This window comes from Astyanax mexicanus, chromosome 9 (assembly GCF_023375975.1).
Source record: "Astyanax mexicanus isolate ESR-SI-001 chromosome 9, AstMex3_surface, whole genome shotgun sequence".
NCBI classification, from domain to species: Eukaryota; Metazoa; Chordata; class Actinopteri; order Characiformes; family Acestrorhamphidae; genus Astyanax; species Astyanax mexicanus.
In genome coordinates this window covers 18,279,221-18,567,578 of record NC_064416.1, presented here as the reverse complement: position 1 = coordinate 18,567,578, position 288,358 = coordinate 18,279,221, and the positions used below count along the sequence as shown (strand labels likewise).

Below are 288,358 nucleotides of genomic sequence, written 5' to 3'. Positions count from 1 at the left end.
TAGTTGCAATACATTCCGCATAGACCTGGCTTTTAACTCACACACTTGCTTACTCACATACTGACTCACTCCCTCCCTGACGTTTAACAGAACAAAGGTTCTCTGCACTATAGGAACATGAACATCCTTTGGTGCTTAACATCAGTGACGCTGTGTGTCCTCTGTAACTGTGTACAGCTGATAAACCCAGTATTAAGACCAAGAAAAAAATGTAAAGACACTTAAATAGGCATTCTTAGATTAGTATTCTCCAGATGCTATGCTATGCAGTGTTCTGATTTCAATGACTATACAAAAGTTATAATAGGATGTAATAAAAAAGAATTCTGTCTGAGAGTGTCTTCACATTTAGAGTGTTGTTCAAATCAGTAAGCCCTTACTATGGTGCTTTTAAAGAGCACAACTGACTTTTATAGCCTACCATTGCTATTGTTATTTTTAAATTAATTTCTAAACTATTATCTCAGTCTTACTTTAAAGTTTTTTTAATATATTTAAGAAACATTCACATTCTGTTTAGTTTACATATGTTTATAACTGCTTATTACATTTTAAGATTCATAATATCCAAACTCCTTTATAGGTTTCTCATATTATACAGTGGTACCTTTGAAATATAATATAATGAAATATAATAAATTAAGAGATTTAAGATTCTTAAATCCAACTGACTACATTTCCCATAATCCACCTTCCTGAAAACCCTCTGTCACGGGTTCATCTTCAGTCAATCTTGGACAGTCCCATGGTCTCAGTCACCTGGAGTTTAGAATTTAAGTCTGTGTATATATTCCTGTTTGTACTTTGTAAGAAGTATTGCCAACTATTCAGTTGCATATTAAGCAATATCCTAAACAGTGTCTCGCCTGCCTGTTACTGATGTTTGCTTCTTTTGACTACTTTTTTGACCCTGCTTGTCTTTACCATCTCAGCCTGGCCCGCATTTCTTTTGGTTACCATTATACTACTTAGCTCAAGCTAAGTCTGTTCCTTTTATATCCAAATGTGCTTGGCTGGTCATTCACTTTTTTTACATTCACCCTATTTATATTTTCTATATTAGCTAATTACTGTTTTATCGTGTATAATCTAATTAATATCGACTATTAAACTATTTTAAACATTGATAAACCATTTATAAGGTTATTCATAGTTAATGTTTCATAGTCACGTTTTTTGTTGTGACGAGGGGAAAACAGCAGAATATGACCACTGTTAACCAATATATTTGTTTACAAGCTGTTTACACAATATACAACACAAAAACATAATAAATAATGTGTCGAAAGGGCAAGTTTTTAATATTACATCAAACGCCTGTCTTATTTTTATTGGTTTACCATGTGAAAATTGCCAGATGACCTTTACATTGTGTGAACAGACTTCAGTGAAGCAGCTAATGGGTTTTTGAGCTTTATCTGTGCTTCAGTTGGCGGAGCTGGTAAATATGCTGAAGATCAGATCTGCTGGTAAGCAAAGTTTGAAAGTAACTCCAGTCTGCTTTCCCATGATGATAGCCTCATCCTTCTGCAACAAGTCAGGATGGCAGGATGCCAGGCAGATGTGTGGTCTGTACCTCCAGCTCTCGTGTGGGCAGCATCAGTAAGCTCATGCAGTTGGAACAGCTTTCTGCATGCTGTAAAGTGTGGATGATGTCACCTCGTCTTTAAAACAGTCAGCAGGTGGTGGGGTGGTCATGGTCCAGGTCTTCATTGAAGTCATATTTCCTTTATTGCCCTCATTTTCATTCAGCAAATCAATACATTGAGTGATAATTGCTGGAGGGATTAGAATACGTTGAACTTTTTGGAAGATTTTGAAAGGTTCTAAGGGCAGATCAGGTCATATTGAGGATCTTCCAGTTTGTTCATATGGTTTGAACACATTTTTTCTTTTTTTTTTCATATCAACTTTTGGCAAAACGAAAACAAAAAAACCCTAATCCTGTCAAAAGAGATAAGATGCTGTCAGCTTGAGTGAAGAAGAAGAAAAGAAGAAGAGAGGAACTGATCCGCGGAAGGTAGACATGTGTTCACCACATGGGCGATAAATTCTCCACTACCTGGCTGAGGAAATAGATCCTACACCCCTCCATCTCCTCCTCCCCATCCCTCTGTTCTTTTGCTCTCTTTCGCTCTCTCACAATCCAAGCCAAGGAATGCAAGGCAAAAGGGTTATCTCTCTAAAATATATTACAGTAAATACAGAGCTAGGACCAAAATATAGGAGGTTTTGTTTAATTTTCAGGCATTAATTAACTTCTGGATAACACAACGGATAAAAACTATCGTAAACCAAGCTTGCAGCTTGAAAAACTGCAGTAGTATTCTCTTTAATGCTTAATATGCTGGGTATGAAATATTCCACAGCACAACTGCTCCCATTTTACAGTCCAACCCAAATGAGGCAGTTAATTAGCACATTAGATCCAGGCCTCGTGACATGTGCTGACAACATTACAAGCACAGAACTTGTGATTTTTTAATTATTCATTGTATATTCTGATTTTGTTGGCTAGTAATCACCATGTTTTGGAGAAGGCATAAGAAAAAGTGTTTTGAACATGGTGTACAAACACAAGAAACCAAAATTATTATATCATGTAAGCATAGAGAGAATGGTGTAGCTCTCTATTTGCAGTAAAAGATGACTAAATATTGTTGCATCCAGAATAAATCAATGAAACTCTGTAATGTTTGTGTAATGAAACTCTGTCATGGAGTGACTCAGAATGTCAGTGGGTCATCTTCAGAGACAAGTTCCAACAAATCCATGTGTGAAGACACTGATCAATATACCAAGATCCCTGGTTTGCTGTTACACATCATATGTACAGGGTTAGGACAATGAAACTGAAACACCTGATATTTTAGTGTGGGAGGTTTCATGGCTAAATTGGAGCAGCCTGGTGGCTAATCTTCATTAATTGCACATTGCACCAGTAAGAGCAGAGTGTAAAGGTTCAATTAGCAGGGTTAGAGCACAGTTTTGCTCAAAATATTGCGATGCACACAACATTATGGGTGAGATTGGTGCATGTTGGTGCACGTCTTGCTGGCGCATCTGTGACCAAGACAGAAAGTGTTTGTAATGTATCAAGAGCCATGGTATCCAGGGTAATGTCAGTATACCACCAAGAAGGACGAACCACATCCAACAGGATTAACTGTGGACGCTGTAAGAGTAAGCTGTCTGAAAGGGATGTTCGGTTGCTAACCCGGATTGTATAAAAAAAAAACATAATAAAACCACGGCTGCCCAAATCACGGCAGAATTCAATGTGCACCTCAACTCTCCTGTTTCCACCAGAACTGTCCGTCGGGACAATCAATTATTGTGGTCTAAAACCAGGTGTTTCAGTTTAATTGTCTTACCACTTTACATCCCAATCCACAATGCCAAATCACCTTTATTCTTCATTACAGACACTTTGACATCTTAACATTACATAAAAGAGGTTCTGCAACCTACCTTTTCCAAACACTATTCCAACAGGAATAGTTCATCCACAAACTTTTGGCAATTTAAGAGCTCACATTGAAGACACTTAAAGATACTGTGTCATGAGAAGATACATTGTTAGACCTCTCCCTGGATGAAAATGTGTGGGATGCTATCAGAGGCACTATCAACATTTCACCTCTTCCACAAAATTTGCAGGAACTGCTTGAGAATATTGAAGCTGTATGGGATGAATTATTGCAGGACACCATTAGGAACCTCTACAACTCTGGCACAATTCTGTACACATAGAGACAACTATGATAGGATAATATGATAGATAATATATAATATGAGTTGCCTATATCAGTTTCTAGTAATCTTTATTTTTCCACTAACAGCATTGCGATCTGACAGTTTCTTTTGGGTGCAACTGTTTCTTTAATGAAGAGTTTGTAATATCATGTACCCATAAAGAGATAATTAAATATTAATGGTCCTTACTGTTGGAACTGTGTATCTACCAATCTAGATCCATGCTTTTTTATAAGAAAGCATATCCTAATTCAGAACATTGTATATGAACATGTAGTACAGAATGACAGTAACGAAAAACTATGACTAATGCCACTAGCCACTTCTTTTAACAGTTATCTAGGGTATCTCGCCTTTTTGACTCTTGGATCATAAAAAGAAACTCTGAGATCTGTAATTCAATTCAGAATTCATTAGCCGAAGCTAAAGACTGGCGTGTGCTCTATGGTGATTAAGAGAAATATCACATGGATCATTATACCACATGGATCTTGAAAGATGCATGAAAACCGTGATTAAAAAAACAGGGTTATTCCACCAAATATTGATTTCTAAACTCTTAAAACTTTATGAATATGAACTTGTTTTCTTTGCATTATTTGAAGTCTGAAAGCTCTGCATCTTTTTTGTTATTTCAGCCATTTCTCATTTTCTGCAAATAAATGCTCTGAATTACAACAATTTTTTTTGGAATTTGGGAGAAAGGTTGTCTGTAGTTTATAGAATAAAACAACAATGTTCATTTTACTCAAACATATACATATAAATACAGTAGCTACATCAGATAAACTGATTCAGAAACTGAAGTGGTCTCTTCATTTTTCCAGAGCTGTATGTATAATTGTTGGAGTGCAGGTGACCTCGCAAGTCCATGGTCTATCTCTGGTTAATTAAAAACCAACAGCATTGCAAATTCTTTTACAGCTTCACCATGTTCGGAAAGTTGTTTTGGCACAATCTTTATGTCTGAGTGTGTTTACTAGAATTTGAAACTACAAGAACTTTAATAAAGAATAGTTTTTGTTGAGAGGATCCTCTTTATATTAAATACAGAACTGATACTGTGGGAGAATAAACATGGAGCAGACAGCCTCACTCTGGCCTTATTTTAAAATCATCATCAGCAGTTGGAGAAAAGCTTTAATCACAACCCTCAGTATAACCCCAGGCCTAATCTAGCTGTTAAATGGTCTCACGCTGAACTCGGCTGCTCCACACCCAGGAGGGAACAGCATTGTTGCATTATTACACAACCTGATCCAGAGACCTGCGCGATGTGTGCGTTCTGCTGGACTATTCGTCTGCAGTAAAATGAGTAAATGCTGAACCAGTGCCAAACTGTACACATCTATCAGCAGCTATATTACAGCACAGGGGATGGAATGCACTTGCCTGACTCCTGACCTATGGAATTTCTCTGCCTTTCCTTTTTTGCTCGGTAGCATATATAGAGCCATGTGCAGTCCAGCAGTACAGGCCTAAAGATGAAGCAGAGAGGTGTGATGAACAAGCGCTGAAAGCCAACATCAAAACATAGCAGTTGTTGTGTTCTGTTACACAAATGATCCCCATGACACAGGTTCACTCTCCAGCAAAGCCAAGAAGTTTTTATTTTTATATAGACTGTCTTTAAGATATTAATGATCTGAGATTTACTCAGGAGATTTAAATACAACAGATCTGAGAGAACCGTGTTCTGTAAAAAAAACTCTTTGTGAACACAGACTTATAAAAGAAAAGAGCATCCTGTTGCAGTACAGTTAGCTTTAGCCAAGCCGAGCTAAAGTAGCTGGTTAGCTTTAGCTGAGCTCACCTAAAGTAGCCGGTTAGCATTAGACAAGCTGAGCTAAAGTGGCTGGTTAGCTTTAGCTGAGCTCTCCTAAAGTAGCCGGTTAGCATTAGCCAAGCTGAGCTAAAGTAGCTGGTTAGCTTTAGCTGAGCTGACCCAAAATAGCTGGTTAGCATTAGCCAAGCTGAACTAAAGTAGCTGGCTGCATTAACCGAGCTGACCTAAAAAAGCTAGTTAGCTTTAGCCATACTTACCTAAAGTAGCTGGTTAACTTTAGCTGAGCTCACATGAGGAAGCCGCTAGCGTCAGGAAAGCTCACCTAAAGTAGCTAGTTAACTTTAGCTAAGCTTAGTTAGCATACTCAGCGTTAGCCAAGCTGAGCTAAAGTAGCCAGTTAGGATTAGCCAAGATCACCCAATGTAGCCAGTTAGCAAAAGCCAAGCTGACCTAAAGTTTCTGGTTAGCGTTAGCCAAGCTGAGCTAAAATAGGTGGTTAGGGTAAGCCGAAATGAGCTAAAGTAGCCAGTTAGCTTTAGCTGAACTCACCTCAACTCACATCTTTTTCTTGTTTAGAGACAATATTTACTGAGTTTTCATACTCTGTTGGCTGAGTACTGTGCTAGAGTAGAGGGATTTTTTTTTCTTTCTTTGAACACATTAGCTCTGAACACAAAAAATACAATTTAAAGAAAATAACTGCACTTGCAACATACCTGCACACATAGCAAGCAGCAATACAGCAGTTTGATTTTAGCAGCTGCACATTTTCACATTCCAAAGGACAAATGGACATACTTTAAGCAGAGATTTTCACCATGTGAAGTATGGGCTAGTTACTAGCTGCTAGCTTAGCATGGTCAGAGAAAACAGTTTTAAAATGCTTCAAAAATGCTTCAAAGTCAGTTTAACAGTGCTGGCTAGTTCAATTTACTGATAAACAAAAATTAAATAGAGAATTACGAAGTTATATGTCCATAGTTAACTTTATTAATTTAAAATAGTTCCCCTGTGCTTTGTGTGTGACCTACCTCTGGCAGAGCACATGTCAGACTGTGCCAGAGTGAAGGAAAAGGGAGGGACCAAGCTACAGCTGCACACTAGCTAACAGGATTCAAAATAGTGAACAGAAATGAACAATTATATAAAAGAAAGGATAATTACGAAAATATTTGCTGAATATTATTATGATTTTGGTTGAATTCACAAAGAATTATTAAGGCTATTTTTAAGGTTATTTTTTAAACCTGTTACATTAGCATCAGCCAAGCTCACCCAAAATAGGCAGTTAGCGTTAGCCTATTGAGCTTTCACCTCCTCTGCTCTGGGATGTGGTGAGGTCTACCTGAAGCATCACAGATGTGAATAGAATAGAATAGAATAGAATAGAATAGAATGGAATGTTCACTGGGAGACTGACTGATGACATCATAGAATGTTGACTGATGACATCATAGAATGCTGTGATTTAAGCAGACAGCTCAAAGCAGATTGCTCATTTCTCTTATTCTACTGAACAGAGAAAGCCTGTTTTCTTGGTTCTGCACTACAGGAAAACAGTATCCACAGCTTTTCTGTGATAACAGCTTAGTATATCAGTTTTCTCACTTAGTTGCAGGTTTTGAGGATAAAAGGCATCGCTCAGTAATGAAATTGATTCCAAAGTTCAGGCTGAGCTCTCGTAAAGAACGCGATGACTTTAATAAAGATGATAAAGAGGATCCTGTAGTGTGGGAAGGTCCATCCTCAGACCTGACCAGAAGACTGGACGATGAAGGATTTGTCTTCAGTTTCTTCTGTCGTGATGTTGACCCATCTCTGATTAGCGGATACGATCCTCTGCCAAAGACATCACTCTTATCCTTTCTAGATGAAGATGCAGATAAAGATGAGGATGAGGGTGAGGAGATGGCATGGTGGGAGAGTCGGGATGATCTGGACCTTGAGGTCAAGGAGGCATTCATGGCATTAGAAAGCATTGAAAATGAAGTGAGCAGTCCAGTGCTTTCTGAGAGAAGCCTCTCTGTCAAAAGAAATTCAGAAGATTCAGAAGATGAAGAGGAAGATGAGACAGGAAGAGGTCTAGAAAGATGGAAAATCGATGAAGATGAGCGCCCCCAGTTTGGATCTTTTTATTTTGAGAGGCAAAAATACAAGAGAGAAAAAGATACAAGCTACACTGATACCCAGACTACTGAGGCCTTTCCTGCATTTCCTTTAATGCAATGTAGGTTCACTTCTAAATATTTGTAAGACCTCATCTACTGTCATCGTCACAGGGTGCTGATTTCCTGTGATGCCTATGAATAAATAAGAAAATTGGTACATATCTGTTGCGCATTTCGAGCTGCGCAAGGCATATTTTTTTCATTAACTTATAAGCAGTTTGACCAGAGGAGTTTGACCAAGGTTTCTTCCTCCAGATTTGAGGGAGTTTTTCCTTGCCACTGTCGCTCAATGGGGGTTTTATTATGCATTTAATGCATTATGGGAGTTTTAGTGCCCTCAAAATCACATTCGAATTCCCCCTTATGATTCGGACACTTAAAGAAAAATGACAAACTCAGCAGTGCCCTAACTAGTCAATAGGGAGCCATTTCGGTCACAGCCCATGTTTTTTTGGCTGACTCTATTATTTGTAAAAAAAAAAATAAATAAAAATAAACAAAAAATGGTTTAAAATTGATTTCTTGTACAATTCCTTTCTATTTTTTATGATAAATAATAAATAAATAATGAAGGTAAATTTACAATAAATCCTAAAAGCACAAGTAGAAGGTTTTACCGTTACTCTCACAGTCCCCTGATTAAACATCATTCTATCATTCTTTAGAGATACTATGTGGGTACTTCAGGGTAGGGATCAGGAATAGGGAGTAGAATTCATGGATTAATGAATACCTCTCAACATCAGCAGCCAATGCGACTAAACACTAAATCTGACCGATGATCTCTATTTTTACCCCTTACTCTAAAACAGTCTAGCTAACACCACATCTAAAAAATAAATAATTGTAAATCATTTCATTGTAAAACTGAAAACTGAAGGGTAGATTAACTGTACATTTACATTATATACAAACAATGATAAAAGACATTCATTTTTTTAATTGAATAAAAAACAGAATACCGTTGCTGTCCAATGAAAACCACTTATTTCCTCATAAACTTTCAATGGAAGTCAATGTAAAAAGAGTTTATTTCAGCTCATTTTTCTGTCTGTCTGTTCAAATTATGTACTAAACTAAACATCAACAAAAATGGAGATAAGTGTTTTTCATTGGACAGCGAAAATGTCTTATATTTTAGATTATTCAAAGTAGGCACCTCTTGCTTAGATGACCGTTTTGCACATTTTGGCTTGATTTTCTCAGGCAGCTTTATGAAGTAGAGTCACTTGGATTGGCTTTAAGTTAACAGCTGTGTTGAACTTCTCGACTTAACGAGTTATGTATTTACTTTAATTTATTTAGTTGTGAAGAGGTAGCGTTGGTATACAGTGAATAAGAGTAATGTTATATGTATATTACAGCAAGAACTACTAAACTACTATGAGGGTCAGTCATAAAAAAAAAAAAGTCAATAACTTTTAAGCAGAAACTGGCTCTTACCAGGACTGACCCAGTAAAGGAAGAGCAAGAGTTTCTTCTGTTGCACAGGATAAGTTCCTCAGAGTTACTAGCCTCCTAAAATGCAAGTTAATTGCCCCCCAGCTAAGAGCACCTAAATGCTTTACAGAGTTTTTGATTATGATCCCTTATGTGTTCCTTCATAGTCTGGATGACTTCAGTATGAATGTAGAAAAAAAAACATTGAATGAGAAGGTGGTGGTGTATAAATATGTAAAATCATGAAATATAATATGACCTGTTTTGGGAGTCATAAATTAAGCAACTGATAAATTTACCAGCCTAAATCTGCAACACCAGATACCAAGAATCATAAGGCACTGAAACTTTGTGTACTTCACAGAAAATATTGTGTACTAATATTTCATTGCATGAACACACTTAAAAGGCTGGTAGAGGCTCGTCTGTTACCATTTCTCACTCAAATCCGATCTTGACCTTCTATAGCTTGCATACCAGGATGGTATTAGAGTGGATGAAGCTATAATCTGCCTGCTGAACATAGCATATATCCACTTATGCACAAGTGTATATCAGCACTGCAGGAATCATTATTCAGTTCTTCAGTTTCTCCATTATGCAGGTGGATGAATTCATCTCATGCAAAATTGACCATCTGACTTGTTGAGATCAGTTCGTGCATTAAAGAGCACCATATGAGATAACTCTATATTAGGACAGCTAACTAAACTGTGCAGATTTAAAAGAAGGACCTTTCACGCCAGATAAACTGGAATAAACCACATTAAACAAAACATGCATGAAGCTACATGAAGTCTCTGTAAAAAAAAAAAAAACGTACCTTCATCATGTGCAGGACAAACTAAAGCTACTGATCACTTCTGGAGTAAATAAGTCAAGGACAAGAGAAAAAGAGCAGAGAGCAGACAGGGAGCAGAGAAAAAAAAATAGACGTTTCTTAGAGTTTCTAGTCCTATTTTGTGCCCAAAAATGGCAAAATCTTATTAGAGTCCCTGTGAACGTTCCACTAAGTTAAAAAACACGCTTTTTTTTTTGGTCCACAAAAAATGCCTTTATACTGTACATCTCAGTGTAAACTCTATCATGAGTAGATCTGATGTATTTCACAATCTGCTACTAGTGCTGTGCAATATGACGATAAAAATTGTCTATCGTGCTACTTACCTTCTATCATCCCTATCTTTTCTACAGTAATTTCTTTAATTATTCATGCAAATATATAAAGTAGGATACAATGAAATGTATTGGCGTTGTCACTTTGCATAAACTTGGTTTATATAAGTGATTATAAAGTAATTTTCCATAAATAGCTTTATAATGTGGTTTTGCGACGTGAGTCTGCTTTGCATTATTAAACTCATGAGAGCTGAACAATGGAGATACATTGTTCTTTTGAAAAAATTAGGTACTGCATTTACCTCATCTGTTGTCATTTGATACATATATATTGCTGCACTAAAAGGTAGTAATTCTCATTTGTGAAAGTTTGGTTTAATGTCACTTTGAAATAAAGTTGAAAAAAGTAAGCAATGATATTATTTGGTCATATTTTTTGAAGAATAATGGAAAAAAATGCTTAAATGTGGGATATCATGATATATATCGTTATCGTGATATAAAAAAATCCATATCGTGATATATGATTTTTCTCATATCGCCCAGCCCTATCTGCTACTATTAAAACCCTTTAACTGTTATGATACGTTTACTTTCGTTTGATTAAGCTCTAAGCTTAATCTAGTTAGCAGTAATCAATAAAACCCTGCCTAATCTTGTGTAGTCACAACTTTTGCTGCAAAAACAGCTCCGACCTGTTAAGGAACAAACTCCAAAAGGCCTCTCAAGGAGTTCTGTGGTATCTGGCATCAATGCTTTACCAGCAGATCCTTGAAATGAAGCAAAGCCTCCATGGACCACATCAGTAAGCCTTTAGAACCCAAGAGCCTGTCACCAGTTTGTTGTTTGTCCTTGCTTGAAGCAAGGAAGAGGGGATGCTTCCCAATGGTAGACGTTCAAGAAATGGTAAAAAGGTAAAAAAAAAAAAAAAAAAAAACATCTGATATGTGTTCCATGTTATATTGCAACTATTAAATTGGTCTATTAGGTTTGCAAATCATTGCTTTGTGCTTTTTTTTGGGGGGGGGGGGGGGCAATTTTTGGGGCTTGTATAAATTCAAAAACCCTCAGTCTGTCTAACAGTCTGTAGAGAGTAAATGATGATAAGACGTGAGCAACAAGGCGTAATTACAACTGCACAGTCATGCTCTGGTGTCTATGGGTTGTCATCACATCATCTTCACTGACATCAATATATTTTGACAGATGACTTTACACTCTACCATCTGCAAGCTCACCTTACCTTTTAGATATAATTAGATGTAATCACAACGCAATTTAAATTCAGTTTTAATTTACCAAACCTTTTCTTTTACCCTAAAACAATACAATGACAGAACGGAAACTTCCCCAGTGTTTGAGGGGCTTTATTCAGCAGTGCTGTATTCTGTGGTTTTGCCTGTTGTCTCCAGTGCCAGACCTGTTTAGGCTGGACTTCTTCCACACATAAGCCTCTGCCATCATGTTGTTGTCTTCTTTCTAGCCTAGCATAACATACCGGATGGATCATGTTTTCTAAATTTCATTTCTTTTCCCTGGCCTCAGAGTCTCAGACTGAGTTAAATGTAAACGATTATTAAAACTACTAACCTGTAAAATTATATCTGGCTTTACAAAGAAGGTCTAATTAAATAAGATAAAGCATCCACATTGCAGTGATAATCTTCAATAATATTCAGTTTTAATGGAAAGTTTACATTTACCCACATTTAGGCCCTTCTTAGTGTTACTAAATGATTTTTAGTATTATTGGGAGATTTTTAGGCAGCTCAGATAGTTTAAAATGTTACTTGCTAAACGGTGTTACATGAAAATTGTTGTAACAAATTAAACCACTAACTGTCCTGAGACCTGCTGAACACTGTGCAACTCATAAGCCATATTTGTATAAAATCCTGTAAAAAATTCATTTAGCTACCTCAAAACAAATGATTCTTTCACTTTCAGATACTGTTTTTTGATTTCTCAGCTTGTCCAGAAGCGCATGTCATTTAATGGTGGCTCCAAGCTCGAATTACAATTTACTTGACTGATGGCAGGAAAGCAATCTTAAATGTCATGTTAAATTCTTTCTTCTGTAACAATTCCGTGGCTTTCCATTGTTTCACAAAATAGTAATTAATGAAAATTGGCCCTAAAAATAGTCCATAGCTCATTTTTTCTAGGGTTCTTCTTCTAGCTCTTTATAAATGACGGGTTTGTGGATACATGCCACGTGTTTCTGGATGGATTTTTTGGATCTTGGGCCAATCTGATCCTAACAGAGGGGTGGTAAGGTGTGTACAGACCAGCACACCACTGGACCACCACTCACACCAGCAGTACAAACACTAGCATGTCATGGTCCCTGCTGTGCTGAGAATGTTTTACCACCCACCACCTGGTCAACAGTGTCCCTGTGGTCAGGAACAGAGCAATGATGAATGTAGAGGGTGATTGCCAAATTGGGCAGACAGACAGATGGGCTGCCATCTGCAATTGTACACCTATGGTACAAGAGTGGACCCACTAATAGGCAACAGAGCAAAAAGTGTCCAGTTGTTTTCAATGGGAGTACGCATTGGGGTTGTAGCCGATTTTCAGTGAGAGTGACTGAGCTCCAATTATTTCTTCAAACATTTCTGTAGATGTGGAAATCTGAGTGCGTAGACATGTGCAGGTACTTCATGTAAAGTTTATTAGCAAGGTTGTAAAATTACAAGAATAATGTAGGGCAGGCATAGCAAATAGACCACCAATAAATAACGCACCAGAGAAAGCAGGCTAGAGGTCATACACAGGAGGTCGAAATCAGAGCAAGAGGGCAAGTCAAAGGAATAGTCAAAAAAGAAAAAAAAAAGCAGGGTCTAAACCAAGAGAAGCTAATAAACAAAGGGCTAGGCTAGGGAGAGGTCAAAACTGAAAAACAGGTCAGCAACAAAAGAATACAACGTACAAAAAAAAGTAGGCTTAAAGAGCTAAAATATAAGGTTCAATACTCGACAATGGGGAACAGAAACCGAGGGGTAGTTATACAAAAGGAAACAGGAAATGGCAATTGGAACAGTCACATGATCCGGAGGGTTGAGCACAGGTAAATACTGGGAAATGTAATCTTTAGAGCGAGAGCTAGAGTCCATTTTTCTGCTTTCTGGACATTTATTTCCTACCAAAATTGTGTTCCTTTTTTCAGCAGGGTGGTTGTGCTCTCTCTGATTCTGGCTGCTGATGGCAAGCAGCATGACGAGACAAACTTGTTCAACTTGGGCAACGCTAATTGGTACAAACTAGAGGGTTGATGGTTGTAAATTCTCCTTTTCAGTAACCTGTTGGTCAGACATAAGGAAGAGTCTAATGAGACATCCTAAATCATGAACATCACATGATCACAGTGAGAAATGCAGTCCACCTCAGGCTTTGAAATGCAGCTTGATTCTTTTTCTAGAGTGACAGTCTGTTTTCAGTTCTGCACATGCATATAGAAAATAGATGAGGCACCATCACAAGTTCCTCTGAAGATTTCTCTTACACTGTCTTATTTGGACAGCTTCTGATGGGCGACGTCTTACTCAAGAGCTCATTGTGATTCAGACAAACACTTTTAAGAGTTTATGCTCAACTCCAAACTATGGTAGTGGAACTACATCAGATCACTTGTGGAGTGAGTGACTGTGGAGTGGAGATATTTCAGAAACATTCAGGAACAGGTCTTGGGGCCAGACACAGAGGAGGCTATCATTGGAAGAAGAGGCATTACGGTGTCTCTTTATTGGATATTTATTGACCAAACATAAACAATTACGAACTAGTTATTTTATGAGTCTGGGTTTAAGTCTGGGTCTTGCCCTGACATATCGATATAACATTTTCCCATGCTTTTTATTCTTTCCATTTTTTGTTTTGTTTTTTTATGTTTCTATCAACACGAAAAGCACATACTTTAATACAATTTTATTATCTCAGTAAAAAACAATTAATAACTAAAAAGATTTGTAGTTCTCTTACACTTCTAACGCAGTTCATCCAGTTTAAAAAGTTGGGGAACAACAGAGAGGTTGAAAATCACGCTTGATTGTCATACAGACTATAATCTAAGCTCATTTGGGCTGTTAAAATAAAAGAGTTACGACCAATAATTAAAAGATGTAATGCATTTGGGAAACAGCTTCATATTTTCTCAGTGCTATTCTTTATATCTTGTTTTATATAGAGAAGTTTAGGTCATAGGCTTTCTTTTTCTTTTCTTTTCTTTTCTTTTTTTTCTGAGGATAGACTGTGCTTTCAGTGCAGTTCACTTTAGTTTCTGTGCAGTTTCAGTGAGGTATAGCCATGTTGCTTGATGAAAAGCTGAAGGAGGGCCGAGTCTCAGACCATTTTTCCACTACTCCCTAAATTATGGTATGGAAAGTTCTCACACAAGTCCCACTAACATGACAAAAGAGCCATCGTGGCTCTGAAGATCTGAAAGGATAAGATGATTTGGACATTTTCCTGGCTAACCCGTCATCTCGAGATGAGGGTATAGTCTTACAGCGTTTGAGGCGTTTCAATTGGGACTCAAATGGTTCAGTCTCCTCTAGTGTACCCTTAAAGAACATGGGTGTTCCACTTTGTACCTGTCAGCCATTAACCGGCCTCTCCAGAGCTTTTGAGCTGATGGATTGCATCCATCTATGTCCCTGTGTTTTCTGGCCAGTGTTTATGGTTACAGGAGCACGTTGGGTAAATAGAAGGATTAGCACGGTGGACGAATCTGCCTTACATCAGCACTGTACTGCTGGAAAGCTCCACTGTTTGCTCCTCAGAGCCTCTAAGCCAGGGGAAGAGATCTATCAGCTGTTCCTTCCTCGTGCTGCCGCAGCGCTGCACTCTCTTGGAGGCTGGCTCCGTTCGCCCGGCCAGATAAAGCTCGATGGGGCCAGATAAAACTGAAGCGATAGGTAGAGCGAGCTCCAAGCGTCCTGGGACTGCCATGGAAGTGCAACAGTCAACCTCAGGCCGTGTCATCACTCAGCTCGGCACATAGTCCAGCCGCAATGCAAATGCAGTATGATCTCCTCTCTGATTTATTTACCACTGCCACGCTTTTCCACACAGCCTTTTCCAGTTTCAGAGTCAGGAACATCGGCCTGCTTTCCACAAGCTGCAGGAGGTGGTGAGAACGGGGGAAGGTTTTACATTCTTGGCTCCGCTCGTGTGTGCTTAATCATCCTTGTTATGAAGGGATTTGATCTCAGTATTCCATGCATGACTGTAATTCACTTAGCTAAATGTAAACTGCAATCAAATGCAGGGCTTTATGCAGGGTTTATGGCTTGCTGAACACTGCGTCTTCTCGTGGATTGTCATGGTTCAGATTCCATTACATCGATTCAAAGAAACCCTTCAGCTGGAGCTACATTGTCTTTGTACTGGGCAACATATAATGATTATATCATTCCCTCATCTTGACTTTGTGTAGAAAGTCATCTGGAATTTCCTCATCTGGAATTTGAGTAGAAATCCATAATTGAAGGAGAAGTCCTTCATGTGGAGTAAAAGTTCCCAAATAATTCTTGGCTTGAATGTACTCTATGTGCCTATGACCCATGCTTGACCCATTGTTGAATTAAAAGCTTATATTGTAGCCGATCCACTTAATTTGCCCACACGCACTCTCAAGAGCATATTTCTTCCACTTTTGCCATTGTGTTTGTATTCCCAGTCATTTTCTATCAAATGGATTATGGCTAATATTTAGAGCTCTATATATCTGCTGTCTTCCAGAGACATGGTTAATATTCTTCCATACGTTCAAATGTTTGCTTTTACTATTTTGTGGAGGTTAACCCAACACCAAAATATTCTTACCCAGATGCAGTATCCTTAGTCAAACATCTCCAACACTCAAGGTCACATTGTTTATTTGTAACTCACAAGTTACACAAGCTGTTGTGAAGCATTCAGTTTTCCTTGTTTCTATAGTTGTTTTTTTAATCTGTGTTCTTGGAAAATGTCATCACTCAGAGCCCAAGTACTGTTCTTTTCAAAAGTTTGCAGTCAGCCAAGCACACAACAAATACCTGGATGTGATCTTGCTCGTCCCACGTTATTGTTGAGGCAATAATTGTGTGGAATTGATACAATCCGATATCCCTGGATACATTTCACCGCGGTATTGGCATTATGGATAAGCTCACACACAAGTTATACATTTTCAAAATTGTACTCTTTTGTGTTACAATACAGTGTTATATTTAGTCGAGAATGTAGTTGCTTAGACCTCAAATATGTGGTTTATTTGTTAAGAAAGTGGCTACATTTAAGTTTGCTCCTACATCTGCAAAGACGCAGTCCCATTGGCAGGATAACCAGCTAGTGTGTCTTGCTAGCTAATCTGGCTGACTGGTTGGTCAGCTCTCACGCGTTCTAGGGGATCAATCCTGCAGTTTTTCTAAATTCACCTTCACTTCTTAAAAAACAGAGAACTAACTTGATTATAAAGTTCCTGTAAAGCAGAAGCATCAGGTGTTGTGAGACTCTCAGAGAAGAGTTTAGCCTAGGAGCTAGCCTACGGCCTAACACAAGAGCCTCACAAAAAATGGTTCCGGTGTTGAGTTCCTATTTACAGAATAGTGAGAGCAAATATAGGAAAACTTGGTTGGTTATGTAAAATCTAGTGCCTCCCACCCTAGATGCAGCTCCTCTTCTTTGGAAGGCAGTGGATACAGTATAAGTTATTTAGAGTCTCAAACACTTTTTGGGTTGTTATTGTGTTACTATTAATAAAATTGAATCCACTGTTGCCCTGGAGGTTTTAACACAAAGTAAAGATGCCCCCCTCCCATTCAGAAATGTTCTCCCTATGTCACATCATTCCAGTACTATCCAACATAGCAATGTGGAGAGGAGAAAAAAAGCCTTCAGGACTAGAGAGCATGAGAGCATGGAACACAGAGACATGGAAAATGACAAGGACAAGGTGTACTCAGTAATGAGGACTCAACAATCTTGTTGACCAATAGCTATAAAGCTGGGCACACCAAGGCTTGTTGGCCCTTTGACCTCAGAGATGGACTAAATGCAATCATCATCCACTCCAAAGCACATGTTGCACATGTGTGGTTTCAAACGCTGAAGCCACAAACAGAAAACCTGATGCCTCTAATTTCTCTGCTATAATTACCAGTGTCTGTACTCAGTTCCCAAACACAGATGACTAAAGTACCAGCAGAGCTCTTGGAAAGTCAGTAAGTTTATTTCTTTGTTGCCAGATAGCACCACATTTCTAAGCAGTGTGCTGAATGTCAGCTAAATGTGTTCAAAGACCTCCACTAAAGCTGCCTTCAAAGGCCTGCAGACGTGCATTGTGTATTCGTTACAGTTTGTTTGGTTTTTGCATAATGTCCATCTGTCTGAGAAGATAAAGTGGTGTTTGGATCATTTTCCACTCGTCGGGCCTTTTGCCCTGTTTTATTCATTATAGCTGGTATGTGATTGATTTCATTTCGTCTGGGAGGGTTGAGTGGACAGGCGGGCTAAATTTCCACTCTGATCTGTGGCCTACATGCCCCACAGGACTCTGTACGTGAAGACATCCAGCACGAGAGTGTTAATAATTCACGGAATTACATTATTAATCAGAAAATGGCCCCATATTCACAGACATTTTGTACTGTGGCATGTTGTCTAATTCAAATTAAAAAAAGAACTGTACTCAGTGAAGACATCACTTTTCTGTAAAGACATAACATGTTAAGTTTGTTCAACTTAGCTCAGTCTTGCTCATACAACAATATATATATATATATATATATATATATATATATATATATATATATATTTAATGTACTCAAATCATTACTTCAAGTGTTATTTTTATATTTAAGTGTTCCATTTTATACATAATTGGGACTGTATTCTTAACTTAATTACTATATATAGTCAAAAAAACAGTTTATATTTTTAAAACCTGCCAACACTGACAGCATAATCCAGTGGTAGCACAAGAGTGAAGATTGTAGCACAAACACCTCAGCAATACAAAAAAAAAAAAATTGCTCTTACAGCCTACAACACTGATGCCTGGCAGCTTCCCAAAATATAAAATATAAATGCACACCCAACATCAGGTGACAAACAACACACTGATGGAAAGTTACAGGTACGGACATGCCCAATTCATTAATATATGTAGCCAGGAGCTAAAAGGAAATATCTATGAACCAACACTGATGAAAGTGCCTCTGCATATGTGTACTATGGTACATTTAGTCTGAAATTGACCCAGTAAGAATTTTAGTTTCTCACTTTATTGAATTGCACTGGTACATAAGTTCACTTAACTTAATAATATTAATATTAGTTCTTAGTATTAGTCTCACTTTTTCTAAGATCTGAATCAGTTAACAAGTTTGTTTTCCCACTTGGTTTGGCATGTGGCTTTCACACAAGTAAAACTGCAAGTGCAACAAAATGCATTACAAAAAAAAACATGCATGTGAGCACGTTGTCCCTGTTTATTTCTAAGAGCTGTCTGGGGCAGAGCTAGAAAGTAACTACAGCAAGAGGGTCCTGTGTTTCAGTTTAGCACATATATTTTTGCAGTTTGACGATGCTTTCACAATAAATGTGATGTAAATGTGGAGCAGTGAGCACTGCACATACTGCATTTAGTATGAAAACAGCTTTGCATGGAGCAGCAGCATAGCATACTGTGTTTGTTCATAGCTGTAGTAATTATCTGGGTAATAAATCATGTTAAAATTCACCTGAACAGCTGTTCCCCTCAAAAATGAGGATATGAGTAAATTTCATAGTTGGGTCAGATTGAGGTCGGATCACATTCTCACCACAAACAAACCACTATATAGTTCACCTGAGAACAGACCGAGACCACCTCCTCTCATGGGTCTCTAAACAATTGCTTTGGTCCGTGCCCAAGTGTCACTGCTGTTTTCAGACCTGCCGAAATGAACTGCACTGAGATTGCAAACGGACCAAAGTCTGCTTTAACTGGATGAAATAGTGCCGGTTTTTGAAGGGTACCATTCACCACCATTCTGCTCCCTGGCAGGACATTCATTGGTCATTCAAATCACACTTGATGGAAAACAACGCGTTGTGCTCCACAGAGGTCTTTCACAGTGCACTCTTAAGGAGTTGACTTCACGGTCATGTGCCTCCAAACCATCAGACGTATGTAATGTAACTTAATTGTGTATTTTTCCACATTTCGTCTTCCCTTCAGCCTGATGTGACTTTCAGACTTGTTAAATTGTTATGATGAAAGACACACAAGCACACTTGGCCCGGAGTAATCCAGGCAGAAGGCCTGAACGCTCACAGTCGCTGTTTGTGCTGCGGACTGAAAGCCGAGCTCAAGGGCCTTTAGACTATATACTGCAAATTGTTTGAGCAATTTGGCTGATGCACTTTATAATGCGAGGCCAGTGAAGCTGTTGACCGCAGAAGCTGGCTTTAGCTGATTATGGCCAAGGCACCGAAGCATCAGCCTTCAGCATAGAAGACTTTTTCATGGATAAAAATGGATTCTGCAAGACTTGTCTTGGACAAGAAGCCTATTCACTAACAGCGTAATGAATAAGATCATCCTTACAGTAACAGGGGCATCTTTAAGCCATATGGTTTATATCACGGCCTTATTCCACAGAGTGCTTTTCTTCTCCATCATGTGCATGTAATGACTTAGTAGCCCCATTTTTCATCATTTTGACAAAACTTTCAGTGTGTGTTTTTCCCCTTAAAGTTCACCCAGTTATTCAGGCAGAGGATCAATTTATCCTATCCTTGTATATTTCAGCCATCATACTTTTTGTACAGTCCAGCTGTAACTCTTAATGTGGTGATTTATTAATAGTTGATTTATATAATTTCTTGCTGATTGCTCTGCTATATGGACTTTTTTAGTTTTAGTTTTTTAAGTGTATTCAATGTTAAATACAATCTAAAACCGCTGAAATTATTGTACATTAAACATCCACACTAGAATTCAAACACTGGTATCTTCAAAAAATTTAATCTGTTAATTGAGGATAGAGAACAATTTTAGGAAAAATTATACAGGAGGAAACATTCTTACATGGTTCTTAATGTCAGTCCTGACATTGTCTGCCTGCCATGAACTCTAGTACACACACTAAAGACTCCAAAACCCAGCATGCACCTACACTAGACCTCCCGGACAATGCTACTCGTGTGACACTTCGGTGTTCAAGCTTCTAAATTAAACACATCTGGTCCCACTAGTATATATACCCCTTGTTTTCAGATTACACCCCGGTATTGAATCTAGTAATCTAGCTCTTCTACCTTGCAATTCTTTTGTGTTTGGCTATTTTGTTACTGACTTATTTTTGTAATTTTTAACTACTTCCTCTCGCTTTGCCTTTGTACTGTTTGTTTATCGTTGTTGACCTCTTTTTTGTTATCAGACTTCTTCTTTGCCTAACCCTTCTACTTGTTTTTGAATATCTCATGTATGCCTGTTCAGACTCTCACTGCTATTCTGATTCTGACCCTGCCTGTTTCTGAATACTTCTGTAAATCTAAGGTCTTTATTAATAAACTGTGTGTTTGGTATCTGTGTGTGTCTGTCATGTGTCTGGCCAGCATGACACTTTACTTAAATAATCCTAGAAGAAACCTTTGTTTATTATAATATTTTATTTATTTATTATCATTTATTTGTATTATTATTATTATTATTTGTATTATTATTATTATTATTATTATTATTATTTGTATATTGTTGGCATGTTTTTGAGTCATTTTATTTACTCTTAAAAATTAATTAATATTGTTTTTCTGTGCTGATCCTTTTATTTGGTAGCCATTCATTGATATTTTGGTTTTGCAGTTATCTAATTTTATTTTCTAATTTTATTATTAAACTATTATTCTTATTCTTATTCTTATTATTATTTATTAAACTTTTTTAAAGATTCCTGCTATAGTTTGAATCATACATGTATCTTCTTTTTATATAATGCTCAGCTACATTGGAACCCCAAATGTATTCTGAAATGAACTACAGGTTAACTGATTGATTCATTAATTCATTAATTTGTTAGTATACAATTGTTAAGCTGACACTTTATTTAGATAGCTTAGATAGTTGTTGAAGCTTAGTAAACACTCTTTTTGTATGACTCTTATATGAAACTAAATACCAAATCGATTTTTCTTGATCTCATACATTATGGAGCAGTGGAACTGTGTTCTGTGGGATTAAGGAGGTGCATCCAATAATTTTGTAAAGAGTTGAGGAAATGGAGATGAGGTGATTTGAAACCTAGTAGAAAGGCTACAAATGCTTGTATAATGTCCTTGATTTTGGAAGAAACAGTAAATAAGCAGGTGTCCTAATACTTTTGTGAACATACTGTTGATGGTTGTAGAGGAATCCAGTAGTGTAGTAGTTTCTCTTTATTGTTCCTCATTGCACTAGACTTTTAAATATGAAATTCTAAAATTAAAAAGCGAATATGTGGAAACATCAAGATGTCTTTTATGATTCCCTTACGTAAAGAAAGATATTTGGACGGCACTCTCAGTCGGGCTGCAGAGAAGAGTGTTCTGCTTGTGAGATTTTCACAGATGTTGCTACACAGGGGGATCACTGATGCCAAATATTAAATCCAGAAGCTTTTTTTCCTGTAGGCTAAACTTAATACAGAACTGATTTAAAAAATACCAATACTCAAAACAAAAGTTTAAAAATATGTTTTTCTCCACAGCTCTTTGAAAATCTGATGTGATTTGTTAAGGCCCTAAGCTAGAAACATGTAATATGAACAATATGAACATGTGGTGTGTTTATCATTTACAAATATAGTTATTTAATCATGACGATGTGTCTTTTTTTTCATTTACAGGTTTATAAGTCAGAATCATGATTTTATGCCTAATGTTTTACAGTGACTTCATTAAAGCCCCCATATCCTGCATTTGTCTTGTGTTTTATATTTCTCCTTGAGGTACACTTACGATTTAGTGCAGCCTTATGTTCCAAATATGGCCATAACTTATTTCTACATGACCATTTCCTAACCTCTCTTCATAGGCCTTAGAAATAAACAAGCCCTTTTTGGGGTCAGTTGAGTCTGGAGTCTTAATTTGGGGACACAGTGGAGCATGTTTTCTTTTAAGCACTGGGGTCTTCGGTTTAAGTCCCTCTCTGTGTGAAGTGTTCATGTCCTATTGTTTCTGTGTGGGTTCCCTCCAGGGACTCTGGTTTCTTCCCACAGTCCAAAAACAGGTTAACTGGTTAGTCTAAGACTGACCTTGTGTGAGTGTGTTTGCCTGTGTGCTCAGATACACTGTAGATTGGGACACTCCAGTTGGGTGAGTGGGTGTTTTCGGTTAAGAGTATGCTGTGTATGATTGGCTGTTGCTTCTTGCTGTTGTGTGTTGGTTGAACGCTGAGAGTAAAGGATTAGTATGTTGATTGAAAAGTGTATTAGGGTTTCATAATTTGTACAATAGTAAGAATGTGATTTTGTCATGCAGGAAAGATTCAGATTTAGATCCAAATAATTTATTGTCATGTGCACAGTAAGAAACAAGTTTCCTCGTACAATGAAATTCTTTCTTTGCTCCTCTCCAAGTAAACCGCATAAAGATAGAAGTGGAAAATATACAATAAAGAAATAAATAAATTAAAAATAAATATAAATATTAAATTGGTGTTAAATTTACTTCCAGGGTGGAAATATATACATTAATACAGTAAGGTGTTATGGATATTATTTACAAGTAAGTAGATGATCTACAGCAGTGGAATATGAAAAAAATGCAAAAACTTCAGTATTGCAATTATAACATTTTTGCAGTAAGTAGTGCAATTATAACATTTTTACAGTAAGTAGTGCAATTATAACATTTTTGCAGTAAGTAGTGCAATTATAACATTTTTACAGTAAGTAGTGCAATTATAACATTTTTGCAGTACAGTGGGCATGTGCCTCTGAGAAATGGGTGAGAAAGGGTGAGAGGGTGATAGTAAATACAGGTAAATCTTTATTTAACAAAATAAGGAAAACTAAAGCATAAAGAGAAAACAAACATGAGAAAAAGCAAAAAAAAAACAAATAAACAAGGCTAAGATAAACTAAGAAAACAAGAAACATAACAGCTGAAAATGACACAGTGATAAAGAAAACAAACAAACCTGACAAGCAGACATAGCATCATAAACACACACACAAACAAAAACTCCATGAGGAACACTAAAACAAAGGGGCTTGTATACAGAAGGAGGGTGAGGAACACCTGGGACTGGTAACGAGGGGACGGGGTTACAAACAAGATACAAGTTGACAACACTAATAGTCCACTGAAGTTGTGTCGCAATTTTGTAGTCAGTGCCATGTTGTTTATGTCCATATTTGGTGTTCTGTGTCTAAGAGGTTCTGGTCAATAGAAAAAATGAATGGGCTTTTCAAAAACTGGCCTCTATCTCTTTTTTGCGGTAAATAAACATGTTCAGAACCCTGTATGTTTTATTCTGTGTACATTTACCTCCTAAATATCCTTTGAACTTCGAAATCGTTTTTAGGGGTAGTAATTAGAAAAAAGCTAGATTTAAGCTAACGCTTAACTGACGTCACAGCACAGCAGCAGGAAATGGCAGTGGATTCGATTCTGCAGATGCATTTAAAACACTATGTGAGTGCAGATATGAGTTTTGGCATTTATTCGTGATCAGCTCACTCAGAACACATGTTAACCAACGCCAGGTGTGAATGGGGCTATAGTGTATATTGTAAATCATTTACTTAATCACTCTCTTTTAGCAGTCTATAGATTCTCCACAAGGGGGACTTTTACTACTCATATATTTTTGTGCTTTGCATCAGTAACACTGCGTGTCCTCTTTTCGTACAAACATCTTCATTGTCTTTATTGTCAAATCTCTGCAGATTTGCTTCTCAACACGACTTTTGTTTGGTTTGTTAGTATTCATCGACAAGAGCCAATACTAGCAAATGTCCGGAGACTCTTATACATATATCTGCAGTACAGTGTAAGACCTGGCCTCAGGTCTGTATACTCCAGAGTGTGTAATGATTTAGCAGCTATCTTTTTCATCCTTAATCTTCCCTGCCAAAACTTTATATCAGCCCGGGCCTCTGGGTGACTGTCCTTTATGAGAGTGGGGGGAGTTTCCACATCCTTACATGCAGTTCATAAACACTTACTACCTGAGCCTCTGGTTTGCTCAATCCTGCTGGGAGAAAAATAGAGGCCCCTCGGCTTATTAATGCTGTTCATATATTCTTGCATTGCCCCGACGTGCTGCTGGGCCGGGGCAGGGGAAATGATCCGGGAGTCTCTCATCATGATGGAGCACCCCCCAATCACACCCAGGCCGGGGGTCCCACAGGCCCTTTCATCCGTCAGTCTGTTCTGTGTTTTTTTTTTGTCATGTGCTGCAAGTGATTTGAGAGCAGAAAACAATTATTTTGTAGGCTCAGGGCTTTTGTATTGTAGTGAGAGGTGGTTGTTTTTTGAGAAAGCACATTTTTTGGCTGCGAACCTCGAGTCGTATTTTTCACCCCATCTGTGTTTTCAACGCTTTGCGTGTTTCTCATTTTTCATCCAATCAAATTCCAAGTCCAAATGGGCTTTCAAGCACTTTAAAGGCAATCAATCTGTTTGCGTGCTCGCGTGTCATTCAGTTATAAAGGTGAACAAGGCCAACTAGTGGGTTTCTTAACTGATGTATTCATGCTTGGCCTTTAAATACATTCTTCTGTGGCAAGTGCTGAACTGCTGAAATACCACTCATTCTAATAAAAACTGTGGGATACTTTTTACAATGGGCCCAATGCAGTAAGTCAGTTTCAAGCGTGTAATTCAAATGCTTGCTGTCTGCATGTTTCCTGTGAAAATGGTGTTTGGTAATGGAAGTCTGCATGGGCTAGAATTTTAACCCCATGTCATCTTCCTGCCTGAATCCATTAACTGTAGGACTGCTGCTGTCCACTCATATCTACAAAACCCTTTGCACTTTTACAATATCACCAAATAAATGTCATTTTTTTAAATGAAACTTTTTTTGCATTCTTATTCTTCCCTTCCCACCACACCATTATTTTTTCCCAGTAAGTAATGTACTATAAAAGAGGCATCAAAACAGAGTAACTAAATGTCACCGGGGAAAGGACGCACACCAAATGACAAAATAACTTTTATTTTCGGGTATTTTATTCTGATTAAATTGAAATATAAAACAATAAAAATAAAAATAAATACACTGTAAAAACCCTAACTAAGAACACAGCACAGTATTTGGTAGTGGCACTAATTACAGAAAATAGATAAATAACATTAATACCACCTTAATACCATTAACAGAGCTCTTTTTATATTTGTTTTTAAGCTCACCTCGATTTACTCAGCTTTACTCAACAAGATTTGAGCATTTCTTTAAGAGAACTTGGACAAACAGCTTCTGTAACCCAGAAAAATACAAGGCTTGAACACGAGGAGCACACTACCCCACTGAAACAATGCTAACTGCCCGCATCTGGTTGTGATTCATCCAAAATACATGTTTAGAAAGGCAAAATAGGCATCTACTACTGTTATAGGCCAACTAAACCTTATATTGTTCAGTATTTCCTGATTTTTACCTCTTATTTCATTATGATGGCTCTGGATGGATCCTAAAATGAAGCACCACCATTCACTGCAGCTTGAGCCTCCTTCTCTACCATGCTCTTAGCTCCTCCCTTTCCTCTCTCAGGGTGACAACACTTCTGCTTGTGTTTCTTAAAGTTACAGACACACATTTTAAAGGTGTATTCTCAATTCACCACCTGGCTACATAAACAAACCAGGAATAAGAAAATTCAAGTTGTCATTTTTTTTTACATTGCGTCTTTCTTTTTCTTTTTTTGTTCATCTGGATTTTTCCAACTAGATAGTTTAAACAAATAGTTTTACACTGTTAATGCAAAAAAAAGGTGATTGATGTGTGGTAGGCCACATGCAGCTATTTCAGAATGATATTTACAATCTGTCACCTGTGACATCAGCCCCTCATGTTTTAGCCAATTTAGTTTAATTGCAGTTCAAAGAATACTAATACTAACTGCCCAGGACATCCACTACTCGCCACAGTAGAGAGCGGTCAACTAGTCAGAAGGAGATAAAACAGTGTCAAGGATGTAGGTAGATAGTAAAGAAAGCATATATTCTTTAAAAAAAAAAAAAAAAATTCAGCAATGCATAATCTGCTCAAAATGAATCATCCAATGCTAACTTCTAACACATGTGGTAGAAAGATGGAAATAGGCAGGCTAGCATCTGGAAAATTTTAAAACATTTTCTCACAGACAAAAGAAAAATAATATTATAATTTGTTTGTCATTAAAGAGTTTAACCACATTTAGCTGTTTTTTTTTTTCTTTAGCTTTATAGAAAAAGGTTTTAAACTTATGGTAAGTATGTACCTAAGTTGCATCAAATTCGATTGCTTTCTACTAAGCACTAATACAACAAAGCTCAAAAGAGATTTTATTAATCATTATATTTCTGCTACAACCTTGGCAACCTTGGAGTTTCAATATGCGAAATGATGAGCCTACAGCAGCACACAGGTGCTGATTTTAAACACTGTTCATAATAAAATACTTAAATTGCAGCCATGTTCTCAGGAAGCAAGGTCAGCAACAGTTAATTATGCATGCTTGAGTAATAACAATAGACTCGCTAGCTGAGTGTCTATCTATTTCTTTTCATGGTGCCTGCTGAAACATACTGCACATACCTGCTACAGAGTAGCCTAAACATATAATTGCTAATGGAGCGCAATGCCTGCCGTTCCGTCACAGGAAGTGAGGAGCGAGTGGTCTGTTGCGGGGCATTACCCTGTAGATTTGCTCCATTTAGAGGTGATAGCTTCCCAGAAGGCCAGTTCTCATTAGGGGTCCACAATGGTGGCACAGAAACAGCCATGTAGTTCAAATGGAGCAATATGCTCTGCAGCTAATTATCAGCCTTTAGATCTTAATGGACCTTTTGTGGAGGTGAGCAGCCAAATCAATCACAAATGCTGCCCAGACAGTGTTCCCTTTCAAGAGCCCAATTTGTACACTGCTCCACATCAATGCCTATCTCCCGGGCCGGGGTGTGAGCGTACGCAGGTTAAATGGAAAGCAGAAAGAGGTGAGAGGGGATGGATCTGGCAGCTTAGCATTAGGGTCTGCTTTGAGAACGGATCGGGCCGAGGGGCCACTTTCCACCGGACAGCAGCTTGCTGTTTTCAAGCAGCACGTAGAGCTCTTCCTTTATTCTCTTCATCGTCGCGTTCATTCATCACCGGCTGCAACACTCAGGTTGTCTGCTAGGGCACTTTTCCCAGACTTGCTGGAGCAGGGGGAGGAGGAGGGGAAGGAGGGGAAAAGGAGACAAAGAGAAAGAAAGCGAGAGAGAGAGAGAGCAAGAGAGAGAGAGAGAGCTGGAGAAAGCAAGAGAACTGACTTTGCACAAATGCAAAAATGCCTAGACTGTATCAAAAGTCACAGTGTGTTTTTCAGCAGGGGCTGGAATGTTCTTATTTTCACTCAGCAAGAACAGAAACACGTCCAGGGCGCATACAGAAACAACACCCCCTGTGCAAGTTCACCCAGTAATAGGGTGCTAAATTGCTGGGTCAGGGCCACGTGTGAACAGCAGCCAGAATTCACATTCCATAAAAGTCAACTTGGCAATTTTTTCATTACGATCAAAAGCAAACCCAAAATGGAACCCTTTTAGACCATGTAACCCACACGTCTTCACTTGTAGAACTACTTTACATCACTGTCATAATTAACATCAGTTTTATAGGTTCTAAAATATAACCAAGAAGGATTCAAAAAGATGTGCTATACCTATGTGATACTAATTCCCAGATTAGCATTTGATTCTTGCCTGTTGTCTGATACCTCCTGATACCTCCTTGCCTGTGTACGACCCTCAGACCCTCGGACTGTTACTACTGTAGTGTATAGTATGTGCTCTCTCTCTTGCTTCTGTTCTCTGGTTCTTTGACTCGGCTCATTTTGACTACTCATTGTATTGCCTCTTTTGTCAATGAACCTGTTTTATTGTATCTGCATGTGTCTGAGATCTCCGTCTCCATAACACAACCACTCGAGTGTTTCTAATAAAATGGCTTAAATAATCCACAGGAAACGGCAGCAGAATCTAAGGAAAATAAAAACCTTAAAAACAAAGTTATAAACAGAACTAAGAAGCAAATCAAATAATTTGATGAAGAAAGCTGAATATTATGAACTTTTTACATTGAGCCTCAAAAGCATTCTCTGTGGTAAGTTCAGCCATCAGCTGCTGGAACTCACAGCTTCTGTGATGCTGGAAAAACTTAATGAGAAGCATTGCCTTTTGTGCATGCACGTACACTTTCAAAGCATGAAAAGTTCAGACAAATGTCATATACAGGTGTAAAATGCCAAAAATAAACATCCGATGAGTTTTAATGAGTAGTATGCAAAATATCATTATCAACAGACAAATAGAAAGTGCACATAGCAATTACATACTGTCAGTGCGAAATTTATTGTTCTTGATTCTATCATTTTGAATATATGTATAACTTATAAAATACAGTAAAAATATAGAGAGCAATTATATATATATATAAAAATCCTACCAGACCATGAATGAATGAACATTTCAGGGATGGTTGTGCCAGGACAATGATATTATTAATAAGAATCTTTTAGTATTTAGTGGACTGCTGCTTTAAAATGTTTTTTTTATTGGTGTTTGTTTAAGAGCTACTATATGAAAGAATGTCAAACCAACCCAATAGCTTAACATTGTCTGAGCACAGTTTGCTGTCGTTTAACCCTCCTTTTGTCCTCAAATTTAGTAACTCACTTTTATTGTCTGTGTCACTATGATCCCAGCAATTTAAACCTCCAGAATTGTTTATAACTACAGATAATTAAACATGTTTGCATGTTAGCAAGTTTACTCCAGTTTTGTTATGTTTATTTGACAAATTATCAGTGGTTCTGGCATTATTACAATGTTTTATTAGTATTATATAAATATTATAAATATTGTGTTGTTAGGTCAAGGCCTAGAGTGAAGTGACGTTCTGACGAACTGAATGTCACAGTGAACTCAACATTATTACCACACAAATATGTGTATGTTTTATGCCAATAAAACAGCCTAATAAAACTGACATTGAAGATGATATATTTAAAACATCTTATTTTTTACTTATTGTCCTCATCTAATTAAGAGAAGACGATAAATATGAATCACAAAACTAATGTCAGCCATTTTTTCAGAGGCTTTAAACATTGAATGGGGTCAAATTGACCCCAAAGATAATAGGGGGATAACATTTTACCTCTTAAATGTCCTCAATGCCAAAAACAACCTGTAAATCTAAACATCCATTGATTCATCTTATAACTAAGGAATAACATGGACTTTTTTGTATTTTTCTCCCTATAAATCCTCAGGCACAGGATGTAAAAAAATCTTTTTTGGGCTCATGACAGGTAGAATTTTACATCACTTTGACACTGCAACAACATGGGCGCCACCCGGCCCTCACCACCCTTCCGAGAATTCTTCAAATAGCACTGCTCTCAGTGCTGTTTGGCATTGTTGGCATGGTTCTCATTCTGGAAGGAGCTGAAAGGAACACATCAACTGTTCTTCAGGTTTTCATGTTCACATTGTTGCTTCCAAGTTCCAGTCAACAGCTTTCATTAGGAGTATAAGTATTATTGCATCCGCTAAAGGACTTAAGGAAGGGTCCCTGGGTGAGGTTGTGTTGAGCAGGTTTGTGGGGAATTCTGGGTAGCAGCTAAGTGTGGGATTTCATGTCTGTTTGATGCATTTGTATATTCTACATGATTACAGTTTTTGTAGGTGCTGTTTTGGCACGGTAGGATCATATAATGTAGACTCACCTTCAATAGGAGTGGATAGTAGTTTTCCTAATTTTCAAATACAGCACTAGAAAAATTAAGACACCACTTCAGTTTCTGAATCAGTTTGTCCGATTTAGCTATTTATAGGTATATGTTTGAGTAAAATGAACATTGTTGTTTTATTCTATAAACTACAGACAACATTTCCCCCAAACTCCAAATAAAAATATTGTCATTTAGAGCATTTATTTGCAGAAGCCAATATAAATATAAATTTAAGACCTCAAATAATGCAAAGAAAACAAGTTCATATTCATAAAGTTTTAAGAGTTCAGAAATCAATATTTGGTGGAATAACCCTGGTTTTTTAATCACGGTTTTCATGCATCTTGGCATGTTCTACTCCACCAGTCTTACACACTGCTTTTGGATAACTTTACGCCACTCCTGGTGCAAAAAAATAAGCAGATGGCTTGTGATCTTCCTCTTGATTATATTCCAGAGGTTTTTAATTTGGTAATTTGGAATCAGACAATAAATCAGTGCCTGAAGATAAAAAAAGAAGTTTTGTTTTAAATACCTGTAGAATGCATATCAACCAAAATAAATTTTACCCAACAACTATTTCTTTTAAAATAAGTCATAGGGTCTGAGAGCACATCATTAGAAAATAAAACAAACCTGTAGGAAAATTCTACATATTGAACCTTGAAATTGAAATACACTCTTCAAAGGGTTTGTAAAACATAATAATTTTGGTACATATCTACTATGTCATGAGTTCTCTAAATCTTAGTAAATTCTGGTTGATTTTAAACCCTAAATGGCCTATTTCTTAAATTTGTCCACTAATAACAGGGTAGGAAATAGGGATTAAACTCCAGGATAGTTTTGCTGATGTTAGAACACTGCAAAAAATCCAAATTCAAAAACTAGACAAAATATATGTAAATTTAGACAAATATACGTATATTAAGCAAAAACATCTGCCAATGGGATAAGCACATTTTTCTTAGTAAGGTTTCTTAAAAAAAAGCAATGGCAAAGTCCCAAAATGAGTGAAGTAACACCTAAGTCAAGCAAAAGTCACTGTTTTTGACCCAGATTTTGGACACAAGAATCAGAATAACTTCATTGCTGCTTGATTGTGCTTATTGTGAGATCAAATTACTTAAATTAAGAATGATTAAGATAATTATTACTAAAACAAGGAAAATAATATAACACTTACAATGCTTAGTAACACAAAAAAGTCTTATCAGAGAAGAAAATAAGAATAAGATATTTATTGAGGGTAACTTTTTGGTGCTCCATTTTTTCAACAATAGGAAACAAATAGAGATGCGAGATTTTGATGTTACTGTATGCAGTGATGTTCCTGTATGTAGTAGCCATGCTGTTGCTCTTTATGCTCGTGCTGAGTCTTTATGTTAGGTCGCAGTAAATCATTTAGTCCGGGCTGTCTGTGTGTTCCAAGAATAGGTTTTAGATTCTGTCAGTATGAGGCTGCACAGGAGCCATGCCTTGTGGCCCTGGCTGAAAGTCTAAAGACCTGGTCCCCTAGCTTCCTTAAAGCTCCATAACTCAGACCTGACATGTTTGAGTTCGGTAGTTCATTAAGGTACAAAATCACTCGTGCCTGGAGGGGGGTCTCTTATCTCAGACTGAGTCCCCCTCCAACATCTCGTCCCGAGGCTAAATCTCTTCCTCTAAACACAGGGAAGATGTAAGGCACATGAAGACAGAGTACATGGCTGATGCTGGTTAGGTCAGTGCCTGAAAGGAGTTCACGTGTCAGTGCACAGAGATCGACTCCAGATGCTGAGAGAGAGAGAGAGTTAGATAGAGAGAGAAAGAGAGAGAGAAGGAGGGAGATCTATAGCTGCTCAGCAGCGACTCAGTAAAGTGCATGTGTGGGATAAGAGCTCCAGGTTAAGGCCATGCCTCTTCTCCTGACATGGGCGGTGAACTGCTGCATGCCTGAACCTGATAGTAACTGCCTTCAACATGTCTGCATGGTCTAAGAACCATTTTTTTTAGCTTTTTGGTGGAAAGATATGTTGCAGAACATCAAAAAAAAACTGTGTTGGTGGTAGTTCTACTATCACAACCTTGAAAAATATGATGACTGAGGATATTTTTAAACCAGCACTATTTGCTTTGATTCATTTGCATCCTTTACTCCAGAAAAGAGAAGGTGGTCTTGGTCTGGTCCTAAATGAACTCAAGAATGGTTTGTTGGTTGTTATAAATGCACTCCACACTTTGTTCATCTGGTATAACTGGTATAAATATTCAATGTACTCTGTTCTTATGTACAATATTAGTACCCGTATCATGCTTTTATGCTCAATCTCAGTACTTGTAATCAGTAATAGTAATACCTGAGATATGTAAAATCTGTTTTTCTCAAATCACTCATCGATGCAAACTTGTTAATTGTAGTTTCTTAATTTAATTTTCCATATTTAGTATTTATTTTTCTATTTTTAGATTATCGCCTGTAAATTTGTAGGTTTTTATTTATTATGTTTAGTAATTTACTAATAAACAAACCTGTTAACTGATTCAAAAATAGACGTGTGAAAACACCCTAAAACAAGAGATAACAAATTCCAAATTATGTGCTCTGATTGATCATGCTATTACTACTTTATTGAGCTTTGAGTCTGAATAGGGATTTTAAATGATTTTTAGGATATGAATTGTGGGTGGACAGGTGTTTTCTAGACAATTCGAGATCATGTTGCTAATTATCTAGAAGAGCGATTCATTCTAGATCTGTAAGTGTCTCAGCAGAGCAGTTAATCAGCTGGATCAATTGTGATCCGTAAAAAAAATTCTAAAATGTGCCGCTAGGACCAAGGTTTGGAATCACTGGTCACTTTATGTAAAGGCTCTTTACTAGTTTATCCCCTTTATACTCTGAATGTACACTTACATTAACTGTAATTACTGTAATAATCTATATATCAGGGACCAGTTTCTCAAAAGCATCTAAACATCAAAAATATCTTAGCAAGGAGAAAAAGTGGTGTGTATGATGATCTATCTGAGAATCGTTTTTGTTCTAAGAAGCTTTTTGGAAAATAGAACACAGTGGAATTCCAGAAAATCAGGTAAGCTTAACAGCCAAGCTAATTTTTTATTCAATATTAATACATAAATGAATACATGCTGGCAGATTTAAAGAGCATGCGGTGATGATTTACTGTTTACTTTGTATATTGTATATTGTGCAGCACCTTCTCTAAATGATGCAAACTGGAGCCTTTTTGTTTGATAGCACCAGGGTTCAATGAGTACTGCACATAATCAATTTAAGAGATACTCAATGCATACTTTGCAAGGGTGGAAGCCTAAACTGGACCTTTGTCAAGCACTTAAAAAGGTTCTGCACAAAATTTAAGTTTTTTTTTTTAACCATGTCCAAAAGCAGCATCAACTTCTAATGACTCTGGGGCATCAGGATTCATTAAGGAGTGAATGTAACTTAAAAAAAAAAAAAAAACAAGACCTTTTCATTAACCTCTTACTTAAACCCTAGGGCTTTAAAACAAGCAACTTTTTGACTGAAATTGAACAACACGACTCGACAGGAACCCTGTCCTAAAATGGGTACCTGTAAACTTAGCCGCACTTATGTTAAGCTTTAAGTTTTTCTCAGCCCAGTTTTCCCTTTTCCTTCTCTTTGCCGTCTCTACATGCTGTGCTGGGCTGTGCTCTGCGTGCAGTACTCTGTGCGTGTTGTTGTATAGGCTAACCCTGTGGCTGGGAGGATTCTGGGCAGGTGTTTAATCAGTAGTTTAAGTACAGTGTGAGGCCGGCTCAGCCGTAATGAGAGGCGTGAGCAGCAGGCTAATTGGACTCTGGCAGGGTTGTTCCTCATCAGATGAGTCTTTATGATGTATGGGTGGAGCAGGCAGGAGCCAGCCAGCCAACCACTTCAGAGCGCATGGCAACACAAATAACACTGCGCTGATGAGATTAAGCAATTCAAGATGTGTGCGTGTTCATTTAAGGCAAACAGAGACAGAGCCTGTTCCTAAACCCACCCTCCCACACTTCCCTCCACCATTCCCTCCTCCTCCTGTTTGTTTGGTACATACGTGCACTGGGCTCAGTGCCGCACTCAAGCCTTGTGTGCCATCCACCGTAAACAGAGCTCCACCATTTCCCTTGCTGTCCTGTTTGCCCCGCTGCAGTAAACACACCAAATGACTTCCTGTAAAGCTGAAGAGGATATTGTGAACACATAAGGTCTACAAATACCTTTACAGGCCAAAAAAAAAAGAGCTTTGATGAACATTTGAAGAAATGTTCGATCTGACATGATCTTAATGAACCTACTTGTTGGCAGAATGCAAAGAACTGAAAGCTCAAGCAGAATGAGCTGAAGAACGAGACCCAATCTTGACCAGCGATTTTTAACATTTCATACACTACTATCAAAAAAAGAATGGAATGAAAAAAAGAGGAGAAAGTATTCACTTCCAAAGCCAAAAAATCACAGGACATGAGAGCCTGATCCAAAAATACACTACCAAACAAGGACCTAAAACTAATTTCATTCTGAGAGTTAATTTGGGACTTGCACTCATCCATTGCTCTTTGGGTGAGGACCAAAAACTCTGATTTTCAAGCCACTACAGCTTTCTAATTCAGTCCCGTATTACTTATTTAACCTCTTAGATTCTAAGCATCTGCCAGTAGGTCCAAATAAACAGGCTTTACTCTTGCAACTATTGTTAGAATCCAACACAGAAAATAAATCAATAAATCTTCATCAAAGAAATGGTTGCAACAAATAGCTGCATTCAGTAGGAAGAGTAGGATTACAATGCTATTTGGAAGAATGATAAAAGTTACCAGCTACAATAAATGATAATGGACAACTAGTCATCATATCTATTGAGCTAAAAATTCAGAGGTAGTGTGTAACGCATGTGTAGTACAAGACGTCTCAACATAAAATTGTAGAGGTTCCTAATGTGTCCTGCCACAGTAGTGGTAGGGTGTTGATAATGCCTCCAATAGTATTCCACAGATTTTCAATCAGGGATAGATCTGACAATTCAGTTGGCCATGGCGTTGCATCTGTGTTTTTATGGCAAGCTCAGCAGATTACAGAAAGTGTAGCATTCAGAAGTTGCCTCCCACACCTAGACACTAGGCTTTCTGAACATGTTATGTGTGACAACCAACTGTTGATCTTGATACTGACCACTGAGCTTTCACACACAGATTTTTTGGCTCTCTCCAACAAGACAAAAAACGGGACTCATCACTGAAGATGACACTTCATGTCATTCTTGACAACTCTATGGCAGACTGGCACGACTACCCACCAAGATTAATTGCTGTCATTGGATTCCTTCTGGGTGCAAGTGTTTTTATTCAGGATTTGTTCAGTTTAAAAGGCAATAGAATCCATCTCTATAAGAACTGTGAATTTATCATTAATCTGAAGTACACCTTTTGGTAATAAAAAGCAGTGTGTAAGACTGGTGGAGGAGAACATGCCAAGCTGCAAGAAAACTGTGACTGAAAACCAGAGTTATACCACCAAATATTGATTTATGAACTCTTAAAACCTAATGAATATGACCTTTTTTTATTTGCATTATTTGAGGTCTGAAAGCTCTAGGAAAACATCTAGGAATATTTGGTAAATGAGGCACAATGTTCTTTCAAATCTTCTATCAAGCATGAAAACTACATGAAAAACATAATATAAACTAAAAGCAAATTAAAATTAGATTAAATGAGTTTTGTTTTAGTCTCAAGATTCTGGTTGCACCTTTTCAGGACCTTGCAGCCTAGCTGACCAGTTGACCACTGCGCTAATCTAACATCACTAAAACAGCAGAGCTGATTTGAAGGAAACTGCAGTCCAGTTAGGAACTTCTGCCAATTTCTGACTAAAGCGAAAGATGTGTATCTGTTGGCAGCAGTGGTAACAGGGAAAGGAGCAGTAGACCTAAATGGAGTGTTAAAAGGGAATGGTAAGAACCAGTGATGTGCTGGTGTAGTGGTTGGTGTGGTGTAGTGTGTAACCACAAAGTCAGTCTACCTCAGGCAAGTCCATCACACTTTACCACTACACCAGTAACCCTGATAACCATGTCTGCGTGGGGCCTGTATGGGTAGTCTAACTGGAAACCAGAAAGTTTGGTATGGGTCTCACATCTTTATATGGGCCTCACATCTTGATGTCAGTGATGGGCCCTATCAGAGTCAGTGATGGGACCAGGATGGGTTACATATAGGTTCCATCTGTGTTGTATTCTATATATCGGGCCTAGATAGGACCCATGAGAGATTAAGGTGGGCCCAACTGGGTCCCAGTAACAACACATGTACAAACCCACTCAAACCCCATGCCTACCTGAATCCATCTAACACACATTCCACCCATGTGAGCCCCATGATGGCTGGGAAGAGTCATTGGTCAAGATATAGACCAACAAAGATTAACAGACGGAAGGATGTTTTTCTAATCTAGCACTTTGATGAAGAAGGTTCTTGAAGTAGACTAATAGACATATAAAATAAATATTTTACTATATAAATCAAATTACGTGCATAAGAATTGTACAGTTGTAATAAAGTAATGGTTATTAGTAAAGGTAGTCATATTGTTTTTGCTTTTTATTAATTTATTCTGTCTTTTTTTTAAATATCTATACACTTCAACAAAGTTCTCATTATTAAATGAAGTGTTTCTAGACAAAACTATAACAAATCAGTTTTTAGAGTGTTTTTTACTGTGAGTTATCTGGATAGGTGGAAAACATTCTGTAGTATTCGCTTCTGTATAAGACCTTAAAATATAGATTTAATACAATCACAAAAATAGTTCCAGAAAATGCTGGTTCCACCACTATAGGATCTTTATGAACTTATGTAGAGTGTACTATCACACCTAATTCTGTAATATATATATTTTATAATAAACTAAATAAACTCTAAAACCTAATCTAAATTAGGTTTAATCTAAAACTAAGTAAACTTTGGTTTAACCCCTTGGATAATGATTAAATCCATAATTAATCCATGAAGGAACACAGCTGTATATCCGTTTAGCTTACCATAGTCCCACAGGGTTCTATTTTGAGCCCTACGAAACTTATTAAATTACTACAGTAATGAAGTGCGGATTTACTTGCTGGATATAGGGTTTAAGAGGTTAAATAACTGTTAATGCAGTTTGTGTGTGTGTGTTTTGAGTGTGTGTGTGTGTGTGTGTGTGTGTGTGTTTGTGTGTTTTGTGTGTGTGTGTGTGTGTGTGTGTTCCGTCTGCAGCTCCTGTCTCGGAGGTGAGTGGGCCGGGACAGTGCTACACTGATAACACGCTGGCTGCTTCCAGAACCCGGGCACAATTACCATCTCAATGTGGGCACATGAGATTACAGCACAGCATCCACCACTGAAATTATACCTTCTACACCAGCCATCTGACACTGTGCAGAAATCTCTTTAACCCGTTTTCACCTCTTTTACCATCTTTGGGTGTTCATTTCCCAGTAATAATATGCAATTTAATTTTACATAACCATGTTCAGTATGCAACGTTGGCATTAGGATGTGTGTTACACTGTTTCTTATTATAGAATTAGCAAATAATACATTTGCAGACTTTATATTTGCTATATGTTATATAGTCAGTATCAGTGGTTTTTAGCACAATCTTCACTCTTTTATTTCTCTGAAACATAACTTTAACCTAACCCTAACCTAACCCACAAAACAAACCTGACAAGACTACGGACAGCAAACAAATCAACAAAAGACTAGACAAGGAAGACTTGAAACAAAGGGGCTTATATACACAAGGAGGGAGCAGGAAACTGGAAACACCTGAGGATCAATCAAGAGGGGGCGGGGTTACAAATAACTGAAGACAGGGTGGGGCTAGGGCGGAGACAGGACCAGAACACAACAGTAGCACATGGCTGGGAAACACATGACAGGTAAACAGAGGGCAGGAGCACAAGGGACCAAATGAGGGAGAAACACAAGACAGACATGGGCTAAGCTGTGACATCAGGTAGGAGGGCACCTTATTAGAATCCTTTTTTGGCTCCAGGAAAGTCTGGATAGACTCTGGTTATATAATTACAGTAAGTAAATATGGGCTTACACCTGAAGGACTTTTTGAGTTTAAGTCTTTTTATGTGTTTTCCACAAGACATTTGTTAAAGATAAACTTATGAACCTGTGGAGCTAAGTATATGTAATGCTCTTTATGGAACCAAAAATGGTTCCTCTATGGCTATCAGTCAAAGAACCATTTGAAGCACCTTTATTTTTAACAGTGTAAGACATGTACAACATCAACAGCTCCCTATGACTGCCCAGCACAATCACTATATCAGTCCAGCACGTGCCCTGCTGCTGCCCAGAGCCATACAAACAGTCTTATCTGCCTCCACTGTTTTGATGAGGAAGTAAAGGCAAATATACTTGCTGCTATTTCATCTCCTCATTAAGCACGGCCTTGACCCACGTCCAGACAGGATGGCCTTTCCGTACAACAGCTATTAGAACTCGCGGAGTCTGTGCCATTAACCGAGCTCACGTACACCCACCCCATCACTTCCATCTGAAAACAATCTCTGGCCATCCTGTTTCTATTGCTGCCACCTTCCTGTCTCCAAAATGAGGCAGAAACAACATTTGCTGACAGTTTATTTGGTGTTTGTATGAGCGCCGTGTCAGGTTTTGTGAAGTGATAGACAGCACCACGTCCACAAGTTTACAGTGAACAAGGCCCGAGCGGCTCGGTCCAGATTGGGTTCAGGATTGTAATGGTTTCTTATCAAGATCAGAATATTTCGAAATGTTCCGCCCTGTGTAACCAAATGAATAAACCATATGAAGCCAAATTGATGCACATCATATGTGTGGTCACCAAAGCATATTTCCGTTATGTATACTACCTAGAATTCAATGTGGTCTTTATGTTTTGCTTGAGCTGAGTGGAAGCAGCCATGGCTCTGGGTTATGGAAAAAGAGATTAGGTCGTGGAAGGCTGTCAAAATATTATCAATCAATATGACCAATCCAAATATTTTCCTCTAGAGTCTCCATTCGTCTTTTTATGTCTGTTGGCCGATAAGCCTACTGTGCTCAACTGCTGTCCAGATAAAAGCCTGTTTCAAATGGACAAACAGATTTCAGCTCACGTTTAGTACTGAACCACGAAGACTGTTTAACCCTAGGCAGCAGTTTTACCAGCCAACACTGTTGAACTTTGTTTAGCAGCACAGTTCTACTGAGTCCAGGAATTGTTTGACCGGGTATCTTGGTTATCTGGAGATTTGCCAGGTCCTGCTGGAAAATAAAATCCAAATCTCTATAAAATTTGTCAGCAGAGGGAAGCATTAAGTGCTGTAAGATTTTCTGGGAAAACACTGCAGGACTTTGGACTCGATATACTGTAACACAGTGGATCAACACCAGCAGATGACATGTCTCTCCAAACCATCACTGATTGTGGAAACGCCACACTAGACCTCAAGCAGCTTAAACTGTGTCTCTCCACTCTTCCTCCAGACTCTGTTCCCTTGATTTTCAAATGAAATTAAACAAAATTTACTGATGAACCGTGATGGTTTGGAGAGCCATGTCATCTGCTGGAGTTGGTCCACAGCAAGTCACAGAAGAAGAGAAATGTCTCTTTAAGCATTCCCAAACAATAGCTTAGTTTAAAATGTATGTACTGTAGATATGAGATGTATAAACCAAGCTCTTTCATGTTCTTAGGCTTATAAAAAGGACACTGTCCATTTAACTTGTCCCAATTCACCTTTCACTGCCATATTGTTTTGGAAGTGGTCTTTCCTAGCAGCTTTTACTAGTTAGAACAAGCTTATAAAACATTGGCAAGAACAACATTCAGCCTCATGAGAAATCATGGAAATCAAGTTTAGTCAAACTGTGTGTGGTAACTATTGTGATTGGCAGCTTCTGGCTAGAATTGTCCATGTCAGTAAACAAGTGACTTGCAGAAATCACATCCACATTCAATTCAGGAGATCCCACCTAAACATCCTGCAGGTCAGTACAGCATTCTTTAGCTTCTGTAGGACATGATTCAGTGTCACATGTTATGTTACACACATGGACAAAATGGTTGGTACCCCTTGGTTAATGAAAGAAAAACCCATGCTATGAAAATGACCAAATGAATATCAGACATTACGTTTCAACCATGCTTTAACAGAATTATTTTTTTTAAATAATAAACTCATGAAACAGGCCTGGACAGAAATGATGGTACCCTTAACTTAATATTTTGTTGCACAACCTTTTGAGGCAATGTCACAAATGGGGATGACCCAGTCAGGGAGACAAGGAGGCGGATGCAAGTGCAGGTAAGGGCGATATAAATAATTTATTAAATAAATAACAAATAAACAATGAAACAAGTAAACACGAAACAAAGATAAACGAATAACCAAAAACCAAAACAAACCAGTGAAACTAGAAAACATAAACTAAACAAACAAGAAGTACTAATGATAAACAAACAGGGAGTAAATAAACAAAGAAACAAACGAGGGACTGGATAAATACAAAACTAAACTGGGCAGGGATAAATATATAAAATAAACAAGAAGCTAAACAAGACTTGGAAAACTAAACTGAGCAGGGCAAGGGAGAAAACAAATGAAAATAACAGGGAACTAGAGATAAACAGAGAAAAACACGGAATAAGGAGCACAAGAAACAAACTAGGAATAAACACGGAGCTAGGGTTATAGAAACGCGGAGAAACACAGAGAGACAAAACAACAGAGGTTAGTGCAAAGACCGACGAGGGACAAGTGGCAGAGGAGGGCTATTTAAACAAACAGGAAACACACTAGAAGTGGAAACACCTGGGGAAGGGGCGGAGCTACAAATGAGAAACAGGTGGTGGAAAACTACTGACAGGAGACACAGAGGGGCACAGGTCACGTGGGAATAACACACAGAGACATGAGACAAGACCAGGACGTGACAGGCAATCACTGCAATCAAACGTTTCCCATGACAGGTGTTTTCCAGACAGCATGTTTCAGCTCCTTCCGAAGATGATTAACAGGATTTAGGTCAGGGCTGATAGAAGGCCACTTCAGAATAGTCCAATCATTTTCTCTTAGCCATTCTTGTGGGTTTTTAGCTGTGTGTTTTGGGTCATTGTCCTGTTGTGAAACCCATGACCTGTGACTGAGACCAAGCTTTCTGACACTGGGCAGCACATTTCTGTCTAGAATCCCTTGATAGTCTTGAGATTTCATTGTACCCTGAACAGATTCGAGACACCCTGTGCCAACAATTTTGTCCATGTGTGTATGTCAGTATATTATGTCAGATGATAGTAATGATTACATAATTGGTTCTTAGATTTCTCCAAAATTATCCTTATTGTTTGTATTGTATGTCTACTATCCCAAATATTCTATACACTATACAATCTCAACAAAACTTGTTCTTTCTTATCCGAAAAAACACTGGATATTTACTATTTTATCAGATACTAGTTTTTTTGTAGAATAACATTTAACTTCATTCTCAGCCATATTGCTTCAGTAAAGTTCAGCTTTAAATACAGCAACAGCAAAAATACCCAACTACACTGGCTGAAGTTATACCTGTAGTGATTGCCTCTTTTTGTAACAGTTTTAAATAGCAGTTTAAACTGGGCCGCCTGTATAGTTGAACCCAGACGTGAATAAATGTATGTAAACCCAATCCACTGTTGGCTCTGACCCTTCTTGTGGTCACAATGCAACGATCCAAAAATAGTTAGATGTAGTGCTTTATTTTATTTGACAGTTCCTGTACATTCTGAGCGTGTCTGTCAATGGCTATGCCTCAAGTGCTAATTAAGTCAAAGTCATTTAAGTGCAGTAAAGCAGCATATAAACACAACAAACGGGAATTCTAGCTCAGAACTTGGACCACTTTCCCCAAATAGTCCATCAATCCATGTCATGTTCTAAAGCAGAGTGTGGCTTTAGGAGCAACTGAGCTAATATTCCAGACTCCACAGCGAGAGCAGAGCAACCGTACCCTTTAGAGCAACACACGCAGGCTTCGGTTAAACTTCCAACATTACGGACAGAAACCTTACTCTGAACAATCTGAACTGTGCTCACGACATACAACTGGACTGCATTCCCTGCTGACTTTTTACTGCCCAGAATCTGTTCTTTCAGTTCTCAAAATTGTGGAGCTGTCAGTCATTTTCTGCCTTATAACAATTACAGAATGACCCTGAAAAAACTTTGTAGGTTCTTTACATTCTGCAGAACCATGAACGTATATTTTGTTTCTTCAATTGGTTAAATGATCCTTCTCTGTGGTGGAGAAGCTGTTACAAATGATTCTTTAAAAAAAAGAATTTATTGAAAATGTTCTGTAGGTAGTTCCAAAGAACCTTTTGGACACTTTTTAGCAGTTATTATCTAATTGATCCTCAGGATTTCTCAGTAGAAGGTCAATATCAATATAACATGCAGAGTAGTTGATTAGATTTCATCCAAAAACTGTGTAACAAAACATTTCCAATATTAATTCTGAATGAACACATTAATAAATATATAGAAGAAAGTTAAAGTCTTCACTTTAAAAACCTTTCTGTACATTTTACACAGTTTTCTTTATTGTGTGGTGGTGGGTTTTGTCGTGTCCTCAGGGCTGGATGGAAAGCTTAAGCAAGTAAAATATAAAGGTTAATTAATTACATTAATTAATTATTTAGATTGAAATTAGATTAATTTTAGGAAATCAAAATATTTTTGAAACAGAACAAGGTCACCATGGACTATTTAAAAAATTTGGAACTCTTGGTCAACCACTTTATTATTAAATATCATTTTCAGTAAGTATAAACAGTGTTAAAAGAGTGATTAACCTGGGAAGATTTGATTTTCTAATAATGACCTATACCTAATAAAAACAAAATATTATACTCTTTGTACTCAAGAATACACAGGAATAATCTGTAAAACGATTGTCCCAGTCATTGCCATACTTTAAATTAGTGCTCTCAAGCAATTAAAAAAAAAATTACATAAATTAATTGAATTCATCAGTTTTTGCAGTGAAATTATTAAAAACTGTACAATTCAGTTTAGCTAAATAATTTTAGCTGAGGAACAAATGATTGAAGGAATAATTGACAAAGACTTAAAAGCTGTTTTCCCAAATTAATTATTTTCTGTTTTTTTAAATATCAGAATGATGCTATGAATTAAAATAAATTATAATAAAATATTGTACATATCTGATGTATTAACCACCATACAATCCCCACACAATCTTAGGTAAAAGAACCGGAATGAGACTATAACATGTTTGGTACTATGATAGAACCGTTTATTGTTCCCTTAGGAATCTTCAAAGTACCTGCTATTTGTTTTTTGTTTTTATTTAAGGATTAATTATGCTTGCAAATCAGTAATGTGTGTGTGGAGAACACTCATAAACACTTAAAAACATCTGCATAATTTAAAGGACATTTCAAAGGTTCTTTTTAAATGATGCAATTAAAGGTTTTGGTTAGAAACATTGAGGGAACCTTTACAGTTTAAGAGCTGTGTGAAAAACCTTTTAAAAATCACACAAAGGATAACTTACACTGCAGCCATGAGTAGAATTGTCCACTGCCATTATTGTCACTTCACAGCAGGGAGAGCATGTATGAGCGAGAGAGAGAGAGAGAGAGAGAGAGAGAGAGAGAGAGAGAAAGAGAGAGAGAGTGTGTGTGTGTTAATATTCAGGGCATGATTCTGTCCCATTAGAATTCAGACAGTAGAACTGGCCTCTAAGCTGCTGCCGGCACACTACAAATAAATTACAGACTCTACAACTCACCAAGCACACCACATTATCACACACCACGCCTACTGCACACACACACACACACACACTCACACTCAGTCACATGCGTACAGTATATATTACACACTCGTTACACATACTCCAGTCCTGTAAACTGAAATCAATCAGAATGGATTAATATATAAAATTGAATATTGATATAATGTAAACAGGATTGAGATAGTTTCTTGATTTCTAAGGGGTTGGTTGAGTAATAGCATGCTTCAAAAGGCTCGTATTTCTCTCACATACCATAATTCTATAAGTGGAATGGGCCTCAGGAGGGTACTTTGAGAGGCACTTGCTGTGAGGCATTTCAGCAAGCCTTCCTCTGAAGTGTGAAATGCAGCATTTCACCTGATTTGAGAGATTCATGAGGAACGAATGCAACTTTTTTCAAGTGCAGCACTTTCTGAAATAGTGCGCTGTGCAGTATGGTGATATGGTGATTATAGTAAATATCTGTTCATAACAGCAAAGGATTATAATTTTCAGAAGAAAACTTGTGGATTAACTGGTGGATATTCCTCTTGTTTTAATAAAAACGTTCTATTTACATAAGATCAATGAATCAATTTTGAGGGTCGTACCCTGCCCTAGGTGCATCATGATGCTCATTACTGTCTTACACCCCGCCAACAGTCTATTTTCAAGCTTTCCTTCTGCGTCTTTTAAATAGCAAAGGTGCTTGTAAATATATCTACACTGATGAAATTAGGTATTTCAGGTAGATTTCAGGTGTACTGCCATCTTGGCATCAAAAAACACAGGTGCTCCACTGTCTGAAAACAACACTGACATATGTTAACAGTTAGAGGTTTATTGCTGTCTTGGCAGTAAATTGTCAACAAAGGCACGAGCCCAACTCACGTACACCCCTGCTTATTGTGCACGTATGGATACGCAGTAATTCACCACAGTCAAAGTGCACCAGGGTCTTAAAGGAAATGACGAGTGAAATGCTGACTAGTTTATTTCACATTACCCAAACACACCCATGATTAATTAAGACAGTTAGTACATGCCTTTTGTGCATTACTTTTCCCGTCGATACGATAGCAAAGACCCACTGACATGACCTAAGACGTGTTTTGTGATGCACGTTGACAGCTCAGCTCCATGTTCAAAAAAGGGACAACTGAAAAAAAAAAAAAAAACGCAAAATTGTAATTAACAATTGTAAACAGGGTTAAAAAAAAAAAAACACAGGTTGTAGCTACAATTATATAAAAAATAATACATAAAACTTTATTAATATAATTTCTAAAAATGTATATTATAACTACATTATACATTTATAATATATTATCTATTTAGTATACTGTTTTGCTCTATGATTGGTGTTCACACGCATGCCTCCTCCAACACAGATCTGATACATCAGCTAACAGATGTGGAGTGATGTGGAAAAATGCCAAAATGCATCAAACAACCTGTTTTCACATACATTTCTGACATTTCTAGTCGTAAGTCAACAGGCAGGATCATTACCACCCACTACCTATCCATCCACCCGGTTCCCACTCGTTCGGGCCCCACTTGAACTTCGAGAAGTTATATCGCTTTGCCATGAGCACGCTGGCCTGTGTTCAACTACACTCACAAGAAAACACCTCACATTTTACACAGGTGCAAGCATTCCCAAGCTGTCCCCTGAGATAGCACATCATGATCAATGTACATACTACTATCCCATGATATGTTGGCATGTAAGTGTACATTAATCTTTAAATAATATTGTGGCAAAGCAGACAAGCTTTCTTTCACTCTCTCTTTCTCTCTCTCTCTCTCTCTCTCTCTCTCTCTCTTTCTCTCACTTTCTCTCTCTCTCTCTCGTTCTCTGTCTCACTTTCTCTCGTAAACTCTTGTAAAGTCACGGAGTGATGTCAGAGTGAGATTAGTGTGCTCAGACAGTGTCAGACTGATCTTAAGTTTCAGTTCACACAGCACACCACATCATTACCATCCTGCACCTGCTGTTACCGTCTCTCTATCTCTCTCTATCTCTCTCTACACTCATATATCATCACTGTCATAAAAACATGTGAATGTCTGAAACAGCAAAGGGGGCATCCTCAGAGTACCTATTAAGAAGGCACGCAACACTTCTTAAAGCTGGGTATCCAATCAAATGCCTATACAAACATTTAGTTATATGAAAAATGTATTTATCAACTCTTTCATTTCTGCACACATTCCAGAAGATGACATCACATTCCTGAGAAATATGATAGGAGACAATGCGAGTCTCACTGCTGGGGGATTTAAAGCTTTTTTGGCTTTCAGTAAAGAAGGTTTGACAGCTGTACCTCATTGCAGCTTTAACAGCCCAAAAAAAAAGCAGGCAGAGTTGCCGGTCATCTGTTTAATAAGGATTGATGTTGCCTTCCAAAATCATTGGTGAATCTTTGACAATATGTATCAAAACTTATTTTAATTGTTTACTTTAATGTTTACACCATTTTTTGTGAGCACTGTGAGTTTCCCCATACTAACCTATAATCTAATGATCCTATTATTGTTTTCTGTATGTTGGAATTTTAGCAAAATAGCTAAAGTTAGTTCTCATTCATCATAAAAACAAGTCGTGATCTTGAGAAACAACATATTATCCCCAAAAAAACTTGAAAAAATGTGGTTGCTGTTATTCCGGATGGTTGCTAAGTACTTGCTAGATATGTGCTACAATGTTACAAAGTAATGCAGTGTAATTCCAGGTGGTTGCTATGGCGTCTCAGATAATATTCAAGTAACTGCTGAGGTAACTCATGTGGCTGTTTAGGTGTTTGTATTAACAAATATAAAGGAAATGCTCAGTAATACTTAGTGGACAATGCACAGGTGGACAGGAACACACATAATGATCTGTAATCTAAAAAATAAACACTAGATAACATTACATTACCAGCTCAGTGCTGACAAAACATCACTGGGAGCAAAGCCAAGTTGTGGGGTATACATGTGTGGTAATTTTTCAAAAACAGACATGCATGATAATGAGTGGGGCCAAGGGCTTCTGCTAATGACTCCACTTACACACACAACTCAGTTCCAACCCACAGCAAATACGCATTAGCACTCATTTAAAATGAGTTACACTCAGTTCTTAATAGCAGAAAGTCTGTTTTCCAGTGTCAAAAGAGCACAATATAGCTTTTTATTTTCCAAAATTTCTTTAGAAGATTCAAAATTGGGCTGAAAATTGGGTCAAATCCAAAACCACACCCCCAAAAGTTAGATAAACCCCTGGCAAATTAGTAAAAACCTTTGTAGGCTCAAAGCAACAGCTATTTTAGGAGAACATTTAAGCAATACTGAAAAAAGGCTAATAGCTAATGCTAGCTGACTGAATGAAGTACTGCTCAAAGAAGGTCCCACCAGAGTGTGCAACACTGCAGCCATGATGGAACAGATGCTAACCAGTTGCTACAGAGAGGACCCAGTAAGCCTTTTTAATTATTACATAATTACATCTTGTTATATTGTTAAAAAATGTCAGGCTTCATGTGTTGATGCTATGCTACTTCCCTGCGAGCCATTCTGGTAATGTAAACCAACCAATAAAATCAGACTTTTTAATTTTTTTTTTTCACAAGCCCTATAGGACATTCACATGTTTCCTTCTTATCCTGTGTTATGGAGTGCTTCAGTGCCAGTTTTTAATTTTTATTTTTCCCAGGCTTTTACCTCAGTTAAAGATGGAAAACTTCAGCTGGATGCTCTGGTACTGCTCTGTGGTTGTTATGATAGCCCAGATGGTTGCTATGATACTTAAAAAAAGGCTTGCAAAATTTGTTCGACTCTGCAAAAAGATACAATGAGATCCTAAATGGTTGTGGTATCTCAGGTGGTTTTCAAGTGATTGCTTTTCTTTTTCTTTTGCACCCAATAGATTCCTATGGGGAAAAGAATACATAACAAAATCTGTTGCTATCTGGAATCTGGAGAATGAACAGTGTTGTTATCTTAAAAGATGCATAAATGTGTGTCTGTATCCATATATAATCTATTTAGAGAACAACTTAAATTAATGAATAAATGCATTCTATGGCACATTTAGGTTTCCCCCTTACCCTTTCTCAGAGAGTGGTTCCATGCCAGATTGTGGCTGGGCTCAGGTAACTGGAAAGCTGGAGGCTGGAAAAAATCTAAATAAATATATTTCAACTGAGCCAGTTTGAGGTTTTTTTTTTGTGAGTTTGGACCATGCCATCAGCGTATAATGATATGAAAGGGGATTGTACGTAATGGGAGAGAAGAGGCCAGACCCTTTTCTAAAGGAACTGAAGTAGGACTAATAGATATGACTGAGTTGAAAGGAGGTGACGGGAAGGTAGCTGGTTTTAAAAGCTTTGTTGTGAACATGTGATAAAGGAAGAGATTACATTTATAGGACATTAAAGGACATTACAGGCAAAAGGACAGTTCCTCCTCCAAACTTTTGTTAATAGCTTTTAGTCGCTGCTTACTAATCAGCCACAATGAATAGAGAATGAGATACAGTACAGTCTGATCAGCCTAGAATTCTTATTTTACTAGACTGTATTTTCTTAACAGAACCTCAAACCAAAGGTACTTTTAAACTTTATAGAAGTAAGGAAAACCCCGTAAACCTTAGTGCATGTTTATGTGATTTTATTCCCGGCCCATTTTTATTGGTCCAAATGTTCACACAATGGGCAGCTGCCATTTTCCAATACTATAAAAACCCTCACAAATAATGCAGTTACAGGTTTTTGATCTGACAGCAACAATATATCCATAGTCCACTAAATTCTTGGACAGATGCGCCCGTACCCCACCAGAGTCTTAGACAATACTTAATTTCCAGAGAGAAAGCACTTCTGCTATTTTGTTAAGCGGCTGGCCTGCATGCTGTGGGCTGTGAGCAGGCATTGAGTAGTGATGGAGCAGCGGGCCTGGTTGAATCGTCTGGGCTTTAAAGGATGATTCAGCTTTCTGGCAGACGCGTTAGCTCAGATCAGCTGGGATTCCCATCACATGCTTTCAGGCTTCAGGATGGCACTACATTCGAAGAGGCCTTGCGTCGCTGCATCTTTAACCTACTGCATCTTTAATACTGACTCATTACAGAGCTGGATCCTGAAACCTCTGTCTCTACTGCATTTCAGATTTCAGAACTTGGCAGCAACAATAACGCAAACAATGTATTTGCTGGATCGGCTCGAGTTTTATTACTAATGCTTCATAGACTGTCTGGAATGCAAAGACACAAGAGACCCTAGTGCCCAACACATGATAATGTGGAAATCTGTGGACTCTTCCAAGAGCCATTGAGCAAACACTTATTTCCAACCACACATTTGTTTTAATATTGTAACTGAACATGCAGGGTCATGGAAAGTGGGGGCGCTGAGGGGGCAATATTTAATGATTGCTAAAATATTAAAAGGCAAGACATAAAAGCCCAATCCCATTTCACCCCTTGGCCCTACCACCTACACCTACCGCTTGTTTTCGAATGTAACCCTTCCCCTAGGAACTGAGTTACAAGGGAAAGCGGTAAAATCCTCCACACTCAAAATTGTGATAACCCTTCAAGCCCTGGCTACATTATCAGGAGCACTAATGTTCAGTAACCTAGCTAGGTGCTGGTTAACTAGTTAACTTTAGGGCCTGATATATCTTTAAAAAGAGGGGAGATGGTGCAAAAATGTATTATTATTGTCCATTTCTTAATTCCTCTGAGATGGGGAGCTGAAATTAGCTTTGATTAGCTTTTATTTTGTTTTATTTTATTTTCTGTCCACCTTAAATGCTGCAGCCCCTGCCATCTGTTCCACCATTTAGGGTGGAACGGGAAAGTTATCTAGCTAGCTACTGAGACATCCTACTAGCTATGATAATATAGTGCTAATTGTCACTTTTAATAAGGAAAATATTTACATTTGTTGGTTGCTTACCAATGATTCTCATACCCATTCTTTAAAGTGTGCATCTGAAAAATCTCCATTTGAAGGGCTAGCAAGCCCTATCTCCTTCCCTAAGCTACCCTTTCAGCCTAACAAGAATCAGAACACCACTACCCTCGGCGTGCTTTTTGGATGTGTACATTTCACCTTTTTCTCTGTCTTTCCCACCACCACCATCACCATGTTGGTTCTATCCAGTTGCACAGAGGTTTGACTCTGCACCTGCCTTCTATGTACAGAAGAATCTGTGTATTTTGTATGTTTGCCTACAGAGTATTCTGGTAGTATAGGTATTTCTTGCTCTTCAACTCCTTGTGCAGTTAGCAAGAAATTTATGCTTTTTGAGACACTATAGGACAGCTGTATAGAACACATGCATTTCTGGACAAGCTGAGAGATATACAGTTGGCATTATACATTATTGGTATTATTATTTAAATAGGATTTAATAGAACACAAATTTCACACAAATAACTCTGTTTAAGCAACATTACACAGTTATGTTGAACTTGTCCTGATTGCTTCACCACAGTTAAATAGTACATTGTCAATCATGTCAAGCCTGTAGTAGGAATAATACAGATGCTTTTCTCTCTGTTACATGAAGGTAGAGCATCAATGTGATTTTGAATCTGTTGTTTTAAAGTTAAATGTTCATTATCTACCTACAAAAACAATCACAAAAATGCTCTACCTTGCCAGCCATGCCTTTGGTATATTCAATTTGACAAGACCTCAGTATGACATGTCTCTACTGTCAAAATACCTCCAGTCTGAAGACGCCAGGAAATGCTTTCTACAAGATTTTTGCTAGAGTATTGCTGTATGTTCTTACCATCAGGAGGTTTGATGATCATCACTTCACCTCATCCCCAACTCCTAAATCATTCCAAATGTCTTGGACGGAGCACCATCATTCCAGATAACAGATACCCCTCTTGCCCAACCCAACATTAGGCATCATGGTGCCAATAGATTCATCAAACTGAGGCTAAATCTAAGGGCCAAACTCAGAGAGAGTGTTTGGCGATCTCAGGGGATGTGTATTGGCTTGTTTTTTGTAAACACTTGATTGCTATCAGCCTTCCTCTAGCAAATGGTCCTTCTGCCATTTCCCCATCCTTCTACTGCGGGATGTTTCGCTTTAATGGAGTGCCCCTTCTATCGGGTCTGTCCGTCTCAGAGTGAAAGTAAAGGTCATCGTGAGACAGTCTGTTGACCCACTTTATACAATGCGCCAGGTCGAGGCTTGGCCTGAGGCATTCCCCAGCAGACAGAAATGCCAGGCAGATGGATAAGCATCAGTGTTCTGCCTTCTTGTGAAGGAGAGGGAACTCTGTGATAAACGAATAAAAGGAATCAAATTTACCGCAGGGCGAATTGCATTTCGGCGACTGCTGGAACAACTGAAAGGAAGATGGATAGGAGACGCTCGTAGAGTGATCAATGTTGTCATTTACAAGTATGAGGCAGGAACACTGACATCAGCAGAGTTCCGTTGAAGCATGCGATACAGCAAGGATGCCCTGAGTATGGAAAACTAGCGGAGCAGGGTGATTTTATTATGTAAATCAGGTAAGAGATGGAGAGTGTGGTTGAAGTAAGAAAGAAAGAAAGAAAGGACTTAATTCAGGACCCTCAGGCCGGATGTGAGGAGCAGGGTTCTATCCAAACCTCTTAATGACAGTCATCGACCCCCTCCTGTCTAGGAAAGCCACAAAAATCCCTAAATTCCTGCCTTGGAATAACATAAACAGATGGGAGGATTAAGATATTCAGGAGAACGAGTGAACGATCAGCTCTTTCCATGATACTCTCAGGAATTAATAGATTAATGAGCAATTGGATAAAAGAATCATTGAACAGAAAGAAATGGAAGGAACTAAATAAAGAAACTAGTTCAAATTATATTACCCCATAATATTAAATTAAATCAATGTTTTGTTGTCACATGTCATACTGTATGTGCTACAAATGCATTAATGACTGTCTGGTCAAATATATTGAAAAATATCAAATATTTGACATTAAAGAGCATATAATAAAAAATATGGAGAGAAAAAAATATACATTTATAAAAATACACACATACACACTACATATATGAAAAGTACTGGGATATTCATTATTTCTTCCAAAATCTAAAAAAAAAAAAATAAAGAGTGTGTTCTGCGTTTCCAGGAAAGCTGTGAGGATCTGATTGCATTCAGTTACAAGACCTTAATATATTAGTTATTTAATGAGGTCAAGATCACTGAGGATCATTTACATTTACATTTATGGTATTTAGCAGACGCCCTTATCCAGAGCGACTTACAACAGTGCTTCAAAGTTACTTAAGATATCCAAGCTAGTTTGTAGACTAGGATCAAGAGATACATAGAACTTAATCATGTTAAGAACCCTAGGAACCTTTTTTTTTTTTTTTTTTTTTTTATTATTAGTTTAGGAACTCTTTGAAAAGATGTGTCTTCAGTCGACGTTTGAAGACCGTGAGTGACTCTGCTGTTCTGACATCCAGTGGAAGTTCATTCCACCACCTTGGTGCCAGCACAGAGAAGAGTCTGGATGTCTGTTTTCTGTGTGTTTTGAGTGATGGAGGTTCGAGCCGAGCCGTACTGGAAGCTCTAAGAGCTCTTGGTGCAGATCTGGCTTTGACCATCGCCATCAGGTATGAAGGTGCTGGTCCGTTTTTTGCCTTGTAGGCCAGCGTCAGGGTTTTGAATCTGATGCGGGCGGCAACAGGAAGCCAGTGGAGGGAACGCAGCAAAGGAGTCACATGACTGAACTTCGGAAGATTGAAGACGAGTCGTGCTGCCGCGTTCTGAATTAACTGTAGTGGTTTGGTGGCTCGCAGTGGAAGACCAGCCAGTAGAGAGTTGCAGTAGTCAAGTCTTGAGATGACAAGAGACTGCACAAGCACCTGAGTGGCATCCTGAGACAGAAACGGTCGAATTCTTCGGATGTTGTACAGGAGAAATCTGCATGACCGAGTCAGATTTGCAATATGGCTCGAGAACGATAACTGGTCATCCATTACTACACCGAGGCTTCTTGCTTCTGCCGATGGAGTGACCAGTGAGTTCTCGAAAGAGATGGAGAGATTGTTGTGAGGGCTTGTAGTTCCTGGGATGAACAGAAGGTCAGTCTTGCTGGGGTTGAGTTTTAGGTGATGAGAACTCATCCACATCGAGACATCATTGAGACATGCTGAGATGCGGGATGAAACCTGAGTGTCGGAAGGAGGAAATGAAAGGATTAGTTGGGTGTCATCAGCATAGCAGTGGTATGAGAATCCATGAGAAGATATTATTTCACCCAGAGAGCGAGTATAGAGTGAGAAAAGAAGAGGACCAAGCACCGAGCCTTGTGGAACCCCAGTGGAGAGTCTGCATGGAGCAGATGTTGCCCCTTGCCAAGTTACCTGGTAGGAACGGTCCTCCAGGTACGATGCAAACCACTGCCATGCAGAGCCAGTGATTCCAAGGCTGGTGAGGATGGAAAGGAGAATGCTGTGGTTGACCGTGTCGAAAGCAGCAGAGAGATCAAGCAGAATCAGAACAGATGACAGGTTAGTAGCTTTTGCTGCATGAAGCTTCTCTGTAACTGCAATGAGGGCAGTTTCAGTAGAATGTGCAGGTTTGAAGCCAGACTGGTTTGGATCCTGAAGATTGTTCTGAGTGAGAAAGAGAGAAAGTTGGTTGTAGACAGCACGCTCAAGGACTTTGGAAAGGAAAGAGAGGAGAGAAACTGGCCTGTAGTTGCCAACGTCCAAGCTGTCTAGAGTTGGTTTCTTCAAGATAGGAACCACTCTGGCAGTCTTAAAAGTTGATGGAACATGACCAGATGATAGAGAGGTGTTAATGATGTGAGTGATGAACGGAAGGAGGTCAGGAGCAATTGTCTGAAAGAGGGAAGATGGTAAAGGGTCAAGTGGGCAAGTGGTTGGATTGTTAGAATGTAGAAGATGAAGGATTTCATCTGTGGAAAGCAGAGAGAATTGAGACAGAGAGGTAGAATGTGGAAGATAGAGCTTGGTGGGAAGGGTAGAGGCAGGGGGAAAGGATTGGCGGATATTTGCTACTTTCTCCTCAAAGGAGTTGACAAAATCATCAAAATCATCACCACCCCACCTCATTCCCTACTTATCGAATTTACCTGGATCTCGATCATTTATAACGTCTTGCCCAGAGCTCGCTGGTCAGTTTTTAGCCTCATTCACAAGATAACACCTCACAACGTATACAGAAGTAGGCATTCCCAAGCCTTCCTTTAAGGTATTCATCTTGGTTGAAGGCCTTCAGCATCTAAAATGAACAGATAATTTAATTTAATGACATTTGATACATGATATTTAACTCATTTTATTAAAGTGGAATAAATGTAAAAATCTGTAAAAACAAAAAAACAAAAAAAAAAACGATGATTCTTCACAATCAATGTTTAAATTCATTTGTGTGCATATGTAATTAGACATGATTTCATATGCAATTATATAATATAGCCAAAAAACAATAACTGAACATCACATTTAATAGTTATAACATTTAAAGTTCAACGCAGGGCTTAGTAAAAGCTTCTTCTTGCATGGCAGAAAGTCTTTCACTGACTTTTCTCTATGAAAGCTGTGGCAAATCCACAGCAGAAAGTTTGAATTTTCATTAGAATTTACTGCCACACTTTATTCATGCAGCACAGAGTGGAAGCGCAGGGATATTATGGGCTGCATGGATAATAATGGAGCCCATTTTCCGCAGCCAAAGCTAATACAGCCAGTTCCAGGCGTCTTGTTATCGTTGCTGTGTTTGCATGATTCTTCTGACTGTGAAGATATCTGAGGAATCTTTCAAGATGCAAAAGCGTTTTCCGTGTGTGAATGTTGAGTGTGAACCCCTAGAGAGAGTGCAGAGTGCTTTAACTTTCCTTTTTTTTTAGGTGTGCTTCTGATTCCCACAATGAGAAACGTATACTTTATAACAGATTTTTTTTTTTTTTTGTATTTTTTTTTTAGTATCAAGAACGGCTTATCATTTAATAGGGTTTAAACCACATTTTCGGAGCACGTCTCTCATCTCACATTTTACCGCACTGAGGTTCATGCATTCTGCAGTAGTTCACATTTATAGAGGAAAAGAAATGCTATATTTTATTTTTGTTATTCTGATGCAAAGTGTAGGAAAAAATTGATTTCAAATCTGTTGTTTTGTTGCTTCCTTCTTTCCTCCATGTGCTACTTTTTTTCATCACCTCTCCTGTGTGGATAATCAGGCCTTCCAGGGTCCTCCACCTTTTCTGGAAACAACCTTGACCTCTGCTGATGCATGGCAAATGCGTGCAGGTGCAGGTACCGAAGCGGAAAATACCGATTCTTTGAGCTTTATGGGCATGAAACACATTGGCTCGGCTCATATAATGGAGAATGACTCGAGTGGAGATTGCCCAAACGGGGAACTAGCCCTGTGTCCGCTTTACAGACCCAGATGGCTGAAAAACCAAAGGAGCTCGACAGGGGCTTATGAACCTTCTGGTCCTCAGTGAATAAGGTTACGGAGGCCAAAAAACGTGGACATGGACGCATGGCTGGAAATGTGAAAGTTATTTATCCGTGACTCATCCAATCCAGATTTGTCAAATTCCATTTTGGGTTTGATTTGAGAATATATTACACAACTGCCAGTTCTCCAGAAGATTTCCAGCTTGCTTTTCAGCAGAACTGAGCTTTTTTCCTGTAGGGTGCGATGAGCCGAGGGCTGTGTATGCCTTGTGGAGGGATAGTGTTATATATCGTGAGCTCCGTTTGAAGCGCTTGGACAAGTTTTAAAGGAGGACAGGGTGAAAGTGAGATTCAGAGATGAGCTCGGGTTTCTTTCTGACGCAGTAAGTACTTCAAGGTGTGAAGGACAGTACATTTCCTCAGGGAAATAAAAGCAGGCCTCCCGCTATCCGAACATTCTCCTTCCACTGCATTACCATACTCACATAAATGCCATGTTTTAATGGTGTTTTTTAATTAAATAGAAAGCTTCCTGCTCCCTAAATGCTTGTGTCTGTAAAAGTGCATCTTTAATTTCCTCTCTACTGGATTGTACATCACACTTTGAAAAGTCTTCTCTTCAAAGGTCACCTCATTTTTTACTGCCAGACAATTTCACTGCTTTCACTTTAACTCTGGAAGTCTATGAACCGCTCAGAGCCCTGCTGCAGGTGGCCAGACATGCAGTTAATGCTGGCATTTATCCAAAAACAGGGTTTCTATACGTCACCCTCCCCAATATTCCTCCAGACCAGTTCTTTAGGGTGAACTGCTGAGGTTCCTAAGTGTTTATTGCTTATCAGCATATAAAAAAAAACAGTGCTGCAATGCAAAACAGAAGCGATTTTAGCTGACTTACTGTTACTGGACTGAAACACCCAGCCTCCCACCCACGCTCTAAAATGAAGTATTAGGCAAACAAACAACAAAAAAAAAAATGCAAAATGTATGTTTAAATAATTGTAACTTATTAACTAATAATCTGGATCAAAATCATGTAATTGGGTCATTATCAGAACACCTTTTGTCATCATATTTATAAGACTTTAGACTAATACAGAAAAATAAAGGAATCATATTTTTCATCACTTTTTTACTTTCACTGAAAGCTGCATGTCAGTGAGGGGGTGAACATGTTTTAAAACTTGCATTTGATGAATGCATGGTTGTCCTAGAGTTGCAAACACTCTGAACCTTTGGAGGACTTGAGTATTTGTCTATCCCAACATATAGAGGGTGAACAAGGACACGTATAAATAGAATCATATGTTTTAAAAGGAAATAACTGCAAACAAATTCAAATGCTTTTAAAATGTATTTAACTAGGTAAAACCCCACCAACATCAAATAAAACTGTAATAAAAATACTTTAAAGTTTCACTTTGGAGTAAATATCGAGTAATGTATTCTTACACAGCTCTCATGTATATTAAAGGGTTGTTAAATTATTATTGACCCTAATAGATTTTTTTCATTTTTATTTTAACAAAATAATGTAATGTATATTTAAGTATTGGCTAAAAACATTTTAAAAGACATTTTTCACACTGCACCCTCCATTCTTACCTCTTTAGCAGCTCAGCTTCAGCAGAACCGACCACACTTGACACAAACTGAGAGTGAGGGAATGTTATTAATGACTGCGTCGCCACTTCCATTCCCCTGATGATGGATACACTGGGTTGACTATACACTCCATCTATCTATCAGTGACCAATCCTTCTCCATTACTACTTGGAGCCTAAAGTGAGAACATGATTTAATAACCTTCACCTGCTGCAGCCCTGCTGACCAGGCTGTTTTCAACTGCATGCATAAGACAAATGAGCTAATGGCCTCCCTTGTGGCTGTTCTCCATTAGAAATAACAATCACTAACAGAAGCGAGGATGAGATATAGCCAACAACAGCACCGCTGGGAAAGATATGAGACAAACATGTGTTTTGGTGCATGCAGAGCTTGAAAAAATAAAATGAAACATTATTGGCACCATTTAGTTTAATTTATAATCTCATGCTGAGCAATAATGTATTATGGGACAAACTTAATTGTTTTGACAGATTCAAAGTTCTTCTTTTGTCTGAAGTAATTCTTTTCCCATACAGAACAATAATAATATGCAGCCACTGAGATCTGAGATACTTTACAAATGCCAGTTAGTGGTGGCTACATGTCTGAGCACTCTTCTTGCAGGAAAAAGTGATAAAGTACTCACTAGGGTGCCTATTTTTGCAATCATTTAGGATTATGTGCCCTCTGGATCAAAGAAATTTGAGAGTGTTTTTTAATGAATGTCCATCCATATGTGTCCTTCTGTCCTTTTAATTGAAAAAAGTGCTGTACTTAAGTGGCTTTTGTATGCCACCTCTACTAGTGTAGTGTCCAAAGTGTTTTTTTTTATTTTGTTTTAAAATGTAAAGATGAGCCTAATGGTAATGTTTAGCCTAGTAAATTAATGTTAATCTTAGTCCAGGATGAATCCGCCATTGTTAAGCACCATGGCGCCAACAGGTAAATGTTTATCAGCTCCTGAGAGGCCTTCCTATTCTATTGGCAATACTTCGCTTCTATGGGGGCTATACAAACTGTGTATGTGTGTAAATTTGCAGATCTGTGTATGTAATGTTATACAGTTACAGTATAAACAGTATAAAAAACCTTTCAAACTTGTTGCTGATAACAGTCAGGATGGTCCTTTTCATCTTTGTTTTGAAGCACATGGCATCTGTTTCTTCCATTAAAAAGATCTGGAATACCTATTTGTTTTTTTTCTGTGTGATGATCCATCCCAGATGCCTGTGAGCCCAGAGAAGTCAACACCACTAGACATAATTAACATAAAGGCTGTTTACTGAATTGCACAGTACTGTTTTATGGTGCAATTATGAAGAAACCTTTGTACCAAATCACAGTCACAGTCATATTAGATTTGGCTCTGTCTGTGTTTACAACGCATTTATCTTTCTGGTGTATTGTTTATTCTGTGTTTGAACCATTTTTGAATTTTCTACAACAATTTTGCCTTTCCCTTTTGTCTCATCTCTTCATTAATAAATTAAATTAAGTCGATTTGACAAAACATAAAATCTTTGGTTTATACCGTCTTCAATGTAATTAATAGTAAAAGTAAGTGCAAAAAATACTTATTTATTTATTTATTTATTTGCTTATTTGAGCTTTCAGTGCTGTCCCAACCTTTTCTGGTTTGGTGTTGTACACTGTAAACACATAAGTTGTTTAAACTCAAATGATTTAAGTCTGTTTTACATAAAATTGGATATTTCTAAACAATACTCAATTATTTTGAGTTAGTTGAACATTTAAACAGAGATCTTTGAGTTGAACCAACTTATAATAATTGAGTTTAGTCTTTTGTCATTGGCAGCTTCTTTTCCATTGGCTTCTGTCACAATCTATTTGCATTCTGGGTGTGTCCAACAGTTTCTGACAGACACTCGCCATCTGTGTGTAGTGATTCCCCTTGGGCTACCATAGAAGTAAATCAAGTTCCCCTTTAGTTGGAATAACTTGATGTTGTAATTTATATTAACTTAACTATATTCATTCCGCATTACTTAAACAATTTGAGCAAACTGTCTGCCTTAAAAAAGTTAAGTAAACTCAACTTATCCGGTCTTACAGTATAACAAAAATAAAAAAGTAAAATAAACTTCCCCTGTAGTTGTAATAACCTGATGTTCTAAGTTATGCTAACTTAGGTTTTCTTTACCCATTACTTTATCATTATGTTTTTAAGGCAACCGGTTTCATCAAAAATTTTAAGTAAATTAACTTATCCGAGCTTACAGTGTACTACTTCTACCACCCCAGGCTTTTGTCTGGACTTCTGTTGAGTGGGTTTAATTACGAAAGTAAGACCCCCTCCACTCTATAATTGCACCCTAGTTTTGACAAGTCTGAGTCCTGCTTGGTGTTCCGTTGATGTTAAATCTATCACAGACTCGAATGGCCGCAAAAATGCAACTTCGGCGCTAGTTCATTTCTGTCATGTTTGTGGTTCTCCAGCTTCACTTGCAGACAGCAGTCAGTCAAGCCCCGAGCCGTGGACCTGAATCTGTAATTACCAAACTGCAGCACACCCACACCCCGGCCTCCACCACGGAGGAGATGAGAGCCCTGATCTGAAACAGTAGATGTCATACTGGATCTCTGCGACTGCACACATGCTTTCACTCAGCACTGGAACCGCATGGGTGTGAAGCCGGGAGAGCGCAGGCCACAGCACCCAGGGAAATGCGGGGCAGGAAACAATGTCATAACTCACAAACTGTAAGTGGAGTGGAGCTAAAGCAGAACCTGACAGACGAGGGTACAGTAACACCTCGTCTGAAGGGTTCTACTGTTTGCCTTATGTCTGTACAACATATTCCAGAGGTATTTAACACCTTGATAAACCCTGCATAAGCATTCTCAAAGGTTATTCCTATGGAAACTGTTTGAAAAGAACTATAAATACAGTGATACGTTGAAGCGGAGCACCATATGCTGCATTTACATTTTTAGTCACAGAGCTCATTCTACTGTTTATCTTGCCTGTCTAACATATTTCAAAAGTATTTAACACCTTGATTAGCTTTACACGATTATTTGTTCGTAGGTCATCCCCATGGAAACAGTTGCAAATGGTATAAAACACATGGTATGTGCTTCACGACTATAAATGCAGTAATATAGTCTTGTTAATGACCATGTCCTGCATCAGACATGCAAACCTATTGTATAAACCATTGACTGTGTATAGCTGGACAGAGCATCGTCTCTCAAAAGTGAAGCCACCACAGGTCGGGCGCCCCCTGCTGTTCGGTTTCAGAAAGCTGTGTAACCCCACCCATCCCCTTAGGTTTCAATGACTGTAACTGTAATTCTACCTCCTTTATTTAAATGCAACAGCTAGTGTAACCTCTGATTATATTGTCAAATTTTTATATCCACAGAGAATTCATTTTTTAAAACGTTATTCAGCTCTATTAAAAAAGGTGTGGTTATTGAAAAACGGCTGGTTATGGGCGGGACCAATAACAGACCGTCAGCTCTGCTCGGCTCGGCTCGGCTCTGCAGCCTGTGACCGCGAGGCAGCCCTCAGGGGCGGGGTTATTTAAATGAGTAGGCGGTCTCTCCACAGTCTTTCTCCCTCCTCTGGTCTCTACTGCGCAGACTCGGGTATCAGGATCACCAACATGGCGGAAGATTTTGACTTCATTTTCATTGAATGAATGGGAACGGCGACACGACGTCCATCTTTTTTTTACAGTCTCTGATATTAACTGTACCCACAAGACATTTCCCAAAAAAAGAATGTTTTTTTTTGCAGGTGGTGGCCACAGATACATACTCTCTCATTATCCTTACTGACTGATTCTCTATTTGTCTTGCATTTAGCTAGTGTCCTTGTCACTACTGGTAGAATGAGGCATTACAGATAGTCCAGCTCCTCCAGGAAGCTGTCATGGTGTTCTGTTTCTCCAGCTCTGACTACAACTGTCTCTAGAGGGATGCATGTGTGTCAGTGTGGGGAAACAATGATGTAATGCACTGATCAACATTTACACACTCAGAATCTGTTTCTATATCAGCCATAGCCCTTCATTATCAACTATGTGCCCATCACATTTTTATATTCATAAATGAGTACCTGTTATATTAGCTATAGCTCCACATTATCTCTCTTTACTGCTGTTTTGTTATGTTATTTGTTTGTACTGAGCGGGTCGACCCAAGGGGGATGGGTTCCTCTGACTGAGTCTTGGTTCCTCCTAAGGTTTCTTCCTCTTAAAGGGAGTTTTTTCACAGTCTTTGCCACTGTGTCCCACAATAATTGGCATCTATGTGGCGCTGCTAATAAGAGGCGTGGACCTGTTTTTCTCTGTAAAGCTGCTTTGTGACAAATTCTGTTGTAAAAAAAGCACTATAGAAATACAATTGAAATGGAATTGAATTGAATTGAATGCCTGCCTTGCATTATTTTCAGTTAAAAATGAATAATTTTTTTAAATTACAAATTTTTTACAAAACATTAATTTTTTCCTATTTTAAGTTATTTAAAGTGTCAAAATATCACAATATGTGAACCATAATAGCAAAAAAGTGAATGAAACAATCTGCTGATACAACACGTTTTAAAATGTACAATTAAGAAGGCTACTGTGATATTATAGAAGAAACATGTGTGATCATTATTTACAAAAATTCAACACAATGTGAGCACACATATTTCTAAATACATTAGACTACCGAGAATGTAATTACTTTTGAGCTATATCACGGTCACACCACATATCGCACCACATTTGGTATATATGATCAGTTAATTAAAAATTTAAATATGAAAGCATGTGCACACAACGTTAAACAGTTGCAAACATGTTCTTATTTAAACCATTGTAAAATCCTTGTATGTACTGACCTGTGTGTTAAATTTAACAAGACTGCTATGTAACAGTTTTGGTATTTTAAAATGGGCCAGACTTCTAGTTTTGTTTTGGTTCTAATGAATTTTCTTTTGACAGAGGAGCAACAGTGTTGGACTTCACATCATGTTTCTATGTTACTTCCATATACATACAAAACCCTCAACATTACTAAAGCAACTAATGCAAGGAAAAATACATTTTTCCATTTTACACAGCACAGCGTAAGCAGAAGTGTCCCGAAGTTTTATTTAAGAGTAATGGTTTTTAAAATAATCCAGATGCACATTTTACAAAAATACTGTTATAAAAAATAAACACGCCAGTGGAACATTTTTTGCAGGAACAGTTAACAAAAAAAACGCTGTAGACTATGTAATAAATCTGAATTTGAGGTTGTCCTCAGGGCTATGTACATGGAAGCATCTTAGATTAAGGCATGCAGTTCAAAACGGAGTAAACCACACATGGTACTTAGCAACTCAAAATAAACAAGCACTTTTCTTCCAGCACACTCGTGCCTTGAGGACACCGTTTAAGTGCGTTTCCCTGTCTGAGGAATCCGCGAATGGGTGGCTTACAGTGAAGCCGGGACTACAGCTCTGTTACTGTGATCACTTTAATTAATTCCTCTAATGGATTACATCATAGCGTCCCGCTGCCCTGTGAATGGCTACATTGAGGCCTGCTTCAGTGCACTGGGCCCTGCTATTGAAATAGAATTGCATTAATATTCACTGGACCATACTGCATTCTTTGTCTCTGTAGCAACTCCAAGATTGATTCTCTCTCTTTTTTTATTTTTTTCTCCTCCCAACTTTTTTTTTCTCCCTGTCTTTTTTGCTTAACACTTGCTTAATTTGTCTTCTTTCATAAAAGTAAGCTTCAACCATTTTTGCCAACTTTTATATCTGTGGTAAAGGTAGGTCTAAATTCTACGCAGATGGACCAGCAAATGTACTTTCCCTGCAGAGAACTGCAATCTGGCAAGACCATGATCTTTTTTGAGGGCCCTCTACTGGAAGTCCTAAAATCCAGCTCTGCACTAACAATGACCACATAGAAACTGTCTAACACAATTGTTATGCTTATAAATAGTGTGATTAACAAACATGCATTATTCATTTAAAATGATGATAAGCTTATCTGAGACAAAAGCTTTGCCTGCTTCAAGTGAATAAATGAGTAAATAAAAGTATTCACATACTGTTTGGAATGTAAAGCATTGCATAAAAAAAATCTAAAACATAATTTTATGAGTGTCTATGCACAACATTACATCTCTGGAAAAAAATAAGAGCCACTGTTTTTGGTATATTTAGGTATATGTTTGAGTAAAATGAACATTGTTGTTTTATTCTATAAATGAAGGACAACATTTCTTCCAAATTACAAAGAAAAATATTGTCATTTAGAGCATTTATTTGCAGAAAAATGAGAAATGTCTGAAATAACAAAAACGATTAGTTTAGAAATCACTATTTTGTGGAATAATTTTAATTTTCATGCATCTTGGCATGTTCTCCTCCACCAGTCTTACACACTGCTTTTGGATAACATTATGCCACTCCTGGTGCATAAATTCAAGCAGTTCAGCTTGCTTTGATGGCTTGTGATCATCCATCTTCCTCTTGACTATATTTCAAAATCAAAGAAACTCATGATTTTAATGTGATCTCTTATTTATTTCCAGAGCTGTATTTTATACCCCTAAGCACAATCAAAGTCTTCTGAAGTCCTGCATCTTTGGAGCCCCCAAAACTAAAGCAAATCCACCTAAATTGACCTAAAAGGTGATATTACACAACACAAAAATGTGTTATAGTCTACTGCATGCATTTCTAACCAGGTTCCTTCAGAAACACAGTTCTGTGAACCTTAGTGTTTCCTCTCTTCTTACACTTCTAGTTTACCTCTCGAAGGTCTTGCTAATTAGCTGATAAGTTGAATCAAGTGGGTTTAATGAGGTAAAATGCTAAAGGTCTCGGGTCTGACCCATGCTGCCTGTTGTATTCATAGATATCAGGTTCACATAGTGCACAGTGTATGCTCAATACCCCTGGGGATACATATACTCTAAAAAAGAGAAATAAAGCATATGATGATTTTGAGCATTTAATAGTTGAAATTACATAAAAAAGGCAAATCCCTACTAATTTCTGTATTTTCTATGTTTAATGTTTAATGTTTCTATGTATAATCTTTGTCCTGTGATCATGTTTCTGTAAAGCTGCTTTGTGACAACACAAGTTGTAAAAAGCGCTATACAGATCAATTTGATTTTATTTTATTTGATAATAACTTACTTGATAAATTACCTAGTTAAGGTTAGGGAATCTTAGCTGAAGCTTAGTGCTGAACTGTTCAGGAGAGAATTAACCAGCTTGGCATATGTCTTGTAGTTCTTCTGGGTTCTAAGCTGTCTCCATCTCTCAAACACATTGCCAATATTTACTCCCCAATTTCACTCCGTCTCTGGTCATGGAGCTGTTTGGACACATACCGAGGCTGTTCCATACCTGGCAGTTTGTGCAAATAGGACTGGGGATGTACAGTGGGTGGGAAAACAGAAACAGATTTCCACTATGTAACAAACAGTCAGTCTTTTTACAGTCACATGTTTACTATGTATTATGTCACCAATGTGCCATGTTTAAAGTTTAGTGCAGTAGAAGTGCTAGAAACAAACTTGCTTTTAAAGTCTAGATCGTTTAAAGCAACACATCTAGAGGAACAGACACACACTAAGAAAATATCAGAAATAGACAAGCTGAGCGAGAATACCAGACATTTAAACAACCATATTAACTATTTAAAGGCCTTAATTAAATGTTTTATGTTATGTATAACTAGTTTTGACCTAATTTCTAGAAGAAAAATGTTAAAATACATGTTATAAATTGGTGTTGTGTTATTTGTGTTGTATCAGGATCTGAACCTTAAAATATTTACAAATATGTGCCTGCTATAAAAAAATTAATAAATAAAATAATTTAATTTGGTATAATTTTTTTTAGAAATGAGCCTGGGCTCTTAAGGGTTTAGAAAAAAAAACCAGACCCAGTTTACTGTACATTTAGTGTGTCATTCTTTTATATGTATATTTTTATTTTGCTTTACTTTTTGTAACATAATTTAATTCCTCTGTATGTCTTCTACATATGCATTACTGACAATAAAACTATTTGATTTTACTTAACTTAGCAGAAATAGAACACATGTTGGTGCATTAAAGGATGTCAATAAAAACACAGAAGGATAATTACCTAATTTAATTTAAATATTTACTGTGATATAGGATGTTTACTCCATTGTTTAGAGCACTGATTATGGTTGTTTTCAGATAAACAATAATATTATAAACACTAACACTATTTATAACAGCAGAACCCAGCATTGATAAATATCACCGGTGTGTTTGGCTGTGTGCTGTTGTTATTTAGTAGTGAAAAACAGAATTGACTCTGTATGGAAATGAGGCAGCCCGCGTTGCTGATTGGTCGGCATCCTCGCAGCCACAACAAGTCACGTGACCGCCCTCATCCTCAGCTCGGCCTGGGCGCTGAGGCGGAGGAGAGGGAGGAGGGGCTGTGCGCGTGCGCAGTGCGCGCGGCGACCACACGCGGCTCCGTCTCGCCGTTTATTCCGCGTCCTCCACCATGCAGCAGCCAAACGGTCCCGGTGGAAGGCCGAGCAGAGGCAGGCTCTCCCACCGCACCTCCTGCCCCTATCACCGGCTCTCGCTGTGGATCAAGGCCGCTGTCCCCGCGCTCAGTATGGGTTAAGCGCTGGCGGGCGGACGGACTGCGCGCTCCGGAGGATGGAGACTCGCTCGGATTGTTTTTTTTTTCTGATTTTGGACACAGAGAGACAGACGCGTCCGGACGGAGAGAGCGCGTAGAGACTGAGAGAGACAGAGAGAGAGAGGCGCTGAAACCGCAGCCTTTCCTTCCTTTTCCTTTCCTCCCTTTGCTCTCCGTCTCTTTTTGAGAGATGATTGCAGATCTGGTGTGCAGCGCCGTGGCTCTGGTTCTCTATGTGAACACGCTGGGCGCTGATTTCTGCTACGATGACAGGTACACACACACACACACACACACACACACACACACATATTCCCCTGCTCACAGGGGGCTTCAGTAGTATAAGACCCCCTATTGTGGGCAGCCTTATGCCCGCGGACTCTGGTTCAGTTTAAGCTGGAACTGCCCCGACTGCAGAAACTGTGTCCTCTGTTTGTATTATTTAGTGTGGGAATAAAACACATTTTCAGAATAATAAATGGTAAAGCATTTATTATCATTTATTGTGGTCAGCCTGATGCCCACTGACTTGGGCTGCATTTATTATGTGTTTTGTGAGAAAAGAAACAGTTTGAGAATAATGTTTGTGTATGAATGAATAGATGGAGGAAACTTGACTTTTCTCAGTGTATGATGGGTCCAGAGTTAGATGCTGTAGACACATAAACACAGAGCAAACAAGAGGCTTTAGTAATATAAGACCCTTTTTTGAGGGCACACTAATTCACACTGACTCTGATGCAGTTTAAGCTGAAACTGCTTAAAATATATTTAGTGTAGGAATTAAGCATAGTTTGAGAACAGTGGATGGATAGATGGATGGATGGATGGTGTTCAGGGTTTTAGTGTGATGGTTTTAGAGGGAAATGATGTAGATACACACAAACACCCGTGAATCATAGAGGGGGCTTCAGTAGTATAAGACCCCCTATTGTGGGCAGTCTTATGCCCACTGACTCTGGTTGAATTTAAGCTGTGAGCTGTGTTCTCTGGCTTTTATTATTAATGTGTTATTGTGAGAATAGACACAGCATGAGAATAATGAATGAATGGATGGATGGATGAATGATAGATAGATGGAGGGAAACTTGACTTCTCTTCACTGACTTTGCCCACTTTTATTATAGTTTTTAATGAGAATAGATAGAGTTTGAGAAGAATGGAGGAAACTTGACTTTTTTCTCAATGTATTATTGCTTCAGAGTTAGATGCTGTAGACACATGTAAACACACATGGATCATACAGGGGGCTTGAGTGCTATAATACCCTCTATTGTGGGCAGCCTACTGCCCACTGAGTCTGGTCGAGTTAAAGCTGTGAGGTGTGTTCTCAGTTTTTATTATTAATGTGTTTTTCTGAGAATAGAGAACGTTTGAGACTAATGGATGGACGAATAGAATGGATAGATAGATGGATACTTGGACTTTTCTCAGTGTTTGATAGGTTCAGAGTGAGATGCTGTAGAGACATGTAAACATACATGGAGCGAACAATGGGCTTCAGTAATATAAGACCCTCTGTTGCCCCTACTGTGGGCAGCCTAATGTCCACTGCTTTGGATTCAGTTTAAACTGAAACTGCACTGATTGAGAAGCTGTGGTCTCTGTTTGTATTATTTAGTGTGGGAATTAAAACAGTTTGAAAATTGTAGATGGATAAATAGGTAGATAAATGGATGGATCCTGGTGATTTTAGGGTTTAAAGTTGATAGGTTTAAAGTGAGATGCTGTAGACACATGTATACACACATGGAGCATACAGTGAGCTTCAGTAGTATAACCCCGTATTGTGGGCAGCCTTATGCCCACTGACTTGGGTTGAAATTAAGCTGTGAGCTGTGGTCTCTGTTTTTTGGGATATACACAGTATGAGAATAGTGAATGGATGGTTAGATGGATAAAAGGATACATGGACAGATGAAGAAAACATGACTTTTCTTAGTGTGTGATAGGTTCAGACACATGTAGACACATGTAAACACACACACATAGAACATACAGTGGGGCTTTTATGTAGTATAAGCTTCCCTATTGGGAATAAACACAGCTTTAGAATGATGAATGGATAGATGGATCAATAGATAGATGGATGGAGATTGACTTTTCTCAGCATGTTTGCTAGTGTGAGGGGGTTCAGAGTGAGAAGCTGCAGACGTATATAAACAAACATAGGGCTTCTGTAGTATAAACCTCCTGCTGTGAATGGATTGATGGATGAGTGGATAGGTAAATGGATAGTGGATAGGTAACGTGCGAACACAGCACATGGGTAGGGTTTAGTAGCAAAAGTCACCCTTTTTTTGGGGCAGCCTAATGTCCACTGACTTGGCTTAAATTTAAGCTGGAAATGCACCAATGTTAGGGAATAAATAATGATTGGGAATGGTGCATAGTAAGATAGATGGACAGAGCTTGACTTTTTCCCAGTGTTTTAGTGTAGTATAGCTCCCTTTTTGCGAATGGAAAATTAATAGAAGGGTGGGTGGGTGGATGGATGGACAGAGGCAACTTAAAACACATCTTTTTTAGTATTTTAGTGGGGTGGTTTGGTGTAAAGATCTGTAAACACATTTGAACACACAAACAGAGCACATGGGGGCTTCAGTAGTAACTTGTCAACCCTAGTAGTAGTAGTACCGTATATAGATGTGTGGATAAATGAAGCTTGATTTATGTTAGTGATTTATTGGGATGGTTTGTTGATAGGGATCAGCAACTTAAAAGCCCCCCTATTGTTCGCTTTTAACTGCCTACTGATTTAAGTTTAATTTAAGCTGGAACTGCAGGGACTGTGGAGACTGTTGCCTCTGGTTTATATTATTCATTTTTGTGTGTGTGTGTGTGGGGGGGGGGGGGGGGGGGAATAAACAAAGCTTGAAAAAGATGAATGGAAGAATAAATAGATTGTTGAATGGAGGTTGGCTTGTCTCAGTCTAGTGTCAGTTTTAGTGTTTCAAGTTTCACCCATGCCTGTGGCACTGCTATTAATTATTACAAATTATTCAATTGCTGAAGCCAAATACGCATTTAGAAATTGATTATAGAAATAGGCTATACACTGGTCACCCCTGATTTATAGTACTGGTAAATAAATAGACCGAAAGGTCTCCACACCCGCACTTGTTTACAATCCAGTGTGTTGAATAGGCTGGATGTAGGTTAATGAGCTCTGATCTGATTTTCAGCTCAGCGGCACCGAAGCTGATCTTCTCTGGACTGTGGTTTCTGGTGTAAAAAAAAAAAAACAGACAGAAATAGACTCTGTTTTCATTTAAATGAGTTGAAGACTCCAGAAAAACATACCCTTAGATCTCCCCAGTACACATGATCATTATGTTATTGTCTTATTATACAATATATGTGTGTGTGTATATATATATATATATATATATATATATATATATATATATATATATATATATATATATATATATAAATAACATAATTTTTATAGACCTCAATATTGCCCATTGTATTTACTTAACTTGAAGTATGTTATGTCAAATAAAATAAAATAAAATAAAACAAGATAAGTTTTGTATCATGTTTATGCTTTATTTATTTATATAATATATGTACAGTATTTATTATTTAGTTATTATATATATATATATATATATATATTATTATTTAGTTATTATATATATATATATATATATATATATATATATATATATATATATATATATAGTATATATAGTAAGATTTGTTGTTTTAGCAAGGCTTTTTTTTTTTTAACTCGCCAGCTCTCTACAGTTCTAAGTCTGTTTCTTCGGTTTAGATAACCACAGCACAAAAAATAAGGACTTTTGTGTTTGGTAGATTATTTCTTTGTTGGATCAATACCTCTTGGCAAAACATTTCTCTTTTAAATGGAGCCAAATTTGTAAGGAATGTGCATTTGTGGGATGAGCAGTAGAAGTGAGTATAAGGGGTTGCCAAAATTCCCTGTTATATGGAACTTGGCCTTTAGTTTGGAGATGCTGGTACCAGGGCTCACTCCAAATAATGCAGCTACTTGGTTTTGTGGAGTGCTTGAAGTTGCCCTATCGCACCAGCTCTCTCCAGATCAGTCAAACGTAGCATGATGATTTTTGGAGCAGTGACCTACTGACCACTGTGGCAGGGCTCATGCTCACAGGTGCTGCCAAGCAGGTTCCAATCAGGCTTCTGATTGGCAGCACCTGGGGGTACCAGAAGCTTAAAACAAGTGTCAGTAGCAACAGCAGAATAAACTGTTTGGCAAATTTTTCATGGGCGCAACCAACATATTCAGCTCTGCTGCTCATCCCACAAATGCTTGTTCCTTACAATTGTGGCACCATTTAAGAGGAAAATTAACAGAATTTCCATTGGTATATGAGGCATTACACAAAGAAATACAAAAAAATAATAATGATTCATTTAAAAGGGAAAATATCAGGCTTTTCTGTGCTATGTTTTATCTCCATGTTTAAAGGAACTCAGCCAGCCAGTAACCCACTACACCACTCTGTTTTTTTTTTTTTTTTAATGATTAGTTTAGCTTTACAGGGCGGTCATGAACCCACATTGATGCTATTTATTATAATATAATGTCCCTTCCCTAATCAGAAAAACTACTGATGCTTTACATTTCATTGCTCTTTGAAAAAAAAATATTGTGTGCTTCTATTAATGTTCTATTATTTACATTTAATGCATTTATATGACGCTCCTATCCAGAGCGACTTACAAGGTAATTCCTATTACAGATTTGTGCCAATGTAGAGTTAGGGGTCTTGCCCAAGGACTCTTATTGATGTAGTGCAGCATCCAGTCACCCAGACCTGGAATTGAACCCCAGTCTCCAACATGGTAGCTCACTGGCAGGTAGTGGTGTTATCCACTGCACCACACCAACCGCAATATTATATTTTTATTATATCAGTGTCTAAAAATAGTTTGAGAATAGAATGACAGTAATATTGTTTGTCACTATTATTTCTGGGACAATAAAAATTGGGTTTTCGTGAGAAGCCTATACTCTAGAGATCCAGTCACAGTAACCTGGAGCTTATTAGCCCTGTTTCCAGTAACTGTGGTTTTAGTAGGTATTTTAAAGTTGGATGAGTCAGATGGAGGTAAGCGAGTTGAGGTGGAGTGTTGTCACTGGAAATGTGCTGTAATATATGGAGTAGTAGTGACTTGTGGTCAGATCAGTAAGCTGAGAAGGTGTCCTGCTCCCTCAGCCAGCCTGCTGTAGTGTGTGTGGGTAATGTGCTGTGTGTTGTAGTGGGTGTAATGCTGTGTTGTATCTCCAGCTTGCTGCCACAGACATGGTGTATACCAAAAAAAAGCTCAGAAGGAATTCTGTAAATGTGCTGCTGATGTGGTGATAACAGCTTCTATTTAACAGCTATTAAACACTCATTAAGACTGAGTACACTAATTTTACATTTAGAATTTATAGTGGCTCAAAAGTGCATTTTTAAATCTATATAAATGCTTGTAAAGGACATAAATAAACATTCAATATTCCTCACTTTTGTTACACTTTTACACTAGTGATGGGAATCAAATAAGTGGGGATGCCTGTATCCTAAATGAAAATTTGTGTTTTTTTTTTTTTTGTAATATGTAATTTTTATTAGAGTAAAACAGTTAAAATTCAATAAAGTTAATAAGTTTAACTTGTGATTCCCTGTATGTGCCCCACATGTGCCCCTCTGCCATAAAATGCCATAAACTTCACTGTACTGTATTAGAACTGCTGTAAAACAGTGACTCATCCCTTACGTAACATATCTGTCTAGGGCTTTTATGATAATTAATTTATCGACTTATCTATATGCACAGTTTGAGGACATAATGTCAATGATGTTCCTGACATTAGTATTGCCCTTTGTTTTAACTTAGCAAGGAGAGCTCATTAACATCTGTCTGTTGATATTTCAACTGTGTTTTACATTATTTTTCATTTATTTAGAATAGATGCACAGCTTTCAGACCTCAAATAATGCAAAGAAAACAAGTTCATATTCATAAAGTTTTAAGAGTTCAGAAATCAATATTTGGTGGAATAACCCTGGTTTTTAATCACAGTTTTCATGCATTCTGGCATGTTCTCCTCCACCAGTCTTACACACTGCTTTCAGATAAATTTATGCCACTCCTGGTGCAAAAATTCAAGCAGTTCAGTTTGGTTTGATGGTTTGTGATCATCAATCTTCCTCTTGATCATATTCCAGGGGTTTTAAATTTGGCAAAAAAAATCATAATTTTTTAAGTGGTATTTTATTTTTTTCCAGAGCAGTATACAGTATACAAAATATATGTCTGAAAAATATTATTTCTTTTTATTTTAAATTAATTGCTTTTTTTAAAAGGGTGGAATTGCATTATTCTGCTGTTATTTTTTAATTGTATCAGTGGCATAATAAATGGTTAACTTAATATAAAATATTATTGTTTATTACAATAATCTCTGTGACAATCTGTTATGAATAAAAAATAATTTGAGGCCTGAATCAGTCACAATTTAATGTAATAGTGTTCTATAAGATGTTCTTTTTAAAAATGTGATCGGCTAAAAATCTACATATTATAAAATAATAAGGACAAAACTCCTGATCTATCAATGGATCATTTCTATATTAGTCTTTTCATTTATTGTAAAAGTGATGAGTTTTGATAAAATCCACTGGAATTTATTGTATTGTTGTATTTATTTAAGCTACATTGTGATTGCACTCAGCTTGGTATTACAGTAAATCCTTGAGACCTGCAGTTTAATACTGTATGATAAAATCAGAGATTAGATGAGGATGGATTAGATGTTTATGCTCAGCAGTGATTTAGTTTAGTAACAGTGTATCAGGGACAGATCAGTCATGTATTGTGTTTTGTGCTGTACTGAAAGAGCGACTGTGTTCACCACACAGTCGTTATTCAGAAGTAGAACAGTAGAGCGTTCACTGTTTCAGTTGCAGCAGCAGCAGAGCTTATTGATAGCATAATGATCTATAAAGAGTTGAGTTTGGTACATTGAAATGGGTTTATTGTGGTTTATCTGGAGCGCCTGTGAAGGATTCCACACCAACTTCAGTGTATGGACGTACCATATCGTATCATGCACAATAATATTTCCAACATCTTTGAATATCGTGAACAATATTATACCCTGAAATATTGCGCCATATCACCCACTCCTTTGGCTGTTTTTAGCAAAATAATAATTCAAACTGTTCTCATTTCCCATTATATTTCTACTAGAGACAGATTATATCTTTCCAAACTCATTTAGTTTGCTTTAATCATGAATATATGGAGATTATTAGAGAGCTGGCCTAACCCATTTCTACATTTTTGCCATTTTTCATTTTTTTTACATTATTTTAACTTAGTCTGTGTCCTAATTCCATGATAAATGGATCAACAGAGATGCTCCAGATTTATTTAGACTACAATATTTATTTACACTGACTCCCATGAAAAGTTACAATTGTTTACTTATCTTTTTGGAGATACATCAGTGACCTTTTTTTAAGGGCCTTTATTGTCATTCTGCTTGTGATCTTCATAGCTCAGGGTTAGACTTGCTATGATGCCTATGTCTATGATGATAGAGTAAAGGGTAGTGTAACGGGTCTGGGTATTAATTTAAACCCACAAACTTGTGATTAAAAAAGTGTTGTAAACTCCACTGAGTCGCAACTGTTTTACAGTATACTGTATATACACTATATACACTGACATGCCAACATCATGGGATAGCAGTTTATAATCTGATCATAAGTCAGGGGGTATTAGCACACCTGTAAGTTATGAGGTGCTATCTTGTGACTGAGGCTGAGCACTGGCCAATATGCTCAATGGGAAGTTTCAATTGAATTATTAGAGTCTAAGTGACACCTGATCGGGGTAGGGGAGCTGGGAAACCACATTTCCCTCTGAGCCCACTTGCTGCCTAGTGATGCTACATTAATGGCAGTTCCAAAATCCAAAAGAGGCATTGTCTGTATTGGAGGCTTATGCTAGTCTTCACCCTCCTAGCCTATGGGGGCATTACTACAGGGAGTTAATGTGAATGAGGTAATTTTGCATTTCAAATTAGAAGTAAATGATTTATCCCTGTCAGACCTTGCGTCCGTTACAGTAAACATCATATAATTTCTTTTTTTTAAATGTTATATTGCACAGAACTCTAATTGAGACCTGTCAGAATAAATCATAAACCAGCAACCAACATTTTTATCTACATTTTTATTAGGATAGTGGTCTCTTATTTTGGGTGCATTAGAGACTGCATTCTTATATTTTTTTTACCTCACTGGAACTTAGTTTAGGTCTAAAAGGGTTTAAAAAAATTACATAATCTTGCTACTGTGAGGAATGTTTTGTTTTAGAATATATTATAGAATGAGGGCAAATCATCCTACCAGGCATTTTATAAATGAAGTTCTTTCCAGTTGACCCAACATTAGACACCCACTGTTGGACTTTTATTTAAACCCGTATTTACATTTGATGTCCCAGCGTCACCTGGAGTGAAGTGTGGGGAGAGGGGGTTGAAAGAATCCCAGCGCCAGGCTGGTTCTGGCCAGTGTAACGCAGCTCAAACTAGTTATTTTTTCATTTGCGTTGAGATGGAGCAGATGTGGTGTGGTAGGAAAGGAGGGAGGTGGTTTTGATGCCTTATATCATATATATATATATATATATATATATATATATATATATATATATATATATATATATATATATATATATATATATATATATATATATATATTGTGTGTGTGTGAGAGAGAGAGGGAGAAAGAGAGAATGAAAAGCATGTTCAGACCCACTGTGCAGCATTTTGAGCACACCAGACTAATATTTAACAGGACTGAATGCTATCAGATAACCCGAGCCACGTCACCGCTTTATTGAGGTCAGTACTGTGGTGTGGAGTGCAGTAGGTGTGCTAAGGAAGGTAATTTATGAGTTTTAACATTTAGACAGGAAACATGGCAAGGTTCATGCACTGATATTGTGATCAGAGTAATGCAGAAGACATGCATGACATAAAACGCCCACATGGAGCTAGGGCTGGGTGATGTATTAAAAATGTTCTAGAATGATATTTAGAGAGATTACCATAATGCACTGTATTTATTGTGATTAATTAGTATTAGAAGATCTTTAAAAACTGGTACTTTTGATTTTCTTACTTAGTTTATTGATACTTGATACTTAGTTTATTGATTTACATATTTAAAAGGTCTTGCGCTATGTCCAGTTAAAGTATTAGTTTGGCAGAATTGGGGATTTGGAGACCTCTCTGGTGATAATGTGTAATTGCACCCAGCTTATAAAAGAGTACTTTTAATGCAGGTTGTTTTAAAATAAAAAAAAACTCTGTGCATATTGTTTTGTTAATTTATGAAACATTTTTTTTGTATTAAAAAAGACATATTACATCAACATTTGCTAAAAAAAAAAAAAACTACCAGACCACTCTGTTTTTACAATGAATAAATAGAACATTGCAGGGTTGTGCCATTACACTGATATTTGTAATTAAAATATTTTGTGTCTCAGTGACTTGGGAATGCCATTACTTTCAATTTAAAATCAAAAATCTTTCTTGCTGATCCTTAAAATAGGACTAATTGCACATACTGTAATAAAGAGTGCAGGTGGTCCGTGTTTTAAGCTTTAAGCTCTTTAAGAACTGATGATATGTTCAGAAAAATATGTTAAACATGCTCACAATACAAAGATGACCTGAAATGACCTTAGCTTTACCCCTCTAATTAGTTCTTGTGTGAAATGTGTTTCTCACTTGCTGCTCGTATCTCTGTAAAGGTGCTGGAGGGAAATTCAGCACACGCTGCAGGAAAAGGTCTAAAGCCCATCTGTTAGGAGGAGAGTGGAGGAAGGAAAGTGGAGGAAGGTGAAGGAGCTTTATGAATCAAAACAGAGCTTTCTCTCTCCACCTACATAACGCTGCCTAAACGCTGAAAATGTGATTCAGGCCTCTGCTGCTGTCTGTGGAGACTTTCTTGGAGACATCGGTGCTGACGAATGCCAAAGAATATACATTATGTAGAGATCTCTCTCTCACACTCTCTCTTTCTCTTTCCCAGGCTCACTCTTTGATTCTGTCTCCTCTCTCTCTCTCTGTATGTCTGTCTCTTTGTTTGTCTGTGTCTCTGTCTGTTTGTTTCTGGTTGTGTGTCTCTTTGTCTTTGTTTTTGTCTCTTTCTCTGTGTGTGTCTTGGGATTTTGTGTCTTTCTACCTGTCTGTCACGTTTGCCAGACTGTCTATCTGTCTGTCCTGTTGTCTGTCTTTTTGCCTGTTGCTTTCATAGTCTCTGTCTCTGCCTGTATGTCTACCTTTCTCTCTGTCTCTGCCTGTCTCTGTCTGTCTGCCTGTTTCTCTACTTGTTTGTTTCTCCCTCTGTCTGTGTATTTTTTCTATTGGTCTCTTTTTGCAATGTCTGTCTGACTGACTGTCTGTGTCTTTCTTTCTTTCTTTCTTTCTTTCTTTCTTTTTCTCTCTCACTCTCTCTCTTGCACTCTCTCTGTTTGTTTTCCTGTCTCTCTTTATATCAGACTCTCTTTCTGCCTGTAATTTCTCTCTGTATCTCTCTCTCTTTTTTTTTTCTCTTTTTACATCAGACTCTGTCATCTGCCTGCCAGTTTTTGCCTGTCTCTCCACTTTACTGTCTCTCTCCATCACTATTTCTCTTTCCATCAGTGTCTATTTTATTCTTTCTCTCTTAAATTAGTGTTTTTTTTGGCTGTCTTTCTTTCTCTTATGTCTTTCTGATGCTGTTTTTTCTCTTTCTCTCCTTCTCTCTCTCTCTCTCTCTCTCTCTCTCTCTCTCTCTCTCTCTTCTTTGTTGTTGTGCTGCAGTTGTATAGAGCTGTTAATGCAATCCTCTTTATTTATTCTGGTGATTTAATAAAGGCCATCAGGCGTTCTCAGTGAATAAAGAACGTGGTGGTGACAGTCTCGGCTCACGGCTCCATTAAAGCTTCAGTCTAACTGCTGCTATAATAGAAGCCTGTGGCCACATGATGAATCATCTACCCTGTGCCTTGTATTATAATAGAAGTGTGTTTTAGAGTCAGAGGCTATTCTGCTCTTTTCTGCAGGCAGAGAAACTGAAATGAACATTATTCCTCTTTAAATAAGCAGCTCTTCAGCGCGCAGCGCTCGGGTCTTCTGCAGGGTGCTCTGTCTTTACTCGCTCTTCCACCGCACTGCAGTCTGACACCTGTGCTGGGGAGTGTGGGTCATAACTCACAGGGTTCATATCTCTGGTGTTGTAAGCCCACTCTCAGGCCAGAGATGGACAGATGAGCGGCTAAATGGATAAATGCCAGATATGAATTATGCCTGGTCTCTGCTACCTGCCATGAATCTGTCCACAAAGATGATAGATGAGCTCATCTGAGGGATATTGCCTGCTGGGATGGTGGTGAAGGTTAGTGCAGAGCGAGCAGCTGATCACTGCTTGCTCTTGGCCAGGTTGGCACTGGCTTGGTTTGGTGTAATAGATCATTGGTTAATGTATATTGCAGTACTGGCCTTTGCAGAACGGACCTCAGAGTGTTTGCTGAAATATGCAAATGAGTCAAGTTCTTGGACATTTCTTCTCACCATTGATGTATAGAGAATAATGAAATATTGGTGTTTTCTCCTAAATTGATCATGCTTAATGTTAAGTATGTTCAAACTTGCACATCTGGTGCAACTAAAACATGCAATGCACCGAAATCCAACACAAGGAACATTTGGTTGAACACCAAATACTGTGCCTAATATTGAACACGTTTTTTAACCATTCAAGCTCACGACTGGTACAGGTTCATGTTTCTCTGCTCCAGAGAGTCCTATTCTATTGGCAACTTTGTGTCATGTCTTGCTTTCATCTGGACAATGTGAACAGAACCGCAAAAAAGCTTAAAAACTTTATATTATATTATAAAGTTTCTCTGGTGAAAATATTTCACCCTTCAACTCGGTGATAAAACTCATGCATCCGGACTGCAATTGAAAAAACAGGAGGAATAGTGATTTTTTTCGGCTTTTTCAGTCATGTGACATCATGTTCAGTAGCTCCTCCATTTCCACCACCTTTGGTGTACTTAATCATGTGCTGATAGAGCTGGGTGATATGGTAAAAAAAAGTATCAGTGAATTTAAAGACATTTTCATGATTCACAGGATTTATCTCTCATATTCTGACTTGCAGACAAAATGCATCAGCAGTGGCAGATTCTGCTATTCAAATACTAATTTGTGTATAGCTAAGTGATTTATTTATTTTTTTTTTACATTTTTACTGCACATCATCTAATTTAACAGGATTTTTGACACTGGCACTCGGTTGGATGACTGTTCTTTAAGTACTGATGATATACTTGATATGATATCCTTGATTATAGCATATTGTCGATGCAATGAGAAAAATTATCATGATATGATAAAATATTGATGTATTTTAGAGTAAAATCCATAAAGAACATTGATATGCTTCAGTTTCCTCCCATTCTTCTGTATCCACTGTAGTGGTGGGCAATTTTTTTTTTAATCATATTTTAATATTTTTTTATGTGTCAGCAATGTAGAAGGTACTATAGCTGCCTTAAAATCTGACTGTACATTTTATAAGAGTTTACAGTTTAACAAGTCCTATTAGGTCAGTCAGATGATGTGCAATAAGAATTGAATGAAAATCACTATAATTGCCTGAAAGAGTATTTAAATAGCAGTTTTTAGAATTTTTCTCTGCCAATAATTACTGTGTGTTGTAAAAAATGAATGTCTTTAAGTATCATTACATATTTTTTTACCATATCACCCAGCTCTAATTTACTGTGTGTTAATGCCTGAGGTCTTCAGTTTCATACAGAATAAGCCAGTAAGTTTTCTACAGCTGTAGCATTTAGAATATGACCTGTTCTGAATTGTGTTGAGCTAGCTAACCCTCTCTGCATTAATTTAGTTTCAGAGAGCGGTCAGCGTGCGGTTGGGGTTGCAGGGCCTGTGCTCCGGGGCCTCAGGGATTGACCGGTGGTGGTGTGCGTGTGCTGGAAATAGGCTAGTGCTGATGCTGTGGTTGGTGTGGTGCGTCTGGAACTGCTCTTCTCAGGCGCTGCTGCTGTAGTGTCCACCCTGCTGCCCTATCGTCCACAGGCGTGGTGAGAACCAAGGGCGGCAACCCAAACTCTGAGCATCTTTCTCTCTCTCCCTCCTTCACACTCACTTACTCACTCACTCTGTCTCTCTCTCTCTCTCCACTCTGTTTCTACCTCGAGCGCCCTGTAATTATCCCCTTCTCCGAGAAAGAGAGAGAGAGAGACTCTCAGGCTCGCACTTGCTCCGAGAGGCCGCCTTTAATCCCTCTATGGCTGCATCCAGATGGTCATGTTTGCAAAGCATTGTGGGTTCCTTTTTTCTCGTCCAGTAAATTAACCCACAATGCTTTGCAGGCTTTATATCTTTCCAAAAAAACAAGCAGAGAAATGAAGAAATAAACACCTGTATTTTTGTTGTTTGCGACAGAATGAAGATGGGAATGCTGTGTTCTGATACAGACATCATTGTTCCACCAGACAGCGCTCTGGCAGCCTGTCGGAGTTCTGAGGAGTGTGTTTGCGTGTGTTTGTGCGTGTGTGTGTGTGTTTTCTGGGGTGGTCTCTTCACGCATTGTGCTCTGCTTGCGTCTGCACTGCTTTCCAACTGATATCATGGATTCTGGTTGACATCCATCTTCACCTCATGAGATTTCATAAGGTCTTTATATTGTGGAGGGTTTTTTTCTGCTTTTGTATTTGTTGTATAAATATTTGTAAACAGCGTGTGTGTGTGTGTGTGTGTCTCAGTGTTCCAGACTAGCCAAGTAGTGAGTGTGCCAGTCAGCTGTGACTCAGTGCTGGCATTGTGCTTGGGTAAAACCTTGAAATGAATGAGAATGAAACCGTGCGGTCTGTCTATGAACGTTTAGGAAGAAACTGCTTCATGTTTGACTGGCTGAGGAGGCCAAAAAAATGAATTTGGCCATGGAAGATTGCTATCAGAGTCGGGCAGATTAGATTTGGCCAGATTTTTTATGTTAAAGTTGAAGTTTTATTCCAGATGAGCAGAACAGTGCCTTGAATTCACTGATGTACTGTACGATATATCAGTACTCATCAAAATATCAGTATTTTATATGTATTACTGTGTACAAATATATCTGTGTACTCGTATTTTATATATAAAAAAAAAAAATGTTGTTACAGTGCTTCGATTCACTGGGCAGGCAAGAACTCCACTCTATACCAATCAGAGTCTTTGGGCACAGCTCCTATAATTGTACACTGTTTTACCTCTTGAGACCCAGATTTTGCTTGGTGTCTATTTTTAATTGCTCCTAGCTATTTGGGGTAAGTATTAGTGTGTACAGGAAGTTGTTTTTGCAAAGAACAATGTCCTCATATGGGAACGTTTGTTTTTAAGATTTAAAAATGATTCTTTCCATATAGGAACAGAAGCACCCAAACAGTCTATAAACTAAATTTGAGCTTTATAGAGTAAGTAAATAAACTAGTTTCACATATAAAACCTAATGATTTTTTTCTGGCCTATGCTTCTTTCTGAACTGGCTGTAGAAACGTTTGACTGGGATTCCCACCATCCTGTTTTCAATCAATTGATTGTAATGTTGTCATGTGACCACTAAATGGTGCAGGCAGTCTCCATATGAGGCAAAATGGTCAATATTTAAAAAAAGTAAGTGTCATGTATTACAATATATTTCACAATACACATTTTTATTCAAGATGGCTAATTAAACTGTAATAAAATGTGTAGTCAACTAGTTTCATTGTAAATTCTTGCTTTGTTATTTAATTATTAACCTTCGTGAGGAAAGTTTGGCCATACGTTTTTACATGCAAGGCCTAAGGTGAAGACACTGTGCATAATAATGGATATTAGTAGGTAATGAAGTGCAGCCAGAACATTGATTGCAAGTATGCTCTTTTTTCATTGGTATTAACAGCCTGTTATCACCACCTTTCTCTCTGTGTTTTGAAATGAATTCAGTGGAATAAATTATTCCACAATAAATTGTTTTATTATGCTTTTTATCAGGAGCTTGAAAAGTAGAATAATAGAATACGATAATATATAATTGAAATGGTAGAGCAGAAAAAACAGTTCTGGCCTCAGAGTAAGAAGCTCTGCTGTATGTGCAGAACAGTGGAATTCTCAGCTCTATGTATATCTCAGAGAGATGTCCATACGTCTCACCGCAAATAGATGCCTTCACTTCTCCTAAATGTTTTGCTACACAAGTGGGAGCCCAGATTCCTTCCCCTCTGACCACAGAAGTATGATAGATGAGGCACACAAGAGCTTATTTGCTGCTAAAAATAATATTAATCACATGTTGTAAGAGTTTGCGTGATGCATTGCTGTGTACATACCCTTGTTTTCAGGGACACCTCAGTGCTTTGGTTAGAACATAGATTTACAGTCTGGGAACTAGATGGAGATCTTCATTTAAATATATTAACCATAGTTGAGATGGACAGCACAAACATATATGTGTGATTAAATTGTTTTTATTCAGATTTTCAAATCTCATTTACAATTATGGTTTTCTAAGGCAGTGGTTCAAGAGAACATCAGTTTAAGGAGCAACTAAAATGACTGTGCTAGGTCCTGTCTGCATCAAATATGCGTCTCTTTTTATTTTACATTGATTGGTTTGTAAGAAATTGTCGATTGAGTGATTCCTTTCCAGGTGCTGAATTCTGCCTCTTTTCTGGAATCAAACTACAAATAAGGGTAACTGATTATCCTTGGATTCCTGTTAGCTGTGATTTATAATTAGGAGGATAATCTACAGTTGTAGTAGATAAAGGAATCACCAGTGTAACATGTTATGCCCATACTTCTGCATGGCACAGCTTATTTTTCTTCTTCTGTTGTTGGTGGTTGGTGGTGATAACCTGTATGCCTAAACTTCATGTAATTGCTCTGAACATCTGTAAAGAAGAGTATTCACATTGCAAACAAACCGTACCATGGTTTCCTTGATCTGGACCCAGACCACTTCACTTTGGGTGAGACCAAATTTGTGTCCGTTCTTCCAGATTGTGGTTTGTGGAAGGTGTGTGCCATATCTTATCGCACACAGTAATATTGCCAATATTTTTGAATATCATAAACGATATTAGTATACCCTGAAATATGGTGCCATATCACCCACCTCTATTTATCACATCAGTGTACTACTTTTTATTCTGCTGTTTTTAGCAAAAGAAAAATTCACACTGTTCTCATTTCCCATTATATATCTACTAGGGACCAGTATCATTAATTTTACTTTCATTCTGGATATATGGAGATATTTGGAGTGCGTTATTAGTATCATGACATTCTGGATCATTGACTTCTGTTGCATATCTGATAAAATTCCTGTATTTCTTAATATCTCATTTAGGGTTGTGCCATTTAAAATCATATTTAATAATAAATAAATAAATAAAAATTGTTGCAGTAGTGTATTTTTAAAATATGTTTTTTAATGTAGTGTTTTGTCAAATTGCTAAGAGTCTCATTATTGTGAAAATATCATGAAATATTTTGATCACCAACCACTAGTTTGCGGCACCTTTTTGACCGGCTATTTTGGTTCAGGCCAAACCAGAGACTGTAAAAAAAGATGGACGCCGTGTCTCCGTTCCCATTCTTTCAATGAAAATGAAGCCAAAATCTTCCGCCATGTTGGCGAGCCTGACACCCGATTCGGCGCAGTAGAGACCAGAGGAGGGAGAAAGACTGTGGAGAGACCGCCTACTCATTTGAATAACCCCGCCCCTGAGGGCTGCCTCGCGGTCACAGGCTGCAGAGCGGGGCGGAGAGGAGCTGACGGTCTATTATTGGTCCCGCCCATAACCAGCCCTTTTACAATAACCACACCTTTTTTGTATAGAGCTGAATAACGTTTTATAAAACGAATTCTGTGGGGATATAAAAAATTGACAATATAAGCAGAGGTTACACTAGCTGTTGCATTTAAATAATGGAGGTAGAATTATAGTATATTAGAAAAAAACGTGATTGAGAGTTGTCTGTTTTGCCATTGAAACCTATGGGAATGGGTGGAGTTACACAGCTTTCTGCAGCCGAACAGCAGGGGGCGCCCGACCTGTGGTGGCTTCACTTTTGAGAGACGATGCTCTGTCCAGCTATATACAGTCTATGGGCCAAACTGAAAAGTATTAAAGGAAGTATATAAAGAAATATCCATTGATTGGTTGTGTTAGGGCACCATGAAGTGCTTTATTCTGTAGAATTGGGGAAAGAAACTTATTCCGTTTTGAAAATGCATCATATTGGTCATAAACACCACTCAACATTCTGTGCAACAGATGTAATGACAACACAGTAGCATAATAACACATTTAGGCATTACATTTAAAAAGCAGTGGACTTTTAAGTATATGGTTATTCAGACATAGGAACTGGCACAAAGAAAATGCTTAAATATCCCAAATAAATAACACTGAATTAAAAAAAAAGACCTCATGCATGATAATTACCTATTCTCGCTAAATAATTGCAACAGAAAATGTTGAGATCACAAAAATGATGAGTTTATATTCATTTATTGTACAAAAATGCAATAACATTTTTGTGACTGGCCTATTCGCCACACCCCATGATTCTGAATCAGTAGTGCTGGAACAGTGTATTTTCTCTATTCTCGGTTAGTACTGTATGTATGGCAGCCTTTGTTGCCCCTGAGAGGCTCCTATCTGACCTGCTGTCTTCCACTGACAAATCTCCCCCCTTACTTCTGGGTCAGTGGTCCCTGCAGAAACCATAAACACAGTTAAACATACCACTACTGTAGTGGTGGGGGGGGGTTAAGCCAGTCACACACACACACAAACACACACACACATACACACACACACACACATGCTGCCTCGCTTATTCTTAACTAAGATTAACCTCATGAGGTGAAGCTTCTCAGCCACAGGCTCCTCTACTGTACAGGACTGTTCAGAGCAAGAGATTAATTAATTTGCTATTGATTAAGCATTAGGCCTTCATGCCTACTTTGTTTGGTCACAAACCACAGTCCATACCAGAGGACCATTTTTTGGTCTTGGGTGAGATCAACTGAACCATGTCTCTGAATGTTATAGGGTGTTGATTGCCACTTATTCAACAATAGATGAAGAAGAAGAAGAAGAAGAAGAAGAAGAAGGACCAGTATTGTGCTGATATCTGGCTCAGCTGAATGGATTCTTGTATTTGCTGTAATTGTAGATTATTCCTTGCATATGAACAGAAATAAATTGAATCAGGGGGTAATCTGTTATGCTCTTTTTGCTGCATTATTATTTGAGGAAGTAAAGTGCTTCCGTTTTTTTTACAGTAAGCTTAGAATTCCAGTATTTTAGCACGGTTAGCAGCAGCGCTAGGCATGGTTAGCAGGGCTTAGTGCTAGAAAATGTCGCCTGACAACGCTAGACTAAAAAACCCTGAGTTGTCCTGTAACCAAGGGCGCTATTAGCTAGCAGTTCGGACCATGTAGCTTGTTTTAACACTGTAAACACAAACCTACAGTCCGATTTACTCACCTCAGAATGGCGAAAGAACAAGTGGTTAGCGACTTATGCTAATGCTGCTGCACCCAGTGCTGGAAAAGCGTAACTGAAACTCCTGTATAACGCTGCACTTCAGTGGAGCGGCTTTACTGCTCCTTACAACCTGACTGGTAAAATTCAAACATAGGGCACACTGGATTATAAGGTGCCCTATCGATTGTTGGGAAAATTAAAGGATTTTAGCCGCACCTTACAGTGCATAAAATTTAGTAAGCTCAACGCCAGAAAAGGCAGCTTGCTGAGTTGACACCATGGTGACGTGCCTTTCTACAGTACATACAATCAGTGTCATGTATAGGGATCCACAGCCCACACTCCCTAAACCAAAACTAACCAGATCACATGTATACAAAATAACAAACACATAAACCTTGCTTTAGACTTGAAGATCTGAAATTTTCAGGTGTGACACAAGCTCTTGATCTCCTTGATTTTTTTTAATCTCTGTATAGAAACCTTTCTGCTTTTTAAATTAAATTTGGTGAAAAGCATGTTAAAATTAATGCTATTACCAATAGTTTGGAGAACATGAGACCACTGAGAACACTGGACAGCTCATGCTCATGTAATATAAACCACATACTGTATGGTTGGAATTGTATACACTTAATCCTGTAACTTTACTGTATTTACTGTAATTAGCCACTCACAATCGAAAAAAAGCAGCCTGAAGAAATAGTTGGATTGCAGTGCTGTTCAGAAGGAATGTAAAGGTTATAATTAACAGTAAGTTATTTGATATTTAGATTGATATGGGCAATATTTATTGAGCTACACATACAGAACTAGGCAAGCTCCTGAGATGCCAGCAGCATGTGGATGAGCATTTTCCTTTTGCAATAGTGCGCCAGAGTTTACAAAGGACTTTATTAACATTTATCGATTCGTCTAAGGCTAGTGTCCAGCCACGACCTTCTAATCTGCTGAGCGCTGTTGTAATATCTTGGTATCATGTAAGGATCAGATCAGAGCTCTTTTGAGAGGGGCCGTAACCATTGTCCAGATGGTGTCTAGACTAAAATCTGAGGATTGGGAGCAGGCCCGCTTTTTTCCGCCTTCTTCTCTCTTCTCTCAATCTACTTGGTGAGGGGGGGTGGGCTTCTCCACAAGCCGGCTGAGGCTTCATTACCAAAGTGAAGCGCTGTCAGAACATGGCAAGATTGGATGGCTGCTGTCCCATTCCATCTACTTTTTTCTTCTCTGGGAGTAAATGGGTTCTGTGATTGCCAGGGCATTTGATTGTAGTTGCTGGTGTTCAGGCCGGGGTGGCTCGACCCCTCACTGTCTGTCGGGCTCTGAAAGGGGCTGTTGTTCACAGATGATTGGTCTTTCGGAGCCTCTGAATCAGATGTGGCTGGACAGAGCGTGATCTTGCCTGTCAGAGAGTAGAGAAAGACGACCATATGCATTGGCAGGACTTGCACAGTAGTGGACAGCAGAAGGGATTATCTTTACTGGACACAGCAGGGGGACGCCGCCCCAACTTTGTCTTCTTCTTCTTCTACTTCTTCTTCTATGCCACTCTCTTATCTCTGTTTGAATGTTATTTAATTAAAAGCAGCAGCAGCTTATCGGTCCAGATTCATTATTTTTGGGCACCCTCCTGTCCTCACTTCACAATGTATAAAGCTAATCACATTAGCCGCTTCTAATTAAGCTCAATTCCCACATGTGGATTGCGCCGCTGCTGCTAACCTCGTGAGCGCCCTAGTCCCGGGCCTGGGCCTGGGCAGGGAAGCGTGGTGACGTGGTGCAGAGCAGGAGCTTAGGAATAAGAAGTTGTGGCTCATCAGGATTACAGTTTCAATGAAATTAAACAGTCTGTTTGTTGAAATATAGACAATAAAGCTTGGCAGTGCAGACAGGCAGATTGATTTTATTGGCACGCTTGACTAAGAGCATGCTCGCGAGGCGGTGTCTGGACAGGGAGGCTTTTCTGTAGGAGTGTTGGTGTAACGTTTCAGCTTCCTCATTAGACACGGCTCTCAGATCATTTTCTCTCATTTCAGCAGGTGGTTAATGGCACTAGACAGGGGGCTTTGATTTGGGGCTAATGTATGCTGATGGATCTAATACCGTGTCCTGCTTCAGCTCCGTCCTGCCTTCATTCTAATGGGATTAGCAGCAGCTGAAGATGATTGGAGGATTGAGGGGGTAGGTGGTAGAGTAAGGAGAGAGCTCAGTCCAGTTTAAACCTTTCTGGCTACCAGTATCCAAAGCAGGAATACTACAGTGACTGTATAGACCTGTTGTGCCAAAGAGGAGATGCCATTAAACAAAAAAAAACAAAAAAAAAAAAACAGATGGTATTATTTGCCAAAAAAACTGTATAGTGAACTGTCCTGCATGTTGGGCAGTCCTGTGTGTTGGGTGGTCCTGTATATTGGACGGTCCTGTGCGTTGGGCAGTCCTGTATATTGGGCAGTCCTGGGTGTTGGACGGTCCTATGTGTTGGGCAGTCCTGTATATTGGGCAGTCCTGGGTGTTGGACGGTCCTATGTGTTGGGCAGTCCTGTGTGTTGTGTGGTCCTGTATATTGGACAGTCCTGTGCGTTGGGCAGTCCTGTGTGTTGGGTGGTCCTGTATATTGGACAGTCCTGTGCGTTGGCCGGTCCTGTATATTGGACAGTCCTGTGTGTTGGGTGGTCCTGTGTGTTGGACAGTCCTGTATATTGGACAGTCCTGTGCGTTGGGCAGTCCTGTGTGTTGGCTGGTCCTGTATATTGGACGGTCCTGTGCGTTGGGCAGTCCTGTATATTGGGCAGTCCTGGGTGTTGGACGGTCCTATGTGTTGGGCAGTCCTGTGTGTTGGGCAGTCCTGTATATTGGACAGTCCTGTGCGTTGGACAGTCCTGTGCGTTGGACAGTCCTGTGTGTTGGCTGGTCCTGTATATTGGACAGTCCTGTGCGTTGGGCAGTCCTGTGTGTTGGGTGGTCCTGTATATTGGACAGTCCTGTGCGATGGCTGGTCCTGTATATTGGACAGTCCTGTGTGTTGGGTGGTCCTGTGCGTTGGGCAGTCCTGTGTGTTGGGTGGTCCTGTATATTGGGCAGTCCTGTGTGTTGGGTGGTCCTGTATATTGGGCAGTCCTGTGCGTTGGGCAGTCCTGCGTGTTGGACAGGCCTGTGTGTTGGGCAGTCCTGTGTGTTGGGCAGTCCTGTGTGTTGGGCAGTCCTGTATATTGAACTGTTGTGTTTGTTTGGTAGTCCTGTGCGTTGGGCAGTCCTGTGTGTTGTGTGGTCCTATATATTGGACAGTCCTGTTTGTTGGCCGGTCCTGTATATTGGACAGTCCTGTGTGTTGGACAGTCCTGTATATTGGACAGTCCTGTGCGTTGGCCTGTCCTGTGTGTTGGACAGTCCTGTGTGTTGAACAGTCCTGTGTGTTGGACAGTCCTGTATATTGGACAGTCCTGTGTGTTGGACAGTCCTGTATATTGGACAGTCCTGTATATTGGACAGTCCTGTGCGTTGGCCGGTCCTGTGTGTTGGACAGTCCTGTGTGTTGGACAGTCCTGTGTGTTGGGCAGTCCTGTATATTGAGCTGTCGTGTGTGTTGGGCGGTCCTGTGTGTTGGGCGGTCCTGTGTGTTGGACAGTCCTGTGTGTTGGGCAGTCCTGTATATTGAGCTGTCGTGTGTGTTGGCCGGTCCTGTGTGGTCTCTCTTTGTTTCTCCTGTTTGTGTAAACGGATAATGCTCACTGTAGGGAAGTAAAGTCTCCTTGTTGTGTGGTGATCAGTGTTCAGAACAATGGCTGAAGTGTTTCTGGTCTGGGAGGATGCAGCATCTGTCTGTACTGAACTGTCAGAGCCGTGTGATCAGCGCAGTGTGAGGGATGGGCTCTTGTGCGTTTCCTCTGCAGACGAGAGGCACAAGCTCACTTTAAGACCTGCTGTGTGAGGGAGAAAAGGCCTTTCATCACCTCATATTTCTGTATGGAGATCAGGGGTGGGAAATGCCTCTGGTGGTAATTTAACTGCATTGATTTTGTATTTCAGGAATCAATTTGGATTGATTTGGCTTCTATTTAATAAAGTGTGCACTACTTGTTGACCATAGACTATTGTAAGTCTATTTTCAGATGTAATTGTGAAACCTTTAACCAAATTAATCAAATCACACCACAGTTTGAGGTTTAGTGTTTGCAGGGTGGGCATAATAATTCCTTTTTATTAGGTGTGGGTCTGAATATTTGGCAACTGAGATCATTAGGCTAAAAATGGCATGAAAACCATTTTTTCAGTGTTTTTGTCTAGAATAATGATATAATAATAATAATAATAATAATAATAATAATAATAATAATAATAATAATAATAATAATAATAAATTATGTAATGTAAAGATAATAATGTGCAGAATATTTAGGTCATGCATATATATACTGCAAATATACACAATTATACCAAACAGCCTAAAAGCTGCACAGTAAATAGAAAACAAATACAAAAATATACAGAATACTGCTGTTATCACAATATAGATTTTTCATTGGTTTAAAAAAAATATATTATTATGCACATAACAGTATTGCACATCCCTACTAAATACTGACATTTTTGATTAGCTGGGACATTAAACGTATTCATTGTTCAATAAATAAGTGTTGTTTTTCTAACAATTTTTGGTTTTGAAAAGTAAAACAATGGTATATTTAGTTGCAATACAAAGATGAAAAAGTGGCTATAAAATTAAACCCTGAACCATGTTTGATATTTAACCAAGCATTTCATTTTATTCAGTTTTGGAAAATGATTTTTATTTTAGTGTATCTCTGTATATCTATCTTTTATATAATTTATTTTAGCATATGCACAAGACAACAAGTGTCAAAATAGTAAAAAATAGTGTGAGAAACAATCCTTTAGTCATGCAATAATTATGGGATAAGAAAGCAAGAGCTGCAAACTACAGAATAATAATAACAAAGCAATACATTAAATAAATTATTAATAATCAAATAAGAAAACATTGAATCCCAGGACAGGAGCAGCTGGCAGCAGTACAGAACAAACAAAGACCAACTGGATTACTGAATGCATGGCTTTCAGGAGATTCAGATGCCTGAGAGAATAGAATACAAAATAAAACTTCTTCTGTTGAGGAAGATGAAGGACTGCAGACTGTTCCACAGGCTTTGGGCAACAACAGAAATGCCTGGTCAACTCTGACCCTCATCTAAGAGCAGTGATTGGCTGAAAACAACTGGTTGGAAGATGGAAGGACTCGAGAAGAGGGATGGAGGCAGAGGAGGTCAGAGATGCAGCTCAGAGTCGTGCTGTGTAGAGCTTCAAAAATGAACAAAACCTTAAATTCAGATCCTTCTAACTGGCTGGTAACTACTGTAGAGAGGTAAATACAGGAGAAATGCTCTTTTTAATTTTATTATCTGTCAGGAGCCTCACTGTTTCATTTTTGAGGAGATGCAGAAACGATTGGCTTGACTGACAGATTCTGACAAGACATGCAATGAGTTGCCTGGACTCCACAAGACCTATGGAGGTGTCCTGTAGAACTGTGGAGCAGTCAACACCAAGATATTAGCAGCAGATCCACGGAAAAGTCTTAAAGTTGAAAGGTGGAACATTTCTGGTTGTTCATTAATCCATTATGATTCACTGGTTGCCCTTTTTTGGGGCATTTTTTGATAGCGATTGTCTTTAATGCCAATGTTTTGTATTTGATAACTGGGATCAGCAAGCTGCCACTGTTGGTTCCTTGAGAAAGGCCATTGTCCTCACTGCTATACTTGTCTTGTCTTGTTGTGTCTTGTCCTGTCCTGCACAAATATAAGGGAAAATGCTTGGCTTGTCTTTTTTTTTTTTTTTTACCTGTTTTACAGAAGTAGGGCTTCATAACTTTTTCTCCTCAATTTTTATCCAATTTCCTGCCCAGTTTAAATCACCCAATCCACTCATTATGACTCCCCCTTTCTCTAGTGATTCCCCAAAACCAGGAAGGTGAAGACTAGCACATGCCTCCTCCGATACATTTAAAATCAGCCATCACTTCTTTTTGAACTGATCACAGCCCACTTGGAGGAAACCGCAGCAACTCGGTTCTGATACATCAGCTCACAGATGCCTTGTGCTGTGGACATCACCTAACCCTTTGAAGTGATTGGGGGAAAGAGAGAGAGAGAGAGCAAGTCCAATTGTGCTCTCTCAGGCTCCTCTAGCTGATGGCAGGCTACATGAACAGGATTCGAACTTGCAATCTCTATCTTCAATACTTTTAATGGAAGTCTGACTGAATGGACAGTTTGTCTGTTCAATTTATGTAGTAAACTTAAAACTGAATAAATGCAGATACTTGTTTGTGGACAGCGATGATATGCATGTCTTGTCTTGTCATGTGCTGTTCTGTGGAAGTATGGTCTCTTGTCTTGTCTGTCCTGCACAAGTATAGAGCATATGCTTGTCCTTTTTTTGCCCTGCTATGTCCTGTGTTGCTGTTACCATGTATTGTATTCCGTAATACTCTGACATTCAGTCTTCCTCTGTCCAATCAAATTTAGTTCTTGTCAGAAAGGTTTAGATCCTTATCCTTGCACATTTTTCCACAGGCAGATATATGCCTGCTCTTGCATGTTCATATTTTAATACTCATGCACATGGTTCATGGCTTGTTAATGGTCTGTTTTGCAATGATCAGGACTCTTTTGGAGCTCTTTAAAACATTGAGACATGTACAAACGTGTGCTTCACCTGCTTTTGCTTCTGTTTTATTTGTTTTCTCGATGCCAGCTGTGTTGGCTCTGAAAACAGACAGCCCTGGACCCACTGTATCCCGAGCTCTGCTGTTCTCTAATGCTTGTTATCGTCTGGTACCTGAACCTCATTGCTGTAAGCGTAGCCTTTGAAGTTATTTAGTAAGAACTGCTTTTTGTTTAGTAATATCCATAAAATATGGGTAAATTTAATGTGTAACTTTGCTGCGAACCGCTACGAAATTTGGCCCGGTGAAAAGCAAACTGAGGAAAATCCTTTGATTTCTTTTTTTCTTTTATTGCTTGTTTTCACAATTCGTATTCTGTATTTATGCAGAGTCGACAAATAACATCGCTAAATGTCTGGCGCAGTAAAACCTTTGGAGTAGCTCTGTCGGGGAAAAAATGTGATTAAGCTGATATTACTGCTTGGCTCCAGATTGTTTTTTTTTTTTTTTTTTTCATTTTTAAATAATCATATCATATGTTTATTTAGGGCAGAGCAGACTGGGTCAGATTTTGCTTTGCTGGAAAGCTGCTATGCAAACCTAATGTAAGCAAAGCAGGACACGTTTCCTGAGTTGTTTCCTGAGTTGCTTACACTTTCAACCCCATCATTTCCATATCTGTTGACTGTTTGAGGTCATGCTAGCATTATGGATTTGGTGCGATCACAGAATAAGAGGATGATGTCCTGGTGTTGGCTAATAAAGGCTTTAGAAGATGATCTAGGCTATCTAGGGATGGGTATACGAGGAGATTAGCATTAGTCCTTACAGTTTTATCCATGTTATGTGCCAGATGTAGGATGAATTGGGTGTTTTTGGTCATGTTGGGTTGTGTGTGAATGGAGCTTTGCTTTGCACAGGGGCAACTGTATGGTCAGCCAGTTCAGGAAAGCTTATATTGACTTTTATTTTTAAACTATGACATGTACTTTTGGCAAATTAGGGAAAAATCCATCAAATTTGAAAACATGTCTTAATAGTTCTTTTAAAATATAAACATTTCAGTGTGGTTTGATCTAGAATGCTTTTCATCCAGAGAAACTTGGAAAGAGGTCTGTCTCATTAAGACATGAACTCCACAAGACCTGTGAAGGTGTCTTGTGGGTTCTGGCTTCAATACTTTAGCAGAAGACCCTTGGGAAAGTCTGAGAGTTGGGTCCTCCAACAATTGCACCCGTTGCCTCTTTTCCACTGCAGGGACAATGGTTGTTAAGGCTGTGCCTTACTGTTCCCTGCTGGTTAGGTGGATGTGATGAGTCTAATTTTTGCATGTTAACTTGCGAAACAGAGCATACACACTAAATGCAACATGGTATGATTTCACACTGATGCTCCGGCATTATTACATTTACAGCATTTAGTTGACACTTTTATCCAAAGTGACTTGACTTACAAGGTTCTTTCCATTACAGAGGTAGACCAATGTCGTGTTAGGAGTCTTGCCCAAGGATTACAGTAGGTGTAGCACAGCATCCAGTCACCCAGACTGGGAATTGAACCCCAGAACCCCAGTCTTATATACGTTGTGGTAACTCACTAGCAGGTACTGGTGTTATCCACTGTACCACACCAACCATACATCTAGGTTATCTGGGTGCAGTCTGGTTTGTAAGCGCTGTGTGCTTCTCGCCACTTTAAGTTGAGAATATCTCAACTTGTTATGTTGCTGTTGTCGCCATGTTGTTTGTCTCTTGTCTCCAATTTCTGTCTTAAAACGTCGTCCTATGATAGGAAATGAATGGCCACTTGCTGCTCTGTCACTTTTTAGGTTGTATGCAGGGTAAGACACTGGTTTACAGTAGTTTTAGGTCTGAGTAAAAGGTTCAGTTTAGGTGGTCTGACCTCTTGGTTCTTAATAGGGTTGTAAAAATGTCTCGTTGTACTGTGGTCAGTCTGAAAACGACAGTCAGAAGACATCTCAAAGACATTTTAGATTTTACGATTTGAATTACGGTTTGAATCATCACATAAATGGTCTTAATCGAATTGTTGTGGTCAGAGGCTTGCACCCTAGCTTCTTAGGCTTACTCATGCTGGACTTCCTTTCGGCCTCCTACATGTCTTTCCAACTCTACTTAACCTTCAGTGGCTCAGCTTATTGGTAATGAAAGAAACGAATGCAAGAGCCTTTACCCCTTTTGTACACGACCCTACTGTCATTCATCATAATGGTTTGGGGTGAAAGGGGTCCAGTGTCTCATGTTCCTTGGCAGAAGCAATGCAGTAGCAAGGAATGATCCATGTTTAAAACCTGTTCTTCACTGTTCTTCAGTGCTCTTTGCCAGTAGGTTGTAGGCTACTGCAAGTCATCACTGTTAACCCCATTAACCACCTGTATTTAATCCCACAATTACTTAGGTCTTTCTTTAAACTATGTCACTCATAGAGCATAAATAATAACAAGTTTTATATGCCCCGAAATAGAACCCTGTGGGACTCCACAACATATCCTTAAACATATGGTTGTCAAATAATTGCATAAAGATAAATAGCTTAAAAATAAACCTAGGGTGTAACAGGGTTAACTTTGAGCCTGTTCTCTTAACTTACTCTCTATCACTCTCTCACTCTTCCCTCCTTCACCCTGGCTGCTGGAGAAGTGAAGGACACATTGCAGAGAGCAGCTGTGTGCTAGCTTGATTCGACCCCCTCTGTCAATGATTGCCTCCAGCCAAGATGCCTACACCATGGCATCATCATTCACACACCTCGTAACAATAACCCACAACAGGCTTGTCCTCCGTCCAGCATGTTGTCTAGAACCAAGAAGAACGAGAACGTCCAGGCTCAGGCAGCTCCAGATGGAGAAGGGATCTTGCGGTATAAAGTTTCATGGGCTTGGCCAGGCCTCTCTGTCGGACCCTCAGAACAGTTCATACCCTTAGGGGCTCGCAAGCCTTGTCCACTGAGTGATGGACACAGCCTTGACTCAGGAACTCCAGCTATGTCTATTCAGTTTGGCCATCATTGCTCATTTCTCATCTCCTGACTTTATTTTCGCAGAGCTCTGACCCAGACTGAATGGGAGCTGGAGGGAATTTTCTGTTCACCCTTGAACTCGTGCGCTTGAGATTGAGTTTGCGCCGTGGGAAATCACATGAGACTTAGATAATCGGGCCTTGGTGGGTTTTGAGAGACTTTTAGGAGCATAGCATGTCTGGTAGACCAGAACGTGTATCAATAAAATGCTAATGTAGACTAATTGCATTTCCTCTTTGTATCGCTGTTGAGAAGGAAAATGCAAACACCTTTCAGTCAGTGAAAGTTTGGTTATATTAGGGAGAAGCACCGATCTCACAGAAGAGCTGAATTTATTGTGTTTCTCCATCTTTTGGAAAACCGAAATTGTAAGTTTAAGGCACTAGGTTGACAAAAAATTAAATGTTCACCTTCACCCAGATGCAGTCAATTAGCCAAGACTTTCATTTAGGATTTTCTCCTTTGGGTTTAACACTGGCTCTACATGAAATACTTTATTAAGAAGTTATAAGCAAGGAACTAATCTCTGCCTAAATATATGTTTATGGTATGTTTAACAAATCTAAATATAAATACATGAATAAACTATATACAGTGACATTTGGCCTATATATATTATTAACTTTATCTGAGAGAAAGATGCTCCTTAAGGTACCAAAACTATTAACATATTTGAGGCTAGACAAAACGACTGTTATTTTTATAGTTTCAAGTTTTTTTTTAAGAAGATGAGAATGTCCACATTCTCTGGAGAAAGAGCTGCTCTTTGAGCAGTCACAATGTCCGCGCCTACATTGTGCTGCACCATTTGCGTAGCTTAGAGGGAGGGATCGTCAATCCTCTTTTTGACTTCCTTGATATCCTAAACATCTTCGGAAGGGATCTAAACATGTAAGACCAGTTGAAGATGTTTCTTCAGTTGGGCAAATTACAGTACTCAGTCCCAGCAATCACATGGTGAGAACTTTTTCATCCTGCCTGATTATGAACAGTTCAGATAAAGCAGCCCTCCTGCAGTGCGGTAAACCTAACTGCTTGAAGATAACTGAGGTCCTCGTGGTTATTGTAAGTGGTTCTCTTCAGAGGAGAAATACTTTAAAACAAAGAATCGCTCAAACTCCTCAAACTGTGCTCCTACCCCCTCATCACAGCTCATTTAGGAGATCTTTCTGGAGTTTATAATAAGGGTCTCCTGACACTTTCTTTGATGGACTGGGTTGATTATAGCGGACGTGGCGGGTGAGCCTCATTTTGGGCTTTTCAGGGGGCTTTTCAGGGTCCCGATAGCTGTCTGTGGCTTTGTTTGATAGAAAGGGCTGTGCAGCTGTTGTATGAAAGCTGAACTCCTTGAACTCCTTGTTCATCATGCTGCACTGTTCTCGCGCTCACCACTGGAATCGTTATTTTGCAACAGGGGTCCCGTTTTTCTTTTTTTCTTTGGCTAATTGTCTTTTTTTGATGACTGAATTGCTTGGAACAACTGTTAACAATATAAATGAAGGATTGATTGGTGCTAGTTCAGACCACACCTTCCACATATGGTTGTAGTGTGAGAGGAGCTTGTGTGGCTGTGGGAGGGAAGAGAGCTGTAAGAACTTTTGGCTTGAGGAGATGGAAGACCAGTGAATACTTTTTTAGGAAATGGAAAGTAGATTTTGGTGATGCCTTGGATTTAAAAACTGTAGCTGAACCCAATACTGAACAAGAACCATTGGCATTGGCCAATATGGCCGATATTTCGAATCAATACTGATGTATGTATTGTATGCCAGAAAACGATCAAGCATCACTGGCCACGCTACTACAATTGGCCATCACTGGCTGTGCTGCTTTAAAAATGTGCTTAAATCAATTAATTTTAGTTATTTTCATTCATTTTAGAGTTCATCATCAGATATTTACATGTGTAATATTGAAATAACCCATAATTCCCACACTGGTGCATCTCAAGTACATTTAATTCTGCAGCACATTTCTAATCATTAATTTATTTCAGACAATTACCAATGATTTGCTAGGATTAACTTAACATTAAGAGCTCTACTTTTAAAACAGTCTTAATTTCTTACAATTAGTGTTGATTTAACACTGACAAATTTGTTGTTCAATAGTGCAACTTTGGTCATAAATGTACCTCAGTATTGTTGTTCTAACCATAAATCTTCTTAGTTAATATAGTTTAAATTGTAATTGTACTGTAGTGCTACTCAAGTCACATGGGGGAATTTACACAGAGGAAGGAAGTTAGTCTTTTGATAAACAGACAGATGTATCTTCAGCTTAAAAACACTTGTATGAGCTGTATAGTAATACTATTGTCTTATTTAGTTTAATTTGTGCAAATAGTTTACAAAAATGAACTTAAACCTGCCGTTCGCCATCTCTCTCTCTCTCTCTTGTGAAATTTTATTACATAACACCTTTTTGAATCCTGTACCTCACAAATAACCCAAAGTACGAAAAACCCTAAAACTAATACTAAATTTAATAAAAACTAACTAAGAATAAGACTTAAATATATTAAATATTGTCTTATTTTGTTTAATTTGTGCAAATAGTTTACAAAAATGAACTTAAACCTGCCGTTCGCCATCTCTCTCCCTCACTTATGCTATTGTTAAAAAAAATCTAACAATAGCATAAACACGGAAATGTGACTTAAGAGTGAATTCATCATTGAATAACTGATCTGATCTGATTTGCACTTTTTTGGCTAAACTGAAATGAAAATAAAACACACAAAATAAGAAGGAGGGGAGGTGCTTCAGGCATGGTGTTCTTGCCAAAGTTCAATAATTTCATATATGAAATTCCTAATGTTGTATTGGTGAAATAACATTAATATCCTGCTCGTCATTTGTGTGAATAGCACTAATACACTAGTATCATATTTGTGTTAACCACTTTTATTTCTACACATAGAAGCTTTATGTAAAAGGATGCATCTCACCCATGCTTTGTGAAGCTGTGTGTGTGTGTGTGTTTGTGTGCTAGTGTGTGTGTTTAAATTGCCTCTGTGATTGATAATGGATGTCAGTGGGAGCAGATGAATTGGCAGGCAGTAGGCCCCCACTTTCGAATGTGTGTCTGCTAAATGTGTCTTTAATTGCATTGTAATGGCCTGACATGAGCAAAGACTGAGATCTCGAGCAATCACCAGCTTTTGCAGGAAATGTAATCAAATCTCGCGTTTAGTTTCGGCGGGCAGCTCGCCAACAACAGGAGGCTTTGTCAGGAAAAGAAAGAGCATTGTGATCCGGCCGGACCCAGAGGACATGTTTCCATCACAAGTTGCGTAGCGATGTGCGAGCTTAAAAAGTCCCCAGGAGAAAGCGCCGCTCTTTCCAGGCAGAGTGCAGCGACCTTGAATTCTTGGGCTTGTCCCCGCTGCATCCTCGGGTTGCTCGGTTGATGTCATCTCTGTGGAAGTTGCCAGCTTCGGTTCAGAGTGGAGAAAGGCACTTGCTTCTTAAAGCACCACCATTGAGACGCTTTAAGACAAAATAAACACAAAGGCTTTAGAACTGCATTGTCTGCACTGCAAATTACCATGCCTCTCACACAGGACTCCTCCATCACTTGACGCTGCATTTGTCATCATCAGAACCACCCCGCCCACCTTATTTTTGCTCTAAGCCGGTTTGTCACTGCGGAAAAAGAATGGCATTTTTGGCCTAAATGTCAACAGGTCCTATGAATTACGATGTGCTACGAAGAGCTAACGCTGCGGTGCATTTAATCACCATTAGTGGACAAGAGGAGAAGGATACACTCAAAACAATACTATTTGGAGGCTTTAAATGCCCAAATTACATGATATCCATTTACAGTAACTGTTGCATGCCACTGTATATTGTGGTGAGCAAAAACATAGCAGGACATTATGCTATAAAATATGGAAAAGTAGGAAAAATATTAAATAGATCTTAAAAAGACAAAAAAAAAACTGTTAAAGTTTCCCCCCCCCTTTATTTTGAATCACATATCAGTATGACATCAGTTTTTTTTTACATGTGTATCAAAACAAAGAATGAAAATAAACAATAATGGGAAATATGGCTAAAAAAGGAAATATGAGGACAACCAAATCCTGAACAAAACATGCAGTGCAGTTAAAAATTCCACAAATGGTGGGCATTTCTGGGAAAATAATTTTTCCACTTCTTCCAAATTCCTTCAAATGTATCATTCTAAAGCCTAACAGAGAAGGTTATTCTTTGCATTGTATAGATTCCCAAATTATGGTGTTTCAGGCCATTTCTTTGTTATTGCTTTCCTCAACGCTACACTGAGTACCAAATAAATCCTTTTTTTATGCTTGCTGAGGTTAAATGTAAAGACCCAAAAATATATATTTTTTTAATTAAAAGTAAGTTCTGGCCCAAATGTGATTTCTGGTTCTGTATAGATCTCACTCCAGAGGGTCTTTAATGATAATGATTGGCTTCCTGGGAACAACAAGACCTCCAGTAGCTGGTTGAGCCAGAGTATAAAGTTAAAATGAAAAAAGAATAATAATTTTCTCATTTTCATTTTTTAAAGTCTTTTTCTTTTTTCTTTTTCTTTTTTTACAGATTTGTACAGATTTTTTCCTTTATGCAACAGCAGCAGTAAAACTGTATTCCACGGTGTTCTGGTTGAACAATAGCAGTTGAACTGCTGTTTATGTACGCCCTAAACCGTGGGAATAAATGGATCACACATTATCCATGATGCATTTCTAAGTGCAAAAAGAACACAATAATGTTTGGGATAATACACAGTCTTGTTACTCTAATTTCTGTATTATATCATGATTCCAGATTGGGCATACCAACAGCTTTGATTTCTCAGATAACATTTAGAGACCTTAATAATGTTAGGACAATGACCTTTTAATTCCTCAATAGAATGTAATTCAGATCATACCATATTTAAAAGCAGAATCTGGAGTTCTGTTTAACTGTACAGCAACACCTGCACAGATATGTCCTTCATGGAGGAGTCCTCTGAAGACATTTCCAGGCAGATGTTTCTGTGTGTTGGGAAAAATAAAGGTCTTTATTTTCTGTTACTCGCTGTATTAAAGTCTCTTAGCGCACATATTCATATTAAACACTTCCTGAATCATGAAGTGATGGATGCTTTAGAATCTCCAGGCCGTTTACTTTATTCCCTAATAAAGACAGTCAGAAAATGGTTCAAGAGTTCAAGTGTCTTTCATTTAAAACATGTTGCAGCTGTTTGTTAAAAAGTTACGTTTATATCTTTACACTTTTTACGATTTTTACTTTCTTTTGATGCTTTAGTCACCTTGTGTTTTTAGAAATACAGAGTTACAGAAATGTAAGGAGAAATAAGCTTTCTAATTTATTTTGAAACAAGAGATTATCCCAAATGTGTGAGGTTTGTTACCTTCAAATAGAATTAGCATGAGTTCTGATCTGGCTGTTTAGACTGTAATTGTCAGAATAATGTCAGATTAAATGTTTTTTTTTTTGTTTGTTTGTTTTTGCTGTTCACACTGACACACTAGTGACTTATCGGTGTGACATACATATTAGAAAGAAAAATAAGAGACTACTTAAAAAATATCAAATTCAAAACCAAGAGAAAGATAGATGATCACAAGCCATCAAACCAAACTGAACTGCTGGAATTTTTGCTCCAGGAGTAATGGCATAAAGTTACCCAAAAGCAGTGTGTAAGACTGGTGGAGGAGAACATGCCAAGATGCATGACAATTGTAATTAAAAAACAGGATTATTCCACCAAATATTGATTTCTGTACTCTTAAAACTTTATGATTATGAACTTGTTTTCTTTGCATTATTTGAGGTCAGAAAGCTCTGCATTGTGTTTTTAAGCCATTTCTCATTTTCTGCAAATAAACGCTCTAAATGACAACATTTGTATTTGGAATTTGGGAGAAATGTGTTTGTAGTTTATAGAATAAAACAACAACGTTCATTTTACTCAAACAAATAGCTATAAATAGCAAAATTGGAGAAACCGATTCAGAAACTGAAGTGGTCTGTATATAACAAAAAAGATCAGAGATTGGAGTTTGGCTACTTTTTATCTGCTGTGTGAACATAGTTTCCGTATCTACAGTTATAAAGCATTACTTTATATTCTCATCAACTTCATTCGACTTTCGTTCCTGTTCCCACATGCTGCGAATATCTGATTTTATATAAAAATCCAGCCCACCAGAATCTCATCTGCATCTCATCCAGCAGTAATTTTATTTCAATCTGGATGCAAGAGTTTATTCACAGCAGAGACCTGAGAAAATCGTATTACAGTCTCCCTCTTGGTAAACTAATCCAATCTGAATACGGATAGAGACTTAGAGGCTTATCTGGATGCTAATGGAAAACTACAAAATGACACACAATCAAATGATGGCTGAGATCATTGTGACTGATTATAATCCAGGCGTTAATCAGCATTATAATTTAAAGTGAAGTACATGATGAATTACTCGTGTTCAGCAAGGCTGTTAAGTGCTGCTTATTGCTGTGTAATGTAACGCCATCTGGATGAAGCCCACCACGGCACAAAAATCACACCCTTTTGTTTGAATGAGACGCTTTTATTTGGCAACAAAGTCAATCCTATCTGACCCTTTCAAATGGTGACGGCTTAAATGTGACCGTTTGGCCGTTTGCGCTTTTGTGGCGTGCTGTAGACTTTTCCATACTAAGCCTGGCCTGTCTTCGTCCATGTAAGCACGTTCAGAGTGATGTTCCAGATGCTTTGAAGTATCTTATGTCATGCGAGGCTTCTGTGTTGCATCAACAGCGCTGAGAGAGATTTGTCTTGCTTAGACTGAATCTGATTTACAGCAGAAAGGGCTGTTTGAAATAACACTTTTATCCACAATCCGGATCCTCAGAGGCCTCGGGAGCCCACGGCTTTTCACAGTATTGTGTTTCCAGCTCGGTGGGATGGTTATCAATGGTTAATATCAGATGTTCAGCTTCATTTGAAGTACTTTAATCATCTGCTTGGCTTGGAGATGGTTTTTGGTTTAAAGACTTGCTAGATGGGGCTACCCAACTGCATGAGGTAATGTGACCCACCGTGGTGGAAGTAGATTGAATACTTTTAGATCTGGGTATTAATCTGTGGGGCCAGATAGGTTTAAAATGAGGGCAAGAGTGAATGGTAGACCATGTGCTATATATAAGTTACTCTGGGGGTCAATTACTGTGCTTTGTCTCACAGACACAACCATGCAGCCATAGCTACCCAGTCTGCAGAGCATGCTGAATAAAAATCCCTGCAAAATTCATGTTCAACATGTCACAATTTGTAACACAACTATCACCAATCTGCAAAAAAAGCCTTTTCCCATCAAACCTATTAAAACTGGACATAAAAAATATTTTTGTGGAAAGAGGTTATTTCCCATCAAGACACAAGTCAGGGTTTTTTTGAGAGCTGTTTTGTAAAAATCCTGGCAACTGTGATTTGACTGTTTTGATTGTCCAGATTTGCAGTAATATGGCCCTGCAACCATTGGCCCTTCTCCTTCTAAACACACACTCTGGTGCACCATTTCAACAGGACAATGCTTGTCCACATAATGCTGCCATCTCATCTGAAGAGCTTGCCTTGAAGACAGATGCTATAGCATGACCTGTTTCATAGCTAGACCAATCCCCAATTTAACCCATTTAAAATGTGTGGGGTTATATTCGACTATTAACATTCGGCACAATGAAAACTCCACCCCAAACAAAAAAAAAATGCAGGAACGCAGGAATTTTCAGGCTGAATGGGATGAATTATTACAGGACACCATTAGGAACCTCTACAAGTCCGTTCTGAGATGATGTATGCCTAGCTCAATAATTGTTGCCCATATTAGTCTCATTTCTTTATCACAATTGTTTGATGATATTCAATATACTGTAAGGAAGATTAAGGTTACCCCACAGTCTGACACTTCCAATAATATGCCACAATACTTTTGACGAAGAGTGTGTTTCTGTATTGTGTTGCTTGTTTTTTTTTTGCCAATGCACAACCCCAAAAATAATAGGATATGTTTGTTTGTTTGTTTAAGTGATTTAATTCGTTATATTCTTAAATCTACAAAGGCTAAGCATTTTTCCGCACCGTTGTACCTGGTGTAGTCTCAGACCCTGAGTGAACTAGATTATGAATAAAGCCTCTGTAGAGGGGCCCAAGAAACCCCAAGACCCCCTGCTGTGATTTACATCCATGCTTACCGCAGGGCTTACATTTCTGAAGCAGTATAATTGCATTTAGAATGGAACCCAAACAGGACGAGGAGCATCCTTATTATCATCGCCACAGGCTTGGACGAGTCCCAGATGCAGCACAACCTGTTGTACAGTCTCGTTGCCAAACAGCAGAGAAACATGACATGCTAACACAATAGGTTTACAAGGTTTACCTGACTGAATGTAGCAAATATTTTACAGCTTTTTATATTAAAGTCCTTATTGGTGAGTCGGTTACCTCTGTGGCCATCTTTGCAATGCAACCAGGAAGTTACAGTCATTTCCATTCATGTAAGACCAGCCTTTCATCTGTTTGAATTGGGTGGGGTGAAGAGTAAAAAAACTGAAAAAAAAGGTTCATTTACCAGTTTAGAAACATATTTTACATCTCTGATAAAATATGTTTAAAACTATCATTCGACTCATTAATGCAAAAAAACCAAACTTTTTCGACCTGATATAGCTGCTGCGCCTGCGCAGATCTCCATACTTATTAACCACTAGCACACCAACCCGCCTTCATTCTTGAAACAACTAACAATGTGATTGGCTCTTTTTTGTTAAAGGGTGGGACTTGAACGGACCTTGAAAGGACACCATGATTAAAATGACCAGAAATTCCATTCATACTGCAGTCAGTGGCTGGTCTCCTCATTAAGAACATCTCTGTTCATATGCAGCCCTTCTGCTGTTTAATACACTGGTTCATTTGAGTTGGACAGTAGCATCTACTGCAGTTCAGGTCTTGTTGATAAAAACTGTCTGAGAATAAAAGGCGTTTCTGAAGTCCTCAGTGTCGAAGGGCAGTATTTTACAAGGCATAACTGACTGGCCTTAGTGAGAAAAACGAGGCTTTCTGACAAGTCTTGTAAAGGGCAACGCTGACTCCCTCTCCGGGGGTTGTTTGGGGAGGGCGAGCGAATTTATTAAGACCCTGCCCAAGCAATTCCAGCTGTGGAGGCCGAACAGGAACTGACAGGACGCTTCTATGAAAGGCCTTACAGCCTCTTATGAATTCCCCAGTTACTGTCAGAGCGCTTCACCCACTGTCCATCAGTTTGAAAAGAAAATCTTATTAGACTCGAAAATAAAAAAAACTAATCTTCTTCAAATCGCAAGTATTTGTCTTATACATGTACTGTACTTCAGGGAGCTGTTAACAAGAATTGCCTGCATTTGTCATGTTGTGTTTTCAAACATAGCATAGAAATCCAGTCAGTTAGAGGTGGGAAGAGTTGCAAAAAAAAAAAAAATCTTACATTTTCTTATCATGTCAACCACATTCGTTTTTAAGCATATTGAGAATATGATAAGCGCTTAGTGTGTTGAGGGGAGTGTGCACTGTGTATGGTGTAGTGATTTTATGATAAACATGATAATGAGCACAAACTTCTGTTGAATAGTCAATAGTTGTTAAAAATGCTCTCAACAGGCTTCCAATGCTAGAGATAGAGGCATTGCCTTGCCCATGCAAATGAATCACTATTTCTACACCCTTAACAAGCTCAAAGTAGCTCCACACTCCATTGGTTAAATTCTGAGAGCCCTGACGTTTAAGACAAGGCACTGAGAACGTGCAAAGCTGCAAGTGCACAGCTAGTGTATAGTTTATAGTATAGTATAGTGTATAGCTAGTGCTAGTTTAATTCACACAGTACCTTCAAGTAGTTCTCTGGGCACCACAATCTAGAAATGAAGTCACCATATGTATCGACTGATGAGCACGAAGGAAATAGGAAGGATAGGGGAATATCTCTATGACATGCATGTGCTTCCTCTAGAGTCATTCCATTCTAGTTTAGTCTGTGGTTCCTTTTTGTAGTAAACGAGATGTAGTGTGAAGATTACAGTGTAAAGCCTGACAGCGGGATGTTGACCTCAGGACGTCTTTGTGTGCTATTGACTGAGGGCAGCTTGCTGTGCGCTTCATTATAGTAGTAATGCATCACCTGTTTTCATATACTGTACAAGATTACAGAAATTGGTGCATCCAATCTACATTCATTTTAATTAACTAAAATCTGAATTACTGTTAAATCGAAGCATGAACTTCACTTAATAGATGGGTAATTAGGAGTGAATCCTTCTGTAAGATACCATTACTTTAACCATTAGCAATGCTAGTCAGTATTAACAGGACAAATCTTCATAAATTGTGTCTATGATATTTATTGTTCTGTTGGCTTGAATAGACCAATAAAACCAATGATTGTTATTAATTATGACATTTTTGATGTCTGTGTTTCTGTGTCCATGTGTATTACAATGTGGTGAATGCTACAAGCACAGACAATGCCTAGTGGAATCATCTTTTCCTCTGCAGATTGTGTCGACTCTCCGCTGAGCTGGGTTTATTTGACTCCAGGCGGTGTTGAGACGACTGCCAGTTCTGTGTCCCCTTCTGTTGCGGGAATATGGAGCCTGGTTTGTTTTTGTTGGTTTGGAGATGTTTGGACTTGGTGAGAAATGTGGAGCGTTGGTAGAGAAAGTGTGTGTATTGTTTCTGTGATCCGTGTGCTTTAGTTACAGTGATTAATGGGGCTGGATGGTGCGCTCTGGACACTGCTGAAGTGGTCACTGGTGGATGTTGAAAGGGCAGATCCATTAGTTGTGGGTCTGGCTCGTGGCCAGCACTTTATCTGCCTTTTTATTTTTTTTCTTCCTTTAGTTTATATTGATCAAAAGAGGTAATCAACGCGGCTGACCTCAATAAACTCTTTGGTCCGGGCTTTTAATCCATTGTCTGCTATATCTCCTAATTGTGAGTGCTGAATCAATAGCAACAGGGCTGAATCCGGGCCGATTTGTTCCTGTCCTGGTTCCTCCGCTGTTGGCTCTGATTGTGTTCGGGGTGACTGATCCAGAGGCCATCAACTGAGCTGAAGAATTGAAGCACTGTCTGGGCTCTAACCCAGTTTAATGGTGATTGGTCTGCCTGGGGCCAGTGGTCTCCTGGCCTGCCTTCACATAGCGTTCCTCAAAGGCACAAAAGCGCATTGAGATAAATGATGGAGGACAACGGGTCTGTTTGTCCAACATGCTAACAGCCATATCAGGGACAGGCTGGTAATCAGGAATGATTCCTGAATGAGATCCAATTGAGGTTCAAATAGGAAAACTAGTCAGACTCGAATAGATGTATAAGACACATCCAGTATTCCAACATATATAGCATTTTTTCAAGTTTTTTTTATTTGGTATTCGCTAATACTCAGGGTTGCAACATAGGAAGTGGAATGAAAGGAATGTAAGGATGTATAAAAAGCAAAATAAAGAACATAAGTTTTTCAACCGTTTTGGCTTTTTCTGTGTTCAGTACATTAAATAATGTCAATGTATTTGGTATTAAATCAAAGAAAAAAGCAATTATAAAAGAGTTATTGAACACAGAACATTTGTAATATCCCAGCAGATATACTGACAAAACACAAAAAACATTACTTCAACATATTGGACATTTAGTCATAAATTTATCTTAATAGTTCTATTGTAATTATAAGTTTACCCCAGCAGTGATATTCTAATCGTACATTTATCTCAGTACTGCTATTTTAGCCTATTATGTGTAATTTGAAATTTACCCAGAAAAAAGCAGCCAGTTGGTAAACAAACGCATGCTAATGGTAAGTTAGCTCAGCTAATGTTACTATCCTAATCCTGTACATCTTATATATTTCACTGGAAAAGAAATCACTTTGTGAATAGATGGTAAATTGATACTGAGTGATGTTTACTGATGCTTTATTTATTGGATTTTATGTATGTAGAGTGTAGAAGAAAAAAAAAACGTAAATCTGCTTTTAGCAGCTCTCCCTACCGGTTCCTCCCACACTCCCCACTGCTGGAAAAAAAATCTGCACAAAAAAAATCCCTAACATTGGAGGAAACACTGCAATATGGTTGCAAAAGTTACCAGTTGTCAAATATTGAGTGGATTCAGTTTTCTAATGACTTTTCTTCCTCTCTCTCTTTTTCTCTCCATGTTCTCTGATGTATCCTGTCCACCTTCACATTCCACCTCTTCCCACATCTCAGGTAATGGAGCTTTCTTTTTTCTTCTGCATACTTGTATTGCTTTATTTAGTTTTTAGTTTAATGTAAGTAGCACTTGGTGTTTTTAAACGTACCAAATGTTAAATGCTGATACATTTTGTGGTGTGGTTTGTGTCTACCTTTACTGTATATTGAAGGGAGCAGTTCCTCCACTCTACAAGTAGTGTTTCTTTATATAATACAGATGTGTAATACTGTATTCCTCAGTTTGTGGTTAACCAAGACAAATAGTGATTTTCACTTAGTGTAAACTGCAGTGTTTTATAAGTAGTAGAAAGACAGTCATGTGTGTAGAAGCATTGTCTTTGCTGTGCTCGGCCCAAATGCAAACCAATTGATTCCAGTCATCCTTTTGATCCTCTTTGGGCAAGCTGGCTTACGCGGTTTGCGGCCCTTAATGAAGTATAATTCCATCTGGACTGGCCGTGGCCTCCAGCAGAGCACAGGCTCTGGTAATTGATTTGATGGAGCTTCATTCTGCCAAAAGGGTGAGGATGACCACTGCAGTTTGGATGATTGCAGAGGATGAAAACAATCAATCAAAGTGATGAAGATGAGATAAAATAGAAGTTGACTGTTTGATATGCTGTACGGACTTAGAACGAAAGTTCATAGAAAGAATTCATATTTCTGAACAGTTCATTTAAAGGATTTAAAGGCTAGGGCTGCATATTTCCTTTTAAATGGCTATTTTAAGATGAGTATATATGCTTAATTTCATAAGTAACTAGACAGTGGTACTATTTTGTGTAGAAATCCTGTGTAGACTGTTATATAATGGAACAGTGACTGAGATGTGATTGAGGTATATGAAGGTAATTAGAAACTAGAGGTGTGCCTTATTGTATCGTAGGCAGTAATTTTTTTCCAAAATTTTCCGTGTGCGCTTATGCTTTTAAAAAAAACATCTTAACATCTTATCTCCTCATACAGTCAAACTATTTCTTTGACTTAACCAATTAAAATCACTATTTCCCAGTGATAATTTGACTTGATGATGTAAATCTACCAGTTCCGTTTCTTCACATTTGTGTCCAAATGTATTAAAGACTGGAACAGAAGACCAAAATGAATTAAAAACTTTGCACATTGACTTCCATTAAAATTGTACAGTTTTTATGCAAGTTGTGAGATGCTAAAAGTTTTAAGTTTAAAACTGACTGACTTTTCTAAAGGTCATATTTTTTGTTGTTTTTGACTTTTTGACTGATGTAAATTTGGCAGCTTTTCTTTATATAAATTGTGTACAGATTTCAAGATGAATGGATAAATAGAAATGCTCCAAAATGACTTGGAATAAAATCCTTTTCTTTTTCCCTATTGAATTTTAAGTGCATTTGTCCCTCTCCTTCAAAGTTGTCATTATTTTTAAACATTTTTAAAGTGTGTCTTTGGTGACAGTGACGAGATGCTGAAAGAGAAGTTTAAAGCTGGCTGCTTGGCTGGAAGTGAAGCAGTCCAAATCTTCTGTTTTTGTTCACTGAGTCTTGGCATACCTGGCAGCTTTTCCTCTGAGCAGTAAAGCCTCTCAGCCAACACAGTGCTCGCTCAATTTCACTGACACTTTTCAAATCATAAAACTCATATACATGTATTTTCTTTAGCTTTATGAATTCCTATCCAGAGTAAAGGAGGAAGGGTGGAGGAAGGAGGAGGCTGGGGAATAAGAATGCCCCACTTTGCACCTCGTAAAGAGCATAAGAAAATGTGTTTTTTGAAGTGGTCTGGAAAGAGCCAGGCACACAAATCTTTCTCTCGCTTTTATCCCCTCATCACTGGCCCTTGAGCATCTTATCTGACGGCCTTCCTCTGCTTACACTGTCTTTAACCACTCTGTTGATCTGTTGATCTGATCTGAGTACGGCTTGAGTTGTAAATGTCGGAGCAGAAGGTTGGAGAGGCTGTGGAAGACTTTGGTCCTTTTGACCTCTGTTGGTTTCCATGGCACGGATTTGGCACTAACTGAACAGCGAGGTGCAGTACATTGTGTGCCGAGATTATCCGCATTCGGCCACAAATCCTAGAAGTTGGTCGGAGCCCGCGGCCGCCTGGCCGGGCTGAATATGCCCACTGTGTGAGGTTTTAACCCACTTTACGTGACTTGAATTTTTAATAAGACTGAAGCTTCAGGAATGCACTTTCTCTGTGTCTCTCTCCCTCTTTTACTCTCTCTCTCTCTCTCTCTTTCTGCTCTGATTTAATTATTCAGCAGAGACTCAGGCAGACGACTCACTGATGCAGAAGTGCTGATTAGATTCAACAGGAGCACAAAAGAAATGAAACACGTGGTCTGTCAGAACAGATTTCTCCATTCAAAAATGATTCATATTCTCTAGTTGTCTTGTTTTAGCTGAATTTAGCTGGAGTTGCAGTGATCATGTTGTAATAGCAGAGTGATTATAATTTTAGTGTTGAGGTTTCTGTTGTTTTAATGTATGTGATGAGTAATGTATGTGAGTGGTTGTGTAAAATGTTCAAATACATATTTAAATAAGTAAGCAATAAATCTTCAATTTAACAATAAATAAAAAGGTACATTTTAAGTATAAAGGTGATAGCTAAAACAAAGTTTAAAAAAGTCTGTTTACAATAATTTGTAAAATGTAAATAATAAAAATAAAAATTTCCTATGAGGGAAAAGTTTATCATATTCATCATGAGATGATAAATTCTACATTAAGATTAAGTTGTGAAGTGGTGCCTATTTGGTAATTTGGAATAGGGCTGCACAGTATATCCTGACGTACGCATGCGCAATAGTCACATCACGGGACATGTGATGTCACCTAAGGCAATTAAATCAAACACGTCATGTTTTGATTCTTGACACAAGAAGTAGATACACAATGTAGTAATTTCCTGAGTTAGCAGCGCTGTATCTGACAGGCTGCTGCTGCCTGAAAGCTCTAGGGGGAGGGGATGCATGGCCTCCACATGGCTGGGCACGTGCTTTAAAAAAAATGCTCTTGTTTACCTTTTAAAAGGCCATTTAAATGCCCGATTTTAGTTTTCCTCTGGTTTTGAGTAATCAGCTGACTTAAAAGCTCTGAGTCAGCTCTCTGTTGGTCCGGATCACTGACGCAAGACAGTGGGTCGAAAAAAAAAACATTGCCATGTACATTTTTCTCAATATCATGCAGCCATAATTTGTATTGTCATGAAATCATGAAATCATTGCTACTCAATGATTTCCTCCAAATCCACTCAGTATAGGGTCTTGCATTGTCTTGTTGGATGATCCAGTCCAGTTTATATGGTTCTCCACAAATAAATTAACCTGTTAAATCCTTTAAACCCATCCAGGCCAGGTCGTTAAACATTGACAGCTTTCTTAATCAGAATTTTTATTTTGGTCCGTACCAAAATAGTAGATCCTCACAGATTCTACAAAGCTGTGGCAGACTAACGCCACCGGAAAAAGGACCTGTGTTGTGGCGATATATGCAACCAATTCATGTACACTCATGTCACATAGAAATATGGGTGTTAAAAATTGCACTCATGTAATTGAGGAGTGAGGTAGAATTAGATACAACGCCTGCACATGTCTGCTCACTGAATTGACAACATGCTGCCATCTGACTCTCACCTCTCTACTAACCAGTAAATGTCAGGTATGGGGATATATAACCCACACAGATGTTGATAACAGGACGTATAAAAGTTTGTTTTTGTGCTCCCTAAACTGCTACTACCTTTTTTTCCTAATTATTTTCTGTTTAAAATGAATCAGTTGATTTGATTCATTTTAATCATTACAGCTTCATAGAAATGCTGCAGTTTCCACTGATCACACTCCGTATCTGTGTTTGTAATCAGTGTAATGATCAGCAGCACATACTTGAAGTTACCCTCTCAGATTAGATGGAGAAACTTGGCAGCAGAAGATGCACGCATGGGGGAAGTCTCTTCATATCCTGGAGAAAGCAGCTTAGCTCCTGCATGGAAAGTAACCTTGAGTAAACTCTGTACAGCAGCCAAACTCAGGACATCTCAGCGCCTCCTCAGATTCGTCCTCTGCTCATATTCTGAATGTCAAACTGACAATTAGGCCTTGGTTAGAGAGCTTAAAGAGCTGAGAGTGAGAGAGAGAGGTATATTAATACTGTATTATAGAACTGCAGCAGGGTCTTATGCTTTTGCCTTTGAAACTTCTGATATATTAAAAAAAAAAAGAAACTTCTCTTCTAAAGGCTTTGCTTTCAAATTTGTATGATGAGAAGTAGTCTCAGTCAGGCTCATTCCTCATTCAGCCAATGTAGTTTCATCCATCCTCACCTAATGCATTTTGGCATTAATGATTTTTGTTGCCCCTCCGCTGCTTCTGTGCAGAGAACTCATTACTTCTGATGAGTTCGATGGAGGGTTTCTTCCAGCACCTGAGCCTTGCCTTGCTAAGCAGATTGTTCCAATAATAAATGCTGCTTGGCTCTGGTATTAAGCACCCTGCGCTGCTGGACGCAGATTATGTTGGTTTTGGGTTCATTTGGCACAATTGGAGTTCTGGAGAACAGCTTCAGGGTCTTTCAACAAAGAAATAGCTAAACTTTTCTTATCGTATCAACAGTATGCTTTAATGGTCATATTGAAGATATCAAAAACCCTGTTTAATTGAATGATGGGCAACAAACATTGAATAAAAATCACTGTACTATGCATTAATTATATTTAACCATAAATAACAGTTTTTATCAATCTGCCACTACTGATTAGATGTGGTTACAGTGATATTCTAGGTCGTTGTCAGTAGATTCCTAGGTGGCTGTGAAGAGGTTCTAAGGACGTTGCTGTGGTATCCAAGATGATTGTCAGTTGGTTCTTAGGTGGTTGGTATTGGGTTACTTGGTGGCTGCATTTGGGTTTCAGTAGGCTTGCTTGGTGGTTGATTTGGTATCTATGGTCATTGTGAATAGGTTCTTAAGTGGTTGCAGTGGTAATGTAGGTGGTTGTCAGTATGTTTCTTGGTGGTTGCAGTGATATTGTATGTGATTGTCAGTAGGTTTCTAGATGGTGGCACTGGTATTGTAGGTGGTCGTCAGTAGGTTTTTTGGTGGTTGCAGTGGTATTGTAGGTGATTGTCAGTAGGTTTCTTGGTGGTTGTAGTGGTATTATACGTAATTGTCAGTAGGTTTTTAGATGGTTGCAGTGGTACTGTAGGTGGTTGTGAGTAAGTTTCTAGGTGTTTGCAGTGGTACTGTAGGTGGTTGTCAGTAGGTTTCTTGGTGGTTGCAGTGGTATTGTAGGTGGTTGTCAGTAGGTTTTTAGGTGGTTGCAGTGGTATTACAGGTGGTTGTTCGTAGGTTTCTTGGTGGTTGCAGTGGTATTGTAGTTGATTGTCAGTAGATTTTTAGGTGGTTGCAGTGGTATTGTAGTTGATTGTCAGTAGGTTTTTAGGTGGTTGCAGTGGTATTGTAGTTGATTGTCAGTAGGTTTCTTGGTGGTTGAAGTGATATTATATGTGATTGTCAGTAGGTTTCTAGATGGTTGCAGTGGTATTGCAGGTGGTTGTCGGTAGGTTCCTAGATGGTTGCTGTAGGATTGTAGGTGGTCGTCAGTAGGTTTGTAGATGGTTGCTGTGGTATTGTAGGTGGTCGTCAGTAGGTTTGTAGATGGTTGCTGTGGTATTGTAGGTGGTCGTCAGTAGGTTTGTAGATGGTTGCAGTGGTATTACAGGTGGTTGTCAGTAGGTTTTTAGGTGGTTGCAGTGGTATTACAGGTGGTTGTGAGTAGGTTCCAAGGTGGTTGCTGTGGTATTGTAGGCAGTGGTCAGTAGGTTCCTAGGTGGTTCCAGTGGTACTGTAGGTGGATGTCAGTAGGTTCCTAGAAGGTTGTAAGGGTATTGTAGGTAGTTGGTATTGCAGTGCTAAATGAGTGTTACAGTGTCGCTGGATGGATTAGTGTAATTAGTGGAATGCTGGCAGGCAGGGACGGTAAGCATCTGATCCTGCGTGTGTGTGTGCGTGTGTGTGTGTAATGAGTGGAGGTTGTGAGTAATGTTGTAAACAGTGAGAGATTTGTGTGATGATCTCCTCTGGAAAGGCTTTAATGCTGTAATCTCAGGCTGTGTACCGGACTCACTGTATGCTGTGTTTTCCAGTCTCATGTTTGCGTCAGATTTAGCACAATTCATACAGCAAATGAACACAAACCAAAGACTGGTGTAGAATAGTACAGGGATCCAGTCCTGATTTCCACATTCAAACAAACTTTAGATTCAAACAAGCTGTAGATTCATTATAGGGCTGCATGATATTGGAAAATTTGTACATTGCAAATGTTCTTTTTTTGTTGGTGATATATATCACAATATTAAACAATGCAGGGCCTATGACGTCACCAGCCCCGCCCCCACCCACGTGCTGTCTCGCGTCCAAACCAATCAAAAGCCGAGTCAGCGCAGAGCACTCAAAACCCGAGGAAAACAGCAAAACAACAGCAATCGGCCCTTTAATCAGGCATTTAAATGGCTTTTTAAAAGATTAATAAGATATTTTTTCTGCGGTTAAAAGCGTAAATTCAGCTGTAACTGGAAATATCTGCACAAAACTGTGCTGGACTGAGGTGCACAGCTTTCGACACGTTCAGATTTTTGTTGCCAGGTTTAGTGCTAAAAGCCTCCTCACCGTGTAGTTTTCTCCTGTTTTTTTTTTTTTTTTTTAAGCAAGTGAACATCTGTAATCTCCTGGATGTAATTAAGCTGTGCTGTGAGATGTAGGATTCCTGTGCGATGAGTCTCGCTGCAGACCTCCCTGCCTGGCTTTAACAGATCCGCTGTAAACAGGTGGTCCTGTGGACACAGGGACACACAAATACGTGTAAAAGATCTGCTTTATTGTCCTGAACTCTGCTGTTGGGTGTTTGCTCAGCGGCCTCACTGTGAGCATCTCAGTCTTTTTTTCCCTCTCTGTTCATTTTATGAGCGTGCTCTCCCCCCTGCCAACCACCTACAATCTTAAAAAAAAAAAGGAAAAACTAAACTGCTAAACTAAAAAAAACATTAAATTAATGTCAATTATAATGTATAATGTCAAATTCATTGTTTAAAGTAAGTGTATGCAAATAACTTTTATTTTCTGGCCGCAGGGTTTCTAAAAAAAAAAAAAACATTTATTCTGGAAAATATTAAGGAACCCAAAATTACAATGATACTGCTAGTAGTTTTAGTTGTTTTTTTAGAACAAAATACAAATCCTAAACAAACAGCAAAGCATCATGTGAGCACTTATTTTCACAGTACTGTTGCCTATTTATTGTATATAAAAAAAAAAAAACTGTATGTTTGTGGCTGCAGGGCTTTAATTCCTCCTGCCATAAAATTACTATTTACAAATATTTTTATATAGTTTTTTTTTTCTTTGGCACAAGCTTTATTTTGTATATATATGTTTATTTTTTTTTTATAAGCTGCATATTTAATTATACATTATTACTGTTACTGTTGTTTTATGTGCATTTAAACATATTTTAGGAAAACAGTGAAACACTATACAAATAAGTATTTTATACAGTATTTGTTCTGTAAACAATAGTAAATGTAATTTGACATTATTAACATTACACTTACAATAAGTTGGGTTATTAAATTACAGATTGCTTTCAGAATGTTATGTTATTTACTATTAAATCATGTGTAACTGTACGCATCACCATGCTTTATTGAGCTGCATGAGACTCTCAGTATGCGTTAAGCGTTTGGTAAAAAGAGGAATAAGAAGTGCAGTGATGGATGGATGTTCAGGCCTCTCTGGGATGGAGCTGCTCGTACAGTATGTCTGCTCAGATCCTGGGCAGGCCGCTTGTTTTGCATTCCTGTATTACAGTGGGCTCACAGCTACAGCACAGCTGGAAGGAGAACTGCCATAAAAAGCTATTAATTGCTTCCAGTAGTTCCCCGTCCAGCTCCTCAGCTCGGTGTTCTCTGAGTGCATGGCATTGCTCGCTGAAGTAACGTCTGCTTTGAAAGAGGTGTAGCGCTTTTCTACTGCAGCTCATTTTACATTACATATCCTGGGATTTGCTTTAATACCGACTTTAGGGAAAGGAAAAGTCTAAACTACTAAACTGTCCAACATGAACACACACATGACTGGATTGTGACTGTTGTAACAAATCCGCTGTGGCTGTGTAAAAATAGCTTTATAGGAAAAGAAAAATATGCGAATTAAAGTAACGGCACTTTAGTGTACTTTAACTATTTATTTCACTAATAAATACAGCTCTGGAAAACATTAAAGCACTTAAAAATGAGAAATGAGTTTCTTTGATTTTACCAAATTGAAAACCTCTAGAGTATAATTAAGAGGAGGATAGATCATCAAAAGCCATCCAACCAAGCTGAACTGCTTTAATTTTGCCCTAAGAGTGGCATAAAGTTATCCAAAAGCAGTGTGTAAGACTGGTGGAGGAGAACATGCCAAGATGCATGAAAACTGTGATTAAAAAACAGGGTTATTCCACAAAATACTAATTTCTGAACTCTTTAAACTTTATGAATATGAACTTGTTTTCTTTGCATTATTTGAGGTCTGAAAGTTCTGCGTCTTTTTTGTTATTTCAGCCGTTTTTCATCATTTTCTGCAAATAAATGCTTTAAATGACTATTTTTATTTGGAATTTAGGAGAAATGTTGTCTGTAGTTTATAGAATAAAATAACAATGTTCATTTTACTCAAACATAAACCTATAAACAACAAAATCAGAGAAACTGATTCATAAACTAAAATGTATGTAAAATTAAGTTGTGCTCTAAATAAAGAAACTTTGTAGCTACAGTACATATCTATTAAAATCGCTTTAATTTCCCCAAATTCTAACCCCAAACCCAAATATTCTATTATGGTCCTAAAAATAACCCTGGTCCTAATGCTCAGCTTAACTCAACATTAAGAAAAAACAACTGACTCTGACTATTTTTAAAGATGTTCTGCAAATATATGTTTGTTTGTTTTGTATTATGTTGTATTGATGTTCTTAAATTAATGTTTAAAACCTAGAAACCTACTATGTACTAAAGACAGTTTAAGTATTTTATTATAGTAGACCAGCCTGAGCTGAGAACAGATATTAAAATAAATTAAGACATGCAAAATGCATAAACATGCTAAAATGAATGTAGGTTATTAAATGTTCTTATAAAATCCAACATATTTGGTTGCCAATTGTTAGTCATTTAAGGCGATGTATTACATGTATTATTGTGTTACACTTTGTAGCGTTTGTGAATTGTCTATTCAAACCTTAATTTGAGATAATTTGAGGTAAATAACAAAGTTTTAACCACTTGTCACCAACTCTGCAAGTGTTGAACTCATCTACTGCAGATATTGTGAGAAGTTTGGAGCAGTCTGGAGAAAGTCTAGAGAAAGTGCAGAGTCTATCCTGTAGCAGTAATAGCTAAAGTAGCGTAATTGCTTTAGAAGGCATGGTTCCATTTGCCCTGAAAGGAAGACTAAAGGTCTTGGCTAGACTCTCGCCTTGATGTGGTGCCAGTTGCTCTACACCAAAATCACTCCTGTGCCCCGTGCACTCTGAAGCTGGCCTCTCTTGTCATTTTGATTTAAAGGGTGGTAAACGAGTCCACATGAAAGAGATTTTGGTGTATGCTTAGCTGTCAGTGGTGCTTCAGAAAGCGTACAGCGTCTTTTGGAAAACTCCATACCTATTATTTAGCAAATTAGTCTACTTACATACGGTTCCGGATGTTCTGAGCAGGCTTTTGTTCTCGGTGTGGAACTTTCAGTACTGTTGAAGATTAAAGCCTTGCATTATGTAGATCAAATAAGAGAAACGTAGACTCTAAGCTCTACATGATACTAGAAGAACTTGGGTAAAGAAGAAAAACAGTCCAAATATGGTACTTTAGTGACATTGATAAAGTGCACCAGACTTAAGCCCCAGTGCGGTCCAGGTTTTTGGGTTAGATATTGTATTATCATTCTTTTCCTGCCCTCATGAATGCAAAAATCATCAGGCCAGACCTCACACTGATGAATTACAGTAGACCAAACTGCTGATCAGTGTTTTACCGATATCAGTGAAGTCTTTCAGATGATAAATGGACTGAAATAGGTTCCTTATTGCTGCACAGAGCACAGAAAGAAGGAACGAGAGAATGAGGGAGAAACAGTTGGGCAGCTGGAGCTTGAAGCATCTATGCAGTGAATTCAAATGAAACTCTGGGCGTGAATATGATGGATATACAATAACACTGCACTGCACTTGCATGCAGAAAAGAAATAAAGAAGAAGAACAGGAAAAAATAAATAAAACAAAACTATCTTCCAAAACTGGATTATATATATATATATATATATATATATATATATATATATATATATATAAAGATGTGTTGTTTTCTCCAGGCAAGGATTAAGCCTAGTTGTAGAATATACAGTAGGAGCCACACATACAGCCACACCTGCCCTTTACTGAGAAAATTAAGAACATTGTGATAGACCCTCTGTATTCATCAAATAAACAGCAATTTAATCTCCTGAAAGATTGTGGATTTGTTTAAGGAGACGCTCCTGAGAAAATTAAACAAATGAAAAAAAAATAATATTCAGAACAGAAGCAACTAATGATTATATTGGTAGTAAATTTATTAGACGCTTATTTTTTATTAGTCAACAATTATTTCTGCCATCCCCTCAATCACTGCCTCACTGCTCCAGTCTGCACACCTACATTCCCCTAGTAAATAAGAATTGGTAATGGTGAAAATAGTGTCTGGCACTGTTGATGATGTTGTCATAAACGTTTAATATAAAAAACCCTATATCAGACAGAATTTATCTTCTAGAATCCATGAGCTGAATAAAACCTCTGGAATGTAATTAAGAGGAAGATGGATGGTCACAAACCATCAAACAAAGCTGAACTCCTTGAGCTTTTGTGCAAGGAGTGGTTTAAGGTCACCCAAAAGTGAAAGACTGGTGGAGTGAGGGCATGCCAAGACCCAGAATAGCCTAAAAATCAGGGTTATTCCACCAAATATTGAGTTCTTATCTGTTAAAACCTTAGTATTGTTGATGTTTCTAAATGAATATGAACTTCTTTTCTTTTGCATTATTTGAGGTCTGAAAGCACTGCATCTTATTTTTGATAGTTTGACCATTTTCTTTTTTTTTTTTTTTTTCAAATAAATGCTCTGAATGACAAAAGTTTATTTAGAATTTGGGAGAGATGTTGCCAGTAGTTTTAGAATAAAACAACTGTAAATAGTAAAATTAGAGAAACTGAATTTTTAAGCTGTTTCTGGTATTAATGTATTCATACATGTTTACTTCAAACACCAACAAAGTTTAGCTAGATGTGTTTTTGTCTCTCTCTCTTTCTGTAAAACGATGCATAAAAACTTTAAAAAATTCTGTAGTGTCCTAAAAATACACACTAAAGACAAAAGTCTGTTTTATTTCCCTTTTCTAAAAAAAAAGAAATCTTAAAAACTGTTCTGACTGAAGATTAAGTTAATGTAATTAATAATTAAAATCTGCAAATATATTTTTTGCATTTATTTTGTAAACAGCAGACTCCTCCAGAGTCCAGCTTTCGGGTAGTTTTTTTCTCTGTTCTCTCTGTAAAATGATCTTTTTAGAGATGTTGGCAGCCGGGTGGAGATGAAGGATTGCAGTGTGGAAGTGCAATAAGAATGGAAGCAGCCTATTTGTGTATAAGAGCTCTCTACTCTACACCACAATATCTCTCTGTCAGGCTCTTCAGTGGAGGACCTGGAGATGCAATCGCTCCTGAATCCTTTCTGCTGGAGTTTATAGGTCACTGTGCCATTTCTGTCCTCACTCTGTTGGTATCTGGGGGGGTGTTAAGTGGGGGGAGGGCAGGCTGGGCAGAATGACTTGTTCTGTTGTCTTGTCGAGCCCTCCCGTTCCTATGTGCCCTCCCCCTTGGCCTGAGTTTGACCATTTTGCACTTCTGTTGCAGTCTTCAAGGGATTAGAATCAGCAGAATAATCTGCCTGAGAGAATGACGTGATTCTGAACAGTTCTGCGAGCTCTGCGATGCTGCAATGTTCCGGGTTTTTCTTTGTTTGTTTGCGTGATTATTTAAAAGAAAAGTGCCTGTGGGGGTTTTTGCAGTGAAACACATTTGGTTCTGTAAAGAATATTTCAGTGAATGGCTTTTTAAAGATGTTTTTGTAAATGAGACTTGATTTCGCTAGAATTGTTCCAGCGTGGGTTTTCCTGCCTGCTGATCTGATTTGAGTGCCTTGATGCTTTAATGAGTATCTGCTGATTCAGATCTGATCTGTGTGTTTCTATAAATAATACAGCCACACAGTTCAGGGTAGGAGGTGCTGCTAATGAATACTGAGGTAAAATAACTTTTTGAATTTTTATCTACAATTTATATAATGTAATATTCATTTTATAATATGTTATTATAATTTTACTATAATTTATACCTCCCTGATTATTTCAGCCTTCAGTTCATTTGAAAATCTGCAGTCAAACCATTCATGTGTGATTTGTGTGTGGAATTTCTACTAAATAAATCAAAAGACCAAATAAGTAACAGCAAACAATGTTGATTTTGATGACGCTATCAAATTACAAAACAACTAGAATGTTAAAATATTAAATGAAAAAGCAAGACGAAAATATATTTAAGCTATTTTCTTTATGCAGTGGTAAAAATAAAATTCATAATTAGCTTTATATAATAAAATAAATGTCTGTATTCACTTTTAAAACACTAAAAACATTAAAACACAGCATTTTATTGATTCTGACCAGCCATAATCCAAAAGAAATGATGGTGAGGGTGTATTTTCTTATATGGATTTGGTATCATGGGCGCAAACAGCAGAAATTACACAAATATCTGGAGGAAACAAATTTTCAAACAAAGTTAATTTTACAAATATCAGGTTCTACTGTAATACACTGTAATTCCTCACTTTGTTACCTTCTAAAAATATTTTTCAGAGCAGCAGGCTGGGAATAATATTAGTTAATTGCATCTGTATGGCTCCAGAAGATACCTGCTAGAACTGAATTGGGGTAAAAATCCCAAAAATTGGAGTAGTGGATTGGATCAGAAGCAATGCTAGAACCTGTAACTTCAGTCTGAACAATTCTGAAACCTGTTTTCAAAGAACATTAGCAACAAAACATCCTTTGCACTTTTAAATGTTTAAAATACGGATTTATATTGTGATAAAATATTGCAGTTTTGTAAAGTACTGTTAGCATTGTTTTATTAAAATAAAAAAGTTAAAATAGGTGTTTTTTTTTTTTTTTTCAGGGATTCGGTATCAATTCAGTTAAACTCAATTTTGATCTTTATAAGCCTAAATTAAGACTGTATTTGACCAAAGCAAATACATAATGAAATCTTCATTTAATGGTTCATTTTTCATAGTAAAACACTAATGATAGATGATCCAAACTAAACCTGTTAATGTGACTTAAATTTCACCAGTTTAATCAAATTGGAAATCAAATTGCTCTGGGTGCTTGTAAATCAGATTTAAAAAATCAGTGCTGATACCCATCTCCACTGTTTATGCAATGATTTCTCCTGCAGAACTCCTCCAAAACTTTTCTAACAAGCATAAATCTGCTGTTTCTCATGACCTTTCTCTCCTCACGTCTCCAGAAGTGCCAGTGGGAGATACTGAATCATTAGCGGTTGTCAGGCAGGACGCCTGGCAGTGAAGGAACTCCTCAGCAGAGGTTGTACACCTGCGCCAAGACGCAGTAACATTCCTCTGATCCCGGATTTGTTTATGCGGAGTATCTCCATCCTCCGCTAATGCAGGTTCCTGCTGAACTTATCAAGTGATGTGGAGATCAAATGAGCCACTCTAATAGCCCTGTCCAAGTGCCTTAAGCCCTCTAATAGGAAGAGGTAATGTTTCATGATGTTTCATTGTAGCTTGGATCAGAGTAATACCACCCCACTGCTTCCTCGTCTGAGCTGTCTGATAAGATAATCTAATGTTTAGACAGTTTTGGAAGTGAAATGCACAGCAGTTGAGTATCACTGTCAGCACTGATTCTCTAAGTGTGGAAGGTTTTATCTGCAGTGAGCTGCTCTGAGCTTTTTGTTCAGTGACTGAAGATAAAAATACAATCTGTGTTCCACGTTGAATTCATGATGATGAAGATACTTGGATTTAAAGGGGTAATAAAAGCTCAACAAATTGGAAACACTCCACAGCGACCAGTGATTCCAGTTAAAAGAATTTTGCACTACTGTGGGTGTTGATTTCCTTTCTGATATCTGACATTCTTTATGTTCATACGTTTTAAATAACATGCCACAGGATTCTTTAACTTGATACTAGGCCCGTCACGATAACAGTTTTTTGCAAACGATATGTTGTCCCAGAAATTATTGCGCTAACCGGTATTGTTGGCATTTTAAGACCATTAAATGGCACTAATATAATAATATAATATAACAAAGGAATTACACCCTTTTAAAGAAGTAGAGGGAGGGGGGGCGTGGGTCTGCCCCACACCATGACATGCAGCCTCGGTTTGTCCCAGCTGGCCCACGTTGGACTGGCATAAAGACCTTGCCTCATTTTGTAAGTGCAAACACAATGGATGATACGATATCACGATTATTAATATTACTGAGGTCATGTTCATTTATTAAACGATAAGTCGATAATGTAATTATTGTGACAGGCCTACTTGATATCAAAGATCAGTGGTCAGAGTACACAGAAAACTTGGATAATTCTTTTTTTTATATAGAAATCATAATTAACTGAGAGGAAGTTTGCAACACAGCAGCCATGCTTTACACCATCTCGGAACCACATTTTGTTCCAATGTCTGAATATTATTAATGATTTAAAGTAGGAGAGCCAATGAGTCAATGAATCACATCATTAGTCAGAGACCCTCCAATCATTAATATTAAACCATTAAATCATTAGTATTAGATGTTGATTCATTTGTATATAAGCTGTTGTTTAATGTGTAAACTAAAATAAATAATAAAATAAAATAAAATAAAAGACCTTATTTTAAACATAAATATATGCATGTTTTTCTCATTATATCAAAAATCTATATGACTGCGCAATGTTATAAGTCCATAATTAAATTAAGGTGCAATATACAGGGGTTGGACAATGAAACTGAAGCACCTGTCATTTTAATATGGGAGGTTTCATGGCTAAATTGAAGCAGCCTGGTGGCCAATCTTCATTAGTTGCACATTACTGCACCAGTAAGAGTAGAGTGTGAAGGTTCAGTTAGCAGAGTAAGAGCACAGTTTTGCTTTAAATATTGCAATGCACACAACATTATGGGTGACATACAAGAGTTCAAAAGAGGACAAATTGTTGGTGCACGTCTTGCTGGCACATCTGTGATCAAGACAGCAAGTATTTGTGATTTGTGTATCAAGAGCCACGGTATCCAGGCTAATGTCAGCATACCACCAAGAAGAACGAACCACATCCAACAGGATTAACTGTGGACGCTGTAGGAGGAACCTGTTTGAAAGGGATGTTCGAGTGCTATCCTGGATTGTATCCAAAAAGCATAAAACCACGGCTGCTCAAATCACGGCAGAATTCAATGTGCACCTCAACTCTCCTGTTTCCACCAGAACTGTCCGTCGGGGCGATGAATTAGTGTGTTCAGTTTCATTGTCCAACCACTGTAGATTATTAATCATATGCCACGTCACTTTTATGATTATATTTAACCATCTGACCGTCTTGTCCTGTCGTGTCTTGTCTTGTTTTCACCGCTCTTAGATAATATTAAATATATTGCATATATTGTCTAAAGAAAATGGGTAATGGTGACAGAGCTATAGTAGTAGTAGCTGGAGCTGCTGCCTCCATTGAGCATCGAGTATCCAGTAATCTGCTGTAGTCCGAGAGTTTAAGCTCGGTAAGCCTGTTGTGCAAGAGTTAGCATGATGTCACTGCCCTCTTCACCTTCCTGTCCTCATGATCCCTCATCTCCTGCTGGTCACACGAGTGTGTGCGCACATGCACACGCATGCACACACACACACACCGACCCTGATTCTTTAAGAGAAGGCTTCCTGCCCCGTGCTCCGTGACCCGACTCCGGGGAGGATCCGGACAGGGAGAAGATCTGGGATGACTCATGTTAGTTCAGCTGTCGGGATGGTCCTGGAACCATGGACAGCTTTGAGCTTTTGATGTGTGGAAGATGAGTTCCTTGTCTCCTCTTCTGCTTCCACATTGTTTTGTTTTATGAGAAACTCGTTGTAATGGGTAAATGAATTAAATAGTTAAATAAATCACTTTGTGTTTGTGTGTCTCGTTTTCATGAGTAGTCTGTGCATGGGTCTCTGTGTGAGTGTTTGGTGTGTGTTTGGTGTGTGTTTGTTGCAGGAGAGTTGGAGGCGTTGTTTAACCGCAGAGTCAGAGACATTAAACGTTAAGAAAACCCAACGAGAGATTTATGAGCTTAACAATCTTCATATGGGTCGTTTTGGTCTTTTGTCCGTTAGATTCCTCACTCTGTTTTGATTTTCTCTTGTTAAAAATAAAGCTGAACAGTGTGCTCAGAGCAGACTTTGTTAGGGGTGGGTGAACTGGGGATTTTATTGTGAAGTTTGGGGCGTGTTTTTCACGATGCAGTCAGTTTTTTGGTAATGGTTTAGTAGTTTTGCTTTTGTTTGTTGTTTTTCTTGGACTTGTTCTTTTTCTTTTTGATTCTGTTCTTTTTCCTTCTCTTTTTCTTCTTCTTGATGCTAACTTTTTTCTTGTTTCTCCTTGTTTTTTTTTCTTCTTTTTCCTACCTCCTCTTCTAACTCCTCGTAGTTTTCTAATTCTCCGTCTTCATATTTTTCATATTTTTCTTTTATTAAAAAATAAAAATATGATATAAAGCTCCTTTACCTTCTTTTTTTTTCTTTGAAAAGTTTTGGTCTACTTTTTTGCTTTTCACTTTTTTTTCTCCATGTTTCCATCTTACATTTTCTATCCTCCTCTTACATTTCCTCTTCTTCATCCTCATCATGGTCTTCTTCTTCTTCTTCTTCTTAAAGATTCATCTTTCTATGTTTCTTCTTCAATGTTTTTTGGTCCTCTTCTTTTACTTCTTTTTTTTCCATATAGTTTAGGTCTACTTTTGTATGTGGGATAGAAAAGCTGAAAAACAACTTCCAGTTTAAGAAGCATGACCACCATTAAATACAAACATTGTAAAAACTTGTGAATTCTAAAGATAATGAGTCTTAATCTTAATCTAATTGTATGTTGCTGTTGCTTAGTGGCCTAGAACCGTTGATGATACCCATAATATACTAGATATTAAACCACCAAAACAATGCATTTCTTTATTACAATAATGTATTTTAATGCCCACTCTCTGCTTTTGTCTGCAACCTGAAAGAAAAAAAAAACACTTCTAAACCTTTATCTAGAGATACATCTATATTCTTCATTTTTTTTTCCCCCTTTCCGCCCTTTTCTCCACAGAGCACCTGCCAGCATTATTGTTCTGTGTGCTGATGGAGTTTAAGTGGCCGTGCAGTTCAGCTCTCATGCTCTGCACTCAATAGCCCTCTCACCGGTAATGAATGGGCTTTTGCTGGTTTTAACCAGGCCTTTTTTGCGCTGCTTCTCTTTTAGAGGGGCGAGAGGGTGTGTCCGCACCGCTAGCCTCTGCGGTAATGGACCACACATGGCTCTGCCTCGCTGGCCTTCTATTGCGGGAACCCGAATAAAAACCCCACCTCTCCCTCTCCTCCCTGTCCTCCCTCTCTCCGCCTCTCACTGTCTCTCTGCGGCTGGTGGAGCGCCACAGTTGTTTCTTTGTGTCGTCCATTCAGCAGGCGATGTATGGGCCGAGCTGGGCCTGTTCCTTTGTCCCTCAGCGAGAGAGAGAGGGGGGAGTCTTCGTTAGCCCCCTCCCTTCGTCTTTGTTCTCTCCACCCACTATGTGGGACAATACACAACCAGCCAGCATCGTGGACACACCATGAATAAATACTGCTTTCCCTTTTTCTACTTAAATAGAAGTAAAGCAGTAAGAGAATGTTCTTACTAAAAAACATCTGCTCGTTTTTTTTTTTTTTACAAAGAAGGAACCATTAATCCTGTTTAATTGGATGTAGGGCAGTAACTTTGTATAAAAAGCACTGTACATTGAGTTTTATAGTATTGAAAATGTGTTAAGAAAGAAAATGTATTTACCTTGCTGTTAGCAATGTGATATTCTGTTTTTAGTTCATTTTAATTGTAGTATTACCACACTTGATCTTATACGAAACCTGAGTAAACCTGAGTTTTTTATTTTATTTTTACTTTTACTTTTTTTAACCCAATCAGAACAGTGGTATGCTGTATAACACTGCTCATTATATATTGTAATACTTTAAGCAGGTGAAATGTTGCAATTTTAGTAAAACGGTCATACTATAAAAAGAACACACCATTATGTTCCAATCTTAGCAAGGGGATATTCTGTTTTTCAATTTTGGTATAAAAATTGTAGAAAAAAAAAAATATGCAATCAGATCATTGGTATCTCAATACATAACTGTAGAAGACTGCTCTGTTTAAACCACAACATATCTTTTTTACACCCCTGCTTAAAACTGTTGTTCCCTTTTCAAAAGAAAACCCAGCAGGCCTACAGTTGTGGTCAAAAGTTTACATACACTTGTAAAAAAACATAATGTTATGGCTGTCTTGAGTTTTCAATAAGTTCTACAACTCTTATTTTTCTGTGATAGAGTGATCGGAACACATACATGTTTGTCACAAAAAACAGTCATAAAATTTGGTTCTTTCATAAATTTATTATGGGTCTGCTGAAAATGTCACCAAATCTGCTGGGTCAAAAATATACATACAGCAACATTAGTATTTGGTTACATGTCCCTTGGCCATTTTCACGGCAACTAGGCGCTTTTGGTAGCCATCCACAAGCTCCTGGCAAGCTTCAGGTCGAATGTTTGACCACTCTTCTTGACAGAATTGGTGCAGTTCAGCTAAATGTGATGGTTTTCTTGCATGAACCCGTTTCTTTAGCACTGTCCACATGTTCTCAATGGGGTTTAAGTCAGGACTTTGGGAAGGCCATTCTAAAACCTTAATTCTAGCCTGGTTTAGCCATTCCTTTACCACTTTTGATGTGTGTTTTGGGTCATTGTCTTGTTGGAACACCCAACTGCGCCCAAGACCCAACCTTCGGGCTGATGGTTTTAAGTTTTCCTGCAGAATTTGGAGGTAATCCTCCTTCTTCATTATCCCATTTACTTTCTGCAAAGAACCAGTTCCACTGGCAGCAAAACATCCCCAGAGCATAATACTACCACCACCATGCTTGACAGTAGGCATGGTGTTCCTGGGATTAAAGGCCTCACCTTTTCTCCTCCAAACATATTGCTGGGTGTTGTGGCCAAACAGCTCAATTTTTGTTTCGTCTGACCAGAGAACTTTCCTCCAGAAGGTTTTATCTTTGTCCATGTGATCAGCAGCAAACTTCAGCCGAGTCTTAAGGTGCCTTTTCTGGAGCAAGGGCTTCTTTCTTGCACGGCAGCCTCTCAGTCCATGGCGATGTAAAACACGCTTGACTGTGGAGACTGACACCTGTGTTCCATCAGCTTCCAAATCCTTGCAGACCTGCTTCTTGGTGATTCTTGGTTGACTCTTGACCATCCTGACCAATCTCCTCTCGGCAGCATGTGATAGCTTGCGTTTTCTTCCTGATCGTGGCAGTGACACAACTGTTCCATGCACTTTATACTTGCGTATAATTGTCTGCACAGTTGCTCTTGGGACTTGTAGCTGCTTTGAAATGGCTCCAAGTGACTTCCCTGACTTGTTCAAGTCAATAATTCGCTTTTTCAGATCCACACTGAGTTCCTTTGACTTTCCCATTGTAGCTTTTGTAGCTGAGTCTAATCACTGGGTCAAATGAGCCCTATTTAAATGGGCTCATGAGAAGTCAACAGCTGTAGTCAATCAGAATCACTTACAAGAAGTGAAGAGGCCATGACATGAAGCTAATTTGATTGACACAACTCGCTACATCACCAAAATTGACAAATTTTGTTGCTGTATGTATATTTTTGACCCAGCAGATTTGGTGACATTTTCAGCAGACCCATAATAAATTTATGAAAGAACCAAATTTTATGACTGTTTTTTGTGACAAACATGTATGTGTTCCGATCACTCTATCACAGAAAAATAAGAGTTGTAGAACTTATTGAAAACTCAAGACAGCCATAACATTATGTTTTTTTACAAGTGTATGTAAACTTTTGACCACAACTGTAGAAGACGAGCCAGTTCTAAAACTCTAAAAACTCTTATGTAACAGTCTTTACACACTTAAACCTGACATTCTGAGACTTTTAAGACTAATTGAAGCAGCTACTTTGGGAGAATTTGGAAGCAGAGTACCCACTACCTAAAAAGTGCGCAGTTCCTTTTGGAATATTTAGAGGCTCTTTAAGTTTGAAACTGTGAAGAAACCCCTCAAGATGCTCTTAGGAACCTTTTAGAAGAAAAAGTCTTGAATAATCTACTGTGTCTGCAGTTGGTGCTAAAAGCTAATGCTAATCAAACAGAGAAGAGTAAACATCTAATTGAATGCAATATTTTAGCTAGCTAATAATATACCACACACATGGGAACCTAGAGAGTACAGCAACATTTCATTGTAAAACTCTACAAAAAATAAAAAATAAAAAACGTTACAGGGCTAAGCTGGGTACAGGTGGTAAGTAGGATTTTAGAACTGTAGTTGTAAATTGTCCACCCCAACCAAAGTCGCATAGTTACTATTTATCACTATTTATAACCTAAAACACTCAATACATATGGCACCTTTAAATAGCATCATTGGATATGTAAGGTTACAGATTGAGTATCGCATTTTGCATTTCTACATTTTCATGAACATCCCTTGTTAAAGATGGTGTTTCAAAGCCGTGTTTATGGTGAAGATTTAATCACAGGTTGAAAGATTTCACAGCCGCACCACCGAGTTTGACATGTTTCTTCAGTCCGCTACAAAAATGCATAATTAGGGACTCAGATCTGGAAGCCGGAGCTTTAGTTACAGTGCCACATGGACAGAAAAGAGCCCGGCCTCCCGTGGCGTAAACACGGCTGCTGTTCTTCAGGATAATGCACGCACGTCTCGCTCTCGTTCTCTTACTGTGGAATACGTTGCACTCATAAATCCAGTAGGATGTGAGAGGCTTATAATTGGCTGTTTCTGGTTAAAGCGAGACCGCGTTTGATGTGTCACACACATGCTGGAGAAGTTCTCCCCCTCTTGTCGTGTCTGGTGACGGCTGGGGCCAGGCTAATTTCTTAAACTTCTGTGGGGCCCGGGCTTGCTTTGCCAACTCTTTTTTACCAAAATTAAAAAAAATAATATCTAAACTCTATATACAATCCCAATTTCCAAAAAGGTGGGATGCTGCATAAAAGGTAAATAAAAAACAGGCAGATTATTCAAAATCTTAATATTTTGTTTGAGTTCTGGCTCAGAGAAGACAGAAAGCTGTGTTTCTGATTGGTGTTGAAATATGCATTCACATTATGCAGTTTTAACTTGTATTTGTGGATTGCACAGTGAACTATGTTCACAGACAGTTAATTTCTAGAAGTGATCCTGAGCTCATGCAGTGATTTCCACTACAGAATAATGCCTGAGGGCCTGAAGATCACCAGCATCCATTAATGATCATCAGCATTATATCTTGTGCACAGAGATTCCTCCAGATTCTCTAAACCTTTTGATATTATGTTCTATAGATGGTGGGAAATCTGAAGTGTAGGCAATTGTACATTGAGAAACAATTTTAGATGTAGTTTTTGCATATAGATGAACCACTTTTCCATATTTGCTTTTGAGAGACATGGGATGCTAAAATTCAGCCATTTGCTTCCCCATCCCAACTTTTTGTGATGTGCTGCTTCCATCAAGTTCTAAACGAGTTTTTTTTTTTGTTTGTTTTAATGAAATGTTAAAACGTCTCACTTTCAACATCTGGTATGTGTTCTCTGTTATATTGTGAATAAAGTCAGTTTTTCATTGCATTCTGTTTTTAATTACATGTATTCACATTTAAAACATTTTACAAATTTTATATAGCGCAATATATACTTATTTCCAAATTCTGATATCTATATAAACAGAAAAACACACCGAAAACTACCAAGAACTTCCACAATGGATATCTGTACCTACAAACTTCAGATTCTGTGAAAAGTTTTATTACCTGTTTACTCTAATGGATGCAGTCTGACCTTCTTGACTGGAAATATAATGAACCACGTTGAAAAAACTGGAATATTTAATTTTTCTTTGTTTTTAGTTTTTTTCCCCCTTTTTCACATCTATGCTTTTAGAGCGTCTGGTGTAAGCTGAGTAGATGTATGGATAGATGTGTCCTAGAAGAAGTGTTAAAACAGCTCGCCTTAAGCATGTGGTTCTTGCTAAACAGGAAATGTGCTGTGAGAAAAGGAGGGGAAGGAAAACTTCAAAGGAGCGTATTTGACAAAGGGAAATGGGAAAGCTAATGGTTGAGCTAAACTCACATCACGTCTAGAAGAAAATAAAACCCGTCAGGCCTGCTTTTCTTCTCCTTTAGGGCATTTAGGAAATAGCGTGGAGCAGAGGTCCATAGTGGGGTATACCACATCGTATCATACATGATGGTCCCATTTTAGTTTTTAAAACATAAATAATAATAGTGGTATTCTATTTTGTTTGTATATGTTTTTGCTATTTTCTGTGAAGCATTAATTGTTGATATTGGTTGTTTGGGGCATTTAGTGCATTAACATAATATTTTACACTTTTGTATTGTATTTTGTTACATTGAGTGTTTTAAAACTTATCCTAAATTAAAGTATTTCCATGTTTTAATACGGTAGTATATTCTTTAAAAAAAAAAAAAATGATTTCATTATTTTGTCATATATCCAAAATAGTGTTATCCAAAAACTAACTTTTAATAATAATAAATAATATTTCCTGTCTTCTTAAATGTTTTTCTGACACTTTCTTTTGAACAGACTTAACTTTTCAGCAGTTTTTTTTTTTTTTGTATGGCCTCAGCTGCTGCTTTTTCTCCTGGTAGATAAGCAATGGGCCGTGTATTAATGTTGTGGCTGTTTCCACATTTAGTGCAGAAATATATAATTATGCTGATGAGGATTTGATGAGCATCCTCCTGTGAGGTGTGCCACTGAGACCATCTGTCCTGAGCTGTTCATTCATTCCTGTGTTGGTTGTGGGCTGGCTGCCTGGAGCTGATTATGCAGGCTTGGCCATATCCATGAGTGGTCAGGTCCATCTGAGGCAGTGTGGAGGATGAGGAAGATGATGATGAGGAGGAGGAGGACGAGGGCTGGGAGCAGGAGGGAGAGTTTAGCCTGTGGTCAGTGGGCTTCCCCTATGTGTGGCCAACATTAAGTATGCGCATAGGAGCGACAGGAAGCGGTGCGCTAATACACTCTCATTCTGTATGATTTGTTAAAGTCATTTCTCAGGCGGAAAAGGAAGTTCAAATTTTTTAAATGTGTGTAAATACAGGCTCTTTATGTGGGGAATAATTCTCTCGTAGTGTAAACGTTTGTGAGGATAAATCAGAGGCAGAATGAGTGGATCTGTTTTTTTTCTAACAGAGCTGGGAAAAATCAAAAAGGCTGTAAAATGCAACTTCTTACTCGGATGGTCGTGTGGTTTCTGTGAGCTGGCGACTGTAAAGTCCAAAATGCGTAAATGAGCTCCTTCGCAACAATTCAAATCGACACCATGTGGAAGACAAAGCATTTAAAACACTTAAGTGGCTGTTTGGGTTCTTTCTTGGCATGTTTATGGTTTAGCTCGACTCGCTCGTCTCACGCGACAGAAACACTAAAGATATTTTTGGATTTTGACTTAATGTCATGCTTGAAGAGCAAGTAGATGAAACAGATTTCCTTCTGTCTGTTCGCTCTATCATTCTAGCTAGAGATCTGCTGATGAAAGAATTCTCGGCCATGATTTTATTATAGTTAGAAGGTAATATAATACTTTACTTTAATATTGTACAAGAACCTTGCTGCTAGAATTTAAGTCAATGTGGATTAGCAGTTGTAGTAAAATGAATGAAAAGCAAAGGTTTTATCCCATATTAATATGACACATATCTTTGTATGTACATATTTGCTACAATTTCAATTTGAGACAATTAACATTTTAATATGTTTGTAACAAAAGTATGTTTGTTTCAGCACAGCCTTCCAGAAATGCAATTGTTTTGTTTAAACTGTAGAAAGACTCACAATAAATGTTAATTAATCTCACATCATTAAGAAATAACTCAAATCTAAATATCAGTCTTATTTTAAGGGTTTTTTTTGTTGTTGGAAAAAAAATATACATATCACTGTGGATCCCTAATTCCAAAGCGTAGTTAAAGAAAACCTATACTAGGCAATCTAAATTTTGCAGGTTGACCATTATACTTCCTAGAAATGACCGTTTTACTCAAAAGAAAAAAAAAAGATTTAAATATCTGCAATCTTCACTTTTGAATTATATTACACAGGTAGATAAATGTAGTGTTATGAGCTCACTAATACCTTAATATCCAGCAACTAGTAGCACCAGTTGAATTTAAATGGCATCATAAAGTCTATAAAATCTATTTTAAACCGCATGGTGAATATAGTTTAACATTAGTAAAATGAGGAAAGAGACAATGTTATGACTTTATTCATTATTTTTTGACATTAGCAGATTTATATTTAGATTTTCATATTATCAAACATGAAGTCTTTTTATGCAATGCTTTAATAGAGTTCCTCAAGATTTAGTGGTGTAATGTCAGGCAGACTATTTGACAAAAATCCTGGCTTGTTAATGGATTAAATCTCAGGTAGCATCATGTTTTGTGAAAGGTCACATTAATTGTTTTATGCCAAAGGAAAATTTACACTGTTCTCATTTTCCGTTACTTATCTACCACAGGCAGTTTACTGTATTAATTCAGTATCTTTATTTAACTCCAATATTGGCTAGACAGAGTGCACTTATTATATTATTAGTATTGTGACATTTGGTCTTTTGGTTAAATCCTGTGAAAGTTCCTGTAGTTATTAAAATTGCAGTTACCGCAGAACAGCACAGTATCGCAATGTCATGGTTTTCCCTCATTATTCATCATTCAGCTCTGTGGAAAAATAGTTTTCAGACTCCTTTTTTGCTGATTCAAACAAGAAACAGTGAAAGAGTCATTTTTAGGGAGCGTTTGGTGTTGGAAGTTTTGCCCAAGGACTGGTGTAGTGTGTTGTACTTAACCAGTTGAGGTATCTAAACATTTTCTGCAGTGTGGAAGGATGTGGTTATCCACTATGCTGCCCAGCCACTCGCTTGCGGCACCAAATGATCATGTTTTGCTACTTTTTAATTTTTTTTTAAGTTTGTCGAAGGCAGTATTTTTTTAAGAGTCACAGGCATTTAGAGATCAGATTAGATGGTTATACAAGGCCACTCTTCAGAGGAGATTCAAATAGGAGAACAACTTGCAATTGGCCACCTTAAATACCTTTTCTCATGATTGGATACACCTGGCTATGAAGTTCAAAGCTCAGTGAGGTTACCAAACCAGTTTTGTGCTTCAGTAAGTCAGTAAAAAGTAGTTAGGAGTATTCAAATCAATAAAATTTTGATTTGGTTTAATGCATATTGCACATTTTCTGTCAGTACAATAAACCTCATTTAAATCCTGAAATATTACAGTGTCCATCAGTTATTAGATATATCATACTGAAATGTTGCAAACACCCAAATATTTAGAACTAAAAATGATAAAGATTAATAGGGGTGCCCAAACTTTTTCATATGACTGTAATATAAATGTTTAATTTTTATATACATACTTTGTCTTGTATGATCTGTTCTCATCATTCTTCATCATTTTGCCACGTGGAGTGCATTGTTTGACAGTCAGTGAGTTCATTGTGTGTGTGTGCACACATGGAGCAGGTTAGGGTCTTCCCGTCTGCATACCACAGAGGGTCAGCTGTGGACTCGCTCTCAGGGCACCAGAGTGGGGTCGGCAACATATGTAAATTCAATTAGGGACCAGACTCCTAATGGGAAGCTAATAATTTGTGTGCTTGTGAGTGAGAGAGAGTGAGAGAGGGTGCGAGAGAGTGAGACATATGTGATAGCAGCTCTGGTGTGTCTATCTAATGAGATCGTACTGTGCCGCGCTGTGGAAGGATCCCCTGCGAACCTTCATAATTAATGCGAGCACATGTGGAATCACACATGGAAGTGTGCTTCCCTCGTTAACCAAGAGGAAGTGTTGCACAGTAGCAACATCAGCATAGGAGGAAATACAGGATCTTCGCCGGCGGCTCCACTGATATATATATATGTGTTTACACCGTGTTTTTAACTGATGTTGGGAGAGCAGAGTTAAAGGGTGAGATGCAGGAGGGGGGGTGGGGGGGATTATGGGAGTGACTGTTAAATTTCGAAAGTGTGAAGCAGATGCAGACAGCAGATAATGACTAGAGTGGGTGGAAGTTTTACTGGAACTTTTAAATCAGGATGGCACATTGGCCTTTGCCTGGTGAGGGTTAACACGGTTACCATGGTAAAATCTCCCAGCAATGAAACATCTAATTTAAAACAGACACTTTAAATTAGATAACAAGATGATGATCATCTGCTTCATGCAATGCAAGCCAGAAAAAAAAACCTCTGGTATTTTTATGCATGACCTTAATTAAACGTGTCATGGAGAGTTGAGCTGCATTGGTGGAAAATGTTCTGGTGTAGATCTATGAAAAGCCAATATCATGACTGTAAAAAAAGAGCACCTATCTGGCAGAACACTTTTAGAACCTTTTTTGAAGGTCCTAGTGTTACATCTGATTCATAGATTGTATACAAAACTGTATACATTCACTCCTACTGCAACATTTTGAAGCCAAAGCTAGCCATAATGGAAGATGCCGTTTTTGTACATCGCTTTAAATCACCAAAAATCACCAAAAGCTCAAATTTAAATGATTCGAAGTTATAATCACAGAGTAAGCAGCCTTTTTGACTTTGTATGCACTATGAACTCAGCAGTTCAGTTGGAGTACAAGAATTCACAGACATGCACAGCTGATGCTTGGAGTTTGAAAGTTTTTTTTTCTTTTTTAAACGTGATTGATTCCAAAAAGTAAAGTATATTTCATCCTAAAGGTTTATGCAGATATTTACAGACGCCTTGCATGATGATGCATTACCAAGTTTGCATGTAAATGTTAATATGTGAAGTCTTAAAAAAAAAAATAATAATAACACAAGCAGCCAAACCAAAATACTAAAAGTTTAATTTTAACTTAGTATCCTTTATGCTTTGGTTACTTGTCTCTTTACTGACTGCTTTAGAAATCTACAACAATTTCAACCTAAAAGATTGAGGTCGGCATCAAAAAGAATTAGAGGTTGAGTAAAGATTTTTGACACCACTAACTGGATACCCCTGTTGAGAGGGGTATATTCAGAAAGTATATTGAATATTAGAACAACAGAGCTAACAAACACCACTAACAACACAAAACAGCAAACAATGCAGACCACATTTAACCACGGCCGAGTTTACAGCAGCAACAGTAAAAGAGGGAAAAGGCATTCATAAAAGAATCGTGTCCAAAGTGATGATTTAAAGTTATTAGCACAGAGTAAGCAGCCTTTTTGACTTTGTATTTACTTTGAGCTCGACAGTGCAGTTGGAGTTCAAGAATTCAGACACAGCTGATGCTTGGAGTTTGAAATTTTTGTTCCCTTTTAAATGTGATTGATTCCAAAAAATAAAGTATATTTCATCTTAAAAGTTTATTCAGATATTTACAGAAGCCTTGCACGATAATGCGTTACCAGTTTGTATGGAAATGTTAATATGTGAACTCTGGTCCTGTCCTTATCAGATTATAAGATTATCAGTGATCTGAAACAGCTCACAAATACTGCTTGGTACATTTCCACAATCTATGGTCTGATATCACCATGTAAAAACAAATGTAAAAACAAAACATGCCGAAGGTCTGCAAAGGTTGTTTGATAGTATGTAGCTAACCTTGCTTCTGCGTCCTGTTCAGAGTACGGAACTGCTGCAAATCTACAGTATGCAATAGTGTGTAAATGCTTTAAATAAATAAATAATAAAACAAGAAAAAATATCTGAATATCCCCTGGGTTCCTTTCCACATTATTTTTCTTTGGCTAACCGAAGAGGATTCTGTTACCGGCGCACACAGACTTGAACATTCATTCTTACTCCTTTCTTTCCAACGTTCACATATTTCCACCCGGAATGCAATATCCTTGTCCAGGGATGAACTCATACTGCTGTGTGAATGAGAGTAAGAATCTCGGGCCATCTCACCTGGTCACTCAGGAGCAATCTCATTCCCCAGATTGATTTGCTGGCTTGGCCCTGGGGGTGATGGATTGCATGGTACCCTGAGAAAGGGCTGGCTAATCAGAATCCTATACAGAGGATCACCTCATGATGAGCAATATTCTGTGTGTCATGATACATGAGAAGGTACTCTTTTTTTATTGCCTGTAGCTTTTGAAGCGGTGGACGGTGCAAGTAAGCATATTTGGATATGCTACTGGTTCCTGTTGTGTTCCTAACCTGCATACATTGCGTTTTCCTGGCTTAACGCTCCAAGACAGGAATGACTTGTTAATTAGATCAAAATATAAATGGCATGGATACTGAAGGACCGGGGGCTGGAACTTTTGCAACATGTCTTCTCTTTTGCAGTTTGAATAATCCTGCAGGTTTTGTGGTAGACATGTAAAGTTGATAGCACATCATTCAATTGGGGATGGGTCTGGTAATGCGACTGGTAGAGTCGGGGGCTTCAAGTGGTACAGTGCACTGCCACTATGATCGGGAGATTGTTGGTTCGAATCCTGTTCATGTAGCTTGCCATCGGCTACACAATTGGCCTTGCTCTCTCTGGGTGGGTAGCTGGAGCTCTTTACCCTCATCACTTCAAAGGGTGATGTCTAACAGCACAAGGCGTCTGTGAGCTGATGTATCAGAACCAATTCGCTGTGCTTTCTTCCGAGTGTGCTGTGATGCTACTCGGCAATGCTACGTCAGCAACAGTTTAATAGAGGCAGTATCTGACTTCACATGTGTTTGAGGAGGCATGTGCTAGTCTTCACCCTCCTGGTGTTAAGGCATCACTAGTGATGGGTGGAGTCCTAATGAGTGGGTTGAGTAATTGGCCATGTAAACTGGGAGAAAATGGGGGAAAAAAAGGTAGAGTCATTGGTTCCTGGCCTGAATTAATGTTGAAGTGCCTGTACTGAAGACTGATCAACCAGGCCTTTAGGAAATGCTGTTCATCTTGGCCCTGACCACAGAATGTCCGCAAGACTGTGACCCAGAGGGCGTAAGGAAAGTTGTGCTTTCTGTTGAACCCCTGTGTGCCCACTTGATGATATGACCAGAGCTAGACTCTTACTTTTACCAATCAGAGAACCTCTTTTTAGTACTTTCTGATGAGAAACTAGGTGCATCAGGTCATACCTTTGCATTACTACATTTTATTTTAGATGGTCTGCTGTGGTCCATTGATCCTGTGGTATGTACCCTACTAAATTCTGCACTCTTAGCTGTGGTTAGTCTTGGCTGGTGGCTGGTATGCTAGACCCTGGCCCATCCTGTTTGCTAGTATGCCTCATAAATAAGCCCTGTGCCTCACGCAGGCACTCCAACCCACAATTGCAGAACATCCGCCACGTGGCTTCAGCAGGAGGCTTGGTGCTTCAGTGGCAGGAGCAAGGCCAACGACAGCAGCTGTAAAAGAAGGTACTGAGAACAGAACAAACAAAAAAACCCAACAAAATACAATAAAAGGCTGAGACTTCTTGTACCATAGTTGGACCCCAAGGTGAAACCCTGCAGATTAGTGCAGACTATTGCACATCACACAACCACTCGCTCCAAAGCAAAGAAGGCAAAGGCACCCCAGTATTAAGACAACAACCGAGATTGTCCCTGACATCTCAGCCTGGAAACAGAAAAGCAATTTATCAATTTTATCGGGAAAAACAACAGCCTCAGTTTGAGGGCGCGCAACAGCTTGCCGCTCATCTGTGTTTGTGTAAAAAGCAGAAGTTCTCCCCAGTTGTTCTGGAGCTCAGGCAGTGCATTCCCATCCCAGTGCCACATGTTCCTCGCAGCCAGATCCCCGCATTCTTCAGGCCCTGTTCTCATTCATCTACTGTCTGTCTGCTCCTTTCTCTCCGTTTGTTCGCCGGCAGGTCAACAAGACCCTCCCCACATGATAAAGCAGCCCGTTGGTGGTCAGGATGGGCCTCTCACGCAAGCAGCACGGCCTGACGGACCTCTCCGTCTCTCCACAGGAAGCGAAGAAGCTCTACACACGCAGGAACAAAGTCCGGCTAATTTATTGCACCCTGGCCAGAGCGGCCTGCAGCATGACAAAACGCCTCCTGCTGTGAGGCCTGTGTGCAGGGGCCAGCCAGCGGCCTGTGCTTTCAGACCTGGGTCAGACCTTGGATTTAAGAAAAGAGAAAGAGAAAAAGAAAGAGAGGGAGAAGGAGAGAAGGAGGCTGCTTTTTTCTCTTCCTCTAAGGAGGAGGATTCACCAAGCATGAAACATTTGGCAGATTAAACTAATTGGTAGGATGGATCCCGTCCGCGTGCCGAAGCAAAGGATAAGCATCAGTTGATGAGGCTTATTTGTAAAGTGCCTTTAAAGCTGATAATATGCTATTATGGATGAAGGGCCAACTGTCTGAACAGAGCTTTAAGAATAGACCAGACTGGTGTTGGGTGTTTTTCAAGGGTTAAGGGTTAAAGCTAAGCCAGAACCAAACCTTATATAAATACCCAATAAATAATGAATGTATTCTGGACTCTTCGGTTACTATCTCACTGGGGGTTGCTGGTGGTGCAGGCCTAGAATGTCATTTAATAGTAGATTTTAGAATTAGAGTTTCTGTAATGTTTGTGACTCATACAGTACCAGTCAAAAGTTTGGACACATCCCTCTTCATGTAATGTTTTTTTTGTCTTTATTTTTATTATTTTCTAACTGTAGATTAATATCAAAGACATCAAAACTAAAAAGGAATGCAGGTGCAATTATGAAGTAAACAAAAAAGGTGTTCAACAAGCCAAAATATGTTTTATACTTTACTCCTTCAGGGTTTGTACGGTCATGAAAAACCTGGAAGTCATGGAATTTGAAAATAGCGATTTCCAGACCTGAATAAGTTTTGGAAAAATAAAAAATACCCAGACAGTTTTGGGAAAGTCATGAAAATTTGGTGTACAGATCTACTTTCAGCTAACAAATATACATCAGCTCAGAGTTAATTCAGTAATTTAGCTCTACACAATGGAGCTCTCAGGATTTTATTATTACTTAAAAATTGTGTGTCAACATTTCTGTCATTCATTTCAGACCTACTATAATCTGTTTTAATTATAGTTTTAGTTGATTTTTGGTTTTGCCTTAAAGGCATTGAAAAATCTTGGAAATGTATTGGTTAAAACTTGCATGAACCCTGTTCTTTAAAGTAGCAGCTTCTGCTTTGATGCCAACTTTGTCCACTGTTGGCATTATTCTCTCAGTCGTATTTGTGAGGTAGAACCTGGAACGGTTCTCCAACTGCTTCAAATGTATTAAAGTTCTTAGAGTTGCTGGGAAAGTATGTGGTGATCAGAATCCACAAGTTACATGGTTAGCAGTAGCAATTAGACTCTATCTTTTGGTTTCTGTATTTGCACTTCTTTTACCATAGAAACTACTTTGCCATCTGGAAGGTTAGCTGCTCATGTATTTGTTTGCGCTCTGCCACAGTAGTGCAGTGATTATTATGGGATGCTGTAACGTGGGTGCATATCACTCAGCCTGTCCAGCTCTGGCAGGTTGTTTAATTGGCCTTCACTCCTGCTATTGGTGTAATGCTGCACATACAGACAGAGGTCTGGAGTTTCACCCCAAGAGTATTTTATTATTACATTCAGCTCTCAGCTTCCCCATGTCAGACTGATTATTAACCAGCGGCCGTGCATCTCCTCTTCTCTCAGGCACTGTCTGTGCTCCGTAATTAGGGCTGTTTTCACAGGTTTTCTCCTGTTGCTGTGTACAGTGGCCAGCAGACAGGCCACCAGACTGAGGCAGAGGAGGAGGAGAAAGAGGAGGAGGAGAAAGAGGAGGAGGAGAAAGAGGAGGAGGAGAAAGAGGAGGAGGAGAAGGAGGAGATTGGGACACAGTCATCAATCACAGCTGTGTGCTCTCTACTGAAATGTTAATGATGCAACAGAGCGGCGTCCTGCAGCAACGTCCCTCCATAGCATTTATACCTGACATTACGGTGCTGAGGAAGAGCTCTCCTGCCCTGCAGGGATGAATGTATAAAATGGAGAGTTCAGCTTCTGCGGTCTGATTGGCTGAGCCAGGTTTAAATATGCTTTAAAATACTGGATAGTAGCTGATACGGGAGGTGACTGCTTACAATATATTTGAGCTGAGTTTTGTAAGATGGTAGAAAGTTATTAAAAAAGTCATTGGGCTGCTTGTGGAATAATCTAATCTGGGACCATTGTGTTGCCTGGATGATCATCATCATCTTTAAATTGATATATTCAATAGGATATGTCTGAATATGTGCCGCTCATCACCATAAAATAGGTTCACCCAGAACGATTAAACCTACAGGATTCAGAATTCAGAATGGTTGCGGGTCTTCATTGGTGAACACCACCAAAGAATCCATGTCACGCATCCAGAAGGCTAAGGGTTTGATGAAGCTCCTCATTATTGAGCGAATCAAACGGTCAAGCTTTTTTTAAGAAGGCCAAGCTGCTCCCATTCTGCCTTTCACTCTGAGAACTTTACACTGCTCTCTATAATATCTACACTAATAACACAATACTGTACTGTTACTCTCAGTACTTGAGTAGCACATTTTACAATAAACTACTTGCAATACGAAAAGCATCACTGATCCGGATTCCAGTTCCACAGTTTACCCTGAACCCCCAGCAGCTTCAGTCTGCGGCTGACTGAGCTAACAGACCAGCAGTCTGTTAGCGTAGCTAGCATTAGACCGACAGCTGCATGCCGACGTTTGGTCTGTTTTACCCTCGTTATATAAGCTTAAACGTAGGACCAGTAATAAACTTTTATCGGTATTTGTATTGGTATCAGCAGTTTTATATCAGAATCAGATCAGAGCTGAAAAAAGTTGATTGTCCCTCCATTACAAAAAAGTTGAATACTTTAGTACTTCCACTAAAGTGTGAAGCTTAAAGAACTCAACTTCTACTGAAGCCACTTTTTTGATTGAGCACTTTACTCAAGTCTGGGTTTCTAACACTTTATACATGTCTGCTTGTCAGTGTACCCTGATTAAGAGAAATTGTTGGGCCATAAGCAAATATCATGTATTTTGTCAGGTTTATAAAAGCCAGAGGCATAAATTACTTCTAATTTCTAAATGTTAAGAGGGTTTTCAGTCACAAAACCCTAGTTGGCATTGGTCACCAATGACCTACTAGTTAATTGCTTCAGTAACCATCTATGTCTCATGTTCTTTTTGCCCACATTTTGTCTTTTCACAGACCTAAAATAAGTGAAATAAGGTCAGGTTTGTTTTGCTTAGACATGTCGGAAAAATATTCATTGATACTTTAAAGGCCTGACACTGAGCTTTTTTAAGTCACACTGAGGAGTCTGGGGGTAATCGAGGGCAAAGTGAGAGTACACTGCAATCGTTCTCTCAATAACCGTCACTTTCTTTGTTCATTGTTGTGGGAAATGAAGTGAACTCGCTGCAATTGTACTCGTATAGCATGACAACTAACCTGCCATGCTGGACCACTGAATATATTAACACCAACTGTTCTTGTCTCAAAGATAGCAGAGCTTTCCATTTCAGAACTTCAGCAGCTTCAGCAGCAGCAGCAGCAGCATTGTTCAGAGCTGATGGTTTTACTGTGGAGTAACAGGATTGGGGTAATGACCCAGAGGCTCTCAATTTTCCCTCAGGAGACGTGGCTTGGTGTAATGAAATGAGGTGATCTCCTCAGCCTCAGAGTCATTTACTATAAGCTCTCAAATCCACTCAGCGTGTTGAGAGATATAATTTTTTCCAACTTTTTTTGTCGATATTGCTGAAATAGAATCTGCTCCTCCATTGATTTTGCCGTTAGAAGAGATTGATTCATAGCTGTGTATGAACAGCGCGGGACAGGTGCTGATAAAGGGCTGTCTGTGCTGGAGAAATTGCAAAGCAGTGTGATTTACACCCTTTTTCAAATGTCTGCATGAGGGGAGAGGAATTGAAAAGAAAATGATGAAAAACGAATGCGTGAAATGGAAATGAATGATTTGAGAGTGCCAGAAAGTGTGATCCCTCTTTTATATATTATGTGTCTGTAATAACTGTGTAATTACTCATGGATAATTCATGCAACAGCAATGGATCTTATGCCCTCTTAAAAATTAAGGTGCTTCAGGAAAGCTCCTTTGAGCAATGCCGTAAAAAAGATGTGTGTAGAGCGTGAAGAACTTTTACGTCAAAGGAGGTTTTTTTTTAGACATGATTTTATGGAATGAAGAGTGCTTCTTCTATAGCTTTACACAAAGAACCATGTATTACATAAATTGTAACAGTTTTTTTAAGATTTAATGATTATATTCACTGTTACAATGGATCAAAATTAGGTCAGTCACTTTAATATTATTTTTGGGCAATATATTGTCACATATATTTATTGTGATAAATTATATGAAGATAATATTGTAGCATTATAATGCATTTCCACCCTTTTAAAGAATGAAGGCAAAATGGGCAAAAATGATTGAAATCATCTCCATATATTGTATCATAACTCACAATTGTGTTGCTTCAGTAGATTTAACAGCATATGTGGTTATAAATGTGTAATAAACTGTAGGCAATATGTATTTAAATAAATCGATGCTTTGCTGTTGCAGTTTCGAGATACTCTACTGCAATTACTCTAGTCAATACAATTACCAAAGTTAATACATGTGTTATTACATAGGCTATAACTATTGTAATAGCGTCAGAACATCAACAGTATTGACACTGTATTTACGTGATTAATAAGGTGTAGTTACACTGTGTAATTTAAATACAGACTTGGGCAATATGGCAACAATATCATAACAATATAATTTTTTTTAAACATTGAAAATGCACAATATTTATTGTAATATATTGGTGTGCAAACAGAATTCATCAACAGCAGCAAATTCTAAAAATAAATAAATAATTAAAATAATCGAATGATATGTATATTCAGGACTAGCCACACGTTCTGTAGCTTAGCAAGACTAATTGATTGCCATTTTTCTAATAAAATGTCCAGTTGTTGATCTCCACAGCATTGATAATATGCTCAAAAAACATGTGTTGCGTATTATCAAGATTTTAAAATATTGTAATCTTGCCCATCCTTAAAGTAGTCTCCTATTTTTTTTTCCCCGAGGTTTCTACTGTTGCATTAATGTTGCATTAAAATAAACAAAATCTACCCATGACCATGCTAATTTCACGGTGGCCTGCGTTGATTTGTGCTGACCATGAACCTCCTGACCCACTCTTTGTATGCTAGTGTGTGTTTGTATTGGAATGTGGGCCGGGTCACTTTCCTTTCACTCTTTCTTTTTCTCCAATTCAATTACATCCATCGGCTGACATTTTGACTAATCAGCTGCCGGAGAGAAATATTCGTTGCGGTGAGAAACAAATTGAATCGTGGAATAGAACTGAACTATTGAACCAGTGGTTAAAGTGAATTTTTTTAAACGGGGAATTTTAGTAAGAGAAAAGTTCTCTCATTACAGCTGAACTGAATGAGGCTTGTTTCGAGGAACGGTGGAACAATGTATTGTAAATGTATTCTCTAAAACTGCCTTTTTCCCCTGTGATGAAGCGATTTGTAATGTTCCGGTTCGCAAAATCACCCCTCTAACTTGCTTCATCTCCATAACATTGAGGCGGATTCATTATTTATGTATGCAGATTGCTTTTGTTTCCTCAAATTGAAAGACCACATGATGAGGGCTGACATCTATCTCACCTGATCTGCATATGGTAATGTCCTCGTCCTGAGAGAACGAGAGAGAGAGAGAGCGCAAGAGAGAGAGAGAGCGCAAGAGAGAGATTGTTTTATAGACTCAGGCTTCTCTCGCTTTGCAATCAAGGGCTCCACAGCAGTGGAACTGGAGTGCACTAATGGATCTTCAGAGAAGTTCGTTTACCTCCAGCCACTCCTTTTTAAATGGCTGTGCGATTTGAGGTGGAGTTTTCTACATTAGCGTATATTATATCCTGTGGGAGTGTAAGAAAAGATCTATAGTGTAGCATATTGCAATATTGTGTTTTGTAATACTGTATAAAATTTTAATCATTAGTTCACTTGTAAAGATGCTTGATTCACCAAGTTCTTTCTAATACATCACTCTAATATACAGTTATATCCATCTGCAGACCTTGCTAAGCCTGTGAAGATCAGGCAGAAGCCTGTAAATGAGCAGAAGCCTGTAAATGGGCAGAAGCCTGTGAATGGGCAGAAGCCTCCTGCTGGGCAGAAGCCTGTGAACAGGCAGAAAACTGTGAACAGACATACTCCTTCTGAAAAGAGCCCTGGAACAATCCACCTCTTAGGCAGAAGCCTGTGAATTGGCAGAAGCAGAAGCCTGTGACTGGGCACAAGCAGAAGCCTGTGATTTGGCAGAAGCAGAAGCCTGTGAATAGACAAAAGCCTCATGCTGAACAGAAGCCTGTGAACGGGCAAAAGCCTGTGACTGGGCAGAGGCCTGTGACTGGGCAGAGGCCTGTGACTGGGCAGAAGCCTGTGACTGGGCAGAAGCCTGTGACTGGGCAGAAGCCTGTGACTGGGCAGAAGCCTCCTGCTGGGCAGAAGCCTGTGAACGGCCAGAAAACTGTGAACAGACATACTCCTTCTGAAAAGAGGCCTGGAACAAGACAGAATCCACCTCTTAGGCAGAAGCCTGTGACTGGGCAGAAGCAAAAGCCTGCAATTTGGCAGAAGCCTGTGAGTGGGCAGAAGCCTGTGAGTGGGCAGAAGCCTGTGAGTGCGCAGAAGCCAGTGACTGGGCAGAGGCCTGTGACTGGGCAGAATACTTGTTGGAGAGAAACCTGTGGCTGGACAGAAGCCTTTACCACCCAATAAGTCTCATGCTGGGCAGAAGCAGATCATTTTAAAACTGTCACTCTTCAAATGAATTGCCTTAAGTTCACAGGCTGAACATTTTGGACAGTGTACAGTTTTACAGCTTCTATTACAGCTACTCTTTCCATCTTTGCTAGTTAGCTATCTTAATTTACTAATCAAGAGTCACGTCTGCTGAGCAGGAGGCTTCTGTCCAGCCACAGGGAGCTGAACCCTCCTCCATATACCCCCTCACTGCTGCCTCTTATTCGGTATGTTTTCTGTATGTGTTGAACAGGTTAAAGAGCATGGGGAGAGTCGAGATTCTCAAGGACATCTCTTTTATTGTGGAGCCTCTCATTGTCGTAGACGGGCTGTTTCGGCTCTTGCATTCTGATCACGAAGAAAAGAGCGCCTCAAGTGCTGCTGGGGAGATGTCGTAATGCCCAGGGACTATAGTGATGTTCTACTTCATGTTCCTTGTTGTTTTCAAAGCTTTTTTCCATGTCGTTTTTTGTGGAGTGGAGGTCCTGAATGCTGAAATGTTGCGTTTTTTTGTTCTTTTTGAGTTCTGCTTCATTTTGTTACTAAATTGGACTAATTATTCTTCTGAGAACAAAGGCAGCAGTCATTGAGAAGTCTTCATAGGTACTGTTGGGGAAGAGAGAAAGTATTCTATTATTGACCCACAGGCATTCTCATGGGAAGAAACGGAAGACAAAGGCTTGGGCAGGAACGCCGAGTGGCCGAACCATAGGGCCTCCCTGTAGGCATGCTCGAAATATGACTGTGGCCCTTTCAGGCGCTGGAGCTGGGTGATGACACATACTTGGCAGGGGGAAACAAAGACTTTCGCTAACTGCCAATGCGGCACTCCATTTTCTTCTCCGAGCTGGCACAAATGGGATATAATTGTGCATTGTTCAAAAGAGCATTTCTGGCCTGGTTTTTAGTTCTTAGACTGCTAGAAAGCGAAGCGAAGGTGCATCAGTTGCAGTTTGCATCTAATTTGTGCTTTTTCACTTGGAGAAACTTGGTGGGCAGTTAGAAGAAGCACATGAAATAATGCTCATGTTGCAGAACATCTCTCCAGCAGTTTGAAAGAAACTTGATTACAGTGTGCAGTCGGTCTCCATTTCATTCTGGTGCCTCTGTCAGTACAGCGGGAATGTGAGCTTCATGGGGCTTTGATTATAAGGACCAGACACTTGAGTGTGGTTTGTTTAGTTTTCAGCTAAAATCACACGCCTTTGTTTTGGATGGATTTGTCTGAAGACACAGTGAGGTTGATGGGTGCCACCGACATCGCTGTGGGTTTTATCTCGCAGCCGCAGAGCTTACTGAGTTCTGCCTCAAGTCGTCTGAGGGAACCGGGCTCTAGGTTACGTCGTCTCTCTTCTGACATCACTTCTCGTTAGCGCCAATCTAGTGACCCTAGTGCCTAGGGAGGGTAGGGAGAGTGCTATAAGCAAACAGGCCCCGACACGTCCAGCAACACTGTAGCCTGCATGCTGATTAGGTAGTAGATCTACCTAGAGCTCGGTCACATGATCCCCCAACTTTCCCCAAGAGGCCATAGGCGTGCGGTCGTGAAAAAAAAAGAATGTTGTGTGGCCTGGAAAAGGAATCACCAGAGCTCTCTTTTCGCTCATTTTCACAGAAACAACCAGAGGTCTCTTTTTTTTTCCTCTTCCTCCTGGTCTCTCCTTCTCTTTCGCTCCATCGCTCTCTCTCTCTCCCTGTCTCTTCCTCCCCCTCTTCCCATTTCCATATCTCACTGAAGCACCTTTCTCACACTGGAGGAAGGTAATTGACTAAATGTTGCACTTACAGTTGCAACACTTGCAACATCCTCCGCCTGACAGCAGCACATTTCTTCCTTTCACTAGTTTACATAACTTTCCCTGAATTCCAAATACTTATATTTAAACCCAAACTTTGCTGGTTTGGTGTTGCACTAATGCTATGAAGCTAACATTGCTAACAGTTCATTAAAGCGTGAGCATGCTGGTTATTTATCATCGTTTCCCAATCATTATATGCTCACCTCAAACTGTGTTACTTTAGTTATTTAAGAATATTAAAAAGACATTGTTCAGATAAGAACTGATTTGAACAGGACAGACTTTCTGCAGCCTGAATGGTAAAATAAACAAATGACTGAATTTTAGTGGGATTTTAGTCAGATTTAAAGCTGTTTTTTTTTTAATTAATGTCAGCTAGCATGCTAAATAAGTTAGAGTAACAGCTTCTCTCTCCTGATTTGCTGAAGAAAAAGATTTGTAATTGATAAACTGAACTGACTAATCAACCTTTATCAAATGATTCATTTTAAACATATGCACAATGTTCACATAGTCTGTGATCCTGTAAATAAATTCGAATTGTGCCTTATCTTTTTTGGGGTATAAAATAAAGCAGGGTCGGACAGTACAAAGACCAAAATAAACCCAGGACCATCTGCACTGCTTGCACAGTTTACTCCCTGCCCTCACTAATACAGTATACTGCTGTAATATTGTGAGATAGTATGCATATATTGAAAAACTTAACACTACTGACTAAATCACTTGTAATTTGTGTTCTTAATGCTAATTCTATTAGTCCAAAAATCTGATTTGTATTTGATTTCCTCTGCATTGAAAATCAACCCAAATAGACTTGCTGATGTAGTTTCTGACAGTGTAAGCCACCAGTCAGCAACTCTCACCCTGAAGATCTTCTTAAATCGAACAAGCCTTAATCAGCTAATCAAAGCCTTTGGAATGGAATAATTAGATGGGTCAGGTTGCTGGTGGTAGCAAAAGAATTAGAAGACGTGTTTGTTTATTTTTTTAGAAACTGTCTATACTGTTCAGAAGAAGGCTTTCTACTACATTTAGGAGCATTGCTGTGAAGAGTTGATTGCATTCAGTGTGAAGAGTATTGCTTAGGTCAGGATGTTGGGAATAGAGATCTGTTTCACGATTAATTTGGTTAATTTCGAATTACAGTTTTAGTGTGATTATCAAAATGGAGTATCACAATTGTACAGACAGACATTTTATCTTTTTAACCTAAAATATCCAAAAAAAAGCTACTCATTTCTGAAGTGTTTATCTGTCTTACCTTGGTTACCGGTGCCACCCACAGACTAACGCGCCAATATTTTATAACCATTCAGTCTGAGGACTGAGCTCCTACTGAAAAAAGTTCCAGCACTGTTCTGGCACTTTTGTCACAAACACCCAGCACGATAAAGCATAAATTTAGCTAGAAATACACATTCCAAAGAATCCTCACCGGAGAGTCTTCGCTCTCCGGTGAGGATCCGTGATTAATTGTGGGAAGCAATAATAATCTATTCTTCAAAGTTTCTTTTGTGACCCGTTTAGTGCATTATTTCTTAATTTTTAGTTCTAGTTTGAATCAGTGATTCACTCAATGAGTCAACTCAAACCGATTGAACACCAAACAACTTTTTTTTTTAATACAGGTAAACCTAGTTTTAAACCATTAATTTGTCGTCTGTAGTTTGATTTTTATTAGTGGTAAATAAACAATTATAATCGCAACCCTTTTTTTTGTGATCTGATTTTTTTTTTTTTTTTTTTTTACATAATCGTCCAGTACTAGTTTTAGCAGTGCAATTTAAAGTACCTGAATTCATTTATTTGAGGGGTTACTTTCAAACATTTTTCTGACTGTTGAAAATTGCAAGGAAGTAGATCTCCAGGGGGAGGGTGAAAGATCATTTGCATTACCCTCCACGTAAGCAGAATTAAAAATTCAACTTTAAACTCAAAGTTTTTCTAACTAATCAACTACAGTTTGGGAAAAATGTGTAAAATTTATTTGCCTCACTGACACTTTAAGCATGGATGAATCGTGGAGTTCCTGTAGCTTATTTATTTGAGAGAGCTCCTCTTGGAGACCTCTGGCTGCTAAGTATGGCAGATGCTTCAGTTCTAACCCTGGGGTAGTGAGTGCGGTTAGTTTTTCCTGGCCCAGGGTAAAGCAGAGTGAACCAGGCGTACAGCAGAACTGAGAGAGCTCATATACTGGCCTCCGCACGCCAGTATGAAGATCTAATTTGACAAATGGATTAGAGAGAACAAAATGGGCATACCTGAATAAACATAGAGCAGACAAGTCTTGCCAAAGGAAGAATGGAATGATTTTTTCATTGAGTGTGGAATTTTAATGATGTGTTTGATGATAGATCATTGGTTTTCATGAAGTTTTAGCTTACTTAGCTAGGCAGTTTGCTGTGTCATTTGATTCTGTGCAGACTGGGCAAAGAACAAGTTTCTTTCACCTTGAGGCTGCGAGGCCCTTCAGCAGCACAGTTTTCTTTTGGAGGTGTGTTGAACAGTATGCTGAAAAATGCACATTCCTCCCCCATTCTCCATCTGTTCTCTGAGGTGGCAGGTGGATGCGGTCGCTACTGGCAACCGAGCAAGGCAGAGTACCAGCTATAAGCACAGGCTTAAAGGTCCAGACACTCTCTGCAGCCTGGATGAAATGTTGAACTTTGTACTTCATACACAGTGTTGAGTTGTGCTTCTGTAAATTGTGATGGCTAGACATTTGAGGGGTCAGTTTCTACCAAAAGCAGTCCAAGAGGGGCAACCTGTGAACCTGCAACAGGGACAGTGATACGAAACAGAAGAAGAACACAGGTCAATGTGAGCTGAATTATCTTTTGGAGTTTGGGGACAAAATAGCATTTCTGAAGTTGTGTCATAGAATCACCACTCACATTGGACAGTGCAGTGGATGGTAATGATTGTAACCGGTGGCAACTGACTATAATTATCTAGCAATTTTGGCACATCTATCTGAAAAATCACATCCATCTCACAGGTCAGTGCAGCACAATACTAGTCAATGGAAAAGTCCATTGGAAAAGTAGAATATAGTGTAAACTGAAGTGTTCAGCCGCTACAGGTGAATGAAGTCAGGCATGGTGATTACAAAGACATTGGTGTCCAATTATACAAGCTTCTAGTGATTAATTATGATTAAATTAAAAAAAGCAAATAGGATTGATATAAGCTTGCACAGGGCTAGAATAGTAACATTATCTTAGCTAACTTGGGCTTTGCATTTGTTTGTTAACCAAATCAAGTGCATCAAGTGCAAAAGTACAAGACTGAGAAACAGCTTTATTCCAGAAGCTGTGAGACTCTTAAACTCCACCTAGACAACACACACTGCACTGACTAAGACACTTTATCATTATTGCTCTTCATTCACACTATTATGCTGCTATAGCAAAACTTACACTCTGGTTGCTCATGCTGCTACCTGCTTACTCTCCCTATTTTTTGTGTATTTATCTTGATTTCTATTGTATTCTATTTGATTTTTTATTCTATTCATTTTATCTTATATTTATAACAATATAATCTTTTTAGCAATTGCTCTTTGGGCGTGAACTGGACAGTTATGTGACACTGTTTCCCAGATTTTCATTCACTTTGCCGCTTTTTGCCACAAAAAAAGCCTAAATTTAGGTTTGTCTAGTTTTGCAATAGCTAAACTACAAATTAAAGAAATGTATTTGAACACTTAACCTTTTTAATAAACAAGCATACACATCAGGAGTAGCAGTCCTAATCTAATTATCAATTTATTTTATTAGTGCTTCTTTAGTCATACATTTACCCCAGGAGTGCTCTTTTAATTATGAAGGATGCCAGTATTTTAAGGATTCAAGGAGCCTTTATTGTCAATCACATCATCAAACATGCGGTACATGAGGTGGAACGAAATTGTGATCTCACTTTTGTTCAGTTTCGGTTTTGGACAGAATAATTCATTTTGGCATGTGCAGTTGTTTGTCGTGGTCTGTCCGTCTCTGTGTGCATCTGTTGTTGTTCTGCCCTGTGTTAATTGCCTGTGGTAATTATGAGTGCCGTGGGGACTGATAACGGCGGGGCGCAGCAAGCGTGCGATCACACGTGTCTTGTTCTATCCATCACAGGTTTTAATTACAGGCCTGTATGTTTCCACACGCACCTCAAAGGGGCCTAATGACGCTTGCTGATTCTCCAGCCTGTCTACATGCGCTCACACTTTATAAGGGTGGGGGGGGGGGTAGTGTGCGACTCACAGCGAGACGCCACATCAGAGGGCATCGCGAGGACTTTGGCATAGATGACGAATAAATGACACAATCTGTGGGTGTCTGTGTGCATGTGGATCTGTCGGTGCGTGTGTGTGGTGTGTGTGTTTGGGTGTGATGGCTCTTCTCTATTGTTGTCAGGACCAGAGCAGACAGTGTGAGCTCTGTGGGTGTCCGTGGCCTCCTGAGCATATCCACCCCTGTGTCTCTTTGTTCTGCTGTACAGATCTGTGCTTTTATTAGCCCCTCTGCAAACACGTTTAGATATCCCCCATGTCGCTCTGGCCACTGGGGAGGACCAGGCCAGTCTCTCTTTAATGTTCCCAGCCCACATTCTCCACCACATCCTAATCGCCCCCTATTTGTTCCCTCTCTCTCTCGTTCCTTTCACTCCTTTCCACCCAACCTCCTCCCACCGGGATAGCCAGCATTCAAGCACTGGCACAGGCCAGCTCGTTTGATTGACGGGCCTTTGGTCCTGCTCTCTCCACGCTTCGTTATGCCAACATGGAGATGCTTCTCTTCTCGCTCCTCTGTTTGTTTTTGCTCAAGGGTGTGGTGCATGTCCTCAATCACTGAATCAGCCACAGTGGAGCATGAGTCCATGTGCTCTCTCTCTCTCTCTCTCTCTCTCTCTCTCTCTTTCTCTCTCTCTCTCTCTCTCTCTCTCTCTCTCTCTCTCTCTCTCTTTCTCTCTCTCTCTCGCTCTCTCTTTCTCTCTCTTTCTCTCAGTCTGTGGCTTAGTCAACAGTCTCTTTTTGCTCTTTGTTCCAAGAATGTTTTGAGTTATTTACTAAATTGCACATTATTCCAAAGAGGAATGTCATCATGAATTTTAAACAGAAGCAAAAAATGCAGTGCTTCTTAGGGATTGTCTGAATTGAGGATTTAAGAAGTGCTCACAATGGTCACTTTGTAAAGTACATGATTACATTAAATGCTTCATAGGCCTGTCACAATAAATTTTTTTGTGGACGATATATCATTCCAGAAATATTGAGATATAAACGATATTATTGTCATTTTAAAACCGATTAAATTCCAATGACCAAAATGATAATAGTACAGCATAACAAACCAATCATACTATTTTAAATACAACATTTTAAATGATCATCATTTGGAAAATACATATTTGTTTCTTCACCTACTGCTGTGGTCAATGTTTCTATGGAGTCACAGTTATTAAAACATTGGTCATTTAGCATGACTATCTAAAATACTGTTGACTGTTATATAGGTGAACAAACATTCAAATGAACACAATAGATGATATCACAATTATCAAAATCATTGAGGTCATGTCTATTTATTGCACAATAAGTCGATAATGCAAATGTTGTGACAGGCCTAATGCTTCATCATCAATACAAAGACAGTTTTAAAGCATGTTTATTTCCTTTTTTTTGCTTTTTGCTTTATTACAGTTTGCATTTACGGTATATTATAAACACTAAATCACTGTTTTCTCTACATATATTGTTATATCATTGTCCCTACTGCTTTAAAAGTTCATGAAATGTCATCAGATCACAAATACACAGCCATACTTTTAATTTGATGGTTAGATGTCTTAGTTCCTAAACCTGTCTTTTAATCACTGCACAAACAATAAAGAGACAAATAACAAAGACAAGGACAGGAGAGACAAAAGAAATGTGGATTAAATTAGCTGTAAGTTAACGTTAGCGCTATTTAACACAACACAAGACCACGGAAAGTCACAGTAGATCACATGGCCTGATATTGTACACAGACAAATTCTATGGTTAAGATAACTCATCTAATGTTACTATCCTGGTCCTGTACAGCCTTTAGTGTGAAATTAACTTGAACCTGGGGTTTATTGGTTATCCCTCTGTGCCATATTTGAATAAGGCTATATACAGCAGTGCTCTGAAACCCTTTGAAAGCTATGCTGCTGATGTTTATCTACTGGGGAAGTTTAGGTCTGCTGCTGCTTTGGAACATCTGTAAATATGACATAGATGTTGTAATCCAAACAGGTAGACAGTGATAGTTAACATATATTTAATTGCATTCTAAGATTGCAAAGCCCTTGAGGGTGATGCTATCTGCCTCATGTTTTTGCTATACAATTACTTCAGTGATTTTCCCTAACTATGATTAATCTCTGTAGAGCCAATAAAACTTCCACGCCACATTTTTGCTTTGCATACTATGTAGGCCAAAACAGTTTATGTATCAACACAAGACCACGTAAGTCAATGTAGATCACATGGCTTGATATTCTACACAAACAAATGCTAAAGTTAAGTTAACTCATCTAATGTTACTATCCTGGTCCTGTACAGCTTGTATCTTTCATCGAAAAACTGAATCTCTGTATTATAAACAGTGTTGGGCACGTTTAAGTAATTAGTTATAGTTACTCGTTACTTCTCCAAAAAAGTAACTGAGTTACAAACGGAGTTACTCCACTATAAAAGTAATTAGTTACCAGTAAAAGTAACTATGCGTTACTTTTTATTATTCGCCCGTCAAAAAAAGGAAATCAATTATGCATTTACTATTATTATTAGAAAAATAACAAATGAAAAAGAACCCAAAATGTTGACAAAAATATAATCTAATGAATTTCAAAAAAACAAAACGAAATTCTCCACAGAAACAAAGAAAATTACTAAAACTTGTAACACTGAAAAAAACGGAAAAAACTGAAAAACGCGTCTGGGGATGAAATTAAACAAACCAAGCCACACTCAAAGGAAATATGTATATATAAACAAAACAAAATAATGGACAAAAACAACAATCTAATGACCGTTAAAATGGTATTAATATAACAGCTTCACCAAAAGAGAATAGAGCTTAGATCGTGCCCAAAAAATCCGACCCGACCCAGCCCTAGCCCGTGCACGTTCTGCCCGAGCCCGAACCATGAACTGTCATTATGAGCCCGACCCGATCCGCCCCATAAACTGTCTGTTTTCGGGCTGATTGAATGAGCGAAATATAATCAGAATTATGGTAATTAACACTGTAACATAATAGCACAGAACTATTATTTAATTTAAATGATTTTTAAGAACAGCTACACACAGTGCTGCAAGTCAAACGCGGAGGCGTTCATGTGCGCCCAGAGCTACGTGATTACATTTTTCATTTTTATTATAGTTTAATTTTATTTATTTATTTATTTATTTTCTGTTCAGTAAGTTTTTAGGGTGGGCTTGCTAGTTTTTATTAGTTTCCACACATCTCATCAGAGAGATCAATCTAATAAACGTGAGAGAGAGAGAAAGAGAGAGAGAGAAAGAGAGAGAGATTTGCCTGTTCTGGTATGAGCTACTCACAGTTCTCACACACTGAATCTCCTGTTTCTCTTTCATCTGCCTGGCGCTCATATTGTAATCCCATACATAGTTCTGCAGTTTCTCAGTGTTTTCTGTCGTATTTTGCGGCTAGCGCGAGCGCTTTACCCAAGAACTAACGGACCACAAGGTGCCGCGTGCTCGGCACAACACCTCCCGCTGTACAACAGCGCTTATAAATAAATTAAACACGAAAATGAGGGTATTCTATCAGTAATTTCAGTTCGTTTTAGTTAGTTTTATAAACACAAAATACAGTTCGAGAGAGTTATGTTTTTTTCCTTTTAATTACCGTTTTTTATTAGATTCAGTTAACACAAATGTTTTTTTCACTTTCAGTTTTCGCTATTTCGTTCGCTTTAGTGAACAATAATAATTGGATACTTAGCAACATTGTAATTATCACACCAGAGCTTTATATAAAATAAAAATAGGAGCCCGATTTCGGGTCGGTCCTCGGGTCAGGTCGGGTTCTGGCAGAGAATTTAAGCTCTAAAAGAGAAAGCAGCAGCACCACAAAAACCGGAGCAGCTAAAAAGAGCTTAACGTCCTTAATTCGGAACTTGGGCTGTCCACGGCAATCACTGAATTAATTAGAGCAGCAAATCGTCACAATTGTGCCTCACTTCACCACGCCAAACCACAGGCACAGCGGCCAGAAGCTCAAGTTCACCGGAAAAAGGAGGGGTTAACCAGGGCAAAGCGAAGCTAAAAAAAAAAAAAAGAAAAAAAGTTAATAGAGCGGCTAAAGTAAAGTGCAGTAACTGGGTGTCGGAAATGGTAACTGCGGTATAGTTACAGTCATAGTAATTAGTTAGATTACTCGTTACTGAAAAAAAGTAACAGCGTTAGTAACTGAGTAAAGTATACAATGAACTCAAACATGTGGTTTATTGGTTCTCTCTCTGCCAACTTTCATTAAGGCTATATATAGCAGTGCTCTAAAACCTTCTGAAAGCTATGCTGCTAACATATATTTAATTGCATTCTGAGATTGCATAGCTCTTGAGGTATGGCTATGCCACTCCTTTCTGTTGATGCTACCTGCCTCATGTCTTTGCTGTTATATTACTTTAGTGATTTTCCCTGACTATGATTCATCTCTGTGCAGCCAATAAAATGTCCACACCATATTTTTGCTTCATATCCTATGCAGTCCAAAATACACCAGTGAGACACACACCCACAAATGCACACAAACTGAACTGCTAGCCCTAGCCAAGCTATAGCTGTTTGAGGTTGCTGAAAGCCTCTATATTGCTGTCCTCAGTTCACTTTAGTTGATTCTGCTCTGACAGCACTCATCAGATTGTTAGTCTTTACTGCAGAAGGCTTGGTTGGTGTGCTCTGAGCGTGAGATCAATAAGACCTCGCCGTGTTCCAGCACTATCCATCACTCTGGTTCAAGGACAGACTCTGACTTTAGGTGCTGCTCATGCTTGAAGGTGAGCGCCAGGTCCAGGCTGCTGAAGATGAGTAACCTTCAGAAAGCTGAAGAAGTGTTGTGCACTTTCATTCCCTCATTACCACACACACACACATTCTCACACACACACACACACAGATTCACACATGCACTCACGCTGCACTTCACATACCCCGGGCAGGAGTGTGAGTTCAGCCCTGTCCTTTCAGTGATCTGTCAGGGCTGGCTTGTCAGCTCTAAGAGCTTTCTGTGGTGATGAATGTCTATGGCTGCCCACTGCGGGCCCCTCACACAATAACTGAGCAAGTGCCATGATATGAGAGCCGCCATGCCTTTCACTGCCCAAAGCAATGTCAGTGCTCTGAGAGATTCCATTCCATTCCAGTTTCTTAGCACCCGGAGAGCGGTCCTATCAGCACCTTTGAACTGACCGACAGGCTGAATTCATTAAGCTACAGGGAGAATTTGACCATGTCGTCAGCGCAGTGTTCCTGTGAAAGAGATTTGATGGCTGACACTCTGAAAAGAAAACAGTTTCAAATCCATTTAAATTCATTTTCTGCCTATAAATCCAGTATTTAATGATATTTAATGATTTCTTTTTCACTCATTATTACTCATTATGTGTTGGATGGATGGATGGATGGATGAATGGATTGAATACTAGGACTAGACAATACATTATGAATACTGATATATTTTAAACAGTCTTGTGTAAATTACGTTATGGAAACCTTGTGGTGACTATATTTTATGACAAAGCATTGATTAAAAAAAAAAAAGTAATTTAAAGAATATACTACTGCAATAAATAAATAAATAAATATATATATATATATATATATATATATATATATATATATATATATATATATATATATATATATATATATATATACCTGTATAATAAATAGTTATGTAGTATAGTATAGTATAAATATAATAGTTTCATACATTAATTAGAAACAAAAAATCTAAAAATATTTGTCAATTATAGTAAACAGTAACCAAGACCCTGAATTTGTATAAAATAACAGTGTAACAAAAAATATAGCAATAATAACCTGTAAGAACAAAATTCTACCCCAAAACTAATGTGAAGCATATTTAGTGCAAATAAATTTAAAACAAGCAATTTAAGTAAATACATTAAACAGCAAAATAAATATACGGGTGTATGGGTTTTTTATTGTCAGACTTTTTGGTGATATTGCGTATGAAACGAAACGCCTCTAATCACAATGTAACAAGAATTGTTACTTTTGGTGTTTAGTTTGGCTTTGGGCAGAATGGTTAATTTTGCTACATAGCAGGTCTGAAGTAGATTGTTTTGAGGGAGTTTGAAGAGAAGAAATAGTAAGAACCAATCGGATAGGGATTAAGGATTATTTGTTATGTCTGCTTGTGTCTCTAGTTTTAAGAAGTTAATATAACTGAGAGTAGAGGTGATCAATATGACTTTTATTGTGTTATTTTCTTATTGTATCGACAATGTACTTTGTTGGACAATATATAAGTTAAGGGACTGCTACTGATGCATTTTGACTGTGATCATGTGTATCGAGATTGTACGTTGATTAGCTCTAATATTTGTATTTTACGTAAAATATAGACATCCTCACTGAAGAGTACTCAACCTTCTCTCTGTTTCTTTCACAGCCGGGCAATCAAAACCAACCAGGACCTTCTCCCCGAGACGCCCTGGGTCAACGTCTTCTACGACGACTTCTGGGGAACGCTGCTCACCCACAGCGGCAGCCACAAGTCCTACCGGCCGCTCTGCACGCTCTCCTTTCGCCTGAACTACGCTGTGGGGGGTCTGGAGCCGTGGAGCTATCACCTTGTGAACGTGGTGCTGCACTGTGCGGTGACTGCGCTGTTCTCTAGCCTGGCGGGTGCGCTGCTGGGACGGGGATGCTGGAGGCTGCTGGCCGGCCTGCTCTTCGCCTCCCACCCTGTCCACACGGAGGCGGTGGCCGGCATCGTGGGCAGGGCAGATGTGGGAGCCGCGCTTTTCTTTCTGCTGGCGCTGCGCTGCTACGTATGCCACTGCACCCTGCGGGCTGAGGGGGCCTGGGGCCAGTGCTGGGCATGGTTCCTGGGCAGTCTAGCCTGCTCTGCCTGCAGCATGCTGTGGAAGGAGCAGGGCGTCACCGTGCTGGCTGTAGCGGCCGCGTACGACGTGTTCGTCTTCCACAGGATGAGCCTTAAGCAGCTTCCAGGAATCTTCTATAAGGTAATTAATTGCTGAGTATTGTACGCACAATGTTCACATGGCTTTTAATGAAAGAAACTTCTTCTTAATTTAACCTCCTAAATTTCGAATGTTATGGCCACTTGCTATTTCCCCATTCAGAATAGAGTTTTATTGGCCTGCAGCCTGCTCCTAAGTCCGATAACCGTTCAGAGGTGAACATATCAAACTGTAGTCAGCATGTTTACCGTGTTAAAACAAGGTACGTGGGACAAACCTCTAGCTAATATCGCCCTGGCTTACTGGAGCACTCAGGATGTCTAAGTTTAGCTCTGTCAGGCAGCATTAGTTGTTAACCACTAGCAGTTAGCTGCTAATGCTCCAGCCTTAGTGCTGGAGAAATTTGGGAATCTAAGCTTACTGTAAATAAACAAAAGCGCTTTACTCACCTAAATAAACATGTTTCAGAAGAGAAATCTGTGTAGATTAACCTCCAGCACTCGTTTGACTTTAAAAGAAAGTCTTTTTTATTACAGTTTTGATTACTTAGCTTGGCTAAGTAAACCCCTCACCACCACTCAGCGGCGAGACCTCCTAAATTAAAAGTTCCATATAGTGCCTCTTAAAATGCACATTGTAATCCGGTGCATCTTATGTATGAAATTAAACCAGAAAATAGACGCTCATTGATGCACCTTATAATACGATGTGCCTTATAGTGTGAAGAATACGAAAGTATGTATTTGTTATATGTTACATATAGCCAAAGTCTCAGGAGGCATTTACTCTGCTGAAATCAGAGAGTTCTAACTCTCATAAATTTCCTCATTAAAACACTAATATTAGGATAAATACACCAAACTAAACACCAGTACTAAAAGAGCTTCTTCTGCTGCTTCTAGCATGCATGCAGCGTGTTTCCAAATTGTTAATGACTTCAGAATTAATTAAAACATTAGCGCATGTGGGCAAAACCAAAAGTATTTAGATTGCATCTATTTTTTATGCCATTCAGTTTCAGTTATAGAGCTTTATAATATGAATATGAACATGACCATGGCTACAAAATGATGTCAGACCTTGAGTGGTCTGTGTGGTTTCTATTTTTCGATGTGAATCACCAAAAAAAAAAAAAAAAAAAAAGAAATCCAGAAATGTTTATAGGAATAATGGTTAGTTGCGGCTGACGCTTTTTATGTTTTATCCCATGTTGTCATTTCCTGTGCTCCCATCATTTCATGAGTGCTCTGTGACCCATAACTGGAAAGCTGATATGTGTGCGGACTCAGTGGGTGTGTATGTGTGTGTTTTGTTTGCTTTTCATTAGGATGAAATGTGGAAAACAGCTCCGCTGTGTATTCAGCTGAGTGATCCTGTATGAACCCAAGTTTTTTCCCTTCGAAGTGCTACGAAAATATACAAGAGCAGAGGGCAAGCTAAGGGAACGCTTGGAGCTGGCTTTGTTTACGTGCAACTGGCCAATGCTATTTGTGTTTTCTTATAAAAGGGGCGGAGTATTTGCAGTTGCATAAGGCCTTCGGTGCAGGCTTGTGCTTCATTAGAGGCTCTGTTTTCTTTCTCCAGTCACAGTAGTAAGACTCAGTGTCAACTGTGTAAGCTCTACTGACCCATTCTGCTCTTATAAACAAGCAAAATCTCTGTTTATTCACACCGTCTCGCTGCTAAATGCTTTATTCTGCAAACACGCTCTTTAAAGAGCCTATGATAGAAGAGTTTCAGTGCTATGAGATTCTCACAAGGTATTTAGAGGTGAGCAATATGATAAAATTATATAAATAATATCACAATATGCAGGGTACTTCTACACTAATGATATTCTTGGTGATATGACAGATCACAGAAAATATACGTCAGCAACAAAATAAATGTTAAAGTTTTATTTAGTTTTAAGTTTTAAATATTCAGTAGAGAAGCAAAACAATATAGAACAATATTAGAAACAATTGCGGGTGGGCTAAGGCGATGCCACTATGATTGGGAGATTGCTGGTTCGAATCCCGCTCATGCAGCTTGCCATCAGCTGCCGGAGCCCCGAGAGAGAACCGTTGGCCTTGTTCTCTCTGGGTGTTTAGATGGTGCTCTCTTTCCACATCACTCCAAAGGGACAAGGACAAAGCACAAGGCGTCTGTGAGCTGATGTATCGAAACCGAGTCGCAGCACTTTCCTCCGAGCGCGCTGTGATTCTACTCGGCAATGCTGCATCAGCAGCAGTTCAACTAGCAGTTCAAATACGTGTATCGGAGGAGGCATGTGCTAGTCTTCACCCTCCTGTTGTTGGGGCATCACTAGTGATAGTGGTAGTAGTGGGAGAAACTAGGGAGAAAATGGGATAAAAAAAAAAGAGAAAAGAAATTGTAGAATTTTCTGAAGGTTAATTCGAACCTGCAGTTTTGAAGCCTATAATAGTGAGTTTGCCGCAATGCTAACAGCTTGTTGAAACTGCTAAGCCCAGCAGTGTTAAAATTGGTTATTCACTGTGATATAAGCAACCAGTACTTCTGAATGATAAAAATCATTTTTTTTATATCATGGTTTACAGTGAATCTGATTACCGCAGCAGCTCTCTATAATAACTGCAGAATTTGCTCAGTAGTAGCACTAATAGACCTGAGAATGGTGTGCTAATGGTCTGAAATGGTTTAACTACATCACAAATAGCTTGAGACAAATGGACCTCTAATAATAAGTCATCATGACGTTGATGTATTTTGTTTAGATGAGAAACTAATTAGACCAGTGATCAATCATAAGCAGAAGCAGTGTCTGCAGTCAGTGTGGGGGGAGGAGCAGAAAGAGGGCCAAGCTCTTTAAATCAATGGAAATAAATAGATTTTACAAAGTGATGCAGTTCGCCTTCAGAATAAAGCTCTTTTCTGACCATCACAGCAAATGTTCTCCTCAGCCAGAGCCTGTCAGTAGCGTTTAACATCCACCGTCAAGACTTTGCGGCTTAACTGACCCCCAGTCAGTCTGCAGAATTAAACATGACGTCTGCACAACTGTGACTAGAGGTTAGAGGGGGATTTGTGACTCGGTGATGCAGAATTACGTCTCCAGATAGTGATGGAAATGTGTGCGTGATGTGCTCTCAGTCCTGTGCTTCAGCCATTTGAAGCAGTATATAGAATAAAGGTGCAGGTTAATGAAAATGAACTATATCTGGTTGCTCTGGTAGTCAAGATGGTTTCCGTTTAACATGAGACATGCAGATATATTGTTGTATATTGTTGCTAGGTGTTTGAGATGGTATTCAGATATTTGTTGTCATTTTGCTTAATGGTTTCTGGGTGGTTACTGTGATGTTGCTGCTAAATAGTTGCTAGTAACCTTGTTCTGTATCATATAATATTAAGTAGACATAAACATTATCATTTTTTTTTAGCTCTTGATATTGCACTTGTGTTATTTTAAATATCGTTTCCTCTCCTCTGCTCACAATTTTTACTGCTGCTGTAGTCTTTCACCCTGTTAAATCAAGCAGTACACTATATATAGCTTTGGAAAAAATTAAGACACCACTTTAGTTTCTGAATGAGTTTATTTGATTTTGCTATTTATAGGTTTATGTTTGAGTAAAATGAACATTGTTGTTTTATTCTATAAACTACAAAGAAAACATTTCTCCCAAATTATAAATCAAAATATATTCATTTAGAGCATTTATTTGAAGAAAATGAGAAATGCCTGAAATAACAAAAAAGATGCAGAGCTTTCAGACCTCAGATAATGCAAATAAAACAAGTTCATATTCATAAAGTTTTAAGAGTTCAGAAATCAATATTTGGTGGAATAATCCTGGTTTTTAATCACAGTTTTCATGCACTTTGCCATGTTCTCCTCCACCAGTCTTACACACTGCTTTTGGATAACTTTATGCCACTCCTGGTGCAGAAATTCAAGCAGTTCAGCTTGGTTTGATGGCTTGTGATCATCCATCTTCCTCTAGGTTATTTTCCAGAGGTTTCAATTTGGTAAAATTAAAGTATTTTGTTTTTAAAAGGTCTCTTATTTTTTTTCCAGAGCTGTATATAAGTTCTATTTCAACACCAGTTGAATAATATTGATATAAAATTTGATAAAAGTAGTTGATATTTTTTTAATACCTACATTTGATTTTGTAATAGTTAGTAGCTAGTTCCAATGGTTTCCTATGAACACATAGTCATCAGTGCTCCTCTGTCAATGCAGTCTTTCATAGTTAATGTTTGTAGTCTTGTCCCAAAGCTGTGTGCTAGCTTACGGTAAGCAGGCTTCATATACTTCATACACACTCCAGCGCAGGACCCACCCAAGTCTTCACGTTGCTGTCACCCTGCAGAGCAGTTCAGTGGGATTAGCACTTAGTCAGAGGCAAATAATTCCAGATTTTCATGCTTGAGGAGAGACTGTGTTGGCCTGACTCACGGAGGCGGCGTGTAAAGCGGATATGAGGGGAAAGCCTGAATTACCATGTTAACGTTTAAGCTTTCCCCAACGTCTCTGATCCTCAAACCAGGCGACACTAATGCATCGTCTTCCAGACTGCACTTCTGTGATAAGCCCCGTGTTGAAAGCTGGGTGGGTTGACCAGGGAGATGGAGAACACCCCGCGGCTCCGTGGGCGAGGGCTCCTCTAGAGGACTGAAGAAGATCCAGACTAAATGTTTCCTGATTGAATGCTGGAAACAAAGCATTGAGGTGTGAAGGCACAGCTGTCAGGAGCTCATAGTAAACAGGTTTATTCATATTTCACTGTGCTCTGATTTTACATGGCAGCACATATAACAGTATAAATGTGTGAATAGCTCCAGTAGCTGAAGGCCATGTTAATGTTCTCCTGTCAGAGCAGGACATTTATATAAATGGGTGCTGTTTGTAGAAGGAAGCTCTTATCTGATTATGGTTGGAGGTCCATTACATTATGCTGGAGAGATGTGTTCACTGCAAATCAGTGTTGTAATGTCTGTAGTAAGTGAAGTAGGTGTCTTCAGCTCAGGATGATAACTTTTACTTGAGACAGTGTTTGTATATCAGTCTTTGCTATGTTGTAATATGCAAATGATAAATCATGGGCTGGCCTTAAATGTGCCAAATAGTGCATTTAGATTTATTGTAAGTTGTTTTTTGATGTACAAATTGTAAAAGACCAGCAAATCACTCTGTTATTTTGCCTGCAAAAAAAGATGAGCTCTCATTTTAATGGCTGGATTAGAATGTACTCTTTCCAGTGCTGGGGTCTTGGGTTCAAGTCCTTCTCTGGGTGGAATTCCAATGTTTTCTATGTGACCAGATATACTCTGATTTCCTCAGTCCGTCTAAAAACATGGTGATCATGGTTGCTTTAAATTGCCTTGGTTGGTGTATATTTATATACAGCTCTGAAAAAATGAACTTAAAATTAAGAGACCACTTCAGTTTCTTAATCAGTTTTTCTGATTTTGCTTTTTATAGGTATATGTTTGAGTAAAATAAACATCGTTGTTTTATTCTATAAACCATGCACAACATTTCTCACAAATTCTAAAAAAAAAAAATATTGTCATTTAGAGCATTTATTTGCAGAAAATGAGAAATGGCTGAAAAAACAAAAAATATGCAAAGATAATGCAAAGAAAACAAGTTCATATGCATAAAATGTATTAAGTCTTCAAAAATCAATATTTGTTAGATTAACCCTGGTTCACAGTTTTCATGCATCTTGGCATGTTCTCCTCCACCAGTCTTACACACTGCTTTTGAATAACTTTATGCCACTCCTGGTGCAAAAATTCAAGCAGTTCAGCTTGGTTTAATGATATGAGATCATCCATCTTCCTCTTGATTATATTCCAGAGGTTTTTAATTCGGTAAAATCTAAGAAAATCATTTTTAAGCAGTATCTTATTTTTCCAGAGCTGTAAATATATAAGCATGGGTATGAGTATGTGTATGTATGGATATGTGTACATCTGTATGCTCAAAAATGGATATTAGGTCTCAGTCTTGGGTCAGTGCCCTTGGTGCTTGATGCAGTCCTTCAGGTGCATAGTCATTTCCAGTATGTTGTGTGCAGGTGGCTGTCGCTTTTCACCAGTGAGTGTTGAGTCCTTGGGTTCTAGAAAAGCATTAAGTGTGGCAGTCATTCATTCATTCATTCATTCATTCATTCATTCATTCATTCAATCAATTGTTTGTTCATGAACTACCTACCATAGCATAGTTCTACACTGTTAGTATTTCCAGATCTTAGTTTATGGTTTTGCTTTCCTCTCATTGTCCCTTTCAAGCTAAAGAGATTGTAGCTTGTAAGCATTTATCCTCACCCATAAAAAATCCCTTGGATTTAGATTTCTAAAGTCTTACTGATGATGTGTGTTTAGTTCCAGTTTGGTTCAGCTGTGGTAGTCCAGTTTGTCTTTGAGGCATGGAACAACTGAGAGAACAGATGCTAAATACTAGCATTTGCTTTTTGGTCTCTGATTGTCTTGGTGGCTTTCCATTCCTGCAAACACTGGCAAAGGTCAAGGTTTGGTTTACATTTCAACCAGTATCCCCTGCTGATCGCTATGCTGCTCTCCAGCATCGACAACACCGTATTCTCCTAAAGTTGCCTGCAATAAACCTACATAAATAAAAGAGTTAAGACTGTTATGTAACAGTGTTGAGGTTCTGGAATTGCCCCCTTTTATAGCTCAGTTGGTTGTCAGATTTTTTTTTTTTTTTTGTAGGAGGAACAACCGTATTTGTCAGTTTTTTTTTTACAAAATATAATATTTAGGGCTACAACTAATGATTATTTTGGTAGTCTACTAATCTGATGATTTTTTTTTCTCGATTGGTCGATTAGTCAACGATTAGTTCTGCCTTGTCCTCCATTTCTGAAAATTATAGAAACAGCTGAACATGAGATTTAAAATGCATTTAAATGTCTCAAATTTCCCATTGCGCTTTGTGCAGTACTGCTACAAATTAACGATTAGTCAACAATGCAATTTGTAGTTAACAAATAAAAAAAAAATCAACATTATCGTTTGTATCAACTAATCATTGCAGCCCTGATTATAGTAGTGTATACTGTGACAGTATATCACTTCCTGGGACCCAATTCTCTGTGTGCAGCGATGCCAAAAAAAATAAGTGTCATATATGTAGTGTACCCTGCAGCAGAGATATGAGTAAACGTGCTTGCTTAAGCACTCTTATTTAAGCATAGCATGTTTATTAGGCCATTAATAGGCAGTATCCAACGCAGCTAAACACTACAGGGGATTAATCACAACCAAGGCTTCTATGTCCATTTCCTCAGAGTCAGTGTGGACTGAGTAATTCATCCCAGCACTTCCAGGGATTAGCTAAATGTCAGTCAGCCAAGTGTGGCCAAGCCAGCCAGCCTGCTAATGGGTGAGAATGGGTACACTGTGGGATTGGGTCCATTTACTGGGTCCAGCTGCATTTTTACATGTTAAAGGACTGATGGTGAGGTGGAGAGTTTTATTAGTTGATGTGGTCCACAGTGTTTTTTGTGTGTATACAGAATAGTAGAGCTGGGCATTATTGCAGTTTAACATAAATGAAATGAAACTGAACATGGACATGAATGTCTAAGTATCTGGTTTTGGGAAGAAAAGCTATAGTGACAGTCCCACTGTAGGTATTGTATGTGCCAGCTTTAACATTAACCCAGGGACAATGTTAAAAAGGCAATTAATGTGTTGCAGTCACCCTCGCCCAAGAGAAACTCTGCCACATTTCATTGTGCTGTAACGTTAATGGTTTGTTAGAGGTAGTGCTATTCTTTCACCCCCCCCCCACCCTCCACCCACGCTCCCTGCTTTAAACCCAGTACTGTTTTTGGCCAATTTGTCCATGCAGGCATTCAGATGCTAATGCTTTTGTGTGTGTCTGCGTCTAATGGCCGATCCCGCTATTCTTCACACCTCTGCTCTCTCGCCATCATAATGATAGCCTGATAGCCGTGCCCAGCGTCAAAACCAGTTACTGTTGTTTTTGTTTCCCTCAGACTGGCTACGCTCCACTACGCCTCTCTCACCACTAACAAGCGTGTTGCGTATGTGATGAGCTGTGTTGCATAGAGTGAATCACAAAATAGATAGAATTTTAAATAAATGTGTTGGTTTCCTGTGCATGGACTTGACGAAAGCACAGACCACATTTTTTTAGAAAGTCAGGACTTAATGTTGGAATTAAAGTTAGTCTGGTTTATTCATTCCGCAACCACCTTTGAAAATGTATGTTTGGGGTCATTGTCTTGTTACAGTACCCAATTTTGTCCAAGTTTGATCCATTATGCTAAAAGTTTGAGTTTATCCCAAAGAATTTAGCAGAATTCTTCCTTCTTCATTAATTCAGTCGCTTTGTGCAAATTAATGCTACCACCACCATCACACCAGCAAGCTGAATAAATGCTATAGTCAACAAGAAAAGTTCATTTGCAAAAAAACAGAGAAGTGCATACCTTTTTCTGTTTGCAACTAAATTATTGGTCTCCGGGTTGAATCAATTACCCTTATTCCTTCAAAGTAGACAATTTCAAGATCTGTCCAGGGACAGCGGATGAAACATAGCCTTTAGGCTAATTCTGGTGCATTTACAGTAATGTTAATTCATGTACACTGTCCCTGTTAAATAAACTATTAAATAAATAAATAAACGTGCCTTAAGTCATTGTGAGAAAAAAAAATATCTTTGTTTCATTAAATTTTAAAACATCTCTACAAAGTATTTTCAGTCAGTTGCAAAGTAACCACAGAGAAACCACAAAAAAACTAACTGAACAAAATGTATAATGTCAAAAAAATGAGAAAATATGTTAGAGAAAAATGAGGAAATAGGTTATTGGTCGACAACAACAAGCACTGTAGCATTGGAAACATTCTGAGGTTTGGAAATAGATACAAAAAAAGTCAATTTAAAGAAGTCAAATTTAGTAAAGCAGTGCTGGAACACTGTGTTACTGCACTCTCTACTGCAGTGTTTACACACAGAAACACAGATAACTCTGTAACTATTTAAATTAGAAGTCTTTTCTTTGGAGAAACTGCAAGTGAAGCCAGAAAGCGGTGAGAACTGTTATCTGCACATTCAAAGGGCTCCTAAAAACTGGAGAAAACAGGTACAGGAAGAGTCACGTCTGGCTGACCCACATGTTTAGCTCAACACCTTTAGCTTAGCCTAACTTGGATTAAGTCTCAGTTTCATCAGTGAAGAGAAGAATTAGAGGTCTGAGAGCTGCAGTGACAGTAATCAAGCCATTGCTAAGATAAGAAAATAATAAAGCAGCTTTTCTGATCCATACAGCACTATCACTCAAAAAAGAAATTCAGTAATTATATTTATGAAGTGTATTCTATTTCACGGTTTACCTGTACATGTGCACAAACATGAAAACGAAAGAGAAAGAGAAAGTTGGGGCTATTAGCACATGTTGAGAGAACAGAGAGTCATGGTCTGGTCTCTTTTGCTAGCTGGCATCTCTAAAGCTCTGGAGGGAGTTTTATGGAGAGCTCTAGTGGAGCACTAGGATGTTTTTGGTCATTGCTCACTCATTAAAATCCTCTATACAAGCTCAGCTATTGGTAGGCCTGCTCACAAGGTTTGGATTACCACTTATTCACTGTTCATTCCCTTCATTCACTGCTCATTCCCTTATTACCATACACATACACATAGGCCTGTGTGCACATTGTGCTGTAGTGATTAGCTTTAGCTTATATTGATTGTGTTTAATTAGACAATTAGCTGTCAGCTAGAATAGCATTGTGTGTGTGTGTTAATATATCCTTTGAGAGCTTCCAATTCTATTTCTATCCTGATTAATGATTACCACACACAAGTGCTCCTGCAGTGATTTACATTTCCCTATACTAATGTCATTTAATTAGATAATTAGTTGTCAGCTTAGCTATCATCCTCACTTTAATAATAATAATAATAATATATCTTCCAAGAAAACTTCTCCTTCAGTCCTTTTTCCCCCCAATCCTTTAAGCTCATCATATATTTTGTCCTTCACACTGTAATCATGCGCTTCTGTAAAGATTATCATTTACACATTCCAGTTTTGTGTAATTAGACAATGAACTGTCAGCTTGACTAACTCTCTCATTAGTGTGTCCTCTCAGATCATTTCCCCTCATGATTCATTTCTCAAAGTGTTAACAATGTCTTTTCATTTCACTAATTGATGCCAGGAAATATTTCTGCCGTTGCCCTTTATCTTCTGATAATCAAAATAGATTTAATCCTATGATTTATCCATAGTTATATTGTTTAATTGTTTGATGCCACTTTATTCTTACCTTTTTTTTCCCAATATTTGATTTTTTTTTTTTAATTTAAATCTTGCATGTCTCCTTCGTGTTTTACAATGAATAGATTTACATGTTATGTTCCTAAATTACATGAGCATGATGCTACCACCACCAAGCTTAACAGCTGGTACAGTGTTCTTGGTTCAACCGTCGCCACCACTTATACTCTTTCAAACATGCCTCTGATCATTTTGGCCAAACAACTCAATCTTTCTTTTATCTGACCCTCTTTTAACTTTCATCCAGCATATTTTTCTTTGTTCATGAGTCCAGCTCTAAAGTTTAGTTGAGCTCAAAGGATTCAGTTTTGCAGGAGAGTTTTTATTCTTGGATTGCAGCCTCTCAATCCATGATAATATAAAACTTATAAATTATTAAACTATAAAAAGTTACATTTTACACGGTGATACTTCTGTTTGATTAGCTTCTGACTGTTGGCAATAACCCTGTACATTTGCCATTTTAAAGATGCCATATTTAAAAGATATGTCTCATCTTCCACCAGTTTAGTCCACTGCTACTCTCTACAGAATTCTACATGGCTGGCAGCTATTACGTATTTGTGGTGTAGTCAGTTTATCTTTATGTGGAAAAAATGCCTTTTATTAGCTCATTTAGTGTGTGGAACTGGTTAATAGGCTCATTTTCAATAACAGATACTGAAGTCAGATAAAATTAACACACCTATCTTGGCGAGCACACCACTGCTTTTCAATATGAGCTCACAATGAGTGTTCATTAGCAGCATGCAGTAAAATGGCTTTCCTGAGGACTTGGCAATTTCACAGTTTTTCCACACTGCAAATAACATTGTTGGTTAGCTATTAAAGTGGAGGTTTTGAGGAGCGCTGTGACAAAGAATGCTGCCTGGAGATGCGAAATACAGGGGGAGTTGTTTACTGTTCTTGTGTGAGTAAACATTTCACAGGAGAGAAATTGATAAAGTGATGCTCGGAGGCTGGAGTTAAAGTGAGCCTGTAGACTTTTAAATCCTGAATTTAATTTAAAGTCTGTTATGAGATGGAAACAAGAATAAACCATTTTTGCTGACAGAGGATTTTGTGATATTTTTAATTTAATAAATGTGTGTTGCACACTGAACAGTTTATGAATTTTCAGAAGAGTTATGGGGTATGTACCTAATGGACCTGAAGACAGTGGTAATGTCTTCGCAATAACGTGGGTTTTGGGGGTCACTGTCTTCTTGGAACATCCAGTTGTGTCCGCAAATTGAATGTACCCATTCCACTGGCAGCACCAGAGCCTGTTTATACTACCACCACCATGCTTACCTGTTAAGTCCCCTAAGATCTGTATATTTACAGTGGGTTTGACATTAAAAGATGAATATGAGACAAAAGATCTACAGATATTTATCTGATAATCTGATTTTATCTGATCTGATATGCAGTTCAAGAGATAGCACAGGACTGTGTATATATATATATATATATATATATATATATATATATATATATATATATATATATATATATATTTGGAACCATACATCAGTTCACCATGCTCATAAATGTGTTTATTTATTATATACTATTTTAATTGGAGATATTAAACATTAGCTACTTATTCTACAAGTACCTTATTTAGTGGACATAATTACAATAAATAGGTTATATAATCTTAATAACTGAATAATAAGTAGTGGCCCTAACATGTTATTATTTTAAATTAAAAAGAATTGCAGTAGTATTCCTGTGTTAGGAGGGAACACATTTCTAATTAAAGGTATCTGTTTCCTGAAGTATTTAAATATATTTAGTCTAAAATCAAAGTGGTCTGATTTTAACAGTATATATATCGATGAACAAAAAAAAAAAAAAAAAGCAAAAAATTTCATACAGCAATTTATTCATATTAACCTTATATATAAATAGTCTTTTACATGATCTGTGCAGTTACACATTCTCACCAGAGAGGTCTCTAAATCCCCAAAACTCTGTAATTACATATTGTCGCTTTAAATAATAATAATACATAATTAATGTGCAATATTTTATTATATTGCTACATTATTAAACCACATCTCTATAATAATATGGGTAATAGTTAGTAGAGTAGGCTATGTGTGTTGTATAGGTGGGATACATGTACCGTGCATGACCTTTAGATACTGTTTTTTTAATTGCTATTAGTGTTGAGTAGTGAAATTAATTATCATTATTATAATTTGTAAGATTTCTCCCCTTCAGTATGTTATTATTAGTTACCTGTGTTGTTCTCTTGCCCGTGTTTAGCAGTGTGTGTGTGTGTGTGTGTGTGTGTGTGTAACTCACCCCGGAGCTCTGTCTCTTTATATAGTGTATCAGTGCTGAGTGGCTGGCTGGAGGAGAAGTCATCAGGGGGTTAGAGTCTGGGTATGTCTGTCAGGGGTGTGTTGGACTTCACGTTGGCCGCGTGTGCTTGTGTTTATGGGGGGCAGGTGTGGACGTAATACATGTCCTTGCCCTGTGGCATAAATATGCGCACACACGTGTGCACACGCGCGCTCACAGATGGCTCCTCTATGCTCTGTAGGCTTCTGTCAGACTGTGATGAAGTGATGCTCTGTGAAGGCAATACCCCTGCACTGGAACACCTGGCCACAAGCTGGGCTAACACACACACACACACACACACACACACACACTTTCTGCATTCAGACTTGCATTAGTCTATAGCAATACCTTAGCTGGGGAAATCAGAATGACTCCAGACGTCCCCGTCTGTAGCAGCTCTCTGGAGAGTTGCCTGCTTCTGGTTTCTGTATTAATTTCAAAGTCTGCTATGAAGGAATCTCAGAGGAACCCTGTCCTTCACCTGATGTTATATATGTACTCTATTTTCAAGTCTTGGAGAAAATAAATGCAAAATAATGAATGGTAATAGAGATGCAATGTTGTGTTCCAACAGTGTCAATATGTGTAGTGTTTTTTGACTGCAGTGTTTAGTAGTAATGTTCTACAATTCTGGAAAAAATAAAGGGACCATTTAGAAATGGTGAGTTTCTTTGATTTTACCAAATTGAAAACCTCTGAAATATAATCAAGAGGAAGATGGATGATCACAAGCCATCAAACCAAGCTGAACTGCTTGAATTTTTGCACCAGGAGTAAAGGCATAAAGTTATCCAAAAGCAGTGTGTAAGACTGGTGGAGAAGAACATTCCAAGATGCATGAAAACCAGGGTTATTTCACCAAATATTGATTTCTGAGCTCTTAAAATTTTATGAATATGAACTTGTTTTCTTTGCATTATTTTAGGTCTGAAAGCTCTGCATGTTTTTAGTTATTTCACCCATTTCTTGTTTTCTGCAAATAAATGCTCTAAATAAAAATAGTCATTTTAAATTTGGGAGAAATGTTGTCCAAAGTTTATAGAATACTTTGCTGTTTCTTTAATTTTAGAGTAAAAAAGTGAATAGCTGAAATAATCAGTGACTAATTGAATTAAAAAAAAATTATAATCAGATTAGTCGACTAAAAAAATAATCATTAGTTGCAGCCCTAGAGTTTGCACAATATATTTTTATATATCAGGGATGTTTCTTGTATTTTGGTATGTTTTTAGGTTTTCATTAATTGTGCCTCTTTGTTTTCACAATTGCATACTTTAAATAGCCTAAATGATAGGCTAAGTTAACTGATTCTTGATTGGCTGTGCTAAATATTTGGAATGAAACCCTGCAATAAATTGCTTCCCGGTCCAGGAGGTGTTCTTGCCTTGCACCCCCAGTGATTCTGGGTAGGCTTTTGGTGCATGGATGGATAAATTACCTTTTTGCATGACCAATCAATAGAGATCTTAAAAAAAAATAACAGACCGTGGTGACAAAGACTTGTGGATGAATTAACAAATAGTAAACTAACAAAAGCAGTGAGTGGATGGACAGGTGGATAGATTAAGGGATGGAGGGATGGATGGATGGATGGATGGATGGATAGTTGGATGGATATCTAGATAAACAGAAGATGGTTTAGGTAAACCATCAATAGCAATGTGTAGAAAATACGGTGGTAGTGCATTCAAATACTTGTGGATGAATTAACAATAAGGAAAACTAACAGAAGCAGTGAGTAGTTAGATGGATGGATAGATGGAGTGACTATGGAATGGATTAAAATATATATATAGACTGATGGCTAAGAAGATGGATGGATAAATGAATAGGATAGTGAAATATTTAGATAAATGGATAAGTATAATGGTGGGTGGATAAGGAGATGGATGGTAAGATGGACAGACAGAGAGACAGATGCACAAATAAATTGAGTGTACAGTAACTCTATTGCTGCAGTTGGCCTTTACTGGATTTTATGTACAGGTATATATTTAAAACAGTAGATGACATTTAGTGTTGTGGCAGGTGCTGTCCCCTCTGCTACTGTTTATCATGGACTTGAAAACTTGACACACAGTTTTTGACATCCCAAGTACACACACACACACACACACACATCTCTTTCTCTCTCTCTCTCTCTCTCTCTCTCTATCTATCTGTCTCTCTCTCTCTCTCAATCCCTGCAGCATTATTCCTTTATGAAACAGGTAATCATGCAGCAGTTGTCTCAGAGTTGGAATAGTATGTGTGTGTGTGTGTGTGTGTGTTCTGTTTCTTGGACTGTGTGTTTATTTTCCTCAGAGTTGTACAGTAGAAAGTGAAGAGTGTGCAGTGCTGCCAGTGATGTGTCACAGCTGCTCTATATATAGTGCAGTGTGGTTAGTGTGTGTGAGAGCTGCTCTTTTGCACTGCTTGCCTACTGCATACAACCATGAGACTCACTCTTCCTCAGACTCTTCCTCAGAGTCCTCCTCAGATCTGCTCTGATGAGAGCCAGCTGATGATTGGCTGATGCTTGTTGGTTCTTGTTACTAGCATGCTGTGTGCGTGCGTGCGTGCGTGCGTGCGTGCGTTCGTGTGCGTGTGTGTGTGTGTGTGTGTGTGTGTGTGTGTGTGTGCGTGCGTGTGCGTGTGTCCTTTCTTCTTACATACTGTAGGTTTGAACGAAGCTACTTTTAAAGTTTAGAGTGTTTGGAGTTTGGATTGTAATTAGTCAGAAAATTCTCTAAAGCAAAGATGGATCTTATATATTGTGTTGAGTTTATAGTAGGGCTGAACAATAACTTGATTTTGACACATATTGCAATAAATGCAACAAGTGCAACATATTTCAGCTATTAGTATAAAGAGTGAATTAGAGTAAGTAGAGTGTAGTAACTCTTTAAACATGTTTGAGCAGCCTAGAATCTCCATCTTCTATACATACTTTGTCATTATAGGCGAATAAAGCTAAATCAAAATATTAAAAAAAAATAGTAGTTTGATTGTAATATACAGTATTTACAGCATCTGTTACTGACTGATGTTCATTTCAGGGAGATTTTGTCAGTTCACTGCATTTAATCCAAGATAAAAGGCCTGGTTTCTGTAGCCTGGCTTTTGTACTGTTCATATAGATATTAGAATTATATCATACTGACCAAAATTAAGAAATATATTATGATATAAATTTTGGCCATATCATCCAGCATGTATTTATATAATAAATGATATAATAATACATACATACATACATACGTTTGGTATTGTTAATATGTTTGCAGAAGAATTGAAGGCCACAATTCTAAAATTAGACCAGCCTTAATATTTAACTGCTGGTTTGTCGGTCTGCTGATTTCTATCTCCTTTATGTAAAGAGCAGGCTGTGGTGTGTGTGTGTGTCAGTGTGTGTATCCAAATGCAAGCAGAAAGGTCAGCACCCACACACTCTCCCCAGGGTCCTGAAGATGCTGAAAACATTCCAGAACATTCTCACACGGCAGCGCTCTCATCTCGCACTGCTAACTTGACCTCATTGCGTGGTATCTGACCCCTGAACCCTGCTTGGATATTTTAACACAGGCCTTTATTTTGCATTTAATTTCACAATTTTCTTGTTCATGGCCTTCATTTTTTTATGAAGTTTTGTTTGTATCGTTTTTGAGCCAAAGCAGTGCGGTCTGTATGTTCTGTGTTTGTACAAATACAAAATATACCAACTTCAGATTCTAATGAATCTTTTTTAATCAATCAGGAGTTATGTTTAAAATTTTAGAAATTCTATGAGCAGTTCAAGCTATTTCCATTGCAAACCAGGCTTTACCTCTGTCACCTACAATAATCTGTGCATACCATGCACAATACAATAATATAGCATGATACAATCAACAGGTGCTGCTAATAATAACTTTCCAAACCTTAATCCAACAAGCTTATTCTCACTGTTGGACAAAACCAGGTCTTTTTTTTTGTTTCTTTACAAAAAAATATCGTATTTTACAATTTATGGATGAATAGAAATTCTCCTGAGTGATAGGGAATAAAATCACAAAAACTACATTTACCCTGTAACACTTCTGAGGCCAGATGCAAGTCAGCTTTATTTTTTCATTAAAAAAAAAGCAACGAAGAACAAAAACTGAGAAAGTGAACAAACAATAAGACTAAACAAAGACTGAAAACAAACAAAAACTAACAACAACCAACAAACAAAGGAAAATAAATAAAGAGACAATCAAATAAGAAAATAAATAAAACATTAAAACAGGACTGAGTCAAACCAAAAGCACAACAGAGAACAAAGGAACAGGGGTGGGGTGTATATATATATACAAATTGGGAAACAGGAAACACCTAGTGAAGGAAACGAGGGGGCGGGGTAACAAACCAGACAGGTGAGAATACTGATGACTGGTTGGGGCTAGGTTTACTCCTGTAAATTATCCGTTTTGGAGAAACAATAACACAATATTTGTACAATAACACAAAATTTATAATCCACCATTAATTCATTAAAACATTTTGGTCTTAGAATAAATGTATTTATTTGTGCAGCTTGATTCATTACATTAAATATGTATACCTTGTTTCTATTCTATTCATATTCATAGTCTGTACTGTAGTCCTGCAGTGTAGAAAAGGATTTGTAAATAATAATTATAATTTTTTGTATCATTATTTGTGTAAATCACATTTCACCTGTAAGCATAGTTTAGATTCAGAGCCTCACCCTTTCTAAACACTTGTCAGTAGTACAGTAGATATTTGTAGTTTAGGTTGGATAGATCTGCTTTTTGCGCTCTTTTAACAGATCAGTGTGTTCTGCAGTTTCAGTAAAACAGTGAGGAACAGATTCAGTCTATGGTACAGATCTCAGTGCCCTGAGGAAAACATTATTTTAGACTTTGTCTCCAGCTTAGACCTTTATATACATTTCTAAAAGCACACTTATCTGTTCCACCCTAACAAGTGTGGCAGTTTAAGCCTGATTAATGATGACTGCGAGGGTTATCGGATAATTGGAGGCACTCATCTCCCACCCTGCTCTGATTATACATGTGAAAACTCTGGCGTTTATGCTAATAGATGCACGAGGGCTGGAATGATATTCTGCAGCTGCTTTCTCCCACAGAATCCCTCTCCCCTCCAGCCTTTAGTACATTTGCTGAGTTGAAAGTTGTATCTCTAACATTGTGTGAGTGTGTGTTTAGTGGTGGGGGTTTGGGAGAGCTCAGTCTGTGGCCTTTCTCTCAGCCCTCATCTCTCAGTCATGCCACACTGGAATAATTATCACAGCGGTGTAGAGCGGCCCACTGGAGCATCATCTCCAACATGAATGCTGATATTGTTCAGTGTGGGAAAAGCTCCACTCTTAACCCGGTCAGAGAGGCAGAAATGGAGATGCTGCTTCAGCGCTGTTATAATAGCCTGATGCTGATGTAGTACCAGTCTAGCTTTATGATGGAGCATAGTCCATTTTATCTATTTAATCTAAATTATCTGAAAACGCTATTCATTTCTGAAGTGTTTTATCTTGGCTACCACGCCTCCCACAGACTAGCGCGCGCAGGACTGAGCTCGTACCGACAAAAGTTCCAGCACTTTCAACACAGACACCTGGTGAAATAAAGCATATATTACATCGCTAAAAAATAAATCCTACCGCTTCTAAAAACTGCAGGGTCACCGCTCTAAGGTGAGGATCTGTCATTAGTTGTGGATAACGATAATAATCTCTGCTTCAAAGTCTTTTCTGTGTCTCATTTAGTGCATTATTTCTTCATTTTCAGTCACAAACCCACGTTCTGAAGTATAATCCAGTGGTATAATACACGAGGTCCGTGTGTGATATGAACTGAATGTTTTGAATCGTTGATTCACTTAATAAATCAACTCAACTCAAAGTGTCTGAACACCAAACAATAATAAAAAACGATTATAATCGAAAATTACGATTTTTATTTTATTTTATTTTTTTTTATGCCATAATCACCCAGCACTAATTTGTAGTCTATTGGGGCCAGATTAGATCTTGTAATTAGAATAAGTACATATCTGAAGGTAGCTCAGTTTGATAGTGGGTGATAGGAAAAATGGACCCTAGCAATACCACGCCCACAAGCATTCTGTCTACAATCCTGCTCTAGAAACTTTCAACCTGCCACTTTTAAGACATGAAGATTCATACTTGTCAATGTTCAGAATTTTTTTTTTAATACTGCAGTTTGACAAGAAAAGTCTTTTCTTTTTTTTTTGTTGGTTTGTTTTTGTATTTTTCTGAAGTGGTGATCTTTAAAACCTTTTTAGGCCATGTCTTTTTTTTACCCATGTTCAAACCACTTACTGGAGTTAAAGTTTGAGCCTTGCCCACTTTTGCAATGTGCAGTTTAGGATTGAGAATCAAGGGCATCTCACGATATGATATCACCATACATTGCCCACAATAATTACATTACATTACATTACGTAGCATTTAGCAAAAGGAACATTGGCAATAGAGTACCTAGAAGTCCAAGGCACAAATGTTGACAAATGTTAAAAGGTGTAGTAGAGGAGTAGTGGGATAGAGGAGGAAAGGAGGCGGAGAAGAAAATGAGGTTAGAAGTAAAGTTGCAAGAAAAACTGTTTAAATCCTTTGGGATTACTTGGATTTCTGCATAAATTGGTCATTAAATGTGTTCTGATCTTTATTTTAGTCACAACAGTAGACAAACACAGTCTGCTTAAACTAATAACACACAAAAAAGTATATGTTTGTATGGTTTTATTGAACACAACATGTTAACATTCGCATTGAGGGGGGGGGAGTATTAAAAAAGGATTAATGATAATGATATTATGATACTGTGATTCTGTGATAATCAATATATATATTATAATAAGATAATTATTTACTTTACGATAATACTTCATGGTATCTGTGTTGCTTAAGATGATACAATACTCCTAAATAAGCAAATACCAGCGTAATTTCAAAGCATATTATTAATATCACTACATCTAAAACACAGGCTGACTCTGTGTTCCCAACTAAAAATCATAATTACTGCTGGTTAATTGGATTTAGTGAATAAGGATCTCTAGCATATTTCCACTGAGCTGAAACAGGCTCTTCTCTTTAATGTTTATGCCCCATTAGTAATTCATAAATCACATCACACAGAAAAATGGCATGTGAATGCAGCAGACAGTAGCATGGTGAGGAAGTTGATTACAACTTCAAAAGAATAACCTTTGGAGCTGCGACTACAAAGCAGCCAGCTGTCAGAGCCTGCAGTCAGACATATGATATATGAGTGTGCATGAGTGGTCACTACATCCACACATCACAGTGGTCGGGGTTGGGTGATAATTTAGACCGAACAGCTCTACAATAACTGGGGAAAAAGAACTGATGTATTAAAAAAGCCTTGCACTTTAAGTTGGAGGTAGGGAATATAACATTATTTATTCATATCATATAATTAATTTTCTTTCTTATCGTATAGACTATATACTTCTTTAAGCATTTTGACTGCAATCTGTATTGTGAATTATAACCAAAATCTCCCAGCCCTACTTTACATTCTGCTGTTTCTATCAACCTTTTTTTTATAATAAATCTTTGTTATCTTTATTTATCTTTAATTGCTAAAGATAACACAGTAGAGTTACTTAAGCTTTGAGGATTGTAATAATATTCTGCTCAGTCTAAGTGCTTTTTCAAACCTGAAGGTTATATTGTCATCTTGTACAGGTGCATATCCAGGTGTTCTTTGTCTGTATTTAACTTTCTTTCATGTGAATGTGAATCATGCAGCAGAATGAGCATAACTGATTACCCTCTTTTCCTTTTCTTGCTGTTTATAATTTAGGACTGCAACTAATGATTATTTTGGTAATCAACCAATCTGATGATTGTTTTTTTTCGATTAGTCAACAAATATTTCTGCCATGTCCTCCTCCCCTAAAAACAATAGCAAAAGCTGAACATGAGATTTAAAAGCATTTAAAGGTCTAGATGTTACTTAAATGTGGAAATAACTGATATGTAGTGAGTAAATATATAATCTGTTGTGTTTAAGCACTTTTGGAGTTAAGTAAAACCCGTTTGAGTAAACCACTTACCCATCTCCCATTGCGTTTCTGTCCCCAGCACTTTGTGTAATGCGAATGAGTATGAGATTTGTAGTCGTAAAACGTCATCAGCATCTGTTGCATGGAAATGGGAGTCAAATTTCAGCACACCAGTTCTTTTTCTTCTTCTGTTGTTGTTGATTTGTTAATATATACAACTGTACATATACATCATATACACATACATACTGTACATATATGTAAGCACACTGTATACCTGCATAGAACAAGAAAGATTAAAAAAAGAAGCGTTTAAACTGTTGTTTAAAAAACAAATTGCGTCTTTAAAAGTAAAAAGACATTTTAAAGAAATGTTTTTTTCGCTAGTACTGTTCAGTGTCAAACATTGTTAAATAACCCTTGTTATCTATATCAAATGTATATTGTAATATCATGACCTCGCTAATACCAAGATACATTTTAAATTGAGCAAAACTGCATAGAATCTTTGACAGTGTCATCACAACTCTGAGTGACAGAGATCATCTACAACTGTCAGCAACCTGACATTGACTTTTTTTTACCACCTACAGCAAAAGTGTATTCTGAGTTACCTCAGCATTCCTCATATTGCCTCATTAGATGATTACTGGTATACACCCAATGGCACTAACAATGGCTCACTGTCCAAAGTTTACTGATGTCTCTACTTCAGGGTCCTTAGAAATGAAATGGATTAGAATGGTTTAGAAATGTAAAACTGTTAAAGTTAATCCTCGCTCTTAATAAGTCTATGTCAGCATATTTCCTCTCGGTTCTCTCCAGACTTATGTATTCTAGTTAAAAATGACGCCACAAGTCAAGATGAGGCAGAACCCCCAATAAAAGCCGGAATGGATCTAGTCTGTTTTAAATGCTGATGCAGTCCTTTGAATATTTTCCATTAAAACATATTCGGACATGTTTTTCATCGATCATGGAAATAAGAGCTGAGTTGCACGAAGCGTGGACTCCAAGATCTGCGACTCCCATCAGTTTACCAGGCTGGGCTTAAGGCTTTTATATGGCTGCATATTTTTCATAAGCAGTATAACAGTCCAGACCACGATAGCATGTGCCTTCAAAACAATAGCGATTGGAGATGCGTCAAACCGACCACACATAATGCTCGTGCCACGCTGGAAAGTTCAGCTAGCACATGTGGGGATTTCTGCTCTCTCTCTTTTAATTGGTTTGTAATGTGGAAGAATGCCGCTCGGCAGAGCCTGTAACAAGCTATCATGCTGAAGGAAAAAGGCCAAGGCTACAGGGACCAACCAGCGTCCAACACAGCATCCCAGATCCAAGCAGAGGAGAAAACAGTAATGATTAAAATATTCATTCCATCCCTCCTCGTTCCCCCTGCTTTTTTTTTTTTTTGCATATTTTTGGCAGAATGTCCTCTAAAGCAGGAGGTGCTCTTTTATCTGTTTGACTCTTCTGTTGCTGAGATTTTACAAGGCATGGTTTTCATTTTTTAGTTAGGAGTTTTGAATCATGAAGCAATCTCTCTGTTTTTGTACTCTTATCTCCCTTTTCTGTCCAAGAGGGTGTCGGGAATATTCACCAGACACAAATCTGACTGTGCTGAAGAGTTTATGATCTGCTAAAGCTGTTAGATTGTAATCTACCTATAAATATTGAATAAATCCTCTAATAAATATCCTGTTTTGTGTTGTGTGTAATGTGGCAAGGTTACTGATACTAATATGTCAAGGAATACTTTTATATTCCACTGCTGTAGATAATCATGTATTTAATTATAAATAATATCAATAACACATTACTGTTGTCATGTACATATTTCAATCCTGGATGTAAATTGAACACCATTTTAATACTTAGTTATTATTTAGTTTATTTATTATGCAGTTTATGTTGCCAATGCATTTATTAGTAATTACAAATGTGATGGCAACATTTTAGTTTCTTAAAACGTCATCATTAGTTGATGCAATATTCATTTAAATCTTGAATCTTTGATACTGATATTCTAATCATGCACTATTGTAGAAAGGGTGATGTTTATGTCTCTGTGCCATAGGTGTTTTTAAGGGCTAAAAGAAGAGCTGTAACCGCACAGAAGTCATAGCTTGGTTCATATTGTTGTTTGGACATAAGATTTATTTATTTTTATTTATGCAGTCATGCAAGTTTCAGTTTGTTTTTGCCTAGAGTCCTGTAGTGCTGCTCTAAGGCTGATGGTACAGCTTGTTTGATGTGTTTCTGCACACATATCATACAGAAAAAAATGACAAAAGGCCAAAAAGTCTATAAAATACCAACTTTCTTTTATTTTGACATAAGAAATATGGTTATTTTCAGTTTTTTGAATGCAGCAGAAAAGTGAGATAAAGAAGTAAAGCATGAGCTTTTTATGCAAGGTACAACAAAACAGGATAGATCCCACACTACCCTACAATTCTCAACTTTACATCCTAACAGGTAGAACTCATGCTTCTGAAATTTGGTTCCAAGCATCGATCTTAATCCACTAGTTTGACTGATTTGTCTACAGCTTGCACATATAGCATAAATCCTCTATTAGACTCCATTAAAATGTATAATTCGGTATAAATACACATCATGTACATCCATTGCACTAAAAAGGTGAGATACAGCTTTCACACTTGCCTGTTGATCTGATCACCAAATATCTGCAGCTCGGCTGAGGTTTTTATTAATGCAGCAATTGATTAGTTTAACAGCAGGTCATTGAAATCAGAGACTGTAAAAAAGATGGGCGCCGTGTCGCAGTTCCCATTCATTCAAGGAAAATGAAGCCAAAATCTTCATTTGAATAAACCCGCCCCTGAGGACTGCCTTGACAGAGCTCACACAGTCTATAGTCCCACCCATACAGTCATTGGTCCCACCCTGGCTAGGTGTAACCCAGCCCTTTTACACCTTTTTTTACCACACCTTTTTTAATAGAGCTGAATAACGTTTTTAAAAACGAATTCTGTGGGGGTATAAAAATTTGACTATATAAGCAGAGGTTACACTAGCTGTTGCATTTAAATAATGGAGGTAGAGTTACAGTATATTGTGAAAAAAACGTGATTGAAAGTTGTCTGTTTTGCCATTGAAACCTATAGGGGAATGGATGGGGTTACACAGCTTTCTGCAACCGAACAACAGGGGGCGCCCGTACCTGTGGTGGCTTCACTTTTGAGAGACGATGCTCTGTCCAGCTATACACATTCTATGATTGAAATAGATGAGAAATCCCCCAGTGCAGTGTTGGGAATGTTTTTTAACACTACTGTACAGTGGTGTAAGCTGTTGGCGAGCCGATCCTGGAAACAATGCCCACTGCTGATTTTTCTTCTATGCCCAAGATGACCACAGCCCCGTTCCGTGAAGCAGCGGGCCGCTATTGACCACAACTCATCACGCTGCACTCACTTACATCCAGTGTGTTTTCTTTAGTCAAGTGCAGCCAACACAAACAGCCCTTGAGTTACTGTACACTGTCATCGTAATGTGGTGGAAATGGAAGAAGTCTAAACATGTCATAAACCACACTGCAGATCCAGCCTCGCTCCCAGAGAAATGACGGCCATTTTCAAATCGTTACTTCATGACAGCCAAGCTGACATCTGAGAAGAGTTCACGACTGAACTGTTGCCTCGGCTTCTCTTCTACGCTTGCACACACACTTCCACACATCCACACACACTTACGCTCTGTCTCCATTCATATTGTTTAGTATTGCGCCACTTAATCTTGTGGAATAGTAGCATTCCCGTTAATGAGTTCTGACCCAGTCGAAGGCTAAGTCTTCTTTGCTGCCAGTGTTGAACTGAAAAGTAAAAAGGGCACCCAATGCACAACATGAGACCTGTACACTGTACTAGGGCTGCACGATATTGGGGAAAAATTGACATTAGAAATGACTTTTTTTTGACTATATATATTGCCAAATTGCCCATGATGTCACCAGCCCCGGCCCCACCCGAGCGCTGTCTCGCGTCCGGACCGCTCAAGAGCTGAGTCAGCACAGAGCACTCAAAACCAGAGGAAACAAACAGCAAAACAACAGTAATCGACCCCATAATCAGACATTTAAATGGCTTTTTAAAAGGTAAATAAGAGCATTTTTCTGGGATTAAATCGTGAATTAAGCTGAGACTGGAAATATCTGCACAAAACTGTGCTGGACTGAGATGCACAGCTTTCGACACGTGCCCATGTTTACAAGCACGTGCCCAACCATGTGAATGGAGGCCATACGGTCACCTTGTGTTTACTCCCCCCCCACCCTGGTACTTCTCAGGCAGTAGCAGCCTGTCACTCACACAGACACAGAGACAGCGCTGTGTATCTACTTCTTGTGTCAAGAATCAAAACACTGCAACATGACGTGTTTGATTTAATTGCCTTCAGTAATATTGCACGTCCTGCAATGTGACAATTGCGCATGCACACATCGTGATGACGATGCTTAAACGATATATTGTGCAGCTCTACACTGTATGCAGTTCATCCTTATGTGAAAGCACCTATAGGGCACAACATCACATTAAATCCATTGGTGGTTCCCTTCTTCATCAGAGGACCACTTAACTGGGCACTTTGTCTTGTTTTTTCACCAGTAGGAGAACCCAGTACAACACCATGTCCCATTTTCGCTACTGGAAAGGGCACCAATTAGAGCACTGTCCAGTACAGGTAGCATGGAAGGCACATAAAAATGTCACATTTTTGTACTGGAAGGGAGGAAACACATCCAAAGATATATATATATATATATATAGTTTGAGTAAAATTAACATTGTTGTTTTATTCTATAAACTACAGACATTTCTCCCAAATTCCAAATAAAAATATTGTCACAAGTTCATATTCATAAAGTTTTAAGAGTTTAGAAATTAATATTTGTTGGAATAACCCTGGTTTTTATTCACAGTTTTCATGCATCTTGGCATGTTCTCCTCCACCAGTCTTACACACTGCTTTTGGATAACTTTATGCCACTCCTGGTGCAAAAATTCAAGCAGTTCAGCTTGGTTTGATTGCTGTGATAATCCATCTTTCTCTTGATTATATTCCAGAGGTTTTCAATTTGGTAAAATCAAGAAAAAATTGGTAAAATTTGGAAAAATCAAAATATCATCATTATTCCAGAGCTGTATATACGATCTCAAGCTTGCTTACATCTCTATGTCAAGTCTTGGCAACCCTCCAGCACATCGTCTCTTTTCTTTAACTCTGTTGTCTCTCTGTTGTGACTTTATTTTTTGGAGAGGGGGAAGTCTGGCTTTCTATGATCAGCAGAAGCTACTCACTCAAACTACATCCCAAAACATTCTCTCCCCTCTATTCTGACGTCATGATCTGAATAGCAAAATACAAAAAGCGGCACCCTAGCATGTACCTAATCACTTATTACTACAAAGGAAGAACAGTGAATAGGACACTGTCTCTATTTTGTCACTCCATAGGGACTTTTTCACTTCCCTTAGGTCCTCCAGTGTTTGCTGCGATTCTGCCATTTTGCCAAACACAGTGGACTGTCAGTTTGCTTTTTTTTAAACCCCTATATTCAAACTGTTCTGCTGGATAAGATGGAATCACCTTAAGCAAACTGCAAACTCTTTTCATGAGCCGACATCAGCACAGCCCAGCCCAACGGTTTTGGCTAGATAAATAAATGGCAATAGGGAGAGCAGGTGTTTACCCAGGAAGGCCTTCCCACGGTCACCCTCGATAAAATTCTGCCACTAATGATTTTGAGTTTAGAGTTTGAGGTTTCTCCATCACGTCGATTTATTTGGGTTCGTCTTTTTCCACTCCAGTGATTTAAGCTGCAGATTTTCTCTTAATGATGATACATGGCTGCAAGTATTTCTTTTGGCCACCTTGGGAAGCAGCTCAATGCATTTGTATGTTGTTTGAGAAATTACCCTAAAATCACTTTCCGATATGGTTGGGATGGCAGCGGTCTGCTGGTTCTACCTGGCTGGGTTCAGTTTAGGGGAAATGAGCAAATTTCTTGCCAACACAGCTTCATTTTTGCCATTTTGAGATGATGTGCTTTACATTCCACCCTTTTTCAATGATGACTTTACCTCTTTATTTATTGATATATCTATATGTATAACATTTCGAACACTCTGGTTAGAGCCAAAGCGTCAGTGGTGTATGAACTGTACCCTGCCTTCAAAAAGATACATTACCTCTACGTGAAATGATTTCTCACCCTCGTTCTGCATTCTTTGCTGTTTGTTTTCCAAGTATGGCATTTCTTCCATGCTGATCAAGTCACATCAAGACAGATTGAAACTGAACTCAAATTTCTACCTTAAAACTCAAAACATTCTGCAGGATTTCTTCCATTGCTTTCCTAGGTTATTGAACTTGGCCCAGAGCAGACCCAACGAGCGCAGAGCAATCCAAGGTCAGCTATTCGGCGTGACTCTAGAAGATTATCTATTTATTCTAGACTGGCTAAGCTAGCCAGCTCCAGAGATATGCATGGGCTAACTGGATTTAGTCTAACCCTGTTTAGATACAGTGCTTCTAGGAATTGTTTACCAGTGTTACGCTTGGAAGTAGACTACAAAGATTAGTAGATGATGTACCAGCTGGACTCAAATACTTGGCTCTGAAGGAGCGTTTCGATCCCACTGGGAATGTCTTCTTTTTGGGGAAAGGTGGTTTAGGCTACAAGCAGAGCCAGTATAAAGTAATTCGATGGGGCCACCTAATAAAAGCATGGCTAATCGGTTGTGTTACTGGGTGAGGAAAATGCTGGTATGCAGTTCTGCTCAGCAGCCTTTGTTGATTTTGTTATTATGGTTCATGGAGAATTTGCCCAGCTGTATTAAAAACTGGGCAGATTCTTTTGAACACTTATTTTCCCTCTCTCTCTCTCTTTCTCTCTCTCTTTCTCTTTCTGTCTCTATCCCTCTCTCTCACTTTCTGACTCTCTCACTCTTAAATACAGAGGCTGTTTTTCCAAAAAGTTTTTTCTTCAGTCAACAGTGGATAGTACAGATTAGTAGGTGCAGATTTGCTGATGTGCTGTGCAATTTGACAATAATTAATTGCATTTACATTTTCTTATTGGATTAAAAATAGGCATTAAAAAGCATGTCTAGGATATCATGCAGAGAACTCTGACCCAACTTCAAATTTCATTACAGAACTCATTACAGTGTAAGAATCAGGTTTATTTGGATGATGGGCAGCAAATGTTGAATAGCATCGTATTATCACTGTATTATACATGAGATTTTTAAGAATATCAGGATCAACTTGAACAGAGATCTGTTCTTTTTTTTTCCGTCTTGTTCTTGCCTGACACCCCCATCTTCCTTTGTATTGTATAAATCACTTTCTGTCATTAAAATTGAGGCAGGAAAGTTTTCAGATCCTAGTTCATTTTATACAAACAATTATTTTTTGTACTGTTATGTTGGGAGGCTTGTATACCCTCATATAGTAGTCTTAGCTAAGCTCGTTAGCTTTGGATAATAATGACTAACCAGAAATACAGGTGCTCTGTTGGTTTAGCTAAGTAAAGGCAAGGCAAGGCAGGGCAAGTTTATTTATATTTAGCACCTTTTATACACAACGGTCATTTAAAGTGCTTTACAATTTAAAAAATACAAAGAAAAGTTAAATAAAAAAAACAAGTAAAAGAATAATATTTAAAATGGAGATAAAAACTAAAATAAGAATAAATCATGAATGATTCAAACATGATTAAAACAAAGAGAAATTAAATTAAAAACATGTAAAAGAATAACAATAAATTGGGAATAAAAAATAAGAATAAATCATAATTTAAACGTGATTAAAAATATATGTTTAAAAGAAAGGAAATTAACAAAATTAATTAGAATAAAAATTCCAAAGAAGAATAAAAGTGTGTTGAGCTGCAGTATTTTAAACTGAGCTGAAACCACGTTTGCTGTTGCATCAGTGCTGAATTTCTAGTGGCATCTAGGCATTTCTGTTTATTAAATGTTCTGTAGTTAAATTATTTTAAGCTCCTTGAAGGTTTTTCAGCACTTGGCTTGGCCGCATTTATTTTTCCCAGAATAAAAAGTAATTTCTTGGGCGTGTTCAGTGTGGACCTTTACCTCACTTTACCTCGCTCTGCCTCCAGCCTAGTTATGTCACATGATCACAGTATATAGTGTAAAGACCTGAGTAATGGAGATCGCGTTTGTTGTTGTTGTTGTTGTTCAAAGTGTTATCACGTCTTTATTATGCAAGCTCGTATCCTGATAACAATAAAAGTCTGATTTATCTAACAACACAACCAGAATTCATCATGGGTAGTGGAAGATGACGTCAGGTAAGTACATGAGGACAAAAGAACACGAGAACGCATATTGAGAATCAGCCATTGTATAAACGAGTAGTGTTCCAAGCAGTTTTACACCGTCTCTCAGCATGTAATAAAACATGTGTTCCTTCTGTCCAAGTTCTTCTGGAAGCTTCTGAACTGAGACAGTGAGACTCTGGGAGCTCTGGGATTTGTTTAATTTAACTTATCTCCACCTTCGCTGTAGTAAATGTCAGTGTTTATCGGAGACTAATTCCTGGCCATCCCTGCTCTCTGTCTGTCGGGTTCTTTGTGTTCAGGCTCTTGGCAGGAGCTGGGCTGAGGTGCTGCTGCTGCTGCTGTTCTCCCAGAGGGCCCTCACACTGAGGGATTTGAGGCTGAGAGATAAGAAGTGCTGTGGTTAAATGTTCCAATCCTCACTGCTGTTCTCTTATCTGAGGAATTAGATTGTGTAGGCATGGTGTTTGTATGGAATATACACTATAAGGACAAAAATGTTGGGACAACTGTTCATTGATTTTTTTTCAAAGGCAATAGTATTAAAAATAAGTTAACGCTGTTGTTGCTGGACTAATTATCTTTCCTACTGCCCAGGAAAGGTTTTTAATAGACTGGAAAATTATTATAGAGATTTGATTAATAATCCCCAAATAGTTCTTCTTCTGCAACTTTTGGCGTTTCAGTACTCTATATATTTTATTAGTAATAGATTTTCCTAACATAATCTTACAGGCCAAAAGTTTGGACGCACCTTCTTTTTTTCAATGCGTTTTCTTTATTTTCATGACTATTTACATTATAGATTCTCACTGAAGGAAATCTGCTGCCAGTTTTTTTATTAAAGTAGAGCCATTTAAAATATGGTGATTTAAAATTAATATAAATAAATGTAAGTAAAATTCTAATTCAATAACACCAATGTCAATGTTATCAACTTGTTTAATTTATTGTACTGTGACCTTCAGTCAAAAAAGCAACATTTTTTATTGCACGCCTTATGTTGAGAATAAAAGCTAAATTCTCACTCATGATTAAATTCATGCACTTGTTGTCAAAAGTAGTTCCTGAAGTTCTTTGTCTCTCTCTTTTTTTTTTTTCTTCATTTGCACTCCAATGCGGGCCATGCACCACTGTCCAAATCTGTTCTAAAAAATCCTCTTCATCACTGTGCTGAGGATGCTGCTGCAGGCCAGAGCAGTGGGTGAAAATAATTCAGCTGTCACCCAGCTCCTCGAAAGCTGCTGTTGGTTTGAAAAGTCTCATTAAAAGCTGGGTTTAATAAACGCAGACTCAGGCCTTGTGTCCATCACCCACTTCCTCTTGAATCCCTTGAGTTCAGACCCAATTTACTCACAGACAAGAGGAGCGGAAGCTTTAGTGTAAAATTTAAGTGTAAATGTGCATCTCAGGACAAAGTAGCTGAGTCTGCAGAGCCAGGAAACGCTTGTGTTTAGCTCTGTGATTTATTATAAGCGCATTCAGAAATGAGCTGTAAAATACAGGACACATGAGTGCAATTCATCATTGTCAGACTTGTATCTCCATTAGTTTTTGATTTTGTTGTTCTTTATATCATCATTTTACAGAATTACGTAATGGAGAGACCAATAGAAATGCTTTTAATTTTAATGAATTGAGCACAGTGCTAACACCACCATGCTTAACAGATGATACAGTCTAGGTGTTCTAGTTGTTGAATCCTTCACTTCAGTATTTTTACGAAGATAACCCTGGTCAATAGTGTTGCAACAATTACAGTAAGGCACTAAAAACGTATATAATAATTAACAAAATTATAAATAAAATGGATTGCATGGTATAGTATGTGTACTGTGGATACAACACTTGAATTAAATAAATAAAAATAAGTAGATTTTAGCAGGTATTTCCTAAATTAATTTCTCACTGACAGTTATTGAGAGGCTGAGCACTAGTTACATAGAGTAAGTCTTGCTGTCACATCTGTCATCTGTTTATTCTAAATCTGTGCTATAAATCCTGGAATATTCAGATAGCTGCGATGTTAACAGCCAGGCTAAAGCCACAGTGCTAACAGACACAGCGTCAGTGTTGCATCGGTTTTACCGCAGCCAGCCTCGGCAGGCTTGGAACATGTTAATTGTGATGCTAACTGTTTTTCTGAGCTGGATTACTCACTGATACTGTGGATCACATATCAGGATGGACCACCGCTGGGGTGTTAATTCTTTGTGCTTGAACCGTCTTTGCGGAAAGGGTTCTATCAGTAGCTTCCCAGCTGTGCTTAAGAGCACTGCTTATTATTGAAATTTCATCAAGCCACTTTTCACCCTCAGCTTTCACAAGAAAAGCTCTCTCTGAATTAAAAGGGGTGTTTTTTTTTTTCTTCCTCTCGTTTAATGGGTCTGTTTTGCACTTCATCTCCAAGGATATTATCCTCACATGCCTGCTTCATAAAGGCTAAATTGTTTCATTTTTAAACTGATTGAGAGCGAATTACAAAAAGAGAGAATGGGGGGATAAACAAGCCTCTCTCCCTCCTACTGGGTTGGCTAAAGCATTTATTTCGAGCTAAACTGGATTATAGACAAAAGAGACAGAGCCTGAATTCCTCAGTGGGCTCCAGAAGGCCATGGTGGCACCCCTCCTCCGCTCCCCTCGGTGGGGCTATAATTGAACTCATGTTTTCAAGAGCCTGTCATTGACAACACTGGCCTTATTATGCAGTTGCAAAAAAGAGGGTTCTTCTTTTTTTTGGCTTGGAAGAAAATAGTGGCGAAGATTTGAACTCCAAAACCCCATCCTTGGCCGGTGGACGTGCCCCGGAAAGGATTAGGGGTTATCAGGTTTCGTCTTTTCGCTTTAGCATGTTGTTTTGCATCTTGTTTTTATCTATTTTCCCCCTCTTCTCTTTTGGGAAGAGTGTGTGTTTAAGTGTGTGGTGGGAATATTGCGTGCGGAGCCTTTATTAGGGACACTGTGTTTGTGTATGATACCGTTCACAGGCACCAGTCCATTCCTTTACAGTGACACGGCTTCACACGGCTCAACACAGACGTGGAACCGGCGAGTCCTCGGCACACATATGGATGTGGTTAGCAGTGCAGAGCTGCTTCCAGTGCCAGAGACCAGGCAGACTGGAAATGACACACTTGTTTGTCTCCTGGCCAGATAGTGATGGTGCGAGGGTGTGTGGGCCTGGTGCCAACAACACACCAACACTACGTTTCCTGAGACAACTGTGTTTTCCTACTTTTAGCTTTTGGAGAGACACACAGGCTGTGTCCACACACCAGGTAAAAGTTCAGACTGTAAAAATCACCCTGAAAAATCTGATTTTTTTGGCATCCGGATTGATTTGTGATAGTCTGAAGAGCCAGAAACCACATGAAATCCAATTCTTGCAAGATGTTTGGCTCCAATACGGCTCCAAGCCATGTTTTGTCATGGTTTGAAATGTGATTGTAAGTGGATTTTTACAGATTCATCTGAATTTGGATGCTCTGCCCATTAAAATCAGATTTCACTCTGATTCACTCTGATTTGTCTCACTCACAATGTGTGAACAACAACCTCATTTGCTGTAGAATAACAAAGATTTAGGGAGTCTTAGAACACAGAAACCCATGCAGATGCATCTGCGATGTTCAGACATACAAATCCAATTTGATCAGTTGCAAATAACAGTGTGGACAGTCCTCTCAACAGATCTGATTTGAGTAACAAATACAATTTCCTTAGCAAATCTGATGTTTATTTAGGGCTGTTCACACTAGCTTTTGTTAATGTGACCTGCGAAATAGCAAAGCTTCACATTAAGTTTCAGTTTCGTCTTTGCCTGCTTGATAGAAGTTATGAAGTGTTTCAGTGACTCAAAACCGGGCCTATCACTGAAATTGCATTGTAACTTAGTAAGTTTTTTTTTTTTTTTTTTGCAATTCACACTGCTACACTTACTGTAAGACTTATGAGTTACTTATGGCAAAAAAGATCAGATTTGTGCAACATTCTCTTTATGTCTGTCCATGCAATCAGTTTTATAATAGGAATCTGTGGAAATAGGAATGCATTATTGTAATATTGGAATCATATTACTGAGCTGATGAGCTGATAACTATATATATATATATATATATATATATATATATATATATATATATATATATATATATATATATATATATATAGTTATTATCCAGCTGCATATCCATATATAAAAAATCTGAATTATGAAACATAACAGTGGATCCTGAACTGTAGAATCAAAGTAATTCCCATCCTGAATATCTTTTGCTTTCTTGTCTTGCTAATGTTCTCCCAGTGTAAAGTCTGCCAGTAAAGCATGATGGTTAAAGGAGTGTTTATAATGGCAGATAGATATTACAAAATATTAATCATATAATTACTGTACACTGTATTTATAGACACATCAACTGAGGCTTTTAGCCCACTCGCTCCAGACTCCAGTCTCGCTCATCCTGCTGCAGTTTTATTACCATTTGGCTGCAGGAGTTTAACCACTGAAAACTTTATTACCAATGTTCCTCTAACAGGCTAATCCAATCCGGATCAGTCTAATGACATCATACACGCATGTAGGTGTTTGTTCCAGATGGAATGATGGATCCAATAACGCTCAATAACAGTGGAAGTGCTGAAATCATTACAGACAACTCTGTACAGACGACTCCCTACACACACACACACACTCGTACACTCGTACACACACACAAAGGCCAGTTGAGGAGGGGTGGTCCCAACAGATGAGATAAATCGTTCTGGCAAGAGCAGCCGTGCTCCGTGTGTCTGGCCTAGCGCCCTGCTCTGCTCTGTCAGCAAAACACACCTAATTCCCATAAACACACACATGCGCTGGGACCCTTCTCAGTGACGCACCTGTCAAACCTCGGGATTGAGCTCAAACCTGTGTCCCTTCAGTTTGATAAAACGCTGAAGCGCCGCTCTCATTTCCCACACACACACGTACAAATCCCCCCGTCTGTGTGCTTTGGCTAAACATTGTGAGCACTCTGTGTTAAATCCCTGCTGGGGCTCGCGAGCAGACACCATCCCGGACCAGCAGCCTCCTCGTAAATCCGCCGAGGATCCAGTGCGGCGTGTGTGAGTATTAACACAGCCTCATGACCCCGCTGGCACATCCACACGCTCTGCCGCAGCCCCTCAGTCTCTCTCTCTCTTCCAGCCTCTTGTACTCAGCGAGACCACCAGTAATCTGGGCTGAGGTGGATTTTCTGCGTGAAAAGCCTGAGCAGATTTGTGGAGTTTTAGCACTGAGCGACTGACAGGTTCATGAGCAGTTCAGATTGCAGGCGTTTGTGGGAGCTCTGTGTGCAGTAAGGCTAACAGTACGGCGCAGACGCACCACCCTGTAGATTTTCTAGAGAGTCTTGTTTCTAATTTTACACCATTTTATACAGTCACAGTGCTTGTTCAAATGATCACCCACATTCCAGATCACTAGCAATGCCCCAACACTAGGAGGGTGAAGAATAAAAATATGCCTTCCCCAACACATGTGAAGTCAAGACACTTTTCACAGCCACTGCTGGTTCCAACTGCAGCCAACGCACTCTGAGGTAAGCACCAGATCCCCAGCTCTGATTCATCAGCCAACAAATGCCTGTGCTGAACTACATCACACTAGGAATAAGTGCTGGTCGATTTTCACGATTAATTAGGTTACAATCGAATTGCAGTTTCAATGTGATTTTAAAAATGGAGATCTCACGATTTTACATACAGACATTCCATCTTTTTCATCTAAAATATACGAAAACGCTACTCATCTCTAAAGTATTTCTCCGTCTTACCCTGGTTACCAGTACCAGTACTTTCAATATGAACACATGTTAAAGGCTTGTTGAACATTGTTTTGAATCATTGATTCACTCAATGATTGAGTCGACTCAAGCCAAAGCCTCTGAACACCAAACAGATATACACATATATCCTCTTGAGATCCTGTGTCCCCTTATGAGGACATTACATTTCTACATGTCTGCATCTTTATTCTAAATTTTTTAAAACGTTAACCCTTTGTTCTTATATGGAGACACTGCCTGTACCATTTGGTGGCCGGCTGACAACATTACTCTCAATTGATTAAAACTAAGATGGTGGGAATCCCAGTCACAGGTTTCTACAGCCAGTCCAGACAGAAACATGTGCCAGGTAAAAATTGTCATGCAATTTTACATTTAAAACTAGTTTATTTACTTACTATAGATTTTTTTTTACTATAGATATATGTTTTTGGACTTATTAGGTTCTTCTGATCATCTTTAAATGTTAAAATAAACTATTGTGTCCTTATAAGGACAATGTTGTTTGCACAAACGACTTTATACTTTTATAATGTGACTGTTCCTGGGAGACCCAGTGTAGCTCCTGTCTGCTTGTGTCCAAAAAACTAGCTTCTTTCCTGCTCACATCTGCCCACTCTATTCATGCCATTTTCCACTTTGATATAGACTTGTCCCACTTTTATCTTTTCTCATCCATGTCTTCACCTGCCTGCTTTGATGTTCTGTCTACTTCAGTTTGGTTCTTTGAACAATGCCATCGAACAGCTACTTTTAGTTCCTTAAAACTATTTTTGTAGTAAAGATGTCTAATAAAATGTGAAGAATCTTTGTTCATTTCACCTTTTAAAAGGTTCTCCATACTTACACAGAACCTGAAGGACCAGTAATTAACAGAACAGTAACTCTACATCTGTGAAATGCTAAAATCTAACCCAATTCAAACTGTTATGACTGGCATTCCTGACTGTTCAGCAGTTACAACACAGTTTTTGGAAGCTCTATGCTAAAGCACATGCTTAGACTGAGGGAATTTCAGCTCTCTTGGCACGTCCTGTCCTGTCTAATCTTTCTTTTGTTATTGGGTGTATAGACTATTAGGGATAATCATCTTCTCAGTGATTCTAACATAGTAGCCTCAGGCCAGGTCGGTCTTTGAAGTGTAATCTGTACAGTAAACTATGCTGTACTCATCGCCTGTCTCTATGTAGAGAGAGAGTGATTGTGAAAATGGTGTATTTGAACAGTAAGCAGGTTCTCCTGCATACAGAAACAGGTGCTAATTTCAGTTTAGAAAGTCACTTTAAAGCAGTTATGCTACACTCCTCAACATTAGTGGGTAGTCATTTATCCAGTAGTTTTAATCTGCGGATGATTTTATATTGTGTAACTTTATATGAATAATCCATTATAGATTATCTACAGTTGATGTTAAACTGGTAAACTGGTATACATAGATTTGGAGGTCACGAATATGCTGTGCTACTCAAAATATGCAACACAAGCAATAACAGCGTGGTACCATGATAGGATGCCACCTATAAAAAAAAAAAAAAAAAAAAAAAAAAAAAAAAAAAGAAGTCTATTAGAGAAATTTCACAGCCAGCTTTCAGTGCTATTATACATTTTTTTTTGCCAATTTTGTCTGTGTTAATTGTGCCAAGTGTAAAGTTTGGTGGAGGGGGGATTATGGTGTGGGATTGTTTTTATTCCAGAATTTGGCTCGACCTCTTAGTTTCACTGAAAGGAACCCTTGAAGTTTCAGCATGCCAAGAGATTTTGAGCAATTTCATGCTTCCAACTTTGTCAGAACAGTTTGGAGATGAACCCTTCCTGTTCCAACAAGACTAGCTTAGCACATTAGTGCACAAACCGTGATGCATAAAGACATGGGTGAGTGAGTTTGGTGTGAAAGAACTGCAATAATTTACACAATATACGTCTCTTGAAACAATTAAAAAAACACTTTGGCTTCTGAATCAGTTTTTTGCATTTTGCTATTTATAGGCATGCATTTAAGTAAAATAAACATTGTTGTTTTATTCTATAAACTACAGACAACATTTCTCCTAAATTCCAAATAAAAAAATTGTCATTCATAGCATTTATTTGCAGAAAATGAGAAATGGCTGAAATAACAAAAAAAAAGATGCAGAGCTTTCAGACCTCAAAAAGTTCATCTTCATAAAGTTTTAAGAGTTCAGAAATCAATATTTGGTGGAATAATCCTGTTTTTTAATCACAGTTTTAATGCATCTTCAAATGTTCTCCTCCACCAGTCTTACACACTGCTTTTGGATAACTTTATGCCCCTCCTGGTGCAGAAATGTAAGCAGTTCAGCCTGGTTTGATGGCTTTTGATCATCCATCTTCCTCTTGATTATAATCCAGAAGTTTTTAATTTGGTAAAATCAAATAAACTCATCATTTTTAAGTGGTCTCATTTCTTTTCAGAGCTGTACATAGAAATGCCACCCATATTAAGTGTTAACAAGTTTTTGATTTCCTACTTTGTAGGCTAAAGTAACAAAGTTATTTAAAGTACCAGCTGATGGGCAGACTGTTTCTTTTGTGAGCATCAAGCGCAATTCTCACCCCATTTCTGACCTTTACTTGGATTGTGCACTCCTCCTTACGCTTTACTACATTCTGCTGTACTCAGCAAGTGTGTGTGTGTGTTGCAGAGAGATAGACAGAGAGTCTCTGTGTTTCTCTTCAGTCAGGTTGTTCCGCTTGGCCTCTGTAGCCTGCAGCTTAAATACCCCAGTGGGACGAGCCCTTTACGTCCTCTTCCCTTCAGGCCCGTACTGTAGTCCTCCGGGGCCTGCGCAGTCCACCTGAAGCCAGACTCAGGGACAAGATCAAAACACGCTCATCCCTGATCTCTGATCTCTGTCCTCCTACAGTTTACATTCCTGGAGCAGGACAGTAAGCTGGGTTATTCAGAGCTGACTTACTCTGGCCTTAAAACCGCTGCATGTTTTTCAGAGCTGTCATTTCTGTAATTGATGTCAGCATGTTGTGAATAAGACTCTTCACTTGCTTCCTGTTTCTGCGTAATAGACTTAAACAGATGTCCCCGGAACGGACAGACTCGGGTTAGTTTAGTTGATATTGAGCTGCACTGTGGTGATGGATTGATTTGCCTCACACGTGTGGAAACTGCTTTGTACTCGTGGCTACTTGCTGCTATAAATGACTGTGCTGTACTGGGGATTAAAACTAATGAAAGATCTGTGTTTGCAAAGGGAAAGTTCTGGAAATTACATTTAGGGTTTTGACTCATTAGTGCTTCCTTTGTTTTGACTGGATCTGCTTTGTACAATAATTGCATCAACAATTACGTAATACCTTTTTTTAAATTGTTTCTTAAAGGACATGGGTTGATGAGAATGAACCTAAAAAAACAGGCATGAAAAAGTTTCAGAACTTTCACAATATCAACATATTGCACATGACTAATTTGGATCACTTTATCTATCTCGAATACTTCCTCTCAGATCATGGAACTTTTGAGAAGAAGAATCTTTAGGACACTGTGTTGGCCTGTTATTTTGTTCCATATGTGATAACCTAAGGTGTGTAATAAATAAATATAACATATGAAATATAAAAACCAGTTGAGCCCCTCTGGGTCATTCTTACTCAGAGAGGTAAGGATGTGCTAGAAAAAATATAATAATGGTGGCCACACAAAATATTGCCTTTGAGCATAATTTGGTCATTTTTAGATAGACATGTTGAGTTAATTTGATGGCACAGGTGGTACACGTTTACAGAATTTTTTTTTGAGATACTGTATATTGTTTTTCAAAAGGGTGCACTTGCATTATTGCGCTATTTTATTTTATTGCATAAAATCTTTTCATGAAAATCAAATTGTTTATCACAGTTTTTTTTTCTGGGACAACATGTCATCTAATAAATATTATTGTTGTGAGAGTACACAAAGTACAAGTATACAGGTGAGTAAAAACCTGGGTGCTGAGAACAATATTTACTATAATAAAATAATTAAACAGTAAACACAGTAACAAAACACACAATAATTACCCTAAAGACATATTGTATTGCACTGTAGATATATGTTAATATGGCTGAATATAAAAGTATACAATGCTATCTACATGTGCTGATACCTGAGTGTATATGTGGGAGTGTAGAGATAGTCCAGTAGGTAACAAGAGTGATTATGAGTAAAGTGCAGGTACAGAATGAGTTGTGTGGGAAGTGCAGGGTGCAGAATGATGTATATGGAATAAGTATGGGAAAGTCGAGTAAAGTAAAGTGCAGGGTGCAAGAGTTTTTTTTATATGCTGGCATTGGGGTGGGTTGGGTGTTTATTAAACAAACAAAAACCTATTAACTTTCTTATTAATTTGTGACAATTTACCATGAGCTGAACTGACAAGATCATGTCTGGCCTGTTTGATAATAGACAAAAAAAGCAACAATAATAGAGCAGTAAGATTATATGCCCCTTTCACTGCTGGTACATCCATTATACAAAGCTATATCTCTGTCAGGGCTTGAAGCATTAGTAGGCGGAGATGTTTGCTATATCCGAGCGAGGCCAGATAGTATGATTAAATGAAGAGAAAGTGGCCTCTTTAGGAGATTTCCCCGGAGAGAACTTCCCCTGTTCTCACAGGATAAAACGCAGATGACAACAGACAGGAGAAAATCAATACCCTGCTGTACACCGCTACCGGCCAATAAAAGGGGAGATCCTCCCTCGCTCCCGCACTGTGGCCGAGCGACTGAAACTCATCACATGGGAGGTGTGAGGCTCAGCTGGAGGTAGCTGTGTGTGTTTTGGGTTTCTAAGTGGGGCAACTGGCTGAGAACCGTGCTTCCAATTGCTGGGACTGGAGTTTGGTTCCCAGCGACGCCACAGCCAGCTGTGACCACAAGTCTAACAATAGCAGAGCTGCCGTGATCACGAACGCCTTCTTTTATGTTGTCCTTTGTATGCCTTTGTAGAACAGTTCAGAGCAATTGTTTTGAGGTTACACAAGGAAAATCTCATTTAATCTTGTTAATGTAATGAGTTTCTTCCAGTAGAATTTGTTCTTGTTGCTATTGGAAACTAGGCAGTTTAGAAACGACGACAAAGTTTCCACCATTCTTTTGTTGTCTTGAACCTCAAGACCTCGCATCAGCAAGTCTCGGACACCCATGACACCATATTAGGATATTTTGCAACTGAAAATGTTTCTCTGCAAATGCAAAAAATGCACTTTCAGTTCCCAGCATCATTCAGAATGGGACAGAACTGACGAGAAAAGAGAAGAAACGGCAGGTTTAAGTTCATTTTTTCACTTTTCTTTCTTACACAAATCAAACAAAACAAAATGGTTACCACCTTTAGTGTGGCCGTTTCCCAGCTGAAATGTTTAAGCTTCACAGGCCTAACCTAGCTGGCTAGGTTTCTCTCTATAAAGGTTTGTTCAATATTAGTTTTAAGCCACATTTTTTTTTTTCATTTAGCCTTTTTTTTTTCTTTCATTTTAGAGGCTCTCTAGTAGGTGTTTTTCTGTCTGTCTGTCTGTCTGTCAAAAAAAACTGACTGTTCACTTACTGGCTAATATGTATACTCGACTGTATACATACAGTAGGTTCCACTGTATTAAGATCTAGTCTAAAACTGCATGGTTGTACTGTGTTCCTGTTCTTCAGTCACTGAACTAATCAACTACTGATTAGGTCCTTTTTTGAGGCATGAAACATCATATTAGAGCAAAGGAAGATAAGATACAGGTAGAAAACTTGACAATTGAAAGTAATGCAAGACCAAAGCCAGAGTAATTAAGTAGCGAAATTAATGTTCTCCTCCAAGTGTGTTGCGCTTTTCTGCAATGCTGCTTGAGTGGTCAGTTCCATATGAGCTTACATTTCAGTGCAATGCCTTATTCAGTGCAGTTACTTTACACTGTTTGATTCCAACATGTGTTAAAATTATGTGTATTAGGAATGCAGATTGTTTGAAAAAAAAAATGTATATACTACAGCTTTTCTCCAATATATACTGCAGTATTCAAAAACACAGGGATTTTCAGTATTCAGAAGTCAATGATCCAACATGCCATTTAATATTAATTATTATAGTATTGCGATGAAGTAAAGTGAATGATACTGGTCTCAAGTAGAAATATCTTGGAAAAATAAGAACTGTGCACATTTTCTTCTTACAATGTGACGCCTGTGCCCTATTACCCCTGTGCCTATTGCAACAGCAATGCTAAAACAATATATATTGTGCAGCCATAATGTACATGTGTGTTTTTTTTTTTTCTTTTTTTTTCTGTCTCTGGATCATTCATTACTGGAGAAGCTGCTAAGTATTGAATTAGTTGCAGCAGATATATGGAGAAGCAGCTTAATTGTTACAGCATCTGTTTTCTCAGGGCACTGTACAAGTTAGTAAGATTGTGGAGGGGAAGTCATAAAACCACGTGAAGCAGTGGAGTTTCCAACATCAACAGTGAGCAAGGCCAGCTGATCAGTGAAGCCGTTCCGCAGGGAACAATACGGCTTAGCCCCTTTGTTCTGCTCAAAGTGTAAAATATTCAAACACCCCATAAATACCCCATAATCATTTCCATGTTGGCAGAGGAAGAGTGTTTAATATTGGCGCTGTATCGTAATATGATTGACGGGCACGGTTATAGCCGATTTTAATGTGCGCTTGCTCTGAAAGTCTGAGAGCCAGGTGTGTAAAGTAATACTTGCTTACTAGCAGTCAGTGTCTTGCATTTTATACTTATAATTTTAGCCCCAATAAAAGATACAGGACATGGGTCTTTACATGTGGCCAAGAATATTAAACTCCTGCCACTGATTGCTTTTCCTCTCTGCGTTCCCAGAAATAAAACGGAGTGCTTCTTGTTATCATCATACACTGGATGATGTCATAGTGAAATAAGGATACGAGCAGGGTTCGTAGTGTGTGTGTACCTCAGAGTTAAATTGTGAATGAATGGTCCTAGTGTTTACCTTTAAAAACAGTATGATGGAAGGAGGAGAACACTGTAAGGTATGCAGAGAAACTGAAGGACTACAGTCGATAAAATAAAACTACTACTAAGTGCTTCTGTTGTATTTGCTCAGTGGCTCTGAAAAAAAGAATAATAATGGGTGTAGAAACAAGGATTGCATTTGTGCCCATTGCGAATGCAATGATGAAACAATATACAGTATAGTGCAGCCATACAGTTTACTAATTAATGCATATGATGATTAATTTCGAATTTATTTTAGAATTACAAACCAATTAGAAAACTTCCTTTGCTTCTCTTTCCCAAAGTATGTCTTGTTTGCTGCTGTTACATGTTACCAGTCAATTTCAGCTTTTCCTCACTGTTTTCCTTTTCTCTCTCTCTGTCTCTATGTTTCAGAAGAAGAACATGCGCCTGTTGCTAAGCGTGTTCCTCCTGGGCTCCTGGGGGGTCTTCCTGCTAGGTTTCCGCCTGTACTGGATGGGCAACAAGCCACCGAACTTCTCCAACTCGGACAACCCCGCAGCGGACTGCCCTAGTCTCCTAACCAGGGCGTTAACCTTCTTCTACCTTCCTGCCGTGAACGTGTGGCTCCTCCTCTGCCCAGACATGCTGAGCTTCGATTGGTCCATGGACGCCCTGCCTCTCTTGAGGAGCGTCACTGATCTGAGGAACCTCCACACTGTTGCGTTCTACGCCGGACTCCTGGCACTGACCTGGTTTGGTCTTTGCAGCAGTCGTGCAAGCAAGGGAAGCAAGGGGAAGGAGACCAATGGGAAGGCGCATCATGTCGCCAACGGAAAGTCCACTACCAATGGACATAGCTACCACTCAGACTATGAACACTCCATTCCAGACTCAGAATCAGTGCAGGCGAATGGGAATGGTACCAAAAATCACTATGTAGCCAGAACTTCTTTGCCCACTACTGAGAATGTAGTGGTTTTCTCATTAGGCCTGCTGGCAATCCCTTTCCTCCCTGCCACTAATCTGTTCTTTTATGTGGGCTTTGTGGTGGCAGAGCGGGTCCTCTACATCCCCAGCATGGGCTTCTGTCTGTTGGTGGCAGTGGGGGTGAGGGCTTTGTGGGTCAGGCTGAGGAGAAGGTCCAGCAGGACTCTGGTGCTGGCCTGTAGTGCTGCTCTGGTGCTTGTGTTTGGGGTTAAAACAGTTCTGAGGAACCAGGATTGGCACAATGAGGAGATGCTGTACAAGTCAGGGATAACTGTGAACCCTGCTAAAGGTGAGTTGTAGACACAGTTTTCTGAAGCATGGATTTGCAATTGCTTTGTACGGTAGATGAACCTGAAATGTGATGGATGGAGGATCAAAGTTACCAGCAACAATAAACTATGACATTATTTAGACTGATATGGGCAACTCATGGTCATACAGCTCTGGAAACCACTTAAATAATTAGTTTCTGTGATTTTACTAAGTTGAAAACCTCTGGAATATAATCAGGAGGAAGATAGATGATCACAAGCCATCAAACCAAGTTAAACTGCTTGAATTTTTGCACCAGAAGTGGCGTAAAGTTATCCAAAAGCAGTGTGTAAGACTGATGGAGGAGAACATGCCAGGATGCATGACAACTGTGATTAAAAACCAGGGTTATTCCACCAAATAGTCAAATATTTCTGATTTCTTAAAACTTTCTGAATATAAACTTGTTTTTTTTTGCATTATTTGAGGTCTCGTCATATTTTTTGTTATTTCAGCCATTTCTCATTTTCTGCAAATAAATGCTCTAAATGATGCTAATATTTTCATTTGGAATTTGGTAGAAATATTGTCTGTAGTTTATAGAATAAAACAACAATGTTTAATTTAATCAAACATAAACCTATAAATGGCAAAATCAGAGAAACTGAAGTATTCTCTTAATTTTTTCCAGAGCTGTATGTATTGAACTACACATACACAAGTATGTGCATGGAGTTGTAGAGGTTCCTAATGGTGTCCTGTGATAATCCATCTCATGCAGCTTGAATATTCACACACACTTCCTGCAGATTTTGTAACAGAGGTGAGGTGTTGTTTCAGTTGTAGAGTGTTCAGTAGCAACCCATACATTTTTATTCGAGGGTCATTTTGGCAATCTGACCGACATATAGTTTCTGTGTCTTCAACGCAAGCTATTGAGACAGCAGCAGTATGAGGCCGAGCATTGTCCTGTTGCAATAGCACACAAAAAGACGTGGCCACTGGTTGCAGGACCTCATTAACATAACTTTATGATATCAAAGTTTCTGTAATAAAGACTCACTCACTTCTGAGTCACTCTTCATGGTTCACAAACTTTATTTTCTGTCAGTTGATACCTCCTGGGTGCAACATTTAAATGTGTAACTTTGGTAGTTAACCATAACAAAGTAAGCTCTTTGGAGTTTTTCAGCTCCTGTTAAAAGCTAATTGAACCATACAAATTACAGAAATTGCACAGTGATGGCCATACTATAAATTTCCCATCAGGCCACAGCATCCTTCGTCTCTCTGATAGACAGATTGTAAGGGTTCCAGGGCCATCAACTTGCACACATTTACCCACTAATTATTATTTAATCAGTCATGTGGAATAAATGGAATATTCAGTCACACTCATACATATCCACACACACACACTCTTATATATCCACACACACACACACACACACACAAACACACACACTCTCCAGTCTTTCTCTTTTACTCTAGCTTGTATCTGAAACTTGTTAGCTCATGAAATATTCAGAACATTAAAGCAGTACCTTTTAGCTATGGACCAAAGACATGCATTTTTAATAGGATGAGTAACGCCCCAGTCAGGAATTGATAAACAGGATTGCATCTACTTTTAGAACAAAACTAGCTTACACAGTTTACAAAATGGAAAAGGGATAACTGCTATCCATGTTGTGTGTGTGTGTGTATGCTGTCTTTTTTAACATATATATAAAACTGATTTGGGTCTCAAGAGAGTTGGGTCTCAACTCTAATGAAAAACATATGTTTAGTCTCATTATTAGTTTTGATTTGCAACCATTGTTCTGTAGTAGAATAAACATATACTAAACACCTGTCAGGTTTGGCACATCTTCAGATAAATGCGCCTTTTATACTTTACTCTTGTTAATAGCTGCAGGCAACGCATTGTACAAAGATAAACACCTACTCATACCTGTCAGCCTTCACAGCTTCAAATGATGAACCAACTCTTCAGTCTGAAGAACAAAACAGATGTGCAACATGTTTCAGCTTGGTTCTTACGTTATCTAAATAAAACTAACAAAAATGAATCAAATAATTAGTCTGTTAGCATGAATGAAAATAAAGGATGCAACAACATACAGTTATTTTTGCAGGTTTATATTAATTTTGACACTTTTTATTGAATGCATTAAATAAGCTTAATGTAATTTTGTCTTGGTTTTTGAAAGAAAAAAAAAAAAAAGGTATTTACCCCCCTCCCACACAGCCAGGGGAGGGGGGTTGTGGATCTGACAACGCTGCTGAAAAATCTTAACCAAAATCTTAATCCTGAAATCAGTTTTATGTTTTATGACTGTCGTAAATTATTCGGCCGATCATTGATCATATATACAGCTCTGGAAAAAAGAAATTAAAAGGCCACTTTAGTTTCTGAATCAGTTTCTCTGATTTTGCTATTTATAGGTATATGTTTGATTAAAATAAAAATTGTTGTTTTATTTTTACTAAAAACTGCAGACATTTCTCCCAAATAAAAAAAAAAAAAAAAAAAATATATATATATATATATATATATATATATATATATATATATATATATATATATTGTCATTTAGAGCATTTATTTGCATAATATGAGAAATGTCTTAAATAACAAAAAAGATGCAGAGCTTTCAGACATCAAATAATGCATAGAAAACAAGTTCATATTCATAGTTCAGAAATCAATATTTGGTGGAATAATCCTGGTTTTTTAATCACAGTTTTCATGTATCTTGGCATGTTCTCCTCCACCAGTCTTACACACTGCTTTTGGATAACTTTATGCCACTCCTGGTGCAAAAATTCAAGCAGTTCAGCTTGGTTTGATGGCTTGTGATCATCCATCTTCCTCTTGATTATATTCCAGAGGTTTTCAATTTGGTAAAATCAAAGAAACTCGTAATTTTTAAATGGTCTCTTCTATTTTTTCCAGAGCTTGGATCTCTGAGAGAACAGCATTACAGTAATAACTGCTCTTACCTTTTCAGAGTTCTGTCTACAGACTAGAGCCGGAGCAGCACATTAACTTTCTCAACACTTTCTGTCACTTTGTGCCTTTTTTCAGATGATGAATTTGACTTGAATATCAGTGAAGTACGTGGCATTTATTGAACACGGTTCACTTATAAAACTTTAAAAAGTGAGTCAGCCAGTGAGGAAAGGAAAGTAATAGTCACTGTAGTAGTGCTAAGTTCAGTATAATACACATCATGCTGGGGAAAAGAAAGGTTTTATTATTTTACTAGGTTTAATAAGTTTAGCTAGGCATAGACTTAATAATGTAATATAAGTATGTCATTAGAGGTTTCAATTTGAATGTTCAAATCTAAATTTGAATGTAATTCTAATAGGGAATTAATATTTAGCAGCGAAAATGAATCATAGCAGCCCTAGCACACATTGAATTATTTTTATTTATTTTTTTTTGTATACTTTATTAGGTATTTTCGTTTATTTAGCTCAACACTGAGCATGTTTTTTTTTTCCATGCATATTTGGTGGGAAAATTTGTTGCTAATAAATTAAAGTGCTGTAACTATCCAATATAGTTAAAGTATTAGAGGTATTAGGTGATTGTATCCTGTTGATTGAGTAAAATAATCTCTGTGCATCATTCTGGGATTGTGTTAAACACCATGTTAAACATGTTCATTCTTTCATTCTCCTTCTGAAGCCTGGGGCAATCTGGGAAATGTCCTGAAGAACCAGGGGAAGATGGACGAAGCTGAGCGAGCCTATAGGAATGCTCTGTACTACCGGAGGAACATGGCTGACATGCTGTATAATCTGTGAGTATATGCAGCATGTCTTCTGAAGCAGATGCTGATGGTCAGTCCCTCTGAGGCCGAGCCATCACTGTATTCCTCAGAGCCCCCCACCCCCTCCCCCACTCTAACTGTACCCTCGTTAATCACTCCACTGTCTCCTGCAGGACCTCCAGCTTTACCATTAACCCCACAGGTCAGAGCTCTGATATCTGGAATTCATAACGCATTCGCTGCTGACGCGCGGGATGTAGTGACACTTGTTTGAAAGCACCTTGGAATTCGTGAGATCAGGGACACAGAGACGGATGTTGAATTTATTAGGGGTGGGAATCACAGAGCATCTTACAATATGATATCACGATACATTGCCCATAATAATGATGATGATATCATGATATTTTAATTCTGTGATTCTCGATATACAGTATTGTGCAAATGTTTTAGGCACCTGTGTAAATTTCATTAAAGAAAAAGTTTCTTATCTGTGCAGTAAGTGTTTATTAGCTCAGTAAAACACTAAAGCATTACAATAAATACAAACAGCAATTTTACAAAAAGCAGAGCTTTAACATCACTGTTTTCCTTAAAACTTCTCCTAATCTCTCCTCCTCATCTGAGTTTAATAGAGTTATTTCTAGTTCTCCTCATATATTAACACCTGGTAAATGTGGTCACTCAGGTGAGCTGTTGACGGAACTGAACATATACACATGCAGGCTGAGGAGCATCCAGGAGAAATCTGGTGTTTCTACACTTTATCCTACAGCTTGGCTCACAGGATATAACATACTTAGTTAAAAATAAAAATTCCTTGTTACGTTTTATTGTATGTATGTTTATTTGCATCTGTTTAAATGATATGTGATGTTTTTTTCAGGTAAAAACACTCATATTGCTGAGATAAATGGATTAGTGTAATTTGCTTTGGTGCCTAAAACTTTTGCACAGTGCTGTATATGATGATAAAATTCTCTACGATACTTTGTGATCTGTGTTTCTGCAGAGGATAAAATATCAAACAGCAGCAGATAACATGTCTATCCAAACCATCACTGATTGGTGGAAACTTCACACTAGTCCTCAAGCAGCTTGAACTGTGTGTCTCTCCCACTTCCTCCAGACTCTGCTCCCTTGATTTACAATTAAAATGTAAAATTTACTGATGGTCAGAGATGGTTTGGAGACACATGTCATCTGCTGGTGTTGATCCACTGTGTTACAGTATATCAAGTCCAAAGTCAGTGCAGAGTTTTCCCGGAAAATCTTACAGCCCTTAATGCTTTCTTCTGCTGAGCTGCAGATTTCATTTTCCAGCAGGACTTGGCACCCTGCCACACTGCCAAAAGTACCAATAGGTCATATATAATATTCTAATATTTTCTGAGACACTGATTTTTGGGTTTTCATTGGCAGTAAGCCATAATAATCATTAACAATAAAATTAACACTTTTAATAGATCACTGTGTGTGTAATACCTCTATATAATATATGAGATTCACATTTTGAAATGAATTACTGAAATAAAGTAACTTTTTAACGATGTAATTATTTTTTATTTTGTCCCAACTCTACAGTTAATTTTGGGATCATTTTTTATTTTTTTTTCATCTGCCACTACTGTTGCGTTTTGTCTGCATGCCAAACTATCGTAATTAAAAACTGAACACTGTAGTGATGTATTGGCACCATATGGCCCGCCCTAGGCATCTGTATATTTATGGAGGACTCAACAAACGCAATAAACAGCTTTGGTTATTACTAATCAGCAATAATCTATAAACAGCAGGTTATTAATTAGCATGTGAACTGGGCACGTAGGTTCTCTGGCTCAGTGCCGACAGAGTCAGGCTCGCTACATCTGTCAACACCAGCAAAAGCCTTGTTTGCATCAATGGAGAAACATGCAGTGGATGCAGATGCTGCCAGCTTGATGATGATGATTATTAGCCCTGAGCTCTGTCGCCTTTTTCACTCTGTTATTTGTTGTTTTTGTGATTCTCAGGGGTCTGCTACTGCAGGAGAACAGCAAGTTCTCTGAAGCTCTGCAGTACTATAAGCTGGCCATTGGGAGTAGGCCAACTCTGGCTTGTAAGTGCACTGTCTCTTTTTATTGACAATTTCAAGCTCTCATAGTCGTGACCGTGTCCAGGCAACTGCAGATTCAGCCGTGTGCGTGCGTGTGTTTGGGCTTGTTGTGTATAAGCTGCATGTTTGTGTGTGTGTGTCGATGTGTGTGTGTGTGTGTGTGTGTGTGTGTGTGTGTGTGTGTGTGTGTGTGTGTGTGTTTGTGTGTGTGTGTGTGTGTGTGTGTGTGTGTGTATGTGTATGTGTATGTGTGTGTGTGTGTGTGTGTGTGTGTGTGTGTGTGTGTGTGTGTGTGTGTGTGTTTGTGTGTGTGGCATGGCTCCAGCATTACTGAATAAATGACTCTTGCCTGGATTTCTGGATACTCTCTCAAATCCCACAATGTCAACACTTAAACAAATTAGGTTTCATTCCAGTTGAATCCAGGTCAGAAAGACTTTGACTGGTCTGGCATGCTGTGCTTCTATCACTGTCATGCGACGCTGTGTTAAAACAAAGCCCTGCTGTACTGTTTTCTGCCAGTTTTAGAATTCTCACAGATGAACTCCATCACTTTTTACTGCAGTAGGAGGAAGCTGTGAATTGTGAGTGTGGGTGTTGTGGCTTATGATAAGACTACTTTAAATTAAAATAGATTTAGAAAAAAAATCCACATCTATATAAAAGTTAATAGTGGATCAACAGCAGCAGATGAAATGTCTCTCTAAACCATCACTGATTGTAGAAACTTCACTCTAGACCTCAACTTCACTCTAGACTGTGTGTCTCTCCACTCTTCCTCCAGACTCTGTTACCTTGATTTACAAATGAAATATTACAAAATTTACTGATGATCAGTGATGGTTTCTGCTGGTGTTGATATCCACTGTGCTATATCAACTATATCAAGTCTAAAATCAGTGCAGTGTTTTCCCAGAAAATCTTACAGCACTTCATGCTTCCCTCTGCTCATAACTTTTATGGAGATGCGGATTTCATTTTCCAGCAGGACTTTTTTTTTTTTTTTTTTGTGCCTTTAAAACTGGGGTCATGATCTGCATACGTGAATAATGTCTTCTGTTTTAAAAGTCCTGCCTGCTTTGTGCTTTGTTCAAAACATACCTCATTCTTATGTAACTTGTGAATGGGCAGGACTCGGTTGCATTGTGAAGTATCTGGACATCTGCTAATTCATTGTTTGTTCTGAAATCAAGGGTATTAAAAGAGCCCTATTCTATTGGCAGTGTGTCCTTACACAGAGGCATTTGCACATCTGTGTCAGCAAAGGTGCAACTTACAGTAGTTAAATCAACAAAGAGTGGGATTAAATTAATTTATTTAATTAAAATTAGTGTTCAGAAACATTTGAACATTTGCAGTCAGTTTCCCAGACAGGGATTAATCCTCCTCATAGACTAGATTTCCTTTCAATGGAAAATCTCCAATGCTAACAAAAAGCCAAATGCTGCGTAGTTCAAGAGTCCAAGACTAGGCTTGATCCTTGCCTCTGAAACTCCTGCATAGTGTATATCCATGCTATCAAGCCAAAATAATGAATAAATAAAATCTAAATTTAAAAAAGAAAGAACTTTTTAACTTCCAGATATCTAGAGGGCAGGGTTTTAACACAGCACAAAATGAACCAAATGAACAAATGAACCTGACAACAATCTTTACATGTTGAACTAATAATAAAAAATTATGATAATGTTTTAGAAAATCAATACAATATTGCAAAACAAAATATGATCACAATATTATGCAATTTTTTCTTATACCTCTACCATAAAGTAACAGTGTTTTTTTTGTGTGATATCTGCTTTATAAAAGGAAATACTGATATAAAAATGCCAAATGACAGTATTTTACTGTATAATTTGTATGTGTATGTATTTGCACATCTGTGTGATTTTAATGTGAAATCTCCATTCAAAATGCTGTGTAGTTCTGTCTGGAAAATTGCCCAATAGTGTTTAGCAGATATATATATATATATATATATAATATTATATATAAAAAACTCTCAAAATATATACCTACTTTATACTACTTTATAAAAAGAGACTCTATACAATAGCTATCTTTTTAAAAACAAATTTCACTGAAACCCATCTTGATTCAAATCCTCCGGCTACGAGGGCACTAGTCCCATTCTGCACATTCTGAAATAAATAGAGCTCAGAATTGATGAGTAGCCTTGAGGAACACTCAGTTTATACTGTATCTGATTGCACTGCTGAAGAAGGCCTTTTAGATCCAGCAGATCAGATCAGGGGTGCAGTGTGCGTCAGACACTATCCTGCCGATGGAGTCGATACTTCTCCTCAGCCTCACATTTGACTCCAGCCCCTTGAGTGGTGAATATGTATTGGCGCCCCACAGACCAGTCTGCCAATTCATCTGCAGCAATCAGCAGGGGACTTTTCTCGAGCCCCGAAGGGACTAATTACCCTATCCCTGTATGCTAATGTACTTTCACACTTTCATTCTCTCTGCTCTGCCTCTCTCTCTCGCTCTCTCTCTCTGTCCTGCTCTCCTCCCAGCTGCCTACTTGAACACAGGTATAATCCTGATGAACCAGGGCCGCCTGGACGAGGCAAAGCGCACCTTCCTCACCTGTGCAGACATCCCAGACGAGAACCTGAAGGATCCTCATGCACACAAGAGCTCCGTCACCAGCTGCCTCTACAATCTGGGCAAGCTGCTACATGAACAGGGCCATCAGGAGGTGAGATGAGGTTCAGGTCATTATTACAGCAGGTGCACTTCTACTGATGTTCCTGAACCTTCTGAGGAACAAAACTTTCTTGACCTGCACAGTCCAGTGAGAATATTATCACCACCTTCTTGTTTCTACACTCACTGCCCATCTTATTAGCTATACTGAGCGTATGTAAGATAACCTTTTATGATCCCACTCAGGGGAAATTTTCATTGTTACAGCAGCATATCACCGCTGTCCAATGAAAAACACTTTATCTCCATTTTTGTCGATTTTTAGTTTACTACATAATTTGAACAGACGAACTGTCCCTTACACTGTGCCAAAATTTATTGATGAACGGACCAATAGAAACTCTTCAAAATGACCTGAAATAAACTCTTTTTACATTGACTTCCATTGAAAGTTTACAAGGTTTTTTCTCTCTCTCCTATAAAGTTGATGTTTTGGAAATAAGTGTTTTTCATTGGACAGCGGCAATATACAATAGGAGAAAAAGTACAAAGAGTATAAATAAAAAGATGCATAGACAGCTCAAAAAGAGTAAATACACATCTGTTATCAGAACAAAGTAAACAGAAATCTCTACATTTATAGGCGATAAAATAGAAATAGAAAATAAATAATACTGAAAATGGAAAATGAAATAAAACCTACAATTTTTAAGAAAAAAACAGATTGCTCATATCCCAGGTATTACACATAGGAACAGAAAAAAAATACTGATATTGCCCATAAGAACAGAGTACAGTCCTACTGTTTCTCTGCATACTTTATTATTATCCTCCTTTCACCCTGTTCTTCTATGGTCAGGACTCCCACAGAACAGGCATTATTTGGGTGGTGGGTTGTTCTCAGCATTACAGTAACACTGGCATGGTGGTAATTTATTACAGTGTGTTGTGCTGGTACAAGTGGATCTCTCAGCAGTGCTGCTGGAGTTTTTAAACACTTGTCCACTTAATGTCCACTCTATTAAACACTCATAACTAGCTGTTCCACCTCATAGAACACACATATCAAAGTAAATGGCCCCAAGCACACTTCCACAACAGTCAGCAAGTAATCCAGCTCACAAAACAGTTAGCATCATGACTAACCCACTCCAAACCTGCCATTGTTGTCTGCTTTGTCTGTTAACATTGTGGCTACAAATCAGTGGAGCCTGGCTGTTCACATTGTGACTAACCTGCTCCAAACCAGCCTAGGCCATCTTTATTATGGCTGAGCCCAGTTGTTATCATTGTGGCTTATGTGGTAAATGGTTTCCAATGATCCAATAATTAGATTAGTATTGAGTATCGATCAATACATAAACTTTATGTATCGTATCAGAATCAGAAGACAGATCGATGCACCCTCTGACAGAAACAAACTTCTGTCAAACATCTGTGGCACAAAAGTATCTCTTTGTACTGTACCAGTGAAAAGTTTGGACACACATTATCATCCATTGGTTTTCTTCATTTCTTTATTGATTTATTGGTACACATATGAAATTATGTAGATTTGGGATGAGCTGAAGCTTCACAGCTTGAAGGAAAAGCAGCACCTCCAGGAACTCCTTCAAGACGCTGAGAAAACTATTCCAGGTGCCTCTACCTCATGAAGACACTGAGATTAAAATACAAAGAGTGTGCAGATCTGTCCTCAAAGCTAACTGTTGTACTTAGAAGAATTTAAAGGGTTTTTTTTTATACTTTTTTTTTTTTCAAAATAACTCTGCATATGTTCCTGTATAGCTTTAATATAGTCTTCAATATTACATTTACAATGAAAATGAAATGAAAAAAAAAAAAAAAAAAAAAAATATATATATATATATATATATATATATATATATATATATATATATATATATATATATATACATATAATTACCGGAAAGCCTCCTGATGACTGAATAGTCAATACTCTATATCTTCTCAGTAGAGACAGTGTGCTATATGTGATAAGATCTTGTAGATAGAGTGTGTGATGTGTTCTCTGTTCACAGTGCATTGTTTGTCGTTCTTATCGCAGGAGGCACTGTCTGTGTATAAAGAAGCTATCCAGAAGATGCCCAGGCAGTTTGCTCCTCAGAGTTTGTACAACATGATGGGTGAGTAGCTGCTTCTGCTGCTCTGACAGGGATGGATGTTGTGTCGGGTGCGGCACACTGTTGTTTTGTAGTTGGCATTTTAGCCCTCAGGCCTGCGTGTGATAAAATCGTTACTTTGTGTGAAGTTTTCCTTACAGAGCCATTTCCAAGAACTTTCCTGGATCTATATTATTGACTCGTCAGACCTGGACTGTAGAGCAGGTCCTGCATTTTAATTCCAGACAGTTTTAGCTCAAGTTTTCTTCAAGTTCAGTTTTTGTACACTTATATATTTTTGCAAAATATGAAATGCACATTCACTTCTAATGAATACATTCAGCATTTAATATATTTAATGCTGACACAGACAACTTCACCCTATAAAAATAAAAGTAGAAATATTGCCAATAGAATAGGACTCTCTAAAGCAGATAAACGTGTACCTGAATGCAGCTTTCATAATATTTTCATTTCATATTTAGCTTATTTTGAGGAAACCAATGCTCTTGTTACTAAATACAATCAAATTCTCACAGTGATGCCCCAAAATCTTGTTTAAACCCCACCTCTGGAATGTAGAGACAATTACTCTTTTATTAATACCATTGGATTCAGAAGAAACAATGAATGAGCAAGTGTCTCGTCACATTTGTCCATGTATGGCTAGTCTATAGCATTTCATATTTAGCTTGTTCTGAGCAAACACTAAAGAGTTGCTTCTAACCTGCAAGTTTGAAAGTATACTTTCTTTTTAAAGTAACACTTTCTATGAATGTCATCTCTATAAGACTCTATAAACATATTCATAACACATTGTAATGCATTCATAAGGCATTATAAACATGGCTATACATATTTATAAAACTCTATAATTCATCATAGCCATGTTTATTTTGCATCGTGAACCGTGATTATAATGCATTAATAGCTGTGTTTATAACATGTTATACGTCAATACCAAGAAACTCAGTCCCTGTTTGTAGACTTGTATCATGACTAAAACAGCTTCCAACTCATAAACACACCCTCAGTTACCACTCATGAATTATACTTGTCTTGAATATAATATTAGTTATAATCAATTATAATGTATTATAACAGGTCTTTGTGCGCTCTAAGTAAAGTGACATACTTTTTCATTGCAGGACTGGATTATTATTGATAGATATACACTATTTTAACATGTATATCATAAGCATAGCTTATAATGTAATATAATCACAAGTCATAATGCTTAATAAACATGGCTATAGTGGGTTATGCATTTTTATATATATTTATAGCCATGTTTATAATGCCTTATGAATGCATTATAATATATTATGAATGTAGTTATAGAGTCTAAGAAAGTGTTATCGAAAGTATGTATACATTATGCATGTTTTATATTTATGGATTCAGATTAAATAATAATTATTTACATGCCTTTACCTTTCATTATTCTGTCATTTAGATATGGATTCCCTATCCAGTCATTTTAGATTATATTTTTGGGAGTTGACGATGAGTTGAGGTGATGATCTCTCACAATCATGACCTTACAAATGCTCTTGTCACTAAATACAATCAAATTTTTACAGCAGTGCTCCAGAATCTTGTTTAAAATCCATTTAAAGTCTCTTTTTTCAGTCTCCCCCTCTCACTGTGCTCCATGTGCATGCTTTACTCTGTGATTACTCTCTCCTCCTCAAGCTCCTCTTAACTCTCTCTGGCAGATCTCCAGAAAAGCCCAGAAAAAAAACGCTCTCCCAGCCAAATATAACTTGATAGATTACACGCCGCTGAGATTATGCCAAAATGTTGACCAATCTGCTTATCAGGACTTTATGTTCTCCGCCGCACATCTGCGCACTCCTCTGTGCAGTGTTTAGACATCAGTCCTTTCTGTTTATTTGAAAACGTCAGATGCGCTGCAGAATATGAAGCTCCTCTTACTTTACTTGATAAGTACGTCTTACAGTAAATATTGATGTTTTTCACTCCCCTTATCGCTCTTCTCCAACCCACTCCCTGATTGCATTATCCTTAAGGGTCTAGACAAGTGGTGCTGGATGGAATTTCAGTGTTAATCTGGTTTTAAAATATCAGCAGGAGAATAAGCACTGACTGTAAGTGAACACATGCCTTTCAGCACTATAGCATTTGTGTCAAATTTAATTGAATCTTGGTTATAATTCTCCTGCTGTAAGTGGGAGAACCGAGCTCAAGTTTATAACTTTTATGCTACTAACTGCTGCACTATAGACACCTACGGCACACTTACATGACTGTGGATAGTTAATTATATTAACAGAAACACTATAGCTATATTTGCTATAGCAACCATACAAAAAAATAGTGATATCTTACTTTTATTGCTGATTTTTAAAGTTCAGTATGTTATTAAAAGTCTTGTTTTTATGTTAATGAGGCTCTTATGAAACATTAAGGAATAGCATAAATCTCATATCTCTAAAAAGAGTATTTTACAAAAGTAGATACCGCCTCCTGAGGAGGAAGGTCCAGTATTTACGTACAGTTATCCATCTATTCTATTATGGATGCCTCATAGATACTCAACTATAATAACATTTAACAAACATTAAAATCCATATCTATTAAATGCAACTGAACTCTTTACTAAATGTAAAAGAAACCTTTCAGGTGATCTCCTGATCATAGTGGCAGCACTTTAGACTGCTGGACCACTCGGAGCCCCCTATGCCAACCTTAAATTAGCCATAAAACCTGACCCTAACTTTAACCTAAAACTTATATCTAACCTTAAACCATAAACTCTTAAAGGTTAACGTTAAGATAAGGAGATACTGTTAGGGAATCGTTTACATTTAATTAAGAATTCAGTTGCAATTAATGAACATTAAGTTTAATGTTAGTTGAGCAGATGCAATACACCAACAATAGAACATTTAAGTAAAGGGTTAACCTCAATTGTAATACTCAATCTGGAACAGCAGGTGAAAGGCTGAAATAAGTGATCAACCATAAATTCCAAATTTCAGGGTCATTGTTTAAAGTTCAGTATGTTATTAAAAGTCTTGTTTTATTGTTGATGAGGCTATTTTATAGACATAAATGAATATCATAAATCGTATATCTCATGTCTAAAATGAGTATTTTACGAAAGTAAAAGTTACAGTCTCCTTAAGGAGGAAGGTTCTCCCTCATGGGTAATGCAGAGCAAATTAGTCAATTTTAATAAAATGAAATGTTCTATTGTGTTAAATCCATGAGGGTTGGGATGTAATCCTCAAACCTGTAACATCTGTAGCATTAGGCATGTCTTTTTACGCAGTTAATTTGGAGCATTTCTATTGGTTAATTTATAATGAAGTCTTGATACAAATTTGGAACAACTACAGGATTTAAATTGTGTCCCAAAGTGTAAAACTAGACAAGAGTGGCTGTGTAAAAATACGATTTTTGTGTAGAAGATACAGTGAATATTTGGTGTTGTAGACCAAACAAGCTGCATACACTTTTATTCATCCTTGCAGCAAATTTCAGTCATTACTGTAAATGTGTGTATAAATAATTTCGTAACATGTTACACTGTAAAAAATGTTTTTTTTTGTTTTTTTTTTACTTCAGATAAAAAAAATGAGCAACCATTGTTCAATCTAAAAATCATAAGCATAATCATGATCAGAAGCAGCTGTTAATGTCAAGTGGTTCATGCAGACACGTACAGTCTTAACCTATGGGTAATGCAGAGCAAATTAATTCATTTTAATTGAATGAAATGTCCTATTACGTCAGAACCATGAGGGGTTGAGACGTAATTCTCAAACCATCTGTAGCATCTCCTGTTTCTTATCTTTATTATTTCAATAATTGGCTATAATCCCTCAGTTATTTTAACTTTTGTCTGAATTACATGTTGGTGTAGTGCTCAGAGGGACACAGGGTGCGGATTGGCTTGTGATCCAGGGTACAAGGTTAGCAGAAACCTTAGCTTAGTCACATATACTATCTTTTTATTATTTCTGCAGTAATTACATTAAAAACATTGTTTTGGCCGTGCTGTCCCGGTTTAGTAGCAGTGCCATTGAGTTCCCCGCAATAATCCTGAAAGTGAGAGGAGTGTATTATTATTGCAGGTGCTAGGCCAGCTTTGAGGCTGGTGTCAGATGATATCTGAAGGATCAGAGTGTGTTTTCCGTCGTGTCATAAAGAGAAGCCTTTAAGCCTGGTTTTGTAAGAGCAGGGTTAGCCCTGGGCCAGACCTGCTTCTATTCCAGACCCGTAGGGGACCGTTACACAAGGTCAGTGTAAAGCAACCTGGAGTGGAAATCACCTCTCGACTTAATTCTTCTTCTTTTCATTCCTCTCTGTGTTTCTCTTCCTCTTCACTTTCTCTTTGTTCATGAAGTCAGGTAAAGGAGATGGCTGTAGGTGTGGTCAATGTGGTGATTTCTTTTTTTTCTTTGTGTTATATGTGTGAGTTTACCAAAATCAGCTATTGCTGGGTGCATCTAAATAGAACTTAACTATTTAAATACTTGTCAGTTTGCTTGTAAAGTACTAAAATACACTTGAAAATTATGTAATTAGGTACTTTCTTATGCCATCTTCTGATCAGCTAGTCATAGTGCAGAATTTTATTACTTACAGTCATACAGGAAGAAATGTGATCAGTGATTTTGAGTGTCAGATGAACATTTGTGTCAGATGGGCTGGTTTAGGTATTTCTAGAAATAAAGCACTGGTTTCCTGAGATTCACAGCTCAACAATATCTAGAGTTACTCAGAATTTAGTAATAAAGCAGCAGTAAGGTGTGATTCTGTGAACAAAACATTTTTGTTGACTAGAGCAGACACAAAAAACAGTCACACTAGTTAGAGCTGATAGAAAGGCTACAGTAACTCTGATAACCACTCTGTATAATTGTGTGCTGAGCAGAACTGCAGCTTATGCAAAATGTCGTGTTTCACATTTTTCAGCCAAGAACAGAAAGCTGAGGCTGCAGTAATGAAAGGTTATCAAACCTGGACAGGTAAAGTTAGGTAATCATGAAACAATCTTGTCAACAAGAACCAGATTCAAGAACCAAGAAGTATTGCATCTAACTTATTGTGGAATCCATTCCATGAATAATTGAGGCCCTTTTGAAAGCATAGTGAAGCCCTATCATTTCGGTTTGCCCTTTCTGTCATTTTGGTTTGAGAACCTCAGACAGTACAGGGCAGGATTAGCCAGCAGACTTCGTCTGAAGGAGGAATCTGTAAATACTGTTTTGTAAGTGTTGTGTTTCTATCGCCATTAAGCATGAACAAGCTTATTCATGTTTTGTTTGTTTGTTTGTTTTTTTCCCATTTAGCACAAGCTTACACTAATGTGTAGTAAGTGCTCAGCTTATTTGGATAAAAGTGACAGAGCCCTTAAACGGCTCATTCTGAAAGTGACTGAAACTGGCAAAAATAGAGATGATGAGATAATTTTATATAAGGGATTTTGTGCAAAGAACTTCATGCACATGTTTTTTTTTTTATATAGCCCATAGCCCTATTCTAACTTGCGTAAAAAGCGGTATAATATGTCCCATTTAAAAAAAAAAAGATGCTAACGTGGTCAGTATTAGGGGTGGGCGATATAACCCTAAAAGAAGATCATTATATTTCTTGGTATTTTTGAGCTAATTGTATTCTTGGCAATATGGTAAAAAATAGTAACTAATTTTAAGAATATACATGGCTGCTATTTGTATTTAGAATACATTTCAAACCAACAGTAGGAATTCTTACCAAGACAAAACTTACCAAGACAATAATGTAATAAAATAAATAATGTACAATAAACAGTTACTTAAAATAACTCAAGTGCAGAGTATTTAGTTCTAGCATATAAATTACAACAAACATAAAAACAGATGGTGCTTAACTTTTAATGTTAAGTGATGGTAAGTGAAGGAATGTGAGGACTAGCCTGTAATCAGACTACACTACACTACAATTCTGATTTTACTCAGAAGGCTTCTCACGTTAAGTGGGTGGAATGCTTCAGGATCACATTTCGCCTTCATCCTGACTTGTTGGGGGTCACTTTCGGATGACTACCTCCTCCGGTCATAGGATCTCTCAATAAAACAAAAGGGGGGGATGTGTGCTTCCATAACCTCTAACCTGCTGACCTGACCTCTGTCTCCGCCCCTCACAGGAGAGGCCTACATGAGGCTGAACAAGCTGTCGGAGGCGGCGCACTGGTACAGGGAGTCTCTCCGAGCCAAACCAGACCATATTCCAGCACACCTTACCTACGGCAAGCTGCTGGCCATGACGGTAAGAGCGTCGCAATCTCTGCTAACTCTGCAGACTGGGGTTCTTTAAGGACGGAGAGAGGAGCTTAACTTTTCCTAAACCTGCTATAAAAAGAAAGTGGCATGTATGCCAGCCGTGCCTGAAGGTCTGACAACCCTCAGAGAAGCCAGGTTGACAGTTATGATGAGAGACGTGCTCATTGGGGGTTGAGGCTGTGAATTTTTCATTCTGGAAGTTCCTGCTTTGGCATGAGGAGGATATATTCTAGCTCTGCCTCCCAGTTTCCTCTGGTTTCTAACCATAATATAAGGCATACATACCTTCATCCTGCTGTCTGTCCCCTTCTATAACTGAAAGAACATCATGGTCACCTTCGTTTATCATCTACCAGAGTGGAGCAGGCAGAACAAGAAGTGCTGTAAGGAGAACTTTCTGAATGGCCTTTTGTTCTGTACTGGGTAGCAGCAGAAGACGGGTCAACTCTGGGGTCAATATCAATATAACATGCCTTTTGTGTTCAGGGTGTTGTTGTTCTAATTTCATATAAACACTGTTTAACAATACATTTGTAGAGTAGTTTTACTTGTCTAGAATGAAAACATTATTACTAATATAGAGGAATGTTAACCCGCATTATAAAGCACTTTTTGTACTGTATTTTATTCAGTTCTTTTTACACTCTAATTATTATATCTGGACACATTTCAGTTCTTATAAATACAATAAAATAAAATGACCATGTGATAATACATATACTGTACAAATCCTGTATAAAACAGTTAAATTATTACACCTCTGAATTTTAATATTATTATTAGTATTGCACATAGACTGCATAATAAGAGCCATAGTGTTACACATTAAGGGATGACTTACAGAGCTTATAAGATATCAGGATTTGAATATTTTTTTATATCGTTTTTAGCACTTTTCATTGGATGGTCTTCTAAATGAGCATTTTTGTTTAATTATTTCAGTTTGAAAACAAATTGCTCCAGCCAGCTTAATCCTCCATCAAAATCTAAATGTAAAATGAGGAAAACCATTAATTATTTTTATTTTCATATTTACATTTGTAGATTAGTTTTACTTATCTAGAACAACATTTTTTTTTGTGAGCAGTGTTTTTTTGTTTGTTTGTTTTGCCATGTTCACAGTGCCACCCAGTTAAGCTGATGACGCAAATTAATCTATAAATCTATAAAACTATATATATTTTCTCAAAGTTTTAACAACGTGTTTTTTTTTTTTATAATATAGGATTTCACACTAGATTTTTAAACGGTCCATTCTGTCTGGATAAAGTATCATAAAATAGTATTAGAAGAAAAAAAATTGATCTTTTGAAACAGAACAAGAACAGTCATCTTAAATAATGAAAAAAACTTTGTAGCTCTAGATCAACCATTTTCTTTAAATTCCAGTTTTTAATAACATTGTCAGCCCTGTCGTGCAGCTTATCATGACTGTGTGGATGCATTCATAAAAGAAATCATATTTTCTCATCTTAATCACTTTTTATGGTCCCGTTTTATTTCCTGTGTATTCTGAAGTCTTATAAATATAAAACCTGCAGTATTCTGATAATGACCCCCTGTAGAAATCACAGCAATTTACAATCTACATTTACACTTGTCCAGGTTTAATTTCAATTTTAAAACCATGAAAAAAATGTAACAGTAAAAAAACTTTGCAGCTATAGATTAACCATTTTTTATCAAATAACAATTTTCACAGAAGTTGTCAACCCTGTCGTGCAGCGTTTCATGACAGTGTGGATGCATACGTAAAATAGATCATATTTTCCTGTGTATTCTGAAGTCTTATAGATATGAAAACACACAGTGTTCTGATAATGACCCACTGGAGAAATCACAGCGATTGACAGTCTACATTTGCACTTGTCCAAGTTTTATTTCAATTTTTAAATACACCGCATATATTTTACTTTTTTAACGCTTATACAGAATTTCTAATAGCTTAGCTGGTACACCACAATTCTAGATGTCAAGGCCATGAGTTTGATTCCCATAGAGCATTAAAGTAAGTCTTCCTCATACTGCAATTCATTTTGAATATAAAACATCTGCTAAAGGAAATAAATGCAGGGTCACGACAGTAGCACTGAATCTCAGACAGTGCATGATGTGCATGTAGAAATGTGGATTTCCTCAGTTCTATATTCTTTCACTGACTGATTCACCAATCCCCTGGATAAATTAACGTTTTCAGATTGCACCAGACTGAGACGAGCCCAGTGGAGCGAGGAGTCGTTGTCTTGACTTCAGAGCTCGGTATTGATCCGGTAGAAAGCGTGGAGTTCAGAGCTTGCAGTTTGGTCCGTTTGCTGTTGGCCGTGTGATGCAGAAACAGAGCGGAGAGGGGAAGAGGGGCTCCCTTGTCCTGTGGGTGTAAACAAAGCCACCTCAGATCCGGGGGGAGACCTGAGAAACAGGCCGACACTCCTCACTGACCTTCAAAACCCATTAATAAGATACTGGGAATGTTCCATGTGTTTCTGAGAACTTTTGTTTAAGTGTAGCAGTTGTGTTTAAGATAAAGCTAAATATAGATAAATGTCATAAAGGGATATTTGGAGCGTTCATCCTACAGAGTAACCATATCATATTTAAAGCTATAGTATGTGATTTCATTGTAGAAACCAGTAGTGTAAAATATCCTACCCTATACCTACAGTCCTGCTTCCAAACCTCCATAAAAACACAGTTAGTGAGACAGAAAGTGAAGCAGAGGGGTGCAGAAGACAGCAGGAACATCCCATAAATTCATCTTTTTAACTTGTGGAAGATGAATGTTCTCTTACCTGCAAATAATACAAAAAAAACACGCAAAACAGAAATGCAGACATTGTCAAACATAAGCACACATATATTCTACATGCAAGCTAGCTCTCTTACATCTACAATTTATACCCTGTCCATAGATAGGTATGTATTTTTAAGCAACAAACTGTTTTGTTTCTTCAGTTTTTACACTGTAATAATCACTCTAATTATTATATCTGGACGTGAACATTCTTATAAATACTATAAAATGAAATGACCATGTTATAATGCATATAAAATATCCAGTATAAAACAATTCGGTAACACTTTGATTAATGATTAACTAATGATTAATAACTGTTATTTTTCGCATTTTAAGAAATTAAAAAGTTGCCATCACATTTGTAAGTACTAATAAACGCATTGGCAGCATGAACTGCAATTGTTAAACATTTGCCCGGTTTAAAATGTGTATTTACTGGAGATTTATTTATGTTCAAATTCTGATGAGCTAATAATTTGCTAACATTTTAATATGAAAATCCATGCCAATCATCCAAAATGTCATGTGTGAGCATTTGTTAATATTCAAATTCTACTGCTTTGTTCACGTTTACTGATCATTAGTTAAAAATATATTACCAAAAGATATTATAAAGTGTTACCAACAATTCTTACACCTGTTTTATTATTATTGTTGCACATATGAACTGTATAATAAGAGCCATAGTGTTACACATTAAAGGAGGAGTTATAGAGATTTATAGCCACAGGTAGAAAAGACCTTCTGACAAATCCGGATTTTAATATTATTTTTATATAGTTTTAAGCACTTTTCATTTGATGGTCTCCTAAATGTGCATTTATTTTTATTTATTTATGGTTTAAAAACAAATTTGCCTCAGAGACACAGGCCTTTATTGCTTCCGCCAGCTTAATCCTTCATCAAAATGTAAATGTAAATGTTGTGTGGCTCAGGTGCGGTTGAGAAAAAACATTAATTATTTTTAAATGTTTATTTAAAGTTGGTTAATGGGTGAATAAGCTTATATAAGCTTTTTTTTAAGGTCATTATCTATTAATGAGTTGTTTTCCATATATAATAATTAGCCATAGAAAGTCATTATTAAGCAGTTATTGTAAGTTAAGTTTGTGAAGGTCTTTAGCAGGAGCTGGTCTCTGTGTTACAGATCAGTGTGTTTAAAGCAGCAGCAGTGTGTTTCAGGTCATCTGTGGACATGTGATATTACCTGTCAGAAGGGATCATCCACTATTGAAAGTAGACAGGCCGCCCCCCTGCGCTGAGTGATGAGGAAGCGTTCCTCCTGTCAGTGTCTTTGTGTGCAGGGCTGAGGGAGATGTGGGCGGTCAGAGGGCGACATGGGGTGACGGCATGAAAATCAGCCCTTTCCCTCGCTGAGCTGACCCCTCCGACCTCCGTGCACACACACCAGGGGTCAGTGAGCCCAACCCCAGGGGTGTGAGAGAGCTTCTCGAGCGCGTTATTGAATTCTGTCATTTCCGCAGCTAATCAGACTCAGACTCCATTCATAAACACCTTAGAGAGGCCAGAACAACAGTGTGTCTGTTAGCTGTCTGATGTCACGCTCAGATTAGGGGGTCGCTGGTGACCAGGAGAGGAGTGTGTGCTGGGGAGGGGAACGGGGGGGCAGGCAGGATATTGCTTTAGAGTGATAACATGAATATGAGCACATGGCATAAAACATGAAACCCTCTTTGTTTATATTTTGCTGTACTATAAGCTATATTATACTTTCAATACAGTGTTGGGTGATATTGCAAAAATGAGTGGTATTTTTAGGGGTAAAAAATGTTAAATAGGGTGGGTGATATAGTCCTAAAGTAATGTCACAATGTTTTAGGTTATTTTTTAGATATTGATGTTCTAACACTGATTTATTTTGTTATTAATTTCAAGAGTAAACATTTTCGTATAGTTCACAATTTTAAACATTCAGCAAAATAAAAAAAATCTGTAACCTTTTCTCTTATTTTGTAGATAACAGTAACTTACCAAGAGTAAATCAGTAAATCTACTACTACAAAAGTGCAGAATATTTAGTACAACAATTATACAAAACAATTTAAAATGTTCCAAGTAAATAGCACAACATTAGCGAGAACAAATACAAAATACACTGTTTTCAGGGCAGAATACTGTGAAAGTGACATAATTGTGGTAAGTAAAAAAAATATATATGATTATATTTGCATTTAAAACGTCCATGATCCCATGTTTGGTGACATACTGCAAACTTAGATTTAAATAAACAGCTTACAAACCCAATATAGCTTCTTTGAATGAAAATAGCACCAAAAACAATCTTAAATAAATGTGGGTTGCTACAGGTGTTTTAACAAGTACTGTACAGTGCTGTTGAATTATCTTATTAGCACTGTATGATAAGTAATGTTTTTTTTATCATTATTGGAATATTATTAGAATACTATGGACCTTTTTTGGCCCTTTTTTTAATTCCTTAGACTACTTCTCATTTTTATAAGACTACACTGAAATCATATTTTCCCAACTTATTCACGTTATATTTTCTTTTGCATGCATTTGTCCTCAGTCAAATGCATGGAAATGCATGTGTTGGCAAAAGGCAATGACAGGGTGGACAATTTTAGCAAAAATGTGCATCTGATTTAAATGTGGTTTCAGATATGTTGAATTATTCTATTATATGGTGACCTTGTTCTGTTTTAAAGATACATCAATGTTTTACTACGATAGGGTGGAAATATTCTGTGAAATTAAAGTAAAATAAACAGTGTGAAGGTTGTGTTGTCACCGATGTTAAAGAATGACAGGATGGACAGACAATTCTCAGACACCTTTAAAAAAACATCTTTAATCTTTAAAATTATTATTAACATTAAAACATAATGGTGTTATTTAATCTCAATCTTATATCGTATTTCCTTTATGCAGCAAGAGACGGAGCTCATATGATGTAATTTGGATGGAGGTGGGGTGAGGTAGAGGTCCACACTGGACAAGTGCCATGTGATCTTTATTCATTGATTAGGATATCAATATCGATATATATATATATAGCATTAGCTCACCCTTTTTATTTGGTGTCCATATCGTTCACCCCTATTAATTATTTTCCAACATTGCTAAAAAATCATTAGTTTGGCTAACATCAGCACCACTATGCTAGTATAGGCGATATATTGCGCAGAACTAATCCAAGGTTATGAAAACAGAACTATGTGATGCTTTAATGTAAAGCAGAGCTCTCAGGCTGCTGTAGATTCATTTGCACTTGTCCACCTCACTCTAGCCATGGTGTAAGAAGGCAGGCATCCATGTCTAACAATAAACAGTACGGCTCAGACATAATGGAAATGCATTAAACTGATTTAGTGTTGCACTTTGCTGGATTCGAGGATGTAAACATATGCTATAAATATGAATATATCACACTTTGGCAGCTGGTCCACAGCTGAACCCTTTGCTCTATTTATCAACCAAAGCGTGAAAGTGTGTAATGATGATGCCTGTGAGACCGGAACCAGTATCTCTTTCACGCAGAAAAGGGCATTAGGCATTTACTCGCTTCAAGTCAAATATTCCATTTCACACTTCCATTCATAACAAAGCTTTTATATGGGTACGGCCGGTTTTCATGCTAAGTGTAAGTGTAGGCTTGCCATACGAGCCAGCAAAGCTTACTGAGACACTTCCACTTGTTTTTGTAGTTCAGTAGTGAAAAGAATACTACTGGAAAATTCCACAGCAGAAAGAGGTCCTTAGCAATTACGTGCTTTAAAAAAATACAGATTATTATAGTGGACTGTCTGCTTCCATGAAGAACCATGTGTGTGAAAGAGATCTGTGAATGTTAAGAGCCTTTGAAAGGTCAACATATGATTACTTCCACGAATACCTTTTCTCTTTATTCTTCACTCTGTACGTTTTGTGGATGTGTAATTGCACAAAGCATGTTGAATAGTGGTCTGGTAGGTTTGTTGGATATAATCTCTTTACATTTTGTTAGGATTTCATAAGTGAACAAAATGCTCACATTCTGCAGAAAAAAATAATAAAAGACCACTTAAAATAATGATTTTTCCAAATTGAAAACTCTGCAATATAATCAAGAGGAAGATGGATGATTACAAGCCATCAAACCAAGCTGAACTGCTTTTTGAATTTTTTTGCACCAGGAGTGGCATAAAGTTATCCGAAAGCAGTGTGTAAGACTGGTGGAGGAGAACATGCCAAGATGCATAAACTGTGATTAAACTGTGATTATTCCACCAAATATTAAAACTTTATAAATATGAACCTGTTCCCTTTGCATTATTTGAGGTCTGAAAGCTCTTCATCCTTTTTGTTATTTCGGCCATTTCTCATTTTTTACAAATAAATGCTCTAAATGACAATTTTTGTTTGGAATTTGGAAGAAATGTCAGAACCTGAGAAACTGATTCAGAAACTGAAGTGATCTCTTATTTTTTTCAGAGCTGTATATTAGACGGTGCAGGGAGGTTCATTTCAGGACACTGATACCATTAATTACAATTTTTATCCCCATCCAACTCAGAAATACTTCTGTTTTAAATGTAAAGAAAAAATATTAGGAACTGCTGCTATGAATGTTCTGCACATTCACATAAGCTCATTTCACTCTATTACAAATATGATTCTTTACACACCCAGAGGTGGTTCTTTTATGACATTGGTCCAAAAAAAACAGAAGAACTGATATTGATTAGTTATCATAACATTACCGATATAAAATACTTAAATTATTTAAAATGTTCTTTTTCAAAGCCAGTTTTCTTCTTTTTACTGTTCTTTCAAGGTTTATACAATTTTATTAACACATTTGGCCAGTGAAATTGAAACAGCATTCTCTATCAAATCCCCAGTTTTGTTTGAAATATTTATCTGCTGTTAAATATTTATTCACTTTTTCAGGGTCAGAAAGCAGAAGCTGAGAAGTACTTTCTGAAGGCCATTCAGCTCGATCCCGCTAAAGGAAACTGCTACATGCATTACGGTAAGCGACACTTGCTCTTATATTTAAGCCTTTTCCAGCGATTTGAGGCTTAAATCAGATTAAATCTGAATGTTATATCTTAGTGTTTCTGTTTTCTTTGTTGATAACTCTACTGTTTTGCTGTAGCATTAGGAACTGACAGCTCAATGGTTGGTGGTTTGTGTGGTGCAGTGGATAACACCACCGCCTGCTAGTGAGCTACTAAGAGGGAGACTGGGGTTCAATTCATAGTCTGGGTGACTACGCTGGGCTACACCAATAAGAATCTTTGGGCAAGACTCTTAACACTACATTTGCTCTACATCACCTCTGTAATAGAAATAACATTGTAAGTCGCTTTGGGTAAGAGCATCAGTTAAATGCTGTGAATGTAAAATCTATATGTAAAAGACTGTTGGCATGGGCACCTCTTAGCAGCTGTCTAAAGATCAGAGGTAGAAAAGTGCAATTTCTACTGTTTCTTGATCCAAAAGAAATTCAGACAGCACTGCTCATATGCTGGTAAGAAAGGCAAATCACCTCACCTTCAAATTACTACAAGGAAACTACAGGTAGAAGTTCAGAGCTGAGGGTGGTGCACTTTCTAACTGTGCAGTGTTGTCTGCACAAATATTGTCTTTGTGAAAGAAACACAAAAATGAAAGTAGGCTAGATGAGTTTTGTAAATACTGTTAGTTATGTGAACCGATGCATTAAAAAATAGAATTGATCATGAGATCATCAGAAAAGGTAGATTTGGAGAAGCAAACGAGCTTCATTTCTTAAAAACAACTAGGCAACTGTGAAGCATGGGGGTTTATCTATCATGTTTTGGCACTGTGTTGCTGCACACAGGGTGTACTATGTACAGATATCTGCATTAATAATAATTGTTTGTTTATCAGTTCTCTATTGCAAGGCCTTATTTCACTGTATCTGCAGAGTACATGGGTTTAATATTCTATTCCTACCAAACCAGGCGATCTGTGCATGAAGAGACAGAGACAGAAATAATGAGGGCTTTTTAGTCTTTACAGGGAAATGACAAGTGTTTGCTCATGTGTGTAGCATGAACACGCGTAAACCAAATGATGCCCAGTGGCCGTTTGAAATCTTTGGCTCAGTCGGAGTGCTACATTATGAATGCTTGTATTTACACTGAGTCCCTAAGCTGGGGTTATATGATGGAACACCACTGATACTATCAGACAAGAAAGCTAAACATTTCATCTGCCTTACACTTACTTTATATTTAAACCACAGTTCTTAAGGGAGAGTCTGAATGCAGCTTGGCTGTTTGTTACAAAATATGCCAAAATATATATTAAATGAAAAAAACATATTTGTTATTTTTAAGTTAAATGAGACAGTAACCTGGCTGACTCATGTTTATTAAAATGTTTATTGCTAAAGGGAATACTTTTGTAGTGATAGTGATAGGAATCTGTGAATGTGAATGTGTGTTCTGAGCTTTATTGTGTTTCATATTAATAGTAGTAAAATAATGTTTAAAAACAAACAAATAAAATTGTTAGTCTATATTGCGTTGCTTGTCTTTGCTGTCCAATTATAAACATGCATCTCCAAAATGGTGACTTTTTTAAAGAAGGTAAAAATGTACAATAGTCAGTTTAAAGCCTTGGTATAATCTATTTATCCAGATTTATTAACACAGGGCACAGAGCAGCTGCCAGTTTCAGATAGTGGAGAAAAAAAAAATAATTTGAATAAAAAATAAATTGGCAAACTTTTTTAAAATTAGTGATATGATTTTTCCAATATTTTATTATACATTATTTATGGCATCCATTACTGACTGTAGTTCTTTACATGGCACATTACTGGAATTGTAAATTTAAATGAAATCCAGCAGTGTTTTTCTTTGCAGTTTTCTATGGCTTTTATATTCTTCATATCGATATCTGAAATATATTGTATTGACCAAAATTTAAAAATATAATGATGTACATTTTTGGTCATGTGGTCCATCTCATTCCAAATCTCTGGAATGAAGCATTTCACACCAAACCAATTTCAGTTATCTTATTTATATTGTAATCCTTTTATTATTATACTGTTAATATTATACTGTTAATATAACTGATATGTTACATTGTGTTAACTTGGTAATTTTAGTAAAATTAAATGCTAATAATAGGAATGCTTGGGTTATTTACGAACATACCAACCAATTTAAATTATTCGATTTACATATTAAACCTTTTATTATGCAGTTAACCAGTTTGTGCAAATCTGTCTTGTAAAGTAAAGTAAAATGAAAATGAGCATAAACTTGGATCAAATGGGTTAATTTATTTTTTTTATGTTTTTTTTCATTTTAATATACAATATAAACAACAGCTTATCAACAGGAGACTCCTTGTTTGTTTTCCTTGCCAACACCTGTGCATCATTTTCCACAGATTCCTTTCAAATCCCACATTTTCCATAGCTGGTCGTGCTCCAGACGCAGCATTTTCTGGGTAAAGACCAGAGACTATTATCACAGCGCTGTTGGCTAACCCTGCTGACACGCTTTCCCACTCTCCTGTCTGCCAAAGCATCTGTGTAGTACAGCTCTGTACGTGTCCGATCAGGGATCACTTGGAGCGAACAAAAGGCCAATAAACGAAGATGATCACGCATTTCCTTGCATTGTTCTCGGAGAATGAGGACATGGCTCACACTGCTGATATATTGTTGCTTAACACTTTGAGGCACAGTGGTCAGTGTAAGAAACCACCTCATTATTTTTTTCCACCCAAGCAAAGAAATCAGCAATAACAAAAAATGTGAATTTTACAGTATCTTCTAAACATGAGTACATTACTTATTACATTTCTGCAAATACTTTATTATATATTTTCATTGGACTACACTACAGAAATGAAACTTGCATATAACTTACAGTCGTCTGTGTTCAGCTTGGATAGCAGTATAGATTTTACTGTCCTCAAAAATAACTTAACACACAGCCATTAATGTCTAAATGACTGGCAACACAAGTGAGTATACTTCACAGGGAACATGTCCAGATTATGCCCTATTGTGTCATTGTTTCTCCCTGGTGTCATGTGACTCCTGGACAGGTTTCACGTCCTAGAGGGTTAAGGCATGTCTATATAATAATTATGTGGTCAAACAAACTATTGACACTTTGGGCACAATTTGGACATGTTCACTGTGGGTTTTATTGAGATCTCTGGGTTGCCAGATATTTGGACATTAATGGCTGTGTGTTAAGTTATTTTTTTTTTTGAAGACAGTAAACCAATCCAGACTGGCAAACTATACACTGATTGTTTTATTTCTATATTGTTTTTAATCTGACATTTATAACATCATATAAATGTTATAAATGTATAACATTTTATACACAGGCATTTAGAAATTCTGTATGCCTGTGAAAGGGTTAAATGACATGCTGAATAAGGGCATTCCAGTTTGGATATTAATTCAACTTGACAAGATTCCTCTTGGAAATTCGACTGTGAGTAGTTCTGCCAGAATTCAGAAAGCTGGAGAGAATTTTTGAGTGATTGCTGTCTAGCGCAGGCCGTGTTTGTCCTTGAGGTGTATTAAAAACACAGTCTGTGAGGGTACTGGACTTGTTGCGCTTTCTTAAGAGCGTTCCTAGAGGTTCACGTTTCATCCCGAGCTATTTGGGAAAGTATGCCTGGTTTGGCGAGCTGGTGTAGGAGTCTGGTGCTTACCAAAAGCAACAGGGTATTTATTCCAGTGCAAACCTGGCTTGCAGCACGAGGGGAGCTTCCCAGATTTGTTACCCCCTCTCCAATTCCCCCCTCCCTCCTCCACCAGTAGTGCTGCTGTGGTCTCTCCAGAGCCCAGTCACTTAACTCCCCACAGCTCTACAGTACTAACCAGCACACATCAGAGAGTCCGACCTATCGGGAAATCTTAATCAGACAAATCGGCTGTCAGGTGGCCAGTAGAGTGTAATGTCTTATGTTACACGCAGTCGCTAGGGAACGGCCAGACCAGACCAGACCAGACCAGACTACCAGTCCCTCCGAGCCAAAGGAAATGTTTTACATTTGTCCTTTAGAGGGAATGAGAGAGAATGTAACTCTCACTCTGTATATAACAGGCCTTCACAATGGCTTTGTTTCATATTTAGCAGCGAGCTCTGCTGCCGTTCAGCTAAACACACGTTTACAGCAGCGGTATGACCACACATTATATTCCTAAACTATTTACAACTGCTCACAAATGAATCACTGAGTGCTTTTTTCTTACATGTTCATAATTAAACAACTGTGGTTATCTGATCATGCAAGTAGTAATCTAAATAACATGCTTTAAGACTGTAAAAAAAAAAAAATAAAATCTGATAAAGGATTTTACCTCAGTTAATCGTATTTCCCAGTCCTCGTATACGAGGGCTGTGAAAAATGTGTTTTTATGATTCGTTTTTTAAAATAAAAATATTGAAAAAGCAGTGATAACATTGTGAATATCAGCAAACTCATATTAGTATTAAATGTGTGCAACAATGGAAGGAGTTCTTTACAATGATCATGTGACATACAGCGGCTGGAGGTAGAGTGAGGTAGAGGTTCACAGAAAAAAAGGACACATCAAACTATTTTTACTACTTAAAGGAATATGCATTAATTAATCTTTATTGTGTTTTAAATTGTTAATATCATTGCTGCCCAATGAAAAATGTGTATCTCCAAAACAGCAACTTAACAGGAGAGAGAAAACCTTCAACTTTCAATGTAAAAAAATTATATATTTCAGGTAATTTTGGAGAGTTTTAATCAAGAAACACTGATACGGTGTAAGGGTAAGTTTGTGTGTTGTATATAGTATTACATAATAAATCAAAAATCAACAAAAGTAGAGATTTCTTTGGACAGTGACTATATTATACCGGTATTATTTATTTACACGTTTTTTGAAAATAGCACAATATATAATAAATCCACAAAAAAAATGGGTTTTAGTAGTTTTTTTACTTTTACTTTTACTATATCATATCGTGTACAATAATAAAATTTATTTTTTATTGTGCTGCAGTAGTGTATTATATATATATATATATATATATATATATATATATATATATATATATATATATATATACACCCCTAATGATATTCTCTTAAACGGTGTATTCTTGGATTTCTCAGTCTGTGCATGTGAAAAAACAAACCCTGGCACCAGAAATAAGTTAGCAGTGTTAAACACAGCACTTGTGAGATGGTGATAAAACACTTTTAGATCTTTATATTCCAACAGGTTTTTTGCACAAAGTGAAAATCAGATTATTGTCTGACTCATGTAAACAAGTTAATGTAAACTCGTTGATCAGATAACTGACAGACTCTTCTCTCTTCTTTCTGTCTCTCAGGTCAGTTTTTGCTGGAGGAGTCCAGGCTGCTGGAGGCTGCTGAGATGGCGGAGAAGGCTGCTGGGTTGGACAGTGAGGAGTTTGATGTTGTCTTCAGTGCAGCTCACATGCTTCGGTAAGACCCTCTACAGACCCTCAGACAGACTCTTAGCTCTGTGGGAACATGTGGGAATCAGAAACCATAACCCAACATTCTCCAGAACCTACCTCACAGGATCACACCTACACGCTCACAGATCTCACACACTCATTACAGCTCTAACAGAACCAGGAACCCTGCTGCTCAACAAGAGAAAAAGCTGCTATATCTTTATTATAGAGCCTGACTGACATCAATAAGCCTTTTTCTGATCATATTTTGTGCTTAACCGTTTCATAGTCTTCAATAAGTTAATAGTCTTCAATAGGTCTTCAAACTAATCAAAGAGGGAACACACACATACTGTACACAGTACTGGACATATGTACATGTTTAAGTTATATTTCTACTCAAATGTTCTTTTCTACTTCAAACATTATATACACTAGTTTCATGAAACAATTCTCTATAAGTATATATATATATATATATATATATATATATATATAAATTTAATCTGCAGTGATTAATATACAAGAAAAACTAAAAAAAATATTACATTTTAGAATCTAGATATTAGTGACTACGTTTGTCACCATGGGTCTACTTTTAAAATTTGTAGTTGTTTTCTCCTAATTTTCTTACCTAGAGAAAAGTACTTTATTAATGATTAGCAGCATTTTAATTTTGATAAAATCAAATCAAATGAAATTATCTGTAAATTATTAAATTAACTAGTAATTAAAAGGGACATATCACACCTATTTTTGAATGTTAGAAAAGGAATATGGGCTACAGAAAACATGTTTAAGAAGTTCTTTGCACAAAATCACTCACATCAAGAGATCTTACCAGGTCTATTCTTTCCAGTTTCCTTCCCCTTCAGAATGAGCCGCTTAAAGGCTCTGTCACTTTAATTCAAATAAGCTGTTGCTGGCCATGCCATGTTTACACTGATTGTTTACTACACATTATTGTTAGCTTGGGTCAAAAAGCAAAACACAAACAAGCTAGTTAATGCTTAACTGTAATAGAAACACAAAACTCATTATTTAAAAGTACTTATTTCTCCCTTATCAGCTAACTTGCCACAAACAATAGGGACAGATCCCTCCTTCAAACGAAGTCCGGTACTCAACAAGCAGACTGAAATGGCAGATCTTCAACTGATCTAGTGGGTGGTGCCCTGCTGGAGGTTGGTGGGTGAGGGGTGGTGGTGCCAGGTTGGTTCTATGCATGTTTTCGTATTGTGGCGTCACAATAAGGGCGCCGGTCAAACGGCTCATAGAAGCATATTATTTCTGACATCAAACTCTTTCAAGTGATTCACTTGAGACTCAGGTGGAAATATAAAAGCACACAAAAAGTAAGTTTTGCATAATATGTTGCCTTTGTTGTTTAAAATACTACAATTTAAATACATTGTTAACTACCATATAAACACACATCTTAAAAAATGTGAACAAGGTACATGGTGTTCCTCTGACTGACATCTGTCTCATGTAAAGTGTCAGACACTCACTTTCAGATGACAGCTGTTGTGTTTCTCACTGTATTTTACACTCTATAAAGTACTGTGTGGTAGGTGCTGGGTTAACGGTGTACAGTACACAGGTCTAGACCCTGGGCTGTTAATTGCAGTCTCAGGCTCTGACTCCCGCTGACGTGCTGGCATGTGGTCGTGCTCGTTTGGAGCTCATGTTCTTTAGATGTTTGTTTTGGAAGGCCGCATGGAAGGATCTCAGCTGAGGGAGGGGGGGAGCGAGGGGACCGAGTCTGAGAGGGGCGAGGGCTGAGGAACTGTGGACGGGGCTTCAAATGTGCAGCTTTTTCTTATTGCTCTCAGGGGCCCTCCTTTTCTGACAAGTTTGCTTCCTCACTATCCGTTTCCTTCGCCCTCTTCAAACGAGCGCTGGATATTTGAGACCTCGGCCAGGCGGTGTTGTTGGCACGCTAAGGGAAAGACTCTTCACACGCGGGTTGTTGTTTTTTCTCTCTGATGCTGCCATTCAAATAGAAAAGTAGGCGTTGTCCTAGAAGGTTCTTGATGTACTTTCTTTTATTCTGAAAGAAAATCTGGTTGATGACAAAAAGCTATGTTCTTTGTGAATGTTGTACATTATGTTGGGCTTAGTCAACAGTTTAAAGTTTTATTCAGTGCAGCTCTGTGGTGCATTTACTAGACCTGCATATTATGGGCAGATTATTGTATTTTAAGCACACCAACTTACAGACGTTACATATGTACAGCAAGATATCTGTAAGCCTTTGCTGTAACATGATCAATTGTCTGCCTCTAAACTATTGACCTCACTTTTCCCATTTAAATGCCTTGTTTTTCCAGAGACCCAAAGAAACTAGCATTGAATTCTCTGTGGATGCTTTTTGTAACAGTGGGTAGCATCAGTTTTGTCAAGACTTGTTATTGTGTTGAGTTGAGGTGCATGTTGAATTCTGGCGTGATTTGTTCAGCCGTGGTTTTATGCTTTTTGGACACAATCCGAGTTAGCACCCGAACTTTACTTTCAGATAGCTTGCTCTTACAGCATCCACAGTTAATCCTGTTGGATGTGGTTCCTCCTTTTTGATGGTATGCTGACATTACCCTGAATACTGTGGCTCTTGATGCATCACAAAGACTTGCTGTCTTGGCCACAGATGCTTCATCAAGACGTGCACCAAAAATTTGCCCTCTTTTGAACTCTGCACTTACCCTGCTAATTGAACCTTCACACTCCGCTCTTACTGGTGCAATGTGCAGTTAAAGAAGATTGGCCACCAGGCTGCTCCATAGCCATGAAACTTCCCACACTAAAATGACAGGTGTTTCAATTTCATTGTCTAACTCCTTTATGTATAGTACTTTATATTCATATATTTGTAGTGTGCTATAGTAAAAGCCATTGGAGGAAGTAGGGTGTAATGATAGGTATTCATGCTAGTGTGTTAACCTGTACTGAGAATATGTGGTATGGTATCCTGTGTACAAAGATTGATAAAAAAAAAAATAGCAGAATCAGTGTGAGTTTTCCCCAATAACCTTAAGCTCTGTGCCCATCAAACCAATGCTAAGACCGTTAAAAACATTATGATGAAACTGGCTCACATCAGGACGGCCCGAGGAAAGGAAGACCAAGATTTTCCTCTGTTGCACAGGATAAGTTAATCAGAGTTACCAGACTCAGAAACTGCAAGTTAACAGCACTCCAGATAAAAGCACCTTAATGCTTTACAGAGTATTTTGGTTGTTTAACACTTTTAAGTTACTACATGCTTCCTTATGTGTTCTTTCAACGTTATCATGTCTTGATGTCTTCAGTATAGTCGTGGGCGATATGTATCGTTTGCGAAATTATCGTGAATGTTGATTTGACGATGTGTAATTTTGTAATATCGAGTTTTTTTTGTTGTTTTTTTTTTAAATCGCCAAAAAATAATAAACTGCATCGTATTTTAAGGCTGTTATTTATATATTTATACATATACATAATGTAAGTAAAAACAACTGATTAACTAAACTCAGAGTGCGTTGTGTATAAAGTAGAGACCTGCACCCGCTGGACCCAATGCATAGTAGTGCAGCGCAGGGCAAATTTTGAAAGCTCATTGCGGGCGGGTGAGGCAGACGGAAAGTCTCGGAAAGCTAACCTTAGCTGCTCTTCCTTTCCTTGTGCTGGTTCTGGTTAAGCTGGTGCTTTGCCAGTCGTTACATTGTTGTTTGTTTATTTCTTTGTTTCTGGGTGATTTATTGTATTTGGTGTCGTCGTCCAGACGCAGTTTATTTACTTTATTATTTACTTATTTATTGTTTTCCTACTTTTGTGTGACGTTTTTATTTTTCATCTTTTGCAATTCGTTAGATTATAGTTTCGTTAGTATTTTGGGTTTAGTTTAGTTTGTTTGTTTTCTAATTTTATTTGTTTTTGCGATTTATTATTCATTTATTTTCCTTAAAGAGAGGGCCTTGGCCTGTGTCTTGTGTCTTGGCCTGCAGGCCCTGTTTGCTTTCAGTTGTGTTTGCTTTATTGTGGCGTTTATTTGTTTGGGTCTGTAGGTGGGTTTTGTTTAGTTACTTCTTTTTTTTAGTTCTAATTGTTTACTTTTTAGTTTGTTTTGTGTAAGAATTTATTTGTTATTTTGGTTAAATATTTCTGTTTATTTGAATATTTTGTCATTGCAGCTAGCTTAGTGATGTGTTCAGCTAAGTACATCACTTTTAATTCCTCAAGCCAATAACAAGAACTGCCTTGAGCAGTAACGCGAACGTCGGAATTATGCGGGAATTGCGGGCGGGAGTGGGACTGAAAATCATATTTTTTTGCGGGAGCAGGACTGGAAATGCTGTCCCGCGCAGGTCTCTAGTATTAACACGCCCTGTCCCGCCGGCGGGCCAGAAAAATATCATAATTCATATCTGGCTGTGTTTGAGTAAGTATAGGCTCAATATAGACACCCAATATGCCATTTTAAAGCTAAGAATCTCTACTTTTCAGTCACATTTAGCTGTATTTCATTTTAGAGCTGAAAGCGTGCGCTAGACGGTCCGGTTTGTGATAAAAACACGCTCTTTGATCCGCCCGGGGTGCCTGCAGAACACCCCCCACCCCAAAAAGAGCGAATCAGCACCTACCTGAGAGCACTGGCTTCAGAATCCACCCAACCATCAGAAAATCCATCAATCCAGTCCCCAATAATCCCCATTTATGTCTGAGAAGCGCTCTTATAAATCCGACGCAGATTAAAACTATTGGAAACTCCAGCGCTGTGTTCTGAGACTTTCCCTTTGTTCTGGAGCGATCAAACTGCGCATGCGTGTTACCATGGTAGTTGGGCAGACTGAGAGCCCCCCTCTGCCCCCCTACATTCTGTCAGCCAATCAGGTGGCGAGTTATGTGGGACAGAGGTGAAGCCCGCTCTGAAACCGGACACTCTGAGAGCGCTCCCCCCTCCCTCTGGAAAATCTGCTCCAGCGGGTCTATTCTATAGGGAGAGAACAAGCTGAGAGACCTTCTTTATTGCGAAATAAGTTATAAAATTAATAGTTTTTATTCTTCTAAAGTTTCCAGTCCTTTTCAGAAAGAAAGGACCATCCCAGGTTCAGATCTCTATCATATCTAGGGAGCAGTTTATAATTTTACATGGTGATTTTAAAACTTCTAATAGCAGAATATAGAGCTACTAAAACACTTCATCCACATAAATATATCATTTTATGGATCTAAAAATAAAAAATAGAAATAGAAAATCTGAAAAGCGCCTAAAACATTTCCTGTTTTTTACCATATTTTGAACCTTACATGTTCAATTGAATACTTTTTTTTAGAATAGTTTTGTATTTTTTGGAAAATATCATCAAAATATCGTTATCGCAAAAATCCAAACAAATATCGAGATATTTTTTTTTGCCCATATCGCCCACCCCTACTTCAGTATTAATTTACAATGTATAAAAAATAAACCTTATTTGCTTTAAGAGCTTCTTACAGCACTCAAAGTTAAGCTGGTGGTCCTTAATTTCATGCAGAGAAATGACTAGCGATGTGATTGTTTGATGGCTTATTTGTCAGATCTGAGATCAAGGCAACACCCAAGCTGTGTTTCTCTTTCCTTGTGCACCATCAATAGCAAAAAAGCCAAGAAGGGCAAGCAGCTGAAAGTAAACTGCATATTTGATGGTCTTTGTGCCCCCAAAACAAATAGTTACTGGAAAAAGAAATTTGTAAAATATAAATATCATTTGAGTAAAAACAAAGTAATTTTGACTAAAATTCGATGGAATAACATGTGTTTTGGCAGCAGGCAGAATGTATTCTGTTTGACCACTAGGGCTAGTCATGCAGCCAACAATCCCAGCCCCTCCCAGCTATGACTGAGAGTGAAATCGATGGTCCCAATTCACGGAGGTCCACTTATCTACACATGCTAATCCCAATTCATGGAGGTCCGCATATGTACACACACACTGTCTTCATTTTCCTGTCCTTCTGCCTCTAATCGTTCGCAGCGTAATGTTTAGCTCAATTATGTGGTTTTGAGAATAAACCTAGTCTCTCAGAAATATTTACTCACATGGTTCCCACTCTTAAGAGAGACCACTTTCCCACTGCTGGTAAAACAGGGTCTTTGGGTCCCCACAAACAATGGCATGGCAGAGGACCAAAGCCACATTTTATTGTGTGCATGTAAATGTGAAAATTACATGGAATTAGACTCATCATGTAGGCTGAAGGAATTGTAAAAGGGCTTTGTTGGATTACACACATGGTTATGGTTATACACTAAACCCACATTAGCCATCGTAGTAGAATTCGAGTCTGTTTAGCTTTTATAATTGGCAGAAAATTTCGACAAGAACTTTATCTACTCTATCTTCTCTGTCATACGAAAAGGTCAGACCAGTTCAGACGTATGGGTCTGAGTCTCTGAAACCCATTTAAACCCTTTATTTAGTTGACAGCACTATAATACTATAACACTGGAGACACAAGAGCATAGACCTGCTCGTTTCCTAGATTATATGGTTCAGAAAACGACTGGTTATTTCCACAGTGTCTCATTGTCTCGTGACTTTGCAGGTTGAGGACAGTGCAGCCTACTTCAGGCACACATGACTGTTCACAAAGTAAACTGCTGAAACATTGTGACCTATATTCACTGCTCCTCTCTGGCCAGAGGGAGAACGAAGGACAACACAATGTCCAAAGTTAGAACAGAAAGGTGATGCGTGTCGCCGCTGCAAGCAATGTTTTGCCACTCTGCACTTTCCAGATTTCACTTTCTGAAACTTTAGAAATATGATGTGCTGAGAGTGTTATCAGGTCCATATGTGGGAGTCATGTCCATATCAGGGAACTCATAATTCACCCGGTATGCTTTTTAATAGTTGTTTAAAATGTGTGAATGAACTTTTGGATTCTGAATGCTAAAATAAAGCTGCCTTTAATTCATAGAAGAACCACTTTTAGCACCTGGAATCTCAGAGAACAGTTGGCTTTTTTCCTCCCCATATTTCTCCTATTGGGTGGCATGTTGGCTAGGGTGGTTAAAACATTCACCTTTTTGCACTAGAGTCTTGGGTTCAAATGCCTGTCTGGGTGGAGTTTCTATGGTCTTTACATGTCTGTGCTGGTTTCTTCTCACAGTTCAGAAATATGGCTATAAGGTGAATTTGATTCTCTAAATAGCCAAGAAATTAGTAACTCTAAATTGCTGTGCGAGAATATATATATATATATATATATATATATATATATATATATATATATTTGTATTGGATGTGTATTTGTATGGCCAGAATGTCCTGGGTTGTTTCTGTTTGAGAGTGTGTTGTACATACGTATGACTTTCATCAGAAATTGGAAAAGAAAAGATTATTGACTTGATGTGTATTGGAGAAGGCATGAGCTAGTCTTCATCCTCATCTAAGGCTTTACTAGTGATAGGGGGAGCTCAAATGAATGAGGACTGGGTAATTGGCCTTCCAAATAGGGTAGAAAATGGGGTGGAAAAAGGTATAATTAAGTTATTAGAAAGAGAAACATTTATTTTCCATAAAAAAACATGTTTTGTAAGAAAGATTGTAATTATAAAGAACATAAAGAACTTTTATGTCTGCTGAAGGCTCAGTCAACCTTTTAGGTTTGATTTTTTCAGCAACAAAGGCCTAAAATTGAAGGCTAACCAGCTTTGCTCACCATAGGATAAGTCACGTGTGTGAAATTCTCTCCAAGAGATTGTTGATGGCTCACAAGATCCCAACAGAAATCTAGTAGGTTTAAAACCTGGACCTGTCAGCAACTGCTACAGCCAATCAGAGTACAAAACACAGTATAATTAGAAAGGCAATGGTGGAGTTATATATGTGCCTTGTTTTATCTATGTGCTCTCAGTGCACAGCCCACTTGTATCATTCTGTTGATACCAGACATTAATTTGTGGATGAAAATGAATCTCCTGCATGGTCTTGCATCAGATATCCTACATGTGTTTTTGCAATATAAACATAGTGCTACATGGTATTTAAGCTCATCACCTGGTGAACGATCATGTAATATGTGATCCCTCTGTATCACTGATCAGTTTAGTGTAGTGGAAAAAACACAACTAGCTAAAAATTCCCTACTACAAGACAATTTTTTGTTTGGTGTGAAGGGTATAAATGAGCAAATGAACTGACGACTGAAAGTCGTGTAGTATCAAACTAAACAGTTGCCTAAAACAGTTGTCATACTTACAGCCTCTATCATAAACACGGTTCTGCTGTGGCGTGACTCAAAGAACTTGTTTAACAGTATAGTCACTCTTCACAAAATCCCATTTAATCTCCTAATAATAAATACTTCTATTGTGAAATCTGTAAAAAAAAATCTTTAAAAACATCCACATTCATTTGACTGTACTTGTTGAAAGCCAAGCATCCAAAATGCAAGACCAGGCCATCTGTCTCTTTGTTTGAATTATTACTTTGGTCAGTGTCCATGTGTCTGTCCTTTTCTTTTGTCAGATACAGTGTCAGAACAACTGTTTGTGTTGAGTTCGAGACTGCGAGTTTGCTACAGCCAGCAGGCACATCCATCTGTAGTTGCTTAAAGCTATTTCTGATTTATTGGAAAATTAATACATGCAAGAAGGTTTCAGACAAAGCGAGGAAATTCACAAGCTAGATGAAAGAAGATCCGAGAGCAGTAGGTTTTATACGTGGTGAGCATATGGAAAACAGTGCCGCCTCATCTGTGCTTTTATTGTAGCATCTGTAGAGGCCGGTCTTCTGGGACGAGCAGAAATGCTGTTTTTCTCTTACCAATTCACTGCTGGTCCACTGCACCATTTCTCACAGCTGGTCTATTGCACTGTTTTGATGTGTTGTGGTGCAGGCTTTAAGAGTGCAGGTCAGAGGAATACTTTATTGCCATATATAATTTTAGAACCAGAAGAGCTCCAGCTTATCCGGTGGGTACAGTATGTGGATTAAGGTTTCTTCTGAAATTAAGGGTGTTAAATAGGTTGTTCTACTTTTGTTGGGTTGCATTTAGCAAAAAGAGCAATAGTGAGGTTATGATGGTGGATGATCTCCAACCCAACTGCTTCCTACATCCCCAACTCCCATCCATACTTACATACTGCATGGAGCTTCATCATTCAAAAGAACACAGTTCCTTCTCCACAACTTAATGCCTGGGGGACTTTATACCCTTCTAGCCCACACCTGGGTTTAGGCATCATGTTTATTTTCTCCAGAGAGTCAAATACTGTTGGCAGTACTTTTCTATAGAGATTAGGCTGTATGTTTTTGTATGTGTGTGGTTTTATTAAATCAAGTGAACACAAACATTTGGAAATATAGTGTAGTTAGATCACAAACCACACTGTTACTGTCATATTCATGATGTTCTTTGCTCTTTCAGACAAGCCAGCCTCAATGATGCTGCAGAGAAGTACTACAAGCAAGCAGCAAGCCTGAGACCTAACGTGAGTACATTTATTTATATTTATCTATATTTTATGGCATTTAGCAGATGCTCTTATCCAGAGCGACTTACAACAAAATGCTTAGTCATTTACTTGAAACATTTAAGGCTAGTATTGATATCCAAATTCGAAGCTCGTTGAGCTTTAATACAAGCAGAAATGAATCACACAGGCCCTTCTGTTAGCGATACAATTCATAGAGTCAGAATGAAAAGATTTCACACTGTTAAAATCCTTAAATTTTCCCAAAAATCGTCAGTGCACCTTATAATCCAGTGTCCCTTATGTATGAATTTGGCCAGTCAGGTTGTAAGGAACAATAAAGCCACTCCGCTGAAGTTCAGTTAGCAGATAGCCAATAATGCTAATGCTCCAGCCTTGAGAAATTTGGGAATCTTAACCTAATGTAAATAAACAGAAATGCTTTACTCACCCAAAGACACATTTTTCCAGAGAGAAATCTGTGTAGATTAACGTTCAGCACTCGTTCGAATTTAAAAGAAAGTCTTTTTTTTAAGTAGTTTTGTTTACTTAGCTTAGCTTCACTTCACTTAGTTAACGGCTCTGTAAAAGTTCATATAATCAGTGACCGACCCTGATAAAAGTTCTACATGATGGCAGCTCTTCAGAATTAAGAACTTGTTTTCATTAACATCACTCTGGAACTGTCTGGTAATGGAAAGAACGATGCCTCAGTAAAGTACAGACTGTCCCAATCAGTCTGATTTGTTTGAAATGCACAGATTCATTCAAGGTTCTTCGTTGTTTGACTTCTCTGATGTGACGCATGTTTTTCCGAGATTTGACTCGCATGAGTCGACACTCTGAAGTGTGTCATTTGTTGTTAACATCAAATACATGATTTGACACAGAGTTTTGAGATGATAATCAAATGAGAACATCCAAAAAACTGAAGAAGAATGAAAAAAAAAAAATCTGAAATCCCACCTATCTGAACTTAGCATGTTTTTTTAGTTGGAGATGGAATACCATTTAACCACTTCAGTCTCATAGCCCTGGGTTACCTGCTTGTCTCCACTCTCCAGCTGAGTTGGTCTCTGCAGCAGCTGTTTCTGCAGAGGTCATCTGATCTCTGCCACATCTGGAGCTGCTGTTGCTGCTGCATGCCTGGAGGGGGAGGAGTTTTGAATGGCGGGGAGTGTGGAGTTGTGTATAAGGTGGAATTGGGTGGATTGTGTGAGGCTGTGGCAGAACAGTGATCAGAGCTCATCCATCAGGTTCTTCTTTCTGAAGAAGCGGTGTGATGCTGTGCAGTTGTACGCCCACATCTCGCTCTCTCTGACAGGAGCCTGTCTGTAGATGAATGGACCGGAATTGTGCTAATGATATTTCATGGTGTTTTGCTGGTAAAGTCTCTTCTTCCTCCGCAAAGATCCGAGCTCTTCTCTGGTTTCTTCTCCGGCTCACTTTCACTCATTTTTCCTTTAGGGCAGCTTTTAAATCTGGTGTAAGACATACACACACAGTGATAGAATTAGTAATAGTGTTATTTGTAGCATTTCTTAGCAAATTTTTCAGTGGAAAAATCTGATGCTAGAATTAGAAAAGTACCATCACACCTCTAAATGCATTCTTTTCTTAGCCGCTGTTCCAAAGGAGAACTTCAAAAAACATTGGCAAAAAAGTCCTTTGAATTCAAAGAAAAAATATATATATATATTTTGAAAATAGCTACATTTGAAATGTAGTTCGTTTTAAATAATATGGAACATAAATGAAATTAAAACATTGTAATCAAGCAGTTAATCTTAATTTTCACTCAGAGGGTTTTACACTGAGGTGACCCTCTCTCACTGTAACTAAGCATTTACAATAGGATTAAACAAGAAAATAATAAAATAAAAAATCATTTATTTATTTCATTAGCTTACACAAAAATAACAATAAGCAAGTTAAAAATGGTAATCTAATTAAAAATATTAAGGTAATAAGTCAATTAGTTAATTTAACTAATAATGGATAAAACAGGTACAGTTAGAAGTTAAACGAATAATAAGAAAATAAGAAATAAAAAGTTGGGCAATTGAAGAAAACTAAAACTTACCAATAAATAATAGAAATAAAATGTAACAAATAATAATGCTAATAACTGTCAATTGTTCCTAATAAAAAATAAACACATGTAACTGAAATACAGTTGTCAGGAATAAAGCAAAAAGTTAAAAGTGATTGATTGACATAGCGAGCAGAGCTTTAGCATTTACTCTAATGAATTCCAGGAATTCCAGCTGGTGCACTGAGACTGAAAGCAGATCTGAGTTGGGCAACACATTTTTTTCAGTAGTACTGCACCTTCAATATTAAAGCAAAGTGTGTTCAGCCCAGTCAGTTCTAGTAGCATGTTTTATTTGATACACATTAGAGTACATTATACCTTATGCACCTTATCCTGATGTACTAACAAGCGGGAGACCTAAATTAGCCTAGATAACTACAGCACTGAAAATATGCCTGAATTGGAAAAAGACACTGAATAAGATAAGACATACTTTATTGTACCCAAGGGGAAATTTTCCTTGGACTTCCCATAGATATATCCTGCTGCAACATAAAAAAAACTCTCTATATATCATTTTTACGTATCAGAAATATTGCATAATTCCTGAAACTTGCTTATTTCACACATTCCCTCTAACCCAGCACAGACTGTATTACACCAACCTAACTTATATTGCGCATATACTCAATGCCTTATAATTTAAGAGCTTCATAGAAACTGGCACACATGAATTCCTATATCTATTAAACTGGCATCTTAGCATCCTGTACCTTCTACCTGAGGGGAGGAGTTGGTATTCATGGTAAAGTACATGAGAATGTTTCCCTCTTGGTTAAACAGGATTTTAACCTGTGGCTAATAAGCTCGTTCAACATGCTACTGGTAAGAAAAAGCATTTGTGTTAAAATAATAATGGACAGGTCAGTTACAGCACCCCCAAGCAGTTAAACATTGATCCCTGTCTCTCTAGAGGTGTAAGAAAATATTGATATTATTTTGCGGTATTTTGCAATTTTCAAAACGGTAAGAATATTTTAATATTAGTTTACTTGTGTCAGACAGTGGATCACTTTGTGTTGTGTTTAACCCCCCTGACCACTAGATAGCAGTGTTGTACTCTGTCGTTAGATCCCATTAGTCTGATTGCATTAAAAAAAGTCTTACAAAACGTTGGTTTTAAACAATCACAATATATTGACCGTTTTGAGGCATCACAATATGTTGTGATATATCGAATCATATATTTTGTATATTGAACCCCTATATTCTGATGGCAATACACAGGCCTATCTATCTTTATTGCATCATATCAGCAGGCTCTAATAAAGCCAGACTCTATGACTGTACTTTGCTTTCTAGTAGTTTCTAATGCCACTGCTGCAGTTAGTTGGTCCCTTGATCTCATTTTGTGGTTTGACCTCATAGTGTAGGGGCACATACTGGGGTAATTTATTACTTAATGCACCAACAAAATGACCACTTCACTTTCCTGTATTTTCATGTCACAGCACTGGCAGCTGGCCTGAAAATGTCGGCTGGACTAAGAGCTGAGGTCTGACTGTATTGAATGATGCAGAAAATATAGCCCTTTTTTCCCCTCAGAGACGCTAAGTGATGTATGAAGTGCTTCCAGAAAGGAGTTAAATCAGAATCACACGTTTGCAATTAAATCTTTTTTAACATATTGAATTCATTTTGAGTGCAGAGTTTTGTGCTGGTACCAGGCAAGCCTTTATTTTGGCTTCAGAGAGCTTAGAAAATGTGTTTAACCATAGACGAACAGGGAATAGCACAGCCTGCAGTACACAGAGATTGTGTCACCCACATTTTGATTTATTTATCTATTCAAATCCCTTTCTGCTGAAAGAATCACTGTGCTCAGCATATTGTTCCCATTGAGATCTCCACACACTGGACATCATTCATCCGACCTTGACACAAGAAAAACAGATGATGGGTTGTCCACATAGATAGACTCTAGAATCGTAGTGTGTCTCAGGCAGAGTTTATGTTCTATTAGAAAACCAAAATGCTTCTGAAAGTGGGTGAGTTTTTAAAGCGACAGTCTGTAAGTTTAAGGGATTTGAGACTTCTATGGTGAGAATACAATAACTCTGCCTCGCTCTTTTTTAGCTTGTCAGCTGTCTTCAGTTTAAATCAGCATTTCTTTGGATAAATAACGTGTGAAACTGCAGATAAAGACCAGATGAGTTTGACATTTTGATATCCCCATGTTCACAGTAGATGAAAGCGAAACTTACATCAAATAAAGGTTACATTTACAAAGATGTGATTAGGTGAAAAATCAGGCAGGCAATTAGGAATTCTTGCATCTCGCACAAGTATTTTTTTTGCCCATATTTGGCTGTTAATTTACTGTGAACAAAATTCCATGGTTTGTGGGACACAGCATTTACACTAGTGTATATTTTGCCTTGATCAGTCCAGCTCTAATTGAATTTATTTATTTATTTATTTTTACTAATGGAAGAACAATATCAATATCTACATCAATCTAGACAGCAATGTTAAAAAGAATTCTGAAAAAGTAGAAAAAAAAGAAGCCTTTTTCTAATTGGTCAAATGACTCTTTCAGATTTCCGGTTCTCTTCAGTTATAATTTTGTGTTTTACTGTGTTAGCAATGTATGAATGAGCAGATAAAGACAAAGTTTGCCATTCTAATATCTCCATGTTCGCAGTAGCTCTTGCATTAGCACCACTAGCAGCTCCGCATTTGCTCAGGTTGCCAGCAAAAGCTGTTATGACCAGAAAAAACTGCTAGGAAAACATACCAGACCACCCTGTTTTAGAAGGATGGTCATGGATGCATGGATGGTCAAAGAAACACATTGAATACAACTCAGGAATAAAACTGCTTTTAGTTTAAAAGAAAAAAAAAACAAGAATAGCTTTGAATTGAGTCCTTAGATGTTCATATAAAGGGTTAAAGCTATTTTATTATAAGCCAGTTTTTTTTTCTTATTTTCTTATTCTAAATTGTGTTTCAGTACCCTGCAGCCCTGATGAATCTCGGAGCAATCCTTCACCTGAACGGAAAACTCCAGGAGGCCGAGGCCAATTACCTGCGAGCCCTGCAGCTCAAGCCCGATGACACCATCACCCAGTCCAACCTGCGCAAGCTGTGGAACATCATGGAGAAGCAGGGCCTGAGGACCATGGCGCCCTGACTCTAAGACACTAATGAGCTTCTTGACGTGGAGCTCAGTGTGAATGATGCCCTCGCTGTTGATGCAGTGTGCAGCCTGACCGAGCAGGTCACCAAGAGCCAGATGTCTTGGGAGTCACTATTTTGGGATTCCTCACCACATGAGTGGTTTCACATTTGGTACATTTGAGAACTTTTTTTGAGAAGTGCAACTTTAGAACTTCAAAAACTTCTGCTCTAGAATTGCTTTTTGCCCTGCTCCAAGTTCTCAGCTAGACGCTTGGGGCTGTTGGTACATACTTGAAGCTTCTCTATACCATGGATTCGAATTAATAGAGTTGATTGATGCTAAATTGATGTGGGTTTGTGCGGAGCAACATTTGCTCTGAGGAAGTAGAAAATTAAGTGGGAGTGAAATTCCTGAGGAATACCATGAAGTTCCATAAAGCTGAATCAGAGCCTGAATCAGCTTCAGTGGATTTATTTTTTTGTTAGTTTTGTGTTCATGATTACATTCATTAGATTTCTTTTCAAAAGAAATCATGTCTGTTTGATTTCATTCACACAGTGAAAGAAAAGAAATCTTTGCCATCTCTAAAGTAAAGGTGTGTCAATGTTGATGTTGCATAGAGAACAGTTTCAACACTGGTAAAGGAATTTGTAGTGCATAAATTCATCAATTATCATATTTCAGTCACTGATCATGTGTTTTTGATGCTAACTTTGTCAGATCATTGACTCATCATGGCGTAATGCTTTGCTCTAAAAAGATTGCAAACGAAAGATGTCAATAATAATGATGATAATGTTGAAGATTATGATGATGATCTTGTTGAATTGTGGACTACACTAAGTGAAGTTCTTAAAGTGAAGGTAAGCTCTTCTGAAGGGATTTTGATGAAGTCAGTGTTTTGTTCAACCTACAATGTTGCTAATACACATGCTAAGATATGATCTAATGGAGCTGTCACTATTTGAATAGTGTTCAGCTTAAAAACAGAGGAGTTTGAAATGTTTTGCCAAAAATGATAAGCATAATTCTTGAAAGTCCAATAAGCTGCGGGTAGCTTGAAGGAAATTTGGGGAATTACTTTGTGAAGATTTGTTTTTTTGCCTTACTTTCACAAAATGCAAGCAAAAAACTGTACTGTAGCAAAAGAACTAAAAATAGAAAAACTGAGACAGCTTCTAAAATTGAGAGCTAAATCATTTTCAAATTGTTTTGCTTAGAAGGGTATTATTAGTTATTGCACATGTTGTATAAATGAAGTGGTACAGAAGGGTTTTTCACAACACATCTGTTAATTAGATTTTGTTTATGACCTTATTGTTAAGTTGGGATAAAGTTATGGCCCAGAGATTTTGCTCTGGTTACTACACACCAATGAGCCAAAAGATTATGACCACCTGCCTAATATACTGTATCTGTTAGTTCTCAAAATAACTCACTCTATCCATTATTACATGCACGCGTGAAGCCTGTATGGGTAGCCTGACTGAGAATAAGAATGTTTGGTTTATGGATTTTGTGTTTGTTCCATGTGTAGATGTCAGAAATGGGACCAGAAAGGTTTGGACATTGCGATTGAGACAATGAGATTTTCTTGGGCTGTAATGATGGGGCTTTACCCATTTGAAAAAGTTCAACTGGGGCCCAGTAAAAACACAAGTACAACCCCCTCAGAGCCAATGCCAACCTGGAGGCCATCTAGCTTATGTTCCACTTGTAAACTGGAACAAGTCCAAGTCCTGAAAGTGCTCTTCACCAACTAATCCAGACTATGGCAGCAGATTCTTGTAGGTCCAAGTACTGTAAAAATTGTACTGTAAATAAGCTGTAAGCAAATCACTCCTGGAAGATGGAGCTCCCAAGGGTCGGACTTGGCCTCTCATGTGATGGAAAATAAACCTCATCAGGACTCATCCGAGCAGGCAGCCTTTTCCCGTAGCTCTTAGATCAGGGGTCGGCAATTAAGTTTGGCCGCGGGCCAGATAATTTCCATGCCTGTTTCCAAATCAGTTTTGTAAAATGAAGAGTAATGGGATGGAGTGCTACAGACTAGTAGCTCTCCAGCCCAGAGGGTTGTTGAACCCAATTGTAGAACATTTGATCTCAAAGCAGGTAAACCCAAGAAGAAAGAAAAAAATTAATAAAGAAACACATTGCTCCTCATGCGGTATTAAACCCGAGTCATCAGGGTCGCGGTCCAATACGCTACTGCTGCCCTGTCTAGTGAATTGGGACATAGCCAGGTAAAAACGTCCTTATAAGAGATTTATTTTTTTTTCATTATCATTCATTATAGTTCAAACAACCTCACAGGCCAAATGTTTTATGCTTTCCAGCCACATCTGGCCCCTGGGCCGCCTATTGCCGACCCCTGTCATAGATGCTTAATGGTCTGGGGTTAGCATGAGCACTCTCATTGACCAGGTTCTGGCTATTTGGAGATGCTCCAGCCCAGTTATCTGTCAGAGTCTTTGTAAAGATTCACTTAGGACATCACCCTTGTCCATTTCTCTCACATCCAACACCATTGGTTTAGTAACCGTCTAATATACAATCATACAAATGAGATTCTCTTCACCTCTTAGTGGTTTTAATGTAATGGCTGATTGGTGTATATGGGGCTTGTAAGTTATTAAAGTGATAATTTCCTATTTCAGATAAAAAGGTGTTCAGCCCTTTAATTCCCTCATGGATTGATCATACCTATGATTGGTGTAAGACCTTGATGTTCAGTTTAGTTTATTTAGTAATTTCTAAAATATATTTCCCACTTGGTCATTTGTAAAATTGTTCTTTATTTTTACAGTTTTTTTTTTATGATTTTATTTACCGATTTTGAATTTATAGTATTTCACTATTCCTAAACACAAACAATAACCATACCTGGCCTGCCAAAACATGTGGTTGTTCTTTTTTTGTGGGGATTTTATTATAGTCATTATAGATCCAGATGTTCCACAGCTTCTTTTGGCCTAAATCATTTTACACAATAATCCAGCCAAGTCAGACTGCCGTCCACCCAGGTCCTCTAGCAGCACCACATCTAATTTCATTAGATTAGTCATGAGTAGTAAAATATCACAGAGATATCACACAAATACTGTAAATGCACAGCTATGACAGTCTCCTAACCAAATATAAAACATGTTGCACTCATCTAACAATGCACAGCCATAGACAGGTGTTGTAAGAAGCTCTTTATATGTAATTGTGGTGGATTATTTTCTCTTTTTTTTTATTATTTTGTTTTATTTTTTTTTGTATCACTCATATGGAATATTTTAAATGTACAAAGTAAACCTAATATATAAGATGGGACAGATAGTATAAAATGACTAGTTGTGTTGCTCACATGCGATGTTGAGCCAGAATTTATACAATTCTAACTGTGTCCTCATAAAGCATCTTATGTTTTCACTTATTTTATGTTCTCCTTATCTGTTCATATTTTGTTGTTTTTTTTTTATTCAGGTTTTATGAATTTGTACATGTTTTGTCTGAGAATATATTACGTAATGTAATTAACGGTTCTGTACTGTAGTCAACCTTGCCACTATCTCACATTTGTTTCAGTTATGTCAAGTCATGAAGAATATTTAGATCATTTGACTTTTGTATTGTTTTTTTTTTTATTTGTTTTTGTTTTTTGAGAAATGATGTGTTTCTCACAGATGAAGGGCCTATTGTTGGATGCTTAGCTGATTTAATTCCTTAATTTATTTCCTTTTGTGTTGTCTTGGATAAAAACAAAATAAACCAGCTGGCACTGTGTTGTATGTCAACCATGCACTTGGGACTAATTCATCCATTCTTTGCAGCAGAGGTTAAGGTGGCCATGATGTGAGAACGTGTGCAGGTGTGAGAGTAGACTACTGTAACTGCAACACTCTTCAAATCAAATTAGTGAGTGTGTTTACATGCACATTATAATCTGAATAGGAACTGGTTTCTGGCAGTGATGTAAACAGCATACTCCAATATACCTGATTAAAAATTCAAAAAAAGAGATGAATTTCAGGTCAGTAATTAGATTTCTCAGTGCATGTATACTCTTATCTGGAGTATTCTCAGATATCTTAGTCTGCGGATGTGTGAAAATACATATAAATACAAATACATGTTAATATGCGTGCAGTGCTAAACACAACACGTGCGAGTTGGCAACAAAACCATTCCAAAAACTGATGTATATTTTCTTATTGTGGCTCAGTGTTTAAAAAAAAAAAAAAAAGTTATGGCATGAACCGACACATCCCATTCTGTTAATTTATTGGCTGTATGCAATCAAACCCTTACCCTTATAAACTTTTAAAAAAGTTGTCTTCCCATTATGTAATTCATTTCCGAATTCATAAATTCATGTACATAAATGTTTTATTTGGATTGCTGACACACTCTAATGTTCTGCAGTAATAGGATTTTATAGTGCGTTTAAACAGCCTCACTGATTTGAATGAGTTTAGCAGTTTCAGATTCAGATTGTGGTCTTTTCTGCTTACCAGTAGTTTATCTGGGATTACCATTACATTTAAATGCCTACATTATCACTGATCTGAGCTCATCAGTTATGCATACTGCACCATTCTAGCTCCTTCCTATGGAGCCCCTTGAAGGAACAGTGTGTATTTTGTTTAATCTGTAGATAAAGGGACGTAGTGTCATTTTTTAATCACCAGATACTAAACGAATGAAAAAAACACATTGGATTTTTCTGCTCACCACTTAGTATCTGGTGATTACCGCATAGTGCACATCAGACGTGCACCAGAATTTTTCCTGAAAGTTAAATACACCATGTCCCTTCAGGAGCTCCATACCTTCTCAGTAAGCTCAGTGGTTTTTCCTGTAGTTCTGCTGAGCTGTGGCTCATCTCTCTTCACAGAGTTAATCACAGTGCTCACTCTGCTGTTGTGTAAACCTGGGTGGGTGGGTATGTGACTGTGTGCAGACTGTGCTGTGTGTAGCTGTGCTCACCATGTGTTCACCCTCCTCTCCTCACCTTTGTGTGTTAGTGTGTCTCCTCACCCACGCAGAACGACACGAAACAAGCACCGTTACACATTGCGTGTTTTTGTCTTTCCTCAGGGATTTCAGGCGGTGGGGTCACTGCAGAACCGTGCTCAGTACGAGCACAGAGAGTTTACTAAATTAAGAAAGTTTTATTTTTTGAAACGGTGTTGTATTTGTATAAATTATCGATTTGTAGACTTTCTTTCTTCCCTTTTTGTAATATTCGAACAAACTATGTGCCAGATTGGACTTTTCCTGATGTCACGCTTTTTCCATAATAAAGTACTGGTGTCTTGCTTTTTTTTGCCCCTATAGACTCATCATTTTGCCACGCTTTTCAAGAGAGCTATTGCCTTTTGTTTCATATACAGTCCCTAGTTTTTAGGTAATTTCCAAAGAAATCTACTGATCCAATAAAGTGATATTACTGGCTATGACCATGTGACTTTTCCCTCCAAAAACATTGAACTGGTTTTAAACAGCTATTTACAGCTACAAAAAAAATGTGGGCATCCTCTGTAGTAAATACACTGCTTGGCCCAAAAAAAAAAAATCGCCACCTGTATTTCACTAGTTAACTTATTTGGAGTTCATTAGTAAATTATTGGAAGTTGCTGCAGGTGGTCAGGTCTAGGTTCAGCAACAGAATGTGCTGAAAGAATAAGGTCAGCTAACTACTTGAAGCAGCTGTGAGAACCTTTACCTGTGAGTAGCTCATACACCAGAACACCCCATGTGGGAAGATGAACTGATCAATCTCTCTGGTTTGGTTTGGTTTTACACAAGCACATATTGGTCAAAGCTGTCTGGGGAGGAGCTAGAAAGAACAAAAACAGCAAGAAGGTCCTGTGTTTAAGACTAGCACGTATTGTGCAATATGAAGCTGCTTTAACACTGAATGCAAAAATTTGCCCGCTGTGCTTTCAAACTATTTGCTTTTTAATGAGATTCATGGCATTTATGCCATTATTATAGCTGTAGTACTTATGAGGCTAATAAATCAGGTTAAACTGCACCTGAACACCTGTCTAGCTCAGAGATGACTAGATTTGATCGTTGGGTTGCATCGACCAAGGGAGCAAATAAACCAGATCAGTCTATTTTATCTGCACCAAATATTGCTGTAGTCTGACCAAATTTTGGTCCATTGGTTGGAAGCCCGGTTTGCACCACATTTTACATGTGCTATTTTGTTTCAGACAAAGCAAGGTAAATGTGAAAGCACCCTAAATACTCACCATACAGAGTGACCAAACTTTTGCTGTGGACTTTTTTCATTAAAAAAAATGTGTAAAAAAAAAAAATGGCAGAAAATTTATATTAAATCAAATGATAAAAAAATAATAAACTTTACGTCTATTCAGAGTAAAATGAATTCTGACTAGGGGGGCTCAAACATTTGCCTCCTGCATTATAAATCTTTCAAACAGTTTTTGGGATTTTGCCTTGAGGTTTCTATGGAAACTGGATTTTAGTGCCTCCTGTGCAGCTGGTTTGTAGCTGTGCAGTAGACGTTATCAAAAATAAATAAATAAAGCAATATAAAACATAGATTACTCAGCATTTCCATTGTTTCACCCCAGTGACTGAAAGTATCAATCTATTAGTTAAGAAGAGATCTTTATTAGACGTCAAAATCCTTCTTGTGAATTTGTTAAATCGTCATAAACTGAGTTCAAATTGATATCTGCTGCCCTGCTCCTGATCCTGCTGCTGTTGCTGCAGTAGTATGTAGCATAAATATTCCCAGATGTAAGGATAACATTCAACATCTACATCTGGGACATGTGCTGCACCCTTCCTCCACCCATACCCCCACACACGTACACACATACACAGACATGCATATTCACACACTGGCCTGAATAGCAGAAGCCCTCCACCCTCAGAACTGAGGAGTGTGAGCCGTGTGATGCTCCTCACATGTTCTTCTCGGTTCTTTCACATGACTAACCATGCTTTGGGTTATGTAAATGTAAAGAATGTGTTGTGTGTGAATCTGCTGCATGCGTTTCATCCACTTCATAAAAGTGGGTGTCTTGCGGTGTCTTTCAGCTCTGCGGATGACAGGCGAGAACATCCGAAAACAAGCTGGAGGCGTGATTCAAAAGCTGCAGTGTCAGTGCATGAAATGATCTTTCACTGTTTTAAAATATTTGAAGATGAATAGACCATTAGAAAAGCTCTGAATTATGCTCAGAATTTACATATTACACAGGCCCCTATACAGATCAGTCTTTTGTTTCTTTTTTTATCTTATTACATTGTTTTTCTCATTTTCTCCGCAATTTACATGGCCTGTTACCCAACCCACTCATTAGGACTACCTTATCACTAATGATGCCCCAACACCAGGAGGGTGAAGACTAACACATGCCTTCTCCAGTACATGTAAAGTCAGCCTCTTTTCAAACTGCCGAGTAGCATCACAGTGTGCTGGGAGGAAAGCGTTTTTTATACATCAGCTCACAGACGCTTTATGCTGATTATCATTACGCTTTGGAGTAAGGTGGCAAGAGAGCGCCATCTACCCACCCAGAGAGAGCAAAGCCAATTGTGCTCCCTCAGGGCTCCCTTTAGGCGATGGCAAGCTACATGAACAGGATTTGAACCAACAGGATTCTCCTGATCTTGATGCAGACACCTACTGACCACTGTATCAGGGCCCATGTGATAAAGAAATTTCAAGCTGGTGTTACATAAAACCAAGTTGATGCCTTATTTGGCATGAACCCTGGTGCAAGTATCTCCAATTTGAAGGCCAAGTTGCATATAATGTGGGATGTCAGACACCAAATGAGTCAATGGCAGGATAAGTTGTCTGGCATTGGCTGAAAGAATTTTGGCAATTTTTTCATGGGCGCAACTCACATACTCAGCTTTGCTGTGCATCCTACAAATGCTTGATCCTTACAAACATGGCACCAAAAGGGAAGTTAACAAGCATTTAAAAAGTATAATAGTTATTACCAAGAAATAATATAATGAATACAAATGTCCTTATTTTCTGTGCTTTGTTTTATAGTATGTGCACACAGTCATTGGAAAAAAACTGAGCATATTTCTTTTTTTATTTTTGATTAGGAATCAACAAATACACTGATCAAGCGTATCCTTATAATCACCTATTTGTTTCTAAATATTAAACTTATTATCTATTGCATTCAGATCCACTGAAAGCGATCCATAATATAGAATCACTCTGTAGTTCTATAGTAGTTCTATAATTACAGACTGTAGTCCTGTATCTGTTTCTCTGCTTACTTTATTATTATTATCCAACTTTCACCCTGTTCTTCAATGGTCAGGACTCCACAGGCTCCCACACAGCAGATACTATTTGGGGGGTGGGGTTATTTAGCTCTGACCACTGTAGCACTGTAGGGCGTATGCTCACAGGTGCTGTCAATCAGGTTCCAATCAGGCTCCTGATTGGCAGCACCTGGGGGTACCAGAAGCTTAAAATGAGTCAAAAGCAACAACAGAATAAGTTGTTTGGCAAATTTTTCATGAGCACAACCCACATTCCCAGCGCTACTGCTTATCCCATGAATGCAATTTAAAAGGAAAAATAAGACAGGAAAATTCCAACAGTATAAGATTTATGGCTAAAAAGCTTTGTTACAACAACAAAAACTCCATACGAATATAGTGATTTGGTGATGAAGCGATGTACAGACAGACAGACAGACAGACAGACAGACAGACAGACAGACAGATAGATAGATAGATAGTCTTTATTGTCCACAACGGGAAATTTGTTTTCACTGTCAGTACATAGCCTCCGAAACACAGATACATGCATAAATACAGTTAACACAAACATTCCACCCCGTCCCCACCAACCTCCACCATCCCCATATACAGCCAAAAAAATAAAAAATATTTGGTCTTGTGTAAAAATTAAAAGCATTACTTTTTTTTTGTGGTTTCATAACAGTCGATATACAGTGTACCTGAGAGTTATCAGCCAGCACTGTAATCAAAATCCAATTTTAAGTCTTATAATATTCCTCAATATTGAAGTTTCCATCAGAGGCGATCTGATTTCCTGCACCTTTGTCAATAAATGCAGGTTCTGATCTGGGCATTAGGCATTAAGTCGTGGATTCCCGTGTCCAGCACTGAAGGAAATCAAGCACATCTGTCTCCTATTTTCGTGACCCACTTCATCACTGCAGTATTGCCTCTTGCATTCGGGGGGACTGTATGGCGGAGGAGAGGAGCTTACCATTTCCTTATGAGCGTCTTTTTCTTATTACGTTGTTATATGGCAAATCTGTCTGCTGTTATCAAGCAAATATTGTTAGGAATGCGCTAAGGACCTATCAGGCCTTTGATCTGGCCGCTGAGGTCCAGCAGCTCCAGGCACCCGTGCGGCCCCTTTTGAGGGAATCTGGGTGCGTGACTGGTGGAAGACTTCTCCTCTAGACCCGAGAGACGTTGTTATGGCATGACAGAAGAGGTATTAGGAGAGGGATTGGACGCAGAATGCTTAACTCAACAATAGGGCATCAGCCTCATCCAGCCACTGCTTCCTATTATAGAGTTTTCCTTTTTGAGAAGCATCTGTTCTGGATGGCATGGGGTTGAACCTGCTAGAAGAGCCCGAATACGGGAATGATAGGAGAAGTGTGGCGCTTGGTTGAATCACATGGATTAGACTGTATAAAATATGTGCTTACTGATTACTTACTGGGGTTAAGATGTTTTGATCTTAAAGTAAGGATATGTGGTTTTGGAGGAGCAAAGTGTATGTGTGTGTGGCCATAAATTGTCTTTATAATGTATTTATAATCTTTTACCACATACAGTACTAGCACATGTATAGATTAATTAAACAAAACCTTCATCAATTTTCCATATTTTTTTAGCTCCACGGATCATATAGGAGCATTTTGTAGTTCTAGAACTACAGACTGACTGTAGTTATTTTGTTTCTCAGCACTGCAGTGACACTGTTGTGGTGGAGTGTGTGTGTAAGTGTGTGTTGTGCAGGCAAGAGTCGATCTAACAGCAGTGCTGCTGGAGTTTTTAAACAGCTTAGTGTCACTTCTGCTCAGTGAATAGTTTTTTTCTTTTGTAATGCAGCTATTTCTGACATACAGTAACAGAAAAAAGTTTTACTTCTTTTTTTTTTTTTTTTTTAACTTTTTTCCCCCTACATTGTAAATGAATACTGAAGTCATATAGACTTTAAAGAAACTGTGCTACAGTGGCAGGATCACCTGTCAGGTACCAAGAGTTTTTAGTGAACTGGGAAAATCTGCTTTTAGCTACAGTGCACCAGCGAGCTGAGCTTCAGTGATTCCTGTAGTGAATTCTAGCTCGCTGGTGCACTGTAGCTAAAAGCAGATTTTCCCAGGGATCACTGAATCATTTTAAACTTTTAGTTTCTAATCACCATCAGAAAGCCTGTGACTGTTTTAAATGACTTTTTTATTAGTTAATCTTTTTTTCTTATTTTTTATATTTTTATTCTTTTTTTTATTACTTTTATTTTTTTATTTAATTTAAATGTTCACTTTTCATTCTTTTTCGTAGTTCTATTATTAATTTAATCACTTATCATTTTTAACATTTTACTTTACTTTTACTATTATCTATTTACTTATTTTATATTTTATAATTTTTTTACTTTTTATGTGTCAAGTTTGTTTTTTATGGTATTTTAGAATGTTCTGTTTTACATATATATTTTTATTAAATGTTGATTTAAAATGAGTACCTATTTTTTATTATTTTTAACTATTTTATTTCTTATTATTTCTTAATTTTTATTAAATGTGTTCAATCCCTTTGCTGTTATAAAGGCTCGGCAACATTGTAAATGAGGGTCACCCTCAGTTTTTTCCTGAGTGAAAATAAAGTTTGATTGAAACACATAAGGAATCATGTAGAAACTTAAAAGTGTTAAATCAACCAAAATACCCTGTGAAGCATTTACGCGCTCCTTTTTGAAATGCTGTTAACTTGAGGTTTCTGAGGCTGGTAACTCTGATAAACTTGCCCTGTGCAATAGAGGTAACTCTTGCTCTTTCTTTCCTGGTGCGTTCCTGATAAGAAACCAGTTTTATCATAACATTTTTGATGGTCTTTGCAACTTCACTTGAGAAAACTATCAAACTTTTTAAAAATTGTCCCATATTTTTGTCATAATATGGATTAGAACATTACTCAAATAGGGCTATTCACTATATACCAACTCTACCTCTTCACTTTACAACTTAAGGACCAAACAAAACTTTGTGGCCAAACTTTTGCTACTGAACATGTTTTTGTTTCGGTGGACAGCAATGATATGCTAAATAATTCAGTACTTATGTATAAAGAGGTTTTATTATGCAAAGCATCATGAATCTGTTAGAAAATAGCTGCCATACGCAGCGATAAACAGCCAGCAAAATACTTCTTCAGTAATAAAACTTCACCTCACTACTTTCTCCTCACCTTGTTCTATTTTCCAGCCTCTGTACATAATGAACACTTCACCGTATTATTCATGCAAGAGGCCCATTACATTGTCTCAGTGTCAGAAATGTACTGGAAGTGAATTACCCAAGCATTGTTATCAGATGATTTATGTTTTCATAAAAACAGCTATAAAATGTTCCCCGCTTTTTCCCCATTAAAAACAACTCAGCGACACCACCATTTCCTGCGGTTTAAATCTGCTGCCATGCACATGTAGTAGAGTAGCATCAAACACATATCACGTACTGGGTCCAATTTGCATTCATGAATGACTTTTCTAGAGGGAGTGAAGCTTAGGGACACATTATCCCCAAGAGATACACAAGAGTCAAAAAACCTCTCAGCCTGCAATATGTACAGCAGATACAGCATTACCATACTGTCACAAAAACACGTATCTCTAAAGTGGTACTTCAGAGGAAAAGTGCAAAACCCTTAACTTTGTATATATGTGTTAAACTAAGGAGTTTCCCCTTGCAATACTGATATAATTGTGTTGCACCATTCATCCTGAAATGTTTTAGAGACTATAAAAGAAATAAAACAGAATGACTGCTTATTATGGGATCTACAGCCACCCTTCCACTCTTACTGGGGTTATTTAAGGGGAGTGTTATTGGTGTTTGTGCTTGTTTAAATAAATGGGAGTTAGTTGTGGCAGTCCCACTGGTTCAACATCATTCACGCTCTTGGTGTTGGGTTGGAGGGTGGTTAAGTGTCCCCACTGGTAAACCATCATTTTTTGAGGGAACCACTGCTTAACTGTCAGTCGTTCACACTTTCTAATTGGAGATTCAATGGAATTATGGCCTGGTTTTATGATCCCACCTGTTCTCTGGTGGTTTTTGTGGGATCAGTCACATATGGCATTTTAACGCTCCTATTATGTTCATTTGTCAGAACCAGTAATGCAGTGCCCGGGTCTTATTGACCCATCGCATTGACCCGTCGCATGCTGCTCCAGCATTGCTAGTCGGGGTTAGCAGCAGGCTACATGCTGACATACTCACCTAATAATGGCGAAAGAGCTAGCAATTAGCGTGGTTAGCAGTTAATGCTAATACTGCTTCAGCCTCGGTGCTGGAGAACTAAACTAAACCTCCTTTATAACGCTGTACTTCAGTGGAGTGGATTAAAAAATATATATATAAGACGAACCGAATTAGTGCGAACAAGACAGTCCACTTGTTTTTGGAGAGTTCTTTAGAAATGTGTATTAAAGAATCACCTCCAAATGCTCAAAGAACCTTTAATTATGGATGCTTCTTTAAAGAATAGTTTTTAAATGTCTAAATGTGAAGAAACTAAACTTTTTTTAATGTAACCTTTCTAATGTTTTCATACCTCACTCACACATGCACACCTGTAAAATCTGCATGAATCTGTGTGAACAATATTTTTATAATTAGCATAAGCTATAATACAGTTTGGCACGTCTATTTTTTTTAAAGATTTATTACTGTAAAAATGAATGCATAATTCCTCTCCATAATGCAAAAGTAAGAATCACGTTTCTGAGAATAATAAAAGAACCCTTTTTTATCAGCACAGGAATGCTTTTTATTCTTTTATCCTGCTCAATTGTTTTGCACTGCATGCTTATTCTTTCAAAGAGAACATTTAGTCTGTAAAAATTCTGTGCTGGATGAACTGAAAATTCCCTTCAATCTTTCATGAATCTGAGGCGGAAAGCACATGAGCCACAGCTGTGACGATAATGTGGGCAGAATTTATGGTGCCAAGTGACACTGTAATAACGGGGAGCAGAGTCTGATTATTCTGATGAAAACTGGATGTGTGTGTGTGTGTGTGTGTGTGTGTTGTATACTGTGGCGTGAGAAGCAGAAGGGTGGTCTCCTATTATGACAGTACTCACTCTCCACAGTCAATACAGTCAGCCTGCTGTGGGGTATAAAAGCTGCTGGTTGATGGTTTATCTAACACTGTTGAACATGTTTAAGACCCCGAGTGCTGCTGATAATCTTGCAGTACCCTAGTATTTGCCTTTGGACTGCAAAAGTTAATAAATATTGGACTGATGTTGCTTAGTATTGCCTTAGAGAAAAAACAGTATATACAGTGCTGGAAAAAAATAGAAACCACTTAACAATTATGAGTTTTTTTTTATTTTACCAAATTGAAAACCTCTGGAATATAATCAAGATAGATGATCACGAGCCATCAAACCAAGCTGAACTGCTTGAATTTTTACACCAGGAGTGGCATAAAGTTATCCAAAAGCAGTGTGTAAGACTGGTGGAGGAGAACATGCCAAGATGCATGAAAACTGTGTTTAAAAACCAGGGTTATTCCACCAAATATTGATTTCTGAACTCTTAAAATTGTATGAATATGCTCTGGATCTGTTTTGTTATTTCAGCCATTTCTCATTATCTGCAAATAAATGTGTGTTGTAAAGGCATATCTAGCAGTCAACAATATCTCACTAAGAGGTACACTACCCAAAAATAGCCTCAGGGAGCTTTTGCGCCCTCTTTTGGCAAGACCCTATGTCGGATCAGACTACAACTGTATCATTTATACTGTATATTGCCTGTGACATATGTGCATGCAGAAATTTGCAACAATCCAGTGTGCATTATTTATAAAATATGCATAAAATACATACAGTATTGTGCAAATTGTGCACCTGTGGGAATTTCAGTAAAGAAAAAACTTCTTATCTGTGCAGTAAGTGTTTATTAGCTCAGTAAAACACTAAAGCTTTACAATAAATACAAACAGCAATTTTACAAAAAGCAGAGCTTTTACATCATAACAACATAATTTCTCATCATCTGAGTTATTTCTAGTTCTCATTACATCAACACCTGGATTGGTAAATTGGTAAATTTGGTAAATTAGGTGAGCTGCTGATGGAACTGAACATATACACATGCTGGCTGAGGAGCATCCAGGAGAAATATGGAATCTCTACACTTCAGCTTTTTCAGCTTGGCTCACAGGATATAACATACTTAGTTAAAAATGAGAATTCCTTGTAACGTTTTACTGTATGAAGGTTTATTTGCATCTGTTCAAATATATTTCAGGTGAAAACACTCCTATTACTGAGATAAATGGAATAGTGTAATTTGCTTTGGTGCCTAAACTTTTGCACAGTAAAGTTTTCATGGGGTGCACCTTTCTCTCAAAATTGTGCATAAACTCTACGCCAAAAAAGAGGCAGAAAGGGAACAGGCCGTGTTTAAGCCATGTCAAAGCTCCACCATCTGTTGCACCACAGTCCATTATTAAAGAAACAAAGGATAATCCTGTAGGGAAGAAGTGACCTTAAATTACCTGCTCAATGCCACACACACTATCTGGCTGCAGTATGAGGCTTTGCAGGGTATAATCAGACTGGGTGTGAAATGAGGAGCGGATAACACAACCCAGACAAAAGTCATCCCAAAATGCTCGTCTCCTCTGAATTATAGGGAACGGTGGTCCTGCCAAGAGCGGAGAGCGTCCTGAATGCAGTGTAATCAGACAACATACCAGGCTAAAACAAAACCTTTGGCAAGAGCGCTGTTACCCCAAATCATATCACATCAGTCTCTCTCTGTCTCTCTGTCCCTCGCTCATCTGCCTTATTCTAGTCTTTGCCCTTTTCTTTTCCTTTCATCTACCTCTTTCTCTTTCTCTCTCTCTCTCTTTCTCTTTCTTTCTCTCTCTGGTCCATGCACAGCTGTGCCAGCGGGCTCTGGCCTCGTGTGTAGTGTGTAGAGCAAGGCAGCGAGATTGATTGGTGGTGGGCATTTATACAAGCTGCACTTCTCCGGCTGCGCCTACAGCTGGACATCAATTGAGAAAGAGATTGAATGGTGTCTGGAGAAAAGACTAGAGGGGACACAGACCCAAGTGTGTGTGTGTGTGTGTGTGTGTGTGTGTGTGTGTTAATACACAGGGAACAAACAACTCAGCTGCTCAAAATGTGTGTCTTAAGCCTTAAGACTTAAGACTAAGTGTATCATATATGATACACAAAATATGTAAAAAATATTTGAGGAAACCCCATGTAATAAATGCATTCAGCTACTTTAAAGTGACACTCTGTAAGTTTTGGGGAAAATGTACAATTGCACTGAAAAAGTAGAAAGATAATTTTAATTCAGGTTACTTTAAATAATGTGATTTCGTTCAGCAAGTACTGTCAAATGTAGAGAATAAATACACCAACAAACCTACCAGAGCACTCTGATTTTAGAATAAATATATTAGACATTGCAGGGATGGTTGTGTATGCCTATACTAATAACATTTATTTTAATATTTAGTCCCCTCCCAAAACAGGAATAGTACTTCTTTTGATAAAAAAAAAAAACATCATGCAGACACATACATGCTGTGGAAGTTCATACACCTTGAGCTGTGGAATGATGGTGCTCCATCCGATACTCCTGAGATGATGAGTTGGGGATGAGGTGAGGTGCGGTAGATGAGGTGATCATTCTGACCTCACTAACACTCTTGTCACTCTTGTCTTTCCTGGATGGTAGAGACAGTTACTCCAACAAAAGAATGATATGCTTTGATTAAAAGCATGATTATTACCCTTGGTTGACCTTTAGAAGTAACAATGAATAAAACATCTCTCAATATTTTGGTTAATTTAGTGTTAATGCCTCTGAAAAATCAGTGTGATACATGAATTACCTTAAAAACTGTATTGCATTCCCCAGAAAAGTGGATACAGAGGCTAAACAATTTTGTATTCCATATATTTTTATTTTATAGTTTGTTAAATAAATACAAAATAAAGTCATGTATGCAGAGTATTGTTTCATTTCATTTAAATGTTTAATTAATTGGCTACTAGATCAAATGATCATTCATTTGTTTGAACATTTCACTTTTAAAAGAACTGTCTGCTAAATATTTGATGTTTTTATGTGATTAATCACCATTTGTGCTGGTTTTCAGCTGGTGGAAGAAAATGATAGAGAACCATCTGTTCCTCTCCCTGGAGGCTTTTCCAGCAGACACATGAATTAATAGAAGATTATGTACAACCATGCGTAGTCATGTGATCACAGAAATCAATTATGACCACTAGTGATGTGCCAAATTGTATCAGGTATCAAATATGAGAAAGGGGAAGATTATGGATGTGTGAAAATGCAATTTACATTCATGTATGAACTTTTCACAGTGTCAGGGTTGGATCAGTTTTGCCAGGTGACATTCTGCACTGTAGTTTATAAGGGGTTTCAACTGTCAACTGGAAATGTAAGATGTGTTCCCAAAACCTTCATTTTTAAGGAACAATTTTAGTAAATGAGATTTGCTAATGTAAAGAGCTTTTTTTTTTAAGAACGCTGCATATAATGTAAATGCACTACTCGATTTCATTCTTGTTGCAGTTACTGAAACTTGTATCTGGAAAATGTATCTGTACTGTATCTGTAGGTAAACAGTATAAATGTATGTTTAAATTCTTCCTTCATATTCATAACAGAGCATTTCCACTCTAAACAGTTCTTGTAATACACTAATGTTACTGTAACTCTTTCTATTTTTACTCTGAAGATGGTGGGAAGTACTTCTCAGAAGTTCTCTCCAACACATGTTCTTAGCTGATGCAGTCTTTATTTGTTCAGTTTGCACTTAGATTTCTGATGATATATGGGGCAGAGAAGTGTGAGAGCCATGGAAACATTTTAAGCACCTGGGTCTTCAAGACAAGCTATTGAGAAGGCAGCAGTATGTGGATGAGCACTGTCCTGTTGGAAAGGCTGTGTTATGTAATGAAGACCAAAGGTGACCTGGCATTAAACCAAATAGCACTCCACATTTCTGGAGATGTGATTTGTGACAACAAACTGTTTTATTTTTGGTGCTGACCATGGTGCCATCACACAGGGATTTGTTGGTCATCTCCTCCAAAACCAGAAGAAGATGGAGACAGCCAACAAATCATTAGGCAGGTATGATGTTAGCTGGTATTTAATTTAACCCATTTCTCCTCCAACTAACAGGAATGTTGTCTGTGCCACTGGCTGCAACACAACCCCAAAGCATGTTAATCAACCCCAATGGTTAAAAGTTGTATTTTCTTTAACAAACCTATAATAGCTCATTTTATTTTTTTCTCTATCCTGTTCTCTTCAGAATTTGGCAGAACCTGTTTTCAAAAAGAATCAGGCCTGTTTAAATGTTCCTTTAAAAAAATCCAGTGCTTACGTTTGTGGTGAGAACACAAATGAGGAAAGGTTTTCTTCTGACAACTTTTTATTACAAGTCAAATCTGTCCATATTTATTAAAAATGCAACATAGGCAAGAACACATTATTTCTAAAAGTTTCACAGTTTCACAACGGTTCACCAAATGTTTGATGCTTGGTAGATTTTGTATGAAGATTCTTCATACTTTTAGATGGTATTTACAAAGATAGTTCATTAAAAGACTTCTCCACTGATACGTTCTTCAGGGAACTAGCTTCTTGATCTTCTACTGCAGCACTTGAAAGAGCTATTTTGGCACATTTCTTGGCCCTGGAATGAATTGTGTTTTTGTTTCCACATAAAAAAAATCTACTTCTCTATGAGCTTCCCCTAATTATGTTAGGCAGTGCGCCTCAGAGTGGTGATTACTCTACTGAAAACTTTAATAAGGACTCAATTTCTTCTGTTTCTACATATTCTCAAACATTTCTTGTCTTATTTGAGACAAAGACACCATGAAATAAACATATTTGCTTCTAATCATTGGCTTCTAAGCAATAATTCCATTTTCAAGTCTGTCAAAGGGGCATATTTCCGCTAATGCTGCATCTCGGGAGTGAAACGAATGAACTGTGGACAGAAACTCCATTTTGTTTCCTTGCAAATTAACAGATTATGAAACTATTTGGCCGGCCTCAACAAAACCGTCTCCCATAACATTTCTATTTTGGATTGCGCCAAGTTGTAATGGTACATAATGAAATTAAAGTACCTCCCTTTCAACACGTAGCAATTAGCTCCTCTTTGTATGTCACCAAGTGAGCTGCTTAACTAGGGTTTTTTTCATATTTTCTTACCAAATATTGTTGATTTTCATGCTCCATTTCAGAAAGGCAGCTCAGAGGAATACTGGCATGAAGATATGTTGGCATCATCGTCTGCGTTGTTGGTCCTGTGTATTCTCAGCCATCTGTTAAGTGTAATCAGCAGGTCTGCTGCCAAAAAGCGAGAGATCAGACTCCTTGCCTAAATGACCGCAAAAATCTGCTCACTCCAAATGTTCATCATCTATCCTCTCCAACTCTCTCACTCTCTGAGGCTTTACTGTAGACCCATCAGAAATCTACTCATGCTTTTTTGTACTATGCACTTCAACGCAGCCAGCTTTTAAAACATGGGTAAATGTATATACAGTATGTACATACAGTATCCCCCAAATGTAACTAAAAAAACACCCCTCACATTTCTGAAAATACTTATTAAAGCTTTTAATGGGACATTACTATAGAAATTAACCTTGGATATACCTTAAAGAAGCCATTGTAGAGCTTCTATATCTGAACAGATTAATTGTCCTTTAAAAATACTGTATCTCAACACACGGCCATTACTGTCTAACTAGCTGGCAACACAAGTGAGTGCACCTCACACTGAACATGTCCAAATTATGCCTCAAGTGTCAATATTTTGTGTGACCACCATTGTAATCTAGCACTGCCTTAACCGTCTTGGGCATGGCAATTATTGTGGTAAGCAACAAATTCTGTTTCTCACGTCCTTTGAGAGTTCTTTGCTATGAAGCGCCATATTGAATATCAAGTGAGTATGAAAGAATTGTATCCAAAACACCTAATTGAATAACCCTGCTTCCCATTCAAACCTGAAACCTTGTAACTCTAATGACTAACATGACCAGGGAGACACAATTGGCCAGAATTTGGACACTTGCTTACTTGAGTTGCCAGCTATTCCAACATTAATGGCTTTCTCAAGTTATTTTCCAAGTTTCATTTCTTTAGTGTTATCCTATGAAAAGATAATAAAAAAGATATGTGAGAGGTATTCTCACTTTTGGGAGATATTGTATATATTTTTTTCCTTTTTGCTTTTAAAGCCACAGAAAAAGAAGTCTGCCCACTGTTTCTGGACTGACTGGGGAAACGAATTTCTGGAAAAACCACAATGTGGCTTTTAAATGCATAGCTTCAGCAAGAAGCCACAACACCTCTTCATGCTGGCCTGCATGCCTTCACTGTAAATTTAGCTACCTGTGGGCCTCTTGTTCAAATTTAGAGCTCCCCCTCAATGTGTACTCACCTGGTTCTCGCTTCCTTTCAGTGGCTGTTTCATGTGTATTGTCTTTCTAAAAGCAGCTGATGCACTATTTGCACGGGGTGCTGCACAGTGGGTTTTCCCTACTGGGCCTCCAGAGTGTGGCCGAGCAGCTCGTTATTCATCCACGCAGTTCCAGCGGATCCTGATTGGGGTCTCCAGGGAACCATTAGACCAGACTAGCCATCGCAGCCAGCCACCGCATTCATCCATCATGCAAATCTGAAGCGCTGTCAAGCGGCTGCACCTTCGGCTAGACCTCTGGCATATCCACCACGCGACCAACGTGTTGAAAGGGATCATAAAGGGCCGTTAATAGGTATAGACACTCGGTGGGGATGAAAACGCTAATGTTGGAAATCCGACACCAATGGGTGGGTTCGTAAACATGACACGGCTTATATCGGGAAAGTTGGTCTTACCTGCTTTTGACAGTGTTGGCTTGGCCCAGGAGACCCTGGCCCTCAGCAGTAGCTGACCTAGGGAGTCCCCAGCCTGCCAGGCCAGTGCTGTTATTCAACCCATCAGCCTCTTAAAGAGCTTAATCTGAAAATAACTTCAGTGGCCCCAAGAACAGTACGCTTCTGAGGCCTCCAACGCTACAATACGGATTCCCATAGAACGCACCCGCAGTTGTGGTTTGGAACGCCGCCAGTTGTCCACGGAAGCCAAAATGGTCCACAGCATTTCAGATTCATGTGAAATATAATCTTTTCCCTCAGTTTTCTGATGCCACTGAGGCCATTGAGTTTGAGGAATAAGGATAATAGAGATGATTGCCGTGTGTAGAGACTAGCCACCCATCCTGTTGACATCCCTAATCCAGCTGAAGTATCCAGAGATGGGTGCTCAGTCATGTCCACTATATTTGAGTTAAAACTTGGCAAATTTACCACTTGGATGTGAACTCAGGCTTGCTTTCATCAACGTTCAGCTCGACATTTTTCCAGCTGGCATGCCGGCCAAGTCTCGAGACCCCTGGGGTTGATGTTCTACTTGGACCTGAGCATGTGCAAAGCATTTAGCTTTCAAAACATCAGCGGCTCTGAAAAAGCGCAGAGCTGCTTTAGATCCGAGCTGGATTGGCTCATTGGCATTGTGGAGGAAACTGTGTGGATGAACAGCTGAGATAATTGACTCCGATTTGAACAGAAAGAGCTTGCTCTGTGAAGTTCATGAAAAAGGCAAGAAAAAATGCGTAAATTAAAATATTGTAACAATGACAGTCTTCTTGTACAATGTACGATAAAGTGCACGTACAAAGACATACAGTGTACCTCACTGGACATATATAATCTATCATAAAGACAGTATTGATATTAATTGTACTGTATACTAAACTTAAAATATAAGATCTGATCTAATTAAAAAATAACTACACTATACTACATACTATACTAGCAGGCCTACAGTGGTGCTTAGTTTTTGAACCCCTTAGAATGTTCTATATTTCTGCATAAATATTTTCACACAAGTCATAACAGTTCATCAAGGGAACCCAGTGAAACAAATAAGACAAAAATACTGCACTTGAACATTTATTTATTGCTAATGATTATTTATTTTAATTATTATTAATGATTTTTTGGAATGGCCAAAGTTAAAGTCCTGACCTTAATCCAATCAAAATGATACAAAGAGACCTGAAGTAAGCAGTTTATTTGAGGAAACCCACCAACATCCCAGAATTAACCTAGTCAAACTCTCCAACTTGCCCAAAAGTACACAGGAACAGTACCTGTCTTTCCATTATCCAGCCATTGTGTGTAAAAGTTAAAGAGAGTTTGATGTTTGGTAAATTTTTGACAAGGCCCCTTTACTACTGGTGAAACTGGTAAGTGGCTCTAATTGTAAACAAATGAATGTAGCTAGCATGCATAGCAGGAATTCCAAATTATGGGATAAAACAGAAGAGTGGAAACGTGTAAAAAGGATGGGAAAACAGATTAAAGACACCGGACAGTTCATATCACGTAAGATATCTAAAACCATTCTGTCCTAGATTAGGATAGAAAACATCCTAATAGGATAAACTGTAAATATTCTATATATGAGAAACAAATATATACAGTGACCTGATCTCATCTCTGTTCTCATCAGCATTATAACAACAGCATGTTTGAAATTCTGCAAGTGAAATATTTAAAATTTTAGGCTAAAATAGGAAATCAACCAGTGGTTGTCATGTTGTCTCCCATTCTGAAAAACAGCACATGTACTTTTCCACCAGCTCCACCCTGGCTCTGCCCACTAATAACACATGCCTGTGGCTTGTTCCCAGACTAGCATTTTGCCCCTCAGCTTGTCCTTGCAGTTTTCTCTCCTTCTAAGTTCCTTATATAAATGTATCCATTTGCTCTGGAATTTGCTACAGAGTGGTAACATCTGACTGTGGTCTCTCCCTGTTTTTACCTGCTAGTCTGTGCTGTGATCTCCTGCTGTAATCGTCCAGTCTCTGTAGTGTATCTGAAGTCTTTGGGCACTTCCCTGATTAATATTATATAAATCAAACTGTGGGCATTTAGAAATAGGTGGCATAAAACTTAAACTTGACATCCATACAGTATATTCAGATGCTGAGTATATGTTTCTTATTTATCTGTTTATGGGCCCTAACCCCCCCATCCCCCCGCCCCAAATACAAAAAAAAAACAGACACAGTGCCAAATAGCAGCCTAATATAAATCTAACAATGATTGATATCTATAGTCAATTTAAAAAAGTTTATAATTATAATTTAAGTAAAATTACAGGTTAACTTTATAGATTTCAGTAATATTTTTAGGATTTTCATGCAGAACATTTTCTAAGGTGATTTTGCATATCTTGGCGTACATGTTCGACAGTTTGAGAATATCTGAGCTACAAATGAAGCCTCCCAGCAATGAGCTACATTCTCAAGAGTAATATGGCTCCATAAAGTACCTGTTACACCTTAGCCTGTGTCTGTCTTGGGTTTTTCCTTATTTTGTTCCCATATGCTCTTTAAGCACCTGGCCTTGTTTTGTTGTTTTTCTGTCTTTGCCCTAGCCCAGCCTGTCTCATTTGTAACCACGCCCCCTTGTTACTTCTCTAGGTGTCTTTTATCTGTGCCTGTGTATAAATACCCCATGTGTTCCTTTGTTCACTGTCCTGCTTTTTGTTTTCGACCCTCTGTCTCTATGTGAGCTTTAGCCTCTGTATTTTGACACTGTCCTAGTATACCCACTCCTTTGTTTTATTTCTTAATCAAATCTTTGTTAATCCTTTTTCGTTACTGCTTTGTTTTATATTCATTGTTTCTGTAGCCTTAGTGTCTGTTCTTTGCTTATTTTTTTAAGATATGGACAATAAACTAGACTTGCATTTACATCCTGCCTCCATTTTGTTACAGTACCTTTTTTTTTGAGCTGGAGAGAGTAACATTTGAGATCCAGCTTTAATCATCCACTATCAATACTTTATACCTTAATAATTAAATTGGTAATAAAATGCAATCATTTTTTTCAGATATCTTTGTTTCAACATCAAGTTTAAAGCAGCCAAAATGAGTAAAGCCAAGTACTACAGCAAAGAGATAATAAAACACATTTATAAAAATTATTTCTGAGACAATATATCATCCATACAAAACCAGTTATTGTGACAGTTCACCATATGGGACTGGTTGTGGATCCAGATCAGTTCTGTATTTGAATACTGCTTGCTCTGTTACTCTGGTATAGAACTTTGTTGTTGTTGTTGCCCAGTGGAAAATAGACAAATCATCAAAGATTGACTTACAGTATTACAGTCAGCACTGCTGTACACTGACTCAGTGTGCAGGACCTGCTCTTAATGTTCTCAGACTTGTTGAGTTACACTGTGGGGTTATGAAAGTGCTCTAACTTCTCTTGGCAGCTGCACTAAAACTCAAGACAGACAAGACATTGAAAGTTTGATAACCGCAAACCGTATGCTGTGTTTCATGTCCACAATTGAATTACAGTACATATAAATTCTGCACAGGTTTCAGACACTTGTGGGTTTTAAGAGTTTGCTCTTTTTCAGCCTGCGCAGCAGGACTCGCTTTATTCACACCACCATGTTTCAATCAAGGTAGATGGTCTACTGAAAAAGCTTTGTCTAGACATTTGAACTGCACTGAACTGAAATATACAAAATATACACAGTGTACACAGTAGAAAAAGAAAAAAATGTGCTTAATGTTACTTAGAACAATAACATAAGAGAACCACTTGGGATCCACAATAATTGTTTACTTTTTAAAACTCAATGGAATCATTTGGTGGTTTAAAACATGCTTTCTTCACTAATAGAACAGTGTATGAAAGATGTATGAAAATATTGATACATTTGAGTATCATGATATCATGTTTTACGATACTGCACAGATTCTCAAAGAGTTAGTATCCATTTTAATTTAACAGTCCAGCATTAAAAAATAGGTCCATTAGTTTACATGTAAACACTGGTGTGAGATAGTAGTTCATTTTAACTTTAATTTAATTTAAAAATAAACTTGATTTGATTTATAGGGTCAAAATTTAGATCTTTCTGGATGCTTATTTTACTTTGTCTTTTCCATCAGTCAGCATTAACATAACTATATTCATTTAAATACCCAGATTAATTACTTGATCAGTAATCATAATATGGTGTAAACTAACATGTTAAATGATTAAATAGACTTTCTATATAATTTTATTCTATATTTTTATGCTGAGTGATGAAAAAGACAAAGTGAAATCATTATTTGCAAAGGACAGGTCACTATTTTCCTTTCTATTTATGTGATTTAACTGCTTCTTAATGTTTTATTAAGTATTTACAAGCGAATTTATAACACAGTTAGTTCCGACTCTGCAATGTGATTGACTGAGAGGTGTTTTATGAGTGCCATTATCAGCCGGTAATGCACCACATACATGTAACCTAGCAACAATGCAGCACTTACAAGCCAAACAGCGCATCTACAAACAGAGCAGCAATAGAACTATTTTAACTTGCCAAGTTTTTAGAACCAAACAAATCGTATTTTCTTATTCTCTTTAACTCAAATACTTTCAATAAACAGCGATAATGGAACTTTGGTATAATAGCAATAATACACTCGAGGTTCTTACTATAACATGTATATAACACTCGGCCACAGCACAGCAGTGCCAATATTACACATTATAGCACTCCCTTTCGTATTATTGCTTAATTAATAATCTTTTTCATAAACAATGTATAATCCCAATGAAAATTAGCTTTTTTTTAACCCTGTACCTAAAAGTTTTGTGCTCAAATGATCAAATAAGATCAAAATATCAGTGTTAGCAGAGCCAGACCCAGATTTACCAACAAAATTGAATATTTTTAGAAATGTAGTATAAAAATTTCATTTTATACACAACTGCAAAGTGAGAAATGAGAACAAAACTGGAAATTTCTCACAGTGACCACCACACCTTAAAGAGTTAAAAGAAGGACCAGATTCACGCTTGATTGTTTCTTACAGCAATAACTAATACTAAAGTAATTCATTAGCTGTAATCAGGGTTAATTTCTGTATCATGTGGTAAAATGTTTCTGATTTGTGTTTTTCTGCAGAAGCTCCAACACCTAAAGGAAGTATAAAACCAGCATGAAACACATGAAAGGTTTTGATCTTTTTACATCAAAGTCTTCTGGCTTCTGTGGACTTGCTTTGAGTTCAAAGTACAGAGACTTCAAAAGGTCATCACAGGAACAGCTTTACTTACACATAAACTTCCGTTATATGACCAGTACAAATCTAAGTGCTCTGCTGCAAATAAAATAAAACTATATGATGAAAAAGACGCTCTTGTATGGGAAGAAGCTTTTTTTGTTAATTTAATGATACAACTTAATAATTTTCATTTTATGATACTTTTATAGACCTTTATGAGGATCTTGACACTCACTCGTCTCAAATGCTTTTTTTTATGAAAGCGTTTAGTGAAATAGTTTTATTGGAGTTCTTCCACCACAATCTCATTCTATGTATAGAATCAGGCAGGACTGAACTGAGAACAAAATTCAGCCCTGGAGATTTTTATAGACCAGCCCACTCTAATCACAGCAAATCTATAGTGAAAACACCTAGCCTGCCCATTTGGGTTTGACAATAAAAGATGAAAATGAGACAAAAATGAGACATTTCAGCTTTTATTTATTTTTTTTTTCAAGTTCAAGTAGTTTTATTGTCAATACTTTATATGTACATGAAATACAGAGGATTGAAATTACATTACTCTCCTTTCCAAAGTTAAAGCAATAAAACAAGTACACTACAGCAAAGTACACAACAAAAATAGTACACACAAACTAAGTATTGCAACATAAAATCATACATACCAAAAAAACACACTAAATCTACAGTACAACAAGGTCACATATATAGACATACGTGAGAAGAAACACAAGACAATAGTGCAATACGAGTGAGAGAGTACCAGTTAGGTATGAAGAGGGGGAAATGGGAATAAAAGGGGAGCAAAAGTATTGGAACGTGACTGTCAGGCAGTGCTCTCAAGTTTTGAAGTTTGGTGGGAGTGAGATTGGTGGGGGGGTGGTGGTGGTTGCACGCTGTTCTTCTTCAGTTGTTCAAAGGGGGGGGGGGGGTGTTGCGCCTGACACTCTGGCTGAAACTCCACCCTCTTTGACTAGGTCTGCCTAACAACAGAGCGATCTATATTCTGATTGGCTCAACAAGAGTACATTATAATATACAGCCGATGGATTGGCAAGCGTGGAAATACCATGTGTGGCGTGTGAGCGTGTGACCTCGCTGAGGTGCGTGTGTCACACGCTCAAAGCATGAGACTTGAGAACACTCCTGTCAGGTGTGTTTTGTTGCTCAGGTGTGACCTGATACATTGACAAAATTCTCAAAAATAAACCTGTGCAGACTGAGCATTTATAGTATGAAAAGTAAGAGGGCTGTCTGTGGGTGAAAACAAGCAGTTTTGAAAAAGTTGAAAGAAGATGGAAAATGGAGCCTTTGCACAAATATTGTCTGTGTTCAGCAGCCTCTAGAAGCATAATACCGTTTTGACTTACTTTTACCTTTTTAGCTACAGTGCAGTTGAGTCAGCTGTCAAAACAAATGTTTTTTTTAATATTTTGTTATTATTATTACAAATGCTTTATGAAAATAATTGGGTTTTCTTCACTGGTGGTTTCAGTGGTTAAAAAAAATTTTGTCCTTCAGAAAAAAACATACTCTGGAATAGTGATTTTGATAATACTTGGCCGTGTTTGGTCATGCTTGTTGATAAGCTTAGTCATATGGGTTAACCAGCTTGTTTATGGTGGTCTTGCTGGTCAACCAGCTCCATTATGCTGGATGTTATTTTTTCCAGCTCTTTATCTAAGCTGTCAACATTTATTTATTCAGTGTTAAAATAAATGCATTCAAACAAAAGCCAGCAATTTATGTCTTTTATTTGTCAAGGTCTAAACTATAAGTAGCCTTAATTTCATGACACTATCATTACAGAGTTTGACTTTAAAAATGATGACTTTATTGGAATCCCAGCAATCAAATCAAACAAGCATTTATAACAGGCCGAATTTACGTCCTCGTGAGCTTAAAACTAACACAACATAACTCTCTCTATTCTCAGTGCCCCACTCAACCTCACGCAGCTTCCAAAGCGCATCCCACTGCTTGGTTTATTTGATGCAGGGACCACCAGCATGGCTGAAAATTACTCACAGTGAGTAAAGAAGCCTCAGATGTCTGAACGTTCACACACCCTCTGTTCCTGCAGGAGCACGCACCCGTAGGAGAGGCTCCTCATGTTTTCGGCTTGGTAGAATCGTAGCTGTAGTAGATTTATGATGGATTAAGGGTTCGAGCCGCTCCACACGGCTACACACGGCTATTCACGTACACATAAACATTTGGCTCAGTCTGACGGTGACTCAGAATCATTTGCAAATTAAACTGTTTTGTTTAAAGACCCCTGGGCATCTACCATGTGTAAATTATACACACGGCCCTACAAATCCAGCACTTCCGGACCCTCCGTTTGACTTTCAGGCCATTGTCTGAAACAAATGGTACACACATGTTGGAGTGTGTTGACACTGTTGAATAAGCACGGTGTCTCACACATGTTGAGCTGCAGCTCTTTGGCCTAATGTGGAAGAACAGCCATTATAGGCCACAGATGTCCTTCTCATGGTTCATTTGGTGTTGATGTAGTATTAACTCCAGTGTTTTAGCTAACTGAATGATGATTTATGGGGAGAGCCCATGACTGAGGGAAGCCCCCGCCTTCCTCAACCCCACCGCCATCCCCCCACCCACAGAGAGAGAGAGACCTACGCAGTTAATGACACTACCCAGTTCCCAGGTCAATATTTCCTAAATTATGTTTTTTTTTCTAAGGCTCTTCAGGAAAGACAATGGTTATACAAATGATCATGAATACCTCTAACATTCACTTTTTATATTCACTTCAGAGGCTTGTTTCAGGGCTGATACAGATGTTTGCAGGAACACTCTGTTGTGGTGTTCTAGCTGTTAAACAGTAAACAGACCCAGAGCATATTTAAAAACCAAAGTATGTATTGGATAGTTGCTCTAAATCAGGGGTGTCCAAACTACGGAGGTATTTTAGAAATAGAATGAAAGTTGGCCCGCTGTTTAGCAGGTTTTTATAATTTGAGATTCAAAGTTTAAACGCTAGGTGTCAGAAACGTGCCAAAGAGTTGGAGAGGGTGCGCATTTCTAGCGCAAAAAAAAACGGGGCAAAGAGTCTAAAAGTTGCCGTAATTAAGGAGTTTTACGTTAAGAGACATCATGAAATTAAACATCAAATGGAAAAATCTTAGTTTACACAACACTGTCAAAGATAAAGATAGTTAGTCAAGTAAAATATTGTGTAAATGAAATAATCAGGAAAAAAGTATTATTTAAAGTGGTATATTTCATTATTTGTTTTATTACGGAGTGTGGCCCGTGACTTCAAATATATTTCTCCTTCTGGCCCCCAACAAAAAAAGTTTGGACACCCCTGCTCTAAATTATCTTGAAGTCATTGGGCTCTTTTTAAGGAGAGATGTGAAAATTAAACACCTGTTAAATGTCTAGAATTCACTGACCTAATACAAAAGTCTAAATCAAATAAAAATTGAATTATAGCATGTACAGTCATCACTTTCCAGGCCACAGGTTACGCAAACATTTAAAATTCTGATGTTAGTTGTAGTTTGACTTCTTTGAATATGCATAACAAACTATGTGCATGCTCAAATCTACCTGAGTTTATGCAGCCCTAGCATTTAATTTGGTGTAAACTAACAATTTATAGATGAAATTCCCCTTCAGTAAGTTAAACTACCCATTCATACATGTTGCATACCAAAAATATCCATGATTTTTATTCTTTTAGTTCCTTATGGATAAGTCTAACACAGCAGCAGTAATTTCAGTGCGAGTGACAATGTATCAAGATTGTCTTGCTCAGGAAGGAGGGATAGACGGATGTATGGGAATATGGTTTCAAAATATGTTTAAATGTAAGAATGCGGTGAATACGGTCTGAGTGCACTCTTCTCACAGAATGTTCTCTCGCTTTTCAGAAACAATTCCCCATTGGTTGCTTAAGTGAAAACACTGGCTGCTTTTTGTTTTTACTGCGATCCATCTCTGGACAGATACTTTCACGAGTCATAATTCCTTGGATTAAAAGGATGCGGGAACATTGTGGATGTCTGCATAAACAAAGGCCTGCTTTTACCATCCTGTCTGCACAGCTGCACAGGATACCAAGACCACAAGCAAAGGGAAGTGTTTGGAAATTAATGCAGCTTATCATTTTAAACCCTCAAGAGGCAGAAAAGCAGAGCATGTTTTTTTTTTTTTTTCAAAATGCTGAATGGTGAGAGTAATGTCTGGTGTGCAAAAATGCATTTATCATTTATAAAACAGTGAAAGAACAACCATACCTAACATGAACCAGAGCGCTCTTCCCCCTTACCTTCAGTGTTTTTCCACATCCATGAGAAAATCCTTGTAAACTGTCTGAACAGTGAAAAACCATCCATTATTATTAGGGATGCACCGATACCACTTTTTCCCTTCCAAAAGAAAAATACTGATACTGATGCCAGATATATGTGCTTGTACTGAGAACCGATACCAAAATAAACTTTGAATTAAACTTTGAATTGGTGCCTATATACAGTATATCCTGAAGTTAAATTTTTTATAGGTTTCAGTTTGGTATAGACAGTGTATTGTATCCCAAATAAGATACAATACCAGTCAAAAAATTGAACACACTTTCTCATTGAATGCTTCTATTTTGCAAATGAATATTGAAGTCATTCGGACTATGAAGGAACATAAGAAATCATGTAGTAACTTAGTAACTCTGTGAAGCATTTAGGTGCTCTTATCTGGAGTGCTGTTTACTTGCAGTTTCTGAGGCTGGTAACTCTGAAGAACTTATCCTGAATAACAGAAGTAACTCTTCGTATTTGTTTCCAGGGGTGTTCCTGATGAGAGCCAGTTTCATCACAATGTTATTGATGGTGTTTGTGACTGCACTTGAGGTTTCAAAGTTCTAGAAATTCTTGGGTTGACTAACGTTTGGTTCTTTTTTTTCTTTACTTAGTTGAGTAGTTCTTACTCAAATAGAGCTATTCCCTGTATACCATCTTTACCTTTTTATAACTGTAAAACTGATGCTCTCAAACACATTAAGACAAGTGCAAAAAAATCAAGTAATTGAGTTCAGCACAGCTGTTAACTAAAAGCCTGAATTCTAGGTGACTCTACTTTATAAAGCTGACTGAGAAAATCCAGCCAAGATGTGCAAAACTGTCTAAGCAATCTAAGCAAGATGTGTCTACTTTGAAGTATCGTAAATATAAAACATATTCCGGTTTGTTTAACACCTTTTTTTGTTTACTACATAATTCCATATGTTTTTCTTCATAGTTTGAATGACTGTAGTATTAATATAAAAAGATGAAATTGAATCTGTCCAAACTTTTGACTGGTACTTTACCATGAGACTGCATTAACTGCACAGTAGTGCCACATTGCAGACAAGCTGCTGGCTGCATTCAAGCATCAGCTCCTCGGTAACGGCTTTATGGTATCAGTGTTCTCTATTACTGATAAAGATGATGTAATGTAATGCAGTAATGGCCGGTAAGTTGTGCCCTATAAGCTTTGAGGTGGAGCCTCCATGGATCATATAAATGAGCCTGTGGTTAGTTCACCAACTGTCCTTCACTGGACAGCTGTGGTCAGTACTGACCACTGCAAACTGAGAACACCACAAAAGAACTTTGTCTAGATCTTCCAATTATCTGGACAACACTTACTTACTTACTTGCCCTTAAATGTGTTTGATTTCTATGCATCTAAAACTTTAACTTAAATAATTGATTGTTCATGTGCTGCATAATATGTAACAACAATGCAGGTAAATCCTCACAGCAATGCTCTAAAATCTAATAAAGGGCCATCCATGGACTGTAGAGTAATTTACTCCAAACTCTTTTTTAATGTCTCTGCATCAGTTACTTTGGAAACAAGGTCAGCATTTTTTTTCATTCATCTTGGATCCCCACATTTCTGTCACTCTGGATTTTATGAGGTTTTTGTTTGTCACATCGTGAAGGACACAAAAACACATTGGTTACTCTTTATTTGGATGATCCATTACAGATACCTCATAGATGTTAATAAATAAATGTCTGTTAAATGCACTTTTACCCTAATTTAGAACCTAACCCTACACCTACTCCTGACCCTAAGCCTAACCTCAACCACGAATCAACCCTAAAACCTAGCTCTAACCCAAACCTTAATCTAACATTTAAATCTAACCAAAACCTAGCAATACAATTTTAAGATTAGAGTTTGAGTTAAAGTTGAGTGTAGGGTTACATTCAATAGAGAATCTATATTTTCTTTTAGTTGCATTTAATTGACATGCAATTTAATGTAAGTTGAGCATTTATGATGCAACTACAATGAACCATTCAAATAAAGTGATTCAGCCACATTGGAATCCAATTTGAGCATCCAAAGCATCCAGATTGAAACAAATCTCTACAAGTCTGATTGTGATTGCATTTTAAACCACTTTTGCATGTGATTTTGATCCAGTTAGCAGAAACAAAAAGCATTTTGAGTTGGCTCTGGCTGTCTATACCATCAAAAATATATTTGGTTGTAATATAATTATGCAAAAAAATTGAATTCGGGCTGGTAGTCTAATCATAGCCTAAGTGCCTGAGTTCAGAAATGACTACATTTACTGCATACTATTACAAAACACCCTTCCCCATCTCCTGCTGCTCTAACTTAGCTCAATTAGTCTAGACTGCAGTAATTGCCAGCCATTTGCATCTGAAATAAATGTGTAAGAGTGTAATGCGAGAGGAGTGGAGACTTGCTTAGCAGAGACTGAACTACGCTCACAGAATTTAGATCAACAGTTCAATACCTCAGACTTCAGATCAATCAGACCGCGCAGTCTCCACACTGTTCACAGCCTTCATAACACTGCTCTGAATATATCTGAACCTACTGTGGCGAGCTGAAAGCTCTTTTAAGCCCACACATGAGAGCGTTCTCCGTGTTGCCATGGTTCCCTGCCAGATCAAACATGTAGACGTGATGTTTTCCTGCTAGAACACCAATAGCGCTAGCTTTATTAATTGGGGAGATTTAGCAGAACTTTAAAAAGCTTTATATGGTTTGAAATGAAAAGTAAAATGGTACAGTGTATCACATGCAGCCTTGTCTTTCTGCAGGCTTCATTTGTGAAAGTGTCCCCTGAATTTCAGTCCAACTTTGAGAAATGTTCTGTACGGAATTAAATTCATTAACTCAGCAAAAGCAGAAGAGGATCTTGGCTGGGGGAATGGACCATAAAGCTTTATAGATGTGGCTGCTGTCCTCAATGGCAGTGCTGAGGCAATTAATGCAGCCCACAGTAAAGCCTCCCGAAGGACACTGACTCATCATCACTGTTCTATCCCACGAACATGGTAGGGTTCAAGAAACACCAGCAAAACAACAAACCACATAACTGTAGCATTGTAATTCTGCTCACAATAATGAACTAGACAGGGCCTTCAAAACAGTTTGTTTTACACATACTGTATATAGCTTTTGGACTTTTTCCATGTGGTGTTTCTATGTTGTAAGATTTCTTCATTGTTCTTTACAGTGATGTGTAATGGGTCATCCAGTATAGCAGGGGACTTTATGGCACGGTTTGGCCATTCTGGTCTTGGAAGGATATTGTGTACAGCACTGTCTGCTGATTTATCTGCTGAAACACACCCAATAAAACCAGTGTTGTTCTATTCTTGTCCTGAAGGGCCAGTATCCAGTACTGTTTAGTGATGTCTGTGATCAAATACAACAAATAAATCAAATGGGTGAGCTGGCCCACATAACAAATGGTGCCAGTAATGGTTTATTGAGGGATTTATTGGAAGAACCATTTCTGAAAAAAAAAAAGAGATTTAGAATGTGTAGAGATTTTTGTAGGTATAAAGACGTTTCACACCAAATGTAAAGACAAATTCTCGCCCATCACATTAATTAAAATGTTTTATAAATAATTATCCACTGAAAGTTTTTTTTCTTAGGGGCTAAATATGTTCAATTATTATGCAATGTGCAATTAAACACTTTGGCACATTTGTTCTTTTTGGCTGGACAGAGTGTACACTTACAGATGAAAAACAAAAAGAAGGTTTAATATCCATCCACCTATCCATCCACCTATCCATCCACCTATCCATCCACCTATCCATCCATCTATCTATCCATCTATCTATCTATCCATCTAATGGAGCTCATGACTGGTAAACAAACTGGTAACAAACAGACAAGACAAACAAGCAGACAAGGGCAAGACAACAGTTAATCCATAAGACATAAGGAAGTTAGAACCAGAGTAACAACATGAACCAGTCAACCAAACCAAGAAAGCCAAAGACAAAGAGCACAAATCAGAAACAAACAGAAATCATATACAGGAACCCTTGTAAAAGAAAAGTATATTAAGTATACTTTAAAGTATACTTAACATGGAAAAGTACATACTTTTTAAAATAAAAATATGTACTTAAATACATAATAAATGTATTTTTTGGAAACAACTTATGGCAATGTAAGTATATTTTAGTTGAAATTAAGCTATATTTAAACACAACATAAAAGCATTAAATTGTGTTTTGAGTGCTTTTTTTCGTATAACTTCTGTATGTGTTTTTAAACACCATTTTTAATACACTTGAAGTATATTGTAAATGTCCTACTTTGTGTATTGATGCATATATTGCATACACCTTAATGCTACTGGAAAAAATACACTAAAGGGCACATTAAGCAGTATTTAATGCCAATATATGTATATTTTCTATCAACAGAAGGTTTCATTTAAAGCATGGCTTAAAAATACATTTAATGGAAATACAGAGAAAATATATTTAATTTGTATTTTCATAAAGAATATTAAAATGAAAATGCACTTTTAGTATTCTTTACTCAGTTTCAACTTACTTTTAATGTTCTTACGTATACTTCCTGTTCACAAGTGAAGATTAGCAGAATCTATAAAGCTCAATATGCAACAACAAGGCATGTCGGTAATACTTTGCAGTGATCATGACCAACAAACAGGAATTTTTGCAGTCTGGATAACAGCCCACAGGTGCAGGAAATCTAGAGATAAGGTGTCTGAAGTGTAAGAACTGTCACTGTTTAGTTAAAGTGGAATACAGGACAAAAGGGATTAGGAAAGGTGGATTGACAGGAAACTGCACTAAATATCAGTTGTTGGCCTACTTAATGTTATATTAAAGTGATCTAGTGAATGTAGCAATAACTGATGCTTCAGTCAAAAACGTTTCACATAACAGAGTTTGGATTTTTTTTTTAGCCAAAATAATGATAATGTTTGTAAATTGCTGTCGTGCAAAAATCTTGTATCTCTAAAACTGCAACATTACAGAAGTAAAACATACAAGGAGATTTCATTTCAATGTTGTATCATTTCTATTTTTTGATTCATCACAACAACTACAGTACAACTACAATATTTTTTTATGCAACATTTAATATTTATTATAATTTTTTTATATAGATGTAATTAATCCAGTGTTTAAATAAACACTGAAAACCAGCAGGTAGGCAACTTTACAAGAAATCCATGCCTCTTCATTTTAAGTCACAGTTTATTAGCATTTCTAAATGTAACATTATTAAAAAAAAAATACAGAAAAATATATGGTAAATTAGTCACATTTGAAAGTGCTCTGTGTGAAAGGCACTTGGGTGGTTAAAGAGCAGTGAAATATCAGTGCCATTCATTAAAGTATATGCTGCCCAACATAAGCAGAGCCAAGACGCTTTTAGAGTGTTTGTCTTTCCATAACTCTAAACCTAACAATTCCTGGTGGAATTAGCCATGCATAGCATTATAGACCCTAAAATCCAGAGATTGCTTACGGTGGGTTGCTAATGTACAGAACTCATTTTCTTCTGCCACATCTGGGCAAAGCTTTCATCTGACGTGCCATTCATCTGAAACTTTCAACAAATTTAATGACATAAGGGGAACCAACTGCTAGAAGGCTCTCAGTGCTGCACTAAAGTCACTGATGCTTGTTAGAAGTGTGCTCTTTAACCTTCACAACGTCCCGTTATTACTAGTGATAAAAGTAAATACCTCACTCATGTCGGGTGTTTTTCCAAATGCATTAAAAACTGCCATTGTGAAGCCTCTCTTAAAAAAGAAAAATTTAGATACAAACTTATTAAACAATTACAGACCAATCTTTAATCTACCATTCATTGGAAAAATAATTGAAAAAATTGTCTTCAAGCAAGTTATGCACTTTCTGTCCACAAATAACTGTCTAGACCAATTTCAGTCAGGTTTCCGGCCCAATCATAGTACTGAGACTGCGCTTATTAAGGTTATCAATGACATTCGCTTAAGCACAGACTCAGGAAAAATGTCTATTCTACTACTGCTTGATCTCAGTGCTGCCTTTGACACCATTGACCAAAACATTCTCATAGATAGACTAGAGACCTGCGTTGGACTTTCTGGAACTGTCCTAAAATGGTTCAGTTCATACCTTCAAGGAAGGAAATACTTTGTGGAAATGGAAAATAATGTTTCTGAGACTGTGCCAGTGACCTGTGGTGTACCCCAGGGTTCAATTCTTGGGCCACTCTTATTTAATTTATATATGATTCCTCTGGGTGAAATCATGCGTGACTATGGGATATCTTACCACAGCTATATAGATGACACTCAGATCTACATGGCCCTCTGCCCAAACAATTTCGGTCCCATTGACTCACTGTGTAAATGCCTTGAGCAGATAAATAAATGGATGGGACAGAACTTTCTGCAGTTAAACAAAGATAAAACAGAGATTATTTTATTTGGGAATAGTAATGAGAGGCACAGACTAGCTGCCTATCTGGATTCAAAATGCCTAAAATCTAAAGAACTAGTGCGTAATCTCGGTGTACAAATGGACTCTGATCTCACTTTTAACAGTCATGTCAAAGCCGTCACCAAATCAGCATTTTATCACCTAAAGAACATAAATAAGATCAGAGATTTTCTGTCTAAATCAGACCTGGAGAAACTCATCCACGCCTTTATTTCTAGTAGGATTGATTACTGTAATGGACTCCTAACTGGACTCCCAAAAAAGACCATTAAACAGCTTCAGCTGATTCAGAATGCAGCAGCCAGAGTTCTGACTAGGAGTAAAAGAAGGGAGCACATCACCCCCATCCTTAAATCCCTGCACTGGATACCAGTCTGTTACAGAATAGACTTTAAGGTTCTGTTACTGGTCTATAAATGTGTTAATGGTGCAGGACCAGCATATTTATCTGATGTGCTCCAGCAGTATGAGCCGAGCAGAACTCTCAGATCATCAGGAACTGGTCAGTTAGAGCTGCCTAAAGTAAAAACTAAACACGGAGAGGCAGCGTTTAGCTACTATGCTGCTCTTAAATGGAACCAGTTAACAGAGAGTGTTAGAAGAGCCCCAACAATAAACACTTTTAAATCCAGACTAAAAACCTACATGTTTTATCAGGCCTTTAGCTCAGCTTAAAACACTGCAGCTCCGCCCACTTTTATTCTGTAACGGCACTTTTATATCATGTTTTATTCATGCTTTATTCTTTTTTTTTAATGATTTTTAATTCCTTGTTGTTCTTTTACATGTTTTTAATTTTACTTCTCTTTGTTTTAATCATGTTTGAATCAATCATGCTTTAATCTTATTTTAGTTTTTATTTCCATTTTTACTGTTATTCTTTTACATGTTTTTTTTTATTTGAGTTCTCTGTGTATTTTCTAATTTGTAAAGCACTTTGAATGACCGTTGTGTATGAAAGGTGCTATATAAATAAACTTGCCTTGCCTTGCCTTGCCTTGCCTAAAAGGAACGGTGTAGCAGCGGAAAGCAGAGAAACCAGGTCAGCAGGGCAGACTGTAAACTTTCAATGAGAACCATACTTCTGTTTATTCAGACAAAACAAGATGACAATATAAAATGTTAATGAAATATAGAGGTTATATAATTAAGATAATTCCAGTAACTGTGTAATATCCTTGCAATTATGGTCTAACATTTTAATAAAATTACAACCTTTTTCTGTATATTTTTTTCTTTATTTACTTTTTAATTAACTTATTAACACTTTATGGAGCCAGTAGCAGGGAAAGTCTTCTTAACTTACAATAAAAGATTCCATTCCAAATTTGGAGCATTTCTATTTTTTCCTATGGAAAGTTTTCGGACTGTAACCTTTCAAAGAGTATCATGCTTCTGTTTATTCAGACAAAACAAGATGTCAATATAAAATGTTAATGAAATATAGACATTATATTAATCAGATAATTCCAGTAACTGGGCAATTATCCTGGTAATTATAATCCAACATTTGTATGAAACTACTATATATTTGACATAATTTTTTATGTATTATTAATCCAGTTTAGGTTATTTGACTATGTGGTATCATATATTCAAAATCGTTGTTATTTTAAAAGGTATAATGCTATTATCTTAATGATATTGTTTTAAAATAACAATAGCAATAGCCTTTACCAGACATACTTCTGAAACATGCTCTCCAAACCATATTGTTATCATGACAAGCCTAGCCCAAACTTTTCCTGTTGATGTGTGTTTAGCTCCAGTCAGATGGGATTATCCAGTTTGTTTGAGGTTGTCCAGCTAATTAAAAAAAATGATGGTGGTACTGTGCCTAGATGTCCTGAGTTCTCTAAGTTCCCTTTTTATAGAAATGTGTGAAGGAAAAGTCACAGTCATGAGGCTTGAATCAGATAGTATAACATATTCCCATAACTAGTGAGTCTGAAGGAGATGAGCTGCTCTCTAGTATCAACAACATCATATTTTCCTACAGTCACTGTCAAGCTTTACCATTTAAACAGCTCTGAGCAGGACCATTTCTATCGCACTTGGGTCATGTCAATTTGGGTGTGTAAATATTAATTAGTACTGTTATGTCACAGTTTTGGGATACTATAATTGACTGGTTTCTGAGCTCCTTTTTGATTATAAACAATAGTGTTTGAGGTTTATGGTTTGTCAGATATATGTACTGAAGTCTTAATTAATTATATCAAAGAAAATACAGGCTGACATGATTGGACCTGTTTTATGCTAGTGACCACTTGACAACAGCATAGGAACTGCCTGGAATTGGGAATCACTTTAATTTCTTACATCTTGATGTTGCATGGATTATTCTATTTATTTTACTATAATTGAAGAAATTGGAGGTTGCTTGTTTTTATTTTTTGTTCAATTTTGTATAGAACAATCGATTGAATGTTATTAGGGGTTACTGTCTAAATGATTCCTTACTCTGACCTCTGCAATGTTTTTTTTTTTTTACTTTTGCTCAAAGCCTGTAAAAGCAAACTGTAAAGCAAAGATAACCTAACATATAAAAGTCCTTCCTTTCGACCTGAATCTTTAAAAAAGGTTCAAAAACATCTGAACCATTTCAAATGAAGAGCTGAACTTGACATGAACAGGGATGTCCTATAGGCACTAAAATGAGGCCAGAGCACTGGAGAACATCTACTGCAGTGCCCTTTAGGAAGCCCAACAGTAGAGTAATGCCATATTTAAAGTTGGAAATAGGTTAGATTCTCCTTTAGGTTCCCCACACTGAATACTGGGCTTCTCTCCTTCAGCTATTTCTCAAAGAACACACAGCAGTTCACAATTAATGGCACAGTTATGCAAATGCTGTCTCACTGTAGCTTGTTTACTTTGCCTGGCTCCAGAAGGCCCATTAAGATGAGGGATGGCAACAAGAACTGTCACCATCACCTTAGACTCTAAATGGGTCTTGTTCAGATGGAGCTGGGAGGCTGTTCTATATTCAGAGTGGCATGAAAAAACACAGCATGCACCACAGTGAGTCACAATACAATGTTTTCATTCATCAACATTAGCTGGTAGGTCCCAAATTGTGAAGGACTTTCTTTTATTTATATTGCTGGCCATTTTCTTCTGCATAATTAGGTCTTTTATAATACAAATATTCTACTGCATTTAACTATATTACATTAAATTACACTTAAACCACATTTAGAAGCAGAGAAGAGTATTGGTTAGAATTTCCTGAGATATGAAAAATATTCATATAGCATGTAAGTTCTGCTCTTTCCATTAAAAATCTTTATGTCTATCTGTTTATCAATTCATTAATTTATCCATCCACCCCACTACTTACAAATATATTTCTGTCTTTACACCTAAAGTATATATCCTTCCACATACTTATATGTGTGTGTGTGTGTCTGTCTCTTTCCATTAATCCATTCATCCACATACTCAGCTACCTACTTATCCGTCAATCTACTTTTCCACACATTCATTAATTTATCCACCTCTCTGTATGTTTGTCCATTTGCCCATTCAAATACTCATCTACAGTAGCTATCCACTTATCAACCAATGTATTTGCCTACCCAGGGCTCTAAAGTTTTGAAGTTTGGTGGGAGTGAGATTTGGGGGGGTGTTTGGGGGTGCGGTTCGCGCAGTTCTTCAGTTGTTCAAGGGGGGGTCGGTTATTCACCAACGTGTGTTTCAGAACTTTTGAATCGGACAGTTCTTCGCACCTGACACTCTGGCTGAAACTACACCCTATTTGACTAGGTCTGCCTAACAACAGAGCGATCTATATTCTGATTGGCTCAGCGAGAGTACATTATAATATACAGCCGATGGATTGGCAAGCGTGAGAAATACCATGTGTGGCGTGTGAGAGTGTGAACTCGCTCTCAAAGCATGAGACCTGAGAACACTGTGCCTACCCATTTATTTATCTATTTTTTCAGTTTGTCTGTCTGTCCATTTATCCGTTGTACATTTGTGCATCCATCCATCCATACACCTACCTAACTACCTACCTACCTACCTACCTACCTACCAATCAATCTACTCACCTACCCTCCGATTTATCCATATTTTTTTCTGTTTGTCCATCCATCCATGAATCCACCCATCCATCCATCCATCCACATACTCACTCATCAGTCATTTATATCCTACTTGCTCATGCATTCATTCATCTATCAATCCATCCATCCATTAGTCCATGCATCCATCCCTCCATCCCTTTATTTATCTATCCACCCATCCATTAATCCACATACTCACTCATCAGTCATTTACATCCTACTTGCATCCATACATTTGTCCATGCATCCATCCTTCCCTCCATCCATCCATCCATCCATCCATCCATCCATCCACATACTCACTCATCAGTCATTTATATCGAACTTGCTCATCCATCCATCCATCCATCCATTCAAACTCTGTATGTCTGTCTACCTGTCTGTGTATTTATGTGTCTGTCTTTCTGGCTGTCTATACGTTCATCCATCCATTCTTTTATTTATTTATTAATTCATTCATCTATGCATATATCTCAGAGTTAGTATTTGTTCATGATATTTTATTTGATGACATTTTTTCTAGCATTTTTTGCACAGTACTATTCAATCCACTCCAGGCAGTCAATCTGACAGATCTAAATCATCAAATCGTGGAATGAGTCATTGACAGATTCCACTTACCGTGTCTTTGGACAACACTGAGCACTCAGCTCCCTGGTGAAAAATCACTATTCACTCAACTAACTTTGCAGTAGTTGTGCAAGCAGAAACTATAGCTTCCAGTTGCCATAACATTGGTCACACAGTCAAGCTGAGATAGAGATACATGCTATGATTGGCTCTGTCCACAGTGGTTAGACAGTGAATGGGCTCCATTTTATTCTGCATGATGTTTGTGTTTCCTAATTTGGACCGTGAACTAAATACATCAGCTCAGCACATCAAATGCCAATTATAACAAGCTTTTTTTTTACGCTGTCAAAGAACCGTTTATTCATGGATGCTCAAGACCTCCATGCCAAATCTAACAGTAGGTCAAACCTCAAATGCAAACTCCCTCTCTGAGCTGACCTGATCTGGGATTTTTGCTCTTTCAGTTTTGCCAACAACATTAGTGGGTTTTGAGAGCCCTAAGTCAATGTGTCCTATGATAAATTCACTGATGTTACTGGATGTTGATTTAAGCCTTATGGCACATTTAGTGTGGTCATTTCCGAGAGATTCCAGGTCTGCCGTTGTGAATGTGAAGAATAATTTATGGGAATTTAAAAGCCCTCTTAGCATGCTGAAAAGCCAATATTTACCCATGAGACGCTTAGATTGCATCTACACATTCCCAACAGGCATGTGCTGCTTCACTTGTGCAGTGTAAGTTACTGTTTAAACTGCAAAATAGAAAAGCACAAGAGAAAAAAGTAAAGTCACATGCAAGTCCCTCTAGCATACTCCTTTTAAACTGCAGGAAATACTTTAATTTTGTTTATATGAATTAGCATTTTAATGAAAAAAGATACTCCTGGGATTTGAGGTATAATTAAACTAGAGCCGTAATTATAAAGAGCTAAAAAGAACGACATACCTGTCTGTAATCTCGCTGTTCTCTGAGAGGAGATCTTTAATAACTATGTTAATTTGGGTTCAGACAGTAGCTCTAGGCTGTGTGACGCTAGATTTCCTCCACTGGTTTGAAGATATCAGAAGGTCAATGCTAATTTTAGAGATCAAGTTCTAGCACCTCAAACATCTAAACACTTTATATTATACAAGAATCACATCAGCAGCTGCGTTTAATACAGGGAAACCTTTATTTCTCAACACAACCCATGTACACTTATTAAAAATAAAGCAGTAAATTATAGTGATGCAAGAGAAGAACCTATTTTGGCTCCATAAAGAAAAAAATTGTGAAAGCATGTAAGTGAAGAACAATGTAAAAAAAAAAAATTAAAAGAACATTTATTTTTATTTTATACCAATAATTCATTACAATAGTTCTTCAAGGAACCAAACGCAGTTGATCTATGATGGGGTGCTCATTCCTGGTTCTGGAGATCCACAGCCATAGACATTGAGATTTCAGTTCTAACAGACAGGACTCTAGAATGTTCTTGTGTCAATGAATTTCTCAATTACATGCATCTGGTGTGTGACCTATGGGAGGGAGGTAAACTCTGCAGGCTAGTAGATATTCATTATTAGAAAAGCAGACCATTTTTCGAAGTACAATATACCAAAAACAGAAAGTCTGGGTACAAATAGAAACATAAACGCAACTTAAACCGACAAGGGCACTGAACCAAAGGGACTATAAATAAACACACAGAATTCACAGGAAACAAGAAACACCTGGCGACAGGTAACAAGGGGATGAAGCTACATATGAACACAAGTGAAAACACTTGGCAGAGAAGCTAAAGATAAAGTAACAAATACAGGATAAAGGGAGGTCATCAAACCACTAAAAACCACTAAGATGATTCAAGTGAACCTTTTAAAAATACATTTATTGTGAAATTTAATAAAACCGCTGCATGTGTTGCATAATAAAATGAGTTAAGCTCATTAGTAGTAGCTCTGCAGAAGAAAAACTTAATCATTTAAGTTTAATTAACTATTGTTTAATGAAACATGTTAAAGTGTGGGCATTAACACTTTGATCAAAGGATCAAAAAGCCCTCCACTCCCTAAATATCCATTAATATCATGAACTCCTCCTCTCCAGCTTCCACATTTCCATCATTTCATTTCCCCCCTGAGCTCATTTCCTCCTTCACAACGCTTCAGTGCCATCTCCTCTCAGTGGACAGGCAGGGGTCAGCGCGCTCACCGCTAAATTATTTCTTTGACATTAGAACAAATGCCAATATAAATATACAGAGCGAGAGCGCACACACACACACACACACTTACAATCCCACACACACACACACACACACACTTACAATCCCACACACTGTGCACTCATAGTACAGAAAGTACAGGGTACAATTGACTTAACAAGGACAGTTTTACGCTCTTAACTGAATAAACATTAATCTGAATCTTCCTCTGGATGTATCTTTTCCAGTGAGATAACATAGACTTATATACTTGACACTTAAACATTATTCATTTATACTCAGATACAGGGCTGTGCAGTATTTTAGCGTATACAAAAAATATAATATAATATAATATAATATAATATAATATAATATAATATAATATTTAGATTTTTGTATCTTTTAACAAAAATGTATGGTATAATACAACCTATTTTTGTTTGTAAAAAATCAGTAATTCAAACAGTGGGTCCACTATGATGCTAAAGCTGTAAAGGTGTGTATCAATTGCTCTTGCTTATTCTACTTTAGTAACACACTATACCACAAAACAATCTACTGAAAATGAATTCTATTATATTTCATATATGTAATGTTTGGGAACACTTCCTATGAATCCTGTATTCATAATATTTTATAAATGTATTTATTATTGCACACATAGTAACAAAGTAATTAAACCTTACAATTCCTACCATACACAAGAAGTGTTTTATTTTCTTTTTTATGAGGAAAACCATTTTAATAAGGTAGTCAAACTATTGTTCTAAAACCACCACAATATTTTTTTTTATAAAAAGATGCATTTTTTTATTTCTCCT

At 37.9% G+C, this 288,358-nt stretch overlaps 2 protein-coding genes across 2 annotated transcripts; one reads left to right on the top strand and one right to left on the bottom strand.

The window, feature by feature from the left end:
- Positions 1 to 52,380: 52,380 nt before the first annotated feature.
- On the bottom strand, positions 52,381 to 54,104 carry LOC125804614 (uncharacterized). Its single transcript, XM_049483685.1, has 2 exons — positions 53,391 to 54,104; positions 52,381 to 53,195 (listed from the first exon to the last, which is right to left on the bottom strand). The coding sequence occupies exons 1-2, from the start codon at positions 54,102 to 54,104 to the stop codon at positions 52,407 to 52,409; spliced, it is 1,503 nt and encodes a 500-aa protein (XP_049339642.1). The 3' UTR covers positions 52,381 to 52,406.
- Positions 54,105 to 65,537: 11,433 nt separating this feature from the next.
- tmtc2b (transmembrane O-mannosyltransferase targeting cadherins 2b) lies at positions 65,538 to 249,797 on the top strand. The gene is made up of 12 exons (XM_022679614.2): positions 65,538 to 66,003; positions 156,077 to 156,653; positions 198,835 to 199,678; positions 203,342 to 203,456; positions 205,439 to 205,524; positions 208,044 to 208,228; positions 210,245 to 210,323; positions 216,460 to 216,581; positions 224,304 to 224,385; positions 229,742 to 229,856; positions 239,225 to 239,288; positions 244,319 to 249,797. Exons 1-12 carry the CDS (start codon positions 65,921 to 65,923, stop codon positions 244,496 to 244,498), a joined length of 2,532 nt encoding a protein of 843 aa, XP_022535335.2. The 5' UTR covers positions 65,538 to 65,920; the 3' UTR covers positions 244,499 to 249,797.
- The last annotated feature ends 38,561 nt before the right edge of the window (positions 249,798 to 288,358 follow it).

What these genes read in the sequence shown, in the direction of transcription:
- LOC125804614 (XM_049483685.1), bottom strand. Translation starts at nt 54,104, where the DNA reads ATGAGGTGGGGTGGTGATGATTTTGATGATTTTGTCAACTCCTTTGAG. An exon ending in TGGAGGACCGTTCCTACCAG is followed by an intron (nt 53,196 to 53,390) that starts GTAACTTGGCAA and finishes TCCGACACTCAG; the next exon opens with GTTTCATCCCGCATCTCAGC.
- tmtc2b (XM_022679614.2), top strand. Translation starts at nt 65,921, where the DNA reads ATGATTGCAGATCTGGTGTGCAGCGCCGTGGCTCTGGTTCTCTATGTG. An exon ending in TTCCAGGAATCTTCTATAAG is followed by an intron (nt 156,654 to 198,834) that starts GTAATTAATTGC and finishes TCTATGTTTCAG; the next exon opens with AAGAAGAACATGCGCCTGTT. An exon ending in AACTGTGAACCCTGCTAAAG is followed by an intron (nt 199,679 to 203,341) that starts GTGAGTTGTAGA and finishes CTCCTTCTGAAG; the next exon opens with CCTGGGGCAATCTGGGAAAT.